Source organism: Myodes glareolus, chromosome 10 (genome assembly GCF_982192425.1).
Source record: "Myodes glareolus chromosome 10, mMyoGla1.1, whole genome shotgun sequence".
NCBI lineage: Eukaryota > Metazoa > Chordata > Mammalia > Rodentia > Cricetidae > Myodes > Myodes glareolus.
Window position 1 is genome coordinate 86,471,770 of NC_142035.1, and position 287,362 is coordinate 86,759,131.

Consider the following 287,362-nt stretch of genomic DNA (forward strand, 5'->3'; position numbering starts at 1 on the left):
AGGCACTCTGTGGGGGAAAAAAACCCTCCTTATTTTCCCATTTTTTTTTTCCTGGCAGACCCTCAGTGTTGTGCGGACCTGAGGAGGCAAAGGAGAAAGGAGTATAAAGCCTCAAAATAAAAAGAATGAGAGGCTAGAGAGGTGGCCCCATGGTTAAGAGTGTGTACTTTTCTTGCAGAGAACAGGACTTGTGGATGGTCCTCAGCACCCACCTTGGGAGGCTGGCAATAGCCTGTAATTCCAGTCCCAGGAAACACTCTGTTGGCGCCTGCACTCAAGGACACACACTCATACACAGACACATGGTTAAACATGAAATTAAACATAATGAGAAGCATTTTTAAAAATTAATGTGGGACATTAATTCACTCAGCAAGTACTTGCAGAACAAATTTAAAAAGGTGAGGGTCAGGCAGACACTGGAAAAGACTTTAAGGCACTGGCCAATCTGAGCCTCTTCCTTTCGAGTCACATGATCCTTCAGTGCCAAGTACTGAGGTAGACCTGGGAAATGTCACTGACTGTAACTTAGCCAAGGTCCCTGCATGTCTGGGCTTATAGTATGATGGAGCTAAGAAATTTCCCTAGTGTGACCTAAGCCAGTGATCAAACAAAGCACCAGATGAGATGAGGCATTATGCAGGCTGGGCCCAGGAAGAAGAAAACAGGATATACAAAGCCTGTGGGCTGGGGTGTGTGATTTATGTGAAGGAACAACATGTACAAAGCCCTGGGAACGAGGATCACAGTGATGCTCTGGTTAGAGAGTGGTGCCAATTAACACTAATTGCTGACTAAATTCTAGTTTCTATCATTGTGCATTTCCGAGTTAGGGAAGGGTTCTAAGCACGGGATCAAGGCAAGGGCACATTGAAACAGTTCTCTGCTTAATAGCTCCAGCCCTCCAGCCCAGCTAGGCCTGCTTCGTGCGCATGCAACATTTGCTGTAAGCGATCTGTCCCTAGATACTGTGCTAAAAACTGCAAAGAAAACCGGGCGGTGGTGGCACACGCCTTTAATCCCAGCACTTGAGCAGCAGAGGCATGTGGATCTCTGTGAGTTTAAGGCCAGCCTAGAACTAGTTCCAGGACAGGCTCTAAGGCTATAGAGAAACCTTGTCTCAAAAATAAATAAATAAATAAATAAATAATAATAAAAATAAAATAAAATAAAAAAAGGAAAAACTGCAAAGAATCATAGGGCTTCCAAAGAAGAGGTAGGGGATTGTGTCCTCTACATCGCTGATTCCTACATGGAATTCAGTTCAGAGCTGTGCACAATAGCTGGGCACTGTGTCTACCAAACAGAAAGTAAGTGAAAACAAATTCATCTGAGGGCACAGTTACTGCCTCAACTCATTCTCTGCAATCTCTGCCCTTACTCTCAAACTCACTTCTGCCGCCTACAAGGGCTTCTCCTTCATCCTTATGCCTTGTCGCAAGATTCTCTGCGAGGAAGTGGGTTAAAAGCAGAAATTGGAAATTTCAGAGCAGAATCTTACTGGATTCGCAGAATTGCGCAAGTCCTTCAAACTGGGGCGCCCTAAGCCTGCCTCATCTGCGGAATAAGACTAACAAGTATCTGTTTCATCCGGGTTTGTGGAATGAACGTAATTGGGATGAGATGAGAATAGAAAATAGGACAGTTTGTGTAAGGCCATCACCGTTCAGCTTGGCATATGAACAGTATAATGAACCGCAAGTCTGTCAGCCAACCGGCCGGAGTCATTGCAACCCCTGTCCTTCCCAAAAGCAGGCGGGGAACGCGAAACGCGTAGGAGATCTGGGGTCCCTCCAGACTCAACCCACGCGGGGCGGACGGCAGCGCCAGCCTGCGTCACTGGTGAGTGGCTACCGGGCGGGGACCACACATGGTGGGAACGTGAGAGGGCGGGGCCTGCGCCGGCGGTGCCGGCCAATAGAGCTGAGGGGAGACCCATCCAATCACAGATTCATCCCGGGCCCTAGGGGGCGGAGCCATGTCGGGGATCAGAGGTTTCATTGGTAGCTGGGAGGGCGCTGAGCGGGACCTGCTGTGGTCAGGGGCGGAGCGGCAGCCCGGGGCCCAGTCTGGGTGGCGATGGCGGCAGCAGCTGTGGCGGCGGCGACTGTCCCCGCGCAGACAACGGGCGCGGATGGCGCATCCTCGGTGCATTGGTTCCGCAAAGGGCTGCGACTCCACGACAACCCCGCGCTGCTAGCGGCCGTGCGCGGGGCGCGCTGTGTACGCTGCGTCTACATCCTTGACCCGTGGTTTGCGGCCTCCTCGTCTGTGGGCATCAACCGATGGAGGTGAGGGGACCCTACACTGCGGGGTGGGAAGAGCGAGCGGACTCTGGCCTGTGGCCACCTCTGACACAGCGGTTTCTCCCGCGGCCACCTCTGAACTCCCTGAACAAGCTGAGGGATAGAGGTCATGACCCCTCTGTGCTGACGAAACCCTCATCAGAAACGCGTGGTCTACCTGCAGCCAGTTCCTGACAGAATGGGGACTTTCTGGTCTTGGGCTTTTAGGGGTGTGCCGGGTGGGGGGGTGACGAAAATCCGTCGCTGAGCCCCGCCCCCAGGGCTTCCCTAAGCCTCAGATTTGCCTCCCCCCCCCCCCCCACTTCCCATCCTGGCTAACCTTCCTACACATTCACTCTGGTGGTGATTAAGGACCCTAGCTCAGCCTTAGCCAGTATTAAAAAGACCCCAAGGGCATCTTCGGGTAGACCACTTTGTGTCTTGACCTCCAGAGCAGTTCTTAACCTATTACAATTATTATAATTTTTTACATTTATTGGGAAAGGACTTGCTATGGCGTGTATAGAGAGTTAAGGGGACAACTTGTAGGTTCTCGTTCACCATATGGTTCCAGGGATCAAACTTAGGTTGTCAGGCCTGGAGGCAGGTGCATTTACCCGCAGAGCTAGTTTCCAGGCGGCCCCCTTAACTCATCTGAGAGGATCCCTTCTGTAGTTATAATTCGCTAGAAAAATATTCAAAGAGGATGGTGTCACTGTCAGCTCTTCAATTGTCATGATATGATTTAGAGGATAGTTGGACCATTATAGTTGAGACTTTTAGGAACCACAAAACTACAATGTTGGAAGCCCCTGATAACTCCCAGGAGGTTGGGTCCTTTCCCACATTGTGTGACACAGTAGCTGATGTATTTTCTCTGTAGCCAGTATTCAAAAGCAAGTTCTAAGACATCCTGTACCCATCACTCTTTAAATGCCGCCTAGCAGTTGCCTAGGTAATTCCCAAGAGACAGTGGCTCTCAGCACCCCATTCTTTCCACTCCAAAAGGGGTTTGCCCTGCTAGGAGAGCAAGTGCTCCTAGTAGCGTGTGTATTAAATGCCCCCTTGCTGCCCATTTATGCAGCGGGAACAACTAAAGGCAGTCCTGTGGAGAGCCAGCCCACACTGTTCAGGCCGCGCTGCCACTCTGGATTGCTCCAGTTTCCATAGCTAGGAGGTTGACTTTGACAAACACCGGCAAATGACCATCTCTACTGTGGACGGTAAACCAAGCCTCAGACTTTGCCCTCCCCTTCCTTTTGGCAGTGTGCCAATCTAGGCAGTCGCTAGACTCTTGACTGTTATGTTTTCATGAAGGTGTTTTCTTCTTTTACTGGGATTTTGAGGAGCATTTGCCCATTCCTTTGTGGTAGTGGAGATGAAGGAACCACAAAACTGGTTGAACTCTAATGTACTAGGAACTTGGTTTTATGGGTTTTTGTGTGTCACCTTTTTGTAGTTGCCCTTTCAAGATAATGAAGCAGGAAAGGAATGAGGCAGCTCAGATGCCTAGGTGAAATCTTAAAATCCCGTGGAAATGCAGATATTAATTAATTGAGAGGTTATTTTTGTGAATTGTAGCAGTCAGGCTGCTGCTAAGCACGGCTGTGAACAAGCAGGTTCCGGGGAGCTTCCACAGCATCCAGAACCTACATTCGAGTAGAGAAAGGCAAGTAAACAACCATGATGGAGGAGCCTAAATGCCATGAACAAAATAAGATGGGGACAAACTACAGATATGTTTTTGATATTGGAATCACTTAAGGATCTTTGAAAGCTTCCTGGACTCTCCTCCCCCATTTATGATTCAGTTGTCCTGCCTGGGTTGCCTTTTTTTTCTTTCTTTCTTTCTTTCTTTTTTTTTTTTTTTTTTTTTTTTTTTTTTTTTTTAAGCTATTGCAGCCAAGCATCAGAAGTGCTGCACTAAAGAACCACAGAGGGCCAGGCAGCCCGGGGAGTGTGTTGCTTCAGTGCATTGACCGGAAGTCTAATTAGCTTTGGCATTTCAGGAGAACGAGGTGAAACAACACCAAACAGATCGAATATGGTAACTGCTCCTGAGCCAGCAGGCACACACACTCCAGAAGCTGCATCTTTGCCCTTGCTCCGGATGGCTTGAGAGCAGGGCTGAGTGCTGTTTGGTGTGTAGGGTTGGAGGCAAGGAGCTGCCCCCTCCCACTCCAGCTGCACCTCTGCATAACTGCAGTGTGTGTAATCTTCTGGAACTTGGGAGTAGTCTAAGAGAATGTGGCTGCAGCATAACGGCCCTGCCCCCTACTGCTTCAGTACCCTGCTCTGAAAAGTCTCTGTAGAATGGTGGGGTCCATCTGACAGAAGTGGGAGATCAGAATCTGTCGTTAGACTAATTCCCTCCTGCAGATGGAGGGATTTAAATAGCCATAGCATCAGTTAAAGAGAAAGGAGCCAGAAGAGCGTGTGTGTGTGTGTGTGTGTGTGTGTGTGCGCGCGCACGCGCGCCTACGCCTTCTCCTTCTCTATGCCAACACTATACATGTCTGTATATTCTACTAGCATAGAAGAAGACTGCCATATTCCTTGCCTTGGTGATAGTAGGAAGTCTATGGGAGCAGTTCTAGCTCTGTGACTCCCAGGGATGGTTTTCTTTCTTTTTTTTTCTTTTTCATGACAGGGTTTCTCTTTGTAACCCTAGCTATTCTGGAACTAGCTGTTGTAGCCCAGGCTGGCCTCAGACACACAGAGATCTGCCTGCCTCTGCCTCCCAAGTGCTGGGATTAAAGATTTGTGCCACCACCACCCAGCCCAGGAATGTTTTTCTAGCACTAATTTGCCATTTTCCTCTGTCCTTCCTTCCCCAAATTTGCTGTATCTAGGAAGACGGTACTACAGGCAAGAACCAAAACAAAAGGCAGCTGTGAGTGGCTTCTAGATTTTAAAAGTGGGTCAGCCGAGATCCATTTTTAATTACCTTTCTTTCCCGGTCCCAGCTTAGATGCTCCTCCCACTCTGTTGAAGTGATTTTGTCCCTGGCTCTGCTCTGCACCTCTCTCAGGAGCTTCAAGAACAGAGGGTTAGTAGAGATGTGCTCTCTCTGAGCTGTCCTCATCCCGAGTGCAGGGGCTGAGTGCAGCCGGACTGTGGCTGTAAAGTGGGTAGCCGGGGAAGGTAGGGGCTGTGCTGTGCTCGCAGAGCAGTCTGTGTTCCTTGAGCTATTCACAGCGTGACTCTGGCAAGGGACTTGACTGTTCTGGAAGCCAAGGGCATGTTTCCATTTGCCCAAAAGGGTTGAAAATTTTGATCAAGCTCTTTAAAATTGAGCACCCTCAAAAGAAAAACCTATATTTCTATCTGAATGAGACTCAGGAAGCAGTCTCTGCCACAGGCTGTCGGGTTAAATTATCCTTTTTTGTGAGGTTTAAACTCTCTTAATTTCTTAGAAGTGAATTTCTATCTATTAATATCCTATTCCAGTCTGCCAGCCCATAATATCATTGTTATGGTGAGGTAAGTTTGCTTGAAGCCAAAGAGTTTGGTTAAGGACGGTCTGAACTCAGAAGAAGAATTCACTGTCACCCTGTCCTCTGTGTTAACGGATAAACTGTTCTCAGCATAGCCATTGTCCCTGAGTAGAAATGTATAACTGACCTGTTCTGAAGGGGTAGCCTCCTGCAGTTCTTGGATGATAGTTTTGTCTCTATTTTTGGAAATCCCAGTTTGGTTTTCTCCATTTCTGTCTGCCCTGGCTTCATGGAACCTATGTAATTCTGGTGCACAGCTATTGAAAATGCTCCCTCAAGGGTTGTGTGCTCGGCCATGTGGCACTTGGAGCAAGAGTGAGGTTCAACCCCCAACACCATCCATTCTAGTACTCAGGTGGTTTTTTGGCGTGGTCATCTGCAAGTAAAAAGAAGTGGGCAGGTGCAGAGAGGGTTTGAAGGGATCACGGAGGGAAGGCCCTGGTTTTCCCTGGTGAGGAAACCTAGGCCTGTCAGGTGGCCTTTCTTCAGGAGCAGCTTGCTCCAGTTCCTTTGGTGCTCTGTGGAGTTGTCACTAAACAGATCCGAAAGGTGATACCATGGTAGTGGCTTGCCTGTCCCTGGCTGCCTGAAGGCTAGAAGCTACACAACACAGAGTCCCCTGTGTCTTCTTCCTAGCGCCTCCTGGGATGCTGTTCTGAGTTCATCCTGGGGAGGAGGGATGGTGGAGGGATGGAGATGGAATGGAGGAGGGATGGTGGATGTAGTTAAGCATTTCTTTTTTTTCCTTTTTTTTTTTTGTTTTTTGTTTGTTTTTTGTTTTTCAAGACAGGGTTTCTCTGTAGCTTTGGAGCCTGTCCTGGAACTAGCTCTTGTAGGCCAGACTGGCCTCGAACTCACAGAGATCCACCTGCCTCTGCCTCCTGAGTGCTGGGATTAAAGGCGTGTGCCACCACGGCAGGGCTAGTTAAGCATTTCATAAGGGCCAAATAGTCTGAAAGGAAAATATGATCTCGTTGGGGTTGGGAGCTCAGTGGAAACAAATTTGAAACAAAAATGCACTTTGTACATCAAGGTCAAAGTGAAGCGCTTTCCACAGGGGAGCTTCTTCAGTTTTCATGGACTAGTGATTGCCCTGGACGACAGTCATATGGAAGGGCAAATCTCCGATGGAACCCAAGAGTGTGTGTGTGTTCTAGCGAGTCTGGTCATGCACAGCTAGTGCTAGGTGCCTCACACCACACTCTGGGGAGAAAAGATATGCAGAAAAGGTGTTAGCCGTGAATTGAGCTCCCTGCTCCCTAAGGGCTGAGACCTAGGCAGTATCACCCATCTCAGAGTGCATTGCTCCAAGAAGTGGATGTGCTCACTGCTGAGGCCTAGGAACCTGGTAGTTACTAGGTATATCATGTTGAGAAGTTACTTAATCTTTTAATGCCAGTTTTCTTGGCTGCAAAATGGGCACGATAGTAGCACCTGCCTCACAGGATTGTCTGAAATTAAATAACACATTATAAAGCAAGTAGGATTAGAGCCTTGCTCTGGGAGTGCTCAGTAAATAAATGTAGCTGTTGCCATTGTGAATTGCGCCATTGTTTTGTTGCCAGCTGCAGACTTTGCCGCTGCTTCCTGTCAGAGAAGACAAGGGTACTCATCCCTCTATGCTGTAGAGATGCTGCGGGAAGCTCTTCTTTTAGCAAATGAGTACTAAAAATAAAGCCGTTTGGGAAACAGGTTGCATCATACTCTAGAACCTATATTTCCTGTACATTTCAGCCTTAATTGCTGCACGTTGACAGTCTCTGAGGTGTGAAGATAGAGACCCTTAAAGTGTATGGCTGGGACATCTTGGGGGCTTTGGATGGAAGAACCTCCACCCTCCTGAGGTGTGGAATTGTGCCCTGCACTGTGCCTAGCAAAACCTTCTGTTTCAGGTGCTCCCCTGAGCCTTTCTTATTTTTATTTTTACTTTGTGTGTGTGTCAGTAGGGAGCAGCAAGGCCCCAGGGAGAGCAATGAGCAGGCTTGCAGATCACTTAGCATTCAAAGGGTGCCAGATTTTTAAGTCAGAAATTCCCAGTGGGGGAACTTCTGCTGTCAGTCTCTGGTCTCAGTCCTTGAGTGAGCCTACACTCTTTAGCTCAGGTGATGCAGTGGCTTGGCTCCTGATGGAATGGTGGGGGGGAGGGGGGGTGTCTGCAGCATTGGCCCTGGAATTGCCTCAGAGGCAGCTGGGGCCTAGTTCTCATTGGTGCCCTCCTGGCCTTTGTAAACCTCCAGTAGTCAGTGATCTACAGCAGGTTCTTTGGAGGGACAATGACATAGAAGCTGGCCTGTTCAGGCTTGGGTCCTAAGGAGCAAGATAGGCCTGTGGATGGACTGCCTACATGAGGCTTGTGTCTGTCCAAGGAGGAATTCCAGGCTCAGGAGACTTTCAGTCCTGGAGCAGAGCTTGCTTGACTGAAGTGTTTAGGAATGGGCCATTGAGAAGAAAAATGGCTTTCAGAGTCTGATTAGCCTGGGCCACTATTGAAATGGATTAATTAAAAATGCTGCAGGATCCCTGGATCCCCAGCGGCTGCAGGGACAGAAACACTGCAGGTCCCCTGGCAGCAGTAGGCAGCGGGTCCCGAGAGCAGCCTATCCTAGGCAGGGATTGGCGCAGGTCCAAATGCTGCAGGATCCCTGGACCCCGGTGGCTGCAGCGGCAGAAACACTGCAGGTCCCCGGGTGGCAGTGGGCAGCTGGTCCCGAGAGCAGCCAGTCCTAGGCAGGGACTGGTGCAGGTTCCCAAGTGACTGCAGCAGGCCACAAGGAGAGGCAGACAGATAGGCATGCCACAAGACCACGCTGCAGGTCTCTGAAGGTGGCTGGTCCAGGGCAGGGAGCCACACTGACTGGGCGAGAGACAGATGGATAGGCCCGCCATGCAGAGCAAGGTTGGATATTTATTTAGTGGGTTATGGAGGGGAAGGGGAGAAGGGGAGAAAAGCAGAGAGGGAGATAGAAATAGGGGGGAAGGGCAGAAGTGAGGACTGCCTCTTCGGAGAGAGACTCAGGCTGGAAGCTGAAGACCAGCTTGCCTCAGCAGACAGGGGTAGGTGGTGGTGGGCATGGCTTGTCTCTTAAAGGAACAGGACAGATCATTACAACTAAGCCAGCTCAGTCACTTAAGAGCTACCAGTTTTGGTCAATTCCCTAATCTCTCTTGTGTGTTTGTTTGTCTGCAAAATGGGGATAGTTCAGTTTCCTTCAGAATGTGCTGAGTGGTCAAATTAAGAAAATACTTACAGAGAATAACAGATTCCTAACCAGACTGATAGTCTTGGCTGCACCCACTCATCACTAGGGTTGTGAACCACATCAATAGTTACCTGGTTAAAATGTTAATTTAATTTAAAATAACACACTGATAGACTCAGCAAAGGTTCACTTCCTTTCCTGCCCCTTAGTGACCCAGTACTCTAACACAGGCTTTTGATTTTGTGTCCCTGTCATGCACCCGAGCACGCCACAGTATCTAGCCAGAACACCTTTAAGCCCTTGCCTCTCCTGATGAGAACCTAGTTTCTAGAGTAATGGAGAGACCAGAAGAGTAAGCAGTTTGCCAAACAAAGTCCCAGGAACAACCTAGTCCATGTGCGGGCCTGAAGTATAAAAATACCTACAGCCCAAGCCGTGCATGGTGTCTCATGCCTGTGATCTCAACACTTGAGAGGCTGAGGCGGGAGGATGGCAGCTTCAAGATCAGCCTTAACTACACAGGCAATACAAGTCCACTGTGCTTGAGGCTTAAGGGGCTGTGGGGCATAGAGTGACCTGGAAAGTGAGCCACCTACCAAACAAAGCCTGAGACAGCCCAGCTTGTGGAGGTGGCTTTAGTATTTAACGCGCACACAGAAACATAGCATGAAGAGCAGCTCACATTGATCATGTGGACTCTATGACCAAGCTCTGTGTCTGAGGGTTTCCTTGCATTATCTGATTCCACGAGTACTGACATCTTACATCTTAGCAGGTCGATAGGCTTTACTGTTAATTCCCAAATCACGGATGAGAAAACAGCTAAAAAGGTTAAAGCTACTGCTTCATTATCATATGAAGTAAGCTGGAAGTTAACCCCATCACTCCTGGTCTGAGCTCAGGCCAGGCCAGCCCTACATATATCATACCAACTTGATTGGCATGAGCAGTGACTGAGCTCTTAGGAAGGTGTGTGTGTGTGTGTGTGTGTGTGTGTGTGTGTGTGTGTGTGTGTGTATGTTGTATCCTGTCATTTACCACCTCCATTTCCCCCACGCCCATGTTACTAACAAGGCCTTTGTGGGTTCTGCAGGTTCCTACTGCAGTCTCTGGAAGATCTGGACACGAGCTTAAGAAAGCTGAACTCCCGCCTGTTTGTAGTCCGGGGCCAGCCAGCTGATGTGTTCCCAAGGCTCTTCAAGGTGAGTGTGTCGGGCCCAGAGGGAGATTCTGCTGCCTGGCATTTCACCACAGAGTGAAATGCTATTCTGGCTGGCAAAGTGGAAATACTGGTGCCTGTCTGGCCACTATAATGGCTGCTAGGGAGGTCAGAAGCAGAGACAGCTGGCCAGTTTGCCAGCAGGGTGGAAACTGGTAAGGGAAAAAACTGTAAAACCAGTGTTGTATTGGAAGGATCCCCACTCAGCCCAGACATGCAGTTTGCTAAGGCCTTCCCCACCGTCGCTGGCTTCCTTATGTTTCCTTGGCTCAAGTCTGTATTTATTAGGGTTTGTTCCTGCCAAGACTGTGAGGGTGGGGTTTCCTGTCTAACAAGGGGTGCTGCCCACCTCAGCTTACCCTGCTTATTAGGAAAAATGTCAGTCAGCATTTGAGAGATTGTCACTGTTTCTCTGTGGTACACAATTAATAAAATCTTCATTTGGGGGCCATATTGGAGACAAGCCCATTGATTTCCTATCAGCCCCTTTAAAATGCGTGTTTTGAGGTCCAAGCAGAGGCAAAAGTTACCATGGATAGAGCATTCTAGAGCATTCTCCTTCATCCACAATAGCAGTCTATGCCGGGGGGAAAATCTATGTCAAAGAAAATAGCTTCACAGTGTGTATCTGTTACCCCTCCCTTCATAATTTTGTACACACCTATGAGTCACTGGACACTAGTCGCCAGCATTCTCTGCGGGCTGACTGTGAGTCCTGTTCCAACTGCTAACGCACACTAATGCCTACCCTACAGTAGCCCTGACGGGTAGGTTCTGCTGCCCCAGGTTCATAGGTGAGGAAAGAGCATGCCCCCTGGTCAGGAAGTGGTCTCGCTCTTTGACACAGAGCTGGTGTTTACCCGCCATACACACACATGCATTTGTTAGTCTGTGGCTGCAGCTCAGTGCCAGAGCACTTCCTAATATACATGAGGCCTTGGGTTTCATCCCAAGGAAGCAAGACCAGGGACAGAAAACTTTCTGTCTTTCTTAAATCCCTCCACATTGCTCCTCTCTCTCCCAGCAGCTCAGAGGCCTAACAGGCTGTTGCTCAGGAGCATAGATCTGTTGTTCATTGAGTCACAGATCACGTATTAGTTGGGCTGCTACTAGCTCAGGCCCCGTTCTGGCTGAGAAGATGAGAGTGGTGGATGCACAGCGCAGCCCGATTTCTGCTCTGAGTTCACACGACAATGGGCAAAACAGGCAGGTAAAGGGCAACTTCATTGCCTGTGACAAATGCTGTGGTAGAAATAGGACAGAGACACAGGAGAGTCCTCCTGAAGGAGTGGGGCTGTCATTTAATGAGAATCTCCTTAGTCACAGGGTTTTGTGAATATGTAATGATGTCATCTATGCAAACCACTTAGTATAGTAAGGGCTAAATAAACGTTGAGTGCATTTGTGCTTTGAGGAGTCGGGTATCCACCCTGCTGAGCACTCACTGACTCCCCTGGGCAGAACTGAATTATTAGGACATTTGCTTTAAAGGCTTGTGACCACAGACTGGTTAGATTGTTTACTTCTTGTAGTTACATGCTGTAGGGCTTTCTGTGACTTGTCTAGATAGCTTTCACTGGGGCAGCTTTCTCCTGGTGTTGCTGGGAGACCAGGCTATTCCTACCAGAGTGACAGAAAGCTCAGAAAAGAATTCCCCTCTCACAGCTTATAGCCCCTCCAGTTTGTTTTCTCCTGGACTAGGGATTGCTCCTTCTTCTCTAGCTCTGAGAGCCATTAGCTCTGTTTGCTTCTGGCCTTGGGAGTGTTGCTGTGGAAACCATTAAGACACTTTACATAGCACAAGTCTGCCAAGAAAACTAGGCCACAAGTTAGACTCTGAGGAGGTCTGGGAAAAGCTGCGGAGCAGTCAGGAGGTAGTAATGTTGTGTGCGTCTCTCCCACCATTCCACTGTGAGTCAGTGCCTCTCTGTGGGCTAGGGGCTCCCTGGGAACATTGTATTTATAGCTTCAAGGCCACAGTGAGTGCACAGAGCCCTCCCACTGACTCTACCACAGCAGTGCTATTGGCCTGACCCTCCTGACCGCCTGCTTCACACTTTCTGAGCCTCAGGATCTTTGCTTTAAATTTAAACCATTGTCTGATGCCCTTGGTTTATCCTGTAGCCCTTGTAACACAGCCAAGATTGACCCTGTTCACTCCCAAAGGGGAGCTGCGTGCCTAGGTCTCACTTCTCAAACAGTACTGAGCATAACAGATTATCTCCCCACAGGAATGGGGGGTGACCCGCTTGACCTTTGAATATGACTCTGAACCCTTTGGGAAGGAACGGGATGCGGCCATTATGAAGATGGCCAAGGAAGCTGGAGTGGAGGTAGTGACGGAGAACTCTCACACTCTCTATGACCTGGACAGGTGAGACAGGGTGGTTCTTGGTAAGGCTGCCTATGCTGAGGATCAGTGATTTGGGCTCCTCCTAAGTGGAATAGATCAGTTCAGCAAGAGGGCCACCTGGCTCGTAAGGTATGGTACTTTCTAGGAATTGGACAAGAATTGGGGGTTAAAGAAGTCACTAAGAGGTTATCAAATTTGGATTACAAAGACTTGGGTAGGCCCAAGATGTGGAAGAAGGGAGTCTCCACATGGAGTCTTCGTGAATCTGCTGCTAGCTCACTGTGCGTCCTGCAGCGTCCTGACCTTGACAGACCCCATCTGTCACTCGTCCCAACAGGTCTCCACTCCCACAGACCTAGTTCCCAGCCCTGGGATGATTGCCAGGTCTGTTCAGTCTATCTGGGTTTCCAGGCCATGCATTTGATGCTGTTTGAGGACTCTAGAGACCCCTGCAGGTTGCTGGTAACCACAGCAGGGTCTCCTTCCCCAGTGGCCAGCCCCTATGCGTCTGTCCCCCTTCTGTCCCCAGTCTACCTATTGGAGATGTCACCCTTCTGTTGTTGCTGCTGCTCCCCGCCCTCTTCCCCCAGTCCAGGGCTGACTGCCAGAAGGCTGGGTCACACAGCTGTGCACGTGAGCCAAGCCCTCAGAAGGAGAGGCTTGGTGTGGAGCCCTTCCCCTGCCACGTGCAGAAGAGGGGCGGGGCTGCAGAGGTAACAGCCAGCTTCTGTGTGGGCTGATGTCCCCCCCAGCCTCCCCACCCCACCCCCGCACACACAGGGAGAGCAGATAGGGAAATGAACTCACCCACAGGCAGGTCTTGCATAAGCTCCTTCTCAGGCAGCAAGAGCCCAGGATCCAAGTCTGTGCTTATAGAAGCAGTGGTGTTCTTTCTTCAACCCTCATGCCGTTCCTTTTTGTTCGAAAAAATACTTGGCACACTTCAAAACTCTTCATGGTGTTGCTGTTTACCACAGCCTCTGATTTAGGGAGCCTTAGCTGGCCTTTACATCTCTACTCTAGTAAACAGGGCTTACAGGAGATGATCCTCCAGGCAAGGAGTGTATCATAGCCCTCACCATACATGTTCAAAACTGGGTAGATAGAGGCCCTTGGTGTGATCACATATGTGCCCAGAAGACCCATGGGGGATTTTCTGTCTGATTAGAGAGGCATGGTCAGTCTCTGTCTCTAGGTTCCACGTGGACACCAGGGAACCTGGAACTGAGCTCCAGCTTTGACCCTGCTTTGCTCCATTCCCTGAGGCACCTGCTCCAGCTCTCTGGGCTTCATTTTCCCTCTCGGTAAAATGGAGATGCAGCCTCCCCTGCCCCCCTTTCTACTCAGGGGTGGGGCTGTGAACTGACAAGAGAGCGAACCTCAGAGCTTCTGAGTTTGGGCTCTTTTTTGGGTGGTCAGGGACCCCAAAATAAAAGACCTCAGGAGTGACTTTAGATGTGCTTTGGACTCCCCAGAATCATCGACCTGAATGGGCAGAAACCACCCCTTACCTACAAGCGCTTTCAGGCCATCATCAGCCGCATGGAGCTGCCCAAGAAGCCAGTCGGCGCTGTGAGCAGCCAGCAGATGGAGAGCTGTAGAGCCGAGATCCGGGAGAACCACGATGACACCTATGGCGTGCCTTCCCTGGAGGAACTGGGTGTGTACGTTCTGCATCAAGTCATACGTGCTGCTGCTTCCTGCGGGATATGGCTTTCCTGCTTCTGTCTGTCAAAGTTAGAAAATACTGGCCTACTGGCACATGCCTGTGATCTCAGAACCTGGGAGACAGAGACAGAAGAAACAGATCAGCTTGGGCCACGGAGAACTTGCCTAAAAAACAAACAAACAAATAAAAACCAGAAAAGGTTGCTATTAACTATCTCGATCCCCCCAAGGCCGTTGTTTGACCCCCAAGACCCATATATGCCCTACCAGACTGCTTTTTCTAGCTGGAGCCTCTTTGTGTAGTTCCCTTTCTCCAACAGTAGAGGTGCTGTCTGGTGCTGGTCACTGGGCTTCTCCACCTTCCATCTTCTAGTCTGAATAAAGCTGGCCTTCTTCACTTTAAGGGCCTTCTCAGTCCTAGTACCATCAAGTCCAGGGTCTGTGGTTTCATCTGAAGAACAGATCAGTATGAATAGTGGAAATTATCATTTTCATAATTGTAAATCAGGTGACCTGACCTGCAATGCCCTGGCCTGCTGCTCCTTTTGTAGGGTTCCCCACGGAAGGACTTGGCCCAGCTGTCTGGCAAGGAGGAGAGACAGAAGCTCTAGCCCGCCTGGATAAGCATTTGGAACGGAAGGTATGACCCCATTTCTGAGCCCAGAACTGCAGGTGCAAAAGGTGTGGATCAGGTTTATGTCCCTAGAGCCTCAAATCTCCAAGTGGTTGAAAACTTTCTGATGGCAAAATTGATGTCAGCTCCTGGTTAGAGAGCCCACCCCTGTGCTGAGCACTGGCTTAACTACCTGATTGCGTTGCCCCCTTCATCTGTCTAACCATCCCGCAGGTGGGCATTAGGCTTTCTGTCTGACAGATTACAAAGCTAGGCTTAAAGAGGTTGAGTCACACCACTGCTAAGTAGCGTAGGGAGGCCTAGTGCCACACGCTCACACCATTAACTTTCTTCTGTGGACAGGTTCTGCTTGCTGAAAGGGTATCCCACCAGGCTCGGTGCATGCCAAAAATTCTAGCATTAAAGAGGGCTGAGGCAGAAGGATTGCATTAGGTTCCAGCCAGACTGGGCTGCAGACTGTCTCAAAAGAACCAAATCATAGAGCTATTCTGTCGGTAAAGCCCATAATGTCCATCATTCGGTGTCAGGTTGTCCCTTCCCATCTTTGTTTCCTCCACAGCTTTACTTCCATTTCCTTATAGAACTGACTCTCTTAGTGTTGAAGCTCAGCAAGAGGAAGGAGGGAGTCTGAGGTCCCAGAGGTTCTGTTTCACAGTGGCTATGTTCCTCACCTGCCTGTGACCAGAGGAGCAGAGCAAGTTCCACAGACTGAGGACTCTTGCCTCCTAGCTCCCTGACCCTGCAGTCTCTGTAGTCTGGCCATTAAAAGCACAGCTTTTACTGTCCCCACTGAATGACAAGGCATTTTGCCAGCAGCTCGATGATAGCAATGGAGCAAGGGCCCATGGCAGCCTGCTTAGGAAGGATGCTCTCTGAGGCTCAGTGCCCAGCCAGCCCTGAAGGCAGCACTGATGGCCTTGATCTTTCTCCACTCAGCAGACCTAATATTCCCATTCTGATGTTTCTCTCAGCTGAGGCTAAAAACAAGTTCCTCTAATTTGAGTCAGTAGCTACAAGGGACCAACTTTCTATGTCCACATTAACAGTTTTTCCCAGGACCGGGTTGTAGCTCGGTGGCAGAGTGTTCTAGACATGCCCAAGCCCCCATTCCATCCTAGCACCAGATGAAAGGGAGAAACAAAACTCTGTGCCCAGAGAGTCGGGAGCAGGGATGGAGGTGACAAAGGGGGTGGCAGGGAGAGCAGGACTCGAGTATACAGAGTTAACCTATGGCCCCATAGATTCTCATTCTTATTCTCTAAAAATGTGTTTTATAGAGGACTGCTCTCAAATTATGACGTCAGGAGCCCATTTTCCATACACCCCTGAATGCTGCTCTGCTCACTAGGGAGACCCAGAGGTGTTGAGTTGAAGAAATGAACCTTTCTGGTTCTTCAGATCTAAAGGAGAAGTCATTTCTATCAGGATGTTCTAGGAGCCAGAAAGACTGATGAGCTTCAGGATTAATTATCAGTCAGGTGTTGCACTTGCAGCTGTTTTTTGAAAGAGGAGTTTTTAAAATTAATATAATGAGGAATCTAAGGCGTAGCTAAAAGGCATAGCTAGATCCAGGTATCCCAAGAATGTCTAAGCAGATGTCTGCCATCTTGGCTTCGCTGTCCTCTGAGGAGTCCCCTCACAAGTTGGCTTCCCTTAGCAATGGAGAAGGTAGTCAGCGTGGCCTGTCTTCCGGCTGGCTGGCTCACCAGAGGAAAGGGCTCACCTCTTTTTCAAAAGCTTCAGTAAAAGTCCAAAGAAGTATTTTCATTGGCTTGGCTTGGGTTACGTGCCCTTCCCTGGCTCAGTTACTGTGGCCAGGGATGGAGTGTGTCCCCTGACCACATTCGCGTTCTGAGCCCACTCATAGAGTCAGAAAGTAGGCTTAGATCTGCCTTGCCCAGTAGAACTGAGATTTAGAGAAGTCAGGTGCTCCACTAACACACTTGATGCTCTTACCAAAAGGGGGGACAGTGCAGATTATATGTTCTTTACCTCTGGAGCTCTTTCTAATGACATTCTGATTCTTCAAAAAAGATGGATTTATTTTAATTCTATATATCTGTTTTGCCATCATGTGTGTTTATGTACCACATATGTGTCTGGTGCCCACAGAATCTGGAAGAGGACATTAGATCCCCTAGAACTAGAGTTGCAGACAGCTTTGAGCTACCATGTGGGCTGTTCTCTGAAAGAAATGCTGAGCTCTAGTGTTCTGATTATTAAATGAAAAGAGATAGTAGAATTAGAGCGCCACCGTTTTGCAGCCTCTGTGATGACACATGCATTAATATCCACGGCCACCTTCAGAGAGACAGGCAAGCACCATGTACCCCTACTGTAGACTTCACAAAGGATCACATCCATTTCAGTCTAGTCTCTGGTACCAGCCAACTTGTAGGCAGTGCACAGGGCAGACTGTACCATGGGTATGTAGGCATCAGAATCACACAAGTGCAGCTCCCGTGTCCTTCCACAGAAACATCAACAGGACAAGGAAGGGGTGGCAGAGAGTATATACTTAAAAGAAACTTTGATGTGACTACTTTTTAAATGGTTGAGACTGAGCTACAGGGCAGACGGATACACAGATGGATGGGGGACAGCGGCTGCTTAAAAACCCAAGAATAAAACTGCTCCAAGCACACTTCGCAAAAGTAGAAAAATGTAAACATCTCAAAAATGTAGGAAGTGATAATTATAAAAGCTGGGGCAGGGGGAGGAGCCCAGCTTCCTGGGTGACTAGCAAGGTCCTGTTTCAAGAACTTTGCCGGTGATTAACTGGACGCTTGTTTAAAAGAATTCACGAAGCCACATGTTTGTGTGGGTCTCTCTGTCTGTGTCTCATTTAAAATAAAAAGATTGGGGGCTGGAGAGGTGGCTGGGGTGGGAGGGTTTGTCTCACAAGCAGGGGGCGGAGCTCAGACCCCAGTACCCACATGCACAGCTGCTCCTGTAGTCTAGTGTAGGTGGGAAATTAACTTCTGCCAGAACAAGAAGAAAAAAAGCTGATTGTGACCGCACACACCTGTAGCTCCAGTTACAGGGAAGGTCGCTGGGACTGTCTAACCTCTGGTCTAGCCCCCTTCCAATAAGAACCTACGAAAACCAGCTTCAAGTTCAGTGAGAGTGAACAGTAGAGGGAGACACCCAGCATCTCCCCTGCCTCCACACCTGACACAGGCGCACACACAAAATAAACGAACAAGTGAAAATTTTGATAGGGGTTGAAGCTGCAGGATCAGGGGACTGGGAGATGCACTGGCAGAAGTATCTGGTTTCTGTTAAAAAGCACTTAAGCAGCCAAGTGAAAGTGCAAGGGACGATAGGCACCAGACAGGAACCACATCTGCCACTGCTGGTGACAGCCAAGTATTTGAGGAACAGGCAAGGAGAGGCCAGAGAAGCCTGGGCTGCTTCAGAGCTGTATGCCCTTCTCAGTCCTCTGAGCAGCCCCAGCACCATTCCCAGTGTGGACAGTGCCCTGGAGAAGCTTGTCTTCATATTCCAGACTAAATATGATCTTAACAGTAGTGGACGGAAAGAACCGGACACATCTGAGAAGCCTGGGTGGAACAGTACCAGGACATGAAGAAGGGTAATGACTAGGTCTGTTCTTGAGTAGTGAGGTGGATAAAGTTGCTTTCTCTGCAAAGAGTCCTGTGCAAATGTGAACTTAAGGAAAAGAGCAAGTTCGCACAAAGCAGCCGGTGGAACCAGCTGGGCTACAGCTGTAGACATGTGCCTGCTAAGAGATGGGCCTAGGGGCAAAGGTGGATCCCAGAGTTGCAGCACTGAGAGATGTAGAAGAGATGGACTAACAGAGTAAGTACCTAGAGTGACTGGCAGCCAGCCAGGTGAAAACACGGAGTCTGGAAGGCAGAGGTGGGGAGTGAACAGCAGGATGCAAGGACAGCAGTGCCTGAGCACTCAGCGTGTGGTAGTGGTTGGAGGCTGGTGGGTACCAGTGAAGTCAGGAGGAGTAGACAGGCAGGTGGCTGGAAAGTGCAGGTGGGATGGGGTAGTGGAGACAGGTTGACTGTGGAAAAGAAGGGCCTGGTGCAAGGCCCATGGCTATCACAAGTCCTCTGCTTTGTTGGTTATTTGTTTGCTTTTCAGAGGAGAAATGACTTCATTATTTCACATTCTTGGCATGGAAATTGTTTGGGAGAGTGTCTGCTCCCAAAGAAACAAGTCTCCCAGGACAAGTCTCACTTAGAACCTGCGGCTCCTCCTAGCACTTCTCACCCCGCCCCTACCCTAAACCTCTCCAGCCCAGGGCCTGGGCTTCCTTTCCCCCCAGCTTCTGATTTCTTTATAATCCAGCCACTCTGGATATGCATTCTTTTGGTCTGCTTGCCCTCTCTTCTCTCTCTTTTTCTCTCTTGCTCTCCCCTCCTTTGTTCTCTCATGGCCCTGTTCAGTCTGTACCCTTCCAGATGCCTCTGACTGAACTTTCCCTCATATCTACAGTCAGTCCTCCTCACCTGTACCCGTGGAGCAGTCCTGCCCTCATTTTCCTTCAGAGAGGAAGAGGGTGCGGGAAAGCCTGTCAGTGATATTGGGTGCCTGACAGTTGAGGTGAGGACAGGTGAGGTTTTTCATAAGCTGCTCCTGCCTGCTTGCTATAGGAAGGAAAGATGTCAGGAACAGAGAGATCTACTATCTTCCTGGAGACTGGGGTCTAAAGTGAGACTCCCAGGCTCTCTTATGAGTCACTAATCCCAAGAGAGTCACAGTTTTGGTTTTGTTTGTTTGTTTGTTTGTTTGTTTGTTTTGAGCCTGGTTACTCTGTTTGTAGAAGATAATAGCAGAATACTCCAGTATTGTTAGGGTCTAGTGAGAATCCTCCTTGAAAAGGAGAGCAGTGTGATGGGGCTGTGGATGAGGAAAACAAGATCAGTATGTTAGACAAGAGGCCCCAGAAGTGAATGACTCTGTTGGTCTCCGGAAATGGGTTGGGAGTTTCTATTTTCCTGGCTATTTAATGGTGAAAAGCCCTGGGTGCCTTGGACTCAGCTGTGGCAGCCTCTCTTCAGGGACTGAGCTAGGAACTGTTTTCTGTAAAGCAGATGCCTTTCCCCCTTCTATATAATTAGAGTTTGTTCCGTACTTTCAGCATTTTTCCCTACTTTATTTAATCCCCAGAGACAGTAAGTCATTCAGTCATCCCATAGACCAAACATCGAAGTCAGGGCAGGAACATGGACGGTTCTCCTTTCTAGGTCCCTAGGCAGGGGAGTGGAATACATACAGTGCTCAAAGCCTGGCTCCAGGGCCTTTGTCCTTTGACTCTTTAACACTTAGGTCTTTCCTTCTGTCCCTCTCTCTTCTGCAGGCCTGGGTTGCCAACTATGAGAGACCTCGGATGAATGCCAATTCCTTGCTGGCTAGCCCCACAGGCCTCAGCCCCTACCTGCGCTTTGGATGCCTCTCCTGCCGCCTCTTCTACTACCGCCTGTGGGACTTGTATAAGAAGGTGAGGTGCAGTGAGCTTACACAGCCCCCTAGGCACAGCACTCACTGCCCATCACCCCAGACAGTGCCCTTGGGGCTGGGCTGTGAGAGTCAGAGAAGTGTAGATGGTTGGTTTCCAAGAGGTGACAGCTAAGCTGAGTCACTGATGTAAATGAACCCAGATTCTCCTATGGTTCTGAGGAAGAGACCGAAAAACTGGCCTCGGGTTTTAGCAGCTGGGTGGAGGTGAGCTCTGAGGCCAGAAGCAGTCCCAAGCCAAAGGGCACCTGGGCCCTGAGGCCGGCAGCAGAGTGTAAAGAAGTCCAGGAGTGGCTGCTGTCATTCTGTAGTGGAGGGCTGACCTGAGAGGGCTGCATGTGGGCCTGTTTACTCCACAGACAGCATGGCTTCTTGAAACGGAGTTTGAGAGTTTAGTGGATAAGTCGTCAGGGAGGAGAAATCATTGTTTGTGTAGTCCAGTCTAATCCTTTCATGTCTCTAACTCTTGCTTATACATTATTTAACCAAAATCCAGACTTGGTACTTATTAATTTTTTTTCAATTGAAAGCAGATTTTTCTTTCATATAGTATATTCTAGTTACAGTTTTCTATCCTCCAATTCCATCTAGATCCTCCCCACTTCTCTACCCACTCAAATCCACACTCGTTCTTTCTCTCTCTCATTAGAATACAAACAGGCATCTAAAAAAAAGAAAAAAATAAGATAAAATTAAACAAACCTGAATAGACAAAACAAATGAATGGGGGAGGGGCAAAGAGAAAGTCCAAGAAACACATATTAACACAGAGACATATACATTTACACACAGATAAATCCCATAAAAACACAAAACTGGAAACCATAATATATAAGCAAAAGATCTGTAAGGTTAAATTTAAAAAAAAAAAAAAAAGCCCAGTCAAAGCATTATGAGACCAAGAAAACCAAAACAGAGCACCCTCCTAAAACCATGGAGTTTGTTTTGTACTGGCCATCTTCTCATCTGCTGCTGGGGATGGGGCCTGCCCTTAAGTGTGATTTGTCTATCCAGTGAGACCCCCATTGGAGAAAGCTATTTTTCCCTTGTGAGTGATTATCAGTTAGAGGTAACTTCTGGGTTAGGGTGAAGGGCTTGTGTCTACTTCTTCTCTCCAAACTGGGACCCCATGCAGTACAGATTCCTGCAGGCCCTGCGCATGCTGCCACAGTCTCTGTGAGTTTATATGTACTTCAATCCTGTTGTGTCCAGAAGGCTTTGTTCCCTTGGTGCCCTCCATCCCACTGGCTCTTAAACCCTTTTTACCTCCTCTACCCAAGCCCTGATGAGAGGTTTGATGGAGACGTCCTATTTAGGACTGAGTTCTGAGGTCTCTCACTCCGCACACTGTCCAGCTGTGGGTCTCTGTAGTAGTTCCCAGCTACTGCAGGGGGCGGCTCCTCGGATGATGGCTGAGTGAGACACGGACCTATGAGTATGGCAGAGTGCTGTTAGGAGGCATTTTATTGCTGTGTCCCTTTGGTTTCCCCTAGGTCTATGATCTATCCACCAAGGTTCTTGGTCACCTGGGCAATGTCAGGGATGAGTTCCATCTCATGGGGTGGGTTTCTTAAATCCAATCATCAGATAGTGGTTGGCTGCTCCCACAACGTTTGTGCCTCTATTGTACCAGAGTATGGTGCAGGCAGGTCACCATTATACATCAGAGGGTTTACAGCTGGGATAGTGTTTACCATTCTCCTCTAGTAGCACACAGAGTACCTTCCAGCACCACCAACACTAGTCAGTAGAGGTGAAGGCTTTGGGTAGGCACCAGTTCAACTTCTCTGGGTTCAGTGATATTTAGGTGTTTAGACCACATTTTTTAATTGGTGATGTATAAAATCCCTTCAGCCTTCTAGAAGATAGAGCCACAGAATCCTGAGTGGTCTTGAAGGATTTGGTTCCCATAGCATCACTTTCCCACTGCTAGCCATCTGAAGCCAGTCTTGGTGCTCAGAGCAGGGCCTGCATGTTACACACTATGAACCTTGTGATTCTGGTCCCTCTGCACACATAGGGGACTGGGAACCGCTGCACTTGCTCTGTGCAGGAGCCCTGAGCATCACAGCACTAAGAACCTGGCAGGTGCTCACCTTTGTGTGCAATGCCCACCCCTCCCTCAGGTGAAGAAGAACAGCACGCCCCCCCTCTCCTTGTTTGGACAACTCCTATGGCGAGAGTTCTTCTACACAGCGGCCACCAATAACCCCAGGTTTGACCGAATGGAGGGGAACCCCATCTGCATCCAGATCCCCTGGGACCGCAACCCTGAAGCCCTGGCCAAGTGGGCCGAGGGCAAGACAGGCTTCCCTTGGATTGACGCCATCATGACCCAACTGAGGCAGGAGGGCTGGATCCACCACCTGGCCCGGCACGCCGTGGCCTGCTTCCTCACCCGCGGGGACCTCTGGGTCAGCTGGGAGAGCGGGGTCCGGGTGAGTGCAAGCTGGCCTATACCCTGTGACCAGGCCTAGCCAAGGTCAGCCCCCTTCTAGGCTGGGGGCTGGGGTGGGATCCCTGGGTCTAGGAGATCCCTTCCATGTCCTCAGCAAAAGAACTTTGGCTCCTTGGGGTATTACAGTGACTTGGAAGGAACCAGGGCGTCAGGTCTCCAAGGAGGCTGGTTGTCCCCATCTAGGTATTTGATGAGCTACTCCTGGATGCAGATTTTAGTGTGAACGCGGGCAGCTGGATGTGGCTGTCCTGCAGCGCTTTCTTCCAACAGTTCTTCCATTGCTACTGCCCTGTGGGCTTCGGCCGACGCACAGACCCCAGTGGGGACTACATTCGGTGAGGATGCGAGCCAGACTGTCTGGCTTTGAACCACTGTGACCTCCTTTGGTACTGTGGACTCTTTTAGGAAGAGCCACAGTGTGCTGACACATCACCCGGTATGTGTTTCAGGCGATACCTGCCCAAATTGAAAGGGTTCCCCTCTCGCTACATCTACGAGCCCTGGAATGCTCCTGAGTCGGTTCAGAAGGCTGCCAAATGCATCATTGGCGTAGACTACCCGCGACCCATCGTCAACCATGCCGAGACCAGTCGGCTCAACATCGAGCGCATGAAACAGATCTACCAGCAGCTGTCACGATACCGGGGACTCTGTAAGGAGCTCCTACCCCACTGACAGCTCACCCTGGGGAGGACATTGCAGGCTAGGCCAGACTGGGCTCCCTGAGCAGCTTGGGGTGCTGGGAAAAGGTGGAGGCTGCGCCCTGGTCCTGCCCTCCTGGCTCCTCTGTTTCTCATGACCTATAGCTCTCCTAATCTGACTATCTCTTTGTCTCCAAGGTCTTCTGGCATCTGTCCCTTCCTGTGTGGAAGACCTCAGTCACCCAGTGGCAGATCCCAGCTCTAGCCAGGCTGGGAGCATCAGCAACACAGGTGAGTTATTACACTGGCCTCTCGCCTCCCTGGCCTTCTGTGACCTGTGCCACCACTTCAGTCACTCAGGGCTAAGGTCAAAATTAGCATATGCCTGATGAAGCTTATATTCCACCAGAGCATGCTGTAAGACAATCAGATATGAGCATTCAGATAAGAATTTTGGAGGGCATTGAATGGCTTGATGTGGGGCTAAGAATAGGGTATCTTTCGAACCACTTTAAGCAGGAGCTGCCAAGGGCACCTCTGTAAGTATTGTTTAGCAATGTCCTGATAAGAACTAGGGAAGGAAGTAGCAAGAAAAGTCCCAGATGCAGGAGCAAGCAGAGCCCACTCTAGGAACAGAAGGAAGCCAGAGCAGGCAACGAGGTGGAGCAGAGAGCTCGTATTCCCCATCGCTCTGACTTCCTGCACTGAAAGGAGTTGGCAGGGCAGGGCAAGGTCCTATTGAGCTTTTAAAATTGCCTGCTGCATAAACAGTGAACAGTGAGGAGCAGTGTAAGAATGGGGAGGCAAGGAAGAAGGTGACACAGGGGTCTGGACAGGAGAAGTAGGGAGAGAGTGAGGGTCCTGGTCGACTTGGTGATGCTCAATAGTGCGCCAGAACTCTGGGATTTTCCCAGGACTGCGAAGGGAATGCCTCACCTTCAGGGCAAGGACAGCAGATGTGCTGCATCAGTCTCTGGCCTGGAGCCAGGGATCTGAGACCAGAAGTTGGCCCTGCTGCCAGCAAGCCAGGCCATGCCCTCCTCACACAGCTCCCAAGTGAGGTCACTCCTGAAAAGGAGGCCAGGGCAGGGCTCCCTGTCTCTAAAGAGCAGTCATTGCACAGCATGACACCATTGTGATGTGGAACTATACTTGTCTCTGCCTTTCTTCACAGGCCCCAGACCCGTATCCAGTGGCCCAGCCTCCCCTAAACGCAAGCTGGAAGCAGCTGAGGAGCCTCCGGGTGAAGAATTGAGCAAGCGGGCTAGGGTGACAGAGATGCCTGCCCAAGAGCCACCAAGCAAGGACGCCTGAGAGTGAGTCCCTGCAGAAGGAGGTAACATGATTTAGAAAGCTGTTGCTTGCCAACTGGAGGTCCAAACAGCAAATCAGATTAAAATCTGATGGGGTAGGAGTTCAGCTCAGAACCCACTGGTCTGACTTTCATGACTTCTAAACCAGTGGTTCCCTTCTCAGCCTTCCTAATGCTGCAACCCTAATAACCCTCAGGGTGTGGTGACCCCCAGTCATAAAATTGTTTTCACTGCTACTTCATAACTGTAATTTTGTTACTGTTATGAATTGCAATGTAAATATCTGATATCAGGATGTCTGATATGTGACCCCAAGGCAGTTGAGACCTACGTTGAGAACCGTTATTTGAGATAGAGCCTTGCTGTGTGGCTGAGGCCAATCTTGAACTTGTAGTAATCCTCCTGCCTTATCCTCTTGAGTGCCAGAATTTCAGATCTGAGCCAGCATGTTCAGTTTACTTAATAAAATTTAAAGGAAGATTATTATTTTTTAAGGAAAGAAGATTTTATTTTAGACGAAAGAAATTTAAAAGTTTAAGTCCTTTGTTTTCTGACTAGCGGAAAAGAAAGGGGGGTTAGCTTTGTTTTGCTTGTTTGCTTGCCTTTTCTGCCTGCTAATGTGAGTCAAATCTGATACCCAGATGTGAAGCTGGCAGGTGGAGGCTGTGTTCTGTAGTCAGGAAAGAACTCAGCCCTGGAAGAACCAGAGGGCCCAGCTGTCTCTCTGCTTCTGCTTACAGGGTCTCTGGTCTTTTCACAGACCTTGTAGCTTTGCACATCCCAGTCAGGGCTCACATCTTTTCTGGAAGGTTCCCGAACCACTAAAAAGGAAAGAAAAACAGACAGACTGACAAACAGATTTGCCTCCTCCTTGTTCCTCCTTCCCCAAGGCAGGAAAGACTTGTATGTCAATATTGGAGAGGGAGGTAGCTTGCCACCTCCCTTAGTCGTTATGTCAGGCTATTCCGTACATCTGCATCAGTAGATCGGAGGGGCTTTTCACTGTAGAGCTGTCTGGTTCTTTTTCTGGTCCTAATCACTTCAGGGCCTCTCTGGATCCGTCTGTGTGGGGTGTCTCTCTCAATTTGTGTGCTCGGCGAGATGGTAGGCACTTGGTGCCTCTTCCCTCTAGACATTGCAAGCAGGAGGACAAGGCCATGCTGCCTTGTCCCTGAAAGAGCTGGCCGCTGTGGATGCCATGCTGTCTGTGGTGTGCTGCTAAGCATAGCGTGTTATGGCTAATGAACTTGCTTCATTAATGCCCTGATTTTGAGGAAAGATTAACAAATAGAAAGGTTAGGTGTGTGTGTCAGACTACACAGTAAGCTGATGACATACGGTACAACATGGGCTGTTGTGTGTGGATGTGTGGGGAAAGTGACATGTAAAGCATATAAGTGACATGTAAATATGACATACAAAGTCATGTGTGGAATACAGCCATAGCAACTTAGGAAAGGAAGACTAATAGCCTATAGTTCCCAGAAAAAAACCAGTACAGACCTTCAGCTTATGAAGGTGGGTTGTGTGATCAAGGAACGTGAAACTAAACTTTACCCCAGGGAACCTGAGAACTGGATTCAAGGGTGTTTTGAACACCAGAAACATCAAAGTTTGCCCGATCTTGTACAAATGACTTACTCTCTCGGAAGGTGGTTGCTGTTCCTGAGAGTAAGCGCAGGTATCAGTCAGTCGCAGACGTGTGGATGCAGGTTGAGCGTCCCATAATCCAAGCACCAAGATCTAAAATGCTCTGGCACCCAAAACTGCCTGAGGGTCAGCAGTGGAGTCTGTGCAGGCATTCCTAAATTCAGAAAGTCAGATAACAGACATTCAGCTTGTGATACCAAGCCCCCTACTTGGCTAAAACAGATCGGAACATTTTTCTTACCTTCCAGGGGGCTCAAAGGTGAGGCTTATGGTTTGTAGTCTGGCAGGTGGAAGATGGCTGTTCCAGCTCAGCTGTCAGTGCCTCTTCAAGGAGGGGACAGGACAATAATGTTGACTGTGCTCACTCACTCAGTTAACAACATTCATGTTCCCATGATGGGTCTTAGACATTCACGTTCCCGTGATGGGCCTGAGATTCGGGGCGTGTTGTGAACTGGACTGGCAGCCCCACCTACACCTTGGGTAATATTGGTAGGAGGAGATAGTGAAGCAGAGGTGTTTTAGTAGGGGGCCGTAAGTGTTAAATGGAAAAGATTTCCTGCCTGAGAAGAGAGAAAGGAAAGGCAGGGACATGAAGAGGTTGCTGTGCTTTTAAGGATCACTGGCTTAGACTGTGTCTAGAGCAGGCCTGTGGCGGAGGCCCGTGCAGGGGCACAGTTAGCTAGGAGGTATGGGTCATGGTGAGCATCAGCACTGTCACACAGTGTGTGGGCCTCACAGCCTGGGCTAGCTCAGAAGTTCTGGAGCGTGGTACTCCCTGCTGAGATGGGCATTATTGGGATTATTTCTGTGCAGTCTGATGCTCCTGGAAGCAGAGGGGCCCCTTGAGGGAGTTCTGGGAGAGAAGCTGCCTGTGGAATGGGATGATCAACCTTGCATCTGGAGGAGAACCAAACACTGGATGGGGCCCTAACAGAGAATCAGGTGCGCAAGAGCCACTTGAGAGGCTGATGCTGATACCAAGTGACATCAGCCATGCAGAGTGCCTTTCTTGTCCTATAGTTTGGGTACCCATGTATCACCTATTGGGATCTCGGGGGCTGTTCTTAACGACTTTGCCCTACATCTTCATTTAGGTAGTTAAGCCAGGCAAAGCTCTTGAAGGTAGAAAGGAGCCAGGAAGTCAGAGGATGTGACAGGAACAGACATCTTTCCAAGACATAGAGTGGGAGTGCCATGTTTTTGAAAACCCCAAAGAAAAGTGCCTGCTGTGTGCAGGCCAGGGCATCTAGGCCTCACCTGTTGTATTAGGCGCTCTAGAGGAACAGAACCTACAGAATGCTCATGCTTACAAAAGAAAGTATTAGATTGTCTTACACAGTGGGCAAGGTATTCCAACAGTGGTCATCTGCACACTACAGAGTCTGCAAGGCTGGTGCTGAAGGCCAGAGGGACTCCTGGAGAGCACTGCTCTTCAGTCTGGGTCGGAGGTCGAAAGGTTCTCACATCAAAGAAGAAGGGCGCAGCAGCAGCAGGAGAGATGCGCTAACAGCAAGGCGTGCCGGCAGACAGACAGGAATAGCCTGCCTTTCTCTGGGACCACTCCTGCTGGGCTGCTGCTAGCAGGGGCTGCCCTGGGAAAGGTGACAACCAAGATCAACCCTCACAGCTGTGAAATGCTTGGTAGCTCTTGTCACCTGCCCTACCGCTGGGACACACATATCAGGATGTCAGGGGGAAATCAAACCCTTTGTGTGAAAGGTCTGACTGTGAGTGGAGCACACCGGGCAGAGGCGAGTGCTGCCTTGCGTGTGCTTCCAGGTGACTTTTAATCACCTGACTGGTGGCCATAGAGAGGAGGCTGTAGGTGCAGCCAGAGTTGTGTGGATGGGAAGATGTACCCCTTCCTGCCCATCCCCTGTCCATTTTAGTCACATGTCTTGGGCTGCAGGCCAAGGCCTGAGTAATCATTCCCTGCTTTTAGTCTCTTAGCTCTGCTCTATTGGCATTGTGACCTTGTTGTCTCTGGCACTTGCTGTCTCGTGAGAAGTCATTACAATTTAAGTCAGTATGTAGAAAAACATCTCTAAGATCACTGGGTTCCATGCTTGCCTCAAACCCATGCCAACCGAATGTTTTACATTTAGTTTTTACAATGTTCACTAAACTGAACAAAGAAAACTGTGAGCTTCCAAATAGCAGTCATGTCAGCAGGTTATGTGACCCCGAGCTGCTGACACAGGGTTGGCTCCATCACCGTCCAGTTCTGCACTGGTTTCCTCTTTCATCAGTGTCTTACAGTGGACTGCACATGGGCTTCCCCTCCAGCTCTGTGCAGCACTCTAGTGAGAGCCCCATGCAGAGAGGGCCAGCCAAGGAGCCTTCCCTCACCGGCCTGTGCGTTGTTAGTGCTGAGGTTTCACTGCCCAGAGCGCAGCTTCCAGAATCCCCCTTTTCACTCTGATACTTGTGCAACTGGTGTAGGACAGGTGTGTCACTACAGCCTATCCAGTGTGGAGATGGAGGTAGCCTAGCCCTCCAGAGAGCCTGGCTCTGCATCCCAGGCCTGTGTTCCTGGCTAGAGAATGTTCAGGTGTTTCTAAGCTCTGATTCTTAGCTCCTAACGTGGAAATGAACCATAAGAAAGGAGCTGAGTATGTTCCATAAATGATAAAAGATATGTTGGTGGAACTAGGTTTAAATTGACCTCAGGAATACATAATGTATACATGTGTTAGAATAGCACAGGTTAAAGTAGGCCTAGTGATGCATGCCTGGAATCCCAGCACTCAGAAGACTAAGGAAGGAGGATCAACAATCCAAGGTCCTTAGTTATATAGCAAATTCAAGGCCAGCCTGATTATATGAAATCTTCCTGTCTATGAAGTGAAGAGGGAAGGGGCAAAATAGTTTTTTAAAAATCACGTGATATGCCATTATGCATCACTTAAAATGAATTTAAATTTTAAAAAGATATGTCCGTAATTCCGTGAACCCCAAGAGTTGAGAGCAAAAGAAACAAAGTGGAGATGGCCCTGAAGTTGGTGTTTCAGAGGGAAGCTGATCTCAGGTTTAACAGCAGGCTTGCTCTGCTTGGAAACTGTACTCAGAAGTGTTTCCATAAACACAGTGCACCTAACGGAAGAGCGTGGCTGCCTGCTGCAGTACGTTTTCCAAGGGGAAGGTGGATGACTGCAGTTACACTTGGTTTAAGTGTAACTTAAAGGCCCCAGGAACTGCACGCACATGTATCCACTTCTGCCCAGCTTCTCTAATCTAGAGAGTATGACAGAGTGTCACTCTTCAGATGCAAGCGGCTTCCAGTGGAGTGTGCGGCCCTACAAGGACTGCCTGAGCTCTGAACACCCATAGTCCTAGCACCTAGGAAGTGGAAGCAGGAAGATCGGGAGTCCAGGCTGCCTCAATTGCATAAGATAAATACCCAAGCCGGGCGGTGGTGGTGCACGCCTTTAATCCCAGCACTCGGGAGGCAGAGGCAGGCGAATCCCTGTGAGTTCGAGGCCAGCCTGGTCTACAAGAGCTAGTTCCAGGACAGGCACCAAAAACTACAGAGAAACCCTGTCTCGAAAAATAAAAAAAAAAAGATAAATACCCAAAATAGGCTGGAATGTGCTAGAAGGCTGAGTTTGGATTCATGTCTGCAAATGTGTCTGACTTTTAAGAGTGTTTGCTCATCTCTAACACCTTCCATTTTATTTTGTGTAGGTATCAATCTCTATGCCAATGTGTTGAATTTCTTTCTTTTTACATCTTATAAAAGTCTTGCTGAGGAATAATACAAAGTTCGCTTACTGGTTAAAATCCAAACAACAGGGGCTGGAGGGAGATGCTCAGAGAAGCCTCGGCTGCTCTTGTAGAGAACCCAGGGTTCGATTCCCAGCACCCAGATGGTGACTGAAAACCGTCTGTGACTCCAGCTCCAGCGATCCTGGCTGGCTTTGGGGGCACCAGGTATTCATGTGGTGCTCAGACATAGGTGCATCCTGAGAGCCTGGGGATTCCTACCTTGGCACCTTGTATGCTCACTTATGTCAGTTCAGTGTCCCATGTATGAGAATGGAGGTATAACAGGTTGTCTTGGCCTGTGGGGGTCTGTGAGGGCCATCAGAGCAAAGCACCACAGAAGCAAATCCTTGGTTCTGGAGTCGGGAGTTCAAGGTCATGGTCTCTGGTGCTTGCAAAGGTTTCCCCCTCTGTTTTGTGTGGGTCAGAGTTCCTTTTCCATTTTAGGTCACCCCAGTCATCTCATTTTTACCTAAAGAGAGTCACAGCCTAAGGTGCTGAAAGTCAGGACCTGAGCCACATAAATGGGGACATTAGTTGTGGACATAAGAGTGCACCTGCCCTGTGGCCACTGCATCAGCCTGTTGTTACAGACAGCCCGTAACTACAGTGGGATTACCCTATCCTCTGGTATCTGATGAGGCCATTTCTCTCTCTGCCCTAGATCCAGAATGTTCTAAATCTTTAAAATGAGTCGTCATGTGTCCCTGTTCCTTTCTTCTTCTTCACCCATTCCCCCACCATTGTAGCCCTGTGCCAGGTTCTGTGATTGGTGTGTAGAAGTTGGCCCTGCTGGTTCTAAACCCAGTCATTGCCTTATTCTTCAAAAATCACTAGAACCAGGAAACTTCTCACACAGCTACTTTTCCCAGCCCTCCGTCTTTAAAGCAGTAGCTCTACTTGTCATTTGTGAGCAAGTATCTTTCAAGGTGTCCAGTGGTGGCCATGCAGCCCTGTCCTCTACTGCTCTCATCCCTGGTAAAAGTGTGCAGGGAACAGTTGTGCTGGGTTTAGAGATCCAGTATTCACTACCCCATGGTTGCTCAGCAACAGCCTGGCCCTAGGGACTGTGGCCCAAGCAGCATGTTCACTGAGTTGTCCCACTCGCAGTCTGGGGATCCCCAGGGAAGCAGCCTCCTGAGCACCCTCTTTGCATGTGTTTTTCTCTTTCAGCTAGAGAGTCATCGCTCCGTGACAAAGCCCGGGTGCCTGAACTGCCACGGCCTACAGAGAACCCAGTCACCAACAGACAACGGACGAGTGTATATGTGTGTGCAAAGGAAGGCGTGGTGTGCCGTTTGCGTGTGCATGCATCTGTTTGCACTCTCGTGATCCTGAATATTGCCTCGGCTGAAAGATTCTCTGGATCATCCTTGTCACCGGAGCTGCTTCCTCATCTCCAGACACAGGACTAGAAAGCACAGCAGTGACCTTCAGCCCAGATCTGTTCCTGGGAGCCCCCTTTCTTGTCCCAGTAGAAAGTGGAATTCTGGTCTCTGCCTCCCCAGACTCTCCCTCCTCCCTTCAGATAGCTGGAGAACCACATTTTTTGACTTTCACCTAAAGTGTGAGGTTCCAGAAGTAGCCAGAGTCCTGCTGGCTTAAATCCCACCTCGTAACACTAGAACCTGAGCAAGCTGGAGTAGATGCTTCCCCTTCAGACATAACTAGCCTGGCCAGTCTTAAATCCCATGCCACTCGCGGACTCTTCCTTGGATGTGTGAGACTGCAGACTGGTGTATTGTATGCTCAGTCCTGCCGATCTCGGCCTCAGATAGCATATCTGTCTTCATAGGACCTTCTAGAAGCCAAGTGAGAACCTGACTCCAGTCCTCTGTCCTTTCCCTAGCAGCTAGGGCCCAGCCTCGGCCTCCCAGGAACTGTAGAAAGGCCAGGGTCAGGGCTGGTGGAGGAAACCAGGTCCCATGGCTTAAAGGCCATAGCTCCCCTGGCCGCATTCCCAGGCATATGCTCTAGCAAGTACTGCTGCTACCCAGCCAGGCAGACTGGCCAGTCTGTTCTGCGGGCTTCCATGGCCCACCCTGAACTAGTCAGCACCCATACTGCTGTGTCAGCTCTTCAGGACTTAGACAGAGGGACCTCATGGGGGCTGGGGCACTACTGCGGGCAGTTGGTGAAAGGTCAAATAGAGATTACACCTGGCACACCATCCCCTTTCCCAGAGTGACAGTGGGAGGTTTGGCCCAGAGAAACCAAGCCTGTGTTCCAGGGGAACCTCCTCTCCCTATGTATGTACTATCCTACATACTCACGCTTCTGACCTCCTGGGGATGCTGTTGGGTCATGTGGAGAAAGCAGTTATGAAAAGAAGGATTGTGGGTAACTGAGCAAGTCTTCCTTCCACCCCTGTGGCCTGCACATGAGCCACAGTGTATGCGTGTGGAGTGAGTGTGTGTGTGTGTGTGTGTGTATGTGTGTGTGTTCCTGTTTGGATTTTTGTTCTCACATGTAACATTAAGCTGGCCTCTGTGCCCTTTCCTCTCTACCTCCCCTGTGACCTTGCTGAGCCTCAGAGTTGTTGATGCCCTTGGCCCTGGCCTTCACTGTGTCAGACCAGAACCCAGGGCCAGGCTCCCCTCTCCTCCAGCTGTCCAGCACATCTGACAGGCTTCTTTTTGAGATGACCTCAGGTTTTCTCAGCAGAGAGCTGCCTTTAGTCCAACTGTTTATGCCCATCATCTGACTATAAACAGCCTGTGATCGAGTGGAGAAACAGCACAAGTGATGTGTATTTAGAACCCTGGGGTTTTTCCTCCCTGCTTCTGAGCCCCAGGCTCCGAGGAAAGAGCCAAGGGATCTTGCTGGAGGGAAAGTAGAGTGAGCCTGGAGAGCTGGTCTGAGAGGGTCGACAGCTAGGTCCGAGTCCAGGATTTATTTTGCAACACCTTAAACTATGGGGACAGTGCCCTCTGCTCTTTTGAGCATGGCTTTCTTCTCAAGTTGACAAGATCACCTGAAGCTCCGCCTCCTTGACATGCAGGCCCATTTCCAGGATAGCTTTCCAATGAAGGAAGCAGACCACCCACCCCAGAGCTACGGATGGAGTGGCCTAGACTGAATGGCTGTCACAGAGCAGTGCCCCAGAGTGGGGAAGAGATGGCCACAGGCAAGAAGCACTTTACAGTGTTCCAGGTTGCTGGGAAGGCTGTGTTTCTCCCACAGTTTGTTTGTGAATACTCCTGTTTTATAAATGTCTGATCCTGTCTGAGAAAGCTGTGTTGTGTAGTCGATCTTGTGGGAGGTCTGGGACCTGGGGCTGCTGAGGTTGAAACTGGTAAAGCTTTAAGCTGGTCCTCTTGGAGTCCAGTCTCTCCTTTCCCCTTGAATAGAGGAGGCCGTATAAGCTACTGTAGCAGGCTGGCACAGCCCTCGACCTTGGTCAGAATCAGGTAGCTGAAACAATACAGGGCACGAGACGGGTTCCTGAACATCACCTCACACTGGCCCAGCATCTATTCTTCACGATATTCTGAGAAGGTATATCTGTCCTCTGGATACAGTTATGGAAGCCAAGGCCCGAATACTGGCTCCATCTTGAACTATCTGGCCAGAATGCTGTGCACATGGGTGTTCCTGGTGGGAGAGGAGCTCAGGCAAAGCCAAAGAAAACCACAGTCTGCTCCACAGACAGGAGAGGGGCTTTGCTCAGTACTCCTCTCATTCCTGGCTCTGCCTCCAAGTGCTCGCTGGCCTGCTCCTACCAAGTCCAGGGCTGGCCTCCCTCTCTGGGCTTCTCATGTAGTTCTGACTCGGTTGGAGAAGCTGAGAGACCTTTGTTCTTGACAAGTTTCTTGAGGGAACTGCCCTACATACTCACGCTTCTGACCTCCTGGGGTGCTGCCCATCTGTAGCAAGCACACACTAGCCATAACAACTAGAAAAGACTGCTTTCCTGGGAAGAAGGAGGGCTTCATAACAGCAGATGGTTAGGGTAGGCCTAGTGTAAAAGGCCTGAGCCAGAAGAGGCAGTTAAAGTGGCCAAACCACTTCTTCAAGCCTCAATGGCAGGGAGGGGAGAGGCAGCCAAGGCCTCTGAATGTTCTCGGGCCTGCAGCCTCTTGCCAGAAAGGAAAAGGAGGCAGCGTTCCCAGTTTGTCCTGCTCTACCTATCTTAAGGGCCGGTGTGTGGCCAGGGGAATGGCGAAGAAGAGTGGGAGGCACCAGAGCTGGGGGCCTGGCCTTGGCTGCCTGTGGAGTGTGAGAAGACCTAATGCAGGGCCCGGGAAAAATCACAGCTCAACCCAGAACAGAAACAACCAACAGGCCCCCACCCCAAGAAGCCAGCTCCGGGGGCAAGAGGAAGGTCCTGGGCCTTAGGGTGGGAGAAGCCAGTTCCGGAATGTGTGGGTGTGAAGACAAGTGCTGGGGAACTGGGCGCCGGAGTTCACGCTAATCCTCAGGCTTAGCAAGACACTCAAGAGGATTGTCACCAGTTCAAAGTCAGTGTGGGCTACATAGTGACTTCCAGGACAACCTGAGTGCTGAATAGAGACTTCACAGGGCTCAGGTCATCGGGGGTAGATGAGGCTCAAGGGGGTCTTGACAGAGGTTCCCCTTTAGGGAGAATCCTGGGAGAGGGTGAGACTAGATCCCAGTGTTCCCTAGAAGCATTTCTATTCTGTTTCTTCCTCACCACAGTCATGGAGGGATCATGCCCCATTTCACAGATGGAAAAGACAAGTCTTCGAGCTGTGAGGTCACCAATGCAAGTCCCCACTGTTTGTTTATTTGGGGAACCAAACTGGTCTTAGGCCACCTGGCCGCAAAGCTGACTGACTACTCTTGGATTCCACTATCTTCTCCCCTTTATCTTCTGAAATCCTCCTTCCCACTCCCATTGCTGAGGAGGCCAAAAACGGACTTGGGGAGCAAGACCCTGCCATTAGCCAGCTAATGCCCTGGATCTAGGTCCTGCTCTCTGGCGAGCAAAGCTTTGGGGGTGCCTGTACAGTCCGGTGGGATGTTGCGGGAGGCCGGGTGGACCCAGGGCCACCGGACCAGAGCGTCAGCACCTCGGAGAGCTCGGGGGTGGGGCGGGGGCGGGGCCATGAGACCCCAGCCTGCCCGGGGGCGCGCGCGGGGCGCACTCGCGGGGGCGCGCGGTCCGGAGCCGCGCCCGCCCCAACCGAGTCCGAGCCCCGCGGCGGCGGCGGCCTCCTCGCCGCGCCTACTCCTCCGTCGCCGCCGCCGCCGCCGCCGCTGCCTCCCGCGCCGCGCTCCGCCCGGATGGCCAGGGCTGCGCCCGGGAATGGCGGAGCGAGAGAGCGGCCTGGGCGGAGGCGCCGCGTCCCCGCCAGCCGCCTCCCCATTCCTGGGACTGCACATCGCGTCGCCTCCCAATTTCAGGTGAGGATAGCGGCCGCGGGCGCCCCGCCCTTCGGTTTGGCCTGGAGCCTCGGAATTCCTGGGCGGGGGTGGGGGGGTGGGGGGGAAGACCCGAGGACAGCTTCACTTCCCGGTCGAGCCACCAACCCCTGCAACCCAGGTTGGTCCAGGTTGTGACCACCGCGTTATCTACCCTCCTCCGCATCTTCCTTCACCGTTCCATGTCCTGGGGCGGGATGCTTGGATGGATCTGGGGCAGAGACCTGGGAGTTCGCCTTTCCCCTCTACCTTGGCGCTGAGAATGGGTTTAGGGTTTGGATGAAATTCCCAGTGCAGCAACCCAACCAGACTTTACTCAAGGTTTCTGACCCAAGGTGGGCCCCAGTTCTCTCAAGTAACAACCTTGATGCTCTGAGGAGTGAATCGTGAGCCCCTCCCCCAGCTTGCCTGGCCAGATTGCTAGGCTGCTGTGGGCAAGGTCTTCTGAATTTGTGCAGCTCCCACCTGGTCAGTTGTATAGGCAGAAGGATCGGCCTCAACCAGTGGAATCAACCTGCTTGTGGGAGGGGAATCTGCCTGTGAATATCCAACGATACGGTTGGGGGTCCCTACTGTGATACATACTGAGGACCCTGACCTGGTTCTATCCACCCCTCAAATCTGATATCAGACCAGGTAAATTTCAGAGACATAAGGCGTAATGTTCTGGGTCAGTGATGGCTTCTCTTACACACACACACACACACACAATTAAGCGAGAGACAGAGAAAGGAGAGAGAGAGAGGTGGGGGGAGAGGAAGAGAGTGTGAGTGAGGAAGAAGAGAAGAGTGTCAGGTCACAGCTCCAGAATCTAGGAGAAAGCAGCCGAGACATATCTCATTGTTTCCCCATGTCAGGAGCAGGCGCCTTTCTCTCTCCTGGGGCCCTTGCTCCAGCCAGGCCCCAGCTGGGTTCTGGCGCCAACTCATCATCTGCGAAGGGGTCTCTGGCTCCCAGATCCTCAGGTAGGCAGAGACCCCCAGGGATCTCAAACGATGTAATCAGCCCGAGTCCTCCTGAGAGAACCAGGAGGGAGCCAGAGGAAGGTTCCAGACCTGAAAGAAGGCTGGAGGGCTGCAGCCTCCAGGCTAAGAATTCCATTCTCCCAAGCAGGTCAAAACTTTGCAGGGCAAGAGAATTCACTGTGAGGGACATGGGTTCAAATCCTAGCTCTGCTATTTTCTCACTGCCTGATTCAAACATGCTTTTGTCTTCTTTGGTCTCATCTGTTGAGTAGGCTAAATTAGTACTGATTCCAGCCTGGGAAGAAGATGATAGCACATGTGAAGTCACAGTTCGACATTAGCTGTGCTCACTGGCAGGGCCTGCAGGCGACAGCACATGTGAAGTCACAGTTCGACATTAGCTGTGCACACTGGCAGGGCCTGCAGGGGATAGCACATGTGAAGTCACAGTTCGACATTAGCTGTGCACACTGGCAGGGCCTGCAGGGGATAGCACATGTGAAGTCACAGTTCGACATTAGCTGTGCACACTGGCAGGGCCTGCAGGGGATAGCACATGTGAAGTCACAGTTCGACATTAGCTGTGCTCACTGGCAGGGCCTGCACAGCTTTTTCTGTCAAAGTGTTTCTTCATTGTAGTTCACTGGACCTTCACAACCACCTTGAGGGTGTACCCTGGTCTGCTTTTTGTCGTGCTGAGGCATTGGAAAACAAAGAGGGCAGAGGGGCTAGCCTAGGGGCCACAGAAAAGAGAAACTGGGTCAGGACTGGACCCTGAGACCAGGTCTGAGCCTGCTCAGTTCCCTCTCCCTGCAGGTCCTACCTGTGACTTAGGACAGGCTCACACCCCCACTCTGGCAGGACACAGGTCTGAGAAGCTGAGGAGAAGGACGCCAGCAAGGGACTCTGCAACCAAATCTGGACTATGGGGAGTGGGGACAACAGTGTACCAAAAGGTGGAGGAGTGAGCTGGCTCTCTAGGACACTGGCCTGCCTGTGAGACTCAGCAAGCTCGTGGGAAGAATACTGGGCAGTGCTTGGGCCCTGCGTGGCCTGCTGCCTACTGCAGCAGCCTCCAGTGCCCTTTCTCCGGTCCCACCTAAGCAGCCAGAGGTTCAGCTCCATCCAACCCTGAGCAATTATGCTGTCTTATGACACTTTGGTAGGGTTGTGGGTTCAACTGCTCTTTTTAGCTGTGTGTTCCAAGACTGGCCCCTTAAGTCCTTTGAGTCTTTGTTCTTCCAAACGTCTTCTGTCTTCTTTAGGTTCTGCTCAGGATGGTCCTAGAACTCTGTGTGTGTGTGTGTGTGTGTGTGTGTGTGTGTGTTGCTACTGTGAGCTTTTAAAATGTGTGAGTGCTGCATATCTACACTTGGCTACCCCCACTACCCTGCCCAGAGCAGGTGCTCACCAGCCTTCCTAGTGTATTATTGAATTAAGGGTGGGTGTCCTAGTCACGCTGCTCCCGGAGAGCAGAGTATTGTGAATGCTGGCCTGAGGGAAGCAGCATGAGGAACTTTGTGTACAAGAGTGTGTCTTGCTGTAACCATGTGGGCAGGCTAGTGTTGCCCCTGATTTCAGGTGAGGAAACCAAGGCATAGAGGGTAGTGGAGCTGACGTGAACCCAGAAAGTCTGATTTCATCTCTGCCACCAAACAAGAGATCCCTGGGATACTGGGGAGCACCTTTGGAGGGGTAAGCATGTGTGGACTTAAAAGAGGGAGCGCCTGTTGGAAGCTAATTTAAATGAGAATGTTCTGGGTGGTTTTTCTGATTATGGAAATCTTCCATCTGGTCCCTCGTGGTTTGTCTGGATCCAGGGTGGAGCGAGAACTTTTTTGATTTTTGCTTTACCTGTTTGGGTGCCATTTGGCTTCTTATGTTTGGATTAGCATGTGTATAAGTTACTGAGTTACTTACAGCATAGCAAAAAGATATTTTTAACTGGCCCATGTTCTTCATAAAGGAAACTTTAGGGAGAGAATTTAGAGCATAACACAATGGATTCATTGGGCGTGTGGAATGAAGGGGTGGAAGGACCAGCAGGACAAAGGGGCATTCATGTGGAGAAGGGAGACCTCACATATTGACTCATCAGGGCTGGGGTATGATGCAGCGCTGAGTGCTTGCCTGGTGTGCTGGAGGGCCTCGGCCCCAACTCTGCCACTGTGGAAGGAAATGAAATGAGAAAAGAAAATGGCCCAGTGAATCTCCTATGTGGAAACATGGGCCAATGACTTCCCCAAGAACACACAGCACGTTGAGGAGACAGTTGGGATGGAGTTGAGGACCCAGAGTCCCTGTATGGTATCTACTGACCCTGCTGCACTGCCTGAGCATGAGAGATGCTCCCGACAGCGCAGGGGCTCATTTACCTCTGTGCAGAGCTGTATGCAAGGCCTTCATTGGCCAGGCTCACCAGGAGGGCAGTCAGGGTGAGGTCCTGACATGGGTCTGATCCCCATGCAAGCAACAATGTAGCGAGAGACAGACAGTGTCTTCCCAGATCGGCCAAGTGTGGTGGTTGTATAGGTTCGGGTCCTACAGGAGAAGGTCAGGCAATCCCCACAGAGGAGGAAGGTACACTGGGAAGGACAGCATGCAAGGTGACACCTGTTTGGCAGTGTGAAGAGCAAAGTTGTGCAGGAAGCTGGAGACTGTGTTAGGATGCTGGACTCTTCAGCCATAGGTGGTCCCTGCTGGCCTAGGGGGATATTCTGTGCTCACTCTGGCTGCGGGACAGAGCGAACAGATAGGCAGGAGACGAGTGATCTAACCAGCCATCCTGTTTTTCCTGCAGGCAGGTGAGAAGGCTTGGGGATAGTATAGGGGATGGGACCAACCAGATCCTCCTACTGGAAGGGAGGAATTTAGTCGGAGGTTGAAGAAGACACAGTAGTGATCACCTGGTGCCAGGGCTCCTTGGGAGATGCGAGCCAGGCAGGCAGTGGTCCAGTCACCTTGGCATCTTCCAAACTTCAGACTGGTGATCTCTGTGATCCAGTTTGTGGAGTCAAGAGGGTGGTTGGCTTGGGGGAGGTGCTTAGGGGAGGACAGGTGATATTGGGCTAGAACCATGGTCCTGGAAGTGCTAGTGTTCGAGAAGATGGCTGTCACCTCAGAACCATGTATGACGAGTTGCTGCCTCTGGCCTAGCTCCTGGTGAACCTGTGGTATAGACCAGAGGAGACGGCTAACCTCACACAGTCCACCTGTAGCCAGGGAGGGAGTTCTGGCATCTGAGCCCTTGTTTGGGTCTCTGGATCCCTGGGAAATGCCACAGTCTAATTCTGCCTTGGGAACTAAACGCTCCTATAAATTGTGTTACCACCCCGGCCCCTGCTCAGGGGTCTTCTAGAAGGTCATCTTTGCCCGCTGACCCTGCTCACATTCATGGACAATTCTGGGAACCCCTACTGGGTGCTGGCTGTGTTCGGACCTCCCCGACAGGCAGCCAAGGCCTCTGTCATCCACGAGTGTTCATCTAGTGTCTGTGTAGCTCGCCTCAGCTGGGGTGAGTTCTGGAGACTGAGGCTAGCTCCTGGCCTCACCCTCAAGAAACTGGCAGTGGAGAGACTAGGAGTCTGGGGCTAGGATGTGAAGGACATAGCCAGAAGTTTGCCCAGCAAAACAAAGGCAAACTCATCAGATTTCACCTACCCCACAACCCCCATCCCTGTGGGTCTTGTGTCTTCCCAGGGAAGCCATGGGTCATCCAGCCTGTCTCCCCCCATCCAACCCCATCGTTTTAAAAGACAATGTCTCATGTCATCCAGACTGGCCTAGAACTTGCTGTGTACTTAAAGGGGACCTTGAATTCCTGATCTTCTTCTGTCACCTTCCCAATACTGGAGTTACAGATATGTGCAAGCGCTCTGTGGGTGGAGCTATCTCCGGGCTCAGCCTGCCCTTCTGCCTATTTTATTGGTTGTCCTTCTCCACATTCACACACAGACTCTATAATGTTCATTCATAAGCTGGAATGCCTTACCCCACTCTTCCGACCTCACTCTGGGTTAGACTCTCCTCCATGGCTCTAGCAACCCAGTTCTAGCTTGGTGCCTAAAGAGTCCCAAAGATTGGGTCAGCAGTACCACCCCCGTACTTTTTGTGTGTAAAAGATTTCCACGTGTGGAATTGTATGTTTGGGGGTGTTTCGTTCAAGATGAGTCACCCCACTATTCACAGAATCCTTGCCACATATTCGTGAGCACTTTGGGCAAATTTAGCAGGTTAGCCCTGAGTGGGGGCTGCCCCCTGAAAGAACTCATTTCTTTGGTTGACATTTTGTTGCTGGTGGTGGTGGTAGTGATTCCACCATGGAAAGGAATTAATTCTAGATCAAGAAGCAGCCAGACTACTGGTCCACTAGCTGGGGGAAGAGGGCACCCTGAGAACCTGGCTTACCCTGCCTTCCAGATTCAGCCAGGGCTGTGTTCCCAGAGGTCCAGATGGCCTGCCCTAGACTCTCTGTTGAGAACACAGGACGCTGGATCCTAAAGGGAACTCTCCTAGACATTTGCAAGGCAAAAATGTAAAGGCCCAGGATTGCTGTAATTTGTTCAACACTTATTCGGAACCCTAGTGACAACTTACATTACTGGTCAGCTGCCCTTTAAGGGGCCTGCATGAGTCATCCAACCCGAAGGGAAAGCTTCAGTCATTCCACAACTACAACTGGGCAGGGCTAAGAACCACCAGGAAGGCGGAGTGCCCTGTTGTGGTAGGGCAAGCAGCTAGACAGTGGGGTTCCCTCAGGACCTCTTGAGAGCCAGCTCTATAAAATTTATGTCTGCCAGAACAGGCCGGACCCCTGGATATCCGGTGGACTCTATCACAAGAAGCCCATGGGGGCGCCATGACTGGGGCCAAAGGTCACTTAGCTGGTCTCTTCTACTTAGATAGGAAGCTGGAAGGCCAAAGCTCAAGTGTGGCTTCTGACAGCCCGCACCTGGCCTTAGTCAATGAAAGTTCAGTGTTGTACTTGGCTCTCCCTTCCTGGGTACAGCGCCTGGGTGTAGTTCCTGGGTTGCAGAAATGAGGAAGTGAGGACCAGCTGGACCTGCAGCACAGAGGAATGCTAGGACAAGAGAACGAAGGCAGCAAGGCAGCATGAAGCCACATGAGAACCCCAAGCAGAATTGCAGAACTCAGCCTAGTCCAGGACATCATGGGGAGTGTGGGCTGTGGTCATGGCCAGAACCTGTGCAAGGCGTTGCTGGGAACCAGCACGCAAGAGGGTCTGTACTGCAGAAAGACAGATGCCAAGGTCAGTGCGGCATCCAGTGACCAAACTCAGACACAGGACCACTAGATGTGGCTGTGCTGTGTGTCTAAAAAGCTGAGAACCCTCAGGGCTGCGTGATTGTTATTCTCCTGTGCCACTGCCCAGGCCACAGCTCAGATTCCCAAGAAAATACCTTAGGCAAGGTCAGGAGAGACCTCCTGCTTCCAGCCCTCTCTGCCTCACTGTTGGTGTCCCTGAACACAGAGCTGCCAGTCCCCTTGTGTTCTGTGTCTCCTGGCTCTGCCTGGGAGACTGAGATCATTGGTGCCAACAGAGGGCAGCCCTTGGCCAGCCCTACCTCTCCTCCTTTGGTAGCAGCCTCCTCCCCACACTCTGTAATTCAGGCACTCCATTGCATCCTGAGGTGGCAGGCAAAAAGGAAACAGAAGCTTACACATGTGTCTGAGCCTTAGGGGGTCTCCTCTGTGGTAATGAAATATAGCAAGGTTGGTGGCCCCATTGGTGGCATCTTGGAAGACGAGGGAGGATTTGCTGTCAATACCAGGCCTGATATAGAGTCATTCTGCCATCCCACCCTGCTTAGAAGAATCCACCCCAAAGGAAGACAAGGGTAATGGTAGCAAGGTTTTTAAATGGATGAAACAAGTAATCCCCTGGGACTTCTCACCTGCGTGAGTTCAGGAGAGAGGAAAGGCAACCCCCCGCCCCTCAAGGCGACTAAGGATTAATGGAAGACTCCTGACCCTAGCCCAGGCTCTTCTTTGTCCAGTTAACTCAGTGCCGTCCCCTGGCCTGGCCCCACTCAGACCTGTTGATCAGGGAAGTGGCTCTTGAGGCCATGATGAGGGGCCATGGATACATAGAGACACATCTCTGGCCATAATAGAATCCTGCAGCTCCACTCCAAACCCTTCAGCTTGAGGAGGATAGAGACGGAGGCTGTCCTGTGGCCGACGCCTGGCATAGTGAGCCCTGCTTTCCAGGGGCATCAAGTCCAGGTGGGGGCCAAGGGAGGTGCACTCCATCCAACTCTCTAGGATGGGTAGGGCATCTCTGCTGCATCCAGCCAGAGTTTGACACCTGCCCTGTGAGAGAGCTAGGAAGACTTCCTGGAGGAAGGCTTTCCTGAGCATTCCTGTGGCATACCCAGTTTGAGGGCCTGCCACGTGTACCATGCAAGTCCCAGGTTGGGCGCTGTTGGGACCTAGTACCCATATTCGAGGAGCAAGGCTCAGTAAATAGGTAATTACTCACAAGGCTGGAGTCTCCCCCTTGCAGAGAGCCTGGGAGGGCTTTGAATGAGTAGGGAAGGGATGGTGGTGTCCCTTGAGACTTTGCCTCATGGACAACAAAAAGGGCAATACAGGTGTAGGGAGTCTGAGGCCAGCAGGCAAGGGCACCTCTTTGCCTGGTGGATGCAGGAGCTGGACCAGGGTTAGCAATAAGGAGACAGGTGTGTGCTGAGGACACCAGCAGAGCTGGGGCATCAGAGGACACTTTCAGACAAGATGCCTGAGTCCCACACCTCACAGGCAGGCTGCACCTAAGGTTAGCCACAGATCCAAGAGGCAGACTGAGGAGGAAGCTCTTGTCTTGCACCAGCCCCCACTACTTCCATACCAGCTGGTGGCCACACCCCCATGCCTGGAAACCTGTTACCCTTGGGGTCAGAATCTTCCAGGGCAGTTGATACTAGGGACCTCCAGGCTCAGTCAAAGTCACTCCCAAATGACTCCCAACCTTGCTCCAAAGGGGTCATCACTGTCTCCCCGCCCTGGCGCCCGCCTCTCGACCCAACCTCCCTGGTCCTGGGCGGGCTCGCAGAAGCCTCGCAGACACTGTGTGGAGGCGGAGTCTGTGACTGTGGAGACTCGGGTGTCCATTTTTGGGGCACTTTGGAAGCCCCTCCATCTTCCCTTTTGGCAGCCTGAGTGTGGCGCTGGCCCTTTAAAGCCGATCAGTGTCTGGCTTTGAGGGGGGGGGAACCATATTTCTGCCGTCTGCTTACAAGCCTGGCCTTGGGAGGAGGGTCACTCCAGCCCCCGACCGGGGCACGGGAAGGGCAGGTGGAGCCAGTAGCATTGATTGCAGTAACCCGATCCCGCGGGGGAGGCGGCGACATCGCAGCGCGTCGGGCCGCCTAGGGAGGAAGCTGCCCGCATCTGAGGGTTGGGCCAGGAAGAGTTGGGGCTGGGGCCCGGGTCGGCAGCTGCGGCCTCCTCTCCGGCCCATCTATTTTTAATGAGCTCCCCAGGCTTCTGCAGCCGGCCGGATGCAGAAAGGCAGGCCCAGTTGGTGGAGGCCAGGAGCCCCAGCCCTGCCTTGAGCTCTGAACCCCCCATCCTTCTGGGCATGAGAGGGCAGTCCTGGAGCCCCGCAGCCCCCTGGCCGGGCAGGGCTCTCCATGCAGCTGGTGCTGAAGATGGATTCAAGCCCAGACAATGACAGCTGGTTGGAGGATCAGTGGGAGCGCTGGTAGGGTCCTGGGGGCTGACCTCAGGGTGGGGGAGGGGTGAGTCAGTCCGGAGGTGCTCCATTGAGCTCAGGGCCCCTGTTCAGACTAAGTGAGGTAGATGGCAAAGGTGTGAGTCTTCTAGGTTTCTGGGAGCTGCTCCCGCCCTTCCTCTCCTGGGTGACCTTGGCTGAGCTGTGTACCTCTGCTCTGTGCCTAATCTCCTGGTCTCTGGGAAAAGGCCCAGGCGTTCTCTCCAACTCCCCAGATGTCCCACTTACACTAAGCCAGACAGAGTGCCAGGGTGAGCGGGTACAGGGGACAGGCAGTCCCCCACAGTGGCTGCTATCTCAGCAGCTCCAAAGTGGGCACACAGACTGGCTGGGCTTCTGGTGCCCATGCTCTTTGTGGGCTGTCACAAGCCCTTGCCCAGGCCTCCCTGACCCCATTTAGTCAGGGTCCATGCACAAGATGAGATTGTATGGTTGGAGACCAAGAACATAGCAGGAAGCTTCAGTTTTTCTTAGAGCAGGCCGATCCCAGGTCCCCCTCATACTACCCTGGCTCAAGGGCGTGCATTTTTATGGGTGAGAGAAAAGGGTACCTTCTGTGCCTCTGGTAACCCTTTGGTTCTTGTTACTGTGGAGTGCAAAGGTTTCTCTGCTCTGGGTACTTCTTGGGGTTGAACTAGCCTTGGCACTTGCTTCAGCCATGGAGGCATTTCTCCAACAGAGCTGAGGCTCTGGACAGTTGGGTCTTCTAGGGCTGCCTTCTGGTTGGCAGTAGGATGGAGAACTCCCATCCGGTGATGCCGGAGGAACCTAGAGCTGCCTCCTCCGCCACCTTAGGTGGAATGCCTTTTGGCTCCAACCCAGATCCTTCTTCTGCCACTGCTGTAGACAGACTGAATCTTCCATCTGGGAGTCGTCGCCTGCCTTCCAGAGGCTTCCCCTGGGAAGAGGAAGATAGCAACAGCTTAGTTGAGGCTTAGACCCCCTGGGTTGTAACTTTGGTTTCTGTCCCCAACAGGCTCACCCACGACATCAGTCTGGAGGAGTTTGAGGATGAAGACCTTTCAGAGATCACTGATGAGTGTGGGATCAGCCTGCAGTGCAAAGACACACTGTCCCTCAGGGTAAGGCTAGGTCTGGAGAGTCTGAGTGGCTGGGGGCTGGGGACAAAAGTATCCCTATAATTACAAAGGAGCTTCCAAGAATGTATGGTACCCCTAAGAAGAGAATTAACAATGCCGGAAGCATCTAATATAATGTTTGGCACATCTTGGGTGCTCAATCCAAAATCCTACTGTTTTGTATTGTTTTCTCAGTGCTATAGCAGGGAGCAGCTCCTTCATTTGTTCAGAGAGAGAGAGAGAGAGAGGGAGAGAGAGGGCAGGAGGGCTTGAGATACAGGACAGAGGCAGTGAGGGCCAGAGTGAAGGGAGGGGCCTTTCAGGAGCTTCTTGGCAGAGGCCTGCAGCAGTCCAGGGTGGAGTCTGGTAGAAATCTGCAGTTCTTTGGGGCAGGGCAGGGAGCCAGGGTGCTGCTGGATTAGCTCCGGAGGCCACCGCCACCACTGCACCACCCTGACCACACTACCAACATTTTGGGCTTTCAGTGGCGCCTGCCAAGGGCTTGTTCCAGAATTGGTATTGCTCTGCATGTCTTGGCTCTACCATAGTGATAGGCTGTCTCCTGTCCTTCTGAGTGCCAGAAGGGTACCCAGGATAGACGGGAAATCCCCATTCCATTGTCAGAAGACAAACCAAGGGCTTGCTTGCAGGATAAGGAAGGCAGCGGCACTGGGTTAGGTGTCAAAGCTCACCGCTTGCTCTAACCAGGTCGTTAAGTAGCTAGAGGTACCATTTAGATAGCTGTGGTGTGGCTAGGGAAGGGCATCTGTCTTAGTGTTGACCTCCTGCTATCCCTAGCACTTTTAGAAACTTTCAGGCAAAGCCGGACAGCGGTAACGCACGGCACGGCACGCACGCCTTTAATCCCAGAATTTAGGAGGCAGAAGCAGGCAGATCTCAGTGAGTTCAAGGTCAGCCTGGTCTCCAAAGTGAGTTCCAGGACAGCCAGGAATGTTACACAGAGAAACCCTGTCTCAACAAACAAACAAAAACCTTCAAGGCAAGGGAAAACAAGCCATTTTCCGTCCTAATACCCAATCCTGTACCTTCCGGCTAGGCCAGGAAGGATGGAGGCAGAAGCCATTTTTTTCTGGGCTTGGGGAGTGGCCTCAGAGCGGGGTCACAACTTCTCTAAGGCCCCATACCTGTTCTGGAGTTTGAAACTGTCTCCCACATGCAGGGCTTTCAAGAGAGCCTTCTGCAATTAGCCAGAGCCACTTCCACCCTACCCTAGTAGTGCTAGACTAACTAGGGAGATCCCCCGGTGGGAGCCTAGTCAAAGTCTCGGCTACTCCCCCCCCCCCCCCCCCCCCCCCGCACGCTTTGCAGTGTCCTCTCCTCTCTAGTAACCTGGAGTATCTGCCCAGCCAAATCTTGAGGGATGAAGAGTCAGGGGATCTGTCCAAGGTGCCAGGAGCTAGTGACCGCAATGAAAGTAGCAAATCAGTTTGGGGCTGTAAAGACAGGGTTGGATGAGGAAGTGTGCAGGTTTGAACTGACTGGAAAAGCTCCCCCTCAGAGTCCATCTTCGGGTCCACTCAGGACCTCCAGTCCCACTGCAATCTTCCTCACCTGGCTAACGAGCACTTTTCCCAGTTTGGTTCAATGGCCTCTTCAAACGCCAGTTATCTCACCCATCCCTGTTGGGGCCGGAATTCCTGGGCGACCCCTAGGTCTCCATGGCAACAGCGGTGATTTCACTCTGGGCTCGGCTTACCACCCGGGTGAGGTCACTGGCCGTTGCCAAGGGAACGGGAGGGTGCAAGGAGTCGGGAGGGGAGACCGTGGGAGTGGAGAGGCGTGGGCAAACTTCTGGCCTGGGGATGCGACCTCGCTGAGGGGCGAGGGGGAGCGGTCTAGTGCTCGGGTCTCTGCTCGGCTTCCTGTCTCCCTCCCCTCGCGGCCGCGAAATGGACTCGTCCGGTGGGGAGGCGGGGCACAGCGGCATCAGACCCGCCCTTCCCGAGAGACCCCTCCCCCGCGCCCAAGGCCCCTCCCCTGACTCCCCTCCGTCCTCGCCGCGCAGCCCCCGCGCGCCGGGCTGCTGTCTGCGGGTGGCAGCGGCAACGCGGGGAGCCGGCTGCAGGCGGAGATGCTGCAGATGGACCTGATCGACGCAGCAGGCGACACTCCCGGAGCCGAGGACGACGAGGAGGACGACGACGAGCTCGCCGCCCAACGGCCTGGAGTGGGGCCTCCCAAAGCCGAGTCCGGGCAGGAGCCGGCGCCTCGCAGCCACGGCCAGGGCCCGGGCACCGGCAGCGGGGACACCTACCGGCCCAAGCGGCCCACCACCCTCAACCTCTTCCCACAGGTGCCGCGGTCTCAGGTGAGGCACATTTCGGCGGGGCAGAGCTGAGGGGGCGGCGCCCGGGGTGGACAGGGAAGGTGGAGGGGCGTGGGTGGGCCCTGCTGGTGGTGGGGTCGAGGACCCTGTCACGGTGCCTGGGGAAGGACAGGTTTTCTGCAGGGAGGGCCAGAGGAAGGACTTGACGAGGGGCAGGAAAGTCCTGAGAAGTCTGTCCGGTTGGCTGGGTGTGGAGCCTGGAAAGGGTTGAAGTTGTCGCCAGGGATTCCAGCGGGGAGATTTGCAGGGGCCTAACAAAGGAGCTGGGTTCCTACGGCTATGACAAGGTCATCTTTGGGTTGGGGGCTTCTGTGAAGGTTGAGGCAGCAACAGCGCCTGGCGAAAAGAGCATCTGAAATGGGATGAAGCCGGGAGTGGGAATTCGGGGTCTGCAGCCAGTTGGACATCTCAGCAGCTGGGCATTCCAGAAAGCAACACTAGAGACGGGGGATGGAGTTACTTGACTGAGTTGGGGGCCTAGGGCCCCTGGCAGGTGGCTGGATGCCAAAGAGGGCTGCCTTGACCCATTGCCTTGTATGCCTAGGCAGGAGAGGTACTGGGAGGGAAGGAGCTGGGGAGGTGGAGCTACTGGTGGATAGTTCAAGGGCTCAGGGAAGGGTTGCTCCCTTTCCCAGTATCCTCTGGCATGGATTCTGCCATGGATTCAGAGTTGGCAGCTCAACTCTGAATGTGTGTGTTGCTTATGGTGTTCCCTGGAGAGGGAGCCCAAGTTGTGTGTGCAGAGCCTTGCTCAGGGGTCCCAGGAGGCTAAGGATGTGGGATGTGTGAGCATTCTGGGAGATCCAGGTAGTAGGACTGCCATTCCTTAGTCACGTGGGGTGAAGTGGGGGTGAGTATTATGGAAGTCATGGTTCGAGTGATTCATCCAGGCCACAGGCCAGCTTTTGAGGAGACCCTTCCTTGTGCCAGAATGCACCCACCACTTTGCTAGACCCCAGGTTTCTGAGTTCATCACCCTGTCCTTCACCAGGCTGGGTTTGAGCATCAGAACATGGCTTCCCTCAGTGTCTGGGGCTGCTGTCTGACTCTCCTGGGAGCTGTGCTGCTCGCCCCCCCCCCATCCGCTCCTCAGCACCCACACTGGCCAGCACCACTATTGCATCTTTCGAGGGTTGTCTCCTAGCCAGCAGGCCTGGGGGAGGGCGGTAATCTCCCACCCCGCCTGCTAGGGAAAGGTTGGCAGCGGCCCCTTGGGCAAGGCCAGATGGGGTGGCCTGATGGGGCAGGCCCAGGACCTCCCTGTGCCGGGCACTGCTGGCCACCTCTTCATAAGAGCCTTTTGTCCTCTGCACAGGACACGCTGAACAATAATTCTTTAGGCAAAAAGCACAGTTGGCAGGACCGCGTGTCTCGATCATCCTCCCCTTTGAAGACAGGTAAGTGAGACTTCTCCCTGAGCTAGAGACCCAGCGGCCCTCACCTGGCCCACCTGGGCTGAGGTCGCCTGGGAGCCAGGGACTGGTGGCAGAGCCTGCCAATGGAGGACAGTTGGGAAGAGGAGGGACAAGTGTCGGAGCGCAGCTCTCAGTACCAACTTGTCTGTCCTCTAGGGGAGCAGACGCCGCCACACGAACACATCTGCCTGAGTGATGAACTGCCACCCCAGAGCAGTCCTCTTCCCACCAAGGATCGAGGCACCTCCACCGACAGCCCTTGCCGCCGTAGCGCCGCCACTCAGATGGCACCTCCAAGTGGTCCTCCTGCCACTGCACCTGGTGGCCGGGGCCACTCCCATCGAGACCGAATCCACTATCAGGCAGACGTGCGGCTTGAGGCAACTGAGGAGATCTACCTGACCCCAGTGCAGAGACCCCCAGACCCTGCAGAGCCCACCTCCTCCTTCCTGCCACCCACGGAGAGCCGGATGTCAGTTAGCTCGGATCCAGACCCAGCTGTTTACTCGGCAACTGCAGGACGGCCACACCCCTCCATCAGTGAAGAGGATGAGGGTTTCGACTGCCTGTCATCCCCAGAGCGAGCCGAGCCACAAGGAGGGTGGCGGGAAAGCCTTCGGGAACCACCCCCGCCTCCACGGGCCTCATTGAGCTCCGACACCAGCGCCCTGTCCTACGACTCGGTCAAGTACACGCTGGTGGTGGATGAGCATGCGCAGCTTGAGCTGGTAAGCCTGCGGCCGTGCTTCGGAGACTACAGCGACGAGAGCGACTCCGCCACCGTGTATGACAACTGTGCCTCTGCGTCCTCGCCCTACGAGTCAGCCATTGGGGAGGAGTATGAGGAGGCTCCTCAGCCCCGGCCGCCCGCCTGCCTCTCAGAGGACTCCACGCCGGATGAGCCTGATGTGCACTTCTCCAAGAAGTTTCTGAACGTCTTCATGAGTGGCCGCTCTCGCTCCTCCAGTGAGTCAGTGAGCCGGGGATGGTTGGGGCTCTGGCCAGGGAAAGCTGAGATGGAATGAGGCCTCAGATGGCACATGGTCTTTCTGAGAGCAGGCCAGAGCTTTCTACTTGCCCTAAGCTGAGGCCACCTCCTCCAGCCTATTGACTTCCTACAGGTGCGGAGTCCTTCGGGCTGTTCTCCTGTGTCATCAACGGGGAGGAGCATGAGCAATCCCATCGGGCCATATTCAGGTGAGGGCTGCCCCCTTCCATGCCTCTGCCAGCCCATCACTGGCATCCCCTCAGCTGCTGGGGGACAGTATCCCCTTGTAGGAACTCAGCTTAGAGACAAAATGATGAGGTGTTATGAGGAAGCTGGATCTGTGTGATGAACCTGGTTAGGGACCTGAGCTGCCTGCCCTGCATAGAACCTGTGCCCCATCTTACCTCCTCTAGGCAGGGTGCCCACCTTCTCTGGCCTTTCAGTTATCAAGACCTACGTTCTCTTCCTTCCTGGCCTCTGAAATCCTGGGTAGCAGATGCATATTTGAGTGCCATGTGTCCCTGAGAGGCAGCATTGTGACAGGCACATGGGCATTTTGCAATTGTCAATGGCTCAGGGTCCCAGATTGGGTCTGGCTAAAGAACCCTGATGATCAGTACCACATGCCCTTGGGGACAGGTTTGTTCCTCGACATGAAGACGAACTTGAGCTAGAAGTGGATGACCCTCTGCTGGTGGAGCTGCAGGCAGAAGACTATTGGTACGAAGCCTATAACATGCGCACAGGAGCCCGAGGTGTGTTTCCTGCCTACTATGCCATTGAGGTCACCAAGGAGCCTGAGCACATGGCAGGTAGTACTTCCCTCCAGTTTGGTCCCACCCACCCCTGCATCTACCCACCAAACTTGTCTGCTAGTGAACATGCCCCCCAGGTCTCAGCTAACCAGGCAGGAGAGCAGAGGTCATTTCAGTTCCTTTTACAGAATGGGAGGCCCAGCCAAGTAGCACCCCGCTGCCTGAGTGACTCCTCAGGCTGTTGTTCTCTCCTTTCTTGGCTTGGCTCTGAGCCCCATGCTGAGGGTTCTCTTACTATATGGTTGCTTTCCAGCCCTTGCCAAAAACAGCGACTGGACTGACCAGTTCCGGGTGAAGTTCCTGGGCTCCGTCCAGGTTCCTTATCACAAGGGCAATGATGTCCTCTGTGCCGCTATGCAAAAGGTACCCAAATCTGACTCCTTGCTTTTTCCTGGGGACGCCTATCCTCAGCCAGCCCCCACTACTGGGAGAAAGGACACGGGTCTGGAGGCAGTGCTGTGATGAGGGATCCAGAGAGAAACACAGAGCTTCCCTGTGTTTCTGTCCCGTGCAGATCGCCACTACCCGCCGGCTCACCGTGCACTTTAACCCGCCCTCCAGCTGTGTCCTTGAGATCAGTGTCAGGGGTGTTAAGATAGGTGTCAAAGCCGATGATGCTCAGGAGGCCAAGGTGACTCCCTTCAAGCCCCAGGCAGCCCTTTGCTCCATATGCTTCTCCTCTCTCCCCGTGTGCCCACCCTATCCCTATTTGTCCCTCCTGCCTGCTTCCCCTGCAAGCTGACTCTTGCTTCTCTCGTCCCTCCTGTAGGGAAATAAATGTAGCCACTTTTTCCAGCTAAAAAACATCTCTTTCTGTGGATACCATCCAAAGAACAACAAGTAAGTGGGAGAGGCAGACAGAAGAGCCCCAGTGCTAGGCTTGGGCCACCGTGGGGGGAGGGTAAGAATTTTGTCTCACTGGTGCCTGCCTTCCCACAGGTACTTTGGGTTCATCACCAAACACCCTGCTGATCACCGGTTTGCCTGCCATGTCTTTGTGTCTGAAGACTCCACTAAAGCCCTGGCAGAGTCTGTGGGGTGAGTGTGTGTGTTGGTAAGGGCCTGCCCAAGGAGCGTGCCTGTCACAGCCCTGGCATTTCCTCCTGTGCAGTGCCACTGTCACCCTGTCCTGGAAGAGGCTGGGAGGTCCTGAGAAGCCCACGGTCTGGGGCACTTCCCTGTTAGTTAGCTGCTGGGCTCTCTCAACTAGGCTGTCCTCTCTGGGAGTTGACTGCCCAGAGCACAGACCTATGCTGTCCCGGAGTCCTAAAGCGCCTTTGGGAGAACCTGGGTTGAGGCCCTGGTCCCCAGCTATTCCCCATTTTCCAGGCGTGCATTTCACCAGTTCTACAAGCAGTTTGTGGAGTACACCTGTCCTACAGAAGACATCTACCTGGAGTAGCGGCGCCCCCACCCTCTGCAGCCCCCAGCCCCAGGCCAGTACTAGGACAGCTGGCTATAGCCACAAGAGAATGGGGAAATGAGGGCTGTTTGGGGAGGGGGGACGGGTGTGGGGAGAGGCAGATGCAGTTTATTGTAATATATGGGGTTAGATTAATCTATGGAGGGCAGTACAGGCTCTCTGGGGACTGGGAAAGGATGGGGCTGGGAGGTCAGGCCTCTGACCACAAAGGAATCCCCTAGGAACAGAGGTACTGCCCCGTCCTGGGCCTTGTTTCATGCCAGGGACTGCAGCTTCTCTGGCACTTGGCTCCTGCCTTGACAAAGCCCATTCCACCTGGAAGTGCCCACCTTCCTGTTCCCACCTCACCTAGAGCCCTGAGCTCCCAAGGACTTTCCAGCAAGGAAATGACATACAGGACAGTGAAGACCCTATTCTCAGCTGACATCGTGGGGCCTCCGGGAGCTCTGACCTCCAGCCTGGCCAGCTTGCTGGTTCTGGCCCGCTTGTGTGCGCTAGGAAGGAGAGGTTCCAGCAAGCCCTGCCTGGCAGGGAAAGGTAGCCTCTCAGCTGGCCCCAGCCAATTCCATGCTGTCTTGTCACCTGGAGACCACCATTAAAGTGCCATTTCCTGTCTGGACCACTGTGGGTGTATTTACTTGGACCCCAGCTGGGCCTTCTCGTCACACACAGGCTAGCAAGCCAAGCATTCGCTGCCCAGAGTAGCTTTATGAGGGTTCCCATCACAGATTCACGTCATAGTAATAGTCAGCCATGTTGGGCCCGTCCCGCTTGCGCTGCTGGGCCTGAGAGAGAAGGGGTCGGGGCCCTCGTGGCCACGGGTGCTTGGGTCTGATGCCGTAGTCTAAAGAGAGAAGAGGATAATGGTGGAAGGAGGAGCTCCTGACTTGGAATGGGGCTGTGGTCAGCTCTGAAGTGGTAGTCTGGGAGCAGGAGACACAGGGCTTGGCCCTAGGGGCCCTCTAGGGGCATCAGCTGTGGAGGGTGGGAGAAGAGAGAGAAATACTACCATCCACTAGGTCTGAGAGCGGCTGCAAGAGTTCCAGCGGGGCTGAAAATTCCTCAGGAACAGATCGCTGAGACCTATGGGAAATGTTGCTGTGCTGAGCTGAGCTGAGCTGAGCTGAGCTGAGCCCTGGCACCAAAGGCCATTGCCACTCTGCTTTGTGCTACAGCCCAGTGTGAAAACTTCATAAATTAACCCTTCCCAGGATAATGGTCAGCCTCGCCCAAAGTCTTCTAGGCCCTGAGGCTCTGGCCTTACCTCTGGGGCTGAGGTTGAAGGAGTGCGCCTGCCAGGATGAGGTAAAAAAGGAAGAGACTGAGCCCAGCCCTGGGGTACAGAGCTCCCAGCATGGCAAGAACCATCTCCCGTATACAGTCCCTACTGTGGCTTCTGCCTGCCCCTCCCCCACCAGGACAGAACTTGGTGCCAATTCTCAGGGCCACCTCACAAAGGACATTAGTTCCGGGCTCAGCACCAGCACTACCTCTCTTTGCGTCCTGGAGAAGACTGTTTATCAGGACAGGGTTTCTCTGTGTTAACAGTCCCGACTTGTTCTGTAGACCAGGATGGCCTTGAACTCACTAAGGTCTGTCTACCTCTGCCTCCCAGAGTGCTGGGTTTGGAGACTTTTTTGAGACAGAGTTTCTCCGTGTAGCCTTGGCCATCCTGGGACCCACTTAGTAGACCAGGCTGGCTTTGAACTCAGAGATCTGTCTGCCTCCACCTCTGTCTCTCAAGTGCTGGGATCAAAGATGTGTACCACCACCGCCAGGCCTGGAGAAGACTCTTGTCCCATACAACTGCTTTAGTATTGTATCCCTTCCAGGATACCTCCCTTCCTCAGTTCTAGGGACTCCATCACTCTTGACTCCTGGATGCCACCATATTCCTCCCTACCCACAGTCCCCATGGTCTGCTGCGGTCATCCATCCCCTGCCCCACTACCTTGACTGAGCCTCTCCCATGTCCTCGCTGACGTCCCCCACTTTTTCATCTCTGCCCACCAGACTGTTCCCGGGCCGCGTGCCATCCACTCCTCATGTCCTGCATCACGGCACTTGAGCGTTGTGCTCCAAGACCCTGCCCCAGCTGCAGGCAGGAAACTGATGCTCTGGGTGAGGAGTGTGGCATGGTGGATAGTCTCTGTCCAGCTCCAACCTGACAAAACTGCTACCGGTTTTGAGTTTCACAGCCGCTGGAAGGTTCTGTTCTCCTTTGCCATCACTGCAGGAGACGCGTACTACTGTGTGGCAACACCACCTCCATCTTCAAGATCCCAGTGTAGTGCGTACACGGATGTACCTGGTAGTTAGGGACTGCAAGGCAGGGGACCACGTGTTGTATGGCGCCAGAGTCTGCTAGTGTAAGTACTCAGGATGTTTGTGAGGCTGACGGGCTGCCCTTTCTACTGCTCCCGCTCAGAGCCCAGGGCTATGAGAGCACACTGGAGGAGGCGAGGCCTGAAGGTCAGGTGCAGACAGTGCTCTCTAAAGTCAAAGGCAGCTGCTAGGAAGGACGGGAAAACGGTAGGTGTGACAGCTTACTCTCTGGTCCAAAAGACAGAAAGGGGCAAAGGAAGAGGGGGGAGACAAACACTGAGGACAGTAAAGTTCAGACCCACCCAGCCCTGCCAGGCCCTCTTTTTTCCACCATAGCCTGCTGGGAGAGTGTCGGCAAGGGAACTCCACACACACAGAAACTGCCCGTTTTGTACAGGCCCAGTTTGCACTTTGTCCTGTCCGGGTCCTGGCAGAGCTGACCTCTGCCGTGGAGAAGAGCTTCTCCTGGGGAGCATGGCTGGGCTTGTTGTTTAGCCCTGCAGCGAAAGGGGAAACAGGTCCTGGCTAGAAGGCTTATTAGACCATGGTCATCCGTGGTCTGGCTTCACTTGTCTTCACCAGGGGCCAGTGAGAAAGAAGCATCTAGTCACGCAGTTGAGGCAAATCATGACCCATGCTGGAGGAGGCTAAGTCAGTCTGCTATGCCAAGATGAAGCTGCCCCTGAACCTGAAGGAGGCTCCCTGCCCACTGACAAGGAGCTGGCTGCAGTAGCTCCATATTAGGAAGGTGTGGAAAGGAAGAGTGTGGTGATCAGGGCTGAAAAAGAAGACCTGCCAGGGCAGGTGCTGGCTGGTGGACACAAAGCCACATGCTGGGACACGACCAGAGACAGTTTTATTAGAGAAGAGGGACCTGGGGGACTGGAGGGTTGCAGCAGGCCCAGAGCAACAAAGCCCACACATGGCCCTCTCAACCCGTTCCTGCATGTCCGTCAGCCCCAACTGTAGAAATATATTTTCTGCCAGGAGGGCAGATAGTCCATGAGCGGCCCTGCAATGAGAAGGAAGGAGGAGTTAGGGCCAAGCCAGGCCCCTTGGCACTGCCACCAGCACAGCAGCTGTCTCCTGCCTCGGCCACGATGACGGAGATGAGGTTCACAGCAAAGACCCCTGGCTTCAGGGGAGCCAAGGAGCGTGAGCAGCAGGTCTTTATGATCAGGTACTCAACAGGTCCTAAGGCCCCTCCTTGCCTGTCTCCTATAATTCAGGTCACAGGCAGAAGAGGGTTTGCCACCTGCTGTGGCCTAATAATCCCCACACAGCTGTCTCCCCACCTCTGTGGGTGAACTTAGGCGCTGGAGCTGTCTGTTACCTCCCAATACTGATTTAGGTTTCACTCTTGACTGCCCAATAATCAAACCAAAAGGAGACAGGCTGTTTGTGCCTCAGGGACACTCTACACCCATGCTGTCCACCCACTTACTCTCCACTCGGGGACACTCTACACCCACACTGTCCACCCACTTACTCTCCACTCGGGGACACTCTACACCCACGCTGTCCACCCACTTACTCTCCACTCGGGGACACTATACCCACGCTGTCCACCCACTTACTTGCTACTAGGCCAACACCAGGGATATGATCTGCCAGGAGCTGAAGCAGGAAGAGGATCTTGGCTCTGAACAGGAAAGAGAAACAGCATGGTGGGGGTGGGGTAGATTCCTGCATATCAGGAGCTATGACCTTTTCTGACCACCAGGCACTTCACAAAATGGGCTAGACAGACTCCAGCACAAGGCCAGATGGCTGGCACTAACCTATCTACAGCTGCAACCGTGCCCACGGCTCTGTCCACCTGTCAGTCAGCACCAGCACAACACTCCCCCTCCCCTTTGCTGCCTCATTTACCCTCTTTGGGCCTTTGCTACACCCGGCATTCAACAACAAACAGAGCTTCCTTCCTAAAGCCACTGGGTAGCACGGCCTGCGCTCTGGAGGTTCTAGGGAGGTAAACTGGTAGGAGAGCTGAGCTACAGTGCCTCACAAGCCAATGTTCAGAGCAGCCGGGCCTAAGAAGGGTCCCCCTTGGCTCAAGGAGATGCTTGTTGTTTAAGATACGGGACTTTCCATATGGGGCTTGGGTGGGATGTAATGATGTTGGGAATAGGGAGAGAACATGTGGAGTGTGGTCAGGGTAGAATACTTGCTTAGCATGTTTGAAGCCTTAGGCTTGATCACCAGCAAACACTGGTGAAAAAAAAGACCTAATATTTATCACATGCTCACTACAGACCAAGCATGGCCAAACACCCGACCCCTATTTGACCCCTGCAAATGGGTGCCATCACTATCTCCATCTTACAGGTGAGGAACTGAGCCCATAAGTCTCACAGCCCAGCTCCTGCTCAGAAACTCCACCACAGATCATAGGCATCCTTGCAGGCCTTTTTGAAAGATTTCTCTGGCTAAGGCAGAGGCTTTGAGACCTCACAGGTAGCCAGGGTGGGATGGGCCCAGCAGTGACAGCCTAGCCAGGGCCCCTTTGAAGTACAGCAACTGCTCTGAAAATGGACAGCCTATGGTGCGAAGAGCTGGAGATATGCCTCAATGGTGGCTTCGCAGAACTCTACCCGACCCTCAGTGGCTTCTCTCGCCAACAAGCACGTAAGCTCACACTGGCCTGATGAGGGCAGCGGCCCTGGTGGCTGCATCCTGGACAGCTCCAGAAGCAGCACGGACTCAGCCCTCTCCGTGCAGCATGGACAGCCCTGCTGATACAGCGGAGGTGAAGGGAGCTGAGGAGGGCGCCTTACTCAGAGAAGCGGTCGTAGAATGGCGAGCGCAGCAGGTAGTACAGCAGCAGGATTGTGCGGCGCCTTAGCTCGAGCTGCTCCCTTCGCGTCAGGCTCTTTCTGTTACTCAAGAGACTCAGGCTGTGGGGAAGGGGCATAAGAACAAGAGTGACCTATGTCCCTGAGAGGGATAGCCAAACGGCATGCAGAAAGCCCACGGGAGAATGGAGTCCTTGCTGATGCTCACCTAGTCATATCCACCACACCAGATAGTAGCCAGGGTGTCCACGACCGCTGACCCCAGAAGCCTAGACTGAGCACTGACAGTCAAGGTGTCAAGGATGTCTCCAGTGCACGGTCCGGCTCAGCCCCTCCCCAACCCGCCTCCAGCACAGCTAAGGATACAGTGCAGTAGGGGCCGGGCAATGTACAGAGACTCTGCAATGGTCTCCTGCAGCCCCAGAGATGTTGGGGGTGTGCTCAGTTCCTCCTGCTGCTGTTTCTGACGAATTTCCCACTGCTGGGGGGCCCCCCAGTGTCGTGAGTGCAGGGACGGGCCTAGAACATAAGGATAGGCAAGTGAGGCAGGAGGTGGAGTGAGTGCTGGCAGGAGCCAGTCCCTCAGGCTCACACTGACCTCAGCACCTAGGTGCCCAGTCCAGCGACATCTTGCACTTACTGTTCTGGAGGGTCCGCACCACTCTGTTAGACCGTTTCCCCACATAGGATGGCTCCTGGCTGCCTGGCTTGTGATCACCATCTACAGGTATAGACAGGGCATAAAGTAAGAGGGACACATTCCTAGCAGAGCCCAGAGAACGTGCAGTGAATGCCCGAGGAGAACACAAGAGACTGTCCTGAGGCAGTAGTTGAGCCATGGTAATCGCACCCAGGGACTGTGGTTCAACAAGAAACCTTTCCACCGAGGGAAGCATTCTATAACCTACCCTGGTTCATAGTCACAGCCAAATAAGAACCCAGAGGAAAAAAGGGAAGGCCCAGTCCACCAGTAACTACTGGGCCTACGGGACCACGAGGCCATATTCTCTCAACCCTCTGCTGTCAACGTTCATGTGGGAGGTCCATCACTGTCCCCACTCAAGGTGAGGGAAGATAAACAGGCTGACAGAGGAGCCAAAGCAGCTGGGTACCCTGACTCTTGAGCCTAAGGTTCATGATACAGAACCAGGCCCAGAGACAATGTTGGCAGGACACCTATGTCAGCCTAGTTCCTGGAGCCCAAAAGACAGAAGGAAGACTCTGGTACCACAAGTTCAGGATCAGGGATGGGAGTGTATCTCAGTGGTAGAGTACTTGCCTTGCATGCCCAAGGCTCTGGGTGTGATCTTTAAGATCAGGAAAAATAAAAACTCCCAAGTTTAAGTTCTGATTTTCTCCAAACCTGTCTTTCTTGTTCCTTCTTACAGAATAATGGGTGCTGAGCTCATGAGAAATGTGATCCAAATCCACAGAGCAGTCCCATGTCCCATTCCACTTCAGGGCAGAGAAGCAGCTTACCCAATGGCTGTGTCCGAGTCTCCCTGTCCAGCGGAACAATGGGGGGTGAGGTCTGAATGCCAGCCTTGAACCAGATGAGCAGGAACATGCGCAGGACAGCCCTGGGTTGAGCAGTATAGCACAGATAGAGGGAGGCAGCTAGAAGCGGGCAGCAATGCTGCTCCGCTGAGCACCCTCAAAGCTGGCCTGGGTCACCCCACCTGAGTCCTGCCCTCCACAATCCAACCTACTTGGCCAGCTGGATGAGAGCAATGACGAGCCAACGGCCTACTTCACCCCACACCTTGGCAGCCCCCATCTCCATGAACACCTCCACACACTCCAGCACGCTCAGCCATGTCAGCAGCTTCTGCTGGGACAGCGACTGCAAGAAGCCCAGAGGTCAGGGGTTCCCCTAGCCCCAAGCACTGTCCTGGAGAAAGAGGGCCTCTCTGCTGGGGAGGGGGAAGCTCCCACTTTCCAAGCCTAACACCTAAGTTCAGACACCATCCACTGTTAACAGGCTGGCTGTGTGAGACTAGGACAACTGATGGTCAGGAACACGGGCGTGTCCACACTCTGAGACTGCAACACACGTGCTGTTCCTTACCGCTTTCTTCCCAAGTCCCCGAGCTCCCACCCTCGGCTCCCGGCAGAATTCTCACCACAGGCAGCTTTCTTCGCAGCTCCTTCCGGAGTATCCCGTCATTGAGCAGCACAAGCAGGTTAGAGGCGGAGTACACTGAGAAGCAGAGCGTGGGCCTGAGAGGCTGGCTCTGATGTGGCCTTCACCCCTCACCTTTACCCCAGAGCTCTACGGATCGCCGGTCACAAGTCGTACTCAGCTACCCACAGACTGTGTGGAAACCAACATGCCTCTTCTCCCACTTAGAGAGCCCTGCTCTCCTGAGGTTGACATTTGAACCAATAATAACGATCTGATTGCAGTGACAAGCTAGCCCTTGCCCTGCGGCTCCAGCATCTCACCTTTGCTCTCTCTACAGACCATCCTGTCCCCCTGAAGGTCTACATCACAACTACCTTTTAAAATCTACTTCATCCTTTCATGACCATCACTCCCCCACAAACTAAGCAAACATGGCTGACACATTTATAGTATGGGGATTGTGGCATTTGAATGTAGCCCTGACATCAGGGACTATTCCCCAGCCTTGGTGACCTTTTATTTCCTCCACTGGACAGAACAACAGTGCCCTCCGCATACGCAGAAGATGGATGAACCAGCAAGGACAGAAGAGTTTTAATCCTGAGCCAAACCAGAATAGCCAGTCAAGGTTCTCCCTCACAGGTCTCCCATCTCGGAACACCAAGGGTCCTGCACAGTGGACAGTTGAACTTGTCTGACTGAGCATGGTACATCAATCTAAAGGGCAGTCCAGGCCCTGGAGCCAGGGCGATTATGTCCTCTGGAAGCCTTCCTCCTCCCCAGACTCCTCGTCCCCAGTCCAGAGCCCAACTCACCCAACTCAGACAGCTCGTGTGAATCGGAGAAGCGACCTGGGGAAGAAGGTACAGGAGGCGTTGGTGTGCGTTTGTTTCACCCTGCAGCTTTGTGTCCCTCAACTTCCTATATGCCACAGGAACTCAAACACAGTGACCACTACCCTGAGTCCGCAGGGAAAGGGCCTTAGGAGTCATGGGTCAGGGGCCCGAAGAAATGGGTCAAAAGTCAGTGTGGCACCTGCCAGCAGGTAACTGAGGCCCCGCACTGCAGTCTCCAGCTGGGCCGTGGCGGCTGGGTGACGAGTCACGTATTCCTGGTAGCGGAGGCCCAGAAGCCGCAGCTTCTCCATCCTGCTCCAGCCACAGACAGTTCCACCGGCCGACAGCACAGCTGGCGCGGCGCCCTGCGTCCTGCGCCCTCCTTCCTGCTTCCGGCCCTAAGCCCGCCTCCCAGTCGCTCAACTTCCGCAGCCCAGGACTATCTAGACGTCCGTTCAGCCCATCTCTAGCACCTCCTCCTAGTGACCGTAAGCTCCCACCCTTCCTCCTTCCAACCATTGGCTCCCTCACTCTCCGCCCTGAAGCTCCTAGAGCCTCTGGCTTCCACTCTTCAGCCTTCTTGGTTGGCTGTTTTGGCGCCTGCGCAGTTGCAGCTTGGCGGCAGGCTGAACAGTTCATTCTAGAGAAGGAAACACGAAGTCTCAGACTTTCCCAGAAGATCACCGAGAGGCTCGAGCGGGAGGGCAGGACAGCAAAGGACTTGGGATTTAAGGCGCAAGGAACCTCGAAACTGTCGTAAATGGGTCTCAGCAACCGTCAGTTTCCAGCTCCCCACAAAGCCAGTGCCGGGGAAACTGAGGCAAACCTAGCCAGCAGATTTAGTGCAGTGGCTTCGGTTCCAGCTCCTCCAGGGTGGACCCCCAAAACCCGTAACCGGATGACTACTTTGGCGGAGAATACCCTGGTCTAACCTTCTGCTCTCCACTTAGGATGAACCTGTGCATACGCTTCCCTTATCTGCACCTCGGTTTCCCCATCTACAAAATTATTTGGGGCCGACTTGGACCTTGAACTCGGAACGAATATCAGCGTTTTCTGGCCCTTGGATGTATCTCCTGGCTCTCAGCTGAGCCCCAAGAGTTGGGGGGTAACACCTAGGGATCCACTACTGAACCGAGCAACAAACCTGCTAAAGTCAAGGTGCTGCAGAAGGGGGGGGGGGGGAGGGAACGGCTCGGGGGAGGCAGCTTATTGGCTGTGGGCAGAGGGGGCGTGGCGACTCTGCGCCATTGTGGACTCCTCCCGCGAATTTATGGTATCCGCTGAGTTGTAATACGTTTGTTTAATACCATACCAGGTATTATCTTCAAACAAGGACAGGATATTTCCAATAAGCCCACAAGCATGTACGGAAATATCATCATGAAGTTCATTATTCTGGTTGGTTTGTTCTGAGACAAGGTCTCACTATGTTCCCTTGCTTGGCTGGCCTCAAATTCACAGCGATCCGCCTACTTCTGCTTCCTAAATGCTGGAATTTTTAAAGATCCGTGCCATCATAATAGACGAAACTCATTGTTTTGTACAATTAATAAACATAAATAAAAATGTTCATAAAGGAGCTAGAGAGATGGCTCAGAGTTTAAGAAATGCTCATTTAAGAATCTTTTAAATACAGGGTGGTGGCCATGCATGCATTTGATCCCAGCACTCGGGAGGCAGAGGCCAGTCTGGTCTACAGAGCGAGTTTCAAAGCAGCCAAAGCTGTTGTACAAAGAAACTCAATCTTGAAATACAAAAACAAAAACAATTTTTTATTAAAAAAAAAAGCTGGGTGTGATACTGGATAGAGGGCTTGGAGTAAAGAGCACTTGTTCTTGCAGAGGACACATGGTGGCTCATAACCATCTGCAACTCCAGTTTTAGAGGATTGATACCTTCCTATGATCTCTGTAAACACATGGCAGGCACACATACAGAAAGACATGCAGGCCAAACTCATATACATAAAATGCAGTAAGTCCTAAAATAAAAAGCTGGTCATGGTGGCACATCCTGTAAGTAATTCCAGCATTGGGCAGACAGAGTCAAGAGGATCGCTGCAAGTACAAAACAGCCTTGCCTGTGTAGTGAGTTCTCGGTTAGCCTTGGCTAGAGTAAGACTTCGTTTTAAAAAATTAAACTAAAATCATCTTTTAAAAGTACATACTATGTCTAGTCCTGGTTGGAATGCTGCTTTAGTCTGAGCCGGAGCCAGGCTCTGTGGTGTTTTAGCACCGCACTCACCAGTAAGCCACAAGTCATGCCTGCTTTCTTCCTTCCTTTTCTTTGTCAATGTGGACAGCCACACTCATGCCAATGCCTGCCAACAAAAACTCAGGGAGAGGTGCTCTGAACCTCAGAGGAGTCCGTGGTATGGGCACCGTGGAAGTGGTTCCTCACCCATCCCAGGGAGAGGTGCTCTGAACCTCAGAGGAGTCCGTGGTATGGGCACCGTGGAAGTGGCTCCTCACCCATCCCAGGGAGAGGTGCTCTGAACCTCAGAGGAGTCCGTGGTATGGGCACCGTGGAAGTGGCTCCTCACCCATCCCAGGGAGAGGTGCTCTGAACCTCAGAGGAGTCCGTGGTATGGGCACCGTGGAAGTGGCTCCTCACCCATCCCAGGGAGAGGTGCTCTGAACCTCAGAGGAGTCCGTGGTATGGGCACCGTGGAAGTGGCTCCTCACCCATCCCAGGGAGAGGTGCTCTGAACCTCAGAGGAGTCCGTGGTATGGGCACCGTGGAAGTGGCTCCTCACCCATCCCGAGTGCCCCACATGCTCCTCACCCTGTTGGTGGTTTCGCGTGGTCCATCTTCACTGTCCACTTGGTGGGTTTAGAATCATGTAGAAACATACCTCTGAGTGTGTCCATGAGTGTGCCTGCAGTTGAGAGAACCCAGCCTGGATGTTTGTCTCCTCATTCTCTGTGTTGGAGTCCTGAACTGAACAAAAGAGAAAGCAACCTGGGCACCAGCATGCATTTTCTCCATCTCCTGACTGTGGATACAGCACGGCCGGCAACCTCGGGCTCCCGAAACCGCTGCTGCCCACTATGATGGATTATACCCTCAAGCTGTGAGCCTAAATAAATTCCCCCTTAAGCTTGCTTCTGCCAAGGGTTGATTTTGTCACAGTCATGAGAAAAGCAACTAATACATCAACCTCGTCAGATTGATAGGAATGCTTGCCCACAGATGAGGCCCAAGGAGGCCCAACTCCTTGTCCCCGATAGCACAGCGAGGCCCTGACCAATGCTTTGACAGCACTGTAGCTCAGCATGAGCCGTGACATGATGAGACAGGCCTGGCTAAAATCTAGGCTCAGGAACTCAGTGACTTTACTGCATTTTGGGCCATTCCTCTGCAGCCCTCTGCTGCAGCTGCAGTATGTGTGTGTGTTTGTACTTGTGTGCACATGCAGGCGAATACAAGTGTGCAAGATTTTATCCGATGGTCTTTATTTCTGGGGAGGAAGGAGAGGCCCTGAGGGCAGTGGTACACCACCTTCACTTCATATCCATTCAGTGAAGTGTCTTTCCCGTGCAGGGGGCTGGGCCCTGTCAGGCCTGCAGCGGCAGGGATGCCTGAATTTCCCCTCTAGATCTGGAGCCTGATTAGAGCTGAGGCGTGTGCACGCTTGGCAGCCTGGAAGGAGGCCCCTCCCTGTTGGATTCCTGCCTGGACCTGGCAGCAAGGCTGGGCTGCAAAGGCCTCTGGAGAAATTGGTCTGGATCCTCTCTCCTTTAGTCTGTCCCAAGTCACAGGAGAAGAAAGACCAGTTGGACAGACACAGATGAGGACACCAGAGACCCAGGGAGGATGCTGGACAGATCCAAGTTCACAAATGGAAGCTCAGCTCCAGGGGACTAGACTCACTTGCGGCTCCCTTTCCTCCGAAGGCTCCAGAAGGGCTTCTTGAGGGTCCAGCAGACACTTCCATTCATTTCCCTGTCCATAGTGCTGAGGTTGAGACAGGGTCACCATGATGAGAGGCGAATCAATGTGTCCACTAACTACATCTCTATGGAAGACTTAGCTTGGTCTAGGCTCTGCCTGTGACCCTATCTGCTCCTGCACACTTGGAGCTCCCACAGCCTCTCTGTTGAGGGTTAAGGGGAGGGACCCTTCCACTTCCACCCCCCCACCCACCACCCCAAACTTCGCTCTAGGCTGACAATGAGGGTGAAGTACTGGAATTCAAAGCCTGGACACAAGAGTTTTCTCTTAATGTACAAGAGGCAGTTTTCGGTTTCCATAGCAACCTCCAAAGGCCCACAGGCTGATCCCCCATCTCCCAGAGAAAGGCATTCAGATAACCCAGGGGAGGAGCCAGCCCCAGGCTGCTGTTTATGGGTCTGCCTCATTTTATACAGCTGATCTTGGGCTAAAGATCCAGCGTGTGATCCTGGTGAGGAGTCCTTGGAGCGCAGGTTCAGTTTCTGTACAAACTGAATACCTGGAATGGGGGGGGGGTTGGGGGTGATCCACAGAACAGGCAACTTCAGCTTCCCTTGAGCTGGCAAGATAAGCAAGAGATGCGGAGAAATCTACATTCCGGGGGAAGGAAGGGCAGGGGCAGGTCCCGAGGTGAAAGACCCGGAGGGAGGACTGAGAAAGCAGTCACAACGAGGAGTCTGTGCAGGCGCAGAAAGCTGCCTGCCACAGCCAATGGCCGAAGGCTGCAGGTTCCTGTCACTCTCAGGGACAATCTCATCTTGTGTCCTCCGGGTGGTGTGAGGATTAACTGAGTGAAGGCTTGGCAAATACTTAGCTCAGGCCTGGCACTTAGTACAGTACGTGTTCAACCGACCATGGCAGTTCTCTTTCACAGCCCAGAGGTCCCCGCACCTCTATAGGGCCAGAGGCCTGCTGAAGGGTGGAGGAGAGAAGAGGAAGGGATCCAGGCCTTGGAGCCTGGCACCATTAACGCACTCTAGGCAAGGGCGGGGGAAATTCACGGCCCTGCCCAGGCGGCATTGAGGACCTCTGCCAGCTCTTGTGCAGGAGGGGAGGCGCCTTCAAAAGGGCGCAGTGCCCATGTTTTCCAGTCCGCTGCAAGGCCGGGCTGGTCCACCTGGACTAAGGGCCAGGGAGGACGCTCAGCCTACAGGTGTCCCTAGCAGGCCCAGCCTCCAGTCCCCGACCTGAGCAGGTGTCTCCGGACATTCCTATTACCGCCTGCTCCCCGCCCCCTGCCTGGACTCCCGCGGTGACCGGGCCAATCCTTTGATCCTGAGCTCCGGGTCACCGGTCCTTCCCCTTAAGGGGAGGGATGGGGTCCCAGAGCCAGGAGGGTTCAGGTAGCGGGCACAGGGCCATCCTGGATAGCTGTTCCAGTGGCCTTCAGCCCTCTCGTGCCTTGGTGCAAAAGAGGGTTATAGGTTCCTGGCCGTTTTCGGAGCTGTCCAGTACAGGGGCAAGGGCGGAACCCTGCCAGGGTCTCCCCGCCCCTTCCAGTCCGGACAAGCTAAGGTGAAACCTGAGCCCAGGTTGGGGGCGGGGCTGACTCGCAGCTCTGCCCCTGTCCCCGCTACCGGGCGGTCGCAGGAGAAACAAGGCCTTCTTGGAGCCTCTGAAGCAGGTGAGACAGGCGGCTAAGCCCGGGCAGGGAGAGCTGCCGTCGGGCCCCGCAGCCCAGGGCTGATCCTCCTCTGGTCTTGGTCCGCAGGGTCCGTGATGGAGCCCGCTGCCCGGGGTCGCGCCCCGCCCTGAGTCCCTCCGACAGCCATGCTGCCCCGAGGGCGCCGCCGGGCACTGGGGGCGGCCACGCTGCTGCTGCTGGTGGTGGTAGTGGTTGGTTTCTTCCTGTTCGGCCGGGACCCCGAGTGTGAGCGCCGCGAGCTGGGCAGGCGAGGTGGGGACCTAGTGTGCCCTCTGCCTGCTCATGCCACGTGTCCTTTCAGACGGACTACAGGCAGCTGCCACCCTCGATGGAGACCCGTACGGGAGCCGCAATCGCTCCACCTCCAATCTGCAGCCTCTACTGCCACCCAAGTGCGAGGTAGGTGCGCGTGGCCTCTGGTGGTTGCCACCCCCAGGGTTCCTGGCCCCAGCCCAGCCCTCTGGGCATCTATAAGAATCAAAGCACCTGACATCTGGCCACCAAGCTGGGACACCTGAGGACGCTTAGAATGCACGCCCCCTTCACTCTTCAGTTTCTCCACTTGTGAAATTGAGGCGTTGCCTCTAAGCAACCCTTTCCCTAGTTCTGATGTCTGGTAGGAGATTCACCGTTCTTGACCAGTCTGGCTCCGCTGGCCGGTAGACGCTGGGGACCACTTCTGACCTAGGTGTTTCCTCCCAGCTGTTGCATGTGGCCATTGTGTGTGCCGGACACAACTCCAGCCGAGAGGTCATCACCCTTGTGAAGTCCGTGCTATTCTACAGGTACAGATGGGCCCATGGATGAGGTTCAGGAACCCTCCCACAAAGAAACAATCCACACCACTTTTCTGAGTTTGTTTCCTCATCCGAGGAATCTGAAATCCCCTTCCTGAGGGTGGTGCGGGAGGGCTGAAGGCAGGGTATCAGAACACCCTCAGGAACTCCTTGTAGGAGACACAGCCTCCTCCTCTGGAGAGAATCCTCTATTGTTTCTGCACAACCTTACCAGGTTGACTCTTTCCACCCAAAAGGAAAAATCCGCTGCACCTTCACCTGGTGACTGATGCTGTAGCCAGAAGCATCCTGGAGACACACTTCCGAACATGGATGGTGCCAGCTGTGGCGATCCGATTCTATGATGCTGAAGAGCTCAAGGCAGGAGTCCGCTCCCCCCACCCCCGCCTCCCTGCCACCCCTCTCCTGCCCAGCTAGGTCCATTCTCTCCTTACCCCAGCAGTGAGTGGCCAGAGAGGAGAGGCCCTGTCCTACCAAACCTCCTGGAACCCAAATCTTTCACCTTTTTGGGGGACCATGGCTGGTTCCCACTGTGCCACTTAGTATGTTCTCCCCCGATCCCCCAGCCGCTGATCTCCTGGATCCCCAACAAGCACTACTCTGGCCTCTATGGGCTAATGAAGTTAGTGCTTCCCAGCATCCTGCCTCTCAGCCTGGCCCGAGTCGTTGTTCTGGACACTGACGTCACTTTCTCCTCGGATATTGCTGAGCTATGGGCACTCTTCGCTCACTTTTCTGGTGAGGCGCCTGTTGGCCTGCCCCGCCCCGCCCCGCCCTACCTCGCCCTGGCCTGCCCCTTCCTCAACTTGCCCAGGCCCCTCTTGTGTACTAGCCCTGAGCCCACATCCCCAGGCAGCTCCCTCCTGCCCTCCCCTCCCAGACAAGCAGGTGATCGGTCTCGTGGAGAACCAGAGCGACTGGTACCTGGGCAACCTCTGGAAGAACCATAAGCCTTGGCCTGCCTTGGGCAGGGGATTTAACACAGGTGGGGGCAGTGGTGAGGGAAGCAGGATAGGGTGGGCTGCTGGGCCTCAGTGGTGGAATGGGCACAGAAGGCTAGGAAGCCCCCAAGAACTCTGCCGGTGCTGTGCACAGGACACTGGATGAAGAGAACCTTCCCACTTTGTGTGTTTGTACCAAATGACTGTGGCCAACTCATTGTTTCCTTTAAGACTCCGTTTTCTTGTCTATATCATGGAAAGAGTTAAGATAGTCCTGCCGTTACCAGCTGTGAGAGGATGGCCCTTTCGAGAGGATGGCCCGGAAGGGCTCTTCTTCTCCTCTACCCAAGGGAATTATGGGTGACTATGTCGGAACCCTCAGAAAACAGTCCTGTGTTAGCAATTTCATTGCTATACAAACACCAGGGGGTGTGTTTACACACACAGAGGGTGTATTTACACACACAGAGATGGAGTAGCTCACTCTTCTCTAGGCTGTGGTGTGGTCTGGGAAGGACAGGCATGGTACTGAACTGAGAGTGCTATTGACAGGCAGGCAACTGTAATACAATGGCGACCATCTGTGTGGCTGAAAATGGAAAAAGCATAGGAAAGATACTAGGTTGTAGATTAGTTTTTTTTGTTTTGTTTTTTTTTTTTTTTGACTAGGACTCATGTAATCCAGTCTGGCTTTGAACTCATGTATCCGAGGATGATCCTCCTAGCTCTATCTCCCTGGTGCTGGGGTTACAGATATGTGCTACCTGGTTTATGCCGTACTGGACTCTAAACCAGGGCTTCACGCACGATAGGCAAGCGCTACGACTAAGACTCATACCCGGCCCAGACGGTGACTTTTACCTCACATGCTCATGCACCGTCCATAGTGCATGCCTTCTGTTGTTGGTCAGATCACCTGTACCAGGTAAACCTTGCAGCCTGGTGTGGTGCTGACTATTGTTGCTGGTAATCCCAGGTTTTTGGGAGGCTGAGGCAGGAAGATTGCAAGTATAAGACCAGCTGAGAAGCTTAGTGAGACCTTATTTGAAAATAATAATTGTTTTGAAAATTTGTTTTCTGTGTATGAGAGTTTTGTCAGCATGTATGTGTTTGCACTGTGTGCATGCCTGACCCAGTGGAGGCATGATATCCTCTGAAACTGGAGTTAGGGGAGTTCCGAATCACCATGTGGGTTCTGGCAATTGAATCTGTGTCCTCTGCAAAAGCAACACGTTTCGTAAACACGGATCCATCTCTCCAGTCCCTCAAAATGAAATTCAGAAAGGGTCCGATGATGATCTTCTCGGATGGATGAGGGTTTGGGCTCCCTGTGAGTACTGCAAAACAAATATTTCAAAAGATTTGGGATCTGAATATCCCTGTTGGCAGGTGTGATTCTGCTGCGGCTGGACAGGCTCCGGCAATCTGGCTGGGAGCAGATGTGGAAGCTGATGGCCAAACGGGAGCTCCTTACTCTACAGGCCACGTCTCTGGCTGACCAGGTCTGGAGGATTCTTTGTGGGAACAGAGCTGAGGGGCAGGCTGGGGGCTGAGATGTTGTGTCTGTCACTGTGTAGGATGTTTTCAATGCTGTCATTAAGGAGCATCCTGAGCTGGTGCATCCCCTGCCCTGTGTCTGGAACGTGCAGCTGTCAGACCACACCCTGGCTGAGCGCTGCTACTTGGAAGCAGCTGACCTCAAAGTGAGTGGAGACGGCAGGATGGGGGACTGTTGCTCCCTCCCTATTCTAAATCCCTGCTGCTCATCTGGAACGCAGGTGATCCACTGGAATTCACCAAAGAAGCTTCGCGTGAAGAACAAGCATGCAGAATTCTTCCGAAACCTGCACTTGACCTTCCTTGGATATGATGGGAAACTGCTGCGGAGAGAGCTCTTTGGCTGCCCCAGCCAGCTCCCTCCCGAAGCCGAGCAGGTGAGAGGGGTCATACCACTTTGCCTTTGGGAGGTCTTGCCCCTCTGTACTCAAGTGGTCTTTGGCTGAACGGCATGCTGTTCTGGACCAGCCCTGTTCATTCTTTCCCTGGACCCTGCACAGTTGCAACAGGCCATGGCACAGCTGGATGAGGCAGAGCCCTGCTTTGAGTTCCGGCAACAGCAGCTCACTGTGCATCGGGTGCATATCACCTTCCTGCCCCACCGGCCACCACCTCCCCGGCCCCACGATGTCACCTTGGTGGCCCAGCTCTCTATGGACCGGTGAGGGTGTGGAGGGCAGATCCGGATAGCATGGCATAGGCTGAGAAGGGATTTGAGAGACCCGAGGGGTGTGGTAGTAAGCTACTGGTCCCTGGAAGAGCCCCAGAAGTTGGAGACATTGGATATGATGGAAAAAGCTTGGGCTTTGGAAGTCTTTCTAGCACCTAGAACCGTCCCTGGGTGTTGGGGACCATAAGCCTCAACATTTCAGGCGGCTGTCAAATGTGGATGCACCCCCCTGGGGATTGTAAGGATTAAAAGAGACCAGCTCTATATGATTATAAGGTGCTTAGTCACGGGAGGGGGCTCTGCAGCAGTTAACTTGGGGGAGGATTTCTAGCCGTCCTGTGCTTCTGTGCATGAGGGGCCCGAGCAGGGCTGGAAGCCCTGTGCAGCCCTGTGCAGGCACTCTGGCCTGACCACCCCCGTCACCCCAGGCTGCAGATGCTGGAAGCCCTGTGCAGGCACTGGCCAGGCCCCATGAGCCTGGCCTTGTACCTGACAGATGCAGAGGCTCAGCAGTTCCTGCACTTCGTGGGAACTTCGCCAGTGCTCTCTGCAAGGAAGGACGTAGCCTACCATGTAGTGTACCGGGAGGGCCCCCTCTATCCGGTCAACCAGCTCCGCAATGTGGCCCTGGCCCAGGCTCTCACATCCTACGTCTTCCTCAGTGACATTGACTTCTTACCTGCCTACTCCCTCTATGACTACCTCAGGTGGGCCTGAAGGGTAGGAGAGGGGCAGCATTTGGGGTACACACTGTCAGGGTCAGGGGATCTTGGATTGTCGTGTCCCTGTTTATTTCTGGGGCTCAATGGCTTCTGCAAGATGGGGCTTGTCTTGGACCTTTTGTTTGGGCCCCCGAGTCAGGGAAGCAATGCGTTACTTCAAACAGCAGTTTCCTGTATGGCAAGGCTATCTGTTTGTTTGGTTTTGTATTTTTTGAGACAGGGTTTCTCTGTAGCCTTGGAGCCTGTCCTGGAACTAGCTCTGGAACTAGCTAGACCAGGCTGGCCTTGAACTCACAGAGATCCGCCTGCCTCTGCCTCCCGAATGCTGGGATTGAAGGCGTGCGCCACCTTTTGGATAGGCTGGAAAGGCTACCTAGGAGGAAGAGGCTGCGGCTCAGCAGGAGTGAGACCCATGGGCTAAGTGTTCCTACTTCCCACCTGCTCCTCCCCAGGGCCTCTATTGAACAGCTGGAGCTGAGCAGTCTGAAGCAGAAGGTTGCTTTGGTGGTGCCTGCATTTGAGACCCTACATTACCGCTTCAGCTTCCCTAACTCCAAGGCAGAGCTGTTGACTTTACTAGACGCAGGCTCCCTCCACACCTTTAGGTAAGAGAGACCATGTTCTCCCCCACTGTTCCCATGCTGGTGCAACACACATGCACACGCACACTCTACTCACACACTCCTAGCCTCAGCCCTGCTCCCACCTGATGCTGTTACACAGGTACCATGAGTGGCCACAGGGTCATGCGCCCACAGACTATGCCCGCTGGCGGGAGGCCCAGGCACCATACCGTGTGCAATGGGCAGCTGACTATGAGCCCTATGTGGTGGTACCCCGTGACTGTCCCCGCTACGATCCTCGCTTTGTGGGCTTCGGCTGGAACAAGGTGGCCCACATCATAGAGCTGGATGCACAGGTGAGGAGGGTGCCTTTGTTGCCCTGGCTGTGATCTACCCCTTCCTGGTGGGCCATGGCACAAGTTGGCATTTGAGCCCTCATTTGCTCCTCCCTAGATCAGCCCTGGCTTCTGTCCCCACTCTTCCAGGAATACGAACTTCTGGTGCTGCCTGAGGCCTTCTCCATCCACTTGCCCCACGCTCCAAGTCTGGACATCTCCCGCTTCCGCTCCAGCCCCACCTATCGGGACTGTCTCCAGGCCTTCAAGGAGGAGTTCCACCAGGGCTTGTCACGGCGCTATGGGGCTGCAGCCCTCAAATACCTCACTGCCCTGCAGCCGTCCCAGAGCCGGGCCTGAGCTTGCTGAGCTGCCCTGGGCTCTCACACACACTCCCTGCAGACACTGGAGAACCCTGGTGGATGCCCACCTTTACTGCTATTTAAGTTATTTTAAGGTTTGTCAGAGGGGCTGGGGTGGAGCATCTGTGGGGGTTCCTCATTTTTCCCTTGTTGCTGTTCCACCATTGGGGTTCAATCCTTCTTTGCCTCAGCTGGTTTGGGGCTAGTTCCCCCAATCCCCTTTCATAATAAAAAAATTAATTGGGGTTTTCTTTTTATGTGTGACTGTCCTGCCTATATGTATGTACAAGAGGGCTTTAGATCCCCTGGAACTGGAGTTATAGGTAGCTGTGAGCCACCATGTAACTGCTGGGAGCCAAACCTAGGTCTAACCCCTGAGTCAATTCTTTCATACCACAGTAAAGTTTTAAAAACCACTTTGTATACTCTGGCTGGGGAATCAAGGGCATCGGTGGGCATCAGTGGGCATCGGGAGTAGAGGACAGTCTGAACCTCCAAGGCCACAGACTAGACACGGATATCTAACCCACGCTTTCCCACCCTAGCCCCAAACTCAACACCAAGAGGCTGAGAGGCTTTATTTGGCTTTATTTAGTAAAATGTTAAAATAAATAAATACAAATTGATCGGCTGCTCTGTACCCCCCACCCCCTCAAAACAAAAACCAAACAAACAAAACAGAAAGTTTGAAGCACAAAACTCCAAATACAAATTCTACCAAGACTGAAATCACAAAGGGCATGGACACAGACAGGACTGACTGGGTCTGTCTGGCTCTGTCTCAGAGCTGCTGACTTCTGGTCTGCTCAGCCCACCCAGCTGACTGCAACTCACCCTGGGCTAAGAGCGAGGACACTGGAGAGGGGTGCAGGGGCCAAGACTGCCAATGTGGAATTGCTAAAGAGTGCCACCCTGGCTCTCGGAACTCTTCACTCCTTGGGGAGGGTCAGCAGAATCTTTCCAGAGGTCACCCATCTTCCTTGGGGAGGAGCTGACAGGAGCATAGGCCGAGACTCCTGTTTTCTGCCAAGGGTGATTGGATGAGGGGTGGGACGAGGTCCACAATCACTTACACAGAGCAAAGTCGCCTGCATTCAACAGAAGCCATGGGCTCTGGAGAACCCAGTGACTATTCGACTCCTGCTCCCTGAAGGAATGTCCTCAAAGTTCAGCCCTTTAGTTAGGTAAGAAGGGCCTAACGGAAGAGACCACTTAAAGGGTGTGAGCTGGGGTGGGGGGCTGGTGGTGAGAGTCAAGAAGGCTCCAATAGCCCTAAGAGGAAGGTGGCGGAGAGGCAGCTGTACATGCAGATAGACAGCTGGAAACCCTGGGTCAGAGCTGGGCACACATGACCCTTAACACTGCCTGTTGGGCTTCAGACAGGAAGCAGCAGCAGCCAGAGAGGGGGCCCTATAGGATACCAATCACCAAGACGGGGGCCAGCTGGAGGCTGCCTGGTGGTTGCCGTTGGCTCCAGAGACAGGCCCAACATAGGGAAGTTCATTCAGGGATGGCCTCCAGTGGAGTCTTCCCTGAAGGGTGCCATCAGCAGACACATAAGGAAGGAAGAGATGAGAAATGGTGAAGTCAGCAGGGGAAGGCAAGACAGCAGGATCAGAAAGAGAAAGGCGACTGCTACAGCCTGCACCTGCCAGCCTAGTCTGGGGGACAAAGGGACTCCCAGGCCTGGGCCCTCCAAAGCAACCACCAAGCCAGCGGGTCTCACACTTGTGGCTGTGCAGGTAGGGGAAGGGAAGATGAAGGATCCCGGACGGCCACAGAGGACAAGGAGCTGTGCTGACACAGGGAAGGGCATGTAGATGGAGGTGTAGGGCCTGCGTCAACGCAAGCAGCTCACTCCCAGTCATCAGAAGGAACCTATGCTGCTCAACTCCTGCACGGTCACCAGCAAGCAGCTCTTCTGGGGCAAAGGCCGGTAGTGGCTGATGATGGCTTCTCAACCTCTTCCCATCACAGGTAGGAACTGTGTGCCAAGTCCTATCCTATGGGCCCAGACAAGTTCAAAAGGGGGTTGGGAGGTTGGGGGAGCCAAAACAGGGCATCAGCCTGCTGCTGGTCTCTGATCTTCTGCCAAAGATTCCTCCAACTAGTCCAGGCATCTCCAACTAGACTTAGCACCTTAGCTTCTGAATAAGAAAAGAGGGTTCTTTTCTACTTCCCTCAGTCAATCTGAAGTCAGAGGCCTGCATGGCCAAACTAGGGCACCTCTTTTCAAATACTGGGGAGAGGAACGGATGGCTGGTGTGGATGGGCCTTGCGCACTCTCAGAAGCACCCCTTGTCTGCTGCAGTTACTGTCAGGATCCAGCTCTGTCTTCCTGGACCTAACTGGGCAAGGAAGAAGCAAAGGGGCCTTTCCCTGCTATTCCTAGACTTTGGGGGCCTAGTGGGCCCCAGAGAGATACTGCTTGTGGGCCTGAGGGCAGAGCCTAGGTCTCTGTCCCTTCACTCAAGGACACGTACAGGTTCCCAGTGGCAACAGGTATCTCAATTACTTTCCCCAGGGTACTGTAGGGGAGACGACTAAGAGTCTTGCAGAACCCCAGTTTTCCAGGAAGAAAAGGCAATAGGCCAAAAAAGGCAAGTGTAGTGATTCTAGCCCAGGGACACCCAGGAAGCATGTGGGTGGGTGGAATGGAGTGAATTCTGACCCTGGTGCCAGTAGGCAGAGGACAGCTGGGGCTTAAGTCTTCTCTCTTCAATGCAAGATGGGCTTGAAGGCCACCTAGGCTCCCGGAGACATACGGACCCTCAAGACATCTCCTCCCTTAATTCTGATGCAGCAGCCTGCACCCCACCCCACTGGTCAGGCCCCCAAACGTGCCCCCGAGGCATACGTAATGCTGGTGGCTGAAAGACTGAGAGCAGCACCAAGGGAGGTCTTAGGTGGGCACCAGCCTGCACTTCAGCAAGGTCCCAGACCGTGGGAAGCCCTCACACCATGCACACTCCATTCTGGCTTCAAACAGGAGATGTGATCCCTGTACCAAAAAGACAGCACAGTCTGAGGAGAAAGGAGGTGGGAGGACCTGCCACTCTGAAGATTAGCCCACCAGTTTAGAGACACAAACACAGCAAAATGTCATTGCAGGTTCTGCGCTAAAAAATTATAACTACACGGCATTTTCTCCAGTTCTGACACCTTTTTTAATATAAATCACTGTTTTTAGGAAACAAATAGCACTTTTGTAATTTTTTACAATGTTTCTTACCTTGATCTTAATTTAAGTAACACTAGGAAGACCTCAATATCTTTTATTTTCCTTTTTAATTAAAAAAAGAAAGTTGCTGTTGTTTTCCCCAGGTACAAAGATTTTTTTTGCCCTTGCATAAAAAAAACAAACCAAACAAAAAACACCAAACAAACAAACAAACAAACCCAAAAAACCAAAACCAAAAGCAAAAACAGTGCCGGACGATGACACAGGACCCACGAAGACTCACTGACCTCACTGACACTATGACGTCTACTCTACCATGCAAGGTCTTGCTACCTTAACAGGACGTCAGCCTGGGAACAGCTGCTTTATTCCTTATTTTAGTTCTTGTTACAAAACAAAAACAAAAAAGATAAAATAAACAATGAAATAAAATGTTGTTTAAACAAAACAAGAACAGAAACAAAAACTCGAAGAAGAGAAAAGGGTCGTCTCCACTCACACACACCTGGTCGCGCCACACACCTGGATCATGCTGCTCTGCTCAGAACCTTCTCTTCTTATAAATATAGAAAAAGGATGGAGCTTGTTTTCAAGTAAAACCTTTGATCCGCCTTTCTCCCTCCTGGACCACACATACCTTCCCTTCCCTGCTTCAGCAAGGCCTGGGGACCACGTGGGGCTGTGCACTACACTGAGCAGAGGGAAGAAGAGGCTGCTGGAGGCTGTGGGAGAGAGCAGAGCTGGGGAGGGGACCTAGGCTCTCCTGGTACTAGGTCCACTCCAGAAACATTAAATACTGCTTATGTCATATACTTTCCCACCCCTGTTCCCCCCCAAGCCTTCCCTGGCCCTCCTCTGGGCACTGGGTTAGTTAAACCTATTTCCGTTTTTTTTCTTCTTTTTTTCTTCTTCTTTTTTTTTTTTTTGGTTTTATGGTAGTGAAAGTTTAGGAACAGGAAAGCCCACACACTCTTTGGACTTGTCTTTTCTACCTAAACAAATGGCTCCCAGTAAGGATCTGAAACCTGCTCTCCTCCCTCTGCCCGTCCCTGCTCCCCACCCAACAAAACAAAAAGAAACCCACTGTGGCTGTGGAGGCTGCTGCAGGCACACACTGGTGTATAATAGAGAGAGTAAATATATTATTTCACTTGGCATGGTGCTGGCAAAGAACCCCCAGCTGGCACTGTTTCATGTAACATGGTCCAGTCTTTGCATGTACACACAGAATAAGAATCAATTGGCAAACTCGGTGCCACCTGGCACAAGCATCTTCTCTCTCTCTGGAACCAAAGAACCAAAAGAATTCTGTACTTTCCAGAAGAAATCCGGCTTTGCTTCTCTAGAGTCTCCTCACCACTGAGACTGTGGCATCTCCTCGAGGGCTCTGTTATTTAGTCTCTTCCCCCTGGCTACAGTTCGCTGTGCAGCTCTGCGAGGAGGGGGCGGGGGAGGGGATGGGTGTGGAGGCGGCGTTGGTAGGAGGGGTGCAGTCTGGGCCATTGGAGAGGGCCCCCACGGTGGCCTCAGAGTCTACAGGTTTGGAGAGGTCGATGCCATGGATGAGGCGGATGAGCTGCTTCACCTTGTCCAGGGAGCTGCGCATCTCCTTCTGTCGGGCCAGGATGCTGTTCTTCATCTCCATACATTTCTGCAGCCAATCACAAAGATGAACACTCAGCTGCTTGGGCCCAGTGACCCCACAAACCAACCCCTGTGCACTGGTGTGCACCCCACAACTTATGCTGTTCCACCTGTTATGGGCAGACATTATCAAAGGAGTACATGAAAGGCTGGGGGTCAATGGGTAGGGTGAAAGCCAACTCTATTGGACACTAGAACTTATAAAGATACTATGATAAATTCACCACAGAAACTGCCCTGAAGTGTGTTTCTGCCCCATTCATAGGTGGTGAGAGACACAAGGAATTGATTTGAGGTCTCTGGAAGATTATTTACTCACTCATAATTTAGAGGTAGGGCCTGGATGGCAGTCATGTTTAAGAGTCCTGAGACCCAAGGTCAAAAGACTCTGGTCAGTGAACCAGGTAGTTTTGGCTTGGTTTGGTCATTTTGGGTTACCAGCTAGTAGTCCTTCCCTTAGTCCAGTAAATTAGGTCTCTAAAAGAGTCACTCAAGGGGCCCAGGTCTGCTCAGGGTCAGGAGAGGCTCTACGTTCCTCCTAAGCAATCAAAAATGCACAGGCCCTGGGTGGTGCTCCAACGGTGCAGCCCTACTCATCGAGACTGAGAACCTCTCAGACAGCAGCCACAGGACACTCAGCCGTGTGGCCATGGCTCCTGAGCAGTACACAGCACTGAGAAAGGAATGTGGCTTACACTTATAGAACTGCTGAGCTCTTTCACCTTCTGCTCCAGTTGTTCTCGCTCCTGTTTTAAGTCTGAACTCCACTTAAGTAGCTTCTGCTTCTCCTCTTCTTTTGCTGGGGGAGAAAATAGGTTTTAAACAATCAATTCTTTGAAAAGCTTACCTGGTTCAGGTGTTCACCAGACACCCACCCTGAAAGTGCCCCTCAGTCACACAGCCAGGACAGTGTTTGCTGGCCTTGGTAGATTGGGCCAGGTTTTACACAGACACGGAACCACACTTCACAGTTTCTGTCTGAAAAGGCGGTTCAAACACCTTCAACTTCACTCAATAAAACATTTTTATTTTCCTTTAACAAAACAAAACCAACATTACCTTCTGAAAAGGCAGACCTTACCTGCTTTGTAGGCAATATAAGAATGAACAATGGCTAAAGTTCCAGGCCATGGAATTGCTTCTTCCTTCTTCAGCATCTGAAAAGAATTTAGAATTCTCCCTTGAGAACCAAGGTAATAGCAAGCACCAGTAGACAAGACCCAGGGAGGCTTGTGGATAGATTGCCCAAAGTCAAGGAAAAGGTAGAGACCTGGAAGCATCCCTGTATCTTTTTCAAAGTCATGTGAGGAGCTAGAGAGATGGCTAAGTGGTTAAGTGCACTGGCTATTCTCCCAGACATACTGGGTTCAAATTCCAGCACCCACATGGCAGCTCACAATTGTCTGTAACTCCAGCCCCAGAATATTTGACACCCTCTTTTGGTCTCTGAGGGCACAGAGCACCAGGCATATTACATGGTGCACAGATACAAACAGATAAAACACAGATACACATAAAAAATACATAAAAATATAAAAAAGGCCATATGACCTGGGACATGGGAGAGTACACCTTAAAACCCAGCACTCAGGAGGCAGATGCAGGTGAATCTCTGTGAGTCTGAGGTCTACCTGGCTTACATAAGAGAGTTCCAGGTTCAGCCAGGGCTATACAGTGAGACTGCGTCTCAAAACAAAAGCAAAAATAAAAACATCTATTCAACCAAGAAAACAAAACCACATAACTCCAACCACTCTAGAGCCAGAGCCAGCAGCATGGAGCTGGAGGCTGGTACGATGCTAGCACGATGCAGTCACCGCAGGCAAGTCTGCCTTGATCTCACATGGGCTGTTATGTCCCTCAAAAACACCTTCTCCAAGTAGGTGAATACAGTTCTAAATCCTGAGGGCCGCACGAGAGGAGAGCAGGTGAAGGGCACCCTGACTACACTGGAGCTGATGGTAAGAGGGCCAAGACAGGCATAGTCATACATGTAGGCCCAGCACTATGGGAAATTACACGTTCAATGCCAGCCTGGGTGAGAGAGGGCGAGAGAGGGCGAGAGAGAGAGAGAGAGAGAGAGAGATAGAGAGAGAGCGATCTTTTCTCAATGCAGAGACTTAAGATGCAGCTCAATAGAGAGCTTACATAGTATTCACAAGGCCCTGGGTTTGGGTCCCAGCATTACAAAAGAAACATGTCCACCCTTCCCCCCAAAATTTAGAAATCAGGTTTTATTTATTTTGGTTTAGTTTTTTTGATACAATATCTCACTTTGTAGCCCTGGTTTGACTTGGAAAGTGAGATATTATGTATACCAGGCTGGCTCAAACTCAGAGATCGACCAGTTTCAGCTTCCCAACTGCTGGGACTTAAGGTGTGCACAACCAGACTCGGCCAAGAATGAGCTTTTAAGGATCTTAACTTATTTTTTGTTCTATTTTCTTTCTTTCTTTCTTCCTTCCTTCCTTCCTTCCTTCCTTCCTTCCTTCCTTTCTTTCTTTCTTTCTTTCTTTCTTTCTTTTTTGTGGTAGTCTTACTACGTAGCTCAGGTTGCTCTTGAACTTGTAAAGCGTTAAGCTTAGCCCTTCAAGTGCTAGAATTATAGGCATATGCCACCATTTGGGGCAGAGGGTCTGGATTTCAAAAGGGAAGAAGGCATTTCTCATTGAGGGAGGCGTTCACGTCTTAGGGAGCCTGTGAGTGAACAAAGGCTCTGCTGCATGTGCGCTGTGCCATGAACCAGGAGGATGGGACCTACAGAACAATGACCAAGAAAAGAGAAGAGAACCTGTTTCCCAGAACGGGAGAGAAGGAATTCCCACGACATTGTCCGTCTCTTCCCTGGCCCACCCCAAGTACCTGGTCCTGACATCTGGGGCAGATCCACATGCCCTTGGGAATTGTTTTCAGAGGCGGGTCTAAGCAATCCAGATGATACACGCGGGAACACGTATCACACATCAGTAACTGGCCACTCTTTCTGCAAACACTGCAAAAATCTTCATGGATATCACCCTGTGAGATGGAGAGGAAGGGTAAGAAAAACGACAAGGAAGAACTCAGTGTCACCTTGCACACCTTGATTACACACATGTGTTTTCGACAGTGAGCTGACGGCCCAGAGACAGCCTTCAGCACATCGGTGTATGAAAACAGGAATTACCAATAGCACAGATCCTGCCTGCTCCACAGATCCCAGCTTATGGGTTGGCAATTTAAGTTGAAATTGAAACATTAAGGACTTTCTTTAAATTTACAAATTTAGATTGAGAATTTAGCCGTGTAAGTCAGAGTTCACAGCAAAGCCTGGGCCCAAATCAATGGCTTAGGTAACGAGTTGGCACCTCCAATGCCAAAAATCACTGACAAAGCCATTTCACACTATGACAGGAGTGGCGTTTATTATCTGCCATCTGGGGGAGTTTAGGAAGAATTGGGAAACACAAGCATACAATAAACTGAACTTCCTGCTTACGTGGGCAAAGTACAGTGAGCGCTCAGAAATGAAAAGCCCGAGCCAGGAGCAAGAGACTTATAGAAGCTTCTAACATGTGGGACTGGGGAAGCCACAGCCGCAGCCAATGATGCTCTGTAGCAACTGGCATTTGCTGCTCAACAGACCATCCAGTGGGAGGCTGTATTCTTCCCCATCAAATCCTTCACTAGGTGGGAAAGACAGGCAGTCCAGTGCTCTCTACAGTGCTCGGGCGCATCTGGAGCCCCCAGAACAGAATGTACCATCAAACCAAAACACGGCAGGTCTACTTAAAATCTGGAGGGAAGAACACAGGGAAAATAAATCAAGAGTTTTTGGAGAGGTGTGTTTCAGCACGCCGGTGTGCAATCTGTTGTGTGGGTGAGAATCCACCCACAGATTAGGAAGACAGGGAGTGGAGACCTGAGGGGACAGGCGGGAGGACGCTGCTTTAAGATGTCCGGGGCACTCTGCTGGAAAGTCTTCCACAGGACTACAGAGTAAGCAGAAAGACAAGAGGGATACCAAGTCCCTCCTCCACCACCACACCACTGAGGGAATGCATTTTCCCAGTCAAACCGTTTATCTCTGCAGGAAACTGCCCCTGGTGTTTATGTGTGTGCGTGTGCACATCTCCATGTATCTCTCCAGTGCCATCTTTCAAATGTTATATTTACATACAATACAGTAGAAGTATCTAGTGTTTGAGTGTCAGGATTTCTTTCTTTTTTATAATTTATTCTTATTTTATGTCCATTGGTGTTTTGCCTACATGTATGTCTTTATGTCTTTGTAAGGTTGTCGGATCTTCTGGAATTGTAATTATAGACAGTTGTGAGCTGCCATGTGGGTGCTGGGAAATGAACCCTGGTCCTCTGGAAGAGCAGCTATCTCTCCAGCCCAAGTGTTGGAATTTCTATGTACTGAAAGTCACTGAGGACTTCTGCGTTAATCACAGATTCATAGAAAGTACACTGAAACAAAACAACTTAAGAACACAAGGAAGCACTAAACATCCACCATATCACATGGGATGTGGTATCTGGAAATCCCATCTAGTCCTGGGAAAGAGGGTGGGAATGGTGCCTGATGCATTAGTATTACTTTGTAAACAATTTTGCTTTATATATCCCTGGAAATCGCCAGTGACTCCAGACCAAATTTTGAGAATTGCTCTAGACTAGCAGTTTAAATATAAAATTCCAAGAATGTCAGAATGAATATAAAATACAGGGACAGTTCATCCATCAACGTCAGTCTTTGCCTAAAGAGTGGAGCTCAAAAGGCTTAACTCTGGCGATAGGTCATGAGCAACTTCAGTTGGAACATGCCTGACTGTGACATTGCTGAGGACATGCGGCCTCTACCAACTTTAGCTTCACTGCATGTTAAAAATTTATAATTAGTAAACATATCTTCCCTTCCCATGAAAATGACAGCATCAACAAGGTACATCCTGAGGATTACTGTCTGGCTGAGTCTTGTATTACCAAGTCCTTCTAGATGGTTATTGATCCCCAGGAAATGCTTGGCTCTCAACTGTTACTGTCTAATTAATGTCGAGGCTTATGCTACCCAGCAGCAAGCACAGAACCCCGTGTGTTGATTTAATCACAGCTGCTGTTGGGTGCTGTAAAAGTAGAAGTCAATTATCTCTTAAAAAAAAAATGTATCCCACTGGGTTTAACTCAGGAAATTCTCAATATTTTTAGTGGTTTCAGAAAAGCATTATTTTGTCTTTAGATTTCTGCAAAGAACTATGTTTGTGCTTTAAGATGAAATCTGGTAAAAGTTTTCAGTTTGTGATTTGGCCAGAGTGGAACCTTTAGGTCTAGGCTATAAAAGAGAAGTGCAGACTCAACAAAAGAACCCAGACCAAGGCACAGGGTATAAGGGAGTCACCTCCCCAGCACTGTGTGTCGAGGCACAGGGAGTCAGTGAGCTGCTGGCTTCTTTATCACACCTGGATTGGGGAAAAACTGGAACAGTCTTTGGTATCGGCAAACATGGTTTCTGGCAAGGACTCCAGGTGCACGTTAGCCTGACAGTTAGAAACCTGCATCAGTTCCCAGGGCCAAAGGTTAGGAAGGATGTATGGAATGCCAAGTCTGTAGCACCAGCTACAGCAGGGATGGAACTGTCTGGGAACAGACGTCTCCTATGACCCCAGTTCTCCAAAGATCATACTTTGTTTGCTGTCTCTGGAATCCTAACTCAGGGCTTCAGGTGGCATTCTTGTGGAGAGGACTGTGCCATTAGTAAGTCAAGAGAACCTTCAACTGCAAGGAACACTTCACCGGAAGACGGTTAGCATGAGCCCTGCAGTTCCTAAGAGATGAGGATGTGGACAAAGAGGTTCTTGTTCTCTTACTTCAGGCCTATTCCTCTTGTCATCTTCAGATTTATCCTTGACAATCCTCTTTTTCTCATTATTCAATTTAATCCACCCAAATCTTCAAAATACAAGCAAAACAAAACTGGTCACTTTTCTCCATTTCTGCATCTACCACTCCATCAGAACTATGTGTCATTATCTCTTGCCTGGACCACCACAGCAGCCTTCGTAATGGCCTCTCTGCTTCATTCCACCCTTCCTAACGCACTTCTCTCTACAGTGCTCCTTTCTCTTTTTCTTTTCTTCTTCTTCTTCTTCTTCTTCTTTTTTCTTTCTTTCTTTCTTTTTTTTCAGTGCTCCTTTCAAAACCCAGCTGGTTTTATAAGCACCAGGAACCTTCCAAGGAGGCTTAAGTCTTTGGTTAACCAGTCTGTTAGGAAACTACTAGATACTTACTATTCACATGGATTCAGTGCTATCTCCAACCAGAGTGAAAATAGACTTTACAAGTGAAAAAGTCCAATGGGGATTATCTCAAGAGAGGAACCTGGCTGACGTCACATGCCTCCGGCTGAGATACACTACCGGTCATTCTGACTCTAGGTGCCTTCGAGAATGCATGCTTAAGTCTATTCTGAACACAGTCCAGTGGAGCACCTGCCCCACTGAAAAAAGATGCCACCATTAGGAAATACAAAGACAGGTGAGGGGGCCTGGTGAGACAGCTCAGTGGATAAGTGCACTTGTCACCAAGCCTGATGTCCTGAGTTCAATCCCAGGGACCCACAAAGTGGAAGGAGAGGACTCACTCCCAAAAGCTGTTCTCTTGACCTCCACACAAATGCACAGCATGGGTGCATATACAAAGACACAGATACACATACTCTAAAGGGATAGATTTTAATAAAAAAAAAAAATAGATGGCCTAAGAAACTGTTTCAGAATAAAGGAGGGTAAAGAGATCCAACCAGAGTAATAAGTGCCAAGAGTGATCTTAGACAAAGGCAATTACTGGGCCAAGTGAAAAAACTGGAATATGAACTGATTATTACATGATCAGACGTAACCAATGTTAAATTCTCAGAATTTCTAAAAACAAAGAAGTGTGCACATGCACATGTTTGCACATGCATGTGAGTCCAAGCATGTAAAGGAAGACACAATATAGCAAGTTAACTAATGCATCAGAGCAAATGATGTTACTCTCCACTGCACCACTGCTGCAACCTCTGCACAACAGAACACATCAGTGGGATTGTGTCGTTCCACTGGTGGTTTCCTGTCGTACTTAGAATAAAAGGCACAGAGCCTTGCATGAGCGGACCTGTCTGCGCTCCAGTCACACCTCCCACACACATGGAGTCCCTTCTCCCTCGTCATGGGTGCTGCCTTCACCTTCCTGGCACTGCACTGTGTTCACTACTGTTCCACTTCTCCTGATGCTCATCTCTGCCTAATGGGCTACATATTTGTTCCCTTGTTGCCTATCTCTTCCTACAGAGCACAAGCCCCCAAGTGCTTGTATTTTGCTTGGTTTGTTCCTTGCTGTCTCCCCAGCTTCAGGAGCAGCAGTTGCTCAGCAGAACAGGATTCAGTGAGGATCTGCTGAGTGAACTTGCTGCTGGAACCTGCTTCTGACCAGCTCCCCCAAACGGAAAACATTGCACTTCTAGAGGCGCGCCTAACACAGCAGTCAGGCTGCTAGACGCATCCGCTCTGCACATGCTCTCTCCAGTACACAAATGACAGAGAACTCTCAACTTAGGAATCCATGCTCCCACCCTCCTCTGAGAGTTCATTCACAGCTGATAAATCTAGACTCTTAAACCCTGGGCTCCCTAGATTTATGTGAACATGACTCTCAGTTCATGTTTCTTGTTTCATGACAAGAAACAGCTGAGATCCCAGAAGAAAGCTGCCTGGCATGGTATGTAGGCAGTATGCAGGGTCTATTGTTGTTCCAGGGCTAGCGAGGAAGGATCAATCTGGCGAGGAGACAATATAGGACAATGGCTTTCCCATGTGAGCTCTCAGAGAGAGTGCAGGCCCCCAAGTTACTTACGTCTGTGGAGGTGGGGCTGGGCAGGGACACAGGCTGCACAGGTGCAGGGAAAGTGAATGTGGTCTCTGTCTTTTCATTTTCAGGGGAGTCGGGATGACTGGATTGGGGGGATGTTGGGGTAAGGGCTCCAAACCCCAGCACTGCATTGTATTTTGGAGGACGACCTATATACCAAGAGAAGGGAACAAAAGGGGAAAAGGGGAGGGAAAGACAGGGGGAAAATGGTTCTTACATACCTTTGGCCAGTGTTCCTCATTGGCTAGCATGGGAAAGGAAGTGAGGTAGCAGACAGAAGGTTAATACACAGGCCAGAGGAAGGAAAAGAAGCAGAGATTTCAATGCCATTAGAAACAACTACATGAACTCTAAAAGAAGGGCGCCTTGGAGAGTGGAAACAGAAGGTGCGCTTGTAAAGAGACCCCATCCCAGCAGAGCACAATGATTCCTGGACAGCCACAGTCTGAGGTTTCTAACAGGAGGACCCAGGTTTCATGAAGCAAAAGAGCCTGAAGCCAGAACAGAGTTTATCTTTCATGTGTTTCATGCATTAGTCACTAGGATTTTCCTGCAGCCGGCACTCCTAATGATCTTTTGTTCTTGTGAATGGATTTGTTCAGCATTTTTGCTTTTCCATGTCTCTTTCTGAACAGTTTAGAACTTTACAGTTGGCAAGAGTGGAGGAAGGCAATGTGAGGAGGCAGAATTCTGGCCCTGCTGTCAGCGCCTCTGGGAGGGAGTTTCTAGGAACAGCTGGAGTGTAACAGGACCAACGAATTCACAGGTTCCCAGCCTTAGGTATCCTTTACGGTGTTCTAAGAGCAGTCTTGCTGCTTCACACCATCAACATGCAAGGACTCCATGTTTAAGAACAGAACGGGGCATTTTTGTGAAAGGTCCAGTCGGAAGCAATCTACAACCAGTCTAAAAAAGCCCAGGGTCACGGGTAGTCTAGGACGGTCCCTCTCACCACGCACCTACATCGAGCCTGTGTCTCCTGAGAGCTGCCAGTGATCCTGAGTGCAAACCAACCCAGCAAAGTCAGGAAAAGGCACTCATCTGCCTACAAGCACTGGTGAAGGCTTCTGTCAGGGTCATGCACAGAAGCGCTGCCTGTGTCAGGCAGATAGAGCGTGTGCCACAAAGGCAGATTTGACTGGTCTTTTCCTAAAGAATCTAGTGCTGTGGGAAGCAAACTGACAACAAATCCTCTTTGCTTATCCATACAAGACATGTTCAAAGCACTGCGAAAGCAGGCTTTAGCCTCTGATCTTTCTGGCTCATTTAACCCCTTTTTTCTAAGCAGATACTACCTCCCAGCAGGACAATTAATTGAGGGTACTGGCTGGGGACCTCTTATCTGAGAACTGTGTGGTCACTAAAAAATAGTTGAACACAAAACCAAAAAGTAACTATGACTGTGGCCCAGGAGCCAGCACAAAGCAGTAACTTAAGGGTTTCCCATCTAGATGAGTTGGTTACTTGCAGGACAGGACTGATGAAAGACTGCGCATGTCACCGAGGCCGGCTGTACCTCAGGCATATAATGGCACATTGGTAGCTCTGGCCAAGGCAGACAAATGTCAGGGTGACCTCCAAAGTCTCCAAAGGCTCCAAGAGTCTGTGTGTTTGCTCAAAGATCAGTCACTCGGCAGCCTTTCTTGCCTGTAACTGCAACTCAGGGGCACATTACCACATGGAGAAAGGGATCTTGGGATATATTACTAATATCAGAGGGTGACTTCAAAACCTTGTTTATGAGTCAAAGCCTGAGTTCTGAAGACCTATTTAGACCGTGTGCTGAGAGCTGCTGCTGTCTGGGGCTGGAAGATGGGAACAGCGTGTTAGTTTTCCCAGCATCTTTTCCTTCCTTAGTTGGAGATGCTCATGAGAGAAGATTCTAAGTTCTTGGCAGATCACAGAAATCCAGTCCTGTTCTATGCTCACTGACAAGAGGAAACACTATTAGGAATGCCTAGGCAGCAGCAGAATAGGTCTGATCACTGAGCTATCATGGATGGTCTGCTATGCTTGGGGCAGAAAGGCTGCATTAAGCCATTCTGAGCCAGCTTAGCCAGGACTTAGAAAGTCAGTTTTTAGCCCTGTGCTCAGAGCAGCACCAAGAAATCTTTCTTTTCCTCCATGTTCTCAGAGAACAACAAAACCTATTTTCAAAGATAGAGGAGCTAGGTTCTAAGACAATGGAAAAGAGGAAGGTAAGAGAAAAAGAAAACAACACAGAAAGCAGAGGCAGAAGCAAGACAGGGTTTTTAAAAGGAACTCACCTCGCTTCCGCGTCCCAGGATGCATTGTGCTGTTAAGGTAAGTGACTGCGCTCTTCTTACGCTTTAGAGAGTTAAGAGGGAGAGGTGACTATTGAATACCATGGTTATCAAGAACACTACAAACATGTCTACCACATGCTAACTAGTCTGTGCCAGTCATACCAAGGTCTCAGTGCTAATGTGTTTTATTATATGTATTTGACTCTGAGAGAATACTACAAAGGGGCCTGTCTCTGCTCCGTGACAGTGTAGTCAAGTCAGGATGAACAGAAACATAGGATTGTATCTACTCACACTTAGCAAAACAAAACCTTAAGAGGCAAGCAGTGATGGATAGCACAGTGGAGCAATTAGCAGAGAGAACTGCTCTTAGCAGGCTCTCAGTGGGAGGGGCTAACAGGTCACAGATGAAGTCAGCAAGAGGAGGGCCAGTGCTGGCTAGAGTACCTCTGGCTCAAAGACGGCCCCGCTGTACACCGGGTTCGCTGTTGTTCTTCTCTTTCGCTCTTGCCTCTTGCTTTGGATTTCTTGGGAAGAAAAGGCTTCAGTTAGAAGATAGGAACAAAGAAGCTAAGGAACAGAAGTTCACTATTTAATGTGCCGGGTTTCCTGCAACCAATAAGAAGTAGGGCAAGGATTTGTCTTACCAAGGCCTCCACTGGATCAGGCACACTGCTTGTGACTCTCAGCAGGTAAGGCCTGGGCCCTTCAGAGCACTGACGGGCCACATTTGCAGACAGCCATTCTCACTGATTTTTAGACTGCTGTGCACACAGGTCTGCGTGAGCTGTATCTACAGACTACCAACCAAAATTCACCACCCCGAACTACATAACAAGGGTCCCGGAGCTTTGTCACTGCCCTCGGGTCCTGATGTGCAGCCACTGGAGAGCAGGGACAAGGACTTGTCAGAGGGCACTTGCTACTGTGCTGTGAGACAAAAGCAGGAGCCACCTTCATCAGGAAGCTGGGGAGTTCCCAGGACAGGGGTGTGAATGGCACTAGGGAGAGGGGGCCTGGACAGTATGGAAATCCAGCCCATACTGGTGGAATACTCTATTTGTGCTCTAGGAATTCAGGCAAACATCACTTTTAGGAACAAAGCGAGAAAAAAGACATGGAGAATATCTTCTCTTACCTTCTAGATGGTCATGTGTTACCAACCCTAGAGACACCATGAAGGCAAGTTTCTGTGGCAGAGAAACAAAAGAATCTATTTCAGTCTGGGATCTCACAAAGCCAACCATCAGCTTCCTCGTCAGAGAGCAGGAAAGCTGCCACCACAGAGGCTTTCTGTTCTGATAAGGGCCGATACTTCCCACTTTTGCAAAGTCACACACCAGCATCTGGACTGACTGCTGTCTGGCTCTTTTGCCCAGAGAATCCTCTTACAGAGTACCCAGAGTGGAGATGCATGCAGAGGGCCAAGGAACCTCAGCGCAGCAAGCTTCAGGCTCTAAGCACACCACTCTTCACTGGGATGTAGGAACACTAGCTAATGTTTTTAGGGACACCAGTAGGTGATTCTGCTTAACTTTCAGTTAAACATGAAAGCTAAATATCATGGGACAGTTTTCCCGCAGCTGTACCCCGAGATAGAATATAAGACCTTTAGACTGGAAAGAGAATGGAACGACTGTGATACGTTGCTCTCGTTGGCTGTGATCTGAAAAGTATGTCTTCACTGTCTACTGAAGCACTGCTCACGGCTTTTAAAGACCTTAAGTACTTTTTGTGAATGAGCTGCAAGGTTTTCATTAATTTTTATAACAAGTGCTTCTTTTTGGTTCAAGTTTCAGTCCTTTAAAAATACAACTGATTTCACCTCAGAAAGAAGAACATTTAATATTAGTTTTTAAAAACACTGGGTTGGTTCAATAGATCTTTCATTTGTTTTTGTTTTTGTTTTGTTTTTCCAGGACAGGGTTTCTCTGTGTAGCCCTGATGTCCCAGAACTCATTCTGTAGACTCGGCTGACCTCAGACTCAGAGACCTGCCTGTCTTTGCCTCCTGAGCCCTGGAACTAAACGTGTGCTCCACTCCCGCTCAGCTGATCTTTCCTTTGTTCATTTAAAGAAAAAAAAAGGCACAATGCCATTGCCCTCATGCCACTGTCAGGTATGGCTTCTCTATGAAACTGCACTGAGGACAGAGGGTCCGACACACTCCATCGTAACCACATCACCATCTGCGTCAAGGGAGAATGCCCTCTCGTCCACGGGCACAGTTCGTTGCTTTTGCTGGGCTATGTCATAGTGTGAACATTACCTTTTCCAACCCACTTTCACACTCAATGTACTACTTTTGAGCCACTAAGTCCTTTGGAATATGTTGCTCTAATGTAATAAACTGAACATACAATGGCAGCCCACATGTAAAGGGATGTCTGTTGAACCCCTTAGCTGCCTTACATACGTTGTCTGAGTCAAGTTCAGCACTGCCTTCCTGAGGAATGCTGCAGGACCCCTGGGAAGTTCATCTTTAATCTTCTGTTTCAAGTTTACAGGATTTATATGAAAACATCATGTCAGAAATCCTCCTTTCAGCACCTGTACTTGGGCCCTCAGGACTCTGTGCTAAAAAACCTGCCCCAGGTTGACTTGACTCGGTAACCACACTGATGAATGAAAGGAATACTGAGGGGGGCTAAATCAACAGTTCTGGGGCACATGAAGGGTGCAGAGGTGGCCCTACCTGAGGGTTCTCTTCTCGTTTTGGTTTTGGTGCAGCAGGTGGAGTGACAGTACGGCTCTCTGCTTGCTTCTCCTCTGTTTCTGTGTGGGATTTAACTGTCTAGGAGAGAACAATTAAGCAAAAATTCAGAAGTAATGTTTTATTAAAAGAATTGGAAATAGTTGAACTATAGTCAGAAAAAAATAGTGTACTCAAATTTGAAACATTACCAGACAAGTTCATATGATGTATTTGTTGAAGAAGAAGAAAAGTGTGAAAGTCCAGCTGGAGACACTGGACTGCATGCCTGAGCAATATGAACCTACAAATACACTCAGATGAAGGTATGGTCCCTGCATAGAAAGATGAAGTGCCAGCAGGTGGAGCACCTGTTGCCAAGCCGGTAACATGAAGTTTGGTCCCCAAGATCCACCTGGTAGAAAAAGACAACTAACTTCCCTACGTGACTCCTGACCTCCACATGTGCACCACAGCACACACAACACCCAGTAAACAATAATGCTTTGAAAGAAGGCAAACAAGGACTCAGAGGTCAAAAACATTGACTTCTCTTGCAGTGGATCTGGGTTTAGTTCTCAGCACCTACTTGGCAGCTTATAACCACCTGTAACTCTAATCCCTGGGCCCTTTTTTGACCTGCTTGGGCCTCAGACTTACTCATGGTGTTCAGACATAAAGTCATGCAAAATATTCAAACATATAAAATTAAACGGTGATTAGAAATATTTTTTAAAGGCAAAGAAAACCTGAAGTATAGGTTATTTTCCTTGGCTGTGGGATGTGGAGGTTTCCAGAAACATCCCATCATCACTATATAAGGGCTAAGCTCTGTCCACACATGCTTAAGATATGCAGTCGATCCCAAGTTCTTCTTCCGAACAACCCAGAACTACCTTTACCTGGGGCACTAAAAACTGACTTGCAAGAGGCTGACGTTCTGACCCTTCCAACTCCTTCTAGAAGCATTTACTGAAACACACAAATACCAGTACATTACGACCTGCTGACACAATTGGGAGCCAGCACCAGGCAGTCCTGCATTACTGTTCTTACTATCAACAATGGCTAGCTCTTTTATAAATTCTGCAGAAATAAAATCGTTTTAGAACAGTAGACATAAAACCATAAATATAAACTTACTTTTAAAAAACTATTGAAAATTATAGGTGCAATGGTCTTTTGTGAGGTAACAACAAGTGATTAAGTAATTAGAACAAAATCTGATTATTGATAGACAGGAGCTAAGTGCAAGACTTTAGACCCATAAAAAAAGACATCAAAAGTTCTTGAAAACCATAATGATGAAAAATAATATACGAGATCTGAAAAAACGTTTACTTTTTCTCTATTTCCATACTTTGCCTCTGGCTTTGCATGCTGTTACATAGGCAAACGTAAGACCTGCTTATCAATATTAGGACAGCCACTGTCCTGGGGCCCAGCTGCTGCCGTTACTGCTCTAACCAGAGTCCTGCCATACGTCTCCATCTGTATCATATGCCACGTGAGCGGGGGCAGCTTGCACACTCCTTGTTACTGCAGTCCTTTGAGCCAGCATGACATGCCATACTTGCATCAATACAGCACTGGCCTCCAGGAGAACCAATCACATCTCAATCTCTGTCTCAATCCCTTTCTTCTCCTTCCTTACAAACTTTAATTTAGTCCCAAAAGGACCCATTTCCTCCATAAAGGAAACCTTTAATTGGAACGTCATTCATAGTGTTATTACTAAGGTTTGGGGTAATCAGAATTAGTTTATTTTTGTGACTTGAACGTGAAAGGATAGAGGAATGAAGAAGGTTAACCATGGGGCTTGTGTTCCTTTCCTGTGTGAGACAGTTCCCTGAGAGCCTCTCTCTTATGTCCATGGTTGAACAGACACTTGGTGGCAGTTCCCTGGGAGAGGGAAGTCCCTCTGCACTGAGGATCACCACACCCACATTTCTCCCCCCTCCCCCCTCTCTCTCTCTCTCTCTCTCTCTCTCTCTCTCTGGAAAGAAGAACATACTGAGTATTGGACAAAGAACATTTAAAAAAAAATCCAAACAAAAAGAAAACATTTGGGGTGGGGTACTTTCTTACACCTCTTGCTCTAGGAGAAGGCTGTCATGTGTCCAGAACTACAGAGACACTAAGGCCAGATGAAATAGTCTCCTGCCCACAACCAGCAAAAAGGGAGGCCAAAAGTCACTTGACTGAGCTTAGATGTAAACTACCCAGCTCTAGTTAGGCCTGGTGACAACCGCAGCTCTGGTCAACTACTGTGACTATAAACTTGTATCCAGCTAAGTAGAAGGCAGAGGTACAACATTCCTGAAGGGATGGGTAAAACAAACAAACAAACCCAGAAAAGTCAAAGCCATCACCTAACAATCCTATACTGTGCTAAGACTATTCTGAAGGAATAAAGGATAAATTAAGAGATTCAGACAAATAAAAGCACTGCCAGCACACCTGCCTTAAAGAAATGACACACAGCCCTGTCAAGAAAAGGTGCCATCAAACTATATCACACACTATAAAGAAATCCCTCATAAAAGAAGTGTGACTAACGAAGCAATCACCTCAACTTTCGACAGCCACCAGTCTGATTAGTCAACAGCCATCAGTATCAGAGCAAGACTGTCAACTAGCTGCAACATGACCATTTGCTGAAGGTTTCAAAACTGAGATTGTAACGGTAGCCCGAGACTGCAGCATGATGTATACATGACTCTAAATGTACCAGGGAGAGCAAGTTGCGGACCTGGACTTTTGTATGTCTCGCTTAACTGCGGTGGGCTGGAACCAAAGCCCACGGTGTCTTTATGGTGATCCTGGTGTTGTTTACACTCAGGCTCTGTAAACTCCTCCTCTCCTCTCTCAGAACCACAGTGTAATGTGGTTTCAGTAAGGCAGACATCAGAGGCTCTCTAGTGAGGGTGGGTAAGAAGACTCCCTACAGACAGAGTGAACCCATTGCTAGTATAACTCTACTGCCTTCTTTCCTACGTCAAAGAAAGAGAGAGGCCGTGGGTCAACATAGTCTGGATGTTTCTTCCCTGGGGCAAAGCCTCAATGACTGCTACAAATGCCCAAGAGACTGAGCTCCATGTTGCATGGGCGTTGATTTTTTTCATCTTTATCTTTATATACAAACAGAATGAGAAGCAAAGCAGCTGGCACTTGTCTGTTTTGTTGTTTGTTTGCAGGATGAAACCCAGGTCCTTGTACATGCCAGGCCGGAGCTCCCTCACCAAGCTACATCCTAGTGCTCACTAACACATTTTCAAGAAGTGAAGAAGGTCGACCGAAGAAACAGCAAACCTAGTGAGCCTTGAGAACCCTGTGCACACAGGCTTAGTAATCCTCTGAACAGGTGACTACTTGTCTCCTATGTTAGCCCACCTAGGAGAAGCTCAGCAGAAGCTCTGAAGAAGGGAATCCCAAGAACTGGGCTAATCTGAGGGCTGCTAGGCCAGATGGCCTGCCAACTTAACTAGCAACAACTGGATTCCTATATTCTGGCAGAGAGGATGCCAGGACATACCGGCCTTCAACTTAGAACTTCTATGCTATTCAAATCAAACCACAAAACACCGTCAACACGACAGTGCAAGACATAAAAAGATGTCTAAAGTCTAGAGAAGACTGGGTTAAATACATGGTGTGCTTTAAAATCCTGTTAGTGCGTAAACAGAAAATATTAGAGGCACATAGTAGAAAATGCTAATAGCAATGAACTACTGGTGGTAAAGTTAAATTAAAATTACAGGAAGTGCATAGGTTATGGGAAGAGCATCTTCTATAACTTATATTTCTGTGATGTCTACATTTTAAAATCACATGTAATATCTGTATAATCAGAAAAATAAATGAAAAAATAAGATGAATATGAAAATAGTTTTTTTCTTATTTACCAAAAGTGATAGAGAAGCGACGGGAAGTGGTACTTTACAGCACTTCTGAGGTGTACTCAGGTCCCACGGTAATGCGCACTGGTGTTTTACCATGGGGGTTGGGTTCTCTGGAATTCGAGTTACAGACAGTTGTGAGTTGCCATGTGGGTGCTGGGAATTGAACCCAGGTCCTCTGGCAGTCAGTGCTCTTAACCACTGAGCCATCTCTTCAGCCTTGAGGGTCAGCACAGCCCTCAAGGTCTTGTCCCCTAAGTCTTGAGCACTGAAGGACTGCTGCCAAATAGTCTCAAGAACTCTGATCTAAAGTTGGTGCCAATAATTTAGTTCAGTGGTGCTGGCACACCTTTAATCCCAGCATTCAGGATGCAGAGGCAGATGGATCTCTATGAGTTCAAGGCCAGCCTGGTCTACAGAGTGAGTTTCAGGACAGGCCCCAAAGCTACAGAGAAACCCTGTCTCGTCACCTCCCCCGCAAAAAAATCCTAGCAAGTCCCTTGAAGCACTTGCTGGTGTTTGAGCAGCTCTGCAGGAATGGTGATGAGCCATCTTATGTGTTTCTTGATTCAACTCTGCAGCATGGATGAGTGATCTGAGTCCAAGACTTGGGAGTCTATGTGCAAGATTCCTCTGTCCAGTAAGGTCAAGGTAGCATTCCCTGTGCCCCCCCACCAGGGCCAGCCTCTCTGAATCATGGCTGCTTACCCAATCACGCAGAAGACTGAGATCCACCAGAGACATTTTTGTTTGTTTGTTTTTTTGAGACAGGGTTTCTCTATGTAGCTTTGGAGCCTGTCCTGGATCTCACTCTGTAGACCAGGTTGGCCTTGAACTCACAGAGATCCACCTGCCTCTGCATCCTGAATGCTGGGATCAAAGGTGTGCGTTACTACCACCCAGCCTGAGACTAATTTCACATAAATGGGAAGTCAAGTTTGAGAAATTAGAAACAGACCCAAGATAATGACTTTTTGAGGCAGGCACATAATTGAAAGGGTTAATAATAAGTACTGAAGGTAAATTTTTGTTAAAATTTCAGGAAATAAATAAATTAGGAGGACAGACTATCGTACAATTTATATTTCTGTGGTGTTAGTATTTCTTAAAATCACATATATTATCTCTATGATCAGAAAAAGAAATGGAAAAATAAAATGAAAATGACAAATAGCTTTTTATTCCTAAAGAAAAGTGAGATTTAGGGACAGAAAGTGACAGTACTGTGAAGTTACTTCAAGGAGCCTGGAGATCTAAAGCTGAGTAGGGTGGTCCTGGCTCAGACTGGCTCCAAGTCGTGACTGTCTTTCTGCCTCAGGCTCCTGGGTACGCCCCACCATGCTAGGCAGGCCAATGATCAGTTAAAGCAACTTTCCTGAAAACTTGCTTTTGTCTGAAGGACTCCTTCTCGTCACTGGTCTTTCTCCAGATGGTGAAGTGACTGTCTAGAGAACCCCTTCTCTGTGGTTATACCTTTAAGGGTTCTTTGGAGGTTACTAGCTTTGCTCTAGTCTCACCCATGTAAGAGAACAATCTGACTTTAGAAAATGTAAATGCAGGGCTCCAATATTTGAACTAAAATGTCTGCTACATCTAGTCTAGAGCTCAAAGGATGAGTTCTGGAAAGTGAAAATTTGTTTGTGCATACATCATCTGTGATGACGGCAAAAGCCCCCGAGATGAAGCCCCTCCCTGCTCTGTTTACTGTCCCTGACTGACCTCCACAGTCAGGTCCACACCTGGGTTCTTTCGGGTGAAGCAAGACTGTGTTTTCTGTTTCAGGTGTAGGATTGGGGGAGGAGGGGTTTAGGAGAGACAGGCTTCCTCACTGAGAAAGTTGTGAATTTCCCTAGTTGTGAATTTCTGCATCATAGCCAGCAGGGGGAGCTTACTCACACAAGCCTCTGAAGCCTGGGAAAACAACCCAACTTTCTTCTGGAGAAACAGCTCTTGGATGTGAATGAATTATCATACAACAAAGCAATAGGATGTTGATTTGGTGCTGAGATGAAGAACCCTTGACAAGGCATACTTAGAAAGTGTCTAGCAGCTATTGCTTCAAAGCCAAGGCTACTGCCACAGCAGGCATGTAAGCACTGCCCATACCTGTTTCTCAAGGCTCGGTTTGCTAAGCTGTACAGTCTGAGGTCCAGCAAGCCTGGTCCCTGGAGTAGCTATCACAATGCTGGTGAGCTGGGCCATGGGGAACGTTTTGGCTATGGTTGCGGTCTGTCCATTGACGACACGAACGGGGTGGATGGAATTCTGGGATGTGGGGAGGGTTGTGGGCGTAAACTTGGTCAGCATGACAGGCCTCTGGATAAGCTGAGGAGCTGCGAGCATGGGAGGAGGTGCTGGAGCAATAGGAATGTTATTCTGGGCCACAGGCTTGGGTCGGACCTATGAGAGAGAGAATAATACTGTATTACTGGAGGCAGCTAAGTCTTGTCACATTTCTAAGCAGACTGGTGCCAGATGTGGCTCATGACAGTCTTCTAAATCTGAATAGTTAGCTTAAGATAATCCTGTGATGGCTGCTACTGAGATAGTAGTAAAAACCACATTTAACATGGTTATAAACACCTGTGGGTATATGTCCCTAAAACACAAAAGCTTCATGAAATCTGCACCACAAGAGAAACATGGACTAAACCTTTAATACTTTATTGAAACCTTTCATAGGGCTACTGTGGGAATGAAAATAGCCTGTATGAAGTGCCTAGACGACAGTGGGCTTCATGTCATTTCCGATAAGGTTCTGACTACTCTTTCTATCCACTCTTAAATACTTTCAACCTGTGATTTGTATAGCAAAACACTGAGTGTGATCATGTCATGTACTTGCCCAAAGATCCTTCCACTGACTTCTCCTGCTGCTAGGATACAGCCTATAACTCAGCACAGTGGCAAGAGCCCCAGGCTCTTCCCAGTACACTTTTCTAGGCTCTTTCTCTAAGTCTAACCAGGTCAGCTTCATGGGTTCTGCACAGCCCCAGCAATCTCCTGGGTTCCTTGAACACATGTGTTCCCTACTGCACACACACAGTTTTTAAATTTCTTCATCAAAATTTAGTCCTCCCACTGAATATACTCTTCAAGGAAATCATGAACAGACCTTCTCCATCAGTCCAGAATGGTCAGTGTCCTTCCACATGCTTGCCTACCATACTTCCCTATGGACACTTTAATCCCTATAGGATTAAAGGCAGCACCTGTGATGACGCTCTCGGACAGCTGAGAGCTGCATCTTGAAAACCAGCATATCCACGGAAGGAAAGCTTAGCACAATGTTCTGCTGCCCACAGGACTTATTAAAGATCTATCTGGAAAACAACAGGATGGGCTTCTCTCGTGCTAGCACTGTACGACTCCTCACAGACTCCTTTCTCTTCTCTCCTGAAAGCTGCACCTCAGAGAGGAACTCTTGGCCTTTGTATTGGATGGAACACGTGGAGACCACCAGGGCTGGTCCAGTGCTGGGAGAACTGTCAGGGGTGAGGAGCAATAGAACTGCTTAGGCCTGGGCAGAAAGCACGATGCAGACCCTTACTCCGTCTTCCGTAAGCAAGGTCACAGTGGTTTGTTTGGCTGTCTCTACTCCTTTCAGCAAAGGGAAAAGACATCAAAAGTGGTGCATATCTCTGTTCCCTAGTGCCAGAACAGTTCTGACTGTATTTCCCCCAGGCGAGTTAGTAGTATCATGATGGCATTATCTTGGTGCTTTACATTTAGTTTTGCTTCACTTTCACCACAAGGGCAGGCACATGAGGACTGCATGCCACATTACCCACCGTTGCTCTCTACTGGCTTTCTCACCTGTGGGAGGAAGTTTGGACGTGGAGTGAGCCTAGGAGGAGGGATAAACTGTGGTACTTTGATGGGCTGAGGAGGTGTTGCTTGAACCTGTTTAAAACAAACAAACAAAAACAAGCAAACAAACAAAAACAGGAAAGATAAATAAACCTGAGGAGGCAGTCACAATTCAGTGTTAGAGGCAGACATTCAAAAGACACAGGTATCTGCTCTCTACATCACACAGTATCCCCACCAGCTCCTGCCATGCACTTCACTGTGCGCATTAACACTGCTTTAGAAGCTCGTTCTTTCCCCCCTGCACACTCCGTCTCTTCACACACCTTATGTAGAACGGAGTAGACACAGCAAACCTGGACAATTTTCTCTGACACTCATGAACTCTCTTACACTTAGATATTTTAAGAGTCAAAACTATAAAGTAAAATCAAACTTGCTGCCTGTCTGGATTCCGCCCCACCCCCCAAGATTTAAGCTTTACCCAACAGAGAATGGTTGAATGGCTTTCTTCCTACAGAGAACTCTTGAACCCTAGCATCTAGCTGAGTGACAGGGCTGCATTTCTAAGGACTCCTAGGTAAATGACAAAGTTTCACTTCATTGCTACTTTTACTCATTATTGGCCATTATTCAAAAAGTCACCAAGAGCTTTGTCATGGGAAGAAGATAACTGAGTGTCACAGTCTGGACCTGGTTCTTACAAACTTCCAAGAACAACAGTGCCTACATGGCTCAATCCTGGAAATCTCATGGACAGTCTTGTTCAGGTATTCCCTCCAGGGCATCCTCCCTCTGGTAGGACTTGGCCACTGGCACATTAACCTCTGAATTTCTTTAAAAATTTTAAAGTGTGCCTCAACAACTCTTAAGTATTTTGGGGCTGCATTCAAATTAGAGTGATAATGAACTGAAAGAATGTAACAGGGTTTTCCTCAAAGCAAAATACAGCACAGGGGCTTTCAGCACTCAGAATCCATGGGAGTCGGGGGGAGGTGGCAGTGGACAGAATGGAGGGAAAGAGAATGAAAAGTGTGTGTCTTTGTGAAGGGCATTTTTCCTCCAAAACCAAGTCCTACTTTGACCTCAGACAATGTACTAAATCTGGTTCCTGATGTCAAGACACCTCAGATAATCGACAGGCCCATAGGGGAGTTTGCTTTGCTAGAAAAATGATAGGAGCTCAGAAAGCCAGTAGGAGCTTAAAATGGAAACACTCTACAATGCACAACCTGAACCCTCTCATGTGAACACACTGAGTAGCAGCTACTGGCTTACCAGAGTGACTGTGTTTTTTGCCACAATTTGGACAGCCTCTGCCCCAGGCCCAGTGACCTTACTAGACGTCTGGAGGTTGACTGGTGTGTTCTGCACATCAGTGCTGAGCACAGCTTTCTGACTGTTGATGGCGGTCACCATAGCAATGGTAGGTCTCTGGCCCACAACAGAGGCAGGCATGGTCGCAGTTGCTGCTTTCAAGACGAGAGGTAGTGTCTTTGTGGTAATCATAGAAGCTGTAGTTACAGTCTTCTAGGAGACATGGAGAACAGACATTAGGACACTGAAATGTGATCCCACTGAACAATATGCTTCTGAACTCCCAAAGGAAACAAAGCAACCAAGTTTGTCTATAAAATGAACATTTGTGATGTAGAATACGCTTCTTACTATAGAGAAAGACAATCTCTAGTTTTCAAGTTAGGGTTGCTTGTAAACAGGAAAGTACCAAGCAAAGGACAGAGCACATCTAGAGGTACAGAACATGAGTGCACTTAATGCTTCTGGGTTTCCTAACCGTGCACACAGTCAGTTAACTCATATCTAAGTTGAACACTGTCTCTATCCCTGATTGCTCTAACCTCACCAATCTGGCTATCTGCCACCTGCGGCAAAGGCAAAGGGTCCCCTGGAGCAGTAGAAGGGAAACCCTCAGGAGGCCAGCATAACTGCTGCCTCGGGTGTAGTCAACCCCAGGTTACAGACAGTGATGCTGTCAGCGAGCACAGGAAGCACCAGTGCTCCACTCCAAAGGGGCTGCGCCACCACCTACAGTCTCTCCTCTGCAGAGCTCGTGTGGAAGTGATCAGGGACGGAGGCAAACCAACAAGGTGGGAACAAACACCTAGGTTTCCAAGGCCTTGGGAAACAGAGGAGGAGCTTTAGTAAGGACTTGATTGATGCTTCTAGGCTATTTCCGAAGTGCTGAAGCTGCATTTGCCTCACTTTTTACAATGTCTGTTGAAGATGTGTGTTACATGGCACACATCTATCTACCTGGCACTACTACTAGTCACTCAAGATGCAGACCTTTTAGGAACACAAACATTCATCTCCAACTCACTGGTTCTAATATTTATTCCACTTTAATTCCCCCTTCTAAAATATACTCTACAGCTTGGCAGCCACTAGCGACACCTGGCCTTTTATAAACTTTAATTAAAAAATTAAAAGGTCAGTCCTACACTTGTACTCATCATATTTTTCTAAGCCACATGTGGGAAGAAACTAGCAGCTGGATAGTGGGGTGAGAACATGCCCAGCTCTGCAGGAGTCCCACTGGGAGCCCTTTCTCCTCCCCACCCTGGAAAACCTCCCTGAAGGAGTTTCACCTCCATGCCGTATGAGCACCACGTATCCAGCTACTGAGTGTGTGTAGTTACTTACCCTTTCTGCCTGACATGTGCACGCATGCACACACATTCAGCTTTTAAAATCTCCTTTCAATAACAACAACAAAACATAATAATGTGGTCTCGTCCATCCCACAATTTAATCAGCAATCCTACAATAAAAAGCCCCCAAATCTTTGCTTTAGTTTCCAAGGCACAACATGGGCAGCTTATGCCATCTGCTACTGCCTTCTCAAGTGTGGAATGGCACCTGGGCAGCAAGTCAGGATTGAAAGCCATACAACAGCCAAAGGCCATTTCATCACTCGAGGTGCTAGAGAATGTAGCAGCACAGGCTTGCGCACAAAGCCAGTCCTTGCAGAGTTTTAAACACAGTATACTATCAGCCTCATCTTTCAATTTAAAATGCTTGAATACAAAGAGCTTTTGAAGTGGTGAGTGAGCAAGCTGGACCAGACGGCCTTCAGTCCTGGTGCACCACAGGCTGTGGATGTGAAGCGGTGGTCAGCAGAACTCAGTGACACAGATTTTACAGCAGGTTGTGTGCTGATATTGCTTTAAATGAAGTCAATGCACTTGTGTGAAATACCGCTAGTTGAGGCAAATCAAAACTGATTATTCTAGTAAATACTGAAGAAAAACACAAATACACCTAAATTATATACTTACCACTAATTCAATGCTTCTATAACATTAAACCTGACGAGTTGACATTGTAACTAAGCATTTTTATTCTCCTTTACATGTACTTAATTGTGGCTGATTTCATTCCATATATTCTAACATCCATGTAATTCTACATAACACATAGGCCAAAAAGATGTAGTGCAAATGTCTCACGACAGCTTCTTAAAGAATGTATTCACAGCCTATTGACGTTCTCACTCTGGTCTGCTACTCACTCTCCCCCAAACAAACAGTAGGGAACATGAAGCAAACCCTTGGAGTGCTAGGGCTTAGATGAGAAGGGGACTTTGACATATAAACATACTAAAAATGTCTCAGCTGTCCCAAAACGAAGAAGAGAAGAATCAAAGGCAATGATTTTCATGGGGGTTGTGTTGGAACTGGTTAGCTAATTCTGTTGGAGCCTGATGATCTTGAAGAGAAGGCGGCAGGTATTACACTTCCGTAAAGTTCTTTAACTATGACAAAACTTGAAGTCTACAAGCTAGAAGTTCATGCAGACATACAGGCAGTAACACTAATGGCAAAATTCTTTTTGTTTTACTTTAATTAAAAAATTTTAAGATTTATTCATTTTATTTCATGTGTATGAATGTTTTTGCCTGCATGCATATATGTGTGCCACATTGTGTCTGAGTGCTTGCACAAGTCAGAAAAGGAAACGGAGTTACAGATGGCTTTGGACAGCCATACTAGTTCTGGGATCCAAATCCAGGTCCTCTGCAAAAACAATGGTGCTCTAAACTGCTGAGCATCTCTCCAGCTCCTAAACTTTTTTCTTTTTTGGGGGGGACAAAGGCCCAAGTTTGTGCTAATCAGCCTTCCTTGGCCTCCTGAACACTGGGATAACATGTGTGAACCACAAAGCCTGGCTAATACTGTTGTATGCTTTGCTAGTTTTTTGCTATTTTTAGCCTGTTAAGATATAAGGCATTTTAATTTACAAGCATATGATCTAATGTACAAGCCAGAACTTCAAGGAATATTTTATTTCTATGAGCTCTCATTAACCTCCACATCTATTTTAATGTCTGTTTAATTTACAGTAGGAAGTTACCATTGTACACTTAACTACAAATAGAACTTGCCCTCCCCTTTGTTCATAAGGCTATTTTTAAATTTAGTTTTTAATAACTACATACCTCTTTTTATGGGCATTTTATCATTAAAAATGAGGGCTGTTTCCCTCTCCTTAGCAGCCACTGACTGCCTTTATTCTCCATCTAGGGGTGTATGGTCTTGACAGCTTGATGCTGTCATTACCCATGTTGAGATTTCATGGATACAGCTTCCCTGTCATGTCTGGAAGACACTGCCTCACTCAGGACACTTCCCCACAAAGCATCTCCTTAATGCCCACACTGATTACGAACAGAAATTATTCCTTTCAGAAGGAATATCTAATAAATATCATACTTAAATCTGTTCTTATGTACCTTTAATTAATTTATAAGGCTATCAAATATGCAAGTTTTATCATGCACTAGAGGGAACCCCCTCTTGCCTTTCCTGGCCATTTACCTCCTCTTCATTTCACACTCTGTGTCTGCACGAGCCCACCTGCTGCTTCAAAGGTGTGGTGGCTTGACTGAGAGTGTCCTTTATAAACTCATAAATTTGACTGCTTGGTTTCCAGCTGGTGAACTGTTGAGGAAGGATTAGGAGGTGTGGCCTTGTTACTGTGGGGTGGGGGTATACAGGGCAGGATAGACTTGGAAGTTTCAAAAGCCCAAACCAAGTCCAGTCTTACTCCCTTTCTGCCTCCTGCTTGGTGATCAGGATGTAAGCTGTCAACTACTGCTTCAGCATCATGCCGGCTGGTCAGCAGCCACACCTCCACCATAATGGTCATAAAATAACCCCATGAAACTGCTTCCAATTAAACACTTTCTTCTGTAAGTTGACTTGGTCAACTTGTAGAACAATAACTAAGATAAAAGGCATGCTTTTGTTGTTTTCTGCTTACTTTTGCTGTTTTGAGACACACTCACTATGGAGCCCAGGCTGGTCCTGAGTTCTCCATCCTCCTGACTCATCCTCCTGAGTACTGAGACTACAGCACTACACTGGCTTTGCATTTTCTTTTCTAAAAGAGAGATTTCTCTGTGTAATCCTGGCCATTCTGGAACTAGCTCTGCAAATCAGGCTGGCCTCAAACTCAGAGATTCTCCTTTATCTTCTTCCTGAGCACTGGGATTAAAGGTATATGCCACCACTGCCCTGCTCTACGATTATTTTTACTTTTTTAAAAATTTTGTGTAAATATGTGTGTTTGATTGGGGGATTTGCGTATATAACTGCAGTGCCTGGGGAGGTCAGAAGAGGGTATCAGGTCCCCTGGAACTGGAGTTACAGGCAGCTGTGAGTTACTTAACATTGGAGCTGAGAAACTGAACTTCCATCTTCTGTAAGAAAAGCACAGGCTTTTTAGCCTCTTAGCAGCAAAACCCATGCCTCCTCCTGCCTCCTCGTGTCCCGCCTGTGTTAAAATGCAGGTGTTTGTGGAGGTAGAATGTGATAGATGCCCTGGAAATGGAAGCACGGCTGTTGTGAGCTGCTAGACAACAGCGGTAGTTAGTGAACTCTGGTCCTGTGCAAGAACAATACACACTTTCAGCCACTGAGGTCTTCTACAGGTTCCAAATTTACTTCTACAAATTCTATTTCTTAATTGTCTTAATCTCTACATCTCTAATAATCTTCACTTTCTGCTCCTCCACAGAAATCTCATTCACTGCTCAAGATCCTGTCTAACGGCTCCTCCTCTAAGAAGTACTGTTGCTCCTCTAATGAAAGTCACCTTTTCTGTGGTGTTTTCACAGTCCTTCACCAGTACTTTCCTAACTCAGTGCTTACACAGTGTGGACTCAATAAATACTTACAAAATGAATGAAAATGAATTATAATAATATGCCAGGCTCTTGGCAGGGACTGTTGCTCTTTGTGTACCGTCTAGCAGTCAATAAACATTGAATGGAGTTCACTGCAACAACAACAACAAAAATCCTAGAGGGCCTTTGGATTTTAGCATTAAGCCTTTGCATTAAACAAAACAATACAAAATCAAGGTTAGATAAATCAATTGAATATATCAGGTATGCTCCCAGATGGAGAGAAGCTATGCAACACTGTTCTGGAGGTGGACAGAAGCTACCAATTCGGTATTTGTTTATAAATCTTTCTTCATTGTGTAACATGGACTGGACTATTAAAACAGTAAATTCCCGTGTATCAGCAAACAATTCTGCCCTGTTCTTTCTATGGAAACACTCTCTGATCTAACTGCATATTGGAAAGAGAACCTAACCTAACTCTGCTGAAAACCCCAGGAAAAGTAAACTCGTAAGCAAACTCTGAGAAGCTATGAAAGTTCAGCGGGCCTGGAAGGAAAGAAGGAAGGAAGGAAGGAAGGAAGGAAGGAAGGAAGGAAGGAAGGAAGGAAGGAAGGAAGGAAGGAAGGAGAAGGAAGACAGGCAGGTAGGCTGGGGGTCTGGACAGCTCACAGCTGGCTCTAAGTCCAGTGGAGATCCAATGTTCTATTCTGGCCCATGTAGGTACTGCATGCATGCAGTATATATATGGACATCCAGGCAAATACTCTCATATGCAGAGGCAGGAAAATCTTGAGTTTGAGGCTAGTATGGTCTACACAGTGAATTCCAGGTCAGTCAGAACTACATAGTGGAACCCTGTTGGAGGAAAGAAATGTGCAATTTACAGATAGTACTGGGTGATTATGGGAAAGTGTTTGATGCTCTAGTTCTCTGATTGAAGACAGGAACTTAAATTTTTTTAGGTTTATTTATTATTTTATGTGTATGAGTGTTTGTCTGAATGCATATACTGTATACCATGTGTTTGCCTGGTGCCACTGGAGGTCAGAAGAGGGTGTTGGATGCCCTGGGAAAGGAGTTACAGACAGATGTAGGATGCCACATGGATGCTGGGAATCAAACTTCGGTCCTCTATAGAGCAACAAATGCTCCTAACTGGTCAATCAACTCCCAGCCCCAGGGACTTCCTTTTTCTCCCAAGGTTTCATACTGTCCTGGCCTTCCCTTTCTTGGTATTTTCTGGCAGCAAAGAAAAGTAGCTGAATGAACAGATCTTTTTTTTTTTTTTCAGTCAGAACCTCTGGGTTCATTTTTGTCTCCACTGCATATTATACTACCTGTTAAATATATCTTAAATTTTCCCTTCTAAAATCTAAATTGCAGGATTAAGAGTGAAGAGAGTGTTCACTGCATATGCAGAACTCTGAGTAGAATGCTGGTATTCAGAAGCCTCTATCAAATTCTAGGCATTGTTAGCTTTTTAATAGTTGGTTCAATCCTTCACTTTAAACATACATGGCTATTCTACATGGCCAGGTAGTAGTGGCATACACTTTTAATCCCAGCACTTGGGAGGCAGAGGGAGGAAGATCTTTGTGAGTTTGAGGTCAACCTGGTCTACAGATTGAGTTTCAGGACAGCCAGGGCTGTTACACAGAGAAATCCTGTCTCTAAAAACAAAACAAAACAAAAGTTGTACATGAACTAGTCCTAGGTCTACAAATAGTAAGTAGGTTTCCTCTACATACACAATTAAGACTCAGTGTTGGTGTGTTTCAGAAGACCTAAAACACTCTAAAATATGTAAAGTAAGTGTACTGAGTATTAATATACATTTTTTTCCTAGGGAAGAACACATAGCTTTCAAAAGTTCTAAAGGTTTTGTAATATACCCTATCCAAGGACCATCACCTACTGTTGACTAGTCTTATTTATTACTATTATTTTTATTATTATTTATTATTATTTTTGTTATGCTGGGTGTGGTAGTTTAAGCATAACTGGCACCTATAAGGCACTATTAGGAGGTGTAGTCTTGTTGGAGAAAGAGTGCCACTGTGCAGGTGGGCTTTGAGACCTCATATATGCTCAAGCTTCACTCACTGTGACACTCAGATCACTTCCTATAGCCTGTGGGATCAAGATGTAGCTCCTTTCCACTCTCAGCTCCTTCTTCACCATCATGTTTGTTTACATGCTGCTATGTCCCACCAAGATGACAATGAAATAAACCTTTGAGACTACAAACCACCCAATAAATGTTGCCATGGCCATGGTGTCTCTTCACAGCAATAGACACCCTAAGACATTGAGGATGGAACATAGGATCTGAAATATGCTAGACAAGTACTCTATTACTAAGTTACAGCCCCAACACATTAGAATCTTTTTGTTGTTGTATTGTTTTGTTTTTCAAAACACTGTTTGTCTTGCAACAGCCCTGGTTGTCCTAGAACTCAATTTGTAGACCAGACTGGTCTTGAACTCACAGGATCCTCCATCCTCTGCCTCCCAGAGTGCTGGGATTAAAGGTGTTTGCCACCATGTCCAGCTAGACTCCTAAAAAAACTGACTTATTTTATGTGTATGAGGTTTTGTCTGCAGGTATATATGTGCAGCATGTGCATACCTGGTACATACAGAGGCCAGAAGAAGCCAACAGTCTGCTGCTACTTAGAGTTACGGATGGCAGGCAGTACCACTGTGTAGGCACTGAGAATTAAACGGGTCCTCTGTAAGATCAGTGAGTACTCTTAACTTCCAAGTCTCTGCATCCCCTCTTTTATTATGGTTTGTTTACTTATTTATCCACTTATTTGGATAAATGTGTGTGTGCAGATGTGCAGACAAGTGGAGGCCAGAGGCCAACTTCAGGTATCGTTCTCCAGTTACCATCAACTTTGCTTTTATTTTTAAACTTATTCACTTAGTGTGTGCGCATGTGTACTTGAGTGTGTATGTGCACCCCATGCTTACAGGTGCCTGGAGAGCCAGAAGGAGGAACTTGATTTCCTGGAACTGGACTTACAAATTGTTGCATGCCTCTTGATGTGGGTGCTGGGGACTGAGCCCAGGTCTTCTTGAAGAGCACCAAATGCTGTTAACTGGTGAGCCATCTCTCCAGCCCTCATCTTGTGTTTTGAGGCAGGACTACTCACTGGAATCTTGAACTTATTGACTCATGAAGGCTGGCTGGCCAGCAAGCTCCATTCTCCTATCTCTGCTCCCCTAGCACCATTAATAAGAAACACAGATAACCATGCACCATTCCTTTTTATGTAGGTGCTGGGTGTAGAACTCAGTCCTTCATGCTTATACAGTAAGCACTTTTCCAACTGAGCCATTTCCTCAGGCCCATCGGTTCCTCTTAAAAAAGTACATTCATAATATATATCTGTCTGTAGAGGTCAAGTCTGAATAATTTTCTTAATCAAATGTCAATTCCAAATATGTCCTTTCAGTGTATCTTGAGTCTCTCTTCACATTCTGTGTTAGGTTAAATGCCCCTTCCAGTAAAACATTTCCATAGTTGCATCAGGCTAGAACACTAAGCCCCACTTAGCTCTAAGTCTCCCCTGCACCCTCATCCCAGATCCTCCGCCAGTGGAGAACCCGCACACATTCTCAGGAATGTGGACTTGATATGAACATGTTATCTCTATGGATAATAAAAACACATCGTCCTTTTAGATGATTCTTTCTACATGGTACCAAAAGTGACATTGGAACAGCTACATGCCTAATTGCTACAAACTTCAGGAAAACAATTTCAGAAGAAGGTGAATCACTGTAAAAACAAATACAAATAAACACCCCAGAAGTCTCCAGCAAGACTCTAACTCAGCGGGATGCTCAGTGATTTGTCTTTATTGTTGAAGACAAGTAGAAAATCATTTAGCATGCATGTATGCACAGATAGGTATGTGCATGTGTGTGTGTGTGTTTAGAGTTGTTAGACTTGGGCATGGTTGGCAAGCACTCTATTGCTGAGTTCCATTCCCAATGAAAATCATTTAGCTTTAGCTTTTTTTCCCTCAATCTTTTTTTTTTTTTTTGATAAGATCTCATGAAGCCCATGCTGGCCTCAAACTTTAACTTCTTATGTAGCCAAAGGTGACTGACTTCCTGATCCCCCTGCCTCTACCTCAGAGTGGCTGGGATCATAGGCATAAACCATCACACCTGGTTTTAAGAGGTGCTGAGAATCAAACCCATGGCTTCATGAATGCGAGCTGTACCCTCTACCAATCAGCCACACTTCCAACTCAGTCATTTAACTTTTGCTCCCTAGAAGGCTCTTTCGTTCTGCCAGTGCATTTAACTGATCCTTATGTCAGTGATGGCAAAAACCCAAAACAAAACCCAGAAAAAATTTGTTTGATGTTAGTTGAGTTTAGGGTAGCTGACATAGGATCCAGTGCTAGGTAACCAATAACCAATCAATCCCCAGAACTCAGCCTGGGCGGCTTCACCCACTCGGTTACCTGTGATGCAGTCAGGCTGGGCGGTGCTGCTGGCTGCTGGGCGTGCTGCTGTTGCTGTTGCTGCTGTTGCTGCTGCTGCTGCTGTTGCAGTGGCTGTAGTGGCTGTAGTGGTTGCTGCTGTGCTGTCTGTAGTTTATTTTCAGACTGTGGCAATGGCTGTATCTGGAACTTGTCCGGCTGCTCTTGCTTGACTATCAGGTTCTTCCGCAGCTGCTCAACCACTCTTTTCTACCAAATGAAAACAAAATGCACAGACCCTAACATCAGGAACTCAGACCTTTATAGGCATTTTATTTAATGAGACCTCTGCTATAAGAAAAGCTTTATATATGAAGGAAACTGAGGCATACAGATTTAAAAACTGAAGTAGAGCCCACTCTCCCTCATCCCCCCATCTCCTTTCTTCTTTTCTTCCCGGCAACATCCTTTCCTTGAGGTAGCTTCACTATGTAGTCCAGCGGTCATTGAACTCACTGTTCTGCTTAGCCTCCCAAATGCTAGGATTATAGGGATGAGCTGCTAGAGCCAGTTCAGATTTCTTGGCGGCAGAAGCCTAACTCTGGAGCTACGCTGTCTAAACACATGCCCAGTTTACATGCTGCTGGGCAGGTGTCCTGGTCTGTGGAACGAGACAACAGCGTGCCTCTTACGAGCAACTACTGAGCTGATCAATCTATGCGGAGTACTCAGAACTGACCAGTCCATTGCTGGCCATTATTAACTCTGCCTGATGTTTAACTATTCAAGCACACATCACGTATCGATCCAAGTTTGAAACATTAAGTAGGGTTCAGGACTTGGCGCAGTGCTGCAGCATCTGAATAACATTTGCAAGGCCCTCAGTTCAATCTACAGTAACACTTTCTCTCTCCTACCCTTGTTTTTTAAATAAAGAAACTGCTGTATAAGCAAAAAGCATTCTGAATTACTGAAATGTCTAACTATTGAGTAGGACTTCTTTGCTGGGACAGATTTTAGAAATATATGTACAGAATCATATGCTATCTGTTTAGGCAGAGTAGAAGTTTGATTAAACGGAAAAGAAATTTAAAGTTAAACTAGACATAGTGATGTGTGTCTTTAATCCCAGCACTCGGGAGGCAGAGGCAAGTGTACTTCTGTGAGCTACCAGGCTACCCAGGTCTACATAGTGGGTTCTAGGATAGTTAGAGCTAAAAGTGAGATCTTGTCTCAAAATAACAAAACAAAACAAAGAAAAATGTAAACAAAGGAAGGAAATCTAAAGTCAAGGATTATAAACTTCCTGAACTGTGCTTTAAAAAAAAGGATGTATTTTTGGATATTTTCATTATTATAATAATCTATCCCTCCTTACCTGTGAACACTGTCATTGAGATAGACCACCAGATACACCAGATACACCCGTTCCTCGCTGAGTGAGGGCTATGGTGAGTGCACGACGGTGCCCACAGCTCCACTCTACCGAGCACTATGCTGCCAAGCAAATGTCCTCATTCTCTGCAGCACAGAGCGTGCGAAGTAAGAGGACTGAAGGCCCATCACTGGCTCAGGGGGTCTGCCCCACCATCTGGGGCCTGGCTGGACTCTGACTTTCCTGTCTCAGTGGCTGGCAGAAAGGAAAATATGATTCTTCCTTTAACACTTTCAAGTGAATTCAATCAGCTGCAGCTTGCTAGTCCTGATAATAAAGGTTGACATTTTCTGATAGAGACTATGCTGCAGAAAATGAAACTTAGTGCTAGTTGAGATTAGTAGTTTTGATTAACTTTTTGAGATAAGGTCTCACGCACAAGGTTCTCCCAGGCTAGTCTCAAACTCACTGCGTAGTCAAGGATGAACTTGAACTGATGTCTTTAGAGTTTTGGAAATATTATGTGTCACCACCACACATAGTACATGCAATGCAGGGGGGCTGAACCCAAGGGCTCATGTATGCCAGTCAGTCTACCAACAGAACTACACCCCCTGCCCTCAAAGGGAAGCTGTAAATAAAGGGCTAATGGAATCAAGAACAGCAGGTTAATTTGCAAATTACTAATGTGGCTCTAACTGACTTTGCCACTAATAGTCTCTAAAGAACCCGAACCTGAAAGCTACCTCACTTAGCATGCTGGAATAGTAAAATATTCACGACGACATGTATTTTAAAACATTCAAGTCAATACTAAATACATTCTTGAAAAGTTTTTAAATATTGTTATTGGTTCTTTTCAGACAATGAAAATATCACATAAAGGCCAATTTTGGGGAGAAAACCAACTATACATTACACCCCATACTAGCATGGCCTTTTTGGTTAAAAAAATTTTTTTTAATGCAGTTCAAGGTTTTTGGAGAAGACACAAGCAGAGTAAAAAATTTAATAAACTATCAAATGCTTATAAAAATAATGTTTTAAGTCTTCAAACTATATTTCTTGAGCATAAAAGGCACTGCGATGGAAGTTCTACGGTTTACGGGAGAGGGTCCTGCAGGTAATTGTGAGTATCGCACAGAGACGGTAACACTGGGTGCCTGTTTGAACACTTAGTGTTTTAAAATCAAATAATTATTAGAGTTGCTTTCAGTCTTCCTTATCACCAAATAGCATGCATCACCAGAGAAAGAACTCCTAAAACTTTTAAAAAAAAAAAAAGGAGGAAAATTAAAGAGTGACACTTATCAGAGGGAAAGAGCACAGGAAACTAAGTGGTGCACCAGGCACAGAAGGCTCTACTGAAGTGAACCACAGTGAAGACACCACGTCCAGGACCTGCTGTTAGTGTTGTGTGCAGCAGCATGGAAAAGCGGAGGCCAGAACTAAAGAGATACAGGCTAGAATACTCTTCGGTCAGATGGCTAGAGCAGGGTGATGGCCAGCCAGAACCAGAGGCAGAGCGGGAGCCCAGTGAGCCACACTGTGCCCATAGCTGCTCCTATCCAGAACCTGCTGGCGAGGAGGGACACCTACATCCAAACACTCGTAAAGTTGTGCCAGTCCTTAGAAGGAAGGAAAAAGCCTGTGGGTTGGACAGTTTGGATCACATGAACTGGGTAAAGTTTTCTTTAGAAGACAGCTCTGGTATTTCAAAGCACTGCCCAGAGCAGAACAGTTCGGCCCCTGTCCCTGCTGTACTCACCAACTGCAATACCATAGGCACGTGGCTGTGTCTGTCTGAAATTTTTGAAAGCTCAAGCTTTTGAGAATGTTGCTTCCTGTCACTTAAATGCGTGAGTGCAGTCAGAAGCAAGCCCAGGGGCGGAAAGCTGAGAGCTGTTGCAGAGGCACTCCTTGGGCACAGGTGCCCTGAGGCAGCACTGCATGTCTGAGAGCAGATTTTCTAAGACCCACAGTCTCAATACTCAGGTAAACACAAAAGCAGCTCAGAGGGCTCTGGTCGTGGGCTAGCACAAAATCTGGGAAAAAGTGAGAGAAGACACAATAGTATATGAGAAATCCTTATCAAGTGTGATCAGGTAGTATTCCCAATGCCCCATAAAAAGGACACCCTTTCACCACCCAGGAGATAAGCCTACACTTTCACCATCATGTTTTGAACAAAGAAATTATGGGGTTTTGTTTGTCAGCCATTGTTGGAGGTAACAGTAGTATAAACAGATTTTCAATGGTGTTCACATATGAGTGAGATCTTTGAATGTGGCTAATTATCTCAGTTCATTATCCTGAAGTTCTCAGAAAAGATTAAATATCACAAACTGGCCATTTGACATTATCAAAAAGTTTTAAAAGGTTTTTAAGGATTATTATCAGTATTATTAATTAGTTAATTTTAGAGAAAGGGTCTCTCTATATAGTGTTGGCTATCCTGGAACCTACTATGTAGACTAGGTTAGCCTCTGACTCACAGAGATCTGCCTGCCTCTGGCTCATGAGTGCTGGGACTAAGGGCCTGTGCCACTGTACTCAGCTTTAGAAGGGTTGCTGTTGTTGTTTTAAAAAGTGATACCTGAAGGAAATGAAAAAGAAAACTTAGGACGAATGATGGTAGAAGGGACGGAGAAAGTAAACAACTTCTCTCAGTATGTTTTCTATAAACAACAGCCTGTGTGGAAGGGCTGGTCCTGCCCTCAGTCCTGACAAGTGCTCCATAAACCTAGTCTATGACTAGCTCCTCACCTCCTTGACTCTTCATATAGTTTCATTTGGGCTTGTTCAGGCAGAAGAGTTCACAGGGCCTCAGTGATCAATACTATGACATTCAGAGATACTACCGACATGTTCACATGACAGCAAGATGGGTTCAAAAGAAAAATTCAGAATTGTACAAATACAATAAACAGAATATACGTTTGAATTCCTGTTATCTCAAGCAGCTGTCCCACGTTCCCTGGCCATGAACACAGAAGGGCATGGAGAACGGGAGGGCCAGCCCATCATCCCCATTTGACTCCGCCCTCGTTTCCATCACACCTGAGCACAGATTGGAGGGCGCGTCTCTCAGAAAAAAACTTAAGCACTAGACCCTTTTCTTCACAGCTGGATGCTGGCTTCAAATCACTGCTTTTACACAGAGTCACTCACCTAGCTTGTGCTCAGTGCAACATCATCCATTCTGAATCAATTATGAGAAAGGCTCGCCCACTCAAAAATCTTTTTTTAAAGATTTATTTATTTATTATGTATACAGTATTATTCTGCATGTGTGCCTACAGGTCAGAAGAGGGCACTAGATCTCATTACAGATGGCTGTGAGCCACCATGTGGTTGCTGGGAATTGAACTCAGGACCTTTGGAAGAGCAAGCAGCGCTCTTAACCATTGAGCCATCTCTCCAGCCCTCAAAACTCTTTTAAAGTAATGCCTTAAATCTTTTAAAGTAAAGCCTTAAACATTCACCCTTTCTCTCCAAGAACTAACGTCTGGTCTGAAAATGTGACCTTTACCTTTAAACAAGAGGCTGACAGGGAAGTTTTGAAACTAAAATATGAAGGACCAGTTCCATTCATCTTCACGCCTAAGATACAATGAGCATATGTCCTGGTCTTCAAACTCATCCACTACTCAAAATGAAACCAGAGTATTAAACTTTATGTGAATAGAGAAACTAACCTGGAAAACTCTGTATTTGTTGGTATCAGAATTTATCAAATGTCACTGAGGGAGTGAGTGTCTCCGGGATGGAGGGGGTGCTCTGATGCTCAACTGAAATTCAACTATCGCATTTATAATGAACCATATTCATTAATACTGAGGATGCAGCAAACAGACACGACAGTCTTCAGAACGTGTCATAGAGTTATCCTCCAGGAATGGTGGCACAGCCTGTCATCCTAGCCAGCACTCAGGAGGTGGAGACAGGGCGACTCTAGGCCAACCTAGAATAAGCACAGACCCTGTTTCAACATGAAACAAAACTGCACGTGTTATTGACATTAATGAGGAAACTACAATTCTGAGCAAAGGTATGTGGTGTGGGAGAATTGTCTGTATTCTGTCAATCATATTTTAATAAAACGCTGATTGGCCAGGCAGGAAGTATAGGCAGGAAAACCAGACAGGAAGTAGAGGTGATGCAATGAGAACAGGAGAATTCTGGGAAGCGGAAACTTCCTCTGCCATTCCTGTGCAGACCACTGAAGAGGCAGCATGTAACCTGCCCAGCTGAAAAAGGCACGGAGCTGTATGGCTAACATAGATCAGAATAATGGGTTAAGATAAGTCATAAGAACTAACAAGTAACTTGACCTAATGGACCAATCAGTTTATAACCTTATGGAGTCCTGTGTGTGACTTTCTTTGTTGCTTGCCGGCTGTTGGGGTACTGGGAGGGACAGAAACCCCAACAAGCCGGCCGTCACATTACAGGTATGTGTTGCTTAAAGAAACAGAATTAAGTGGGATTCAATCGTTTTGTGAACAGAAACACAAATATCATTTTATGAGCAAAAATATGGGAAGAAAGCAGTAAGCTCACAGTAAACTCCCCCACTTAATACAATAAGCAAAAGCTGACACTATTGGAGAGAATGTTCCCAGGGGAGTACAGGAGAGAATTCCAGCAGAGAGGAGGAAGAGGAATACTGGTAGCTGTGGCTATAAAATATATTTTGCTAAAATATCTGCATTTTATTCATTTCCCTGAGATGAGTTTTAGTAAGAATTAGACAATCAGTTTCTGCAAGGCATCAAGGAATTGGTATAGTCTGACAGAAATGAAGTAAGGAGAGGGGAGTTCACACTACCAAAGCTTTTCCCAATATCTGTCTATATGGATGTTTATCAGATGGCAGAGAACACACAGGCAGTGGCTAGTCAATAAAGGCTTTGGAGTTTATTCTTTCAGAACACACACTTCAGACAGGCGCAGTGGCTCATGCCTCTAAGTCCAGAAAGCTGAAGCAGGAAGGCTGCCATGAATGCAACGTCAGCCTGGGCACTAGAGCGAGATTCTGTTTTAACACACTCCATCATGCATGCACACATTTGCACTATGCATTTTACATTTTATCTCTACAGATTGGAGCTTTATCCATGTCAATAAGATCAACACTCTATCTCCAAAGGGTTAGCCTATTGGAAAAGCAGTTTATTTTAATGACAAAAAAAAACTAGTTTTATTTTAAAAATAAATTTTCTTATTTAGTCCACTCACACTCGAACAGGTAAGCACAACCCCAGCTTCTTCCCAAATGTGGTATTTGTACGTCAATGAAACACTAATAATATTGCCACAATGGAACTGTACTTATAGCAAGAGGTCCTAGGAGCCTGGGGACTGCAGGAAAGGATGTGGAAAGAGCTGCAGAGCCCACTACAAAGCATAGAAGCTGAGTTCCAGTGTGATGACAGAGCATTTCTGTTGTATATTCCAGGCCCGAGTTCAATCCCCACTATCATAAAGAGTAAAGACAAGCATGCCTGGGACAAATAGTGGTAACACAGAGATTATAAAGGAACACTGCATGCTAGGAATAGTAGTTGCCACATTTATAATAAAAGACAAGAGAGGCAAGAGTCAGAAGCCAGTCTCCTTGAGTTTACATCTTCTCTGTAAATCCCAAGCTATACTGTACTGTCCCTCTTGGCTTCAAAAAAATGTTAAGGCTTCAACATATTGATAGTGGACAGTGCTTAGGGAAGTGTGAGAAAAAGGGCCAGAACTAATAATAATACATTTTGAGGATGTAAAATTTCAACTCAAGTCAACAATTAAATGCTACTTTTATTTCAAATGTCAATTATCTTCCAATCAGAAGATTTTTTTAACATCAAATTAAATGGTTTTATTAAAGGTCTTGATAATTTATTTGTTACTCTTAAAGACTTATTTTTGATTGGACTCAGACTTAGAAGTAGAAGCTCTCAGCGGGGACAGCCTACATCCCTTGGCAATCTGTTCCTGGTGTTTTTCTTTGGTTTCCTTCATTCTCTTGGCCAAAAGTTTGGTATATTCTGCAGCCTCCTCCTTGTTTTTGACACGTGGAGTAACAGGAGGCTTCTGACCTTCTTGGTTTAGGGGTTTTTTGACAACATACTGGTGTTCATTGCCTTCTTTTAGGGACTGAAAAGCTTTCAGATCCTGCAGCTCTTTTGGGCACAAACCAACAAGCACTGTCAGTCCAGGAATATCTTCCTATCCTTTAACCAAGTTGAGAACACTTAGACTGACATCCATGAAGAAACTTGCATGTCCTCTCTTCAGCTCTTCTTGGTCTATAACAAGAATGCCCCTTATTCAATAGTGAGCACATTCTGCCATGTAGGTGTGGACACCTTGCTTCAGGAGAAATCTTGTTAGTCATTCCCACCACTGATTTATACCACATAACCCTTCTAGTCTTGCACAGAGCATCAGCAGCTACTTCTGCGGCTATGCGCTTCTCATAGAACCTATGAAACTTGTATTCACCATTCACTTCAATGAGTTTCTGATAGTCAGTGGCTGGGAAGGAGATATGTAACTCCGGCTGACCTGGAATTAACTATTTAGACAAGGTTGGCTTCAAATTCACAGAGACCACCTGCCTCTGCAGGTGTTAAAGGTGGGTACCACCAACTGTTTTAATGTTAGTTCTAAGTGGCTAGCTTTTTAAAAAAAATTATTATGCTTTACTTATTTCACATGCATTGTTGGGGGACATTTAGAACATGCGCATATCTTAGCTATTGTTCTACTGCTGTGAAGAGACACTATAACCAAGGCAACTTATAAGGGAAGGCATTTAATTGGGAGCTTGCTTACAGTTTCAGAGGGTCAGTCAGTCCATAACCATCACGGTCAGGAGCGCTGTGGCAGGCAGGCAGGCCTGGTGCTGGAGCAGTAGCTGAGAGCTGACATCTTATTGCCGAGATGGATGAAGAGAGAAGAAGAGGAGGAGAGAGGGGACTGACGGGGACTGACATGGGTTTTGGAAACCTCACAGCCCACCTCCAGTGACACACCTCCTCAAATAGGGCCACACCTACTCCAACATGGCTACACCTCTTAGTCCTTCCCAAATAGTCTGCCAAATGGACACTAAACACTCAAATATAAGCGCCTATGTGGCCATTCACTTTCCTACCACAGCAGTGCACACGCACAGGCCAGGCCAGAGGACAATGTGGAGGAGCACAATCTCTCATCCACCATGTGGATCCAGGGGGTGGGACTCAGATCTTCAGGACTGACGGTAAACATCTTTACCCACAGGCAAGATTTTTTTTGATTGTTGTTATCATTTTAAATTATAAACAAAAAAATACGGTATCAAGAGAGTGAATGTTATTTATTGCCTTTTTATCTCAGAAACCAAACACAACCTGAAATGTATCTTCGTATTGAAATCTGACCCAAGATACTCTGTAGCTCTATGGAGGTTCATAAGTTAGAACATAAGTTAGAATATAAAATAATGTTGAATTTAAACATGAAGTGATCTCAGACACAGTAATGATGATAGCAGAAAACCATAATTAATAAAAATTATTCACAATCTGCAAAATTTAGCTTTTTGCTACATGAGAAAGTAGCCACTCACTGTGTTTGTCCTACAGTGAGCGATGACACGGAAGCCGTCAGTTTGTAAATTAAAGCTTCAGCTCCGCAAGAGGCTCGTCTCTCTGCGACTAGCTGTTCACTGCCGCACGCACCACCAGCTCAGCACTCCAAACTCCATAGCTATATCCCACAACCTACAGGGCAGAACTGCACTGTTAACGTCAGCGTTGTCTCATACACTGCTGAAAGTGTCTCATTCCTCTGCCCAAAGCTGCTACCCATTTCCTCACAAAAGAAATAGGACTTGAGATCATTACACAGTAGCTGTCCTGACAACTGAAGACAAAAATACAATTTAAATACAGCGATGATCGCTGGGTATGGTGGCACAAATAGTTAATCCCAGCACTTGCCAGGTAGAGGACAATAGACCCTTGAGTTTGAGCCTTCCCTAGTCTACACAGCAAATTCCAGGACAACCAGGGTTAACTAGAGACACTCAAAAAACAAAACAAAACAAAGCACAGCAATGATCTTAAACTAGAAGGGGAACAAAAGCAACCCTCCTGCCATTTTAAGGATTACTAGTAAGATGAAATATATCGCCTATTCCTGGGAATCACTTGAGATAATGTAAGAAATTCTTCCTTCACAGAAACACTAGACAGAATTAGATGCAAGCAGAGGTAAATAGATGAGATGACCAAGTTTATGCAGAACACATCTATCAAGTCAGAGATGAGACATTCCCCAAGGTGACACCACCTTTCAACAAACTTCAATTCTAAAGTTTCTCTTGAGAAAAAAAGAGATCAGTATTAAATGTGTACCATGCCAGGCATTACACATCTTACAGAAAATAGACTCTGGCGAAATTGATCACTTTCTTGATATTTAAACAAAAGTAACTTAAAATTCACAAACACTGAAACTTTTACCATCCTGAACATGATAGTCCTAGTGCTTCAAAACATATTTTCATCATCTATGATAAGACTAGAAGCATACTTTTTTCAAAAAGAGTCTAAAGCTACTGAGTCAGCAGCATCTTGTCAAGCCTTCTGGGCTTGGGTAGCTGAATTGATATTTTTGTACTCGTCACAATCACTTAAAGAGAAAAGTAAACAATGTTACAAATGTGCTTTCTGTCAAGACCCCACATAGAACAACTCAGAAGGCACATGTCTATCATGTGCGTAGGCTGCTGTGGAGATGGGTACCTAACTTCCAGCGATTCCATTTTCTGGGACATGTGACACAAGGGGACTGCACTGCTCTTGTGTTCAGTCTCAGTTTTCTACATCAGAAACAGAAGAAACCTGAAGTGAGAGAACGGCCACTTCTTTTGTTTTAAATCTATAATACTAGAAATCTTAAATCAGTAGTAACAATGCAGGAATAAACTCTCATTGATTTAAATACATAAACTTTACATTTTCCCTGCACTCTGCTTCAGGAGAAACGAAGAATTCTGGCCTAAATTCTGTCACTAAAGAAGACCTGTGACAGGTGCCGCAGTCATTTGCCCACTCAGCCTTAGCTCTTGCGTCTCTGCTAAAATGCAGAGCCTCTGTGGTAATCATATTTCCTGGGGTATTCCCTCTTCCTCTATAGCTCTGGGCACAGACAACTAACCCTCACATTCAATAGCCTGGATATACCATGCAAATCTAAGTTACCGAGGTACAGTTTCACTGAGAGTTCCAAGCCACTCACCCTGCGTGCAAACTAACCACTGCATTCTGCTTACAGTTACTGACGACTACCTGTTACCAGAATGGCAATGAGCAGAAATGAAGTCAGCCAGTTATTAGGCAACAGAGAACAACAGGACCAAAGACACTAAGAAAATAACTGCTTTCAACACTGTGAGTCAGAGTGTCTTTGCTATTAGGTAAAATCCAGGGGCCATCAAGTCCTAACCTGAAGACAGTAGTTATCATGGTAGTAACAGAAGACCTCATCATCACACAGAAAACCTTCCACAAGAGGTGAGTCAAAGGGTCTTAGATAACCAGAAAATCAAATGGCCTTCTGGGTAACCACAGTTTTGCTATAGTGAAAGGGACTTGAGTGTGATTTTAACAAAGACTACAAACCTAAGAATCAAGCTGCCAACAGCAATAAGACCACAAGACAAGCCAGAACATAAGGAAAAGGATAACTACATAAAAACACAAAGGTGGTAATGAAAGAGTAATAGTAACATGATCCAAAATGATGCCTCCCTACCAAAGCAGCCTCAGACACCTTACAGAAACGTAACCTCTCAGTATGTGAAACCAGCACAAGGAACACCTGGAATCCAGTTCTCTACTATTATACAGCATTGTCTCTAGGGCTGGAGAAAGCAGCTGTCTCAGACCCTAGAGGTCTGAGAAATGAAGACTTTTGCTGAAGCTACCTACGTTATCACAGTAAGCAGATACACTACTAAATTCAAGAGTCCAATCACAACATTTACAAGTAACTTTAAGCACTGATAATTCTTCCCTCGTAGTACTTGGATATTTTTGTCTTTGGGTTTTTGTATGTTGCTTTTGTTGAGACCTGTCTCACTACAAAGCCCTAGCTGTCCTGGAACTACCTATTTAGACCAAGATGCCATGGAACTCATAGAAATCTGCCCTATTTCTGCCTTCCTATTGCTGGTATTAAAGGTGTACCACTATGCCTGGCAAGAACCCTGCATTTTGAAAGAAACATTTAAAAAAAATCCCCTAATGATGTCATCTTTAGCACTAAGTACCCATGTGTTTATGCATTACTTTCTACTTGCGAACATCAAACACGACTCTTGAAATTGTGGGGTGAATTGAAGTAACATAACTGATTTCAGCGAGGAAACAGAAGTACACGGTGCTGATGCCAATCAAGTCACAGCTATCTGACAGTTTAAAAAAAGGAGGGGGATTACATAAAATATGGAATCCCTGCCTCAAAAATCTAGTTTGCAGTGACCTATCTTGCTGGATCATTCACCATATTTTTGATCAGGGTCTCTCACTAAACCAGGAGCTCACAGACTGAACTAGACGATCAGGCTAGCAAGCTCCAGGGATCCTCCTGTCCCTATCTCCCCAGCAATGAGATTACAGGCATGTGCTACCACACTGGATTTACGTATGTGCTGAGGATACAAACTCAGGTCCTCATGCTTGCACAAGAAGCATTTAACCAGCTAAGCTACTGACCCAGTCCCACTAGGGGCAAGTTTCTGAAAGTTAATAGTCACTCAGGAAACTATGTTCTCTGCCCACTGGTCCACCATGTGAGGAGCTTCTGCCTCTAGGCAGGAGTTCCACACTGTCTTCCCAGCCACTATGGGCTGTTCACCCTAAAACTTTCAGCTAAATAAACCCTTTCACCCCTAAGTTAATTTCACCAAATATTTTTGGTCATAACAAGGTAAAATTAGTGTGTAAGTATATACATACATAAATACACACACACACACACACACGTACATACATATACACACATACACATACAACAAATAGTTCTCAGTATTTAGAAGGGCTGGGAAGTTCTCAAAGAAACTGGACAGGGCTGGATAACTTGTTCTAAAATGCTAAAAAGAATTCTGTACTTCCGTCACTTGAGACATTTCCACTAGGAGTTGAGCAGGAGCACACACTGGAGCTAACCCAACAAGAGTGATATGGCTCCCCATCTAATGCACATAACGAAAATCCTGAAGAGTCTGTTGCTAACTTTCCAGCCTCGAGCAAAAAAAAGCTTCCATGCTGGAACAATGACTTCAGGTTAATAAACAGAACAGACACTGGCAATATTAGGACAGGGAAACACTGGGCTCCCGTGGATTTTTTTTTTAATATTTATTTATTTATTATGTTCTGTCTGTGTATATGCCTGCAGGCCAGAAGAGGGCACCAGACCCCATTACAGATGGTTGTGAGCCACCATGTGGTTGCTGGGAATTGAACTCAGGACCTTTGGAAGAGCAGGCAACGCTCTTAACCTCTGAGCCATCTCTCCAGCCCTCCCGTGGATTTTTAAAGAAGTAAATCACAGGAAACTTTACTTATCAGTCACTAGCGTGAAACTGTACATAAATTTGTTTGGTTGTTCTTTTCTGAGACAGGAGCTCTCTGCAGAGCCCTGGTTGTCCTGGAACTCACTATGTAGACTGGATTGGACTTGAACTCATAAGAACTATCTGCCTCAGCTTCCCCATGCTGGGCTTAAAGGTGTACCACCGAGTCTGACCTTGGATTAAAATTTTTAATTACAGATAGGCAGTCCTATCTTTAATCCCAGCACCCTATGGGCAGAAGTAGGCAGTTCTCTGTGAGTTCAAGGCCAGCCTGGTCTACACAGTGAGTTCAGAAAAGCCAGGACTGTTACATAGAGAAATTCTGTTTTGAAAAACCAAAATAAAATAAAATTACTAACAGATTTATATTACTGCTATAAAAACCATCTCTCTCTCTCTCTCTCTCTCTCTCTCTCTCTCTCTCTTTCTTTCAAAACAGAGTGTGGATGATCAAAACCAATATGCAAACTGGCTAGAGTATAATACTACAAACCACACAAAGAAGTTTTTAACCCTCCCTGACTTTCAGAACTGCTCCTAAGGGTCTGTTGCCCCTTCCCCAGCAAACACACAAGCCCAGAGCTCAGTCAGCAGGAGTGCCAGAGTGCCACAGCCTTCACTTCTGCTCAGCCTCCACAGGCCTAATGTATGTGGTGCTGGATTTACTTACCTCTGTAGGCAGCACGGCCTCACCAAGAGTGCTGTCTCAGGCTTTGTAAGATGTCGGGGGGGGGGGGGGGTTGTAGTTGCATCATTCTGCAACGCCTTATTTCAATTTTATGCTGAGCCTGCAAAAGCACTCAATCAACCCAGCAGCCCAGCACTGCTTAGTTCATCCTTTAGATGTTCTAGTAGCAGGGCAATTTTACAACATGGCCTGGTAGTGTGACGCTAGTAACACAGATCTGTTCAACTCATCAAACCCTTGAACATCTCCTGTTCTTTCTCCATTCTTGACCCATCTCATTACATTTTCCCTATTAAAAATATGTCCCATGATATTTTCAACTAGAAGACATTAGAATCTACTTCTGTCTTAAACTCAAAGACATGCACATAATCTCAGGATTACATGAAGATGCTACCTGAGCTCCCTACATCAGCCCATGACGCTCAGAGTGACAAGACAGGATTATCTCAATGCCCCTTAAAAAGAATCTAGGGCTGGGGGATAACAGTGCAGCCTGCTAGTGGAATTCAAAGCTATGTGCTCACTCCCTTCCTCGCGGGGCAGGTAAGACAGACTGCCTGGAGGACAGGGCAGGGCTATCTGCTGTCTAACAGTGAGGCAGTGAGACAGACCCACTCAGGTGCAGGCTAGCAGCTCTGCCGCTAATCAGAAAGGGGAGAAAGCTCCCTTAGGAAAAGAAAATGGAACAAATTGAGTGGAAATGAAGAAGTGACACAAAAGTACAATGTTTAACAAGAGCTTCCCTTGTGGCTGAAGGTGCCCCTCTCCTAACCAAGGCTCCTGCGGCAGGAAGGCGTCACTCCTACATGGGGTGCACACCCATACCTCACAAGATGCTTGTTTGTGTGACAGTTATACTGTCATAATTTTAGATGGTTAAGCCTCTGCTCCAGGGTTTACAAAAGATCAGAGCACTTGTCACTTGTGGTGCAGGTAGAGGGAGATAGAGTAGGTGAGCAGTCATTTTTCTTTATAATTACACCCATCAACCTTACACACGAAAGCTCTCCTGTGCCTTCACACCAGCAGCACCAACTGGCTGCATTTGATAAGGTTCTACCGAGTCTGCAAGAACAACACAGCCACAAAAGGAACACTTCAATGCTGCAGACTTAAGCAGAAGCTGTGTGCAGTTCTTTCACTGGCTCACATATTCAGCTGGAGGCAAAGACAAACCAAAACCAGAAAACTAGAATGACAGGAGCCAACTTAAATAAATGTGATCTGAAGATCTTCTGATAATCTTCACAGTATTAAAACAATCACTTTGGTGTTATTTATTTACTATTTTAGGCTTTAACAGTGGTAGGAGACACAGAGCATAGTATCAGATACACTAAAGCTTATAAGGTGACACCATTCCAAGGTGACCTACATAGAATTAAATCACATTGGGTCTACAAGCGGCACGTGGTAAAGAGCTGGCATTTAGTTGTTAAGCTATTTCTCTTTATGTACTGCTCAGTGACTCACTGAAAAAAAAAGTTCATTTGCATCCTTCTTGACAATGGCCACATAAATGATTTCCTTCTGGGGAGTGAGAGAAGAAAATCCATTATTAACACATTCTCCTAGGGTTTTTGATGCAGTGCCCAGAGCACTCCTTCCCATATGCATAGAGGTAGGCTGGTGCCTTTCCATCTTCAGCAAAGGTTAGGTATGCATGCTTGAGAACATAAAATGAAAGCCAGTTTAGAAAGTAGGTGCTTGCCTAGGATCTTGAATAGGATCCTAATTATTTGGGAAACAAAAGGTAGTTATATTTGCACCTCTTCAACCAATGGCTTTGTGGCTCTCATAGCATTTCAGAGTAAGTTTTCCACTTACTTGCCTCTCTGCAACCCTAACTACAGAGACTTAAGGAATATCAATAATCATCCCAACAATGCTGCTCACTATTAGCTCTGCCTCTTGGGACACTTGTGTACAGGAGACACAAACATAAGATCTGACACAACCTGATGGTGAGCAAATGGAAGGGCTGGAGTCCAAGCAGCACATCAGTTCACTCTCCAGGCATCTGCAAAGCCAGGATTCTTCTCTGTAGTCCAGAGTGGTCTGGAACTCACCATGGAGCGCATGCTGGCCTCAACTTCTCAGCAACCCCCCATATCTCAGTCTCTGAAGTACTGGGATTACAAGTATATACAACTTTCACAAAATCTTGGTTTTGAAAATTAGTGAGATGCTTAAGTACTTTTTGTTTTTTAAGTTGTATTTTTTGTTTGTTTGTTTGTTTTCCAGTTTTTTCAAGACAGGGTTTCTCTGTGTAGTCCAAGTTGGCCTCGACCTCACAAAGATCCTCCTGCCTCTGTCTCCTGAGTGCTGGGATTAAAGGTGTGAACTCCCAACGCCCGGGCGCTTAAGTACTTTTAAAAGTGTTTGGCAGAAAGATGTTCTGCAGAAACCCTCATCTGCTGAAGAGAGGTGAAATCTACCACATTCTTCTTCTGGCTTCTCTATGAATACTTGTTTAAACCATTACAAACTTACCTTGTGGTATATTTCTAAAATGCTTACAACAAAGGTTATTTTTTGAAGTATTGGAGACATTATTTTACTTCTTTCTTACTGTGTTACATGTTGGTGTGTTCACAGCAGAATTATGTTGAATGTGCACATGCCAAAAGATAAAGCCAGCTCAAGTCTGTAAGAAGCAGTTCCTGCAGATGTGAGCTTCTCAGTGTCCAGACAGTGAGTCAGGCTTCTCTGCTGCTAACAGCGCATGCTTTCCACTTCTCAGTCAACAGAATTCCTTTCATTATATGCTTGGTTTTAGCTTTCAGACTGGCAGGATAAAATTCTACTCTCTAGAATCATGTTAAGAATCAGGCAAAAGCCAGTGTACCTGTAGCTTTGACTCATCGTTGGCCATCTGTTAATGTGTGCTGCTTGTTGCACAGTGCAAATCAACCCGCTGCTGGGCAGACCTGCCTCATGCTGCAAACTCATTCTGCAATTTCAACCTCCCTCACCGGCAATAGGTCCTCTTATTGGAATCTAAAACTGACACTTCAACCACCTAGAGTCAGACCTTATTCTATTGCTCCTGTACAGAAAAAAATGATACACCACAGGCCCATGTGCAAACAGGTCATCTCAGCCCTGGGCTCACGAGGAAGAAGGCAGTACAGTTCTGCTCTTATCAAAACGTTTTAGCACCATCAGCAGCAATCAGCCTGCTACCCAGGAATATACATGCACATCGGAGGGAGGATGAAAAGATTGCTGAATCTCAGAGGACAAGAGTATGAACTGCAAATACAAACCATGCAGTCTTCTGTGGGTTTCTATCTGTGGTATTACCCCACACGTTTAATGCAATTCAGGAAAGGCTCTTAGAACATCCTGTGAATCACCCACAACTATTCATTTGCTTGTTGCTTTGCATGTGCTTCGCTAATCACCCTCTTGTCTTAATTTTGAAAGATGTTAGAGCTATGAATAGGCTGATGGGCAAAACAAGGATGGGGCAATATTCAGTAAATATCCCTACTGGTATGCAGTATTAAAAAGAAGCATATGTGCCTGTTCTTTAAGAAGATTCTGTTCGCTTCAGGGGACACACAATGCTCATGTAGTAAAACTACTGTACTCTTTATAATGTTAACAGCAAAGTCGTTGGCATATTCTAGGTATGCAGAAAAGGAAACAGAGAAAGTGGGGTCTCAAACAAAAGACAAGGTCAAACATGGGGGAGTACACGTTTTAAGCAATACTAAATCCAAAGAAATTTGTTCTTGATAAAAACGTTAAATACAGGCTATCAACACTAATTGAAAATTTCTACTTTAGGGAAAGGTAAGTTCTTGCAATAGTGGGTGAGCACAACGTTCTATGGATCAGCCATTTATGCACATCCGCGAGGAATGGAAGAACTTCCCTGGACTCTGCTCTGTATAAAAATGAAGCTTATTTGAGAAGGGAAATCTAGAAATCTATCTGCAGAAGACTAAAATATAGTTTACTCAGGAGTCTATACTGATGATGTGCGGAAAAAAGAACAAATTTGAAAGGGCCACATCTTCCTTATCTGGCAATAACAAAGTACTGGGACGTGAAGATTGATACCTTCCAGAGATTTCTGCGTGTCAGTAAGTAAGAAGTTCATCACATTATTCTTTTCAAGCTCTTCAAGTCTCAGTGTTCACAGCACTTTGCCTTTCTCTCAGGAGTGAGTCATGCAGTGTGAACAGAAAGGCCTGCCCTACACGGTATTCAGGGTCACAGTCCTCTGCAAGGGTGGTGGCAAGGTGACGTTTGCTGAACAACTAGCAACATTTCTAGACTTATTAAACAGACATTGATAAATGGAAATAATGGTCTAAGAGATTCTAATTTTTACCTGGTTAGAAAGCCGAGGTGATTTAACCCTCTCTCAACTGCTTCACATTTGCAAACAAAACAAAAAACACCAGTAAAATAGTAAGTGAAGGCAGCATACTGTAAAGACAACAGAAACATGTCCTCTTATCTCCACTGATGGCAGCCGCTAGATCCTGCTCTTTCCTGGTGCCAAAGGGGACTCAGGGTCTCTCACTAACATGAGGTAATATTCCTAATACTCACTGAGTTGCTGCTATTAGTTGAGATATGGAATTAAGTGCAGTTACCAAGGCCTAGGCAGAGTCCAACTGCAGGTGCCACTTGAAGGTTTTACAACATTATTTTCAAAAACAGCAGAGATTTAAAACTGACCCAAGCTTCCCAGGCTCCACCAATCAATGACAGCTCAAATCCACCCTTTATGAGCATTTCTGTTGAGATGTACACTTAGTCCTCAGATCTCCACCACTTACTTCACATCACAGATCACTATTTGTGCCATTTTCTATATTTAAAACTACGTTAAGCCAGACAGTGGTGGCGCACGCCTTTGATCATAGCACTTAGGAGGCAGAGGCAGGTGGACGGCTATGAGTTCAAGGTCAGCCTATTCTATAGAGCAAGTTCCAAGACAGCAAGGCAATACAGAGAAACCCTGTCTCAATACCAATCCCCACATCCTCCCAAAAAAACTATGTTAAAATGAGAATTTAGCCAGGCTATGATGTTGTACACTTTTAATCCCAGCATTTGGGAGTCAACGGCAGGTGGTTCTTAGTTTGAGACCAGCCTGGTTTACAGAGTGAGTTCCAGAACAGCCAGGGCTAAACAGAGAAATAAAGTCCTAAAAAAAAAAATAATAAAATTTAAAAATAGAAAGAAAAAAATGAGAATTTGACACTTCAAATTTAATACCATACCAAAAACTTAACAAATATCAATAATAAATACATATTTTACAAACACTACTGCAAAAATATACGATACTTAATTAGCATAGCTGCTTTGGAAGCATAAATATAAAACATTTAAGGAAAAAAAAAACCTAGAGCTATGAATGGTTCTGAAAAAGAAGCTAAAGGCAATGCGGGTTGAAAACTAAGCAGGCACAGTCAAGGGTTTTATGGCTAATGGAGTGAGGCCATTAGAGACGGTCGTCAGGATCCAGGCAATGTGGCAAGCGGTGAGTTTTAGGCCACCCTGCCTATATAAATCTTGTCTCTGGAGAAGAAAAAAAAAGATATATTGGCATATTAATAAATTTCTAGTGTAATAAATTATTGCTGTGTATGAGAGAAAACCACAACCGCACTGATGGGACAACAATGGAAACTGAAGCTGCAACAACTGCTATGCATCTGCCGCGTGCACACGGCTGTAGTGTCAACAGACAGACAACCCAAGAAGGACAAAACACTGCCGCGTGCACACGGCTGTAGTGTCAACAGACAGACAACCCAGGAAGGACAAAACACTGCCGTGTGCACACGGCTGTACTGTCAACAGACAGACAACCCAGGAAGGACAAAACACTGCCGCGTGCACACGGCTGTAGTGTCAACAGACAGACAACCCAGGAAGGACAAAACACTGCCGCGTGCACACGGCTGTAGTGTCAACAGACAGACAACCCAGGAAGGACAAAACACTGCCGCGTGCACACGGCTGTAGTGTCAACAGACAGACAACCCAGGAAGGACAAAACACTGCCGCGTGCACACGGCTGTAGTGTCAACAGACAGACAACCCAGGAAGGACAAAACACTGCCGCGTGCACACGGCTGTAGTGTCAACAGACCAGACAACCCAGGAAGGACAAAACACTGCCGCGTGCACACGGCTGTAGTGTCAACAGACCAGACAACCCAGGAAGGACAAAACACTGCCGCGTGCACACGGCTGTAGTGTCAACAGACCAGACAACCCAGGAAGGACAAAACACTGCCGCGTGCACACGGCTGTAGTGTCAACAGACAGACAACCCAGGAAGGACAAAACACTGCCGCGTGCACACGGCTGTAGTGTCAACAGACAGACAACCCAGGAAGGACAAAACACTGCCGCGTGCACACGGCTGTACTGTCAACAGACAGACAACCCAGGAAGGACAAAACACTGCCGCGTGCACACGGCTGTAGTGTCAACAGACCAGACAACCCAGGAAGGACAAAACACTGCCGCGTGCACACGGCTGTAGTGTCAACAGACCAGACAACCCAGGAAGGACAAAACACTGCCGCGTGCACACGGCTGTAGTGTCAACAGACCAGACAACCCAGGAAGGACAAAACACTGCCGCGTGCACACGGCTGTAGTGTCAACAGACCAGACAACCCAGGAAGGACAAAACACTGTCAATTTTGCATTTCTTTAGCAAGGTGGGATAGAAATTAACTACATTTTTCCTCTTTCTGATGCTTATATTTTAAAAATTCCATTATTATCTCACAGATATTTCCAGAGGAAAGCTGCATGCATCAGAATTAACTGGAATGATAGGCCATGGGAGAATAAAACCAATAAGCAACCTTGCTGCTCTTCACAGGGTTTCAGAGGGCTGTCACTCGTACTAGCAGAACGTCACTTTGAAGCCCTGTTTGCATTCCATTTTTAACTAGAGGGAAGAGGATGGAGGTCTTTGGTTTCTATGACAACCCAGATGGGCCATAATACAAGATACTTACAAATGTTCAATTGCAGGGATGCCAAATCAAATTAAGGCAGAGTTAGTACTACTTCATAAAAACTAGATGGGGAGAAAACAAAATACTTATGGCAAAATGATGCCATTTCTAGAAGTGGTTCTGAAGGATTTCACAAGAAAATATACAGAGTAACTATTTTTGGTATAAACAAATAAGACAGCAAAACTAATATATAAAAATAAAACTCCAGTTTACATGAGTAAATGCTTTCATTAAAATTTGACTACTGGAAAATTACTACCTCACTTAATATTGGTTCTTTTTTGTTTCAATCCCTCCCAAATAACAGGGATTTCATTAGTGATTTGAATCGTTACAACCTGGCACACGGCGCTGGCTAACACAGAGCTCAGCTCCTCTGAGTGACGTGGGCCTTCACAGCTCAAAACACTGAGATGCCAATGCTCCAGAAAGAAACTAATCTGTAACTTAGCTATATTTTGTGAAATTTACTTATTACTATTCCTCACCAGTAATTTATCGTTATCACTTTCCATTTATTAATTGTGATTTGAGTTTCCCCCCAATGAACACATGGTTTGTGAAAAACATCTTAAATAAGAAACAAACACCATGTAAACTTACCACTTGAGCTGGGAAATGTTTCGTAGTCAAAGTTAGCATAAGTATTGATTTAATGACAGCGTTTACCATTGGGGCAAAGGAGAGATGCATATCTTTACAAAATTTTAAGAGAACGTGTTCTCCCCAAATGCTCTAAGTGCGCAAACATGCAAACGGATACAGCACAGGGGACATGCACACATGAGTGCAGACACACACACGCTCACACGCTCATACATACATAGGCCAGAGCTCCTGATTTATATACTTACTCAAGTCCCTTTGTAAAACTCAAAATTGCTATTTAATAACAATGAGGCACCTAATGTTTAAATATTAAGGAGACTGACACTATTGCTCTGTAGCTTGATGGACAGGCTAAGCTAAGTGACTGCACAGAGAGGGTTTGCTTCAGAGATGTAACTAAGATTGTGTACTCAGACTTCAAACTCTTTTCAACTTGCAACTCAGTTTGTTTCTATGACTTTTCTCCAAATGGCATGAGTCTATTTAGAATTGTTTAGAAGCATTCTGAGGTTATGCAGTATTAGAATAATTTCTTCAACAAAACATTTTGTAAAGCAAAGGTATTTGTTATTTTGAAAGAAGAACCTGTATTGGAAAGGTTTTGTTTAAACAGAGAGCCAAGGAAGTTCTGCATACTATTCAGAGGAAAGAGCTTGGGCTAAAGAAAATACACTTTTGTTTGAACCACATAGGACTCGCAGTCGTCACAAGGCCACCACTAGTGTTAGTTTCTACAATGAGACCGGGATGACAGCTGCTCTCCCATGGCTTCTAAAATAATACCTTTATAAAATCAAAAAGTTGATAAAGTCAATATCCAGAGAACTAACAGTGACAGAAATAATAAATTGATAGTTTAAAAATACCAATGACCGCAGGGTGGTGGCGGCACATGCCTTAAATCCCAGCGCTCGGGAGGTAGAGGCAGGTGGATCTCTGTGAGTTCGAAGCCAGCCTGGCCTACAGAGCTAGTTCCTGGACAGGCTCCAAAGCTACAGAGAAACCCTGTTTTGAAGAACCTGAAAAAAAACAAAAAAACAAACAAACAAAAAAAAAAACGGCCTTGACTTGTAAAGTATCACAGACCTAGCCCAGGACCCAGTGCGACAATGTCACCTCACAAAGGGCAGAGTGGGAAAAGGCTGGGAGTCTCACCAGGATGAGAGGAGACCAACAGTAAGAACAATAAGTTATGTTCAACAGTAGCAAAATGGAGGGCTGAGTAAGGCCCAGTGCATAACAGAGCACACAGCTCAGGAGAGGACACTGGAGAGCTTCGCCAGACTATGCAGACATTCGCCCTTCATCAATTGTTTCCTATACCAAGATTTCCTTTCTGAGTGCTGCAACCTAATATTCTTCACCCAGTCAAGTACAGCTTGTTTTGGAAAGGTTCCCTATTTTGGAGTCTTGGTGCTGTTTCCATTTAGGAACACATCTTTATGAAAACATGTACCATTTCCAGAACAAAAATGCTTTGGTGGTTTCAGCCTCAAGTAGTATTTTTAGAAAAGTGATAATTTCAGAATCTTTGCTTCAAAACTACAGCTGTTTTTTAAAGTGGAGTCATACAGTAAAAAAAAAAAATTAAAAAGATAAATCAATTAATAAATATTTTCCCTCATTTTTTGGTCTGGTTTATGTAAAGGGAAGGTAGCTGGGTTGTGAAAGGTGGGCGATTCTGAACGGTGGACACCAGCACTGGAGAAGTGAGATCAGCTGTTACATTTCAGGTGAGAGAATGCCACAAAAACTAGAAGAAAGGACTTTATTCTTGTCACAAAGAAATGAAAAATGTTTCTTTTGGGAGATAGCTATGTTGCCTTAATTTGAATATCACACAAGGTACAGGTGTACTGAAATGACACATTGTGGCCCATATGTTTTTTTAATGTTTTAATTAAAAAATATTTTTAATTCAATTACACATACTGGTAAGATTATCCATCTTTACTCTTTCATAAAAACTAAACACTGAAGAACTTTATAGGCACAATTCTCTCTGGTCATTCACTTATGAATGGCAGGGCCTTGCGAAGTAGCCTAGGCTAGCCTGGAACTCACAATCTTCTTGCCTCAGCCTCCCAAGGACAGGGATTACAGGTGTGCACCACCACATTTGACTACAACAGTTTTCTAAGAAATGGTGTGACCTGATAGATGGTGTTTCTCTATAATAAGGTGAACGATTTTAGATTATCTTGGACCCGGAAACACATTTATGCATTTTACCAAAGGAAAACATCTTACTTTTAATAGGTAAGAAATGAGACACTGGAGGGAGACAGAAGGAAGTTATTGTTCTAAGATTATGTATGTTACTTCTTTTTTCTTTCTTTTTTTTTGGTGGGGGGCGTGTTGAGACAGGGTTTCTCTGCAACTTTGGAACTTATCCTAGAACTAGCTTTTGCAGACCAGGCTGGCCTCAAACTCACAGAGATCCACCTGTCTCTGCCTCCCAAGTGCTGAAATTAAAGGCAGACATTACCACTGCCTGGTACTTATGTGATTTCTTTAAAAATTTTTTTATTACATTTATGTGTGTGTGCACATACAAGTGCATGCGCGCACGCACGCGCGCACACACACACACACACACACACACACACACACACACACACGCAAATGGAGCACACCGTGTGAACAGAGGCCAGGGGACAACTCGAGGGGGCTGATTTTTCTCCTTATCATCGACGTCCTGGGACTCAAACTTAGGTCATCAGTTTTAGTGTCAAGAACCTTTACTGGCCGAGCCATTTGGCTAGTCCAGTGTTGACATTTCTTAAACAATCTGGCTAATAAGAGAATATCAAATGCGCTTCTCTTCAGTGGGTTTGGAGAACTGTGCTTGCTCATTTGATTCATCCCACACAAATTCCCTTTCCTTTAATGCTGGTTTGCACAGTGCACAAACATTGCTTTTGTAGCTCAGTTGGCAAAATGCTTGGCTATGATACGTAAGTTCCGGGTACAACCCCCAGAACATCACCAACTGGGTACACACCTGGACCCCAGCACTCAGAAGTGGAGGCGGGAGGATCAAAGTTAAAGGTTAACCTTGATTATATAGCCTATGAAGAACACCTGGGCTACATTTAACTTTTTTAAAGGAAAAAGCATTTACTTTGCTACAGTCTTACAGTTTGCCACGTATGGATGCATACAAGATCCCACCAAGACTGGGTAGCTCTCCCCATTAAACTATTTCCTCTAAGACCTGCTTGTAAAACAGCGACTACGTTCTGAGAACACACCCTTTCCTTCCCTCCTACTCTCCCATTCATACATACATACACCTATAGGCATCCAATATTTATCCACATTCTTTCCTCCACCTACTGCCTACAAAATGCAAACAAGCCCACGGGGTGAACTGGAGTGCAGTCCCCTAAAACACCAGTTCTCCTGTGCAGACTTCTTTACGGAAACTGAGATTATTCAGCTCAACTTTTAGTATAATCTTTAATTCTTTGAGGATTTCATACATAAACCACATTTTTTATCATATTCATCATCATGTCTTCTCCTAACTCCTCCTGTACTCTTGCCCCTCAGTCAGTTCAGTTTTAATGAATGGCATACCATTAACACAGAGACCCATAAGCATTTTAGTGTGCACTGGTGTGATCAGACATAGGTCTATATTTCACAATATTCCTTCTGTGCATAAACTAATGGTTGACAAGAAGCAACTGTTGGTTTTCTCATCCAAGGGTATATAAAAGCAAACCCTCATGAGACATTCTGATTAACAGAATGCAGACTTTCCTATTTACACTTAAAAATCCAGTTATTTTGACTCTATTGGCAAAAGCCCGATTCTTCTCAGATTTTAATTATATGTGAGCAAATGAACTGATTATCGATCTTTTTAGTAAGAAATCTGAACTACCTCTCACTGAAATAGCATACAGATATGAAGGAAGCCAACAGCATCAAGCACTCCTCACGAGCAGTGACTAAAATAGTCATCTCTGCAGCACAGCTACATCTCCATTGCTCAAAACAAGCATCTTGACAACTCTAAAACAATTTTTTCTTGATGTGTGGGTCTGATCATCAAGGGAAAAAAAACCACTTCTAATGAAATATGGCAACTTTTTTGCACATGGAAAGCATTCTATATGTGTAACAACAATTAAAGAAAAAAGTTATGAATTTGACAGCAAGGAAACTCATGGGAGGGGTTTGAAGGAGGAAAGGGAAGGGGAAAATAATGCAATTATATTATAATTTAAGAAATAAACTATCATTAAAAACTTCAACTTTAGAACTCATAAAAACAGCAAAAAACAAACACAAAAATGGCTTAGTTATTTAGAACCTACAGACATAACCTACAAAAAAAGTATGAAAGCATAACTTCAAACCGAAAATGGGTTTCTCTAAGTGGAATGTCCCTGTAGATGACATCAGCCTTTGGTTCAGTAAGAGAACTGGAATGTTTGCTTTTCTTTCTTATTACTTAAAATTAATTCTGACACAGCTTGCTTGCTTTACGTCTGCTTCCTGGTTTCATTGGCTTTCTAACATTCCCAGAAACCCAAGAAATAATTATGATAATATGGCAACAAACTAAGAAAAACAGCAAGTTTATGCAGGGTATACAATTAGAGAAAAGCCTAAATCAAAGTCAGCCTTAATATGTACCTAACAAAATACTGTAGTTTACTGGAGCATTTTAGTTTGAATAAATAACACCAAACATCCATGAAAGCTACACGCCACTCAACAGACCTCACCCACACACCACCGCCACTCACCTTCCAGATACTCAGAATCTAGATCTAGGTCTGCCTGGGCGGCAGGACGAAGATTTCATTTAATGAGTTAACGCCATCTAGTGGGGACACTGAAATTTCAGCTGAACCTATTCCATCTCTTCATGTGGTCAAATATCTGATTTCAATCAACTCACTTGTATTAATCAAAGAACGACACTAATGTGTCAAACATTCCTGCATTAAAAGATGATATAAAATATTTTAAAACAAGCAGTTCCATGCATAATGAAGCAGCATTCTATCCTCATTTTCAAATGTACAGAGTAGAAATCAATGCACACCTCCAATATGTACATTTTGAGTACAGAATATTTCAAAAATCAAAACAACAGTAAATGAAAGTGTTACAATACCAATAACAAAAACCAAATATTTATTGATTATGTGTCTTGTCTATGCCAGATATTTTTTAATCCATGGGTACTTTGGCATCACACAGATGATTCCCTATGGTGGAAAAAAATAACAGTACCTAAACAAAATGATGATGTTTCTTCTTTTTTAAAAGCTTTTATTATTTTAATTAAGTGTATGTGTCTTTGTGGGGGTATATACACATGAGTGCAGGTGCCTGTCGAGACCAGATGCATCCGATTTCCCTGGAGCTGGGAGCCATCTAACAACATGGGTGCTAGGAACTTAACTCCAGTCTTCTGTACAAGCAGTACGTGCTCTTAGTCACTGAGCCACCTCTCTAGACATACTGACCTTTCTTACTCCTAACACAATGGGAGTATTCCATCTACCAAACTAGGAGGTCAGTGTATACATATTACATGCCCAAAAACACACAGAGTAGTATTGGGGTTTTAAGGGAGGAAGGGCCCCATGGTCTTTAGCCCAAGTACCACTAACTGGTGGCTCTTTACAGGAGGTATGTCTTATCAGAATCCTACTTTAAGCGTATCAAGAATATGCTGCTAACATGAATATCAGATCTACCAAGGTTTTTAATTTAATCAGTTCCACTGATTTAAGGCAAAAATTGATGAGAGAGATATGTATCCTTTACATAACAATGTACACATTCTTTAACATTTCAATGAATTGGATTTATTTTATCATTTTCAAGCCTGCCATTTTGCTAAGAATACCCAAAGGATGTATCACAAGAATCTCCCTTACGTTACTTGTGTTCCTAATAGCATACTGGCTTGTACTTTTTCTCTTTCTATTTCTTGGGCTTACCATGCCTGAGGTAAGAGGAGCTTTGAGTAAGACCTATTCATTGTTTTCCTATCCACTGACTGGCAGGTAGAAAATTAACATGGAATGATGTGCAGAAAGTAACCAGAGCCCAATCCATTTTCTGTCTCTGCTGGTGTTGTTCTGTTTCCGTGGTGCAGCTGGGGAATCAAGTGCTCTGCCAGTGAATTTCAGTCCCAGTGCCTTTCGGGGAAGGCAAACTTTAAATGTTTTAGTATCTTCTTATACAGCGTGTGTGTGTGTGTGTGTGTGTGTGTGTGTGTGTGTGTGTGTGTGTGTGTGTGAACAACACAGAATGTTCAGATAGTAATCCAATAAAACTTTGCAATATTTGTGGGATCTTTAACTGAAATTTTCTATGTGTAGGTATCTTTATTAAAGAAAATGTAAATTCTCTATTGTGGACCTATTCAGGCCACTGTGGACCAAGTAGTAGACTGGATTCTAAGATTAGCTAAACTTCCTAAGAATTCCCTTCTTGTTGTCCCAGAGGGGTCAAAACACATGTGGCATATATCACACCTGGCCCAGATCTGTCTCACAGGAAACTGTCAATGGTAGGACACTAGGAAAGTCTGTGCTGCAGTGGCTGGGCTGACTAGAGAAGGAGGAGAAGCAGCAGGATGCGGTGAGACGGGCTGAGCCTGGAGTGCAAACCCAACGCTGCTCAGGAAAGCCGGCTCACACATGGGCCACGACAGACAGACAGACAGACAGACACGTGTAAACCTAATGCTAGTTCTATGGACAAGCCACACCTCTTTGAGCTCATGTCTTAGCTAGGTTTTCTATTGCTGTGATAAAATACCATGAGCACAGGAATTCGGGGAGGAAAAGGTCAGAAGCTTGAGTGAGGAGCTGATGCAGACGCTATGGCCAGTGGGGGGCAGCGGTGCTACTTACTGTTTTGTTCCCCATGGCATACTCAAACTTTTTTTCTTACAGAACCCAGGACCATCAATCCAGAAAGGAAATACCCACGGTGGGATGGACCCTTCCCCATTAATCACCAATTAAGAAAATGCCCTACAGGCTTTCATATAGCCCAATCTTATGGAGGCATTTTCTCAACTGAGGTTCCCTCCTCTCAGACAATTTTAGCTTGTGTCAAGTTGACATAAAACTGTCCAGAATAGCTTATTTATTTGAAAAAAAAAAACCGAAAAAGGATGTTTATATACCCATATAGGTAAATCCATTGAACAAAGCAATTAGATGTAAGCAAATTCTCAAGTGTAGAATGCTATTTTCAACCTATTATACTTGTCACCCTTACTTACCTAGAACCTACAATCAGACCAGTCTCTTCCCTGGTTTATTTCTCATCTTAAAAAGAAACTTTTATTTATGTATGTATTTATGTTTAATTTTATTTTCAGATAGGGTCTTATGTAGTCCAGGCTGCCCTCGACTTTGTTGTGTAGCAGAGTATGACCTTGAACTTTTGCTCTTCCTGTCCTCACCTCCCTGCGCTGGGAATACACAGTGCACCACCAAACGTAGTTTATGTGCTGTTGGAGATTAAACCCAGAACTTCAAGCTGCTAGGCAAGTACTGTACCAACTGAGACACCCCCCCCCAACTCCTTCCCTGCTCGTTACACAGCACACTGATTCCCATGTTTAAGCTTTTGTTATTGATACTCCTCTTGGAGTACATGTCTTACTCCCAACTCTGGATGGAGTAGGGGTTCATAAGACCCCAACCCTAGGTGAGAGTTACTGGCAGTTGACGGGCCGTTGTGAGCATGCCCATTCTCTTCAGGGACATAGCCTCTTCTAGGACACTCATGGTCCTTTGGGTCGTCCTATGCTCTTGTGCACATGAACAACTCTAACTGGAGGGGATGTAAGAAATAAAGAGAAGATGTAGGTGGGAGGGGAGTGAGTTAAGAGTTTAGGGGAAGTAGGGGCGAACAGCATCATAATACACTATATGCATGTATGAAATTCTCAAAAAATAAAGTAAAAATTAATTTTTAAGAAGTGGACATGTTATTGGTCACTTTACAGTATTTTTTAAAAATTATTAAATGAAAATCCTAATTTATCCTACTTTTAGACAAAGATTATTCCTGCTTCTAGGCCACAATCAAAAACTTTTGAGAAGTCTAAGAAACACTTGCAGAGTCACTTAGCAGAGTGTGGCTGGGCACAGTGGTCCACGCACGCCTTTAATCCCAGCGATGTGAACGAGTTCCAGGACAGCCAGAGGGAGGGAGGGAGAGAGAGAACGAGTGGAGAAATATCCTAGTTTGAGAATTAACTGAAGATCATTCAAAGACAAAAACTAACGTTCTCTCCTGTCTCATACGCATAAAGTCTCTCGAGCATTTCTAAGAATTAATAATGGAAGTTTTAATAATTCAATGATTAAGTCACCTGGGAACAGGTGTAGCGTTAGTCTAAGACATACAACTATTTTTCAAATGTCAGCATTCTATAAATACAACTGACATTACAGTGTACAGAGCATTTCTTTGATACACTGCATTACTTATGCCTTATAAGACTCCTGTGCAGAGATTTACTTTGCAGAAGAGTAAAGTGAAGCTCACATAGATTAGTGACTTGGGTAAATGGCAGAACCAGGACACAAATCTTTGTTTCCTACTTTTAATGCCCACACTCTTCTGACTTACCGTGTTGGGAATATTGGTATGGACAAACCTGAGTGTATTTGGGAGACTGTCATCTCCTGATAACTCATATTAGTACAAGCCAACAACAATCACAACACAAACTCTACTTTTCTTAGCTTTGGAAATATAGCAGGCTTCTAAATTGAGTGCCTTGGCCCAGAAGTCAGACAGCGAGAAGATATAAAATAAAGGCAGGCCCACAGTTTCTTGCCCCTCTTCTGCCCACTTCTGCCCCCACTTCTTGGAAGGGGTTAGGGCTAGATCTGCTAGGGCAGAAGTGCTGGGCGCAGAGTGATGAAAGCAGCAAGAGTGGGTGCTGTATCTGTGACTCCTCCACCCAGGGTGACCTGGCTCACAGTTCCCCTGCATAAAGTGTTCGCATTCTCTCTGGAATCTCCCAAAGAATGCAGAGTCATACTTTTTATCACTAACTTTCTGAAAAGAATCAAAGCTTTGATCTTCCCTCTAGAGCAGGGGTTTTCAACCTTCCTAACGCTGTGACCCTTTAATATACAGTTCCTCATGCTGTGGTGACCCCAACCATAAAATTATTTTTATGGCTACTTCCTAACTAAAATTTTGCTACAAGGCGACCCATGTGAAGGGGTTGCTAGTCCCAAATCGGCTGGGAACCACTATTCTAGCATGTGGGCTCCTGGAGGACAAGAGTGAGCTTTTCTAATGGGAACTCCAGCTTTTAGTCTGCTGAATGGTAGGATGTTTAAAAGACTTCAACAGCTCAATTGTTGAAATAAAAATAGCAATTTCTAAGATATCTTCTGGCTCCAAAATTTTATGATTTCAAGACAATTCTCACTTGGTACCAATCAGATCCTTTCCTCATGAAATTTGGCTGAGGACTGTCCTAGACCCCTGCAGAGTAAAGGCAGAGATAGCTTTAGAATGGAGCACAGTGCCTTCACCACTCTGAGCTAGTACTCTATGATCAAGCCACACCCCTATCTTAGGAGCAGTTTTTATTTACTAACTACAAGCAACCCCTCTTAAATCTTGCCTTACTTTATTTAACTTTGAAATTGCATATGCAAATACCAAAACAAAAGGGAACAAGAAGAGCTTCTTACAAATTAGTTACAATAACTTTAGAATACTATGTACAAGAAGCAGAAACAAACTGCCCACTCGAGGTCTTCCACTCCATCACTGACTCACAGTTTCCCTGCTTCTTGTCCAAGTGGTACCCAAGGTAAACTACTGTGCTTTCCCTCACATGCCTTCTTTTTGACGGACAGTCCCCACCTGAGTCATTTATCACTGATAGAAAGAGTTCTTTCCTCAGCCACAGGCTCCTCCATCTCACCTTCCTTTCTACCCTTATGTGTTCCTTTCTCAATTTCCCTTGGAACTGTTTGAATCAGATACTTTTTAAGTTTCTGTTCTCACGTTCCCTGCCCCATTCCATCTACTTACTCCTAGTGTAACTATATTAAATTCCAAGTCTACAGTTATTTTCATCATGGACTATGGAAGAGGACATAACTTGGATAAGATTCTGGCCCTCATGACTGGATGGCTTAGACAATTATTTAACTTTATTTAGTTCACTGACTTCTTTTTTAATTTTTATTTTATGCGCATCAGATTTTGTCTAATTATATCATATTCCTATCTACAGAGGTCAGAAGGGGGCATCAGATCCCCCTTCTGATGAGAAGTTGTAAGCTGCCTCACGGATGCTGGGAACTGAAATCTGGGTCCTCTGCAAGAAGAATAAGCGTCCTTAACTGCTGAGCCACCTCTGCAGTCCCTACCCACTTCATTATTTTGATGCTTTGAGTCAGGGTTCCTCTCTGTAGCCCTAGCTGTCCTGGAACTCACTATGTAGACCAGGCTGTCTCCCTAATGCTGGGATTAAAGGCATGCAGTACCACTGCCAGCTCCCTACAGACTTCTTAAATGGATATACAAGTTGAGAATCCTTTATCTAAAATGCTTGCTCTCTGAGATATTTCTCATGCCGAGCTTTGGCATTTTAGAATATGTGATGAATGTCTCTAATCTAAAAACTCTAACATCTAAAGCCCTTTATGTGCCACATTGCTCCTCAAATTTCAGATTATGGGATGTTTTGGATTTGGGGGTTTCCATTTCAGAGAGGAGGAAATACAGAAAGGGCAGTACAGGGCCAAGAGCTTTGCAGAACCCGTGTGTACCTCCGACCTTGGCCTCTCCTGAATCTACCCTCACATTTCTACTGTAATGCCCCGCCAACTCCCCCAATTTGGCCTTCTCAGGACCTCTTAAAATTCCTAATCTTAACAACACTCCTGAGACTGAAGCTGAAAAATCACAGGCATGTCACCTCCTCACCCCTCACTCAGATACATCTGAGTCCTCCTACTGCCTTGCACTCCTGACCCACCACAACTCAGGCTTTACACGAGATGGCTTCTAGGTCCCTAACTGGCATCTCTACATGAAGGGCAGACAGATGCTTTGCTGACAGAACAATCCTTTTGAAAAAGACTTCACCATGTCATTTTTCTGCTTAAGATTTCCCAGAATCTCCTTAGTAACAAAACAAAGCCTAAACTCACGGGTAAGATGTTTAAGGCCCTCACAACTACCTCACCTCCCCAAATGTATGCTCCTTCAGTCACTTTGAACTATCTGTTACACAGAGAATATAAAATGTTCATCCCTGACCTTGACCTTTGTTTAAAGCATTCCTTATCTACCACTAAACACCTCTCCCATCTAAACCTTACACAGTCTTTTTAAAAAGATTTATTTTTATTCTTATGTATAAATATATACATGCATTCCAAGTCTGTGTGTGGTACCCTCAGAGGCCAGAAGAGGGCATCAGATCTCCTGGAACTAGAGTTACAAACAATTGTGGGTCATTATGTAGATGCTGAGAACCCAGCTTGGGTCCTTTGCAAAAGCAGCAAGTGTTTTTCAGTTCAATTCATATCTCTAGATGCTCCCCCTCCTTTTCTTCTTTTTTTAATAACTAGCTTGTTTTGTTTTTTTAAAGATTTATTTATTTATTTATTTATTTATTTATTTATTATGTATGCAGCATTCTGCCTCCATGTATGCCCGCAGGCCAGATGAGGGGGCCAGATCTCATTACAGATGGTTGTGAGCCACCATGTGGTTGCTGGGAACTGAACTCAAGATTTCTGGAAAAGCAGCCAGTGCCTCTCTACATAACCCTGGCTGTCCCAGAACTCATTATGTAGACCACAGAATTTAGAGATCTGCCTACCTCTGCCTCCCAAGTGCTGAAATTAAAGGTGTGTGTAGGTCAGAAGACAACCTCCTTCTACGGTGTGTATTCTGGGGAGCAAACATAGCTTAGTAGCACACCTTTATCCACTAAGCTACCTTGCTGGCCCCTATGATTTACATTTTAGGTTTTCATATTAGTGGATAATGAATGCTGACATTCACCAGTCCCTCTGTTCCCCTAGAAAGTTTCACTTCAACTTTAATGCCGTATATATGACTCTGTATACAGCGAGCCTAGGAACCACAGTGGGCGATAGCTGTGCTTCTGTGACAATTTAAGTCACTTAATACAATTATCTGTTATTGCTCCATTCTCCTACAAACACCATAATTTGGTTCTTCTTTATGGATGGAAATTCTGTGGTGTATACACACCGCATGTTGTACCCACTTCTCTGTGGTTGGACGCCCAGACTGACTACAGCTATTGTGAAGAGCACTGCCATAAGCGTGGATGTAAAAGTAACTCTGTGGGATGTGGGCTTGGGACTTTGGGATAAAATCCAGGACTTAAACACTATCTATTCTTGAAGACCCAGACGAAACATTTCTCACTCAGAGCTTTCCTATCACATTGATTTCTCTCTCTACTAGATTCACAGAACATCTAGATTTGCTCATCAAACAAAACCGAGAAAAGGGCTATCCTTGCTCATGATAATGTTTCCATAGCTGCTACAAAATTAATAAAGATTATGCAAGCCCAAAAGCAAAGAGTAGTGGCTTCTTCTTGAGAAGCCAGAAGACACACTTCTTACTGCCTTTTTCTTAGGTCATCTGTATGTCTTCCTCTGTCTTTCTGTCTCTCTGTGTGTCTCCCTCCCTCTCCCCCACTGCATTGAAGTATAAATATATTATCTTAATAAATCTTGAACTTTTATTATTTAGTATACTTCAATTTTGCTTCAAAAGACATAGCTTTATCCCTGAAAACTATGATAAACATACAGATTGACATTAAAAAATACAACTCACCTATGTCTTACAAATAAACCCAGGTTCAACTGAAAAAACTATCTGCTCTTGGATGCAACTCATCCATGGGCTCAGTCCTTAGCCGGGGGTGCTGTCTGGGGAGCGGATTTAAGCGACCGCAGGCACAGCTTTGTGAATGGAAGGTGGTCAACGTGGAATCTTTAAAGGTTATACCTGGTCCTCCCTCCCTCACTGCTTCCTGCACACCATGAGATGACTCTCTGCAACAGGGTCCTGGCACCGTGGGTTTTTGCCTCACCATGGGCTTGGGATCAGATGGTCCAAGGACTATGGGCTGAAATCTCTGGAACTCTGAGCTTAAATCAACGATTTCCCTCTGAATTTGTTTATGTCAGGTAAACTACAACAATAGTGGAAAATGACTTAATGTAGTATTGAACAGAAGGAAAATGCCACCAGATGCCCACAGTATATGTTGTTATCTTTCCAAAGTGTCCTACCTTTATGATCTCAATTGGCACATACAGAGAAAGGTGCTGTTTTATTAGATTCTCCCCCTCCCTCCCGCTATCTGTGGACATTCCCATGCTTCCCATACTTCCCTATAAAAGCACCAAAATGGACCACTCCAGAGCATCCTGACAGCTGGGTCCCATCTCCCCTCTCAGTGCCTCTTCTCTGCTGTACAAATTTAATCTTTGGTACATACAGCTAGCAGAGCAAATCTATGGAGAAAAATACAATATTTTGATAAAACTGAAAAAAAAACCTAAGGATCTCATCTCTTGTCAGTTCAGAGAAACAGCTATCCTAACGTAGCTGTCTGTGAATAATTTAATTTATATGTCCATTTGAATTCCTTTAAATTCCACTAACCTATGTGATTCAACTTTTTATGGAAGGGCTAATCTTTTTTTTGTTTTGTTTTGTTTTAGTTTTTTGAGACAGGGTTTCTCTGTAGCTTTGGAGCCTGTCCTGGAACTAGTTCTTGTAGACCAGGCTGGCCTCGAACTCACGGAGATCTGCCTGCCTCTGCCTCCCGAGTGCTGGTATTAAAGGCGTGTGCCACTACTGCCTGGCTGGAAGGGATAATTACAAGTATGTATCACATGACTTGGCAAAAGACAGTTTAGCAAATATGAACAAAATTTTGACATGAATGATAAATTTAAGAAGACCAAGACAACAGCAATGCTACATGAAGACAGAATCTAGGTAGGAGCCGACGGTGACGCTCACTAAACGACACTGCTCACCGCACACCATGATGTGCTGTCACAGACGCCCGTCACCAGTCCCTATAACAGCATCTCAGAGCAATGCAGCACGGTGCAGGGTACTCAGACTGAAGGCAGCAAGAACACACAAACCACACAGAAGTCAGTTATAATCAAAGGCATCTTGTCAAAACACGGGCAAAATAAATAAACAAAAGAAGGATAATAATATAAGCTTTACTGAAAGTCTAATCCTTTTTTAAAAATTTTTTTTTCGTTCGGTTGTTTTTTGTTTTTTGTTTTTTTTGAGACAGATTTCTCTGTGTAGCCGTGACTGTTCTGGAACTCGTTCTGTAGACAGTGGCACTGAATTCAGAGATTCACCTTTCTGCCTCCTGAGTTCTGGCATTAGAAGAATTTGGCTTCTATTTAAAAAAATAATTCTGGCCGGGAGGTGGTGGCACACGCTTTTAATCCCAGCATTCGGGAGGCAGAGGCAGGTGAGTCTTTGTGAGCTCAAGACCAACCTGGCTTACAAGAGCTAGTTCCAGGACAGACTCCAAAGCTACAGAGAAATCCTGTCTCAAAAAGAAAAAGAAAAAAAAATTCTGAAGCCACTTGAACTCACAGACCTTTTAAAAACTTCTGTGGATTGAATCAAGCCCACAAAGTCTAAACAAATTGTATTAAAAATAGGGCCCAGAGGAATTTAGTTAAAAATACTCTGTCATGCCCCAACACAGGCCCTGGTGCTGGCATGATGGAGTTAACTGTTCTTGCTGATGCTATGGACTGAACCATGGCCACTTGCAAATGTGTCTGTTAAGACCTTTTGTGTTAACTTCAGTAATCAGGTTGCATTTCACTTTTACCAGGGAAATTATCCTGTAATAAGATTTGGCTGACGCCTTTGATTTTTCCCTCTGCTCCAGTTGGGTGGAAGCTTTGGTAGCACTCGGATCAGAGAGTTCCACAATAGCCCCAAATGGAGTATAGAAAAGGTTTATTTATTTGGGGAGTGATCCACAGTCCTCTGTGTGTGCTGGGAACTGGAACTGAGTTCAGCAGCAAACAGGGTTGCACACACTTTTCGTCCACCTTTATAGTACATGAGACCCAAAGTGGGCTGATATCTTAAAGGCTGTTGGCTGAAGGAGCCCCCGCAGCACTAAGTCCACACTACACAGGAGGAAAATACATCACACCTGTATGCTCTGTAGCCTCTGTAGAAAACACCACCTAACACAGGAAACAGAGTGAATGCCACCCCAAACTATACTTGCTCAAGTTTGTTTCACTATTCTATACTTTCCAACTCTCTTTTTGGCCACCATTTTGAAAAGGGTCTCTTGATATGAATGTCCGGAACCTAAAGTAACTGAGAGGTAAAGACACCGTCATCAAATCAGGGTTCACTTCTTCACTACTGACCACAAGAGAAGGGACAGCTCTGTCACTTAGTAAGATTCTGACTGGTTCCTGGGTTTGGATCTGACTTCGTGGCACCAGCTGTGTCATCCCCTAGTGTCTCTGTTCCTGTCTGGCATTCCCAACGTGGCACTTCATTTATGCATGCTGGGGCTGTAGGGCAAACACCCTGTGAAGTGCTTGGGGATCTCACTGGAATTCCCAGAAGCTGCTGCTAGTGTCCTGGAGCAAACCAAGTTTTTACTAAAACTGCCACCAAGGAACAGGAGAGCATGCTCTGACAGCTGTTGGCCTGGGGCTGGCAGGAGTGGTGGCAGCACTCCACGGCAGGCACAGCACTGTGTATCTGTCAGCGCATGTGTCTACGACAGTCCTGGCTTCTGAAGCAGGCCTTGGGCATGACTTGCTCCCTCTTTCGTGCTTTCTCTTCCCTCATCTCTAATACCACTGGAAGACCTCACATATGAAGTGCTATTCTCGTCAGTCTATGAGCTATGATTTTTCTTAAATATGAACAAATTTGAACTTAATGCTGACATGGTAAACCTATACCAGGCATAGTGAACAAACTCTTTAGGCATGTCAGATACATGGAGGGGAACATTAGACATTTTAAAAACACGCTGAATTCTAAACTATGACACATACACCCACCACTACCGCAATACTGTGAGTGAGAAGCAATGCTCATACTGAGACATAGACATCACAGAACATGCCACAGAGAGCAGTCAAAAGACAAAGCCCTTTATCTCTGTCTGCCTGTCTATCTCTCTATCTTGAATTCACATTTTGGGAATTCCTGGAGGAAAGCAGAATAATTCACTTTGTAAGGAAATAGAGGACAACAGAAAAGGCAGGCATCAAAACAGAGAAAAGTCTGCCTGTGGAAGGTGCATGACAACAATATGTTCATTTATTTTGTGCATTTATATGTGTGTGAAGGTTCACATGTGCCATGGTATTACATACAGCAGTCAAAGACATCCTGAAGGAGTTGGTCCTCTCCTTCCAGTATGTGGGTCCCAGGGATATAACACAGACCATCAAGTTTGAAGGCAGGCAGCTCTACTGGCTAAACCATCTTGCTGGTCCCTAAATATCTTCTTTAGTAAGACACAAGAGACACAAATAACAGCATGATCCTGGACACCTGGAATTACTGGACCCAGGAGGCTGAGGCAGGAGGACTGTATGACCAACACAGTGAGACCCCATCTCTAAAGCCAAACAAATGAAAAGAACTAAAGTTACTCACATACACATGGCTATTTCATTTTTTTCTATTACACAATAAAACAGAGTTGATTTCTATTACAGTATATGGCGTGAAGCTTTATGCCTCGTATGACAGGTGGATAGTTTAGAGAAAGAAAAAATTGAAAATAAAAAATGAAATAGTTAAAGAAATTTATATTCTTTGGGCTGGAAAAGGAGTCAGGACTTTGTGAAGCCCACCGTGTAAATGTACTTATGCCGTGGCCTGAGCCGTCCCTAGGAAAAGAAGGCGACAACTGACGGAGAGTTATGTCGGCCCCTCTGCTTTAAATGGTCAATGAGTCTGCCTCGCGCTGGACTGTTCTGTACTGAACAAGAGGGCTTATTAATTAGATGGGATTACGCAACTGTCAGGGACAGACTAACATTTGGGAAGTATCAAAATCCATTTCCAAAACCACATATGGACACTAGGAGAGAAAACTGCTCTTTTCAGACAGGGTGCCATGCGGAATACTGATCCCTTGAGATGTAAGCCATGTTCTAAAAAGGAGACTGCAGAGTTCACCAAACCTCAAGGCAAATATCTTACATCAAGAAACACCCAACAGCACATCTGAAAGGTTCTCTCTAACCACAAGATGCTTTTCTCATGGAATACACTGCCAGACTCAAAGGGACACCTGCCTCCCATGGCATCAAGCAAAGGTGTTTCTCAGTTTTGTGACCACCAGGCCACTGTCTTCCTCCTGTTCTCACCACAAGAGTCTAATCTAGGTACAAAGTTACTTCCCACTAAATTAGCATTTCCTACTTCTACTCATACCTCAACTCTAAGAAGTTGTTTTCCTCTGCTCCCTTTCTCCCCTTCTGCTTCATTTTCTTGGTAATGCCCTCCTTCTACAAAAGTGCTTTCTGTTGTTGTCCATTTGTTTTAAGCAATAACATATTCCTTCCACCAACACAATGCTTGCTGTGGCATGGTAGAGCACACACACCCGCACTAATGAGGTCAAGGCAGCGGGAGCAAGAGTTCAGGACCATGTTGGCCTACAGAGTGAGACACTACCTCAAAACCAACCACATTCTTCAATTTCTCTTTTCCTTCTTCTACCACAGTGACTCCCTCTTTCCAGACAGTCTAGGAAGCTATTATCCCTTATTCAAATGAATAACTCCACAAAGGGCTATCCTCAAGATCAACATTTTGTTATGCTGTTTCACTTGTTCTTGGTTCTACCAATGATTTATTTCTTATGTTTGAACGTTATCCTGTAAAGGTGATCTTCAACTTAAGTGTTGAGAGGTGGGGCCTTTAGGAGGTGACTTCGTGCACGCAGCTATCCAACCACGTGCACCTGAGCTGAACTGACTGTGGCTGTACTGCAGTGCAGCAGCTGTGATAATCCAAATCAGACATTCAGGATGTACAGCACATCAACATTCCCTCACAGAGAAAGGAGAAACTCAAGAAATAGACAACCCTCCTGAAATGTCACCTCCCTGAGATTCCAATAGTCACTACATAAGAGGTGAACAGTTGACAGAAGGGAATTCCTTGTGGTGTGGCTCTGTAAGAAGCCCCAGTAACCTTGATGGATGACCAAAATGGATAGGATCTTTTCTGTGGTCTGCTGGGGACCTTTCTACTTTGGGTGAATAGACTAATATTCCCTGCCCCCATCCACGTGATGTTCTCTGCCACCCCTTATAAGCTGTGGCCCCTTGATCTTGTATTGCACAGCTTTCAGAGCCACAAGTCAAGTAGATTTCTATTGCTCATCATCAACCCAGTAGTCTATGGTATTCAGCACAAAACTGACCAAGCACAAAATTGACTCACCAGCCGCAAAGGGAAAGAAAATATATGCTGCCCACCCACAAAGAATTTTCTTTAAAAGACATAACTGGTAGATCACAGAAAAAGGAAGAATTTTCCCTCAGGCACGTAAGTTATACTTTTTATTTTTTAAATGTGTATGCATACAGGTTGTGCTGGGTAGTTTTTGTTGTTGTTTTTCTTTATTTTGTTTAATGATACCGGTTTCTGCTTACACCTGGCTGTCCTGGAACTAGCTCTGGAGACCAAGCTGTCTTTGAACTCACAGAGATCTGCCTGCCTCTGCTTCCACCTCACAAGTGCTAGGATTAAAGGCGTGCACCACCACTGCCCAGCTGTGCTGCAGTTTTATGTCAACTTAAGACAAACTAACAAAGTCTGAGAAGACGGAACCTCAACTAAGAAGATGCCTCCATAAGATCTGACTGCAGAACAGCCTGTGGGTGGTTTTTTTTTTTTTAAGTTTTTTGAGACAGTGATTTTCTGTAGCTTTGGAGCCTGTCCTGGAACTAGCTCTTGTAGACCAGGCTGGCCTCGAACTCAAAGAGATCCGCTTGTCTCTGCCTCCAGAGTGTTGGGATTAAAGGTGTGCGCCACCGCTGCCCAGTCCACAGGTATATTTCTAAAGACTAACTTGTATATTTGTATGTATATGTCTGTGTGAGTGTATGCATACATACATACACATGTGGCTGTGTACATCTGTGCAAGCGTGCGGAGGTCAGGAGAGGGCATCAGATGTCTTCCTCCTATCATGCTCTGCCTATTGCTTTAAAACAGGGTCTTTCTCTGAATCTTGGGGGCCGGGGACTTGTATTTTGTTGGCTAGGCTGGAAGTGTGCAAGTTTGCAATTCTTGTTTGTGCCTCTTTCAGAATTGGAGTTCCAGGCTTGTACAGGTTGCCTAGCTTGTTCTGTGTGTGCAGCGATCTAAACTCTAGTCCTCATGATTATACACCGAGCATTCTTAACTACTGAGTCCTCTCCAGTCCCTGTGAACTTTATTTTTAAACCTTTTTTCTTCCAATAGGTTATGGTACACTCAAAAGAAAAGGGTATGGCAGTCTTCTCATGCCTCACCACCACAGAATTTCTTCTCTATTCAAGAACCCTGTGCCCTCCTTACACAGACAGGTCTGAGAGTCAAGCGAAGGCTTTGTTACTTTCTAGGTAAAAGTGAAATGACTTCTGATGAAGGATATATCCCTTTGAGCACCAACCAAGTCTGGATCTTCCACAGCAATGGATTAAGTTAGCAGAGGTGTCCTGTTGATGAGACAGTCATAATAAACCCTAGTCAGCTGGTGTTCTGGCTATAAAAGATTCCTTCAATCTGAGGGGTGATTCTCTAGAACCTTGACAATATTCTAACAGAATTAAATTTTCACCATATATATTTTAAAAATCCATTTTGAGATGGATGTGATAGTACACACCAGTACCCCAGCAACCCAGAGCTCAAGGCCATCCTAGAGGGGCCAGCATGGCTCCATAAGACCCTGCTAAAATCAACAAACACCCATTCTGACATACTCTCAGGCTTATGGAAGTCCCAGCTGCTCCTCACCAGCTCTCCAGGTACCAGCTGTGCTCTGTCCTGTCAGGCTTACCCTGCCACTCTTCTCACCCCACTCTTCTCTGGACTCACTTCCAAGTTACAGAAATAGATCCCTTTGTGCCTATTCTGCAAAATAAATAGATAAATCAGGTTGCTTTGTGAACAGATTTGTGGTGATGCATCTATTGGTAACCATCCCACAACTGCTTTGGTGTTCACTGCAAACCCTTTCAACTTCTGTTGGACATTGTCTGTGGCAATTCATATGTGAGAGATCTGGGCTAAGGATACACCAGACACCAGAATACCCCACGCTCTCTTATATTTGGCTTTAAAGTTTTTGTTATTTTAAAATTAAAATTCTACAAGAATGCTCTGAAACACCTCAGCACAGCAGCACAGTATGTTTTTTGAGGTAAAACATGCCTTAGGGGAAACTGCCTGGGAGAAACACTCAGCTGTAGACAATCTATGACGTAGACACCAGGAGACACCACAAAGGATACAGAGCTGACAGGAGCTGGGACTGAGAACTCTTCCAGTGCTTCAGGGTGCTTGTGAGAACAAGTGTCAAGGCTTTGTCTACTAACACACTTTAAAATGAACCTTAGGGAGAGCACTGAGTAAGGTTGTTTCTCTCTCAGACTGAAAATATAAAAAGGCTTCAGGTACCTCTTCCTACTCTGCTTGACTCCAAAACAAGTTTACATGGTCAACTGTCTTCATATTGAATGTCTGATTACCTTTTATAATCTGAATTAGAAAATACAAAAGGAAGGAAGGAAGGAAGGAAGATTCTTTAAAGTCAAACAGTGGAATTAACATATGAGCAGAGCACCTGTGGGCATTTAAATCTGTAATTAAAACACTGAGAAGCGTTGGCTTGGCAATGGTTATTGTCTAATGTGCACAGATAGCCAAAAGGTACTGAAATGTGACATCCTGCCCCACATGACTCACTCGGCAGAGGCGGCCTGGTGAAGAGTGCAGGGAAGGCCTGGCGTCTTTAAATGCCTGGCCCAGCATCGAAAAGAATGCCCAGGTCCTGAGGAGGGACTGTTGACTGTTTGCAACTCCAAATCTGCTCTGGCTGGCATGTTCCACTGCTGTGCAGGAAAAGGGATCCTTTGCTGAAAAATTAGAAGTCTGGGAGCAGGAACACCCGTGCGCATGCACACAAACAGGCAAATCATCATTCCTATCTGATGCAGGCGCACAGCACACAGCACACAGTGCAGCAATCTAGCGACAAGCCTCTCGGATTATAAATAGACTGCCAATCCGGGCAGCAGCTGTCTCTTATCATTCTGCTTTTCCACTCTGGTTTTGTATTTCAAAGATGATGCCCTGATTCCTACAAGTTTTCTTTATGCTAAAAGGTATAACAGGCAGAGGCCAAGGAAATTTATTTTTAAGATTACTCACATCAACCAATATTCCATGCTAATCTGCCATTGTTTACCTTGTTTACACATGCAGAAGGGCTTTAGCAGGTTTGCACTCCTGCATTTTCTGTTATAAATTAAGCTCTCGGTATTATAATTCTGCGCTCAATCGCAGTCAACCAAGAAATTGCCTTTATAAAGGCAACTGAGCACCCTGCCCTTTCTGGGCTTGGAAAACCATAATACCTACACCTGAATGCAGACGCCTGCATAGGAAACACACAAAATACAATGCAATTTGATTAAGTCTTTAATGCATACAACTCTTTCTCAAGAAAGTAGCAAACCAATCAACTAAATGTAACGCTTAAGATCTTTAAAAAACCAAGCGCAGAAGACCTTCACTACGCACCTCCCAGCACATGAGGGCTAACTGCCAAAGCTATGAGGAGCTGCTTTCTTCCTAAGAGAAAGATGCTTTCCCAAAAATCAGTGCTGAGGACACACCTCTTAGAGAACCATTCCCATCTTCTACAGCCTGTTTCTGGCATGTAGTTCACATGGGGGAAGGAAACAAGCAGGCACCAGTATTTTGCTTTCCTATTTGTAAGAAGGACATTAAGAATTTTTATTTGGCTATCACAGAAACATCATTCCCTATGCACCACACAGCCTTCACTGTGCTGAGGTCAAAGTGGTGTCAGTTAACCACCTTTGCACATCAGTCTAATGGTCAACACTGACTAGAGTGAGTTAGCAGATGGTATGCTAACAAAATGCCTGAGCCAGAAGTAGCTCGGGTATAAATTGTTTTTCTTTAAATGGGTCTGTAAACTACAACACAAGAAGCACTGAGGGAGCACCAAGACTTTAGTTGTCTGGGTGTGGGCTTGTGAGCCTGACTGTAGTGCCCAAGGGAGCCAAGCGAGGGAGGTGGATCTCTGAAGCTGCGGTCACGGGCACTGTGAGCCACTCCATAGGGTACTGGAACCAGAACTTGGGTCCTTTACAAGAGCACTCACTCTATACTCTCCCAACTGCTCAGCCATCTCTCCAGACTCTGTATTCCTAATTATTCACCCAAACTTCAACTCCCCAGAGTTTATTTGGTGTCACGTTGCAAAATCATTTCAATTTTTAAGCATATGCACACAGTTATCCCTTTTGGTTCTTCTGGAACAATATCACATTAATTCCTATGGAAATGAAACACACTGTGCATCAAAATGTGCACAGTGGTGAGCTTGCAGGCAATTTTTGCCTTGGTGACTTGGCAGAGGACTTTACAATAAATATACATTGCTTTATAATTAAAATAACAATTATATCTATTGTATTTTGAGAAAAAAATTCTTCCTCTAAGGCTTCCTGATTCAGCTATAATGCTGACCTTGCCATCATGTGGAAGAACTTCTTTCCTTTTTAAAAGCGTGCCTTTCAAGGTGTTTATATCTCTTCTTTTGCTTTAACAAGTCTTTCTACACCTACTAAGGACTACACGAGCACAAAGAGAACAGACTGTCAGGCGCACTTTCAATCCTGGAGGATTGAGCCCCAAATCTCAGGCCCCTGTAATCATGGTTTATTCATTTACTTTTGTGTTTTGTACACAGTGTAGCTTGTGAACGAGTCCTGGCTGTCATGACAGGAGGAGGTAAGTGGGGCTTGACTGGAGAAGTCAATGATGGCATTCTTTTGCACTTGGCAGCTGAAGATGCTCTTCGACCAGTTGGCAATATTCGATACTGACTTTCATCAAGTCTAACAATTATTCAACTTGAAATTTCCCTCACATAAAAGCTCCCTCCAAAAAACACCCTATTCTTTTCTAGAGCCCTAACTAAGTGACCATTCTGAAAACAGCCTAGTGATTATGCTACACTTCCTTCTGAGTTTAAGATTCAAACACTTCTTTGCTGTCAGTACTCATCCTTACATTTTTCTTAAACATGATCTAAAAACCTAGCAATCCATTCCACATCATCTCCAACAGCACATCCAACGCAAAGTAACAAATGGTCATGGAGTGGTTTTAGTTAAGAATTATTTAAAATTTCCTTCCCCTCAGCTGTTTTGTATTTAGTAAATTAACAACAAAGGCCAAAAAGAAAGTTAAGAATAGTAGGAAAAGGGAGGAAAATACTTCTTTATTTCTGAAGGTGTTTCAAAGACTTATTCTTTGGATGGTGTTTACAACTTGATTTGATAATTATCCTTCGCATGAAAGTGCATTCTTAAAACTGAAAGTAACGCACTACCCTTTGTTTAGAAAAAGAAAGAAAGAAAGAAAGAAAGAAAGAAAGAAAGAGAGAGAGAGAAAGAAAGGAAGGAGGCCCTGACATACCCAACTAACAGGGAGGGTGTTTGTTGTGCATTACAGTTTTTTGGACAAAGAATAAATACTTAACAATAGAACAAACTGTTGACTGTATCTGAACAGCATCTTGCTACAACATTCAAAGACTGCAGGCTTAGAATCCCACCCTCTGTGGAGAATATGACCAAGGTATATTTTTGGCTTCTATTCTCCAATTTCTTTAAGTAAGTGTCTAAACAATCAAAAATTATTTTTTTTAATCTCCCTGAGTTCTTACTCCAATCAAAAACTCTTCCTTTACTATATGAATACATGGCATTATCTTTTCTTCTAGTCATATGATTTGCTTAATACTTTCATTAAGGGGTTCTTCTCTAAACCCGTGGAGATTAACACCTGATTTCAATACTAGCATCTGTGAAATCTAAAAATATACAATAAGAAGCGTGTTCTTCCTTAGCCTGAGAAGTACAGATACTTTTCCTTACTCTACCCTTTTAAGCTTTGTTTTATTTATGACAGTGAAGACACACATTCACGACACATTTACATGTGGAGGTCCGAGAACAGCTCTGTGGCTCCAATTCTCTCCTTCCACCTTTACATGGGTTCCAGGGACCAAACCCGATCATAAGGCTGGCACAGCAAGTGCCTTTACCTGCTGCGCAATCTTACTGACCTACTTTTTTGAAAACATAAATTTTACTATGTACATTTAAGGTACATGATATAAAACACATGTATGGACTAAAATGGCTCGCCAGTGATGAAACGTGTGAACATAGCCATCATTTAGTTACCACCCCCTCCCAACAACAGCAGTAATCAACTGTGTTATCAGACAATCCTGTATATACTACAGCTATTAACTACAGTGCTCATGTACATTACAACTGTTAACCTCATTCCACATATTTGCTCCTTTGGACCTTCTATGTATCTCAAACCCCAGCCACGTTTCCATTTTCTACTGCCACATATTTATTATTAGTCTACTCTCTGAACGTACCTAAAAATCATTTTTAAACAATCTTGAACTCAAAATCAAAAATATAAATTTAACATTTTAAAATGATGGTAGCATAGACAACAAAACCAATTTTCAACAAAACAAAACTAAACCTCAAATTTTGCATTCAAGATGGGAGGCAGAGACAGGTGTAAATTCAAGGCCAGCCTGATCTACAGAGTGAGTTCTAGGACAGACAGAGGTACACAGTAAGATTGTATCTCTCTCTCTCTCTCTCTCAACACACACACACACACACACACACACACACAAAAGTGTTCAGGTATTTGTCTCCTTCAACTATTTTAAATCTTTTTACATTCAGATTTTTAAAAACTTGAATATTATTTCTTCAAAACACTAGAAGGAAGGAAAAGGGAGGGGGAGGGGAAGGGGACTGTGAGTAACTCTCAGTGAACAATGACTCGCAAACCCAGTGGAACCATGAAGAGCTCCAGGGGGTAAACTTCTTGAGGATCAACATGTCAGGGAGTACCTGAGAGCTTAGTATCCTTCTTGAGCAGCTTACTTTAACCACGCAGCTCAAAGCCTCAGAATTATTTCTTCGTGACATATGACCACTTCAATAAACGCCTCACCCTGATTTTTGTTCTGCAACAATGCCCATCCCAGCTGCTCCTCCCTAAGCCTCTTGCTTCTCGCCTGTCTCAGCTCTCAGCTGCACTAAATGACTGGAATACCTACCTTTCACACAAGCCTGCCAAGTTCAAAATTAAGAAACCAAAGTATGGACCAGAGGTGGGGGGTTGGGGCCTGGGAAGGAGACACACACACAGATACAGGGACTCCATAATTTTAATCCCAGCACTCTAGACAGGAGGATCGCTGTGGTTTCAAGGACAGTCTGGTCTACAGAGTGAGTTCCAGGAAGTAAAGGCTACACAAAGAACCCTATCTCGGAAAATAAAATAAAAATAATAAAAAAAAGAAGTAAAAAGCAAACCAAAAACAAAGTTTGGATTGATTATGTTACTTGCCGTTGACAAAAACAAACAGAATCATATTCTATCGGGCACTAATGGCCGTGTGTTGCAAGAGGAAGGGAAGGTTAGTGAGAACTATACCCTGAAGGAAGAAAAAAAAGCAGTACAACTTCACTCTTTCCTTTTTTTTTTTTTTTTTTTTTTTTTTTTTTTTTTTTTTTTTTTTTTTTTTTTTCCCGAGACAGGGTTTCTCTGTAGCTTTGGAGTCTGTCCTGGAACTAGCTCTTGTAGACCAGGCTGACCTCGAACTCACAGATATTCGCCTGCCTCTGCCTCCTGAGTGCTGGGATTAAAGGAGCGCACCATCACTGCCTGGCTTAAACCCACTCTTTCTAAAATAGCAACGTGCAGAAGTCTGTGTGCATCTCTACTACTTAGCTAGCAGGCCCTCTGCAGATTAATAGGTGCAGAGGCAGGTCAAATCAAAAGTGCTTGGTTTGGACTCTTTTCCTCTGATTTTAATTCTGAGGCCAAATAGTGTTCAGAAAGGAACTAAAGTTTTTTTCTCTTCCAGAGACTTTACTAGCACTCCATTCAAAGTGAAAGTACCCTAGATACTCACAAGTAACTCTCACCCAGAATGAGACAGGAATGCTCGATTAAAGCCAGCAGCAAGTTCAGGGTCTAGATTGTACGGGGGTCATATAGCTACCCAAGTTACCCAAATGCACAATCTTTTGTTCTTTTTCTACACCAAAATGAAAACCACAGTTTTATTTGTCGATTGCTAAGTCAGTCAAAACCCGACCGTAAATGCTGGTCTGAAGAGAAATGGGGCTAGTGGCACAGCTCAGTGTTTGACCATTCCATAGTGTACATGGGAGTCTGGGTTCAATCCCAACACTTCGAAGAAAGAGTGGGAACTGTGCCATTCTTTATCAATTTCTCAAACATGGATAGGCTGGTACCAGAGCCTAGAGCATCATCCATTATCCTTAGGATAGCCCCAGCTACATAAAATGATCCCCATCTCACAAGAAAAACAAAAATGTATTTTCATTTAAGTTTTTCTTTTGGTACTGAGGACTGAGTTCAAGGTCTTGCACACACCAGAAATACATGAATTCCAGTGCATCACACTCCCAACCCTCAATTAAAATAAACACAATACCACATGTGTGTGCACGCACACAGAGACCAGTTTAAAATTTGTATTTCTACTAGTCAAGAGGCTGCATCTATGAGCACTGTTGCTCTCCAGGTACACGAACTTCACAGGGTTGCCTTGTTGGAGACAGGATCTCTCTATACAGCACTTGCTATGTAGCACAGCTGGCCTGCAATTATCAAGCTTCTGGACTTAAGTCCCCTAAGTACTGGGACCAGTGGTGAGCATATCAAACTGACACCTTCACATTTTAAAAGTTTCATGGGCAAAAAAATATCTATTCCATTATTATTTTATTATTTTTAGATTAGAGAAACGGAACATCAACTATATAGTGAGCATTAATGACAGGTATATGTACTTGCACATTTATCTCTAAGGGTCAGGCTGAATGTATTCATCTCTAATGGACAGGTTGTGGGTGAGTGCATGCGTACATGCACCATCTCTAATGGACAGACTAGAAACATTGTCTATGAATTCTACAAGCTGTTTCTCTCCAGCTCTAACCTTCTCTGGCCCATATGGCAAGTCCTATTCTGAATTTTTCACTCACTTGTTTCTTTGTAACTTTACTATATATGCATCTGTCCATCTGTAACCCTCCCTTCCTCCCTTCCTCCCTCTCTCCCTGAGTCTAGGGACTAAACTCAGGGCCTCATATCCTCACGTTAGCCAAATACTCCACTACTCAAGTACATGACCCACACCCAACTATATTTTGCTAGCTTTTAAGTATTCTTCTGTAACCTTCATTTTCCTCCAATATTGTGAAACTCCCATGTTGATTAACAAATCCGTAGTTGGTTCATATTTCTTTGTAACTGTAGTATAGTATCTCACTGTAGGAATGTACCATAATTTGGATGTTCTTACTGATTCTTAACCACTGACCCATCTCTCTAGCCCAAAGAACTAACAAGTTTGTTAAGTTTGATGATCTTTTCAAATTATCGACTTGGTTTTGTTTACTTTCTCTGATTCCTGACTACTCTGACTGGTAAGATCCCAATGTCTCAGGAGGCCATGTTCACATCATGTCCTGAACTCTGGAGCCATCCATCTGTTATCCTCACACCACGACAATTCCTTTTCTAAGTCCCGAGCTCTTGGGTCACACTCCTCTTCTTCTTCCTTCAGACAGAGGGCAGAAAATAATGTACTACGGATTTGACTCCATCATCCTTTATATATAACTCTTTTTAGCTGCTATCCTGGACTGAGGAGAAATCCAGGATGGGTTTCATTTACTTGAGAATTTAACATTCTAAGCAACAGGAAGAGTCTCTCTCATCTACCCTTACCATAACCCTTGATTGACACAAACTTTCTCAAACGCTGAGACTTTCCTGAGCCAGTAGTTTTCCCCTATAACTTGATGGCCACTGGTCTTCTGAGACACTTATCCTATAAATGCAGATCTTACATCCAGTTTCCATGTTCACTATCTCTCACTTATTTTCCATCTCTGACCCTGCTGCCACATCAGATTTCTTCTAGTTTACTAACTTATCTTCACATCAACTCTATTCGGCTAGCCACCCATGTTGTATTTAATTTGCATACTCTTATTACTATTGTTTGGTTTGGTTTCTTGGGATGATGCTGAGGATCAAATCAAGAGCCTTGTGCATAACAGGCAAGCATTCTACCATGGAGATACACCCCCAATCCTCTAAAGCCATTTACTGAACATCTACCATGTGCTAGATATGGTTTTAGGTTCTTTAAAGAGGTAAAGGAGTTAGTTGTGCAACCAACCACCCAAGAGCTGGGTCAGCAGGAAAGAGCACTTACCACCAAGCTTGATGACCTTAGTTCAATACCTGGAACTCACATGGTAGAAGGAGAGAACCGACTCCCACAGATTGCCCTCTAACCACAACACACAGCCATGGCATGTGGACACTCCACCTCTCACATAAACAAATGTAATGCTTGCCTCCTTAGAGTTAGAAATAAAGGTTTGGCTTAGTCAATCATATATGAGAAACAGAAGGTTTTGTCTTGTGATAATGACTGCAAAGTTCACTCTGGGAAAGGCTGCAGGCACAACCTTGAAGGAGGCAGTTCAGCGCAATCTTTCTTAGAGCAGTGTTAACTCTCAAGAGCTCGTAGGTATCAGTATGGGGAAGACCAGCTCAAATCTAGAGTTCCTTTCTCTAACAGTCTATTCTTCCTATGAACCAATATGATCTCAAAACTCAGGATAGGCACAGGCTCAACTCTAGTTCTAACATGACTGAATTTAGTTCAGTAATTCATCTTTCTAAATAGTAAAAGCAAAAGGTCAATACCACAAGGAGCAATCTAAAACTTCAGATCCCTGTCAGGTTCTTGGTCCAAAGTAGAGCCTCCAGCTCCCCTATCCGGACTACCATCAGGAACAACTTGAAAATTTCCCTATGACTAAAACTATGAGGATGTCCTCGAATGAGTTTACTTTATATAAAGCAAACAGCACTGGTAAGGGATTAGACCTTTAATAACCCTTTTCAAAGGCACATGAAACGGTCACAGTACCAACATTTAACCTGCCATGTATGTCTCTTTGTGCTAGTTTCTGAGTAGGAAGCAAGTCAGATAACAGGCTAACTAGATATGGTTTCTTCTGAACAATATTTGGCAGCAGTCATTCCACTACTGGATTTATGCAGACAGAAATAATAAAACACAAGTCACAAAGAATTGGAATTTCATTAGACATAGTGGTCCTACTTCAGTAAAGGATGGAGGAAAAACAGAGGCCAAGTAGGGAAGACGTAGACCAAGATCCCTACACCACAATGACGACAACTACTGGTATAATAAACAAAGAGAAATAGTATATTACATTGACAATGAAGTGTTTAAAGCGCTCTCTAATTCTAAAATGAGAGCAAGACAACTCTAAAGAGAAGAGACAATGTTTTCATAACAACTGTAGAAGGTGGGGTTGGGGGTAAGCTCTTGGAGCCCTGTTGCTCTTGTTCAAGCCAAAGTGAGTGTCTGAAAAGAGAACAGTGGGTGACTCATTCCTGTATATTAGAAATTCAGAGCTCGGCAGTTACCACAGCCCAACACACTGAAAAGAATGTGTGACTGTATTAAGATTCTTGCTGCTAACAAATACTTGCTCAATCCTGAACTATCTTACACAAAACTGTGTACTGTGTTAGAGTAGAGGATTCAAGTTTAAACATCATTGCAGTTTTCCATTATAGCTCAGAATCTCTCTCATGAATTGAAGATTTAAACAGCAACAGACCAGGAATAGCTCCTCCTTTCCCTTTAGTTAAATATAAATCTATTCACTTGAAGAACTACAGCCTTGGAACTCAAAATAGAAGATTGCGTGCGCGCGCACGCGCGTGCACACACACACGCATTCTTGATGGAGTCACTGAAGACTGCACACACACATGCATGCACCCATATGAACATTCTTAATGGAGTCAGTGAAGAGTTCCAGGTTGGTTCCAACTGCATTAAGGCACCAGTGGTGACCACACCACCATAATAAACAGGATTCTCTCTCCATGGTGAAGATAGTGTGGCAAGCCTGAAATACAACTACTTCTTTTTCTTCTCAAAAAACATGTATAAAAGTTTAACTTTCTATCTCTTTCTTTCTCAAAGCCTACAACACATTACAGAAGCAAAAATCTAAATTCTTTCAATCCATATAAGCACTATTTGAAACAAACAATCCCGTGACCAGAAAAGACAGTAAGAGGATAGGTTCATGATGACATGAAGGGAAACAACTGTGTCAATAATGATCCAAGCACTGTGCTCATTTCTTTTGAGCAGCAACAATTTCTACTACACACTAATACCAAACATTAAAAACAGATTATTTTTTTCATCATCCAGGTCAGAGTTATGCTATGTCAATCCCAAACTCAGAGTTGTTTCCCCTTAGCTTTAACTACCAAGATTCTTATGTCTTTCTGGATGACATGATCTACCTGGAGAAGGATGCATACAAGGACGTTGTGTCCAAGGTACGGGTGCTGCCTGGTTTGTTACTTTACAGCACACCCAGTACATGAAGACTCTGACTTAAAACAAACTAGAAAGCAATGTGACTTTGATGATTCTTTGTAAAACTTCAAACATATGAAAACATTCAAAGAATAGTATAGTGATCATTGTGATGAACCTATACTCTATCTCTACCTCTGTCTGTCTGTATATATATGTACATACATATATGTATATATAATTCCACTCTTCATGAGTAATACAGCTTTCTCCTCCCATGAACCATCTGAATTTAACAATAAGCTATCAGGGGTTGGAGAGATAGCTCAGTGGTTAAGAGCACTGGCAGTTCTTCCAGAGGACCTGGGTTCAGTTCCCAGCACCCACATGGCAGCTTACAACTGCTGGTAATCCTACCTCCAGGGGATCTAACACCCTAGCAAAATACCAATACCCATAAATAAAAATAAATAAATCATTAAAACAAAAACAAACAAAAAAAACAATAGACATGATGACATTTACCTCTTAGACACTCATTGGGATACATTCCTATTACAAAAAGATTCTGTGCTTTATAATAAAACTGTGACCCTGAATTCCTTAAAATCCTGCATTCTGTGATCCTAGAGAACAAGATTCATCTAACATATTTTTAAAATTCTAGATGTCTGCTTATTTATTTTAAAAAAAAGTGATTTCTACACTGGTGTGCGACTTTGTGCAAAGTCATGGATTCAACCTCCAGGACTGTAAAATAACTTGAAAAATGTGCATGTGTGTTTAGGCTGGTGTGTATGTGTGGAGGCAAGAGATCAACATAAGGCATCGGTTCCATCATGCCCACCTTATTTTTGAGATAGGGACTCCCGCTAGACTTAGAGCTTACCTACTGGTTGGACTGCCTGGCCAGTAAGTTCTCAGGATCCCCTTATCTTCCTGCCTACCCTGGGTACAGGTATGTGTCACCATGCCCAAACTTTATATAGGGATCCAAATTTGGGTCTTTTTGATTATATGGCAAGCATTTTCCCAATGAAATCAAATACACAGGCCCTAGAATGTAACTTTCCTGCTACATTTAACATTATTTTATAAAATGATCTTCACAACTAAAGTCTAAATGAATGCAAACAAATAATTCCTCAAAAATACCAGTTTAACAATATTTTGGTTATTTCTCAGGGTTCCAGGCAACATAATGTAGTTCAGTATTTTCATATGATAAAAAAGAACTATGGGAACATTATATAACGAAGCATATTCCTCAACAGATCTGATACTGGGGGCACTAGAGGGTCTTTGGCCATTTTATATTGAGAGATACGACTTGACAATAATAAAGAATGTATAGAAGGATCCATGTCAGTCTGTGTGATTAATGAAACTCTGGAAAAGTTCCTCACCACCTGAGTTGATCCAACAGTACAGGATGGGTCAAGGACATACGTTAAGGCTGCCCTGAACCTAGTGAATGTTTTCTGTAAACTGAAGAAAGAATAAATGAAACAGGGAACATCTCATCTGCACAACTCTCTCAGTCTCATCTAAGTCCTATGACTAAGGCACAGGGCTATGTTTTAAATAGCTATCCCCCCAAGATTCATTTGTTGAAACCCAATCTCCAAGGTAAAAGTATCAAAAGATGGGGCTTTTAGGAGGTAGAGATAGTGAGGGCCCATCCTCAAAAATAGGATTAGTGCCCTAATAAGAGACTCGAGGCAGCTTGTTTGTCCCCTCTGCTATGTGAGGGCACCTTGATCTTGGATTCCCAGCCTGTGGGGCTGTAATCTGTAAACTATGCACACTGGGGTGCTTTGCTGCCATGCACCACAACACATGGTAGTCAGGATCTCCAGATCCCCTCCACTCAGTACCTCAGATGGCTGTCACCTTCTGTTTCCTTACATCTTCACTCTTACTCTTCCTTTTCATAAAAGACATGAAAATTTTTAATTCTGTAATGATTAAAACACAACATGTAAATTTTTAAGTTCCATATGTCTCTTAGATGTAAGAAGTCAAATCAATATATAGAAAGTACATCTCATGGGGCTGGAGCGACAGCTCAGCAGTGAAGAGCGACTGCTGCTTGTGCAAAGGGCTTGGGTTCTTAGCACCTGCATCAAGCAGTTCACTACAAACTCCAGGTCTAAGGGGTCTAACACTGGCCTCCGTGCACATGGTTCACATACTCACACAGGTACACACAAATAAATAAAATAAAATAAAATTTAAAAACTTTTTAAAAAGTACACTCTAGTCCCTAAGCTGAAATGAGCAATAAAGGAATGAGATTCATAGCCAAACAATGAACACAAAGATGGCTTTTAAAAGTTCTCACATCCAAACAGAAAAATAAAATAAATGCACACAATTGTGCAGCCTGTTCTGGAACACAGAGTATAAAGTTGACCTACCTCCACCATCACCTTTATCACCCATATACACATCAAATAAATGCTTTCCGGCTAACATACAAAAGCCCACACCCAGAAAAGCAAGCAGATGAGCAAAGAAAGCCATATCACAGTCCATTAGTTATTAATATCTGCAACACTCTCCTCCCCCATCGGCCCCTGAAGTGATAAGGGTGAGTCTTGCCAAACTACCCCCTTCTCTAAGGCAGTATTAACACAGTACAAAGTGCCAAAGGGGCCATTAAAAAAAAACTGGCCCACTTTTAAAAGTCAGCAGCTTTTCATTCTGATGAAGCATGAATATTTAAATCAGGCAAATGAGTCAAGGATTGAACACTCTACCCTGAATGTAGGATGTGCATTGTTGACTGTGGGCACCAAGAACCCGACATAACACACTAGCATGGAAATGATGTTCATTTAGAATGCCAGAAGGGCGCTTTTCTAACCATTTCTCTACCTTTCAGATTTGAAGTTCTACATTTGAATTTTTGTAAGGGCAAAAGATGGATCCCAGCAACTGCTTTAAATTACGTACCTTAACGATTTCTACTGAGCATAACATAATTTGATTTGTAGTAAGTCAAGCAAATGGAGGAAAGGCTAGGATTTTGGTGAACGGCTGTGTATTTGTCTCTGCCTTCATCATACGGTGACAATGCATTAGAGGCGCACTGCACTGGAGAGGATGATAGACCTACCATAATGAAACTCACTGGAATGGAGTCTAAAGACAAGTATTAATGTTTAAATGTGACAAGCAACAGCATACAAAACAAGACACAGAGAAACCAACTGACAAATAAGCCACTACATAGTTACTGGTGACTCAGGGTTTAATATTATTAAATTATTAAATATATGGATCGGTGAGATGACTTAGCAAGTAAAGGCACCTGCCATCGAGCTGACTATCTGAGCTTGGTCCCTGGGACCCACATGGTGAAAAATGACAACTGACTCTTGCTCATTGTCCTCTGACCTACACAAGCATTGTAGAATGCACTCATGCACATGTGTACACACACACACACAATGAAATCCAAATGTGCCTTTAACTAACATCAAATGTGCTTCTACTAATATAAAAATTACTATCAGAAAATCTATACTAAAGTAAAAGATGCAACTAGGAATTTCAGGATCAGCAGATCTTGTCCAAAACTATAGTTGCAACTTTCAACAGAAGCTCACTGCTATAGCCCTAGCTGTCCTGCAACATGCTAGGTAAGCAGGCTAGCATCAACAGTCACCTGCCTCTACCTCTCCAGTGCTGCGACTGAAGGTGTGCACAACCTTGCATGGTTCTGGACTTATAGTCTTAATAATTTTATTTGCAGGCAAATAGTTCAAGATTCCACAGTTAAGGAAACAAGATTCCATTTGTAAGGAAAAAAATTCTTGCTCTCTCTTAACTACAGATCTGACATCTATCTAGAATATCAAGAACTGAGCCAGGCAGTGGTGGCGCACACCTTCAATCCCAGCACTTGGGAGGCAGAGGCAGGCGAATCTCTGAGTTTGAGGCCAGCCTGGTCTACAAGAACTAGGTCCAGGACAGGATCAATAGCTACAGCGAAACCCTGTCTCAAAAAACCAAAAAAAAAAAAAAAGGAATTAATTTAATTCCCTAATTTTATCCAAGTCAATGAAGCCTTATTTCTTCAAAATACAAGCTTTTCTATCCTCTAGATGTCAAAAAATAAAAATAAAAAACACACTTAAGCAACAGGCATTGATCAAATCCTTCAAACCTGTCAAGTTAGAGATAGAGACTCTATGCTGTCCAGGCAAGGTGGACACTGTCATAATTGTGCAAACCTATTTTCTTTCTCTTTCTTTTTTTTCCATTTCCTTCCTTCCTTCCTTCCTTCCTTCCTCCCTCCCTCCCTCCCTCCCTCCCTCCCTCCCTCCCTCCCTCCCTCCCTCTCTCTCTCTCTCTCTTTCTTTCTTTCTTTTGGTTTTGCAAGACAGGAAGACAGGGTTCCTCTGTAGCTTTAGAGCCTGTTCTGGAACTAGCTCTGTAGACCACACTCACAGAGATCTTCCTGTCTCTGCCTTCGGAGGACTGGGGATTAAAGGCATGCACCACCACCGCCTGGCTGAGCCTATTTTCTTAATCAACAAATTAAAAGAAAAATTGAGGGTTTTATGTATATTCAATAATATTTGGTGCCCATCCATCTTGGTTCATATGATTCTTCTCATCAGTTGACCTGGGCATGGAACCACGTGCTTGTAACCCTAGCACTTGGAAGAAGCAAGATCAGAAGTTTGAAAAAAAATCTGGACTACATAGACCCTTCTGCCTCTCCCACATTGATTCTCAAGCCTTCTTCACTGTACATATACCAACTCCTTATCATGTCTCTTCTCTGTGCATGCACATGCTAACTTTTTCCCCCTTTTATTGATTCTTTGTAGCCTCTGGTTTCTGCTACACCACTCATAATGGGCTCTCACTGGGGTTCCTGTTGTCCTGAGTAATGGAGGTTCTGCTGTTTTGGATCTGCAGATTTGCCCCCTTCACATGATCCAACAGTTCACAGATGAGATGGATGTTGGGGTGAGCTAACTCAAAGCCCTGGATCTGAACCTGAGTGGCAGGTGGATTGGTCAGTCCGATAGCTCTCCCTCATTGCCACTACTCAGGCGAGCTCTCCAGCACTGCCTCAGTTAGCTCACCCAATGGAGCCTACAGCAAGGTGCAAGGCCCACGGGTCCAAATTCCCCTCACTCATATTGCCAGGGTCAGCTCTACTGTTTTGTCCAGCACATGCTAACTCTTTTATCACACAGTGGTTTGTTCTTCTCTGTGAACATACTAACTATCATGCAGTCTGTTCAGTCACTGATATGTTTTTAAGACTCTACTATGACTCCCTAATATGATTTACCCAAGTAAGCAAGTTAGATAGTAAAAGAAAATTATCCATAGTCCCTTAAATAAGCAGCTTGTATCTCAGTCATAATAAACAGAATTACAAGAAGAACTCAAAGCACTAGAGAGCATTTCAAAAAAGTATTGCTAGACATAAGTATTCTTTCTCCAAACACTGAGTTCAATTTAAAAAAAAAAAGAGGCAGGAGTCTAACTTTAAATCACTATCTGTTCTCTAAAACATGTAAGTACCAGACATCATCACCATTATTATTTTACTATTAGTGGAGCAAGAAAAGTATACATGCCACGGTATGGAGATCAGAGAGAACATTGCAGAATCTGTTTTCTCCCCACACTTTTTTTTTTTTTAAAATAGAGACAAGTTCTCTCTATGTAACTCTGGTTGTCTTGGTGTCTTGGAACTCATTATGTAGATCAGGCTGGCCTTGAACTCAGAGATTCAGCTGCTTCTGCCTCCCCAGTGCTGCCGGGATTAAAGGTGTGTGCCACCACACCTCTCTCTCCCTTCACCTCTATCAAACTCAGGTCTACAGGCTTCAAAACAAGCACCTCTACCTGCTGAGTCACCTCAGCCTCCCTGCACCACACTTGTTTGTTTTGCTTTTGTTTTTCAAGACATGGTTTCTCTGTCTAACAGCCCCGGCTGTCCTGGAACTCACTTTGTAGAGCAGGCTGGCCTCAAAGTCAGAGATCTGCCAGCATCTGCCTCCAGAGTACTGGGGTTAAAACCGTGCAACACCATGCTTGGCATGCATCAGACTTTTGAAAGCCTTCCTCGCCCTCTATGAGCAAAAGCCACTGCTTTTGCTGTAGTGTGGAAATGACTGCCAGGTGTTTTAGGAGGAGGAATGTATACAAGGTCTATCTTCTTGGGACATGGTCATCAGAGAAAGAAGAAAAACTCCTTATTGAGTTGGACTTAGTAGTACATGAATTCACTATTAGCTCTGTTTCCTTGCTTAAAGAGATAAAACACCATATTAAAACTCAATACATTTTGGGAGGAAAGATAAAAACACAAAAAGGGCCTATCTTATCTTCAGAAATGCTTAATTCTCAGTTTTGTGAGTTTGGCATTCGGCTAGCCAGATTACCGAGTTTATTTAAAAGCTGAAGGCTTTACCACTGCTCCCATCTTTTACATTTTTCACGGTTTGTTTCCATGTGTGCTCCCAAGCTTACATACATGCACTTCACTCAGTTCACACACATCAGTGAGCAGCAGCAGCAGAAATCCAGGTCTGCAGCGGGCAGTGTCTGTGGTGGTGGGGCCCTCTCTCCTGTGAGGCCACACACCAACAAGGCCATTCTGTAAGGGAACTCCACTCTGGTGGAAAGAGGACCAACAAGATGAGATGTAGTCATGGCAAGAGAAAACTGAAACAAACCTGATAGCAACAGCAACAACAAAGCCTTGCAAAGCTGCCTCATCAGGAAACTGGTGCTTCTTAATGTCAGGCTGCAGAAAGCCAGAATCCCATGTTTCCCAGTGTTTTCCCCTGCTTTCTGGTAGGCTATGAGCAACTGCTCAGAGGTCCTTCTCATCAACCCTGGGGTCCCCTCTGTTAAAAAGTCTGGTAAGGGATGAAGCCAATCATGAACTTTCTACATGTAAATACAATGAGAAGCTCAAGGACTTGGAAGTCGGCCCTCTCTGTGTCACAAGGGTCTGTACAGACGAGAATCATTCCCGTTCATTAGGCACCTTTCCCGTCTAGACACAAGCCTGGCACTGCTCCTCAGAGTGAAAGTTACATTCAGGAGTTCTAAACTGCTGTGCAGCCTGGATCGAGGAGGACACAGTCAGGTCAGAGCAAAAAGCTTTACTTTCAATAGAGTTAAGCTCACTTAGTGACACCATTTCAGCCTTTTTTTCATGTTTAACAAGTAACAAACCCATAGAAATAAACGTAATTGGCCAAATAAACACCACTAGGGACAAATAAATGAGCAATTGGTATAGTACAGAGCCAGCCTGAAACAGAGCTTCAGGCAAGTTACTCCACTCCAGTTCCTGGGACATCAGTTCCTATGTAGCTTGCAGAGACGAGGGGCTGATCTGATGATATTGGTATAGCGCTCCACTCCTCAGGGAACAGGGACATAAGTGGTTATTATTAATCCTGCTGAGGTTGTACGGTTGAAAAGCATAAAACAGAGGAAAACAATGCTCCTCGGTGGGTTACGGTGAGGCACTTGTCCAGTCAGGCCAGTTTTAACTGTCTTCTAGCAACCCTTAAATATGGCCTCAGGACGGGGAACACCCCAACTCCCAAGAGAAGGAGAAAATGACTTTTGAAGTGAAAAGTATCATTATCTCCATTTCCAGATAAGGAAAGCAATGCAGAGATCAAAAGTGACTTTTTTACTTCCATTAAAGAAGCAAAATGGCTAAGCAATCTGGGAAGCATCTGAGGTCATTATTGCTCTGCACCTATCACAGGGCAGCGACCAGCATGCACAAAGCACGCTACAACAAGTGAATACTTGGTTCACCATCAGATTGTGCAATCTTGAAAAGCCATTTTTTCTTACGTGTCAGTTTCATCTGCATAATGGGGTCTGCCCAGGATCAACCTGGATAAAGCCTGTGAGCACTGCAAACAAGGACACACTACACAAGTAAGTGACATCTGTCACTACCTTGGCATTCTTGAGAATGTGGCTTCCACCACAGCTGCCTTAAGAAAGATAGTTGAGTGTCTTTGCCCAGATTAAAAAAAAAATTGAAATATTTAACAGCTTTACGAGATAACTCACATGTAATAAATCTACTCATTTAAAGTATATAATTCAAAGATTCAGGCACCTTCAGAGTTGTGTGATCATAAACACAACAGACTTTGAAATATTTTCATCACCCCAAAAAGAAACCCTGAATGCATCAACAGACACTGCCCACACTCCCTAGGCAACACAGATCAACTTCCCATCACCATCACTATGAAACTATATGTTTAAGGCATTTAATACAAATGGAATCATTTAATGTGCAGCCTTCTGTATCTGGTTTCTTAGACTTAAAATTTTTTCAAGACTCATGAACACTATAGCATGCATCAGTACTTCATTCCTTTGTACTGTTAACCAGCATTCCCTTCCTTGAATATACCACATTTTCTTTAGCTATTCCTTGTGCATTTGATGGAGCTATCATGAACAATGAAGATATGAACACTCATGGTGGAGCTTTTACTTGAACATGTTGTATTTCTCTTGAGTTTACAACTAGAAGTGAGACTGCTGAATGGCATGGCAGCTCCGTGCTTAACATTTTGAGAAACTTGCCAGACTATCTTTCACGTGACTTTATCATTTTATATCCCCAGAAGTAATGCCCGAGGAGAAGGTAACTGAAGGGAGACCACAGAAAGGAAACCTTTTGCTAGTGCCTGTGCAGGAATAGCTCAACTAGCTCGGCTGATGGCAACATGCGTCACTCACAGCAGGGATGGCAAAGCTCTCCTTTTAGGAGATGCTGACTGTGGAGGTATTTCCCTCCTTTTCTCCCTGCTCCTTACACTCAAGGCAAAGAAGCAGTTTTCTTTTCTTTTTTTTTTTAAAATTTTTTTTTGGGGGGGGAGCAGTTTTCTTTATACACAGAATATCTCTAACACAAGTACTACAGAATTTTCAGCATCAGAATTTAAAAGTTCTCTATTAGTCCTCAGATCCAGATAATAAAATATGCTGTCCAAAACTGCTATATGAAATCTTCTATGACAGGCACATCAGCCTAAGCCCAGCCCCAATACCTAAGTTCATTATAGGCCAAGTACAGGCTGGCTTCTAGCATAGTGTGGCTCCTGCAAGTCAAATAGAATGTGTGTGTGGGGGGGGGGCAGATGGCCTTTAAAAAGAAAAACAAAACAGGAGGTCAGGTAGAAGAGGGTAGAGAAGGAGGACTAGAGAGAGCAGGAAAAAGGCAAAGCACGTTTCTGCTCTTGCTCTTCCCACCTGTCACAGCACTCTCCTTACTGACTGCCAGCATGCTTTCTTGCAAACACAGCTGCAGGTGACAAAGAGCAGCCACTGTCCTACTCAGGGGGTCCCTTCCATGTTCCATATTGTAAACTTTACTAAAATGCCAACAGCTTACAAGGAAGGAAATTATATACTGATAAGAGCCACAAATAGTGCACCATTACCTATAGCCCACAACTTAGCACTGAGACCTGTAGGTTCCCCACAAAATAACATGACTACCCAGTAAACTGCAAAAAAGAATGTAACCACAAGATTAAGTATTAAAAAATATGCAGCTTGTTTAAATTTTATAATTTGTCAGATCTGTGAATAATTCAATAAAAAAAACCCATATTCTATCATATATTTCATACAGTCACCCCATGCTCAATTTGCTGAGGGGCTCTGCTCTTACATAGTTAAAAAAAATCATGAAGTTTTTTTTCCTAGGAAAGTTAAGGACTTGCACCAGGAACTGCCACCAAAAAGAAACCCATCATCCCCAGCATCAGAAAGGAAGGATTCTGGTCATTACCGGTTTTCGCTCCTTTGCTCACCCCTTGTTTTGTCCTGGCCACTGGCAAGGCAAAGAGAGACTCAGGCTGCCAGGAGCCTTCCAGTGGCCTTGCTCTCGGCAGGAGAAGGCGTAGTGACTAATACCGCTGGGTCTTGTTAAGGAAAGTGGTTGACTCCCTTTGATCATCAGAGCAGTGAACTGATCAGATCTGTTCTGCTGACTGCGAGCGTGCTGGCAAAGCAGGAGAGCTGGCTTCTGAGCAGCCCATGCAGGGAAGCAAATTCCACAGCTAGAGAATCCCGAGAGAATGAAAACTAGAAGAGGATGGAACTGGAAGCAGACACCTTTACTCTGCCAGTTTGGTACTTACTGGTGTCAGGATCTCTGGGGTGGGGGTGAGGGGTTGATGCTTCTGCAAGAGCTCTATCCGCCAGCTGTGGCTCTACAGTGACTATTGAGCACAGACTTTGAGACCAGAGTCCTGAAATTGTAATCTGCAAGTTTTAATTGTCCTGTTTCATTTTGATGAAGAAAAAATAGTTTTATTGAAATTAAGACTGAAGGAGAAGGAAGCCACCCACAGATGGTCTCGTGGCACACTCTGAATCTGGGCAGTGTGTCCCATACCTGAATGCACAGGCCTGAATCAGTATACACCATGCACCAGATAAGCGCTTGCTGGATTAACATGAGTTCATCTCTTGCATAGTACTCAGAGTTTTTTTTTTTTCCTAGTAAACTGCAAATTTTACCTAAAGATAAATACAGTGCCTAGTTTTCTGCTGCACTCGGCTTCTGCAGTCTTGGGTCTCAGCGGCAGTCTGTCCTCCCCGGAAGAGCAGTGAAGGGCGCATTTCTAAAAGGACGGTTAGTCTCCGAGGGACGCACACCATACTTAAATCCCGTCTTTTCCAAAAGGATTACTTTTATCCTTAAAAGTTTTCATTTGTGATAATGTATTTGATTTCTAACACTAGATCTAATCGTTGTTGTTTTCAAGAGTAAATAGTCAATTGCAAATTGAGTAAATTGCTTTGGCAATCCTAGTACCAGAAATGAAATGGATTAGGTCAGCAGGTGGCATGTCATTTCAGTGCTGCTTGGGAGCCCAAAATACAGTTAGATCATTTTTTTTTTTATTCTGGTGACAGTTAGAATGAGAACTAGAGCATTTGACTGTCCTCCTGCTTCTATTCTCACAGCCACCACAGGCACAAGGGTTTAATAGAAAGTCTCTAAGCCCACATTTTCAATGTTTAGGTTTCTCGGACTTCTAGAGACACTCAACTGACCCTGAGATAGGGCACCCCACTCTGGTCTTTAGAGACAAGGCAATTCTTCTCTACACCAGGAAACTGGGAGTTCTCTTTAATCTGGTATATTAAGTAGTACTGTCTTTTTTTTAAGATTTTTATTTATTTATTATGTATACAGTATTCTTAGTATTCTGTCTGCATGTATGCCTTTATACCAGAAGAAGGCACCAGATCTCATTACAGGTGGTTGCTGAGAATTGAACTCAGGACCTTTGAAAGGGCAGGCAATGCTCTTAACCACTGAGCCATCTCTCCAGCCCCAGTAGTACTGTTTTTAAAAGAAAGAATGGTAGCTATGCCTCAACCCAAAAAGGAGAGGAAACTGTCCAGCCTGCTCCATAGCAGAACTGGAAGAACTAGAAATAATAAATTTACACCAAGAAACCAAAAGAGATGTGATAGGAGGAGAGAAGCATGCTGGAGACGTAAACTGCAAAAAGATTCTTTTGTTCAGAAGTCAGGAGTCTCACACGTTTTGGAGCATAGAAACAATCTCAAGACTGCTTCCCCACGTGTCTCCAGCTACTGGGAGAACTCCAAAGCTAAGGTGGCCTCCCAGGTACTCTCCTGATAGCAATCAACACAACAGTCAACACCTCAGCCCTGCTTCAGGGGTGGCACATGATGAGCATAGCTAAAGAGACTGTGGTCCCCAGACCACAGTGAACAAGGCTTGACTCAGAAATGGACCTGAAAACCAGGGCAATGTCTTAGGGACAGCTGGGGGGAAGGAGAGGGGACAACTTGTAAGCCTACAACTGCTAAAGCCAACCTGTCAGTAAATGCGAGTCTGTGCACAGCCAATAATGCCAAGGGGAGAAAACTCCTCAGTTCACACCGCCACATCCTCAAACTTGCCAGCTACAAAGCCAACCAATTTCTTTTATTTCAACAGTGTTGACTTGGGTATCTATTACTAGTAGTCAGAAAATCCTCACCAGCCAAAGCCTTATCACATCTGGTTCCTGAGCTCTGGGCAGAGGGCACGTTTGCTTTACAAACTTCTCAAACTGCTAAGTACCACACAGAAGGCATTTCTAGTTTAACTAAACAGAAGGGAGGGACAGAAGGAAAAAGGTACTAATGGACTAAACTGCCCCTTCCTTCTAATACCCGTGAAACAACGCTGTTGTCCACCAGTTCTCATCATTTGCCTGGTGGAGTTTCTGAAGTCAAAGCAGCTCAAGCCTCGGGAGGTAACAAATGTTTCCCTTTCTGACTTCCTGGTGGTACTTGCCCACACTAGCCTTAAGAGGTAAGCAACAGAATCACAGAAAGGGAAGTGAGCAGCCCGACTTTCAAGAAGCAAGAAGAGTGCTCGTGTGCATACAAATGTACTAGGGGGTAAGCAGGGCAAATCAAGAGTAAAAGGAAGCTACCCAAGGTGGAACCTCACTATCTAGACTGTGTGCCGTTTTTAAAGAGTGTTATTTGAAGGGTAGAACTGAACTATTTAGATTGCATCAAATCCAAAATTCATAATTGGATAAAATATATATTCTGGAATGTGGCTTCATTTCTCTCTCCATGAACACCACCGCACCATAACCTCCTCTGATATGACCTGATCTGGAAAGTATTGGTACAAGGGAAAATAGATACCTAAAGAAGGAGACAAATCTGTAGTCTTCTGAGTGCTGTAATGATACAACACACATAAATGTGTGTTGAGAGCTGTGAACCCCCAGATCCTGAATTTCTTGTAAACAACTTGTTTTCCCCTGCTCTGAGTGCCTACAGCTGCTCTGAGCACGAGACCCTCAGGAGTTTCCTGATGGCAGGGGAGTGGTTTCTGGTGCGTTTGGCTGGGGCGTGGCTATCCCTATATAAGCTGCCCCTGGACACAATAAAGGGGGCATTCTTGGGGCATTTTGGCATCAAGGATGGCCTGTGTCTCTGTCTCTGTGTCTTTGTGTGTTTCAATCTCCAGCCCCTTACCCGGTTCACGAACTGTATGGTGGCGCATAGAGCGCAGACGGGCATAGTGCGCTACAAATGTGCAACCGTGTTTCACAGAAACGAGGAAGAAAAGCTATACATGTACCATACCTGGAACTCCAAGAACTCAAGACCAACAGTAGATGGATTCATCCTTAAGAGTTCAGGTGCACACCTGAACTCAGGAAACTAAGGCAGGAGGATTGCTGCAAGTTACAGGCAGCCTGGGTTACATAATGAGACGCTGTTTCAAAAAATTCAAAATGAGAGGGTGAGAGATTGAGATTTTAAGATGTTGTCAATACCTTGTTCACCACTTAAAATGTTATTCCTGATTTAAAAAAGAACCTCAAGCAGTATTTCATATAAAATAAATGTTTAAAGAAAAATTTACATATACATATAAATTTATACATATAGATGTATATATATTTTATGTGTGTGTGTCTTTGATAAAGTTTCTGAGCCACACAGCATTTCTGAAAGCTAAAATGCATTGGTTAAAGTTTCAAATGTCTACTTAAAAGTCAACTTAACTGTGAAACTTTTTTTCCTCAAAGGAAAACCTAAAAAAACCAAAGTATTACTATTATACTAATCTCTGAATTTTGTAATATGTAAAGCTTGTTCTCTAGCAAGATTCCAATAAACCATTAACTTTGACAACTTCACACTATACAGACTGGTCCCCAGATGATTCAGGAAGAAAATGCAATGTCAAATCAACTTGAAATTATCAGATATAGTTTGGGCATTATCAATTATTTTAACTACAATTAACCTGCACATACCTGTCCTGGGCCCCCTCCCAAAGACTCTGATTCAACACAAGTCTAGATGCAAAATTTTGCAAAATCTTTTCAGTTTATTCAAGGTATAAGCTGGGGTTAAAAACCAACAGTCTACAGGTTAACTACAGCTTTTGCCTTCATTACAAAGACTAGACTTTATTTTGATAACTCTTCCACAACTATGATTTAAGTTGCAGTACTTTCAGAAACGCCATTGGCAGCCGTATCAGCTGTGTTTTGACGCTCTCCAGAAAGTGCACACCACACACCCATGAGTGAGCAAACGCTGCAGCCGTAGCTTCTCACACTGCAGCAGAGGCTCTCTTAGTTGGTCATGACCAGGACTAGTAGTTGATCAGGGGAGAAAAAGCCACATGTATCAAGCAATCTAAAAAACTGACACACATACCCAAGCACCTCATTTTAATTTAAATGCACCTTTATTTGGTTCTTGAATTACAGGACCAGGTCTTTTGCTTATAGAGCATTACAGGTGAGAGTGCAGAATGATTCTTAAAAACTATAGCTGTGACAGTAGCTTTTTTTGTTTTTTTGGTTTTTCGAGACAGGGTTTCTCTGTAGCTTTGGAGCCTGTCCTGGAACTAGCTCTTGTAGACCAGGCTGCCCTCGAACTCACAGAGATCTGTCTGCCTCTGCCTCCCGAGTGCTGGGATTAAAGGCGTGTGCCACCACCGCCCCGCGACAGTAACATTCTTTACAATTTCCATTTTTAACTTTTAAAGTATGGTGAGAACTTAAAAAAAAATATTAGTGCAGGTTAGAGAGAGAGTTCAGTGGTTAAAAACACTTACATGGTCTTAAGCTGGTCTTCCACAGGATCTGAATCAGATTCCTAGCACTCACAGCTTAAAACTGTCCATAACTCCAGTTTCATGGGATTCTGTACTCTCTTCTGGGTTAATGTTAATGGTGATACCTGGCTGATATGTTAAGATTTAGGACAGAAGTGGTAAGGATGCACAGTGACTGGCCTTCTCCCATGCTTGCTGGGAGAAAATACAAAATGGCAAGCCACATTTTGGCACTTATTAGAAAGTTTAAAAAGGCAGGAGAGATGGCTCAGTGATTAAGAGCACTGGCTGTTCTTCCAGAGAACCAGGTTTGGTTCCTGGCAGTCACTGGACAGATCACAACCATCTACAACTCCATTCAGTTCCCAGGGTCTGGACACCCTCCTCTGGCTCCTAGCACACCAGCCATGCACATGGCTATAACAGTTTCCTCTGAGATCAGAACATTCCATCCTGTAGAAGCAGGAAGGTAAGCAACTCAAAAGAACTTCAGGAGGTCCCTAAAACAGGCCAGATTCACTAGGCCTCTCCCTGCCAGAGTAATGCAATAAAAGCTGAGAGTCCCTCTCAAACAAAGTGAAGCTGAACTGCAAAGGACTCTCAGACCAGACCGACTCCCTGGAAGAAGCAGGAATCAGCCAAGTTGCCTGCAGGAGCCACTAGGAAAGGGCATTCTCCAATCTGCTGAGCTGCCTGCAGGCTGCACAGTGAGAGTGAGCTCCAGGTTCCCAGCTTTGTGAGCTATCATCTATGCTGAGGTGGGTTTGGGTAAGGAAGCTGTTTTTGAGTTATTTCTGCTCCTATAAGTAATCTTTCACCCGTATTTCTGTTAGTAAGCCAAATAAAACTCATTGTTTCACCAAGTTGGACTGTAGCAGTACCTGTACTTTGGTCTGTCCTGGGACTCCTATCTAGTGTGAGTATACATATGTGTTGTGTCTCCTCAGCAAAAGTGGTATTGTCACACAACAATGGTACACAGACGCAATGCACAGAAAAGACATACACATAAAAATATATAAATCTTTTGTTTAAATAGAAAATATGATTACCATACAACCCTGGACAGCCTGAGATGTTGACCCAAGAAATGAAAGCCCAGCTTCACACAGACACTTATGAATGATCATAGAAACTTATTTGTAACAGTTAAAAAAAAATCAAAATCAATATGAAGTATACGCTGTACAAGTCAACACACAGAATACACTGTGCAAAACCCACAATCTGTAAGGAAATGTACCACAACAAGAAATAGACTAGTGAGGACTACGGCAGGGGAAGAAGATTGGGCTCTCCAAAGAACAGGGACATAAGAAAAGGTCCAGAGGTGGTTGATAGGCTCCTTAACTCTTGTAATGGTGTCACATCATCAACATCTGAGGGGTACAGACTTATGGGGTGCGGTTTACTGTATAGTAATTATGTTTTAATACAATTATGAGGTGAGGTGTAAAATAAAGTGGACAAAATAATTACGAAATGCTAAAAATGATCTTAATAGATTGAGGGACTGACCTGTGGATGAAGGCGGTTCTTGGTCTTCAGTATAAGCCTGTTTCCCATGTATCACTAACTCTTCTCCTAGACTGTTCCACTGTTCCTTGTTTGCTTGCTTTTCCTTTTAATGAGACAGGTCCTCATGGAGCCCAGGACAGTCCTCTGCCCTAGACTGTTATTAAAGCATGCCAACATTGCAGAGTTAAGTATTGTTCTGATTGTTTCTCTAGAAACAACTCATCTCTAGAGTAAGGTCAGCAAACTTTCTATAAACTAGTGAAAAGCTTGTCTAAGTCTTTGTTGAGATTACCCACTGTTGGAATACAGGAAAGCAGCCTCAGACAATGCATACGTGAAAGGGAGTATCTGGATTCAAGTAACTTCACTCACAAAGTCATGCAGTGGGCAGACTGGCCCTGGAGCGGCTCTCTAGCTGCTCTAGAGAATCACAGACCTTAGGAGAACTAATCAATTTCTCTTTCAAAGGACATAGTTAGAAGGGGTTTATACTTAAAAATGACAATTAGTCAAGTAAAATTTAGAGGAAGGAAGCTACAAAGATTACTAAGCCATTTGAGAAGTCATGTTTAACTCTAACAGCAGGCAGGTGCAGAGGCACGGGGAAGTGCTCCTGGAAAACAGCAGATCCCATTTCATCCAAAGAGCTTGATCATATGACAAGCAAATCGCAATGAGAAAAGTGTGTGCTCTCCAAGGATGCTAGACAGAGGTGGACAAACAGCTTTTGACTGTTACCATGACTTCTGCCAAGATGTGACTAGATGTTCACTTAATCTTAGTTGTTTTATGAGATGGGGGTCTTACTATGTAGTAAGGCTTTTCGTAAAAGATCCATCCTCCTACTTCAACATCCAGAGGACTGGAATTACACCAGTGAGGCACAATACAAACTTACTACACATCTGTTTTTTTAAAATATTATTTATATGTTATGTGTCTGAATATTTTGCCTGCAAGTTATGTCTGTGCACCTATGTGTTTTGAAACCTTGGAGGCCAGAGGAGGGCATCAGATGCCTGGAACTGAATTATGGATGGTTGTCAGCTGCCATGTGAGTGCTAGGAATGAAATCTGGGTCTTCTAGAAAAGTAGACAGTGCTCTTAAACACCAACCTACCTTTCCAATCCAGAACTACAGATTTTTTTTAAAGTCAAATTCCATGGAAAAGTTGAGTTGCTAAGTGGTATTTAAAAAAAAGACAAACCTATTACTATTCCATTCTTAATTAAAGGTTAAAGGTAATTGCAGATTAGCTCAAATTCTTATGTAAAATTGTTTCAATTTATGACAAGCTTCTATACTAAAATAAATGTGATCACATGATCAGAAAAGATATTTCAAATTTTATCCAGCTGTGTGTTGCCAGCTGCACAACTTGGAAGGGGTCCTCTGCTCTTCTGGATGAGGTGAAGTGAGAGACCCATCTTCAGTCAAAATGGCAGAATTTGTTACGGCAAAAGGGCTGACGAAGATGGGACAGAGTAAAGGTGACGAACACATCAGTTGAAAATTTCAGGAGCTTCACTTTTTGGAGTAAAGGAATGGTGGGGCCAGAACTGCGGACTAAGCATCACTGTCACCTGCAGACAGAGCTGATGTGAGGAAGGCTGCCCAGACCCTGTGACTCAGTCTCTGTCTACTTACTCCCTGCAGCAGGAGGAAACCACCTTTGCAAAGCACCACGGGAGGCCACTAGTTAAAGAGGAAACTATTTCCTGTCTGCTCATTTTACTCTAATTTGCCAGGAAAAGAAATAAAATAAAAAGATGTATGACTTGACCTGTTATTTAGTGTTCAACATTTTTAAAAAATGGAAATATGAGAATACTATATGGGTTTTGCTAAGCAGTGGCATTCCTGAAATGCCAGTGTGGAGGCATTAGTAAGCAAAAGACACCAGGCTCCTTTGTTTCAATAGCATGGTTTACAAACTACTTTAAAATATCTGTAATTCGCACTGGAAATAAGTTACATTATTTTCTGTAAAAGGCCAACTTTCTAATAATGTTTGTTTTAGCAACAGTACACTGGCTTTGCTTTAAAAGTAGATTACTGGGGCTGAGAGATGGCTCAGTGATTAAGAGCACTGGCTGCTCTTCCAGAGGTCCTGAGTTCAATTCCCAGCAACCACATGGTGGCTCACAACCACCTGCCCTCTTCTGGCCTGCAGGCATACAAAGAGGCTGAACACTGTGTACACAATAAATAAATAAATATTTTTAAAAAAAAGTAGATTGCTAGCTGGGGTTGCAAAAGTAGACTTCTAAAATAATCCACAAAACTAGTAAGGAGTACAAATGGCTTCTAAAATACTATAGTACGTGAGCACACGTGTCTTCGTTTATATGCTACATCTAATTTACATAAGGAAAGACAGATGATGTTGATAGCTTTTGGGGCTTTTATTATTCCCTATCCCTTTTACTTCCTTCCTAACAAAATACAACCTTGCTTGCCTATCTAGCCCCCAAACACTTGACAAGTGACTCTCCAGCTTAGGGTGCAAATCCATCTTGGACTCTTCCTTTCAGGAGCTAACTGCTGGCATGAGGCAGAAGAATGATCAGTGACCAACAAGATATAAAGTCTAATGACTGGACTCCAATTAAAGTTTTCCTTGTTCTTAGGAAAAGACAGGTAAGGCCTTTTCTTGCCCGGGATGTTAGTGTGTAAAGGTGTAGACCCTGAGCTCCAACAGCCGTCCTGTGACAGGAAGTAGCATGCTACAGGCTGGAAGTAACCAAGAAGACAGGAAGAATATTCCTGGGTCCTGGTGTTGCAGAGCTCAACAACTTCCGACGACAGGAAGTCGTGAGCTCACTTGGGTGGGTCACTTTCAGGTGGACGTTCTTCACCTACCAGGTGACAGCACCTGGAATGACAATGAAACTACATCTGTGCTGCAGACAGAAAGTCAGGTCAGAGAACTCAGCAGCAGGCTTTAGGAGACTGACAAGCAAATGGTTAAAGATGTATAACAGGAATTATTCACAAGCTACAGATGGGAAGAATGTTAGTTTACAAAAAAAGAAAGCCCTTCACTAAAACAAGAGATCCTAAAGCAGAAAGACTTGAACTTGATGTATAGGTCACGCTGGCCTTGAACTCACAGAGATCCGCCTGATCTCTGTGAAACAACAAACCATTCTTTAGTGATTTAAATTTTCAAAAGGTTACCTTCTGTGAATCTACAATTATTTTGAAATTTTTAAACATCAAAAGAAATAGATGTACTCTTATAAATATGAACAGTGCTAAATAGAATACACCAGGCAGGAAAGCATAGACCCAGGCCCCCAAATTAATCTCTACTGTTAAAGAATCTCTAGGAAGGGAAGGGGTGAACCGAAGGAGGTACAGCATGTTGCTGTGGTGATATTGATACTCTGACTGTTGATAAGGGTAATAGTCAGCAAGTGTCTCATTCTAGGAAAATAAATCTGAGTCATCTGCCAAGGCGCGTAAATAAGCTGAAATGTGTGGTTTTCTGTATCTGTATTATCAATGGATTTTAAAAATCTGGCCCACATCGCTAATCGCCACATGCAGGAGGCAGAGGCTTTGTGAGCTCGGTGAACTTCGAACTCTGTGAGCTCAAGGCCAGCAGCACAGCAAGTTCAAGGCCGGCATGGCCTACTTCAAGGCCAGCTAGGGCTATATATTGAGACCTGTCTGAAAAATAAACAAACAAACAAATAACAACAACAAAACCTAGCATGTATTCCTTACAAAAGTAAATCCAAACAACAAAAGAACCAACTTTCTCTGGCTACCCTCTTGAATCTCACTTCTTAGAGGAAAGTACCAAGAATACCTGTGTCAAGTAATTCCAGGTAACCTAGATGTGCTCTTTTATTTTTCAAGTATAAATGACTGTACACCTAAAACCAAACGATTTTCTTAGTATTTTATATTTTTTAAAAGAGGAATTACTGTTCATGTTTTAAATTTTTTTTCACTTTTTACCTACCTTTCCATTCAGTTAAAACATATGGCCACAACATGCCTACATACAACAGACTGTTTTTATCCACAGTTGTTTGCAAAGTGTTTCCCTTGACTGTTCCTGTGCCACACTATCCTTTAAGTGCTGATACAGAGACGTGCACCTTCGGCTTGAACTACGGAACGTGGGTAGAAAAAAAATACCCTAGGTTGAAGAAATTAGCGTACAACCAAGAAATTAAGTGTTTGGTAAGTCTAGATGACCAAATACAAATGATTGCAGTAGAGAGGTGAACACGGGGTGGAAGACGAAGGCTTTCGGAGGAAGTCATGCTACAGCGCTGGAGGCAGATTCTAAAACAGTTGACCTCAGATTCCTTTATTACTTTCACAACTTTGCTCATAAAAGTTTTCTTTTTATAAAACTGATGTGGAACTACTCTGGAACTCTTAAAACTATAATACAGGAAATGACACTAAAAATCTTTCCAGGGTCTACAAAGATGGCTCAGATTACTAGCACTGGCTGCTCTTCTAGAGTACCCGGGTTCAATTCCCAGCACTCAAACAAACCATGGCTCACAACTTGTAACTCCAGTACCAGGAGATCTAACACGCTCTTCTGACCTTTGAAGGCACCAAACATATATGTATTGCAAAGACATGTATGCAGACAAAACATTCATAACACATAAAATAGGTGGGCATAGTGGTTCATTCCTTTAATTCCAGCATCAGAAGGCAGAGGCAGGGGATCTCCTATGACTTTAGGCCAGCCTGGTCTACAAAGTGAGTTCCAGGGCAGCCAGGGCTGTTACATACAGAAACCCTGCCTGTCTTGAGGGAAAAAGAAGAAAGAAATCTTAAAACAATTAAAAAATATATTATTTCTCCACAAAAAGACAAGATTGGGGTTATCTAAATGGAAAGCTTTTAACGATAAACCTCTTTGATAAGGACATCCTTGGCTACCTTGTTACCTTCCTGGATGTGTAATGAACTAAAACATCCAAATAGACCTTCTTCTTGCATGCCACGCTACATCCATGAGTATGATGGAATGTAGTCAAGTGAGTCTTCAAAAAGTAAGTAGGAATGTTCCAGGCAAAGAGAAAAAAATTCCCAGTGGCAAGAACATGAGGTTTAGGAAGAGGCTTGGGAGAAAAGACCGACACTGGGGTTTATAGGGTGTAGACAGAAGAAGAGGATGCAAGAAAAGCAGAGAGAGAGAGAACTGCAGGAAAGTGTCTGTGCTGATGAATGCCCATGCCTTACAGGGCCCAGGCTTGTGGAAGGGATACTAGGGTTTTCACTCTCTTACTTCCTGGGATAACATGCCTTCACCATAGCAAACTCTCAATAAATGCATGTGGATTCTTGGAATTACAAAGTTTCAGAAAGTAGATTAGCCTGGTATGGTGGTCCACGCCTGTAACTGCAGAGCTTGGCAAGCTGAGGCCTGGGGGATCAGTAGTTTAAGGTCAGACTTGGCTACAAGAGAGTTTGGGGCTCAGGGTGTTATGGTAAAAATAAAACGCTGCAGGTCCTTAAGTGGTGGCAGTGGGCAGCGGTCCCGAGACCAGCGGCCCATGAAGGCAGCCAGTTCCAGGGAGGGAGTCACAAGGTGCGTGAAAGACCCAGACGGAAAGTCACGCCAGGAAGAGTGACACTGGATATTTATTTATTTAGTGGGTTATGGAAGGAAAGGGGAGAGAGAAGGAGGAGGGGGACAAGGAGAGAGAGAAAGAGAGAGAGAGAGGGAGGGAGGGAGGGAGGGAGGGAGGGAGGGAGGGAGGGAGGGAGGGGAGGGGAGGGGAGGGGAGGGGAGGGGAGGGGAGGGGAGGGGAGGGGAGGGGAGGGGAGGGGAGGGGAGGGGAGGGGAGGGGAGGGAAGGGAAGGGAAGGGAAGGGAAGGGAAGGGAAGGGAAGAGAAGAGAAGAGAAGAGAAGAGAAGAGAAGAGAAGAGAAGAGAAGAGAAGAGAAGAGGGGCGAGGATAGGAGCCATGGCAGAAGCTACCTCTTTGGGAGAGAGATGGGAAAGGAAGAGAGCTCAGACTGAAAGCAGAAGAAAGATCTACCTGGGTGGGGCTTGTCTCTTAAAGGGACAGGACATACACAGTGTATGTTATGTGTTGCAGGGGAAGGGGGTATTACATAAGATCTGTTTTTAAAAGAAAAAAACACAACTTCTAGAAAAAATGAAATAAATGGGGTTAAACGAAGGCACAAATTAAGTTCCTAATATATTGAAAACTGGAGCGACAGATGCACTTGCCCCTGTAAAGCATCTGCCACGTATACCACCTATCAGGCACAACTTAGGATAATGTTGTCCAAAGAGCCAGAGCCACTAAACATTTGGAAATACAGAGAGAGTCCATGAAAGATCTAACCAAATAGTGCAGGTTCTGGAAAACAGTTTTACCAGAAGGGGCGCTGGCTTGCTTTTCACTGCCTTGAATCAACTGCTCTAAGTTAAGGAGGAGACCAGCAAAGAAATAAAGAACATACTGTAGAGTCCAGTCATTTGTGTCAGCACAGAACACCTCATGTGAGGGTTAAGAATTTGAAGTTGAAAGCTGGGTGGTGGAGGCATACGCCTTTAATCCCAGCACTCGAGAGCCAGAGGCAGGTGGATCCCTGTGAGTTCAAGGCAAGGTTGGTCTACAGAGCTAGTTCTAGGACAGGCTCCAAAGCTACAGAAAACACTGTCTCGAAAAACCAAAAAGAAAAAAAAGAATTTCAAGTTATATTCATTGCATTTGCCAGCACTGAACCAACTCTTGAGAGGACAGTTCTAGCCCCCTCTACAACACTGCTGCTACTGGGGACAGCATTAAGTCACTGACTGCCTTGATTTTACTCCACAGTACTACAATGAGCATTCTGCAATATCACAGCAACATTACTCAACCTATCCCCCCCACCCCCAAGACAGGGTTTCTCTGGGAAACAGTCTTGGCTATCCTGGAACTTGCTCTGTAGATCAGGCTAGACTTGAACCTACGTATGCCTCCCGAGTGTTGGGGTTAAAGGCGTGCACCACCACCGGCCAGTGTAGCTTCTCTCAAAGACATCATCAAATATTTAACCAGACAAGTACAAAATACTGGCAACAGAGACAAGTATACTACAAGAATAAAAATAAGTAAGATGGGTTAGAAAATGTAGTACTGTGAACTACATCATATCACACGCTTGAAATCTTGGTCTTAAAACTTTCACATTCACAGTCTTCAAGTCCTTCCTCCACCCCTGCCCAATATAAGCCAGTGTAATTTTTCCAGAAGAAATCTGAAACATTGTATGTCCTGTTAGATGCAAAGGAGAAGATGCTGATTGCCTAAATACACAAGTGACAGCAAATGGTCAAGTCGTTTCACATAAATATTACATAGACAACATGAACTAGAGTGACTCTCAGGGAATGAGTACACTTTGGATAAATAAGAAGATAGGTCTCCTTCCATAACAAAAGGATCTCTAAGGAAAATAACACTTCTAAATTGTGCTAAGAATACTAGCTAAACTGTGACCCAAGGAACATTCAATGGCTGCTAGTTGAAACTAGAGATAGTCAAGTATCAGGTTACTAATATTAGTGCACAGTAACCAATTCACCCTGATGCAGGATTCCCCTCTGTGCGCTGTGATTACCATTAATGAATAAAGAAACTGCAGTGGCCTACTGATAGGGCAGAACTTAGGTAGGTGGGGAAAACTAAAGGGAATGCTGCTGGAAGAAGGCAGAGTCTGAGAGAATATGCCGGAACTTTGCTGGTAAGCCATGACCTTGTGGTGATATATAGATTAATAAAAATGGGTTAAATTAAGATGTAAGAGTTAGTCAGTAAGAAACTAAAGCTAATGGGCCAAGCAGTGATTTAATTAATACAGTTTCTATGTGCTTATTTCAGGGCTAAGCTAGCCAGGTGGCTGGAACAAATAAGTGGGCCCTCCTCCTACAGATCTCTATAGAGATTTGCATCAGTATGAATCATCTATAATAGTCAAGCTTGTAGTCATGCTAGTTAGATTTTCTAGATGTACAGAGATGTATTTCAGATGGATAGGTATTCTTCAAATCTTTCAGAGACCTTCAGAATATGGCATTTAAAATGTTCAAGAACTTAAGGCTTTTCATGACAATGAGACACATCCGCTCCTGGCAGCACCAAGCTACTTCAAGAGGAAGATGGGTATTGAAGAGGCTCTTTATAGAGTTTGTTAGGTGAACTGGACATGCAGGATCCATCGTGTCTCTCTCTCCATCTTCCTTCTCCCAGCATTCAGTTCCGTCTTTCCCACCTACCTAAGTTCTTCCCTATCAACAGGCCAAGGCAGTTTCTTTATTCATTAACCAAGAAAAGCAACACACAGACAGAAGGCCCTCCCATATCATCACCCAACCCTAATTCAATGAGAACTAAAAGAAACATTAACTATTCTGCTTAATGTCCTATTTCCAAGAACATTTAATAGACAAAAATTCTACAAAGCTATTCATTCCCTAAAACTGAATGAAGAGCACATTGCCGTGGATTCTAGTCTGATGAACTATATAGTCAAGTCTAAGCTGTGAAGCCAACGTATCACTGTGTGTATTACATGATGCACTCACACCTGAGTTAAATATCAATATTCTAGCTCCTTAGAAATCTGTGTTTTCCATACAGGATGAAGGAGTTATACAGAGGAAGTGAAGTACTACAACTAAATGCAGCGTCCCATCTAAACGGACTTACAATTCCCAAAGTGGACCCACTCAACAGACACATGTGCATTAACAGCTAAAGGCATAGTCATCATACAAAACTTCCATAAATGAGGAAGTAGATGTACCAAATGACTTAGATATGAAACCTTAAAAACTAGCCCATTAGAAAGTCAGGACTAGAAACAAACTCCTAGGGCCCTTTTTCCTACCTACTCGTCATTGTTCAAGTCACCTACTGTCATCCATGGCATGAAAACTGAAAGTGTCCCTGAAAGGCTCATGTGAAGGCCTGGTCCTCAGGGTGGGTAGCCCTACTGGGAAGTAACATGAGTCTTCAGAAGGTAGGGCCTTACTGGGTCCCTAGGACTCATTCTCTCTCTGCTTCTTTCTTGATCTGCAATAAAAGCAGCTTGTTGTGCCTTGTGCTCCCTCACACGTGTTACCCTCACTAGAGCAGCAGAACATGCCGTCATATGCTCTTCTTGTTCTGCATAGGGTTTTGTTTTTTTTGACAGGGTCTCACTGTGTTGGCCTGGCCTGGAACTTACTTCGTTCATATTGACCTTGAACTCATAGGGATCTGCCTCCCAAAGGCTAGGATTAAAGATGTGCAGCACCACAACTGGCTTGTCATAGGCATAGGAAACATACCTCGTTAGAGCAGACACAGAGGCTTTTCCAAAGACTTCAGAACTGTTTTACTAAAATGATCAATTGAGAATGGCTCCATACATGGCATCGATGTGTTAAACCCTGTGCTAAACAATCTGTCTAAAGTAACAGAGTAACTTCAACTGAGTCAGGAAACAAACATACAGAAGATCAGAGACAACAAAGGAATCTTATTTTTCCAGAAAGAATAAGGAAAAAGAAAGAGTGAAGGAAAACAAAAAGTAAGACTGAACGGCAAATATCTGAGACTTCTTAAATGGTAAACAGCGAGTTCTCTGAAAAGTCCAACTCGGATAAGCATGGACTGCACACCACACAGAGCACTATGCTTCCCCAGGACTCCTTTTGCAGAGAAGCAGAGCTAATATATGCTATTCTTCTAAGAAAGCATTTCTTGGAGGTCATTTGGAAATATATAGCAAAAAGGTTTGTAAAATTACTTTGTTTTGCTGATTAGTTAGCACTCAATGAGTTTCAAGTCTCACATCTTCATATAAAATACATCATTACACCTGATCACAGTCACCCCCACTACCTGCTGTCATCCTTCCTCTCCTCCTCCTGTTGGCCCCTCCCCGCCACCAGCCAGTCCCTTTCCGCATCTGTAGACTGTGCATATGAAAGAGAACATGCACTACTCTTGCTCTTCCTGTTTGTTTTCACTACGCAGCCCAGGCTAGCCTGGAACTTGAGATAATCCTCGACCTCCTAATGCTGCACTATAGACATGCATCTCACGACTGGCTTGTTAATTATTTTTAGTGTAGTAAAAGTTTTCTTATTAGCCTTTAACCAAACATAGTTGTAGGTTATTTTCAGTTATGTTTTAAAATTTATATCCACATCTTTTATCATATAAAAGACCTGGCCAAATGGCTTGACTTGACTAATAAGATGGTAACAGTCTGATGCCAACAGAATCTCAGTGTGAATTTTGGTAGTTTGGCCTTGTGCTCTGGCATTAAAGCATGAAATAAGTATGCCTAGAAATACTTCATGCTAGACTTCAGAAGAAATAAAGTAAATATAAGCATTCCTACAATCATAGAGGCAGGCCCAGCCAATCCCAAATCAGAAGCAGATCTGTCTGACCAAAGTCAGCCTGGATCAAAAAAACTCTATGTGATCTGCAGATCTAGTGGGAAAATAAGTACATCATTAAAGTAACTCAGTAAAACTAGTTTATTGCATAGAACTGTTATGATAAGGGCTGATTGACATGTCCAGTACACATCTAGGAATTTATCTAAGACAATCAGAGCAATGACAGATTTACATAAAGGGTATTAACTATAAAAATATTCATAATAAGAAAACAACTATCATCAATAGGGAAACATTCTTAAATTATGACTAGTTAGACAAATATTTGAAGCTGTGAAAAATCATGTTTTAAAAGAACATCAAAGATAGGAGTGATGATACACACCTTTGATCCCAGCACTCATGAGGCAAAGGCAGGTGAGGCTGAGCTCAAGGTCTATCTGGTCTACACAGTGAATTCCTGGGCAGCCTACAGGACAATGTAGTAAAACCCTGTCCCCAAAACAAACAAAAAGAACACTCAAAAAACAAGAAAATGCTCCTAATACATTAAATCTAAAAAGCAAGATACACAATTCTTTAAAATTAAAAAAAAACTGTAAGTAGAGAAGATCAGTCAGATAAAATTTGTTCAAGAAATACAAGCTATTTTTTTCTGTGGTACATACTATTCTCTGTCAAATAATACAAAAGGACCGACAAGACAGCTCAGAAGGTAAAGGCACCTGTAGCCAAACCTGACAACCCAATTCAATCCCTGGAACTCACAAAGTAGTAAAACTATTCCTTCAAGGTGTTCTCTAACCTCTCTGCACACACAGGATGGTAGGGTACCTCTCTCCACATAAAGATGATAAATATTATACTAGGGATAATATATTTTCATGTATTCATCTCTCACACAATCATACATCACAACCACAGCTTCCCCTCCACTCCTCCCAGTCCCCCACCCCACTTACACTCTTCCCCAGGCCTACAGCCCCATCTCCCAGAAGAGGTCTCACAGGAATATCAACAGAATACAGCACAACAGCCCACAATAAAACCAGACACAAATCCTCACATCAAGGCTGGGTGAAGCAACCCAGTAAGAGAAAAAGGGTCCCAAGAGCAGGCAAAAGAATCAGAAACGACCTCATTCCCACTCTCAGGACCCTGTCTTCTTGAAACTGTTCAGTAAAACATTTTAAAAACAATAATTATAAGTAGACATGCGATCACAGATTGTGATATGCTACAATGGTAGAAACTGTATTTAGCTGCAGTATACAGCGCATAAATTTATCTGCCCACAGCCTCCAGAAATAAACTACACTTCCCAGTCTTCCCTGCAACGAGGGAGGTCATGTGACTAAATTCAAGACAAGGAGGTTTAACTGGAAAGGTACATAAAGCCCAGTAAACATCCTTTAAAAAAAAAAAAAGAAAGGAAGGAAGAAAGGAAGGAAGGAAGGAAGGAAGCAAGGAAGGAAGCAAGGAAGCAAGGAAGGAAGGAAGCAAGGAAGCAAGCAAGGAAGGAAGAAAAGAAAGGGGGAGGCCTTCTCTGTTGATTCCCCTTGTCACCAGATGGAGCTGCTATTTTGGACTCTGATGTGAAGCTTCATGCTGAGAATGGCAGAGCAACCACACAGGAAGTGCCTGGGTCGCTGACACTGGAGAACTCTTTTCAGCCTGTTCACCTCAGAGCTTCTGGGTGCAGGGAAGTAGAAGTGTGCATAGCTAAGCCATCTTTATGTGGGGGTTTCAGCCATTCACAAACTTGATGGTAAATGGCATTAGCCATAGAGAACAAACAGAGGCTTCAATGAGATCAGGAGTGGAGACAGCTTCAGGACCGGCTCCTCAGAAGAAGCAACAACTTCCAACAATGAGGTGAAGCCAGAGAGGAAGGCTGGCAAACTGAGGCAAGGAAAACCAACTTCGAGCTAAATCCTCCCAGGACAAGACACACACTTTGGAATGTGCAGACTGCCTGTTAGGCGAGAGGTGTTGTGCAGCTATAATAATGCACTTGTTTAACAAGTGCAAAGCCCTGGGTTTCCTCCCCAGAACCGTGAGGAGGAGGAGGAGGAGAAGGAAGAGGAAGAGAAGAAGGAGGAGGAGGAAGAGGAAGAGAAGGAGGAGGAGGAAGAGGAGGAGAAGGAGGAGGAGGAGAAGGAGGAGGAGGAGGAGGAGGAGGAGGAGGAGGAGGAGGAGGAGGAAGAGGAAGAGGAAGAGGAAGAGGAAGAGGAAGAAGAAGAAGAAGAAGAAGAAGAAGAAGAAGAAGAAGAAGAAGAAGAAGAAGAAGAAGAAGAAGATTGCTTCTACAGGTAATTAGAGTTAAAACAGAACACTAAAGCAACTGAGAATTTTGGCTCTGGAATCAGAATCTCTCTATTCTGCCACGGACCACATATTGCCTGTCAGATATAAATGGAGGGGAAGTGCAGAATGAGAAGGATCCTGTTCAGGAAATGAGTAACAAGTGCTAACTATTCCAGGCAGACCAAAGATTGGTGTAAAAAATTTTTTTTAATCATGTTTCTTGTTTATTTCCCTATCTTAAAAAATGAAACAATGGTCAGGCAGTGGTGGCGCACATCTTCAACCCCAGCACTTGGGAGGCAGAGACAGGCGGACCTCAGTGAGTTCAAGGTCAGCCTGGTCTACAAAGTGAGTTCCAGGACAGCCAGAACTGTTAGAGAGAAACCCTGTCTCAAACAAACAAACAAAAAATATGTACTATGGAGATTTTGAAAAATACCTTCCAATGTTTTTATTGATACTGTTTTCATACACATTTGCATTCCAGCACACATGTGATATACATAAAGTCAAAAATGCCTCTTAGCAGAACCTATTCTATGTCACTAAACCACAATTTTAATTGGCTACAAAGCATACAGCTTATTTAGCCAACTAAGTCTAGGAATGTTTTAAGTTAAAACTGTCAGAGATAAAATGAATCCCTTTAGGTGAAGCTGCCTTCTAAATTCACCTTAGAATTTCTATTCAGGAATCTCAAGCTACAGTTTGAAAGCACTAGAAACTTCCGAACAAGCATTCAAAGAAATTCATTGTGTTTTAGCCATAGAGGATATTCACTAAAAACTGTATTTTCCCAAACAAAGCACTATCAAAGACTGAAGTTGTATTAATAAGAACTAGTAAGTCTACTCTAAGAATTGATGACTATCTGCAATGTTGTTTTTCTTTAATAAAGAAAAATAAGAAAATACTTATATTTTATTTATACAATTAACTTTACAAACATATAAAAATGTATCAAGACCTGGGCTGTGGTGGCATATGCCTTTAATCCCAGCAGTCGGAGGCAGAGGCAGTAGGATCGAGGCTAGCCTGGTCTACAGAGTGAGCTCCAGGGTTACACAGAGAAACCCTGTCTCAAAAAACAAACTAAGAAAAAAAAAAGGTTAAGTCTTTAACTGTAACTATGACATTATTCTTCAGACTTCTCTGCATTTAATTTTTTCTCACAACAAAACATATATTAAGTTAAACTATTACTCATGAATAAGATAATTCAGATTTTAGTTATTAAGAGGGAAGGAAAAGTTTTGCCAAAGTCTAAGTAGTCTTTTTTTTTTTAAAAAAAAAAAAGATTTTTATTTATTTTATGTACATGCATGCTCTATCAACTTTAGCCAGAAGAGGGCCTCATATCCCACTATAGATGGTTGCGAGCCACCACATGGTTACTAGGAACTGAACTCAGGAAAAGCAGTCTTGCTCTTAACTGCTGAGCCTTCTCTCCAGCCCCATCTAAGTGGTCTTTTGACAAGGGAAAATAAACAGGTGGCATTAGAAATTTGTTATAAAGTAAAATTTTAGATTAGAGTCTAATGAACAACAGCAAGGTTTCCTGTTGCAATGTGACGAAGAGCCAGTGTTCACATTCAACAGCTGTCCCTTCTTTAGACGCTGTCCTATCCTGGTCTATCAAGAAGGCTATTTTACAGCTAGGCAAATATAAAAACTGCAAGACTGCATCTCAGTCTAAGGTCTTTCTGAAGCTAGGTCAGTTAGGAATAAGAAGTTACAGAATAAACCAAACTGAGGTGGTTTGAATAAGAACGGCCTCTAGAGGCTCATATGTTTGGATGCTTAGTCGCCAGGGAATGGAACTCTTTAGAAGAATTAGAAGGGTATGGAGACATGGCCTTGGTGGAGAAAGTGTGTGGCGGGGTAATGGAGGAGGGTTATCTGTCTATTGTGTTATTTTCATTGGTCAATAAAGAGACTGCCTTGGCCCTTTGATAGGACAGAAAATTAGGTAGGCGGAGTAAACAGAATAGAATGCTGGGAAGAGGGCTATGAGGCAGAAGCCATGGAGCCAGCCACCAGGTCAGACATGCTGAATCTTTCCCGGTAAGCCACACCTCGTGGTGTGATACAGATTATTAGAAATGGGTTAATCAAGATGTGAGAGTTAGCCAGTAACTAACTCTCTAGAGATAATGGGCCAGGCAGTGCTTAAATGAATACAATTTGTGTGTTGTTATTTCTGGGGCTAAGCTAGCCATGCAGGAGCCGGGTGAGGCAAAAAGCAGGCCTGCCCGCAACTCCTCACTACAGCGGGGAGTGAGGTTTCTGAAGCCCATGCCAGGCCCGGTCTCTCTCCTTTCCCCTTCCCTCTTTCTCTGCCCCCTACACCCTCTGTAGGTGTTTCTCTGTCTTCACTCTCTCTCAGCCCCCCTACCCCATACTCTGCCTGTGGATCAGGGTTGCTCTGAGTTGTGGCTCCAGTACCATGCTAATCCTTTGAAAGGGCAAACAAGCCCCAATTCGATGTTCCCTTTCTAAAAGCTGCCATGGTCATGGTGTCTTCACAGCAACAGAACAGTGACTAAGACACAAACCTTCACATTAGTTGTCACAAACAAAATTTTCAAATAAATGTAAACTTTTCATTGATTGCCCATTTCTCTGAAATGCAGCCTTGAATTCTTTTAACTTCTTAAAATCATTTCCCACCCCCACCCCACTAACAATTTTCAGCGTCTTTCCCTGCTAGAATTCGTTGGAACTTTCATCAAAAGCGACTCACTTATTGGCATTTTGTCAAAGGAACCCTGCAACTATAAGAAGGCTCAGAACGAACAGGGCTCTAACGCCAGACACTGTCACCAACATACTTTAGAGAACCAAGTCACATGCTAATAAAGCCTGTTTACATTTTCTCTTACAGATCTTTCTTTGCCTCTGTCCTATCACCTCCCAATCTAAAACACCTCCTGTCTGTGGAGTGACAAGACTGGGAAGCATTAAGGAGAGAGGAATCAAAAACAGCGGTTCATCTTCGACTTAGAAGATTAACTATCTGTGGTTCTCAAAGTTTTATTTCTCCCCTCAATGAAATGAAAAACACAATCAGAAATCTACAGGAAAAATTATTTGTTGCTATTATTTGACAACAACATAAAACTCAGTTATTGAAAACTGTTTTAACAACTCTTCAGTAAGACTTCACTGGCACTAAACTGTCAACTGGTTCAGAGTTCTTTGCTCCAAGACAGAAACTGCTCTTTTAACCAGAGAAAGGAGTGAGCAAAGAAGAAAAGGGATGCTTCATTAGATTACCAGACGTGGACTTGGAGCACCACTGACAGTCACACTCCACCTGGTGGCAGAAATTGCCCCAGTTGGTAAAGTGGAAGCTCCTCTACAAAGTGACCGACCAAAGCAAGTTCCTTGTTCAAAACATAAGATGCTCTTCTCCTGCCCTACATAGAGTAACTCTAACAAATTCCATCAAAGAGTTTTTCAAATAGTAGGTCAGCATCCTATAAACATTAGCATAGAAGTCTACAACACTTGTAACAGGAGACCTACATAGTGAGCTACCTAGTAAGTTAAAGGTCAGCTCAAATCTTTAAACAGTGAAGAAGCCAACACAGCCGCTACAGGACTCCACATCACACACTCCCACTAACTTTCTTTGCCCCTTGCCCTATGGGTAAACTACAGTTTAATTCACACAGTTAACGGCAGCCTGCCACATTGCCTTTAAGTATCTGCCAGTAGCATATACTTATGGGATACTCTAGAGACTGATTTCAACCAAAAATAAAAATAGATAAACAGCTCAAACAAAATTAAACTGAGTCTGGCTGCCCACACTTATTTTCACACATGAAGAAAAACAGCAGTTCTCTTAGAAGCTTCAAGCACACATATCTTTAGAACACAATGTTAAAAATATGTCCCCGCCTTTCCCTACCTGTTTCTCACTCAAAGCTGTGATTTTGGCTTGGAGTTCATGAAGCTGTTTCTTTAAGTCAGCATTCTGATTGGAAAGAAAAAATATCTGTGAGAAAGATATTCACTTGTTAACATGATAGTATCAGGAAGACTGTGCACATACTGCATTAACAGTGATGAAGTAACCTGTAGCATCAGTTTTCCATGCATTAAATCATAACATCAACCCCTTAGACAGAAGGGTTGGCTTCCTCACAACTGCTGTAAATTACAAGAAGTTTATATATCCTCATCTTGCACTCTAACAGCTACCTTTGTCCTAAAATATTGTTATTCTTCATAGAACATATCAGTTGGCAGAAAATCTAAAGCTCTACTAATCAGACAAAAACAGGGAAATGGAGGTTAAAGAATGCTACCCCGCTGCTTAGCGGCATTATCAACAAAGATAAGAGGCTTTTCTCTACTTGTCCTCTTTCTTATTTAGTAAAATACATTTATTATTTTAGCCTAGATTTGGAAAGCTGTCAGCAATGTAACTGCCTTAACAGCATATCATTCAAATCAACATGCTGAAATTCTAGGAATCGAAGAGAGAGTACTATTTTAGACAAAATACACTAAGCGAGTCTGACTTTTGCGGGGGTGGGGGTGGGGGTGGGATATTGAAGTTTTCAAATGTTTAACAGAGCAGGAAAGCGAATGTCACCCCAGTAAGAGACTTACTTGTTTCATACATAGCTCCTCGTTTCCCTGCCTGCTCTGCTTCTTACTGTACTAGGCTTACCTCATTTGGGATTTTTCAGCTGTATTTGATATAAGGTTTTTCTGAAGGCACCTAAATTGTTGCCCAATAATTTACTGACCCTCAGATTTTCCAGGTGATGAATTTACTATTACATGATCATGAGTTATCAGAACTGCCAGCTCCATTACTAATGTAGATCACCACATTAAATAGAAAGGACTTGGCAATGTGTTGCCATTTGGTTCCCTAAAATTCAATTTAAATTGTGGACACACTAAATAAAAATTAAAAAAGGGATGTTTCTCATGGAAGGTAGATGTCAGATAGGAATAATTGTGGCCACAAAGGCTACTTCTCAGAGTCAATGTATTGAATTAAAATACAACAGTCAAGATCACTAAGTCCTTGAGATGAATATTGCACACAACCTCAAAAAAAAAATTAATCTGCCTTAGTACCGCTCTTCAAGAATTTATTTTACTTTATAGACAGGCTGTCTAACAGGTGCCAAGAAGACATTATCTGAATAATAATAAGAAGAATCAAGGTAATTTTGGAGAAAGAATTCTCTTGGTGGGTGGTGGTGGTGCATGCCTTTAATCCCAGCACTCAGGAGGCAGAGGCAGGCAGTTCTTTGTGAGTTTGAGGCCAGCCTGGTCTACAAGAGCTAGTTCCAGGACAGGCTCCAAAGCTACAGAGAAACCATGTCTTGGGAGAGAGAGAGAGAGAATTCTATAATGAAATGAAACTTCTATAAATATTAAATTTACAATTTTATAAATGATTATATTATATAAGATACTTCTGAAATCCTCTTTTAAAGATAAACATTTTGAAGCCAGGTATGCTGGCAAAGACCTATAGCCTCGGCACTTGAAAGTTAGAGGTAGGAGGGTTAGGAAGCCAATGTCATCTTTAGCTATATATGACATTTGAGGCTATTCTGGAACATGAGGTCTTGTTCCAAGATAAAAAACAAAACAAAATGCAAATTTCAAACATTTTTATAAATCATTCTAAAATTTTTCTGTGAATGTAGTTAAATTCAGTATTTAGGTGTCTATATATATATATATATATATATATATATATATATAGACATATATATATATACACATACACATACATATACACACATAAACACTACACAATTAGAAATGGTTTGAGGGCATTTCAATGAGCTTTGAGTTTAAGAGTCTGGTTAATTCTGAACATGGGAATTTAATCTAAACCAGGTATGGGGACACAAGTCCATAACCCCACCACTGGAGAGGTCAAGGGAGGAGGATGGAGTCTGAACGTCATCTGGGTCCCAAAAGTTGAGTGCTTGTTTGTGCTCACTCTGCAGACCAGGCCGGCCACCACCATCCCACCCCACTCCAACTTCAAAAGAAGTTTTTTTAAAGCAAGAAATTTTAGTCATATGAAGCCTTTTTTAAAACAAACAAACACTCGCTGGCTGGGCGGTTGGTGGCGCACGCCTTTAATCCCAGGCAGAGTCAGGCGGATCTCTGTGAGTTCGAGGCTACAAGAAAGAACTAGTTCCAGGACAGGCTCCAAAGCTACAGAGAAACCTGTCTCGGGAAAAAAAACCAAACAAACAACAACAACAACAACAACAAAAAACCTACTCATAGCAATTAATCAAAAAGCAAAACAGTAACAAAGTTGAAACAATAGCAATTTTATACAACTGGACTTTTTAAAACTATAAAATGGAGTATCAACATGCAATACTGTTTGGGATGTGCTATTTGGAATGAATGTGTTTTAAATTTAACTAACATCTGCATTTTACTACTTTATTGTCATTTTTAATTGTTTTCAATGTTTAAAAATCAAGTTACTAACAAAAGGATTTTTTTTTTACCTGTGGATCCTGCTTCATTTGAGCAACCAGTTTCTGGTAATAAAGAGAGAAAAAAAAAATCTGTCAGTCTCACAAATTAACTCCTATGGCTACTTAAGTTTGGACGGACACACACACACACACACACACACACACAAATAATTCAGTAGCACTATCAAAATAGACCAAAAGTTTTGATGATGTTTGTAAAAGACTAATGAAGCATTCTTTGTAACATAATAAAGAATCAACTATACCTTTATATTCAAATGAAAAAGTACCTGATTTGTCAGTATGGAGGTCAGTGACTTCTGCAATTTAAATAAGCAGGATGCAGGCCAGGCAGAGTGGCGCACGCCTTTGATCCCAGCAAACAGGAGGCAGAGGGAGGCGGATCTCTGTGTATTTCAGGCCAGCCTGATCTACATAATTAATTCCAGACAGCCAGAGCTCTCCTTAAACAAACAAACAAACAAACAAATAACACAAAACAAAAACAAATAAGCAGGATGCTCCAAAGGCCAAGTACCCCTTTAAGATATTATCACCATCTGGATTCCTAGTCAAGGTCTACAAAGAAGCCATACCCAGACAAAATAGAACTGTTTGTAGCCAGCAAAGTACAGGTTTGGCGGTCTATTGGTTTGGATCCTGCAAGGAAGGAGCCTCGTGACAAGTCACTTTGTTCTGTCAGCTCTCAGTCCCAAAGACTCCAAGTCCCTCTTCTGGCTTCTGTAGGCATCAGGCATACATACGGTGCAAACATACATACAGACAAAACACTCGAACACATCAAATAATAAATAAATGTCATCTGACCTAGCCAAACTGGCAAAAAACCCAATAGTGACAATAACAGTGGACAGAGAAATTTAAACGATAAAGAAATACGAAAACCCATGGATAGATACATACAATTAGGGATAGATACATACAATTAGCTATTTTCCAGTGAATTTTTTATATAATAAGAGAAAGAGTTATCACACTCTTTGAGTATTAAGCTTTTAAAATGTTGCTAGAAAAAAATAAAAAAAATTCACAACACACTCATCTAGAAACCAAGCTTTTATAGCTTGAGGTATAATAAAATAAATTAATATACAATACTATATAATAATATGACTTGCAAAAAGCCCCAGACTGCAATGTTATGAGCTCTTATAGCTTTTAGATTTTTTTTAGTCTAGTTCTTTCTCCCCCCCCCCAGACAGAATGTTTCTGTGCAGTCCTACTGTCCTAGGCTCTGTAGACCAGGCTGGCCTTGAACTCACAGTGATCCTCCTGCCTCTGCCCCACGAATGCTGGAATTAAAGGTGTGTGCTGCCACTACCTGGCCTAGTACTTTTTATTAAATATTTTTACTTATTTAATATTTAATTAAATATTTTATTTAACCCTTATTTTTCTTAAATATTTTATTTTAAAATATTTTTAAATTAAATATTTTATCTATTTGTATATTAAATTAAATATATTATTTAAAATATTTTGTGAGTGTATGTGCACATGTGCCATGATGTACATGTAGAAGTCAAAGGATCATTTTCAAATGTTAGTTCTCTCTTTCTATCATGTGGGTCCCGGGAATTAAAATCTTTGGGCTTGGTAATAGGGCCCTCTATCCACTTAGGCATCTTGTCGATCCCTTTAATTCTTAATTGTCCAGCAGTCAGCTACCAAATCCTGCTATTATTGTGCCTCTTTCTAAAAGTAATGAGTACCACCAACTCAGCTTTGCAGCTTCAACCGCTATGTAAAAAACACACCTGACAAACTTTAAGACCAGGCTGCGATAGCCTAAGAAACGCCTGGGGAACGGCATGACATGTGCGAACTGGACAGAAGCCTTTCCTCCTGGCACTAAAGTACATTATGGACAGCTGAGGCCATCAAATACACAAAGTATACATGATGAAATTCTGTTTCACGTCTGACAAAACTAGCTCTTCAATAGCCTCATCTAAATCTGTAAAGTAATGCAACATCTATAAGCTCAATAGAATGGAATGTATAAATCCTTACACATCTAACTACACTTCAGTTTTATAAGTTGATTTGGGCTGGGGAGATGGCTGAGTGGGCAAAGGCTATTTCCACCCAAGACTCACAACTTTAGCTCTGTTCCCAGAAACAAGCTGGTAGAAGCAGAGAACCTACTACACAGAATTGCCTTCTGACATCCTCATGTGTACTGTGACACGCAAGCTCTCACACACACATAAAATAAACGTAATACTATTTTAAAAATAAAGCCGGGCGACAGCGGCACACGCCTTTAATCCCAGCACTAGGGAGGCAGCAGCAAGTACATCTCTGTGAGTTCGAAGCCAGCCTGGTCTACAGAGTGAGTTCCAGAATAGCCAAGACTACACCAAGAAACCCTATCTCGAAAAAAATAAAGTAAAAAATAAAGTCCGAGTGTTCTTTTTTATTTTGTTACTGCAGAAGTGGCTATTATCTGTAAATTTATTTTTGAGACTGAAAGAGCTTTTCTTCCATAACACTGGAGTTTTTAATCGATATTTATTTATTTATTTAATATGTATGCAAGTTTTCTATTTGCATGTAAGTATGTGTATGATATTCTGCTTCATGTTTGTACCACATTCATTCCTGTTATTTTCAGATGTCAAAGGTGGGTGTCAGATCCCCTAGCATTAGTTACAGATGGCTATGAGCTGCCACGTAGGTTCTAGGGAGCAAATCTGGTTTCTGCAAAAGCAACAAGTGTTCTTAACCTCTAAGCAGTCAATGTAGCCCATGGCACTAGAATTTAAAAACTGGCTAGTCAAATCCACCTCTGCAGGAAGTAAGTAAATAAATCAGCTTTTCTATGTATAAGCAGTTAAACCACAGTCATACAAATAAGGTAAGGTAAGGAACTCACTAGACCACCCAAATCCCAAGTGGTTTTACACTGGAACTGCATTATCAAATATTCCACTGAATGACTGATGTCCTTTTCCATGATCTATGTTATGTCCAAGATAAGAAAACAACAGCCAAGCCGCCAAATCCAGACTACCACCTGCTTCTTAAATAAAGTCCTATGAAACTGAGCCACGGCTCCAGAATTGAGACACAGAGACAGGAGGATCCTAGAATCCCACTGTCAGCCAGTCTAGCCAGTCAGTAAGCTTCAGGTTCTGTGAGAGACCCTGTCGCAAAAGAAAAGTTGAACAGTGATAGAGAAAGATATCCAATGTCCAATTTTCCCTGTGTGGATGCACAGACAGACAGACAGACACACACACACACACACACACACACACACACAAAACAAGCTCGGAATTCACATAAAGGTGAAAAAAACCAATTCCATGAAATTATCTTCTGTCTTCCACACAAACACCATGGCATGCATGCCCATAAACACGCATCATGTACACACACACACACACACACACACACACAAATAATAAATAATTTAAAATACATTAATTGGTATGCAAATTGTACAAATAAAATGTACAATAATTAAAGATGAAAATAGGATTATAATTTTGGGGCTAATCATTTGCTGTTCTTGTGGTGGACCCAGGTTTATTTCCCAGCACCAACATAAGGAGGCTCACAATGCCTGTAACTCCAGTTTCATGGGATCTGACACTGACTTCTAACCTAGTAGAGCACTGCATGCACTGCATGTAACATATACTCAGGCACACACACATATATACATAAAATAGAAAATATTTAACTAACTTAAAAGGCTATAACTTTATATTTAAAACAAATAGTCAAATATATAAACAGATTGACAGCTAATATTCAGAGTGTTTAAAATACCTAGAAGAATACATATCCCTTGAATCAACAAGAATAATTCATTACTTTATTTGGTTTTCCTAGACAGGGTGTCTCTGTGCAACAGCTCTGACTTCCTGGAACTTGCTCTGTAGACCAGGCTGGCCTCAGACTCATGGAGATTGGCCTGCTTCTGTCTCCTGAGTGCTAGGATGAAAGGCATGTGCCACCACTGCCCAGCTATTTTATTATTTTTATTTAGAGGGAGAAATGGGGGGGGGGATAAGGCAGGCACATGTACACCCACATATGGAGGTCAGAGAACGATTTCCAGTACTCAGTTCTGCTTCTGCTATGTAGATCCCAGGGACTGAACTCAGAATGCAAGCATGGTGGTAAGCACCTTTTCCCACTAAGCCACCTTGATGACCCTAATTATAAATTTTTAACTGGGCTTTAAAACATCACCATGAAGTCTAAATTTTTTAAAATTGTTATGTTTATGTAAGTGGTATACCTGACTTCAAATTATGAAATAAGATAATACTTAAAAAGTTCAATTTAGGAGCTAGAGAGATGACTCAGAAGTTATGAACACTGGCTGCTCTTCCAGGGGTCCTAAGTTCAATTCCCAGCAACAACATGGTGGCTCACAGCCATCTGTAATGAGATCTGGCGCCCTCTTCTGGTCTGCAGGGATATATGCCCACAGAACATTGTATACATGATAAATAAATAAATCTTTTTTTTTAAAGTTCAATTTATAGACAATTCTTTCAAGAAATATTTATTTGGGACATGTATCTTAGGATGAAAAGAATATAGACTGTATTCTAAAATTCCTTAAGAGGAGAAAAAAATTCTACAAATCACATATACTACCATAAAATTATCTTTGATTCACACAGATTTCAAATTGTTACTTTATTCCCAAAATCTACTGGTGAGATCAGCTTTAATCTATTATGAATTTAAGTTTAAGTTGTTACTTTCCACTAATCTGAAATAGGTTCAATATTCCTTGATGTTAAAATATTTTCATCCAGGAGCTAAGATGGCTCAGTAGTTAGACACCCTGGCTGCTCTCCCGGAGAACCCTAGTTTAATTCCCAGCACTCATAAAAACCCTCTGTACCTCCAGTTCCAGGGGATCTGATATCTTGCCCTGGGTTCCAGAGACACCAGGCATACATACGGTGCACACACATGCCATACATATAAAAGAATAATTTTTAAGATTATTTTATCCAAAAAGAATTGGTTTTAAGAATAAATTTTTACTCTCCTTAATAAAGACCAAATAAAACAAGCTGTGCATTACCTTACTGTTTACTAAGAGAAGCAGCTGCTGAGCAAGAGATCTACAAAGTCCAGATCAGCAGCTGGGACTTTCAAAAAGTTCCACGTGGAAAACAACAACATACACAGCAGGCAACTTTGAAGCTTTCCTATCCGTTCTAATCCCCATTAATTCTTGGGCAATAGGAAAACCCAGTAATTGTCAAAATCCCAATATATATCCCAACGGTTTCAGAAATCAATGCTACATTAGCTCAAGTAAGAAAAAACAGAAGAAACCCGTTTAGGGACTGGAGAGATGGCTCAGAGGTAAAAAGCACTGGCTGCTCTTCCAGAGGTCCTGAGTTCAATTCCCAGCAACCACACGGTGGCTCACAACCATCTGTAATGAGATCTGGTGCCCTCTTCTGGCCTGCAGGCATAAATGTCGGCAAAACACTGTATACATAATAAATAAATCTTTAAAAAAAACAAAACCCTTTTAAAAAGTAATGTATATTCAGACTTGTGAACAAGGGAGACTGACAGAGTTTGAGGTGAGGCCTAAAACTAAAGTGTCTTCTACCTGGAATGCAGTGGTAGAGCGGTCACTGACGTATGCAAAGGCCTGCGTTCAAACCAAAGCTCCCTTCATCCATCCAGTCCAACCCCACATTCACAAATGTTACATGGTCAAAAATAGCCAAACCATCATTTATCACTTTTGAATATCAAGGATTATGCATATGTATGTTTATTTATGAGCCTCAACTCTAATACCTAACTGATGTCTAAAAAAATTAAACAAACAGTAATAGTCTATTTATATAATAAATGTTAATGATTTAGTTATTTTTCCATCTTGATTATAATTATATGCCTATTTTTATATATTTCCATGTCAACACACACAAATTAAAACATATATTGTTTTATTAAGGTTATCATACTACAGAAATAACCGTATAAAATAAATGTAAAATTTATATATACATTTTATAATTATATACTTTTAAGGTTTGTTTACTTTTATCTGAGATCTAAAAATGTAGATTATAACATTTTAAATAGTGATGACAGCAACCAGGTTTTCTTTACCCAAGATTGGAGTCATGAAAAAGGAACAAAAAAGACTGAGACGAGACACAGAGGTGAGTCATAGATGATCACAGGTATTAGCATGTGCAGCAAGTATATACACACTTTGCTTAAATACATCTCATTTTTATTATGGCAAAGTGAGGAAACTCAGCACTGGGGAACCACACAAGTTCAAGGTCAGTGTAGTTCACATGGGGAGTGCCAGGCCAACCAATTCAACCTAGTGAGGCCCTGTCTCAAAAGATCAAAAATAAAATAATAATAATAATAATAAAGACAAGGAAGATATCACGTGTACAAAGGCCTTCAAATAGGTCAGAAAACTGCACAAGGAGTTGTTTTTTCTAAATGCCATGAGGAAATAAAAAAAATATATTTCCAGTTCTTTTTTTCTGGAAAAGATGTCAGGAATATCTTCTAAAAGTTTGTAAAAGCAGTGGGAGTGTATTTGTAGAGCATTGTGGTCATTGGGTAAGTCTTAGAATGACTGTATACCTTGACCAAAACACAGAGCTGGGCCTGTCTCCTTAGCAACACAGTATGGATGGGCAGCCAATCACAACATACCTGGTGAACCTGAATTTCCACTTTAAGAGCCTCCTGTAGAGTCTGCAACTCCATCCTCTACCTTCTCCACTTTCTCTTATGTCTGCTAATTCTACAGTGTCTTCAGCCTCCGTTTAAAATAACAAGCTCCTCTTGTTGCTGCAGCTGTGGAAATCATAAAATGTTTGGGATCATTGTATTGGGAATAAAGAAAATTTCTGTCAAAATAATTAAATTAAAAATATTATATTTTGTAACACAAGAAGAAAGTGTCCCCAAAGGACTGTTTAAAGCAATTCAGTGCCAAATTGTTCTGAGTTTTCTTCTTTTGAGCATTCCTCCATAGAACACTTCAAATAACTAAGAAAAGAAATACAACAGCAAAAGTGATGGTCAAGGAAACACAGAAATCCCCACTGTGTGCTCAGCACTGAGGACAGGGGCTGAGAAAACACTTCCACCTAGTGGATAACTGGCAGGGAAGACAGCCATCATCCACGATACTCAGACACAAAACATGGTTAAGCATTTCAAAATCAGAGTAGACTGGAGAGTTCCCAGTTTCCCAAGGGTTAAGTTGAAGCACTGCGGGAAGGTATTTTAATTTGATTGCAGTCTTACACTACACTAAAAACAAGTCCTAAAACAAAGGGAAAGTCTTGAGTGTCTTAAATGTTTTAGTAACAACTTAGTATTTAAGACAAATACAATGCCCTGAAATACTGCAGTTACGACAGGGGCTGGAGCGATAAATCTTCATGAGTAGAACTTGAGATGGCCTAACACTGCCACATGTTTCTGGCATGTAGGGACAGCTGTCTCCTTTTCAAACCTGCCAGCGCATCTCTCTGACCACATGTATGACTGTACGGGGATGTTGTCTGGGTTTATGACTGTAAATGGGACGCCTCACCTTCCTATCCTATACCATCACTACTGCAGCTTAATCAAGTAGCTAATTTTTTTAACTTTTTTTTTCTTTCCTTTTCTTAAAAATAGCCATGACTTGAGATATTCAATCAAAGTTAAGGTATTTTTTTGTCTGAATAAATTTAAACTTTATTAAAAATCTCTTTTCTTCCTTATACCTGTAAAAGCTGCAGCTGGTACTGCTTTCTAGCACTGAGGACAAGATGATGAGACTCAGGACCGCTAGGCTCGCTAGCACCCCTGACCCACCGAAGTCCTCACCAGCCTGAGCTGCTTTTCAGTCTTTGGTAAGACTGCATTCACAAAGCTACAATGAAATTATTAACTATAAAATACATGCTGGGGTTTCTAGTTTCCATTATATTTACTTAATCTCTCTGGGCTTAAAAACATCAATGACAAGCTCTCCTCTAGGGTTTATATGTTATGTAAAATCAGCATATTCTACCCTAAAAATATTAAATTCTCAAAGCACAAAATTCTTTCAAAGTTACATCTCTAGAAGTTAGCAAAGATTTACTGTTAGTCCCCCCGCAAAAAAAAAAAAAAAAAATCATGCAGGCAGGATATTTAGGGGAAATATTTTTTAAAGGAGAAATACCATGAATTTTAGTTACTTACTATCCTAAACACTGTTGGGAATTATAATAAATACTACAATCACTAGTAACTCACATAGAGCAAGACTTCTGTGGTCATTTATACTTTCTTGATTTGCAACGGCTAATTTTGAAAACTATACCAGTGACTTCAATTTTAAGTGCTAAAATAATCTTCCTTCTCAAATTCTTAATTTATACACGGCAGTTCTGTTTTACAGGGTCTCACTGTGCAGCCCAGTCTTGTCTTGAACTCACAATCCTCCTACCTTGGCTTCCTGAGTGCAGGAATCATCCACGTAACTCACCACACCCAGTTATATTACAGTTCTTTAAAAACACCTGGTCTTAATTTTTACAAAGTTCTATCAGAACTTGTGTACAAAAAGATTCCCTAAAATTCTTTTCACATTAAGAATAACCGTACCACAAGAGCAAGTTCAAAATCAGAAAGGCCAATTTTATTCCACTGTTGGTAACACACCACAGCTCAGCTGAACTCAAACTCGGGAAACAAGCATATCACAGACAACGAGAACTTACAATACCCACCACAAAAGGTTAACACTGTTTATAGTTAGGGCTTTCTCACATTAACTAACAAAAATGTACAGAAAAGCAATTCTCAAAAGAAATAAGACCAATAAAAAGTGTGAATTCAGTCAAAGTATGTGACACATGTGCGGACAATTACACCTTTATGGCACCCGTCCTAGCGTGAACATACGCGCAAAAGAATTTGCTGACTGACCAATGACTATGACTAGGGCGGGTCTCATGGCGCTTCACAGTCTGCTGCAAGCCGTCTCAGGGTGAAAGTACTAAGGACTGCTTAGCTTTCTTTGGGGGACTAGCAATAGTCTCAAACTTTCCCACAGACTGTGCATAACTCCTTTCAACTAAGAAAAAAAATAATGAAAATAAAGCGCCAGAAACATATATAACATGCAAGAAAAGAAAGAAAGGAAGGAAGGAAGGAAGGAAGGAAGGAAGGAAGGAAGGAAGGAAGGAAGGAAGAAAGAAAGAAAGAAAGAAAGAAAGAAAGAAAGAAAGAAAGAAAGAAAGACAACACAACAAAACAAAGACCTCAAAACGGAAAAAAGTAGCTGGGTATGATGGCCTACTTCTGGGATCCTAGCATTCAAGTGAATACAAGAGGTCAAGGTCAACCTCTGCGCTGTACCAACCTAGGCTACATGATACTCTGTCTCAGAGAAATGAAAATGAGGGTGAAGGGAAGGAGGGAGAGGAAGAAGGAACGAGTGAAAACAAGGTTGTAACCTGGAGACTCTAAATGTCAAAGCTTGCCGTGTAAAACAAGCCTGCCAGTCAAGCTAATGAGATGCTGACAACTTTTACTTCCTCCATCAGGCTGTTATCTGCTTACTAGAGATATACAGAGACATTTAAATGCCAATTGCCCATTTTGTTTTAGAATAAGACTGAAGGGTTAAAAAAGATCGTGACTGTTCACAGAGAAACTTATGAAAGACTAGAAGACGACTTTGAAATCTTTCATCAGAAAGGTTTCTTTCTGAACAGTTGTTTTAAGAGACTGATTGATCTACACAATTAAAATACATAAAGTTATAATTTACAAATTCAAGTCAAACATGTTGCAGCCTTTTAAAAAACACTGGAAACTTAGTGCATGCAGCATCATGTGAACAATATTTAGAGGCAGTCTTCAGCTTCACAAAAACCTATTACTTTTTTAGAAATTGTAAAATTTGCCGGGTGGTGGCGGCGCATGCCTTTAATCCCAGCACTCAGGAGGTAGAGGCAGGCAGATCTCTGAGGATTCGAGGCCAGCCTGGTCTACAAAGCTAGTCCCCAAGACAGGCTCCAAAGCAGCCACAGAGAAACCCTGTCTCAAAAAACCAAGGGAAAAAAAAAAAAGAAAAAGAAAAAAATAAATTGTAAAATTCGTTTACTGGTTGGGGACACACATGCAGTATGTGCGGAGGTCAGAGGACAACTTGACGGAGCCGGTTCTTTCCTTCCACTTTTGTGGGTTCTGGGGATCAAACAGGTTCTTGGGCTTGATGTCAAGTGCCTTTACCTGCTGAGAACCCAAAAGCTGTTACTTCTAAGTACATAACAGATAGCTTATTGTATTTGCCCAATTCTAAAAAGGTGCAAGCACGAGAGAGAGAGAGAGAGAGAGAGAGAGAGAGAGAGAGAGAGAGAGAGAGAGATTGAGATCAGTTACTGAAAGGTGATTATAAACAGACTCTCAAGACAGTAACAGACACTTTCCACCCAACATCTCCGCACACCTCCATCTCCATCACTGCGGGCACCCACCTAGTGCATCATGACAACTTTCTGCCTTTGACATTGCACACATTAAACCATCAGGTAACCTAATAGTCTCTCTCTCAAGTAACAAACAAAACAAAGCAGAAACAGCCAGATACCAAGGTACATATCAGTAATCACAACGTTTGAGAGGTAGAGGCAGAAGGACCAGGAGTTCAGTCATCCTTAGCTACAAAGTGAGTTCAAGGCCAGCCTGGGTTATAAGAGGCAATGTCATTGTCTATCAGTCTGTCTGTCTGTCTGTCTCTCTCTCTCTCTCTCTCTCTCACACACACACACGCATACACACACACCAAATATCATAACAAACTAAACAAACAATAATCAGATTGCACCCCCCTCAAAAAAAAAAGGTAGCTGGATACTGAAGAAAGAACATTTATTGCCTTTCACAAAGCAAAACAAAACCATTCATTATATAGGCAATTTTATCCACTGAGAAAACGGGGCTCATGGCACCTATGTCAGGACTTTCATAAAATTTAAATCAACTGAAAGTTTCAGAAAAGCCTTTTGTACACCATTAAGTTTTTGAGCTATTGACATACATCTTCATGCTTGAACTTTGAATAAAACTTCTCAAATTCTCAAGCTGGAGAGTTAGTTCAGTGGCAGATATCACTTGTTCTTGTAAAAGACCCAGGTCGGATTCCCAGCGTCCACATGGAGGCTCACTACCTCCTCAGGCACCGGGGCACTTGTACACCCAAGATAATAAAAATGAATCTGAAATAAAATTTTATTAATCTGAAAATAAAAAATTAAATTTAAAAAGCCCAAATTGTCTACAAATGAGGTTGCTATTGCTCTGAGCAGTTTCTGTGAAGGTGCTCAGCCTCTGGGTCTTCTGCCGCGACTCTTACGACTTGTAAAAAGCTTTAGCCTGTTTTATTGCTAAGAAATACTGCACTGCAAAATTGACAAAAAAATCTTTTCTTATCCAAATCTGTCAGGTCAGCCAAGAGTTAGTTTAACAAGTTCATGAAAAGTGTGCTCCAAAACTGTCCCTAAAAAGAGCTCTGAGCTCTCTATACCGTCCATTTCTTATGCATACAGCGTCTGCTTCTGATCTACATTCACGGGTGTTTTTGAGAGGGTGACTATTTCAAATAGAAAAACCTAATTTTTCCTTATTACTCTGAAAATTATCATTACATCCTGACTTATTTTCAGAGCTATATTTCTTTGGTGACACTTCACAAATCAACAGAAAATGTCCTTCATAAAACTTGACAACCCTGACTTTAGAAGAGGCTGCCTACTCTTGGACTCTGACCAGGCTGTGCGCTCAAGTCTTGGTATGACAGTTATTAACAAAACCACCATAGCTAGCTGGGTGTTTCCAAACTATTAAACTGAGTAGTTACTGATGTTTACTGATTAATTAATGCTTGTTATCTATTAAGTTATCTGTCTGGGTTTACAGGGAAGAGAACAGGCTATTTCTTTTACTGAAGACTCTGTATAGAGTTCATAGCACTGCAGTCCAAGGGCTCTGGTGGACTCTGGGTCAGGCTAGGAATTCCCACAACATTCTCCTCAGAGGCGGTACCTCTTCCCCATCATCAGACTCATCCAGTGTACATGTCAAACTCAGCTTCTGGGGCACAGTCTGCCTGCACACTCATCTATCTCCTATCTTTCTGTAAGGAAAGGAAGAATGCTTATTAAAATCCCAACCACACCCAACAAGTGGAACACTGAAGTCAAATTTAGAGTCTATAGAAACTCAAGACGAAGGTTGGAGAGTAGTACACAAAAGCATAGTGATGAAGTATCTAGATTTCACAACACATTTACTGAGGAGTCACTGAATGATTGGGGGTGGGAGGCTGTCCAGAAGCTTATAAATATATACCACAAAAACGGTCACACAGGAAGGTGTGCTGGTCCCAGCATAAACAATCAGTATCATGCTTAGTATAAGCAAAGGCATGGAACATAGATTTCAGACCAACACAAAGAACCAAGGGTAGAGCTGTGAGAAAAAGGAGTGGTTACCTTATGAGGTAGTGGGCTCCCTGTCATTAGAAGGATTCAAGAATGCTGCATATCATATCCCCATCTTGGAGATTCACAATGCACATTAGCATATTAAAGGTTCTGAGAAGTCCTGCAGTAAAGAAACCTGTTTAACTTAGTTAAATGCAGCATTTCCCAAATTACTTGACCACAGAACCCTTTTCCCACCCCAGCCCCAACCTTAGAAATATTTCTTCAGTTCCTGTGGAACCAGGGTTTCTCAAAACACAATCATTACAGAAAACAAAGGCCTGCATTTTTAAAATATAGTGTTCAGTGTGGGCCTGATAAGTAACAACCTGTCAGAGATGTAAGCAAAGAAACTGATAGGCACACCAGGTGGTGGTGATGGTGCCTGCAGGCCTTTAATCTCTGCGCTCAGGGGCAGAAGCAGGCAGATCTCTGCGAGTTCAAGGCCAGCCGGGTCTGCAAGAGCTAGTTCCAGGACAGGCTCCAAAGCTACAGAGAAATCCTGGCTCGAAAAAACAAAATAAATAAATAAATAAATAAATAAATAAATAAATAAATAAATAGCTATGCAGGGCAGAGGCTATGATTCTGTAGCACCACAAGGTAAAGGGTCTTGATTATTACTTTATAAGAATTCATGACGGAAAGGCAATAGAATTAAATGGTAGCAAAATCCAAGGTTCAAATCCTAGTTTCAAAATGTAGAGAGATATTAGAAGGACCACAAAACCAAAAATGTGCTGGGCGTGGTGGTGGTGCACACCTTTAATCTCAGCACCCAGCAGGCAAATCTGTATATTTGAGACCAGTCTAGTCTATATAGCCAGCTCCAGGCCAGCCAATACTACACAGAGTTAAGACCTTGTCTCAAAAAACCAAAACCAAACATCTGCTCTAACTACGTTAATTGCTATTTTAAGGTCAGGGTTTTTTTGTTTTTTGTTTTTTGTTTTTTAATGCAGTCGTACATTAGAGAATTACACAATTGTAGCTTGATTTCTTTTTTCAAAGCACATGCTCTCCAGATAAAGTTAACATCTATCAGACGCTTAATACATCAGATCACCCAGTGCAATCTAGGATCCTGAATTAAGACATCCAAAAACTGAGTATGTTCAGTTATAAGCTGTTAAAAGTCTATGAAATTAACTATCAAGAAAAACATGTTTGCCCTCTCTCTTCTTTCAAAAATTAAACGAAACAGCACAGACAAAAAACAATCTCGAACTTAAAGCCAATCTAATGTCTAGTGTAAAAATACAGACATCAAGAGGCTCCAACTTCAAGGTGAGGGCCCAATGGCTACAGTAACCTGGCCAGTCTATATATTGCGGGACCTCAAATTTAACAGCGCAGGAATACAAAATACAACTGGAATATGAAATTCTCTTTCCTGACTTCCAATTCTCAGGCCTAACTACTGCATTAAGGGCATTTTGGCAATAGGACTTTCAAGTTTTAATGAGTTATCAAATTCAGGAGCATGCAAGTCTAGTGGAGTTATCAGAAAGAAACACAAATGAATTTCAGATAGAGCTATCTGAAGCTAAAAATTCACTTTCAGTGCAAACAGCAAAACCTTGTTTCGGGGAAGAAAGATTTTTTTTTTTTTTTGGAGGGGAAAAAAATCACTTTCAATATCACTTAATATCTGAACAAGTACAGCTAGAATCAGGCACACTATGTATGCTTAGTAAAAGTACTTACCGATTTTGGGGAAACTGGCTCTCTGTCAGTTCTTTAATCCCCTGTAACAGAAGAAAAAACTGTTAAACTGCAGAGTCATGATGTCATCAAGAGCGAAAGACTCTAAGATTTCTAACTTTAAAGGAGATAAAACAAACAAAAGAACACCAATTTCTAAAATTTAAAACCCAACAGTAAACAAGAAAGAAATGAGTAGTTTTTACAGCAAAGAAGGAACTGAAGAGCAGTTAAGCCTCTGTTTTAACACAGCTTTTCAAGACCAGGAAAAATAAGTACAGATGACCCTTGAACATAAGGAAGGCATTGCTAAGGGCACAGACATCCTGAGTCAAAAATTAGAGCACAAATTTTGGTTTCTCAAAAACTTAGCTATGACCATTGAGTTGTCAACAGGAAACCTCACCAACAAAATTAAGTTATTAACTGATATTCTTTGCTTTTCAGGTAATATACAAAACACAGTGAAAAGTGAGTGATAACCACAGATGAGCCACCCACACAGAGAGCACACATTTTCCACAGAGAGTTACACACCTGAGCTCAGGACCACACGTGGAAAGCAACAAGGGGGACTGTAAGCTATTCCAAACATGCAGTGCTACCAGCCAGCTCTCCGTAGCTGTGATCAGGCTGGAAATGCATGTGCACTGATGTCTGTATTTTGTAGGCTGATGAAAGACCTAGCCATATGTATTTTATTTATTCAAATGGCTCCACTGCACTCTCTTTACAATAAAACATAAAGAATACTTTAAGTCCTTAGTTTGGTCCACTTAAAAAGTCTTTTTGTAATAAATCTTAAAATGGATTTGCTTCATGCGAACCTTTAAATTCACAATACAATGTACAATAAGGATAAAATAGTAAGTATATAGTAAAGTATAAATAAATAATATAATCAGAATTTTAATTAAAATTTCATCCACATTATTAATAATTATTGATATAATTAACATATAATATTATTAATTATTAATGATTATTAACATAATTATTGATATATTATATATAAGTAATTATTTATATCACAGCTTGGGACTGTAAGTCACAAACAGGCAATGGTTCTTCTCTGCCACATTCATAACCAGTGATAAAGCCAAAAAGAAAAATCTAAGTTTGGGGATCCTGACCTAGTATCTGGGAACTAAGATTCAATTGGAGCCCTTAGCATTTTGAGCACTAAACTATGGAAACTCCACGACATGCTGTGTTTCTGTTACGCCTAAACATGCTTGCTGATCTATGTTACTCCAAGAGTATTTCAAAGATCCTGTCTCTCAGATGAAACATTTTTGTTAACCATGTTAACAAAAATAGTTTTAAAAATATACAGTAAAGTTATTTAAAAGGCCCCTGACTCAGTCTCTAGTTACTTCCAAAAGAAGCTGACCTGGCTATTCTTTACTTCTTCTTTTCTGGTTGTTATTGTTTTGTTTTTCTTTGAGACAAGGCCTCTCTTCATATCCCTGACTGTCCGAAAACTCACTGTGCAGATCAGGCCAATCTCAAACCCTCAGAGATCCACCTGCCTCTGACTCCTGAGTATTGAGATTAAAAGCATGCAGCAACGCACCCAGCTCCTCCTTTTTCTCTGACTACAGTTCTTTTCAAAGTTCCCAGGAGTACCTCTAAATAGCTTTTGTTGTTGTTGTTATTATTGTTTGTTTTTCAAAACAGGGTTTCTCTGTGGCTTTGGAGCCTGTCCTGGAACTAGTTATTGTAGATCAGGCTGGCCTCGAACTCACAGAGATCTGCCTGCCTCTGCCTCCCAAGTGCTGGGAGGTTACACAGAGAACCTGTATTGAAAAACAAAACAAAAACAGAACAAAAAAAGTAGGAAAGAAAACAGAAATTATACTCATTTAGGACAGGATTTAAAATCTAAGACACATTTTTTTCCCCATTCTTTTTTGTTTGTTGTGTTCTTTAACAAGTTTTAAATACCTTTATCCTCTAAATCCTACATTGTCTTTGCTGTCTTAAGCAACTAAAAAAGCTATCTTGGTAACCACTTTTTTCTTTTTTAAATAAAATTTCTTCAACTTTGTGACTTAATGATAGTTTTTGTGATTATTGCCTCTCGACTTCTAAAATCCTTTCAAATAATATACAACTGGACCTGCCAAAAAAGTAGAGTCTCATTATTTCAGTCACTATAGTATAGCGTCCATAGTGTCGCTCAGAAGATGCCCAGTGCAGTGGCAGGCTTACAGTGAGCACTCAAGTCCACGGATTGGTTGACTAGAAACAGACTGCTGCAGGCTCATCCTCCCAGTTCCCCAACTTTCTTGGTAGATAACTCCTTATACATCAGTCTCCCACTGTATTAGCTAGTTAGATGGATAAGTTTCTAAAACTGCTTTTATCTACACCATTCATCAAGAAGAAAGATAATACTATTTTAAAATATAATGAAAAGAGAAAGACTGAACAATTGGACTAAACTAAAATTAAAAATTTGTGTTCATTTGAAACACAAAATGAAACAGCATGTAATGAATGCACGAGGACCAACAAGGTAGTTCAGTTGGTCAAAGTGCTTAGAGCTAACACTGATAACTGAGTTTGATCCCCAGGACTTACACTGTAAAAGTCACATTGTGGATGATTCCTGCGAATCTCCCTTTGGCACTCATGTCCACACACATAAATGAATAAATGTAATAAATGTTTAAAAGAATGACTGAAAAGGTAAGCTGAAGAACTAAGAGATAATTATTATTATTTATATATATACATATATATATAATTTAAAAAATACATATACCCAGGATATATAAAATCCATTGATATTCAAACATGATCAGGACAGGATGGGGTTTAACATCTATTTAATACAGCAGCAAGAAAAGTCTAATGACATAAACTCTTCTGAGAAGTCAGCAGAAAGACAGTACAATGTATGCATGTATATCTATTGCCCAGGCATTTTCTCCAAAACTCAGTGGCAGATCCAATCTTAAGTCAATAAAGCGAAAATCATGAAGTCATAAGATCATGAAACTGATTATAAACTGCTTATAAGGAATACAGAAACCACACAGAAAAGCAAAGTCTAAGAGACATTTCTCAAAAGGCACTCAGCTAGTGGGTTAAGGAGAAAAGATCTCGCAGGCCTGGGGTCCCAGTGACTGAGTAGACTCCTCCACCAGATGTCACTTTTACTGAAGCAGCAAGAACTCCATTGCTCCTCTAAAAAATGAGCAAAAATAAACATGGAGAGATCATTTCAGCAAAGTTTTGAAGAGAAAAAAATCACATGTACGCTACTTAGGGCAAGTTTTAGAATTCAGTATCCTTCATGCTTGAGGATACCCACAAGTGGGTTTCAGAAGGCTATCGTCTGTAACAGATTCTGTGTGCATGAGCAGAGGTGTGGCTTCAGGGAAGAGGGTCCACAGCATCAACCAGACCCTCAAGGAGACTCAGACAAACATCTTAAACATCAACACTTCACTTCAAGGGTTTCTTCTGAAGACTGATTGTTAAACTGACTACCAAATGGGAAGTAGCCAAAAAAGCAAAGAAAAGATTTCTTTTCTATAATTTAGTGAGCAGAACGGAAGAGTGGCGTGTAAGTCTGCACTTTTTACACTATCCATGTGTAGAATGTACTCATGTCTGAAGTCTCATTTCCTCACCTCAAGCTGATAGGGTCTGTCCATCTCTCACCACATTCCACACTTATAACTGACGTCTTTCAAAACCTTAATTAAATTTGCTTAAATATTTTAAATATGGATTTCTTCTTGAAAAATGCACTCAAGAGCTGGACATGGAGACTATCCGTGTGCCTGCAATCTTAGCAACTAGTAGGCAGCTAAGACAGGTGAATTCAGAGTTCAAGAATAGACTGGGTGAACATAGCAAATTCCAGGCTAGTCTGAGCCACACAGTGAAACATGGACTACACAATGCTTCAACTAAGTGAACAAAATGGCATTCAAAATACTTGTTAGAGTAAATACATTATTTTTTGCTTTTAGAGATGAATATTATTTTGCTAACATAAATTCACACAATTTATATATATATATATATATATAAACTTGCCCTCTACAGAACTTCACAGGTCAAGTCATTCAGATTTCCGGTATGGTTGTAAAATTTAAAACATTATCAATATTAATATTATCAATATTATCAAATTAAAACATTATCAATAATTCAAAGATGATTAATAGCCACTTCTTAAGTACCTTTTACAAAGCATCTTAAGAGCTTTGCACCTAATCTACATTAAATAAATAAATTTGCAGAGAAAATTTTAACACTAGATCATGTTTTAAATTAGGCTAAAATTTACTATGTCCTCAACAAATTTCCAACAATTAACTTTATACTCTGTGCTCAATCATAAATTTTGATCAGGGACTAGAATAGCAGAGGTAATTGTTATTCAAAAATACTTTGAAATGTCACCTCACTAGGAGATTTCGTCTCTCTTCTTCTCTCATGATACCTGACAGTCTTCCAATAACTAAGTCATATATACAAGTTTTACAGCTGTCTGCCCTTCCTAACTCCTAACAGAAAGTACATTAAGTTTTAAATAGCCAGGCAGTGGTGGCACACCCCTTTAATTCCAGCACTTGGGAGACAGAGGCAAGAGCATCTCTGTGAATTTGAAGCCAGCCTGGTCTACAAAGTGAGTTCCAGGACAGCCAGGACTATTTCACAGAGGAAAAAAAAAAAAAGAAAAGGAAAGGAAGAACATTAAGTTTGTAATAAATGTAAACACACATAAATGATTGGAAGAAAAAGCAGAATTCCACTTGATGGCAAGTCCTTTAGGCCTCCTAGCTCCCCATGCCCACCCCTCAACACTTGATACAGAGGTATCTTAAGCTCTATAGACACAAAATTAAACTCCTGACCCTCTTACCTCCAGCCTCCTCCTCAGTCATTGGCATCTCCATAATGGAAACCCCAGTGTCTCAGCAGAAGCACTTGAAAGTTATTCAGAATCCTGTCATAGCCCACATCCAATACAAGAGCTAGCCATGCTGCCTCTACCTTCAGAACATCTGTCTCGGCTCCACTACCACTTCCTTGGTCCAACTCACCAGTGTCATTTGACCTCGATTACTGTCACAGCCTCCTCACCGGTCTCCCCATTTCTACCCTAGCACTACTACAGGTTATTCTCTCAACAACTTTTCAAAATCCAAGACAGATTGTTGCCCTTCAACTTAAAATCCTTCAGCGGCTCGGCATCAAACTAGGAGAGAAAGCTAACGTCCTCTGACAGTAGCTCACAAGCTACCTCCGCCACCTGTCTCCACAAGCTCAGCCCGCCCCTACAACACTGGCTTCTTGTTTTGACTCCAGGTTTTCAAACTGCGCTCCCTGTTCAGGGCTCTCCTATCTCTTTTTCCTATAGTCAGCACTTTCCTCCTGACTCCAAGTTTATCATAGCTCACTCCTCAAATCTACCAAAGTTCCAGAGGGCACTAACATAAAGACTAAAACTGTCATCATAACTGCCCCTCCCCCCATCCTCATGGTCTTTCTTATACCAAGCATATCCTTTTACCGTCTAACTATGCAAATCTCATTCAGAAACCAGAGTCCAGATAAAGACTCACAGGTTGACAGAGACCTTCCCTTTCATCCTTACTTCTAGTCACTCTTTCTTTAAACTCCCACAATACTTATCACCTTTCTCCATTGTTTTTCTTTCTTTTATGGCGCTGGAAAGAGAATATAGGACCTTGCACTTCCTAGGTAAGTGCTGTACCTTTGAGTTCCATCTCTAGGCCCTGCCATTTTAAAATTTAACCACACACTACCTATGTTATAATCTATATGACTTTATGTCCCTTACATAAATGCAAACACATACACACACAGACACACAGACGTATGTATGTAGGCATGTGAACATACACACACACACACACACAGATGTATATCCAAACACAGATGCATGCACACACACACAGGTGAACACACACGTGTAGAAATGATACCTTGTACATTACTTCTCAATCCTAAATTACAAGCACAAGAGGAGCTGAAGAGATGGCTCAGCAGTTAAGAGCACTGGCTGCTCTTCCAGAGGTCCTGAGTTCAATTCCCAGCAACTACATGGTGGCTCACAAACATCCGTAATGAGATCTGGCCCTTTTCTGGCATAAAGGCATACATGCAGATAGAGTACTCATATACATAAAGTAAATAAATAAATCTTAAAAAAATTAAAGCACAAATAAACTAATACACACAGATTTACTGACCTTACCCTTAAAGCTTCTGAATTCAGAATATATAATTTAAAGCCCAGACACTTTGGCTTTTTTTCCTAGTTCTCCCAGAAGATCCTGTTGGGCAGCCAAGTCAGAAAGCACTGCCTACCTTACAATACTCCCCTGCCTTTTGTGCCTTCAAAGCCTGAACTAAAAAGGACACTTCTGAGAGTCAATGCAACACTTTCATTTCATAGCACAGAGGCTATCTAAAAATCCACAAAGATAGTGGGCAACAAAGTACAGCCTAAACTCCAGACTCACTGCTTTCAATCTAAGAAATAAATCTCTTAAATTAAATATACATAACGAATGTCCCAAGAACCCCTAGTTCACAGAACAGTGTAGTGACCAGTGGTCAGCCCTGACCAGCGGCTGCACTGTCTAAGCTCTACAGTGGTGCACAGCAACTTCAGTACGCTTGCAGCGTGACCCACGCTGGCCGACTAAAGACTCGGAGCCCGGAGGGTGAGTGTGGAAATGCTTCTAAGTGACATACTAGTGATGATGATGATGACTTTTACCAAGTTCTCTTCAATAGTCACAAAACTGCTATAATCATTTATTTGGGATTGAAGAAGTAGAAAGAATAAACAGAAAAGTCTTGTTTCATCACAGTACAAAAATCATTAAAAGTTTCTACAGCTCACAAGCTATAAATGTTTTGAGTCTAATCACAATGAAAACTTCTAATTACAGACCAGACTTAGTAATTCATTCCATATCCCAAGATAACGCAAACTCAGTCTTAATAGTCAGTTAACCTCAAGATCAAAACTCTTGCCACCATCAACAAAAACAAGCAAGGTATCTACACAAGGCATTATAAAGGAGCCTGGGCTTATCTTGGTATACAGGGACTTAGGCAAGTGCCTCCTATTAACACTAATGGGAGTTTGGAGCACAGACCATAAGCACCAAGGAGGACGAATGCCCAGCTCTCCACCACAGAGGCCCTGCTAACACGCTAACTGTAACTCCTGGGAGTTCTTCTCTCAGAAATGGGGCAAGAGACCCAAATTTCTGTCCCTAAAGCACAATGACAATTCAAATAAAAGCCACTAAGGAAGGTCACTGGTAAACACCAGATTTTAAAAAAAGGGGGGGGGGGGCTACATTTAAAGGAAAAAAGGCACTAAGGGAAAGTTATCAAATAATATGGATATGTGCAGAAGGACTGTGACTTTCTAGATATGAAACGTGTGACATGAAAATAAAATGAACAGGGTTAAGCAACCAAAGGTTTTGTTTTTTGATTAAGGCACAGTAATTTCAAACACAGTGAGAAGCTTAGCCAAAGAAACATGCACACCACAAAAAACAAGAACTCCTCCCTGGAGGAGCCCCAGGTACCTTAGAGCACTGTTTGTAAACATGGAAGAAACCCTGCAGTCCTGAGAGTCAAAAAAAATCAGAGCCTCCTAGACAAATGGATAATGATCACAAGCTGCCAAGGACAGCCAAAGCAAACTAAATAAAAACACTAGCACCTTAACCTTATTGAGTACCACCTGCCTTCCTCTCAGTGCAGTACTGCTGAACTCACCAGGCTGGAAAATGAGCAGGTACCTTTCAGGCTATGGAAAAATTAGTCTCTGTCTCTCCCTCTCCTGTTCTCTCTCATCTCCCCTCTCCCCCCCATCTGCAGACACAAACACAAAGGGACTGGTATGCTCTCAGTTGAAGGGCTTTAGAGGGGCAAGACTTTGGGTTGGGTTAGGAAACTAAGAGCAAGCCTTACTCAAGTAGTGAGACCAAAACTGAGGCTTTTCCCAAATCCAAAGATTACAAGAAGGGACATCTATTTTAGCTCATAGGCGCTGGTAACAACCCACTTTCTAAGAAAGAGAAATTAAGATCTTTCCTGTGTCTGTCTCCAGAGAAAATCATAATCTTTTCACCTACTAAGTTGAGCAATATACACAGAGCCCTGACGTAGGCCTAAAGACTAAAGCTGGTCTCTGTGCAATTTACTTCTAAAAACCTTGTATAATCAACATATTGATTCTCTACCATCACTGTTGGACGAATGAACTTCATCATCTCTGTACTCTGAGACGTGCTGATGAGAAATTGAAACTATTACTATAGGCTAGGATTCTTAACTTTTTAAACAAAAGTACCAAGAAACAGAAGTGTGAAGCATACAGTTTCTAAGCAGTCCTAAAACTTGAAAGTGAAAGCAATACAGACCTCAAAAGAAGTTGTTTGCTTGATGGTAATGCTAGCCTTTAAAACCAAAAATATGTTCTGTTACGGAAGACTGAAATAAGGGCTTCCATTAACCTTGTTTAAAAAAAAAAATCCCATGAGCATGAATTTTTTTTCCCTAAGTCTCTTCATCAGAGCAGCATGGGGTCCCATTAGGCACCCTATTTTACTTCCACCTTATAAATAACGTTAGCTGTTCACGATTTCCATGGAAACCAAGTACAGAGAAACCCACTTAAATGAATACCGGTTAAAGGAATAAGTTTTATTTGAGAAAGGTTTTTGCTGCTCTAGATGAACTCTATTGGGGAATACTACAAAGTCTTCTTAAGTATATTTTTAAAAAATATATCTTTGGTGTAGAGGGAGCTTATTAAAGGTCCTGTTAAGTAAGTACGCTTCTTGCTCTAAACTAAATATGCCAACAACATCATAACATTAAAGATGCATTTTCTATGTACTGCACAGGGGGTTTCAATGCACAACTTGCACTGACTAGACTTCTTCATGCATTGGGGTGGAATAATTACCCCTCTGGGTCTAATTTAAACTAATAAAATGAAAGAAATTCAGGAAGGCTAGCATCACCTTTACTGACTGGTAATGAATGAGTCCCACACTGCGGGGACACATGCAACTTACTGCTCTAGAGAGGAGCAGACAGAGAACTGATAACTAAGCTCCTCACCACTGGTATCTGGTCTAAGGCCAACAGTACAAACTCCTGCCTCAGCAAACTACTCTACAAGTTATAACAGGAACGCCTCAACATATATCAGTCTGCATACAAACACAATGTTCACAGGGAAGCACATAAGACTGGGTGATGTACAAGTCTGTCATACAGTACTCTCTACATGCTAAAAATGACAATTACAGGTGTCAAATACAAAGTCGCCAATAGCCAAGAGTACATATGATGGGGAAGCTCAACATATCACATCTGGTTAGGTTGTGGCCGTCTGGAGCCCAGGTAGAAAAACTGGGGTAGGTAGGTGCGCGCTCTATCTACGCTGTGTTCACAGGACCATTTCGGATTTCAGACCTCCCAATCTGGTAGCGTCAGTTCTCCCCTTTTTCAATTATTAAAAATATAACTGTTGTTCTTGAGCTGGTCTGGTTATCGTACCAACCGAATACGTCAACATACATAAAATAAGATGCATCCTGTAAGAAGAATAAATTTAAAATTATCAGAGGTTCTAAAGGTCTGGGGATGTAGCTCAGTTGGTAACACACGACCTGGTTCATTGGCCAGCAACACATGAGTGGGCACACCTGAAATTCCAACACCCAGAATGTGGAGACAAGACAGGAAGTTTTTGTGTGCAGTGGTGCACACCTTTAATCCCAGCACTCCAGAGGCAGAAATAAGCAAGTCTCTGTGAGTTCAAGGTTATCCTACCATAGCATCCAATTTGAGGTCAGCCTAAATAAATGATATCTTTTCTCACAAAAAAAAGAAAAAAACGAAGAGTCTTGAAGAATTTCTAAAGAATGAAAAGGATAAGAAAAGTTCAAATCTTTCCCATAGGAATGGTCCTTTATTAAGCTAGTGGTAGTTTAACCAACTTTCTAAGATGAAAGGCAGCTGAAAGCCATAGAGGGTGTTGCCAACACTAGACTTAACAAGGAGAAACACCCTTCACACATTCTTCCTTGGGGAATATCAATACATGTATATGTTACATGTTTTGAAAATATTTCTTTCTTGGCACATTATTTTTTATTTGCTTTTCACATTTACATAGAGAGGGGTTGGAGATGTCCATATCACAGCAGTGTGCATGTGGAAGTTAAGAGGCCAACTTTCAGGGGTGGTTTCTAGCTATCACACACAGCAAAACACAGGTCATCAGGCTTGGTGGCAAGTACCTCACTGGCTAAGCCATCTCACTAGCCCTCTTGGTATATACACTACAAAGAGTGGCAAAATTTTGGTGACTGTTGAAGTTGGGCAACAGGTACATGGCAATTTTTTTTTTTTACATTTTCACCTTCTTTATAAGATTTTAAACTTCTATATTTTTTAATGCTGTAAAGGGGTTTTTTTCTCAAATGTTTTTATTTGTACATCATTAAGTAACAGAAGAAAAGTCTGGTGTACTTTTTATACTAATCTTAAAACTTTAAAAAAAAAGTCAGGTCACCATGCTCAGGGAATGGCTAGACCACCATGCCTATACAGGCAGCAAATGAGAGAAGGGAGTAAGGAGGACATAAAGCTAGGGAACAGGTAGCTAGAAAGTAAAGGGGTGGATCCTGGGAGAGTGGGCAGTGACTGTTAAGATAGTCTGGTGTGGTGGCTATCTTAACCCCAGCACTGGAAAGGCATGGGCTGGCAAATCTTTTATGAATTCAAGAATTCCAGTACAGTTAGGACTACACAGTGAAACCCTGTCTCAAAAAATAAATAAACAAAATACATATATGCATGTATAAAATTCTCAAAGAATAAAATAAACTACCTATTTTTTTAAAACTCTCATATAGACCTTAGAACCATGATTGTCAACCTCGTTTCTGCGACCCCCTTTGCCAAGTGAATAACCCTTTTACCCTGTTACAAGTCATAACAGTAGCAAAACTACAGTGATGAAGTAGCAACAAAAATAATTTTATGGTTGGGGTCTCTACAACATGAGAACCACTGTCTTAGAAGCTACTGAATTCATATCCAACATAATCATTAACTTAAGTAATCACAATTGATTTCCATATTTTAGGGACTAGAGAGATGGCTCCAAGGCTAAGAGCACTGGCTGCTCTTCCAGAGGACCCAGGTTCAATTCCCAAACTCACATGGTGGCTCACAATCATCTACAACTCTATTTCCAGGGGATCCAATTCCCTTTTCTGGCCTCCCTGGGCACCAGGCTCACAAATGGTATACATGAAGGCAAAACACCCATACATATAAAATAATAAAATGAAATTTTCAAATTTTACTTTTCCAGCTGAACAATACAGTTTACAATTCAGGTTGGGTGTGGTAGCGCACACTTTTAATCCCAACACTCAGAGCAGAGGCAGGCAGATCTCTGTGGGTTTGAGGCCAGCCTGGTCTACAGAGTGAGTTCCAGGATAGTTAGCGCTGTTACACACTAAAACCCTGTCTCAAAAAACAAAACAAACAAACAAACAAATTTTAAAAATTTTCAAAAAACCATTAGCTGCTATTTGGCAGCTATCAACTAATGAACCATAAGTTACCAATGCACAATAATAATAAGACAACATAAGCCTAGTTTGCATTTTGCGGACCAAAACAACTATAATTTCTATATTAGTAAGAGAAAATACTTGCAAAATCAGTAGCATTAAAAACGTCTCTTTTCTTCTCCTATTAGGTCTCTAGCACTAGAGAGCAATCTAATACATTAAAGTCTTTTTGAAGCAGCATGACTGTCCTGAACCTCACCCCCTACCAGAAATAAAGCAATCTCTGAGGTAAAAAGTTTTTTGAGATAAGTGTCTCTGTATTAGTTAGCCCTGGCTGTCCTGGAACTCACTATGTAAACTAGGATGGCCTCCAACTCACAGACACCTGCCTCTGCCTCCTGAGTGCTGAGATTAAAGGTGTGCTCTACTAGGCCCAGTTTTAAGGTCTTTTTCCGTTCTCTCCTTTTGTTCAGACTTAAAATAACTCGCCAATATTCAGTTACTTTGCAAATAATTTTGAGTTACTTATCCAAAGCCCAGTTGAGGGCTGAACTTGGGGAATGGAATTTCACAAACTACCACAGCTTTAAGGTTATGATAATGGCTTTCTACTTAAAAACTAGCAATTACAACAGTATTTTGTTTTCAGAAGAAAAAGAAATAAAAATGATGGCTTTGGAGAGGCCATGGAAGCCAACAGGAAGGAAATAGGGACGAGGGGCACAGAAACGCTATGTGAGGAGTACAGGCCTAACCAGCACCTGGACATGATCTGGTATGGTCAGAGCAGGTGCTCACTCAACACAGGTGACACCAATTTCTACAAATTAAGCAAGAGAAAAACTGTTCTGAAAGCATCAACCACAGTTACATCATATAGAGTCTATTTCTAATCTGTATATCTATTAAAATGAAATTCACTTCTAAAATGTCTAATGTCTAAAATTCTCACTCAACCACGTGAAACAACTTCCAGACACCCTGCATACGGCTCGGCTGGGCTGTGGCACAGTGCAATAGCATTAGTCAGGAAAGCAGGAGGCCTGGATATAAAAATTTTAGGACAGCAAAAGGAAACACCTGAATATGGTTCAGGGCTAAAACACTTACCTAGCAGGTCCCACGACTGGGTGCTATCCCAACCACCTGCCCCCCACCAAAACAAAACAGGGCTGGTGAGGTGGTTCAGAGGGTACCAAGCCTGCCAATCTGAGTTCAATCCCGAGAACCCTCACAGTAGAAGAAAAGAAGCACTCCCCCAACTGTCTTCTCATCAACCATGTTATGGCATGCAAGTAGCAAGTAAGCATGCATATGTACACACAAAAACCAAAAATTAAGACTTACTTTATGCTAATTTTAAAGCTATAAAACTTTACTTACTTATTTACTGTAAAGTGATGCTGTAATTTTTTTAATGAAAAAACTACATACCTTCTATAATACTGCTTAATTTTTAAAATACCTCTTGGGCAAAAGTATAGCACTGTGTTGGAACAAACTTGAAATTTCTATTCAGAAAGCAAAAACAATGTTTTAGGGATGCAGACAAAATAAAATATAGTAAACACACTGACTCACCGACCAAGCGTTCATCAGATGGTACAGCTGGGTAATGAGAACAGAACAATAATGGGTGCTGTTAGGTTACTTTAACTCACAAGCTTGTAAGCAGATTACACACATATTCAGGTGTCTGCATACGCTACTACAAATTACACTTGCTGAATCCCAGAGGGACTGCACACCACCAATGTCTGAGATACAAATCAATGAAATAAAAATCTGTTCCATACTTAATCTTTTCCCCTTCTTCAATTACTAGGACTGGGGAGAAGACAGGCATGCAAACAGTCTAATGATATAGTAAACTCAATTCTTCACTAAAAAATAAAAACCCTTAATTCTGTGGTCACTGTGGCTTTTCTGATGGTCAACCTGTCACCATCCTGCTGCTAGGCTTGGCATAGGCAGCTTATGACAGCTGCGGAAAGAAAAAGAACATAACAAGTGGCATAAGACCAGATACCAGATGAAAAGGGATCCTACAAAGGCAAACGCCCCAATGAGAAAGCAAATAGACCGTGCCTGTCACTCCTAGAAAGCACTTGTGTGGCCTTTCCCATTGCCAGGTCCACAGCTGCTCCTGTCAGGTCTTCCCCCTGGGCGTACATTAAGGGCTGAAGACACAACTGGTCAACTCCAACAGACTGACTGCTGATTAGCGCCTTAGAACAGTCTCCTCTTGACTTGATGTTAAGTGATGCTGAGGGACCACTAGAAACCCCATCATGATCATGCTGCTGGGTTCTGGTTGCTAGGGGGCAGAGGAGAGGCTTACAGCACTACTAGTTTTAATAAAGTACTCTGAAATATTTTTACAAGATTCAGTTAAAATTAACATATTCCCATGTAGTTCTATTTCTCCCAGGAGTATTCATAAATAAGAACTCATTAAATACACTTTTTATGATGTATCATTTTTTCCAAAAGGGCATTTTTTGGGAGGGAGGTCCTGTTTCCCAGCTAAAGTGTTCCATATTAATACTGTTCTCACAAACTTTTAGCCAGACTATATCAACAACAATAATGCATCTTGTTTACTGAGTGTCTTGAGATGCCCTCATTCTTTCTTCACATGAATCCTAGGGAGGTTGCTATTACTACACCTGTACCATAGACAAAGAAACTTAAGTTCACTTGACCAGTACAGTAGACTGTACGTGGCAGGTACCAGACACATCTTTACACAGTTTAAATAGTCCAAAATTAAACACTCAGCTTTTAAGTAGTTGTACCGAAATTCTTACAGGGCAAGCCACAAGGCCCAGGCTCCTTTCCCAATGTGTAACATTCGCCTCAGTTACGGGAAGGGAGGAGAAAGGAACAGAGCGCCGCAAACACCATGCAGTATTTACTAAACTTACCCTGCACTTCCCTAGTTTACAGTTCATTCACTTGTGCTTCAAAACACCCTCGGAAGGAGAGTGTTATCTATGCACACTTTGCAGATGAAGAAACTGAGGCAGGTGCAGAAGTAAACTGACCACGGTCATAAGCTGACACATGACAAAGCCAAGACTCAAGTCTGTTGCATACTGGCTCAAGCTCCAAAGTTCTTAACAACTGCACTCTACTGCCACACTCAAAGTTGTCTTGAATTACACAAAAACAAAACTTTCAACCTTCCAGCAAATGAGCAAACTGTATGCTTAGGTGAGTTGAAAGAGAGGTGGTAATGCTTTCTAAGCTTGTGAGCCAGACTTCTCTACAGGCACATGCGTACATCCCTGGCGAATAGATCACTGCACTGTTCAGGAAGCTACACACTGTAAATCTATAAAGCCCCCAGTCTGTCCCTCTCCACACTCAGAACCATACTGGCTATGCATTGCAAGAAATAGGCTATTTAGAGACATCCCAGTGCAATCCTCTATAAAATGAATGTCACTCTGGAATCATCTGAGTATGTACAGTACCCTTCTATCACCCCCTTTCCTTCCAAAATACCATAAAAAAAATAAAAACTCAGAAGGAATGAATGAATCTAAGCTACTTAAAAATCCTAACAAATGTCCAATGATAACTATAAATTTAAATGAGAAAAAATGCAAAAATCTCCCATAATTCTGTAACTTGTCCAAATCCTACATTTGAAAAGCACTGGGCCTCTTCAAATGACTCAATTCTTAAACAAGCTTATTATAAAAGTGACTGGAAGGGTACAGAAAAAAGTCAATTTTTGCCTCAGATTCTACGTATCTCGATATGCACACTTAAATAAAAAAAAAATCACTGCTCTATTTTAAGTTATTGGATTCCTTAAGCTAATATCTAAACGCATAAAAGTGTATTTAATTACACAAATAAAAGCTATACCATGAACTAAGAATGTGTACATTAACACTTAATACCTATAAGACATAGTGGAGCAGGACAGGCCAGGACCAGGGGGCACCGAGAACTTCACACAGTGCATACAGGAGCCATTGCAGCTCCTTCCATTGACATCGTAAAGTTGCCACATTTTCTGGGCTTTCTTTTGAATTAATGTGGCATCTGCTCCAAGTACAGCATGCTAACATTTTACTAAAAGACATTTTCATTGTACGTTTCTATCTGGTTTGCTTTTCATTTGAACTGTTTTATTTGAGTGGTCATCATTTCTTTATATCAAGTTGTGAAATTGGAATTCCTAATCTATCTCTTCAGCACTAGGGCGGGAAGGCACCATCAGCTTAAAAACCTTGTAACAGCAATAATTACAATATGCTTTGCATATAGATTAAATAAAGAAAATAAACAGCACAGAGATTTTTGTAGGTTTTTTAGTATCAAGTCCTGATAAGTTAACAGCATCTGTTCCTTTCAGAAAAAGAATTCTGCTCTGAAGTGTGGGGGGTGGGGAAAGAAGTAAACAAATACTAAACAGAATCATTCAAGTTACAAAGTTTGGTCCTGGTGGAATAATGATTTCAATGATTTGCACGTTATCCACCCTAGCTTGTGATAATTGCTTCCTAAGACATCCTCAAAAATGCGGCAGCAACGAGCCAAATACAACCACTTGTACTTAACATGCATGCTGCATACTCTACAGTGTTACGTCATATCAGGCACAGAGAAGACGCTTACCAAGCTATCCTGCGTTCTATAAACTGCCTAACAACAACAGGAAAAAGGCACTGCCATTTCTATGGGATTGGAACTAGCAGGGGAGAAAACCTTTTTCCTCCCTTTGGTCAACTCGGGTGAAAGCAAATAAGGCTTATATTTCTGTCTTTTAAGCTCACCTTTTAAGGCCTTTACTCTCAATCTTTCAGCTTTCACAAGAAAGAAAGGCTGATTCTTTAAAACTAAAGAGCTGCAAGAGATCACTCCAATTTTAAAGCCCCACACCTTTTACCAACTCTCCTCCAGCTGTCCCCACGGCTACACCCCCTTTTGCAGGAAAACAAGGCCTGGGCAGAGCAGTTAGTATCCAAGTGGGTGTGTACCTCTAGAAAGCCTACCTCCAAATTATACTTTAAATCTCAGTCTTTGAAAAATTTCAACTCGCCTGTATGTCTGACAGAAGATATAAAATACCAGTTCAGGTTATTATACATTTGCCAGGAGCCATGATTTTAAAAGGGGTGGAGACAATGGGTCAAGAAGACCAAGAAAAGAATTTAAAAGTATGGGAAATTAGGCTCTGTCATTAACCAATTCGAATTCTTGTTTTTGCCTCAGCCTCACAACCAGTGAGATTTCCTGAGCTCTTTGCTTATAAGACTATTATGAGGAAGAACAAAATATTCTCTCAGGCGTGGTCTGAGCCACTCAAAATGAAAGCATATTTATGAATGCTAACAGAGAGAAACACTCCTGCCTTTGCTTACTGAAACACTGACACCGTCATATCCCAGTCTTAAGGTAAAGCTTCAGCGGTTCACCAGCTGTGGGTCTAAAGGAGCATAAAGCACTTGAGAAGAAGGAGTGTATTTTAACGGTTAGAAAGATTCTTTTTTAAAAAACTATAATGAGAAATGTTTTATTAGTTATAATAAAATGTCCAATTTAAAAACTACTGAAGTGAATTATGACAAACAACCTTAGCAACAAGTTAAAACACTCAAACCAGAGTCCAAACAAAAGGCACTAAAATAATTTATCTTTTTAAAAAAAATTCTTAAAAGATTAGTGGCATTATCCACATAGCATTTGGTAACAGAGTAGGCACAGGTGACAGGGTAGGGCCAGTCAACACTACTCAAATGAAGATGTAGGCACAAGACAAATTCCCAGGTAGCATCTCTTTCTGCCCACTAAGCTAAAGAGGTTCATTATTTAAAATACTACTTGATCATCATCTTGGTTTTAAAGCTCTCTTTTGTAAATATGGAGCGAGTGCCTGAAAAGAAACTACCAGTTTGAAAAGAACAGAACTGGAAGGTTCATCTGAAAATACAACTGCTATCTTTGTAAGTGGCTTCCAAAATAAACTATAAAATCTAAGTTTCATATGGTGCCTCCTAAACACAGTCCAGAAAACAGCACTGTCACTTTAAATTGAGTTTTAAGAAATGTTTTAAAAGTAATGGTGACTACAAATAAAACACTTAGGATACTTTCTGTCCCGCAGGGAACAGTCAGTCTGGGACATTAGGTTTATAATCGAACACTTAAGTCTTACCCGTTTCTCTTTTCCCACCCCTACTCCCATCTCTACATGAACCTTATTTTCAAAACCAAGCAGGCTTTATATGGCCACCTTTCTGAAAGAAGAAAACTTCAAAAGTGTATTACACTGTTAGATGTGTGCGCATATATATATATATATATATGTCAGTGCACAAGACACGAGCAGGGTGATAACTAGGAGAGCGTCTACTCTTCTCTACATGCATGCTGTTCTAATGACTTTCCAACTGAGACCACTTTTACGGTAGTTCTTCAGAGAAAGGGTTCTTATTACTGCTCTAAAATGTCCATAAATTACATAAAGACTAAAATCATGAATGTAAACAATTAATGTACCAAAAAGATTTGTAAAGCCTACACTAAAGTGTCAACTGCCAACCTTCAGACATTAGGCCACACCCATGCCACTTGAGGCACCCTGCTCAAGCATGGGAGACAGGCACTGCCCTAAATGCCTGTGCTTCCACTCCATCCCAGTGTTCCCTATGCAGTCACCATAACTCAACCATCACCACATGATAGTCTTAAAATGACCCAGCATTTTGGGGCCATTTCAGTACATTACAAACTTCTTTAGTAACTCATTTCCTAAGCACCAATGGAAAATACAGTTTGGACAACATTCTGCACCCTTAAGAGCAGGGGCTCAAAGATGAAATAGAGGCCTGGATGCAAGCTGCAGCATTTACAGAAGAGAATTCATACACGCACAATTATTTTCTATCATTAGTCATTTGTAGTCAATTCTTTGTAACTGCTGACTTCATTCATTTTAATATTAACTTTAAAACAAAGTAATAGAAAAGAAACAAAACAATTTAAAATATAGAAGCATATCCAGCCAGATTCCATATATTTTTGACATTTCTAAAAGATCTTACCCTCCTATGGGAGGGCAAGGTTAGTATTAGAATCAATTGATACTTGGATACTACTAAGGAATAGTTCAGTAAATAGTTCAGCAGTAGTCTATGATACTGTGCTAAGAAGCCTACGTTAGGGAATGGATACAAGTTACATAGGTAGAAAGACAATTACCTGATGCTCCCATATCCCAACTAAGGCACAAACACTGGAAATTTATGTTTATATTTTTTAATATTTCTAAGTACCCCGTCCCACCTGAAACATTCCTTTCTCATCTCAAACAGCTAAAAGTAAAAATATGTCAAAAGTTTAGGAGCCTAATAAAATCAGTACCTTAAAACAGAAGGGTGGGGAGAATGTAAACACTTAAAGTGTGAATTCTTTTGAGCCTACATTTTAAGTACAACCCAGACTTAAAATGACATTTTATAAGGAGTGGGGGCAGTTCAATGCCTGCATGCCTCCTTTACATCAATCCTTTGACACTGCATTCAGAGGGGTGTGCTTTGAGGATTTCCCAAGGTCGCACTCACTAACAGTATTTTTTGGAGAATCTTTTTTTTTTTTTTTTTTAAACTCACGCTGTAGACCAGGCTGGTCTCGAACTCACAGAGATCTGCCTACCTCTGCTGGGATTAAAGGCATACACGACAACTGCCCGGCTGCAGAATTTTGTTTTTATTTATCAGTTATTTGGATATTCTAACAGAATAACTGAATCCTGCCAATACCCTGCTACTGGTTCATTTGTCCTGTTGGAACTCTAAGCATTTCTGAGCCTTAACTGTAGGCCAAACACTACAGTAAGTGGCCTTCTGCACCCAATCCCTGCAACAGCCCTCAAAGAGATAATAAAGTACTTTCAAAAGAAAGTTTTGAAATCTTATAAATGAAAATTTAAACTACAAAGAACCTTCCCTTTGTCTCTCCCTTTCAGGCTGCATCTTCTAGTACTCCACCTACGTGGAGCAGGGTGGAGTAGAGCAAGACTGTAGAACCAGGACTCCAGAGCAGGGGCAGCAGGATCACAAGGCAGAGCTAGAGTGAGATCTTCTCTCAAAAACTAAGGGAGGGGGGAGACTGGAGGGATTGGAGTAATAAGACTGTGAGTTCAAGTCCAGCCTGGACCATACTGCAAGATTCTGTTTTAAAAATAAAATGAAATATCTCAATTATATTGAATCATTTATTTTCAGAAAATGTTCTCCCAGTTAAAAAGTACTGACAATTATTAGAGAAGCAACACAGAACTCTGAATTTAAACACTTGTTTAAAAATCCCTCTGCCCAAAATAACAGCTGTCCCCAATGGGGCAAAAGGATTAGCATGTGTGTCAGGCCTGTCAAAGAGGCCTCTACTGCCCACACTGGAAAGCAATGACACCAGACTTCTGTTGTAACCTATTCCACCACACACACAGAAACCACTTAAAATTCCCAAGTTTGGAATCGGTTATTCTGCTTTTAAATCTTATAAGAAGCCAATAAAAGCACTGCAATAAACCAGAACACTAGTCTGTTTATGAAGTCTTACTCTAGAATTCCAGAAGCAGAATAATCATGATTTTATTACTTAGTGAATTTTCTTTAAAAAAAAAAAAAAGTTCTTAGATGCTTAGAGACCTATGTATAAAATGGAGTAAGCAAGAAAGAAGAGTTCTCAGAGCTAGCTAAACCAACTACAAGCCCCAGCATGCAATGCTCTAATATAAAGTTAAGAAAAAGCTGCAGTGCACTCTGGGATTTGTAGTAAGTAAACCAGCGTCTCAAAACAAGTTTCAGGAAAGACTGAACTATGGAGCACAATCTGATTAGGTCTTATTTTCAGGGTCTAATCAATGATCAGATTTGTTTATTCTTTGCTCTGGTACTGCTTCTCTAGCATACTAGAGAAAGTATCAATTAGCATTAATATTTCCCACTAGAAAAATCTTTTATGCACAAAATGTTTTAAAAATAATTGGAATGATAGAAATGCAATTTAAACTTTTTAAGATAAGTTTTGTTGGATCAGCTGCAACATTCTTATCATCTCTCCCTCTACCCACAGAAGCAGCTTTGGCTGTACAGTGTGTCCTTTAACAATTATTCAAGATATATTTTTAAATAATTTTTCTTGAAAAATTTCAAGAAATTCACACCAAGCGTTTCCTAAACTCTGGGACTGCCCACTAGGAAAGTATGCCCACCACTCATCACCTCTAATTCTATACACACATTTCTGTACAAAATTCTTAGAAAAAAGTTCCAACTGAAGGCCTAATTCTCTCATTCACAGATTTCCTTCAAAAATACAAAAGTTTGTGTAAGCTACTAATAATATGTGCAAACCAAAGTTGGCAAATCTGAACTGCACTTTCTGTATACATGGTTCCTACTGGCACCCTATTTTCCCCAAGACTCTCTGGAAAGCAGCTGAGAAAAAAGTGCAATCTACATCAAGAGGCCACCACAGGTGGTGGGTTATTTTCAGGCAACAGTACCTTCGCAAAGATGCTGTGGAATACAGTCCAAGAAACTCCTAACAAGGAGAGATAAGCTGGCACAGATGAACACAATCCAGCTACAAGTCACCTGCAGTGTGTGCTAACCCATTTCACCATAAAAGTGACAAGCTACTAAAGTACCTGAAGCTTCATCAATACAACAGGACTGTCCATACGGCCAGACACAGCAGTTGCCATGGTTACTCTCACCCACTTTTATCATGAAATTATTGTCATTACCCTGAAGTTTAGGGTACTGACTTAAATGTCAAAAAGGAGAGAAATCAAGTGCTTTCTGATTTGTAAGCATGCCACTGTAGAAATGCACATGGTTAACAGCACCTGGAGCTGCAGCAGAGAAAGTAAAATCAATTCCTTTCTGCTGCTCTTGTTCCTCAAGCACTGACAGTTTGTATGTTCAATGCAGACAAAACAATAAAACAAACCCCATCTTTTTGGCCTGTGTCTGAGTTATGTTTTTTCCTGAAGCCCACAAAGAGCGTCAAAATAAAACTATTAGGCCCCACCCCTTCCTACCTACACATTACTGGATTCCAATAGACAGAACAGAAGAGTTTTCTGAGACTGTACACAAACTCTTTTTTCTTTTTTTTTTTTAAGCAAGTAAAAGTAAGAGAAATAGAGGAGAGGGACTTGCAGACTATTGGGAGGAGAAGCAAGGGTGTAGATTCAAAATGTCAGAGTCTGTGAATGAAAATTATTCACACAAAGCTGCAAGGATAAGTGAAGCCCATAGTCTACATGGGAAAGCTCGCCACTAACCCATAGCCAGGTGCCCAAGGACAGACAAGCAATTGGGGAAGTTGTTCCTAAAAGTCTATCCCAAGACGAGCATGGTAATTCATGCCCGCAAACCCAGCACTTGGGAAGCTGAAGTACAAGGATTACCGCAAATTCTAGGCCAGCCTGGGCTCCTTAGTAAGACCTCACCTCAAAAATAAAGAAAAAAATACTATTCCAACATTGTTTCAGATAACTATTCAAAGAATTATATAAACACCTATAAGATGTAAAGCTGTATATACATAAGAGCCTACAAAGAAAAAACTATGCTCTTTAGAAATAATTATCTAGGGGAAGATGGATCAGGAGTAACAGCACTAGTTCTATTCTTGCAGAGGATCGAGGTTCAGTTCCCAGCACCCACGTGGCAGCTCACAACTGTCCATAACTCTGTCACCAAGGGATCTGACACCTCTTCTGGCCTCTTCCAGCACCAGGCACTCATACATACACATAAAATAACAATAAATAAATCCTTTAAGAAATAATTATCTATATAAGTTTGATGCATACTAATAAACTATCACTTAAAAATAAATCCCAAAGTACCAAAAATATACACTTGATACAGGTAATATGATCAAGACATATCGCTATGCTTCTAAAGATGACTTAGGTACAAAAAAAGTCACAGGCAAATGCTCCTGAGAAGTCAACATAAACCCAGCACAAAACAATATGAAAATTCAAATGTTTCATCTATCTGAATAGACACATAAAGGAATTCTAGCAAAGGTCAGAAACCTAAAACTTTAATCCCTTCCAGTCTCCTTTTGGATAATAACTAAACATAAAATCCTTCAGCAATAAAACACTAAGTATACAAAGTTTAAAAGTATACTGATAAAACTTTAACAAAAGAATTTCTTCACTAAATAAATAAATAACCTCAGTGTTCACCATGGCATAAAAAGTTACCACCATCATGAGAGGTTTCCTTGTAATCTAAACAGTTTAATGCTTTTCTCACCCTTCCCAAAAGCACGTTTTTATTACTTACTTTCTAACTTGGGCGATTTCGTTTATAAAATTCAGAACACTACACTCCCAAACACAAGGATTCCCAATTAACCCTATTTGTCGTTTATTATTCCAAATTTGTAAGCAGAGTCTATGAAGAAAGACACTTTTTGGTTATTTTTACACACACACACACACACACACACACACACACACACACACACAAGCATTTAAGCCTCTAGAACTGAGTAGTCATTTCCTCATATAACCTTCTAAAAGGAGAAAACAAAAATAGCATATATATTTAGGTAGCACTAATACACAGCAATGCCCATTTCACTATGAAACAGGCGCTTTTCAGAGAATTAGCAGTCAGTCAAAACTTCAGCAGGACATCTGTTACTCTATGTATTAATAAAAGTCTACAAAGAGTTCAGGAACTTAAATATTCACTAAAGTCAGTTTACTATCACACAAGAGAAAAAGGAAGAAAACTTTTAATAGGAGACATACATTTCATACTATCTTCAAAAGGAAAAAATGATTTTAATTATAGAAAACTGCCTAAGCAGTATTTCTTTCTTTTTCTTTTTTCTTTTTTCTGTTTTGGGCTTTGGAGACAGGGTTTCTGTTCTGCGACTCACTCTGTAGACCAGGCTGGCCTCGAACTCAGAGATTGGCCTGCCTCTGCCTCCCTTAGTGCTGGGATTAAAGGCATGTTTCACCATTTTACAGGCAATTCTTTTTTAAACAAAAGCTTCAAAAGTGTAGCAGAGATTTGGGGTAACAGCGCAAATTTTTTTTTTGTTTTTTGTTTTTCGAGACAGGGTTTCTCTGTAGCTTTGAAGCCTGTCCTGGAACTAGATCTTGTAGACCAGGCTGGCCTCGAACTCACAGAGATCCACCAGCCTCTGCCTCCCAAGTGCTGGGATTAAAGGCGTGCGCTACCACCACTCGGCCAACAGAGCAATACTTTAAAAAAACAAAATCCATAATATCTAGCATGTACTTTTAATGCGTTAATTTCCTAGCTGACATGGAAGAACTTAGCATTTTAAAACAGAATTTCATGTTTGAATCTGTTATCTAGCTCATCAACAATGTCTACATGGCTTCTGGCAATTTACAAAGAACTTTCACATGTACTATTTAATTTGATCCTGCTGAAAAAAAAATACTAAAACTGAAAGCGGGTCCATCAGATTTTCTTTGTTTCTAAGTTTCAAAACTTTGATACAAAACTTTACAAGCAATCACAGTAGCTTATTTTGACTCAATTCATCTAACTCTTAGAATTTCAAAGGAGCATGTACTGTGAATGCCAGGAAAACGTTAAAGTAGCTACTTTTATCCTTCTGCAGGCATTGTTAAAAGTTAGACACACCAACAAAGATATACTCCCACAGGTGTAACTTTCCTTCAAGTTTATTTTTCTTGAGACAAAGTCTTATAATATAGGCCAGGCTGTCATTGACTTTCAAAGTGCCCGCTTAAAAGCCTACTAGGATTACAGGCCAAGTACTGGAATTACAGAGCATGCCACTTAGTTTCACATATAGTTTAAAAAAAATTCAGTCTTTGAAGGCCAACTTAAATATAGCAACTGTAGCGGGCAGTGGTGGCACACCTTTAATCCCCAGCATTCCAGAGGCAGAGACAGGCAGATCTCTGGTCTACAGAGCGAATTCCAGGACAGGCTACAGAGAAACCCTGTCTCCAAAAACAAAAACAAACAAACAAAAAACACCAAAATATATATTTAAATTATATATAGCAACTGTATCTATAAAGTTGAATGTCTAAGAAGGCATTTAGATTAGAATCACTGTCCATAGATTCAGGGAGAGGGAGGAAAAACCCAAGAAAAATCATTCCTCCCCCACACAATATCCATTTTTTCCAAAAATGTCTGTATATCCTATTATATTAATATCATATTTACAAGACCCAAAGACCTACATCATGCCACTTATTTTTGCTTATTGCAACTTTAGAGGATTTTTTTCAAATTATGTTTTACACTCCACATATAAATACCAAAACTCCCCTTTGAAAGAAAATAATCCTAACAGCACCCTACTCTTAACCCCAGCATCCACAATAACAAACTGATTCTGCATAGTATAATAGACAGGTAAAAAGCCGACTTCAAATAACATAGGCTATTTATTAATAGTATTTTAGAACAGACTTTTACTCCTGTTGCTCAGGAGCTAAGGGAGTTTCAGGAAGTAACAAGACCCTTAAAATTAGAGATTGCCTTTGACTTTTGTAGCGCCTCCTACTGGCTAGCACCAGAAATCTTCGTGTAAACACAAGGATGTTTCTGAAGCAGCTCCTTCCAGAAAACGGAACAGGAACAAGGGTTGGCCAATGAAAGCCAAAGGAAATAAACAGTGTCCCATCCATGACTTCCATCCCTGTAAAATAAAGTATGGGCCAGCAGGTGTCTTTTCAGTGTGTTATTCTCCCAGCTCTAGAAGGATCTGCCTGAGTCCAAAGTCTGAGCACTTTAATAATGTGAAGCCAACTAAAATCTCAAGTTGAAAATGTCTTCAATAGCACTTAAGAAAAAAGAAAAGAGAAAGATTTTCAGAACAGGCAAGCACATAACGCTGGTCAAAAGGTGCACATTGTTGTATCTGACATCGGAAGTCTCAAAGCCCCTGGGGTAGCTAGTCAGTCAGAGGTTTGCGCTTTCAGAATGTCCTGCACTATTCCCAGAGTCTTCACGTTAAGGATGGCAGTTACATACTGAAGAGTTGACTACTGAAATTTTTAATAAACATGTATATTACTACACTCAAAATTCTTCTTTGCCACCAAAACATGTCCTGAATTTTTTTAGAATGTACTCTAGTAGACATGTAAAATGGCCCTCGGCAAGCTAGAGTTAAGCTCACAACAGATACACAAGTGAAGAGACAAGAAAATAGAAAGAAACTTACCGAAATTAAAATGAGTAACAGTATTCCCAGGAAAATCTCAGTAAGGCTTTCCTACAAGGCTGTAAACCAAGTAGATGGTAAAACTTTGAAAAGGGGGGAGGGGCTGACCTATTTATTTCCACTGCCCAAATGCGAGACATGAAATGTAAACAAGGAACATAAAGACTTTCCCAAAAAGTAGCCTCCTGAAGAGGCCCTCGATAAAGCTACAGATGATGCTGAAGATCTCTGTAAAAGACGATACCCCCCTTCGTGCCCCCAAAAAGCCACCATAAAGAGTGTCTGCCAAAAGGCTTCCTTCCTAGAGTGCACAACTGCTTTAAAGGGAAAAGGGAGGAAAAAAAAGCCCTTCAACCAGTGCAAATGAATCTGATTCTAACATTCAGCTATCAATTATTAATAAATAAATGCCCTTCCCTCTCTAACTTCCTCAGCTCAAGACTCGACATTCCTGATACTACCATTAAGCATAACTAGCATCCCAGCTATGGAGTAAAATCTTAGAAGTTAAAAAAAAAAAAAAGCCACAAAGTTCACTGTCAAGGCCAGTGCTGAGGCCCACACATGCCGAAACCTTAAAAAAATCACATTTGAGATTCTAGAAATCCACACTCCCGAAGACATCATTCAAAAAACAACACAATGTGGACGTGCAGAGGGAGATCCTCTACTTCAAGATCTAAACAAAGAATATTTCAACATATGACCGGAATATGATGACACCGGATTCACCCATGAAAACAAAACCTGCCTACCATTAGCCGCCGTACCCTATCTCAACAACTAAACTACTTAGAAATCACTCCGAGCACATCTACACCCCACAATCGGCATGTGGCCTCCTCCCGGGGTGCAAGCCACAAGACAAAGTTGAAAAGAGACCTTTCTCGCCCGGTGCCCCAATGTCCACATCAAACCCCTCCCCTGCCAGGGCCACCTTGCAGCTACCCACCATTGCGAGCGTGGTCAAGAGAGGAGAAGGAGGTAGGGGGAAAAAAAAGAGAGAAAGAAATCCTAACAGCACCGCTCAGCAGAATAAAGAGAGCAGAGAGAGGATGACGAGAAGTGTTGGGAACTGCGTGCACCGCGGGGCTGGACCAAACGGAAAGAGTCCCACTCCGCGCGCCCCTCCCCCCGCGGCCCGGGGGGAGGGGCGGCCGCGGCCCCTCTCTGAGGGGCCTGTGAGTCCCCGGCCCGCGCGGGGTCCCGGGGCGGCGGGCGGGCGGCGACGGCGGGAGGGCCGCCCCGGGGTGAGGGGTGCAGGCGGACTCCACGGAATAACAAGTTGCAGAAGAAGAAGAATAAGCGGAATTTCCCCAACGCTGCTCCGGCCACCCAAGACAAATGCACCAACACACACTCACTCACACACACTCGGGCCCGGCAGCGTCAGCAGCCGCAGCTTTTTCTTTTTCTTTTTTTTTAAACCAGATCTTTCAGTCACCAAACAAGATGGTTTTCCAAAAAAAAATTTTAAAAAATTTAAATTAAATAACCATAATAAAAACTTCCCCCCGACAGCATCCCAGGGTGTGGGGGTGGGGAAGGGGCCCAGGTGGCCATGCCCCGGCCGCAGGCACTCGCGGGGGGGGCCTCGGCACGCGCCCCCCCGAGCCCGACCCCCCGCCGGGACGCTGTGTCGCCCCCTCGCCGCCACCCCCGACGCGCCGCCCCTGTCACCCGCTCCGGCCCTGCACTCAGCGCCCAGGCTCCCGAGGCTGCTCATAAACTTACTTCCAATCTATCCTAGGGAGGGGTGGAGGGCAGAGGGGAGGAAGGGGGGAGACGAGGTATTCCCATTGTCTTTTTTTTTTTTCCTGGGGGGGGAGAGGAATAGGAAAAGGGCACGCAGGGGGCCGCCCCGAAGGGGAAGTTATTGCTGAAATCTCAAGTTGACTGAGGGGTCCTGACGAGAACACCCCCTTTCCCTCCTCCCTCCCACACACCCCTCCCCTCCCCCTACCTCCCCCCCACAACAAACTCCAAGCAAGCAGCCCCAGCTCCTTCCCAGAGACAAACACCAGAGACAAGACAGAGGGAGGGGGGAGGGAAGGGAAATAGAGCTACTCAAGAAAAAAAAGAGAGAGGAGAGTGAGGAAAAGAGAGAATGGAAAAGCTGGGATACTGCACCCTCCTGCTGCTGGCTGGCTGTCCCCCCTGGCAGCTGGAGGCAGGAACTCTGAGCAGGAGAAGCAGGAGGAGGAGGAGGAGGGAACTCTTCTTCATGGGGAGGGAGGGAAGAGGCTGGAGCTGCTGCTGCTGCTTCTGCTGCTGCTCTGGGCCTCTCGCACTTTTTAGATATTAGTGTGTTAAGATGGTAGGTTGTTCCCTTCTCCCTCCTCCTCCTCCTCTCCGCTCTCACTCACTCACTCACTCTCTCTCCTCTCTCTCTCTCTCTCTCTCTCTCTCTCTCTCTCTCTCTCTCTCTCTCTCTCTCTCTCTTTCTCTCTCTCTCTCTGGGCTGTTTCTTTCCTCCTCTTCCCCAGGCAAGGGGGGGTGGGGAGGAGGGGGTGGGGGGGGAGGAACTGGAGCCTCCTCCTCCTCCAGGAGAGACACACACAGGCCCCGGGCCGGAATGGGGAGGGAGGAATCAGAGCAGCAGGAGAGAAACTGTGGGAGACAAACAAGCCCAACTCTTCATCCTCCTCCTCCTCCTCTCAGCAGCAGCAGCGAGCACCACCAGCCCATTCACCACCCGGCCCCGGGCCGCAGCACCTCCGCCGCCTCAGCCCGGGGATCCCTCCGCCCAGGCCCAGACACACTCGCCCGCGCGGGAGCCCGCCGCGCGGCCCCGCCGGCCCGCCGCCGCCGCCGTGCGCGCCCCCGCCGCTCCCGAGAGCCGGGCGAGAGGGACTGGGGCTGGGGAAGCGGGGACGAGGGAGAACGGGCAGGCGGGCGGGGGCCGGGCGGAGCTGGACCGCGGCGGGTCTCGGCCGCCCCGCGCCCCTGCGTGTGAGCCCGTGGCTGGCGGGAGGCGCGGGGGACCCCACAGGGGCACGGGGCGGCGGCGGGGGCCCGCGGCGGCGCTCGGGCGGGCGGACTACTTGACGTGTCGGTGCGGCGAATTTATTTCACTTTGCCTAAGGAACGGGGTGTGCTGCGGCACCCATTGCCTAGGGAAAAAACCCGGATGTAAAGTGAGTGAAACTAAACTAGAGTGAAGTAGGGCAGCAGCAGCCAAACTCCGGTGCAGCGGCGGCGGCGCTGGGGCCGAGCGGCCGCCAAACTCCCGGCACGGCGCCGCGCCGCAGCCCGGCCAGGCCCGAGCCCCGGTCCCCTCCCGCCGTCGGGAGCTGCTAGGGGGCTCCCGAGCAGCCCCAACTCCCTCCAGTGCAACAGCAGTTTGCAGGGGTGGGGGTGGAAAGAAGGCAGAGCGAGAAGGAAGCACTGCAATGGGGGAGCGAGTGGTCCAGGCAACAGGAGAAGATGCAAGCTCAAGTCGAATGCAACATGCAATCCCCGGCCACCCCGCCCCCTTTGCAAATAACTACCCTTGAACCACTTTATTAGCCGTGCGGAGTCCCACACTAGCTCCGGGGAGGGGCGGGGGACGGGGCTCTTCGCTCACCTTTATTTCTTGCTGCTTTCTGCCCCCCTCTCCATGTTTTTTATTCCTAAGTTCTTTTGTTCTAAGGGGGATGATGGCATTTACTTTTCTGCTTTGTGTAGCAGGGCAGTCACTGAGAATCGGCCACGTATAATCCGGCGGTTTGTCATATTTTATTAGTGAAAGTATTTTATGCCTGGTCCACCTCCAAGGACTGTAACATGGAGAACTGCAGGGGGTGGGCGACATCAGAATTCTTGTTTTCAGAGATTTCTTGGTGGGGCGGGGAGGGCCTCTTTTTATATATATATATCTTTGAGGAGGTTCATTTAAATTATTAAATCAATAGTTTTCAACTTAAAACTTAATACTTTTGCACGGGTGAATTGTTGGGTTATAAAATAACCCCCAACCACAATTAAAAAAAAAAAAGTAAAATATCCTAGCTCTTTAAAAAAAAATCCCATCTGGACACTGATCTCTGTTCTGAGCTGCATGCTGAACTTAACGTAGTGTTAGCTTTCCTCTGTTAAATAACAATAAACCTCAACCTCGACGGAATACAAATGGGGGCTGGGGGTGGTTTGGTTTTTAAGGCTCAGCACTTCTGTAGCATCTGCCACTACGCATTTTCCAGGCATTGATTAACCATGCAACTCCCATAGGCATGAAGTCCAGTTTTTGCAGATGAAGAGCAACAGTGGTGAGATGATTCGCCCAAAGTCAAAGTGAGTCATAGGCAGAACCAGGAAGAGCCTTGGACTTGATTTGTTACTAGTCACATCTTTTCCATTAAGTAATATTTTCTCCAAGAAATAGTATTTAAAAATAAGCGCACATTCTTTATCTTACCAGAGGGACTCTGAGATCACTGGATATGAAGAGATGTTCTTCTATGAGCTGCAAAATTTAAATTTAGCTTCTCAAGAGAAAGCATTTTAAAAAGTAAAACTGATTGCTTAAAAGGAAAAAAGAGTGAACTTTATTTTACATATATAGGCCGTTAAGTCGTAGTTTTATGTTAAAAAGAATTCACAGCAGAAAGTGTTAAAAGTTTAAAAGTAAAAACAAAAGTCCCTCTTAATGATTCAAGAAGCCTGGACAAACTCATAGTGTGAAACTCAGCCTATTATGCAGTCAAGATAAATAACAGAGGAGCAAGTTGTGTACAGAGACCAGCTTTAGCACTTGGGCAACCAGTGTACTTCCTTCAGCTGCACCATCTGGTCACCGGGACAGTAAGTCAACGGTTCAGATCATCCCAAGGGGCAAGGCATCAACTTTTCCATAGGAAGGCACCCTTCGTGTTCTTTTGGGGGAAAAGAAAAAAAAAAAACTTTTTAAATTTTTTCAGAAACATGGGGGGTGGAGTGGCTCCTGTAAAAATTGGGTATGAATGTGTGAACCCTATACAGCAGATAAGCAAATTTTCTGTGAAAGCCCAGATCATAAGTGTCTTAGTTTTGTGTGTGTGCCTAAGTCAACCAAGAGCTTTTCAACGCTTCTGTTCCTTTAACAGAATCCACCACAGACTGTATGTAAACAAATGTGTCTGCGTGAGGGTTGTAATAAAGTTTCATTCATGCACATTGACATTTGACTTGCATGTGTTTTTCATCTTATGAAATGTGTTTTGTTCTTTTACTTTTTTTAACTTTTAAAAAATGCAGAAAACTCCAGGCAATGGTGGTGCACACCTTTAATAGCACTCGGGAGGCAGAGGCAGGTGGATCTCCTGGATTTGAGGTCAGTTTGTTCTACAGAACTAATTCCAGGACAGCTAGAACTGTTACTCAGAGAAACCCTGTCTCAAAAAAAAAAAAAAAAGTTTTATTTTTAGCTTTTTGGTTTGGTTTTTGTTTTGTTTTTTTGAGACAGGGTTTCTCTGTGTAGTAAACTCACAGAGATCTGCCTCCTTAGTGCTGGGATTAAAGGCACGCACCACCACTGCCTGAGGAAATTTTAGTTTCTTCAGGATGGCACTGGGAAGATGGGGTGTAGTAACCGTCCTTTGCTCACCCCTTCTCATGGGTTCAGATGGAGTCGTCACCGAACTTCCAGCAGGGAGCTGTTTGTACAGCAATCAGAAATCAGAATTCTAAAATAATGGATATTTGCAGGTCAGTTTCTCTCACTTGTTGTTTTGATTTCTGGGCATAGGATTATTTTGGGATGTTTTATCTTGTTTTGTTTTTGAGACAAGTTCTTACGCTGTGGCCCAGGTTGGCCTCCACCTGCTTCTGCCTCTAGAGTGCTAGAATTATAGATATGAGCCGCCACTCCTGGTTTCAAATGTTTTAACTGTGTAATGTCTAACATTCTTGAGGATCTCGACATTTATGGAAAAGAACATTCTACCTCGTGATTCTTTGACAGGCAATCTTTCCGTTTTATACTCAGAGAGTAAAATATAATGGGATTGTGCAAACCTGGATTCTAGTACCTCTTTTTTCAACTTACCTCTCTTTTTCAACTAAGCTACTTTGGGCAAATTACTTCGCTTCCCCACCACCGCACTAGTTGTCATGTGCAGTGAAGATGTTGGTGGCTGGGCTTGTAGCTCAGTTAGAGAGTGTCATGGTGGATTTGCTGGAGGGACTGGGCTCAATCCTTAGCACCCAGATTTGATGAGGCTAGGGAGGCACTTGGGAGGCAGAGGCAGGCTGATGTCTCTGACGTTAAGGCCAGCCTGGTCTACAGAGGGAGTTCCAGAACAGCCTAGGCTACACAGAGAAACCCTGTCTCAAAGGGGAAAAGTAAAGAAGAGAGAGTAAGGAAACAAGAAAAGACGGTTAATTGAGATACTTCAGTAAAGTGCTCCCCGCGGCTCTCAGTATGTGAGACTGTGTACGATGTCTGTCTTTGTGCCACAGAGTTCATTTGCCATGGGTGGAGAAGGGTAACAAGTGCTGCCTCGCCTCAACAGTGTGGTTGTCACTTGGAGGCTCAGCGTGCTCCAGGTCCATTCAACATGGTGAGATTCAGAGATGCTCTCATGCATGGGGCACTGAGTCGGCACACACTAGCTATGTGGCCCTAGACAAAACACTTCGGTTTGCAGGACCTTGGTGCTCCTATATGGTACAGGTGACTCAGTGAAGGAAGATTACATGCCGACAGGAAGCAACAAGTGCTCCTAAACGTCTGCTCTGTTAACAAAATCTCCTTTGACATAACTTTCAGAAGTGAGCAGTGGGCCAGGCTGGAAGGCCTCACTTAATAGTAGATGATCGCGTTAGGTGTGAGGTTCCAACATGCATATGCACAGCAAAAGTATTAACAAAAATGATCACACATGGATAGTCACTGTCTAATTATCCCCTGAAAATGTTTAATTTCATCCAAGCTTGGTGGCTCAGGCTTGTTACCCCAACTACTCTGTAAGCTGAGGTAAAGGATCATGAGTATTAGGCAGCTGGGGAAATTAATGGGACCTTGTTAAAAAAAAAAAAAGGACTGGAAATACAGCTTAGTGATAGAATATTTGGCTAGAATGAGGTAGGTCAATCAATCCTCAGTACAAAAAAAGAAAAGGGCAAGTTTGCTGCCATACCCCATTGAATAAAAATATAAGTCAAAAATTTAAAAGTTTTAATTTGTGCATATTTGCATATGCACCTGGGTAAAGGACAGTCTGCCAGAGTCACTTCCTGCCTTCCTTCGGCGGCAAGCACCCTACCTGTCCGGTCATCTGCCAGGCCTCACGTTTTGAACATAGTTAAATAACACATGCAGCTTTTACTTTTCATAGAAATTGTCAAATAATTACTTTCCTATATGTTCCCATCTTTTCAATGTTCCAATCTCCAAAATTAGAAAAACCTAAAATTATCTTTTTAAAACTTGATCAGTTGCTTATCTGTTTGCTTGTTTGTGGAGCCAGGATCTCACATAGCCCAGACTGACCTTGGGCTCCATGCTCTGTAGCCAATGATGATCTCTGCTCTTCCTGCCTCTACTCCCCAAAGGCTGAAATTGCAGGTATGTGCCATCATGCCCAGCTTCTTGCATTTTTATGGTTTCTGATTTTTATATTTATTATTTACTTTGTTACAATTATTTTTTAAATGCCTTATTTAAAATAATAGATAGAATTTTGCATAATTTTCATTTTGATGGAAAAACCATAAAGGAGAGAGAGAGAGAGAGAGAGAGAGAGAGAGAGAGAGAGAGAGAGAGAATGATACCACTTTCATAGGTTTGCAGCTAAAGATGGAATGAATGAAATACTTCAGGAAAGTGTTTGTTTTCTTGTTTGTTTTTCTGAGACAGGGTTTCTCTGTAGCTTTGACGCCTATCCTGGAACTAGCTTTTGTAGACCAGGCTGACCTCGAACTCACAGAGATCTGCCTGCCTCTGCCTCCCGAGTGCTGGGATTAAAGGTGTGTGCCACCACTGCCTGGCCCAGAAACTGTTTTGCACAGTTACTGGTTCTCTTTTTCTATGTGTGTGTGTATGTATGCACACACACACACGTGCACACACATAGTGCTTGTGTAAGAAGGAGAGAGAGTTAGTACTGGATGAAAAAGCTGCCAATTAGTCCTTGGCAGAGATGGGGGTGTATGTTTTTACTGTTTGAAAATTTGCCAAGTTCTAGAACATCAGAGACAATTGCACAGGAAGAGATCCCTTTAAAATCAGAAAAATCAAGGAGACACTGCTTGGGGGTCATCGGGATGGGTCAGCAAATAAGGACACTTACTGCCAAGCCTGAATTCCATTCTTGGAACCCACAGGACGAAAAGCAAGAATCCCAACTCCCACAGCTTGGCCTCTGACCTTCAACCTTCATGTGCTATGAGCATATATACAAAAAAAAAAAAACTTAAAAAAAACTTTTCACATGTGTGCATATGTGTAAGAGAGAGAGGGAAGAGAAAGGGAATGTCATGTGTTCCAGGCAGGCCTGGAACTCTCTGACCCTCCCCTCTCAAATTCTTTGCCTTAACTGCAGCTTTGTGTAGCTATGGGGAGCCAGAACTGGGACTGGGAAGCAACAGGTGTAATCTTGAGACAAACAAAAACAAATACAAACAAATAAGCAATCCGCTCCCTGAAGAATACCTTCAATTCCATCACTTTCCATAATCTCCAAGGTCAGCTTAAGGTGTGTGTGTGTGTGTGTGTGTGTGTGTGTGTGTGTGTGTGTGTGTGTGAAAGAGAGAGAGAGAGAGAGAGAGAGAGAGAGAGAGAGAGAGAGAGAGAGGTTCTTAACTTGGGGTACCACTGCCTTTCTGGACAGGGTCGTGTCTCTTGTTACAAGGGACACTGCAGCACATTCAGCTGCATCTTTGGCTGTTGTCCACCAACAACTGATAGCAGCACCCACACAGTTGCAACAACCAAAATGTGTCTAAACATCACAAACGAGATGTGTGCATGTGTCAGAGACGGGGAGAGAGGCAGAAAGACAGAGAGGAGATGGAGAAGAGGAATAAGGAATTAACCGAATTTGGGCTGAGGAATCAAGGATGAAGGAAACCACTGAACCAACATCCTGTATCTACCTGTATCTACCCTGATAGATTCACTCCAGTATCTGAGCATGTTTAACTATAACTTTTAAAACACTGTCATTTCTTTTCCAAAAGCAACTTGTTTACATCAGGGAGTCTGTCGTTAAAAGCTGAAGTGGGGTGCTGGGAGAGGGCTCAGTCAGGAAAGGGCTTGCTGTGCCACCATGAGGACCTGAGTTAAAAAACCAGGGTCAGTGGCCTGATTGATAGGGCTCACTGCCCAGCCAGGCTAGCTGAACTGCTAAGTTCTAAGCTATGAGAGACTCTGTCTTTAAAAACGAGGTGGACAGTACCCAGGAACAACACACACACACACACACACACACACACACACATTTCAGAACCTGAAGTGATCTCAATCAGAGCTGTAGAAATATCTGCCTTACAGCTGCTGGAGCTACTAAAGCACCACAGGGCACTTTTCCAAGCCTGAGAATGTTGAAAGAATTTTATCAACTTGTTATTTCCACCTTTAGTTTATCTGTTATCAATATAAATAAATTATGTTGTGGGCTGGTGCAAAGGCACTATCTAGTATAAAGTGTTCCCAAATTTGACATGGAAGAGTCAGAGCTGGGGCCTGGGTTCTACAGACTTAAGTAATCACTTTTTCTCATTGCACCTATTCCAATGTCCAACCCAGGAAATAGGCCAGCCCTTGGGGCCCCAAGATGTTGGTGAGAAGCAGCAGGGCTTACTCTTGAGGAATTAAGAACTCTGGAATTTATAGTCTGTGTTGGCCTTGGACAAATGATGCGCTAGTGTAAGCTGCAGTTTCTTTATGTGCAAAACACAACAGGACTGGTGCAGGTTTGTAGAGTCGCTGTGAAACTTAAGGCTGCGGGTGTGGGGACAAGCTTGGCCAGTGTTATGGACGTCCTTTGCTAAATCGAATCACATTCTACAAAGTCTACCACTTCCTTCGTTGTTATTTCTTTTCTGCCAGCATTGGCACCTGGAATTCTAAAACACTAAGTAATGAAGCCCCTTTTCAAATTTGCCACATGCCCAATTCCAATCAGAAGCAGCAGCATCATAAATGTGTGTCTACCTTGCTGTCTTCCCAGTTAATTAGTGGGGACACAGGTGTGTGAAATAACCTGCAGCTCCCCCTTCACTGGTCTAGTGAGTTTGGGTCACCTCTGTACCATGCACACAAAGCTTATGGGTAAGGCTTAGTCTAACCAGCTACGACAGTGTTTTTCCTTGAACATTTATATTAACTAAATGCTGCTGCAAAATTCACCTTGCTTCAAGCACTGCAGTCCTCAAATAGAGTGCAAAGTGGGCTTTCTAAGTTAAAAAATAAATAAAGGGATTTGAAAGTCTCTTTTCTGGGAACTTTCTAAAAGACTCGTTTATTTTACTTTGTGTGTGTGAGTGTTTTGGTTGAATGTGTGTATGTGTACTTTGTGCATGCAGTACCCATGGAGACCAGAAGAGGACGTCAGATCCCCAGGAACTGGAGAGACAGATGATTTGAGAGTTACCCTGTGGGTCCTGGGAACTGACCCTGGGTCTTCTGGAAGAGCAGTAAGTGCTTTAACCACTAAGTCATGTGTCCACACCCTCTTCTCTGGAAACTTTTAGGTTGAAGTAGAGTAATCAAAAAGAGAAGTGCACACATCACACATTGTCAGAGCAAACACACTTGAGTTCTCGCTGTTATTCCAGTGGTCAGAGGATTCTACAATAAACATGCTTTTCATCATTTGGGGGAATAAAAAAAGACTATAGTAAATTTGAAAAAACAAAAAAAAAGATAGTGAGTGAGGATTTCCCAGACAAGATAGCGAGCAGCTGCCTTTGACCTGCAAGTTTGATTTTGAATTATCAAGTGGAGATCAGCAAAACGATCAGCTGGACCCAGATTGCCCAAGTCATATCACCATTTACCCCGCCACTTGATATATGATCTCGACAATTTCCTTCCAGGGCTTCAACCTCCATTTGTTAACTGGGTGATTAATAATAGGGTTGTTCTTAGGATTAAATGAAGTAACACTCATATGGACTTGGATGAGCCCGGCACTTAAGTTCTCGATAAAAGTAAATCATTATCCTTTTGGGATGCTACCCCTGGGGACAATAGGAAGAGAGTTATGGAGATTTCAAGAATTCTTTTAGAAAAAAAGGGGGGGTGGGTTTGTTCCGCAGAAGAGCTGGATCAGAGTGGCTCAGGGGTGTTATCACAGAGCCCCGGGACTCACAGCAGCGAGGTGGGTATGTCTGTGGTCAAGCTAGAGAATGAGAGAAAGCCTCATATCTGAGGTGGCAGCCAGGGTGATGACCATGTCGCTGTGAGGATAGTGCAGCTCTGAACAGAAAGCCACAGGGGTGTGCCTGGCATCCAAACACAACATGACCTGATTTGCTCAGAGACCAGAGGAAGGCCTAAGAGTGAGTTGCTGTGGACACAGAGAGCAGTGAGAGAGGCAGCAGCCACGGAATCATAATCCCTGGAGCCAGGGTCTTCAAAGGCCTGCGCCCAGGAATGTAGGCTCTCTTTACCCAGGGCCAAGTGTGCACAGCACCTTGCAGCTTCTGAGATTTAAACTCAGCATTCCCTCACACTGAAATAAGGCGTAATTTTGCACTTGGGCCAACTGGAATACTAAATAAGAGAAGGAACATTACTGCAGAAGAAAAGAAAGAGTTGGAGCGCCCCAGGCGCCCCATGGTGAAGGCCTTAGCAGGATGGTGGGGGTCCGTGGCAGAGGAGTCTCTCTCCCCAATGATAGAAACAAGGAGTGATTGATCCCAACTGTATCTGAGATTTTTTTCCTCTTTTTTTTTTCTGCTGTGTCGGAGATCCATTCACATACGAATTCAGCAGGATTACCAGAGCAGCCTACTTGTGACGGCTAATCTTTGTCATCAACTTGGCACATCTGAGAAAAGAACCACAACTGAAGATTTGTTTCCATCAGAGTGGCCTGTCGGCATGTCTGTGAGGCATTTTCCTGACTGTCAGTTGATGTAGGAGGGCCCAGTCCATCCCTAACCAGGTAGACCTGGGCTATATAAGGAGGATGACTGGCCAGGGGAAGCAAGCCAGTAAGCAGATGTTCTCCATCACAGTGATTTTCAGCCTAGGGGTTGAGATACTTTTGGGGACTGTCCTTTTACAGGGGTCACATATCAGACATCCTGCATATCAGACATTTACATTACAATTCATAACAGTAGCAAAATTACAGTTATGAAGTAGCAATGAAGGCAATTTTATGGTTGTGGGGTCACCACAATATGAGGAACTGTATTCAAGAGTCAAACCCTGCCGGGCTGTGGTGGTGCACGCCTTTGATCTCAGCACTTGGGAGGCAGAGCCAGACAGATCTCGATGAGTTTGAGGCCAGCTTGGTCTACAAAGCCAGGACTGCTACACAAAGAAACCGTGTTTCAAAAAACCAAAAACCAACAACAACAAAAAGTCAAACAACTGCTCCATCGTCTCTACTTCAGTTTCTGCTTTAAACTCCTGCATTGAGTTCCTGTCTTGACTTCCCTTGATGATGGACTGTGACCTGTAAGCTAAAATAAGCCCCCTTTCCCACATTGCTTTTGGCCATGGTGTTTATCACAGGAACAGAGAAGGAAGCTAGGAAACCAATGTTCCCGGTAGGTAAGTGTCATTAAGCATCTCTAACTGATGTGTGAAGAATATGAAGGAAAAGAAAAAAACAACAAACCAAGGGTGGCTTTTCTGTGGCCAATGGGTTTTCCAGAGCCTGAACTTGGCCTCAGAATCCTTCTCAGTACAGCCTGCACATCAGATAATTTTTGTGTGTTTGTTTGTATAGTTGTTTGGACAGAGTCTCACTATATAGCCTTGGCTGGCCTAGAACTTGCTATGTAGAACAAGTTGGGCTCAAACTTACAGAGATCACCTGCCTCTGACTTCTGGGATTAAAGGCATGCAACGTCCACCTAACCCCGTCAGGTAGTCTTTATCAATCATTTGGAACTTGCCCAAGGCCTGGTCTCAGCTCTGAGCCTCTCTGGAACCACTTCTCCAGCACCACGGACACAGTGTCTGGTGAGAAATCATGCCTAGCTTCAGCTCTGCATACTTAAGCCCTTGCTCAGTGACAACTGCCTCCCTGTTTAGGACACTGCTCTCGTATTTCTGAGTTCATAACTGATTTATGACCTATAAATAGTTACATCAACCTCATTGCTGAATAATTTACATACTAAGGTCATGAACCTGACACTCATTAGTGTTAAACTAATCAGCCATGGGCATCCACGTCAGAACCCACGGAAGACCTATACCCCAAGGCAGTGGAACTAGAGAGGCCGAAAACCTAGATTTTATTCCCTCAATTTATATCTAACCCATCCACTTTCTCTGTAGCCTAGTACTCTTCACCTCTAGAATAGCACCACAGATGTCAATGTTGGGAATACCAGTAAGATGAAACATGTTAGTTCAGGTGTGGTAAGGCAACACATCCCATCCCGGCACTTGGGAGGTGTAGGAGGAGGGTCAGGAGGCCGAAGTCGTCCTCAGCTTTAAGTGTCTGGTCAGACAGGGCAAAATGAGAGCAAAACCAACAACCACCGAGAATAACCAAATAGAGTCTAAACCTCGTTTCCACCACATCCCCTCTGTGATGAAAACATTTGCATTTATCATATACAGAAGCCCAAAGCCTTCAGCACTAGGATGCCGAGGACGATTGCATTGTCCATATGATCCCCATCCAGAAAATGGCCACATCCTGATTAATCCTCTTCTTTGCTTGCAAAGAACTGGTGAGACAGATTGGAAAACAAGGCCTGGGCGAAACGCTGATAACCTGAATCCAGTACAGGAGCTCTTCGTAGAAGGAGAGGACCGATTGTCAAAAGTTGTCCTCCAATGAATGTGAGCAAAGAAGGCAAGACCAGAGGGAACCTTCATCCGACGATGGATGGCGATACAGACGGAGACCCACATTGGAGCACCGGACTGAGCCCCCCAAGGTCCAAATGAGGAGCAGAAGGAGGAAGAACATGAAAAAGGAAATCAGGACCGCGAGGGGTGCGATCACCCACTGATACAAGGGGACTGATCTAATGAGAGTTCACCAAGCCAGTTGGACTGCAACTGAACGAGCACGTGATCCAACCAGATTCTCTGAATGTGGCCGGATTCTCTGAATGTGGCTGGCCCAGAGTCTTTCTGAAAAGCCATTGACAATGACACTGGGACTTGTTTCCTCTGCATATACTGGATTTTTGGGATCCAGTCTGTCTGGATACTCACCTTCCTGGACCTGGAGGGAGCGGGGAGGAACTTGAACTTCCCACAGGGCAGGAAACCCTGACTGCTCTTAGGGATGGAGAGGGAGGAGGAGAGGGAGTGGGGGGAGTGGGAGGGTGTTGGGAAGTGGGGCGGATGCATGTTTGGGTCAATGAAAGCTATGTTTGTTTGATTTATGATTTAAAAATAAAGTTCCCTGGATATTTAAAAAAAAAATTGTCCTCTGACCTCCGCACATGCACCATCACATCGGACACACGTATGCAATAATAATAAATAAAATAATTTTTTAATTACAAAAAGAATTTGCAAATGAATAAACTTAGAAGTAGCTTTGTGATCAAACAAAAGAGAGTTAATTAAACTTGAACAGATGACACTACCTCTGTCATTATATCACGCGGGTTAGTGGACAAAACAACAGGACAGAAAGCAGCAGAGGGTTAGCGGTCAAGCATTTCAGTGATAGACACAGGGAACTGAGGACCCGAGACAGTGTTATGTACAAATTTACTGAGAGCAAGAACAGAAAGACAATAATTATTTCCCAATAGCCACCAGGAGATGTCCACTCCTTGAAGGGGCAGGCTTGCACCTTGCTTGTTAAACAGTGTGATGTAGGAGCAGGAGACGCTTCATTTTAAAACTAGTTCCTCAATTAGCATGGTCACAAACTTCTTATTTTCGAGAACACTGAGTTGTCAAGGTTCATCTGATAGAAGTAAAACTCATTCCCATTCTAATCTGGGTGAACATTGCACTCCATCTGATAAACGTCAGGGGACTGATGGTCACCACCCTGCTCCTCGACGAAATGCTTTGACCTAGGCTTTGTGACTAACTGTGCCTGGAGACAGATCCTTTTCATCCTCCAAAGCCCTTGTCTCAGTGACTTAAGCAAAACCGAGGGAGACTATAGCAACACTAACGTGGTGCTTACTTGTTCTGCTGTCGAAACCTAAGTCCATTTACAGACATTTTGTTTTAAAGAAAAAGTTTTGGCAAGAGTAAGGTGAAAAAACAGAAACCCCAAACAACTGTGACAGTGGCCTTGATTCTTATTATTTATTATTTTTCCTCAGGTTTTTTGTTTAATTTTGGTTTGGTTGTTGTTGTTTTTAATTAGGACAGGGTCTCTAACTTTGACTGGCCTGGAGCTCACTATATAAATCAAGCTGACCTGGATCTCCTGCAGATTAGCCTGCCTCAGCCTCCCAGAGACTGAGATTGAAGTCGGGCAACATAGGGCCCAGCTTGGTGTTGTTTTGGGGCTTTGGTTCTGAAATTTTGTTGTTGGTTTAGTTTGTTTTGAGACTAGGTCTCATGGAGCCCATGCTGGCCCCAAAGTTGACTTGCAGCTGAGAAGAATGACCCGGAAGGAACTCAGCTCCTCTTGCTCCCCTTTACCAAGTACCAGAGTTCCAGGATGGACCGCCGTGCCTGGTGGGCTTTATTGTTTTGTTTGGTTGGTTTGGTTTTTCAAGACAGGATTTCTCTGTGTAGCTTCTGCTGTCCTGGAACTCACTCTGTAGACAAGGCTGGCCTGGAACTCAGAGATCTACCTGCTTCTGCCTGCTGAGTGCTGGGATTAAAGGCATGTGCCACCACCTTATGGCATTGTGACCTATTTCTAAAAATAGACTTTCAGGCTAGTGAAATGGTCCAGAAGGTAAAAGTACTTGCCCCTAAGTCTGGCACCCTGAGTTTGATCCCCAGAACCCACATGATGGAAGGAGAAAACTGACTTTCTCCACAGCTGTGCTCAAACCTCCACCACATGTGTGTGATGGAGGAGGGTTATCTGTATATTGTGTTATTTTCATTGGTCAATAAAGAGACTGCCTTGGCCCCTTGATAGGACAGAAGATTAGGTAGGCGGAGTAAACAGAACAGAATTCTGGGAAGAGGGCTATGAGGCAGACGCCATGGAGCCAGCCACCAGGTCAGACATGCTGAATCCTTCCTGGTAAGCCACCACCTCGTGGTGCTACAAAGATTATTAGAAATGGGTTAATCAAGATGTGAGAGTTAGCCAGTAACTAACTCTCTAGAGATAATGGGCCAGGCAGTGTTTAAATGAATACAATTTGTGTGTTGTTATTTCTGGGACTAAGCTAGCCGTGCGGGAGCCGGGTGAGGCGAAAAGCAAGCCTGCCCGCAACTCCTCACTATAGATGGCGCCCACGTGGATAACTGAATCCACAGAAAGCTTGAGAAAGTTTGGGAAAGAATAGAGTAAAACATGTTTTCTTGGTAGCAGCAATTTCTCAGGTCTGCTCTGCTTGCTAGAGGCAAGCAAATGCTCTCATCTAAGAGAGGCTTCCTGACTCAGCTTTAGCTGCAAAACCTTGCAGCTCTTTTAAGAGGTACTGCCATGAAGCACTTAAACGGTGTTGATGAAAAGCTGAACACATGCTTTTCAGGTTTTCAGCCGTAGCAGGAAAAAAGCTGCACTTTTTTAAAATGCCGGCTCTCTGGGCTGTCCTGCCAGGGCAATCTCTGACTCTTTCAGGCAGGCAGTCCGACTAACTGTAGTCTATGATCAGAATGCTGCAGCATTTTTGCTGGCAAGGACCTTGAAACGCCATAGAGTTATGGCAGTGAACACAGCTCTGACTGGTGTCTCAGCCATGAGGCTAGAAAGCTAAGGAATGGGCTAGATCTAACTGTCAAAGCTACGGCTTTAGTCCTACCCATTGAAGACTCCTATGGTCAAAAAAGAGAGATATACAGTAAAGAGAGATTCAAAGATGAAGGAAACCTCTAAATGGTTTATAGTGTGTTACAAATAAATGCAGGATAAAAATTAAAGTTCTTAAAATAAAAAGAGAGTAGTTAGGTGTGATGGTACACACCTTTAATCCCAATGCCTGGGAGATAGAGGCATATTGACCTCTATGACTTCAAGGGATAGAGGTAGATTGACCTTTATGACTTCAAGGTGTGGTAGCACACACCTTTAATCCCAAAGCCTGGGAGGCAGAGACAGAAGGATCTCTGAATTCAAGGTGTTGTAACACACGCCTTTAATCCCAGCACTGGGGAGGCAGAGACAGACAGATCTCTATGAGTTCAAGGACAGCCTGGTCTACAGAGTTATTCCAGGACAAAGATATACAGAGAACCTGTGTCAAAAAGTAAAAGTAAAAATAAAAGAAATAGAGGTTAAAATAAAGCTGCATAAAGATGGAAAATACACAGAGAATCTTGATACTGTATGCTATTATGCTCTCTTTGAATTGTTTGAATGCTGAGGAAGGAGCTACAGCTGCTAAAAGATATTTGTTTATAAGTGTTGCTGAACTAATCCAAGATAGATATTTTGAAAATACCTTAACTTCAGAATTTGGGTCTAAGAATATGATGCTTTGGAAAGGAGGTCCTTCTTTTGTTTTCACAGAGGATGAGACCCTGTGGATTGCTTCTATCCCAATATGGTATGATAGACCACGTCCTCCTGAAAGGTTGCTGTGAACACCCTCAAGAAATTACTTCACTCAACTGCCAACTGAGATGAACCTGGCAGACAGGTTTTACCATGAAAGACCTGATTAACAGCGCCCCTATACAGCAGGAAGAAGTTTGGAGAGAAATAACTACGTCCATATTCCCAAATATTGTTTATAAATGTCCTTTTACATTTAAAGGGGGATATGATATAGATATGAATAATTTCATTGGTATGGATTTTAAGGTCAATTTTGTTATATGCATATATATTTCTGATCTTGATTGAGGTATTGTGATTATGTAGTTCATTTAAAAATGTAGTGTATAATTAAAAATATAGGTTGTTAATGGATAATCATTGATAATAGTCAAGCTTGTAGTAATATTAATTTGATTTGCTAGATGTGCATAGATATATTTCAGATATGCATTCTTCATATCTTTCAAAGACTACAGAACATGGCATTTAATGTTTTAATAACTTAGGACTTTTCATGACAATGAGACATGTCTGCTCCTGGCAGCACCAATCTACTTCAAGAGGAAGATGGGCATCGAAGAGGCTCCTTATGGAGTTTGATAGCCATTTTGGGCAAGAAACTGCTCTTGCCTGGACTGTTGTATAAACTGGACACAGAGAACCCGCAGAGAGAGGACTGCTGAACTTGCCTAACGGTGAGATGATCTTTCGGGGTTCCTGATTCATGAAAGAGTCTGCGAGACATTTTGCAGGACACAGCAGATACTGACTGAACTGCCTTTGAAATTTCCTGCTTCGTGGAAATGTCTCTGGATATTATGGGCCTGAAGGCCGAAGATGGGTGCCCCAACGATACAGAGGAACTTTGGGTGATTGTCCAGGCACCGAGATGTCTCTGTCATTTCTAGAGTTTTGGAAGTTGCTTACTTCTTGTTTACTTAGGTAATATTATATCCTTCTGGAGTCTTTGATGGAGTTAAAGAATGGATAGTCATAGTTATAGTTTTCCGTTAATATGATAAAGATATAGTTATAAATATTTTGACTGTAATTCTTGCTTGATAACTGTTTTGTTATATGTAATTTTACTATGTTAAAATGAAAGCCTTTCTTTTTTGTTTAAACAGAAAAAGGGGAAATGATGGAGGAGGGTTATCTGTATATTGTGTTATTTTCATTGGTCAATAAAGAGACTGCCTTGGCCCCTTGATAGGACAGAAAATTAGGTAGGCAGAGTAAACAGAACAGAATTCTGGGAAGAGGGCTATGAGGCAGACGCCATGGAGCCAGCCACCAGGTCAGACATGCTGAATCCTTCCTGGTAAGCCACCACCTCGTGGTGCTACAAAGATTATTAGAAATGGGTTAATCAAGATGTGAGAGTTAGCCAGTAACTAACTCTCTAGAGATAATGGGCCAGGCAGTGTTTAAATGAATACAATTTGTGTGTTGTTATTTCCGGGGCTAAGCTAGCCATGCAGGAGCCGGGCGGGATGAAAAGCAGGCCTGCCCGCAGCTCTTCACTACATGTGTGCCCCCCCACACGCACACACGCACATACTCACCCACACACAACAGACAGACAGACAGACAGATCTAATAAACATTTCAGCTAAATAAACCCTGGAGCAGAGTGTAGCTCAGTGTGTGAAAAGGCTCTGGTTTTGAACCCCCAAGTGTTTCAAGATAAATAAACACCTCTCTAAAAGAAGGTGATTTACGTAAGAAACAAATCATTATGGTCCATTTCAGTTATGAGATGCATTTGGAGCATCAGTGAGTCAAAGATGGGGAGGAGGCATGAGGCACCTGTCTTTCCTAGCTAGCAGTTGGTGCCTGCTTGCCTGGGTGCTTTGAGTTTATCTTAGTGTTGAAAAGTTACAGTCGGCTGCAGGCTGACCTCACGGGGCTCGCTATCCCCAGAAGGATGGGTGGGCTAGACAAGACAGGTGGGAGAGGCTGTACTCACCTGAAGAACCAACAAGAAAATCAGAGGGCATGGGGAATTCCTTTGGGAATAAAAGCTACTGTTTTGTGCCTAATCAGAACCCCAGCCATTTTGCCTTTTGTCCAGGCTGATTTTAGTTTTGGTTTTGGTTCTGCAGAACCAAAAATAAATTGGCCTCACTTTCACTACTCTGAAACTCCAGTACACTTATTCTGAGGTGGAGGATCTCTGTTTTATACAGTCTAGATTGAGTATTTTACTGGCTGGGCGATAACCTAGTCTATAAAGTACCTGATTAGCAAGCATGAGGATCTGAGTTCGGGTCTCACAATCCCCTTTTTAAAGTTAGTGTCTTAGTTACTTTTCTATTGTTGTGAAGAGACATCATGACCAAGACAAATTAGAAAAGAAGTTTATTGGGCTTTGCAATCCCAGGATGCTTAAACCCAGCCACAGTCACAGCAAATCTCCCAGGTGGAATTTACCATGGATTTCTAAGAATGCTCAGAAATCTGCAGATCTAACCATAGTTTTATAACTATTGTCCTTGAAACAGTACCTCTAAATTATTTCCAAACCTGGTATATATCAATACTTTAATCTCACTATGGCAGTTTCAGAGGGTGAGTCCATGGCCATTGTGGCAGGGAGCATGGCAGGAATGCAGGCAGGCATGTCACTGGAGGCTATAAGTACAAGGCAAACAGAGAAAGGGAACCAACTGGGGATGGCGTGGGCATTTGAAACTGCAAAGCCCACCCCCAGTGACACACCTCCTTTAACAAGGCCACACATCCTGATCCTTCCCGAACAGTTCCACCAACTGGAGACCAAGAATTCAAATACACGCGCCTCTGAGGGTCATTCTTACTCACACCACTGCAGGCAAACATGGTGTCACATACTTGTAATCCCCGTGCTGGGAAGGCCTGCCAGATGAACCTGCTTGGATGAGTCCCAAGCTACTAAGGTACCTGTTTTAAAAAAGAAAAGTGGATGAAGCCAGAGACTGACTTCTGACATCTGCTTGAGCACTACACCTGTGTATATGCACCTGCTCTCTCTCTCTCTCTCTCTCTCTCTCTCTCTCTCTCTCTCTCTCTTTCTCTCTCTCTCTCTCTCTCACACACACACACACACAGCTTTATCTAATATTTGGGTCTGCAGGATGGTTCAGTGGGCACAGGGGCTTGCCCCAAGCCTGACCTAAGTGTAATGCACAGGATCCACATGGAAGAAGAAGAGAACCAACTCCTGCCATTGTTCTCTGACCTCCATACTTGTTCTACAGCACATGCGCTCCTCACAGACACATGCAAATAAAATGTACTTTTTAAAAATCTAATATTTTACAGTAGAGTTTCATTTTTATTTTTATCAGACTTATAATTTTAGAGAAATTTTGGCTTCATTCTTAATTATACATCAGTGGGAAACAGGTCCCAAATCATTCCATCTTCAATATTCTGCTTAGAAGGAGCACTTTTCTTTTCAAGAGTTATTTATTTTATTTTTACTTTGTGTGTATGTGTGTTTTCCATGCATGTAAGCCTGTGTGTCATGTGTGCAGTGCCTACAGAGGCTGAAAGAAGGCACTGGAACTCCTGGGACTGGGGTTACAGATGCTATGAGCTGCCATGTGCATTTTGGGATTTAAACCCAGGTCCTCTGGAAGAGCAGTTAGTGTTCTTAACAGATGAGTTATCTCTCCAGCCTTTGTTTTACTTTATTTTTTAACTTGACTTATGTGTGTGCTTGCCTCTCTATGGGTGCCTGATACACTCAGAGGCCAGAAGATGGCATTGGATCTCCCAAGACTGGAGTTACAAACGGCTGTGAGTTGCTGGGAATCAAGTTGTGAGTGGCTGGGAATCAACCCGGTCCTCTGGTAGAGCAGTCAGTGTTCTCAAGGCTGAGCCATCTCTCCAGCGCCCTCCTCCTTTGGTTTTCATCTTTAAATATCCATGTCCTGTCATGCCAGCAAATCAGTGGATCCTAGAAATATTCCTAATACCTATTTTTCCCATGAAGATGTAGTGTTAATAACCAGAAAGAAATAACTACTTTCTTTTACTAAGCATTTTGGCCCAAATGTTTTGTACACATTTAAAATGTTATAGATAGGGAAAGTGAGGTGCAGAGGGGTCTAGTAACTGCCCAAGGCAGAGCTGGGTTCCTGCCCACATCTTTGCAGATTCAGGTTCTGCTTGTTCCTGGGAGCTCTGCTGAGGTCTATGGACTAGCCCCAGGCTAAGAAGGACTGGGAGAGTCTTTGAGAATGGATGACTCCTGAGGATAGGGCTCCAGAGAAAAGCAACGCTCCCTCCCTGTGAAGAAGCCAGGGTAGACCTATAGAACAGTGGCCCCCTACCTTCCCAGGGCTACGACCCTTTAATGCAATTCCTCATGTTATGGTGATCCCCAACTATAAAAAATTATTTCTGTGTTACTTTATAACTAATTTTGCTATGGTTATGAACCATAATGTAAAAAATTTTGTAGATAGAAGTTTGCCGGAGGGGTCGTGACCCATAGGCTGAGAACCCCTGCTGTACAGGAAGATATTTGGTGTGGTGGACTGTGTGGGACAGGAGTGTCTGAGCTTTAGTTAAGGAGTCACGGCCAGCAGTCTTGGCAGAGGCAAGGAAGGTGTGATAAGGAGAGACAGCTGTGCCTCTCCCTGTGGCTCTCAGACTATTGAACAAATGAACTGTCGTGGGATATTTCCACACTGTGTAAAGATGTATTGTTGTGATAAAAAGCTGAACAGTCGCCAAGCAGTGGTGGCACACACCTTTAATTCCACCACTTGGGAGGCAGAGGCAGGCAGATCTCTGTGTGTTTGAGGACAGCCTGGTTTATAAAGCAAGTTCCAGTACAGCCAGGACTGTTACACAGAGAACCCCCCCCCCCCCAAAAAAAAAAGAAAGGAAGGAAGGAAGGGGGAGAGAGAGAGAGAGTGAGAGAGAGAGAGAGGGAGGAAAGAGCTGAATGGCTAACTACTAGGCAGGGAGGATAGGCAGGATTTCTGGGGCGAGAGAGGAAGAGGAGGAAGAATCTAGGCATGACAGTTATGCCAGCAAGATACCAATGAGACACGATGGGAGTCAGACATATAGAATGATAGAAAGGCAAAAGCCACTTGCAGTGGCGGCCTGAGCACAGAGATCGAGGCGCGAGTCATGACTAGACAGGCTTTCCAAAAGTTTCTCCCGCTCTTTGACAGAGTCTTGGTTGAAAGGAGTGCCGCTGAAACGGTGACCAAAGGTGGCATCATGCTTCCAGAAAAGTCGCAAGGGAAAGTACTGCAAGCAATGGAAGCGGCTGTGGGATCAGGCGCGAAAGGAAAGGGCGGAGAGATTCAACCAGTCAGCGTGAAGGCTGGGGACAAAGCTCTTCTCCCAGAGTATGGAGGCACTACAGTAGTTCTCGACGACAAGGGTTATTTCTTATGTAGACACGGTGACATTCTTGGGAAGTACGTGGACTGCTCACCGTTGAAATGGTGTCAGGAGAAGCCGCCCATTCCGCCGACGTTCTGAGCTCTGCATCAGGTAAATAATTTCTGTGCCCCCTTTTATAATAAACTGATGGTGCCTACACCGGAAAAAAAAGTAGATTAACAGAAGCAAATTAATTTAAGTTTTAAGAGCTAGTGGGACAAACCTAACCTAAAGCTGAGCTTTCATAACTACTAAGTCTCCATGCTGTTATTTGTGAGCTAGTGGCCAAAAGAAAAATCCAACTACAATGAACCCCTCCCCCATTGATCTCATGCTGGAAGGAGAAGGTTGGAGCCCCACTACCAGCCAGACTGGAAACAGAACCTTTCAGTGGTCAGTGGAGAAGAACCTGGAGACAGTGCTGACTGCTGAGGTCGTACCATGATCAGAAGTGCTTGATCTTTTGGTAAAAGATCTATTTTGTTTTTATTTATGTGTCTGTGTGAGTGTCTGCCATGTATCGAGGAGGCCATACAAGGGTGTCTGATTCCCTAGTTGCTGGCCAGTTGTAAGTCACCTGACATGGGTGCTGGGAATTGAACCTGTGTCCTCTGGAAGAGCAGCAAGTGTTCTTAATCACTTAGCCCTCTCTCCAGACCACGAACACCGAGTCTTGCAGAAACTTCGTGCCTTCTGGTTAAGCCTAAAGACTTCAAAGATGAAGCTGAACTTAGGGAGGGACTTTACCTCTTCTACTGCCCACTGAATAAATCTCCTTTCCCTGCTTTTCACTGTTCTTTATGTCTTTAATTGGCCCGTTAAGGCTAGTCTAGACGGTTATGGCTGTCAGGACCTGAGCAACTCCAGGTCACTCACCTGTGCTACACCCACTTTTCCTCTTGAGTGAAAAGGGATGGGATAGGGTGCGGGCTAAGAGTCCCTGCAGTACTATTTTGGATTACAGAATAAGAGTCCCTGAAGTACTATTTTGGATTACAATTGGAAGTAGCTCACACAGCTTCCAATCTGGAATGCTCTGCTTTCTTGGGAGTGGTTAGCTTTAAATTTTTTTTACATGAATGTATAGATATATAAATTCACTTCCTTACTCCAAGACTTCACGAAGGTGTTCGTTTGTTTGCTTGTTACAGGGTTTCTCTGTGTAGCCCTGGTTGTACTGGAACTCTGTCAAACAGCCTGGCCTCTAACTCAGAGATCCACCTGCCTCTGCCTCCTGCGTGCTGGGATCAAAGGTGTGCGCCACCACCGCCCTGCACTTCAGAAAATCTTTAGGTCTCAAAGTTGCACGGCACTTTCCATGAGTGATTGTTCCCTGGCTTATCTTGATAGGTGCGCCTCGTTCTTATCGAGCAGCCTGCAGCTGGTGTTTGCCCTGCTCGGGAGGTCATGGTGCACCCAGCGCTTTGCCACAGCTCCAAAGCTGAAGAACCTCTTCACAGATGTCAGTGAGAGGAACTCTCCAGAGCACTTCCCAGCATTCATTCAAGGGAAAAGTTCAGCTCATAGCAAACCTGGGTCGTAGCATCCACCGCGCACACCAAAGCGACCCACAGGGCCAAGGCATCATTTGGCTTCTCTGAGTGGTAGAGCGAGTCCACTTCTCTGCTTCTCCCAGATGAAGGTTAAAAGTGCAGGTAACTCCACGGACCAGCAGAAGGCACCCACACAAGACCCTGTCACTTTAACCAGATGAAGAGACCCATCCATCCAGAGGGGCCTGGCTTAGACTCTGGTCCACAGACTTGTCAAAGGCCAGCTCAACCCAAGGAAAGTGAAAAAATTAAACAGGATTTGCTTTTTATTTTCATGTAAAAAGCACTTGCCTCGGGTTATAAATGTTATTGCATTTGTGTAGCTCTTTACGGCTACCCTCAGCTCACAAGCATCACAGGATCCCAGTGGCAGTGCTTTTATAACCCTTGATCAATAGCTTATTTCTATCGCCTTCAGTCCCAGCTGCCAATCTGTTCTGTATGATGTGGGAGGCCGATTTCCCCGTTTTTCTGGCTGTACATGTCAGGAATGCAAAGGTTCAAGTAGGAGTACTGAGAGCGTGAGTGTGTGGCCACGAGTGGGGACATTTTTGAACAACGAATGATAAAATGAGTCCCTTGTTCCAAGAAACTACCACAGAACTGGGAGTGAACTCTCTCTCTCTCTCCCTCTCTCTCTCTCTCTCTCTCTCTCTCGTGTGTGTGTGTGTGTGTGTGTGTGTGTGTGTTTCTCTCTCTCTCTTTCTCTCTGCCCCCCCATCCATCCTTCCAGATCTCATTCATTTTCTCTCTTTCTCAAATAATATGTTTGGTGGGTCAGAGAAATAAGAACCAATTTTCTATTAAGTTTCTGTTTGTATTTCATGTACTTTGGGAGGGGAGGTCAAAGGTGTTGTTATACATTCCAGGAAAGAGTGTTTCTGCCTCCTCTATCCATTCCCCCTATCTCCAGAACCTAGAGAAACTGAGATCAAAGTGAGTACTCAATAAACATCTGTTGACTTAATGAATGAATTCTGTTTTCTCAGAAAGAAGGGAAGAAAGGCCCAGAGCATCCCCTTGGCTGCTGTCCTGAGACAGGAACTAAGAACAATGGTGCTCCTGGCAGAAATAGGGTTCTCAACAGCTACTGGGGTTCTGCTTTGTTTAAGGTTCATAGTCAAGACACCCTGGGAATCACAGAGAAATAAGGCCACTAAACTTAACTAGTTACTTGTGTTGTTCCTGGGAGTAGTCAGTGTAGAAACAAACCCCTTAGAGACAAATATCTGGTCTCTGTTCTCCTGACTTCCAAGGTCAGTTTAAAGACAATCCCCTGGAGATGAGGGCCTGTATAAACATCCCGGACCCCCCTACACACACACACACACACACACACACACACACACACACACACACACAAATTGTGCAGCTCAGGGAGAAAGACAGGCCTGCCCTGCCCTTGCTGGGACCTGCGTCCTTGAGATGCAGCCAAACCTCTCTGGCAGCTTGGCGGAGGGATGTCGAGGTGACATTCTTCTCCCTGCCACTCAGCATCTTTTCAATGGTCCTCCTCCACCTCGAAAGAATATGCATGAACTCCCTGCTGACAAGGCTTCATAGAAGCTGAAGAAAGAAAAAAAAAAAGCCCCTTTCTCCCTGGAAGGGACCCTGGTTCCAATGGGGGGGGGGGAAGAACCCCGCCATCTTCTCCCATGAAAAAGAAGATTCTAGAGTATAGATAGTCACTAGGAGGGACTAGAAAATGGGGACCTCTTGGGAAGGATGTCAGGGTATATGTGACACCTGGGCAATGGCCTTCAGGAAAGCCTGGGTTGTGGCCTGGGAATTTGAGGAGAAATTAGGGGAGTAACTCCTGCATTTGCCTGCTGCCAACTGCATGGAGCTGCCTCCTCGTCCTCTCTACCCAGGATTCCCAGCCCGGGGGGCACGTGACAGGAGGGGACAGGAGGTTGGCACCAGCCCCTTTGGCTCTGGACCACATCGCCTGTAGTGCACTATGAATTAATATTTTTAATAAATCCTGTAATTATCTTGTGAACAGAACATTTTTGTGGCACAATATTGTTCAGCTTTAAAAGCATTAATTTGTTCAATATAAACATTAAAAATATACCAATGTCTTTGTAACCTTCTTTCTTTATTTTTTTAAACACTCCAGGAGCCTCATGAAACGAAATGGGGCTCCACTGCCCAACTAAGAGATGTTCTGTGGAGCTGCCCCAAGGGCCCAAAGGAACTGCGGCCAGCTCTCCCGCCCCGTGGAGCAAGTCTGGCAGAGAAACGCAACAGTTTTTGACCAGAGGTTCACCCCAGCCAGATCAGCCGTGACATGGTAGGCCCTCTTTGGGAAGGAGAAAACTGGGTGGCTATTGGCTACACAAGACACTTGTCCATGTTATCTGACTTCTTCCTGGGTTCCCTCTGCACCAAAGCCCAGAGGCTGCAGGCTCAGCCGGCCTGTACCAGGTGAGCAGAGAAGCCACCACCTGACTGGAGGGGGCTCACCTTGCAGCTCAGCTTCGTCAGTGTTCACCTCCTGACTCCCCGAAGCTTGTCTCTGCTACACTGTTTAATTCCTTGATCCTAATTATTTTGTTTGCTTGTTTATAACTTTTGTCAAAACAAAAGACACAAAGCAAGACTCAAGATGGCATCAGATCAACACACACCTTGTAGCCTTCTCAGGATCCTAGCTCAGTTTAAGAGAGTTTGGTCAAAGTTAGGCTTCCTCCCCACTTCCTCCTCTTTTCCCTGCCTCCCTCTTTTGTTCCCTCTCCACCCCCACTTTTGCTCTACTCTCCCCTCTTTCCTCTGCTCATTCTCACCGCCTTTCCCTTTCTCCTTTCTTCCCTCTCCCCTTCTCTTCCTCCTATCCTTTCCCATTCCTGCTTTCTTTCTTACCTCTCTCCCCTTCCCCTCCTCTAACACACCTTTGTAACCTACCTTTTCCTATTTATGCTTACAACTATCTCGTCCATTAATACATACATGCCATCCTTTTTAGCTGCTACATAGAATTCCATTCCATTCAACTGAATTAATGTTCAGTAAATTGTTCAGTAGTATCTTACAGTTGCAAACTGATTCCAAATTTTGCCTACTTTTCTAAGTTCTCACTGTTGTAGGAATGACATTAAATACTACCACATATATCTCTGCAACACATCTGATTGCTTCTTTAGGGAAAAAATCCTGAAAAGAACGATTGCTGCTGGGTGATGGTGGTGCATGTCTTCAATCCCAGCACTCTGGAGGCAGAGGCAGACATATCTCTAAGAGTTCAAGGCCAGCCTGGCCTACAGAGCAATTCCAGGACAGCCAGGGCTGTTACCCAGAGAAACACTCTGGGGGGCAGGGAATGCTGTGTGCAGAATTGCGACAACTGGTTTTTTTTGTTTTAATCTGATCTTAGTATGTTTATTACTCAGACTGGCCTCGTATAAAGGGTCACACCTTGTCAATAATTTCTCATGTTCCATCTTACTTAGGACAGTATTACCAATTGCCTTTTCCAAGCCCCAAATCCTTGAAAAAAATGTACTCTGCCATCATCTTCTAGAACATACCGGTTTGTCAGTTTCGGATCTTGATGAACTTTCTGGAATTTACTTGTGATGTGGTAGGGGATATTCAGTGATACTCATAACTTTAATGAAGTCATTAATACCCTCCCACTAGTGTGAAATACTGCCTTCATTATACGTGAGTCTCTATACTCAGGAGCCTGCCTCCATTGATCTGGCTCTTCCTGCTCCAACAACATAACGCTTTAATCACTACAGTTTTATATTTGGGGGGAACAAACCATGTATTTTCATCGTTCTCTTGGCCACCCCATTTGTTTACTATTCCGGGGAAATACTACAATTAGTTTAACTAGTGAGTTCAGGTGCACACACACACATGTGCACACACACATATTTTCCATTTGTGAGTGTTTTGCCTGCAGGTAGATGTGTACCACATGCATACCTAGTGTGTTCTGAGATCAGAGAATGTAATGGATTCCTTGGAACCTGAGTTACAGATGGTCATTAGACACCATGTGGGTGCTGGGGACCCCCGCAAGAATAGCAAGTGCTCTGACTGCAGAGGGACCACTCCAGCCCTAAAACTAATGTTTAAACCAGATGTGGTAGCTCATCCTTGTAACCCCAGTACTCCAGGGGGCTGAAGAAGGAAGACTGTTTTGAGTTCAAAGCTTGCCTAGACTATATAGTGAGTTCTAGAATAACCTGGGCTACAGAGTAAGACCCTGCCTCAAAAGAAAATTAACTGGCATAAAACTCATCAAAGTCTACATATCAAGTTCCAGGCCAGCTGGGGCTTCATAGTGATACTTTATCTCAAAATTAATTAATTAATTAAAAATTTAAAATTATGTTTGATTCAGTTATTGGAAAACTTTTTTATTAGGTTTGGGATAATGGGAATCTACTTTAGAATGTGTGTGTCTGTATGTGTGTGTGTGTGTGTGTGTGTGTGTGTGTGATGTGTGTGTGCAGTGTGTGTCTGTGTCTGTGTGTGTGCGATGTATGTGTGTGCTATGTGTGTAGAATGGTGCATGTATATGTGTGTGTGTGTTCATGGGTATATGCATGCTCATGTGATACCAGCATGAGTTCCACAGTATGCATGTGAGGTCAGAGGACAACCTCAAGTGTTGGTCTCCATGTTCCACCTTGAGGTAGGGTCTCCCATTGCTCACTGCTCTGTACCCCAGGCTAGCCTGTGACCTTCCAGGAAGTCTGCTGTCTCTCCACCTGTTCCCCACAGGAGCACTGGGCTTCCAGATGTGTGCCACTACGTCCAGCTTTTAAATGGTCTCGAGGACCCAACTCCAGTGCCCACCCGTGAGTCCAGTTCACTTACCCATCTACTCAGCCCAGGAATCTGCTTTCCAATAGTAAATTTTATAAAAATCCAATCTGAGAGCTGAGTATTTCTGATGAGGCCAGGGATTTGGCTCCTATGGTAAAATGCCTGATGTGTCTGGAGTGAAGACGTAGGACTTGAGCTTGGATCCCAGGCATCCACAGAAAAATCCAGATGTGATGATACACATCTGTAACCTCAGTACTAGGGAGGCAGAACAAAGGGATCCCTGAAACTCACCAACCCACCAGCAGGCTAGCCAATCGAAGAGCTTCAGGTTAAATGAGAGATGCTATCAAGAAAAGTAAAGGTGGAAGGTGATCAAAAAGCACCACTGTTAGCCTCTGCTCTCTAAATGACCCTCATCATGTATGCATACACATGTACATACATCACACACATTTTTAAAATATGTCTGAAGAAAATTTAGAGTCTGCATTGCAACATGCCATCAATGTAAAATACACACGGAAGCTCAAAGACTCTGCTTGAAGAAAGAATGAAAAATGTCCCATTAGTAATTTTTATACTGATTACATGTTGAAATAAAAAATTAGAATATATTGGATTAAATAAAATATATCATTCAAATTAATTTTATCTAAGTCTTTTTACTTTTTTAAATGGGACTACTAAATCTTAACTTATACATGAAATCCATTTTGTATGTCTACTGCAAACCATTGCTCTAGATTTTTAAATATCAACAATCATCCAATCCCTAAAACAGCTGGAGCGAGGTAGGGTGGCAAATGTCTGTGACCACCACACCAAAGTGCAGTCAACTGTGTCCAGGCATGGGGTGCACAGCCTTGAACTGAGCCCTCAGGAGGCAGAGGCAGGCGGATCTCTGAGAGCTACAACAGCCTGCTCTACAGAGTGAGCTCTAGGGCAACCAGACCTACACACTAAGACTGCATCTCACCCAAAATGAAATAAAAATTATTGGAACTACATTTGCTTTTGTTTGGTTGGTTTTTTGTTGTTGTTTATAAGTTTGTTTTTGTTTTGTTTTTGAGACAGAGTTTCTCTGTGTAGTCCTAGCTGACCTCAATTATAGATCAGGCTGACTTTGAACTCTGGTATCTGCGTCCTGGGACTGAAGGCACGCAAATCACACTTGACTTTATACTTGTTTTTAAAAAAACATGTTGCTCCATAATCTAAGTATGTTTGCAGAATCTGTTTTTGTTTTTTCAAGACAGGGTTTCTCTGTGTAGCCTTGGCTGTCCTGGAACTCACTCTGTAGACCAGGCTGGCCTCAGACTCACAGAGATCCACCTGCTTCTACCTCCTAAATCCTAGGATTAAAGGTGTGTGCCACTGCCGCCCAGTCAAAATCTGTTATTTTTAATATTGAGGTTAATTCTTTTCTATCTCCTCTTTCTACTTTTATTTTGATAACTATAAACAATTTTGTTTTCTTTGTATAGGAGATGACAGGATCCAAACTGTTCTGAAAGCTCCTTTTGGTGATACTGTAGAAATATGCTGGCCAAGGCCGAGCGGCTTCTGGGAACCCCCACCCCCACCCCAGAAATCCACTGTCGGAGCTCCAGCAGATCCCCTGGATAGATTTCAGCCATAGCACCCAGACTGAACGTTGGAGTCAGCGGAGGGCAATCAACCGCCGTGGATGATTTTCCAGGCAGTTGTTTTGTTTCGTTTTTGTTTTGTTGTTTTGTTTTGTTTTGTTTTGTTAAGACGAGGTCTCTAAGTAGTCCTGGTTGTACTGACTGGCCTTGAACTCAGAGATCTTCCTGCTTCTGCCTCCTGAGTGCTGGGATTAAAGGGCCGATGATTCCTCAGGTTTCTGTGGGGCAGCCAGAAGTCGGTGAGGTGTTTCTGATTTGGGAACCCTATATGAGGACTAGTTTGGAGGAATGAGCTCTTGAGTTAAGAAAGCACTTGGGACACCCAGGAGGCTTGAGTCTAGGGCATGCGCCAAGGTGAGGATGGAGATAAATACAGGACCCATCAGATGGAGACGCCATCTGAAGACTCAGGGAACCTGACTGAGCCTGGAGAGAGAGCAGAGGAGGCGGTGGCTAGCGCCAGTGTTTAAAATCAGTGTGTGTGGCCGGCGGCAGCGGTAGTGCATACATTTAATCTCAGCACTCAGGAGGCAGAGGCAGATGGATTTCTGTGAGTTCAAGGTCAGCCTGGTCTACAGATAGAGTTTCAGGCTACACAGAGAAACCCGAGAGAGAGAGAGAGAGAGAGAGAGAGAGAGAGAGAGAGAGAGAAATAGATAAATAAATAAAAATCAGGGTGTGTGTGTGTGTGTGTGTGAGTGTGTGTGTGTGTGTGAAAGAGAGAGAGAGAGAGAGAGAGAGAGAGAGAGAGAGAGAAATAGATAAATAAAAAATCAGGGTGTGTGTGTGTGTGTGTGTGTGAGTGTGTGAGTGTGAGTGTGTGTGTGTGTGAGTGTGAGTGTGTGTGTGTGTGTGTGTGAGTGTGTAGAGGCGGCCTGGTGGTTAAGAGCCGTTCCTGCTCTTCCAGCACCCATGTTGCATAGCTTACAACCTAACTATGTAACTTCAGCACTGGGAGATCTGATGCCCTCTTCTGGTCTCCAAAAGGAATCAGACACACATATGGTATACACACATACACAAGTACACATAAATAAAAGTAAATACTTTTTAAAATAAAAAAATAAAGGTCAGGAGAACAAGGAGAGTTTCTTCTAGCGACTCACCAACAGCGGCCTTGTCTAGAGGCCTGGTCTAGAGCAGGGTGTGATGGGGGTTTTTAAAGAAGCCGAGGCAGCTTCTGAGGCTGAGTGGCAGGAGGATCTGAAACAAAGCAAACAAAGAGTCGACTACTGAATCCTACTAATTGTCAGAGAAATGCAAATTAAGCATTAACGTATTAATGCTCACCTACTAGAAGATAAAGGTTTGCAAGACTAATAATATCCAAGGGCCAGGGAGATGGCTGGGTGGGTGAAGGTGATTGCCACCAATCCTGACAACCTGAGTTCGAGTCCCCAGGACCCACAGGGTGGAAAGAGAGAGAGAGTTGGCTCCTGCAGAGTGTCCTCTCCTCTCCCCGTGAACTGCAGCACATAGGCACACAAACACAGAAATGAATGGGTGAAAAAATGTTAAAGGTTAACAATACCCAGTGCTGGCAAAGACAGAGACAGGGCTATTCTCACATCTTGTTGGTAGAAGAGCAATGGTATCAGCTTTTGAGGTTGTCCTGGCAGTGTGTCTTCAAATGTGAATGACAGAAACTCTTTAGTTCAAGGATTCATCTAGGTATCCGTCCTCTGGAGATGTTCACACAAGGTTGAGATTACAATACTGTTGGCGGCAGCACTGTTTACAAAACTGAAAATTGCTAATATCATAAATGTCCACAGGGAGAGAGAAAACTGTGGTGTGTAAGAGACTGATGCAAATGTCTATGTAATTAAATGTAAACCTTCCCAGGACACCGTGGTGAAAACCTAAGTTGCAGACCAATACATACAGGGAGGTCCTATCAGTACACATTTGAAAACCTGCAGATTTGCATATTTAGAAAAATGCTCAGAAGTTGGGTCACATAGCAAACTGTTCCCCATGATTAGCATAGAAAAGCAGCTTAGGGCTGGTGTGTGTGTGTGTGTGTGTGTGTGTGTGTGTGTGTGTGTGTGAAAGGAGGCTCACTTTTACTCTGAGTACTTGGGGGTGATTAACACTCATTTTTGTCTTTGAGCACGTGTGTGTGTTTTTAAAGTGCAAGTGTGTACTTGTCATGGATATTTATGGAGGTCAAAGGACACCTTCAAGGGCTGCTTCCCATTTCCCACCTTGTTTGCTAGGGTGCTCATTAGCCTGGCTGGCCCCCACACTCCAGGAGTCCCCTCTCTGCCTCCCATGCAGATGCGCACTACTGCATCCACCTTGTGTAAGTTCTGGGGATTCAAGAATCAGTTTCCCATGCTTTTGCCACAAGCCCTGCCACTGAGCCATCTCTTCAGCCCTACCTTACATTTTTAAAACAAAATGTTATTAATGAACTGTTTGTTTTTGTACTTCTTTCAAAATGAAGTCTTTAAAGAGAAAACTGCCCTCTATTGGTTAGAGATGTATGGCCACTTACTGTGCTGGCTGTTTTTGTCATGTTGACATAAGCTAGCGTCGCCAGAGAAGAGAGAACATCACTGGGAGTTGCCTCCAGCGGATTGGTCTTGAATATTTTCTTGATTACTGGTTGATGTGGAAGGGCCCAACCCACAGAGGACAGGTTGTCCTGGGCTGTATAAGAAGCCAGGCTGCAGGACCTCAGTCGATGTCTGAGGCTCCTGTTACAACCGATGGCCATGTAACAATTCCCCGGGGTCTGATCAGCCACCTGGGACCATGCTGGTGCCCAAGGACCATGCTGCATCCGAGGTCATACCGTTATTAGTGGCAGATACTGCTATCCAGTGCCATGGTGACTTCCAGGCCAAGGATGCTGCGGAGGACCATGTCTTGGTCCATGACTCTACCACCAGGGACTAGTAGAGGCCTTGGGGTCTGGGACAAAACCTGTGGCCTTGTTAGAGTCTGGGAGTCATGCTGCAGCTGGGGCCATACAGACCTGAATGGCCCGTGGTAACACCTGACATCTGGGTCTGTGGTCCTACTGTGTCTGTGTTGAACTCCATGGCCCATGTTACCACCAAGAGTTATGTGAATGCCCCGAGTCAGGTCAGCCACCTGACTTCATGTTGGTGTCTAAGGGCCATGAGGCGGCCAGGGCCATGCAGAATTGAGTGGCCTGTATTGTTACCCAAAGTCATGGTGACATCTGGGCCAGAGTTGCAGCTGCTGATCATGTCTGTATTGATGTCCAAGGTTCCTATTACTATTGAAGGCCGTGTGGATGACCAAGATCTGAGGTCATGTTAATGTTCAAGGACCGTGCTGTGCTGATCTGAGTAACCTGCACTGCCATTTGGGGCAATAGTGATATCCAGACCCAGCTGCCACCGAGGACCATGTCTGGGTCCATGATCCTACACCAGCTAGGGTCTGTGTTGAAATCCAAGGCCAGTGTTGCTACCAAAGGTTGGGGCGCAACCTGTGACCTTGTTGGTGACTGGGGATGGGGCTGGGGGCATGGTGCCACCAGAGACATCCTGATCTGAGAGGCCTGTGTTTTCACCCAGAGCCACGATGTTGTCCCAGACCAGGCTGCTCCCAAGGGCCGTGTGGTCCTGCTGTAGCTGAGGTCTGTGCTGATGTCTGTGGCCCGTGTCACTTCAGGGGTAATGAAGTTAGAGGACCTTTGCTGGTCTTGGGATAGCTAGCCCTGCCCCTCACTGGACACTGGAGTGAGAGAGAGCTGGCTCCAACCCTTACAGGAGAGCTGCCCCTCCCTGCCCCTCAGCACTCCGTGCCTCACGATGGGCAACAGAGGACATGGGGGAGCTGACTCCGGCCCTCGCCTGAAATGGGCTTGTCCAACTACCACTCAGGCCCACAGCTCAAGCTGACCCATCCTAACATCTACCCTACCTAGGACCGTGCTGCTGCTGGGGCTTCATTGGAGTCTGGGGACCATGATGCAGCTAGGAGCTCTGGAAGGTACTGGTCCTCTGGAACAATATCCCAGGATCAGAGGAATATCCCAGAGGAGTTCCGGTGAGGACCCAGTGATGATGGTGTGCCAGATGCCAGAGGCCTTGAACCAGATTCGTTGCAATGAACATTTGCTAGTAAAGCTGACTGGAATACCCTGCATTCATATCAAGCCTTCCAGTGCCACCGGTAGGAGTGAAGAGGTTTTGGAGAGGTAGGAAAGATGGAGGAATGATGAGGTATTTTGTTTGTTTGCTTACTTTTCTTTTTCTTTCTTTTTGCTTTTCTTTTTGTTGTTTGTTTGCTGGCTTATTTTTATTTTATTTTGGGGGGCACTATAGTGGTGAGGGAAGGATATGGAGGGACTGGAAGGTGAGCACAATTAGGGTGCATGATGTGAAATTCCCAAAGATTCAATAAAATTATGTTAAATTATTAAAAAAAAAGGAAGAAAAGAAAAAAGAAACCAGGCAGAAGCAGAGGAAGCAAGCCAGTAAGCAGCGTTTTCCCACGACCCCTGCCTCTCGTTCACACCTTGGACTCTGCACTGGCTTCCTTGATGATGAATTGGAACAGGCAGTGTTTGATGACGGAGTAGATACTCGAACAGAAGGTGATCTCATATGAACGGTCTGATGCACTACTAGGAGTAACTGGCAAAGGCTCTGGCTGGCACAGGAGCACACTCTCACAGGCTGCGGACAAATGGACAAAGTAGTACGTGGCTATAGGGGCACAGGCTGGGACTTTGTAAGAGTCCAGCCAACATTTTACTCAAGTGGCTGTTTCACTGCTTGTCTTGGCTTTTCATATGAATGCTGAGGACTTCAACTCAAGTCTCACGCTTGCTCAGCAAGAGCTGACACCCTCAGAGTCACCTCCCCTCCCCCAATCCTGAACTTTTGTTTGTTTTTGCCGGCCAGGCTGGCCCTTGGACTCATAGAGATCCACCTTTCCTGCCTCTTGAGTGAGAACATTTAAGGAGTGTATCACCATGTCAAGTATGATCTTTAATTCCTAATCACATTTCGGACTATCTTTAGCTGTCTGTCTGTCTATCCAATGCTGGTTATCCTTTCTATGGTGATAAAACCATGACCGGAACAAACTTGGGTAGGAAAGGATTTGTTTAATTCACAGCTTATAGTCCATCTCAAAGGGAAGTTAGAGCAGGAATCCAGGCAGGAACCTGGAGGCAGGGATCGGAACAGTGGCCAAGGAGGAGTGCTGCTTCCTAGCTTGCCCCTTGCCTCTTTGTTGTTGATTTTTCAAGACATGGTTTCTCTGTGTAGCTCTGGCTGTCCTGAAAATTGATCTGTAGACCAGGCTGGCTTCAAACTCAAAGATCCACCTGCTTCTGCTTTCCAAGTGCTGGGATTAAAGGTGTATGCCACCCCTGTCAAGCCTCCAGCTTGATTTTAAAAAAACAATTCAGAACCACCTTCCCAGGGGTAGCATAACCCTTAGTGGGCTGGGGCCCCCACATCAGTCAACAATCAAGAAAATGTCCCGTGGACTTGTCATAGGCTATCTGTTGGAGGCATCTTCTCAATTGAGGTTCCATCTTCCAAGGTGATTGTAGCATGTGTCAAGTTGACAAAAATTAACCAGTGCCCAACCCTAAGCAAAGAACTACAGGCGACTGATGAATCCTGAGAGCTGGAAAAATGGTCTTCCCCAGGGATGAGCTCCCTAATTGCTTATCCAGTACCAATTAGGGCATCCCTTTGGGTATCAGGTATTCTCACTTGTATGAAATCATGTTCATGCAAGTAACATTACATTGACTTGAACTTTCTCTGTAGCCCAGGCTGGCCTTGAATTCACAGAGATCCACCTGCCTCTGCCTCCCAAGTGCTGGAATTAAAGGTGTGTGCCACCACTGCCCAGCTTCATGAATACAAAACAATGAAAGAAAACAAGAACATGAATTTGTGAGGGAGCAAGGGAAGTATATGGGGATGGGAGGGGCTGGAGAGAGGATAGGGAAGTAGAAACGATGTCATATTTTAATTCAAAAAGTAAAAAAAAAATATTTTAAAACAGAAAAAACTTACTAGCACAATTGACCCCCTGTCAGCCTGACACACCAATACATCCCTATTAAATTGTAACCTTTCCTTTCTTGCTCATTCCCACGATCTCATATTAATGTCACGATCATAAAACACGTTACAACTTTTAAAAAGTCCTAGTCTCTAAAAATTCAAACATTTTAAAAGCTTAGTCTCTTTAAAACACCTGAAGTCTCTCTACTGTGGGCTTCTGTAAAATCAAAATTAACATACGTTTTCTTATTTCTTACTTCGAGAGGGAAGAACCAATGCACAGTTATAGTTAGATCAAAGCAAAAGCAAAATCCAATAATATAAACAGTTCAGTGTACAAGTACTGGAACTCACTCATGATCGTCTGGGTTCAAAGGGCTTAGGCAACTCCACGCCTCTGGCTCTGCCCTCTGTAGCACATGCAATTGCTTTGTAGGCTCAGACCAGCTGTGCGCCTCGCCTGCCTCTGTCCTTGGTGGCCACCACGCAGTCCTGGCATACCCTAGGGTGGCATTGCATCTGAGACTGCACCATCACCAGCCCCTCTCCTGGGCCCTCTTCAGGGACTCCAACCTTGCCTTATGATGTCAAGCCTCAGCTTCTCTCCATGATCCTCTCAAATCCTGGTATCTCTACTCTAACTTAAGACTATACCTTTACCAGTGGCCTCTCCTGACTTCTCACAGTGTCAAACTTCAAGGTGCTCTTTATGACTCCTTCAATCCTTCAGGCTGCCGAACCAGCACCACTAAATGTCAGGGTGTTTGTGACCTTCTCCTCTTCCTCCTCCTTTTGATCAAACCCAGGATGCCTTACTCATGCTAGAAAAGCAATCTACCAATGAACTTCACTCACAGCCTCTATAACGCCAATGCTGAACCCTATTGACATTAAATATAAACCTTATTTTTAATTTAGTTTTCATTTTTTAAATGTTTTCTTCTTTTATTTTTTTAAAATTTCGTCTGCATTGGTGTTTTACCTACATGTATGTCTATGTGAAGGTGTTGGATTCCCTGGAACTGGAATTATAGAGAATTGTGAGTTGCCATGTGGGTATTTCTTTTATTTTATGTGTAGGAGTGTCTTGCCTGAATTCCTGTTCCCAAAGAGATCAGAAGAGGGTGTCGAGTCCGCTGTAACTGAAGATACAGATGGTTGTGTACCATGTAGCTACCGGAAATAACGCAAGTCTGCTGCAAGAGCAGTAAGTGCTCACAACCATTTGAACCAGCTCTTCAACCCCATAAAACTTTTTTAAAGGTCAAACAAAGGGCTGCAGAAATAACTCAGCGGTCATGAGCACTTGCTGTCGTGCGCACATGCCCCTCAGAAAGGGGTCAGCCAGTCGTCTAAAGTCACATTAGAACTGCCTACCACACCATCCATATCATAATAAGACATCAGAGAAAAATGAAAAAATAAATATCAGACAGATTGAATACCAAATTACCAATGAGAACTTCTCCTCGACTGGAGAAATGGCTCAATGGTTAGGAACACTTGCTACTTTTCCAGAGGACCCAAGTTCAAAAACTAGATGTGAAGGTGCACACTCCCTGTGCTTGGGGGGCTGGGCACAGGGGATCCTTGGGCCAGCCTGGCCAGCTCAGCAAGCTCCACGGGAGACCAAGGGAGAGATCCTATTTCAGTAACGAGGATGACAACTGAATGATGGGGAAACTGTTAACCAATAACATCTAATTGGGGCACGGCGACCTGGACCCCAGGAAAAAAAAAAAACGGAGATCCAGGTGCAAGCTCCTCTCTGCGCGGTGCCCTTCGGACCGATTGGAATTCGGAACTCCCACTCTTGTAGCGTGAATTACCCTTTTCAACTTTTAAAATATAACTGTTATTCTTGAGCTGGTCTGGTTATTTATCGTACCGACCTAATTCGACAACAACTGAGGAGCAGCATCTGAGGTTGACCTTTGGCCTCTCATCATCTTGCTTACAGAAAGTCTCTTTGAACCTTTTAATAGCCTTGTATTCTTTACCCTCATGTATATTTACTTACTAAATGGAAACTATTTTATTACTGACTTTTCAAAACTTTAACAATATTTTGAGAATATCTTTCTATGTCACACATAAACATGTACCACTTCTACTTTAAAGGTTGTGGTGAATTCCAGTGAAGGCACTGTACTGTAGAAGCTTGCTATTAGAAGAAAGAGGAAATTGAATAACAGTTTTATGTGTACAAAAAAGTTGTGAACACAACACAGAGAGCTCTCATACACCACCTCCCAATTACTAATGCCCTGTCTGAGTTCTTTAGGGAAGGGCTGGTGTCCGGAGTGGATGTGTGTTGTTGATATGAGCCATGTGAAGGACAATGCCTCTGAGCCCTCGGAAATTAGCTGCATCTTCCTCAGGTATGAATTGAGTTGGATGGTGTGTACAGAAAGTGTCTGCTGTAGCTTTCTCCTCACTACCACGATGTTTGCATCCTGAAGATGGCTCCCCTACAGAGCCAGTTCCTACTGAAATTGACTAAGCCTTGTTCAGCAGTGCTGTGTGCTATCAATCCCGCCTCCCTAGTCAGCTGTATGTAATAACCCCGCCTCCTTGTTCAGCTGTGTATAATAACCCCGCCTCCTTGTTCAGCTGTATGTAATAACCCCGTCTCCTTGTTCAGCTGTATGCAATAACCCCACCTCCTTGTTCAGCTGTATGCAATAACCCCACCTCCTTGTTCAGCTGTATGCAATAACCCCGTCTCCTTGTTCAGCTGTATGTAATAACCCCACCTCCTTGTTCAGCTGTATGTAATAACCCCACCTTCTTGTTCAGCTGTATGCAATAACCCCACCTCCTTGTTCAGCTGTGTATAATAACCCCACCTCCTTGTTCAGCTGTATGTAATAACCCCGCCTCCTTGTTCAGCTGTGTATAATAACCCCACCTCCTTGTTCAGCTGTGTATAATAACCCCGACTCCTTGTTCAGCTGTGTATAATAACCCTGCCTCCTTGTTCAGCTGTATGTAATAACCCCACCTCCTTGTTCAGCTGTGTATAATAACCCCGCCTCCTTGTTCAGTTGTATATCACATGCTGAGCTCCCGGGTACTTTGACTCCTCCATCAGAGAATCAGTCCTTCCGGTTCCAGCTCTTCTGTGCCTGTGTATCTGTCTTTCTTTGCTCCCTTGCCACTGCAGTTAAGTCAATACCTAGAGCTGTAAAGGACAGAGCAGGGCTCACTCACCACAGTTAGTGAGTTTGGCCTGATCCATCATTATCACTTATTTTGCATAGCTGTGGAAGGATCAAGCCATGGCCTCAAGCATTTAGGGCAAGAGCCCGAGTCACTGACGCATTACTAACTTAAGCAAAGTCCACACTTTGTACAAACATCGCTAGTTTCCATGTATACTCCCTTTCCAGGACACTGTATTTAGTATGGTGTCTCCTCTTGTTGCCATTAGGCAACTCTTGGCTGGGACAAAAGTCTCAGACTTTCCTGGTTTTAATGACCTTTTACCTATTCTTTGACAATTTCATACATATCAGCAATGTTGTTTGATCACATGCATCCCAACTCCTCCAGATGCTCCCAGGGCACCCCTCTTCCGGGTGCTCCCAGGGCACCCATCCTCCGGGTGCTCCCATTGCACCCCTCCTTGCACATCTCCTCCTTTATTTTGTCAATAACCCAGAGTCCAATTAGTGCGGCCTGTTTGAATTTGAGAGGCTTTCTTTTAAAGACTGACTGACTTATTGATTGATTCAGTGATTTTATGTGTATGAGTTTTGCTTGCATGCATGTATGTACACCATGTGCTTGCATGGTGCCTGAGGTGATCCGAAGGAAGTATAAGATCTCCTGGAACTGGAGTTAGGAACGGTTGTGGGCACTAGGTGGGTGCTGGGAACTGAACCTGGTTCCTCTGCAAGAAAAGCAAGTTCTCTTAAGCACTTAGTCATCTCTCTGGTCCCAGAATCGTGACATTTGAGAGCACCAGTCAGGTATTCTGTTAGATGACCCTCAGTTGGAGTTTTCCTCATGGACTCAGCTGGGGCTGTGTGTGGGGGCGGGTAGAAACTGTAGAGGCAACTACCCTTGTTCTCACACCCTGTCAAGGGCACAGTCTCCCAGCGTCTTTCCCTGGCACTATCCTTGTTTCCTGGGCGGTGCTCTCTGCTTTCTCTGTGGGGTATTACTTTGCTCTTCGTGTTGCTTGCTCTGGAAGGCAGCCCTCCCTGGAGTAGGGACTGAACTGAACTCTTGAGATGGGAAATCTGCAATCTTCCCCGGTGGCGATTTCCCTCTACTCTCTCACTCGTGTATTCACTCCATCATTAATTCCATGCTGTGCATTGCAGCTTTATCTTGCTGCTCCAGCTGTCCATGGCGGCCTCTGGAGTGCTCTCACTTGGTTCCTGAAGCCCTTCAACATCTCCTGTCAGGTGGGTGCCTGCCTGAGCGCTTCTCCTTTCCTGACCCATATCACAAGATGCTGCAGCCACCTTCCTCTCCAGTCCTTATCCTAGAACCAGGGCTCAGTTCTATTCTACTCAGCTTTGATAATGTGAGTCATTTCCATGCATTTCCCACAGTGCCCTTTGTTTTTGTTTTGAGACAAGGTTGCTCTGACTGGCCTGGGACTCTACTAGGTAGACAAGGCTGACCTTGAACTCACAGAGGTCTGCCTGCCTCTGCCTTCCCCAGCCTTTCTTACTATTTCTAGTCATAACTACAGTGACATCCATTTTCAGTAACTTATAAATAGACATATTCGCCTGCTGTAGAAGCTATGAAGGTGCAGAACCTGGAACCAGGCAAGGCTGATGAATGGATTTAGACAGAACCAGTCTCTGTCCGGCAGGTCCATGGCCTTCCACCGGAACTGTGGACGGAGTGGAGCTGGCTAAAGCACCTCTCTCTAAGTCTATTTGCGTATACCACGAAACGTTGTAAACCTTTCTGTAAAAACATGTCCTAGCTGACCGCAGTGAACACTGGCAGGAACATAGAGATGATAAAACCACTTCCCAGTTTCCTGGTTTCTGAAGCTATTTTCACTTCCATACGATTGTCACTTCCAGTCCTAGGCACTTATGACAAAGAGAATTAAGCCCATGAGACATTAGCGCACCATCTTTACAGCTGCGTTGTTTTCAGTAACCCCGAGCTGGATCCACCCACATCTTCATCAATAGGCAAATGGATGAACAAATCGTGGGGATCCAAATGACAGAAGACAGTTCAGCAGTGTAAGAAGGAACTCTTGAGGCAGGCAGCGTCTTCAAAGAATCTCACAGACAACGTGCTGAGAAAAAGGAGCCAGATACAAAGGAGCAGCGTGTACAGGAAACTCCAGAACTGCTGAGACAGTCTGAAGCCGCCAGGAGCAGATCAGAGAGGGCCGAGGGTGAGGCTAATGGGAAAGATGGGTTACAAAGGGAACTTTCTGTGGGGATGAGGAAGGTTGGTCTCTGAATGTGTTTCTGGCTACATGGGCTTCAAAACTGTTTGAATTATATAATTTAAAAAGCAAACAAGGAAAAAGATGCCACTATGTAGCCCAGGCTAACCTTAAACTCATGATCCTCCAGCCTCAGATGCCCTAAGGCTGAGATCACAGGTATGAAACACTATACCTGGTTGAATTCTACTTTTTTCTTTTCTTTCCTTTTTTAATTTTTTTTATTCAAACAGGTGGATTTTAGCAAATGTATATTATAGCTCAGTAGCTTATTTTTATTTTTGAGTGTGTATTATGCATATGTGCATGTATACATGTTGGATGGACCAGAAGTCAGCCCTGCCTATTACTTCTCAGTAGCCATATCATCCTGTTTATTTGTTTGTGATTTATTTATTTTCCTGTTTGGGGACAGGGTCTTACATTGAGCCCGAGGTTCTGAGATTAGGCTAGACCAGATAACTAACAAACCCCAAGGAACCTATAGTTTCCATCTCTCAGACCTGGGATTATAAATATACTCCTGCAAACTTGTCTTCTTACTGGGGTATTGGGTCTTCATGCTTACATGGCATGTTCTTTACTATCTGAACTATCTCCCTAGCCCTCAGTAAAGCTGATTAAAGAAAATAACAAACGCTGTGTATATCTGTATACACACCCCAAACAAAAACTTACATAATAAATATATAAATTTATACCTTATATTTGTATAGAAATGTGTATGTATTTATGAATACAAATGTATATGTATGTATATATTTATATATATGTATATATGCATAAAAGTTTTCTCCTAGGAATCTAAAATGGCTGAAAGACACTTAAAGAAGTGCTCAACATTCTTAGCCATCGGAGAAAAGCAAATCAAAACAACTCGGAGAGTCTATCTTCTACCTGTAAGAATGGCCAAGATAAAAAAACACTTATGACAACTTATGCTAGAGAGAATGTGGGGTAAAGGGAACACTCCTGCATTGCTGGTGGGAATGCAAGCTGGTACAACCCCTTTGGATGTCAGTGTAGCTATTTCTCAGAAAATTAGGAAACAACCTTCCTCAAGACCCAACAATACCTCTTTTGGGTATATATCCAAAGGATGCTCAATCGTATCACAAGGACATGTGCTCAACTACGTTCATAGGTGTATTGTTTGTCACAGCCAGAACCTGGAAACAGCCTAAATGCCCCTCGACCAAAGAATGAATAAAGAAAATGTGGTACATTTACACAATGAAGTACTACACAGCAGAAAAAAATAATGACATCTTAAAATTTGTGGGCAAATGGATGGATCTAGAATATATCATGTTGAGTGAGGTAACCCAGACCCAGAAAGATGAATATCATATGCACTCGCTCATAAGTGGCTTTTGAGGACCATGGGAGAGGGTAGAAAGGGAGGGGAGAGGAAGGGAGTGGAATGGAGAAAAATATATAGTTCAATAACATCAATAAAAAAGAAAAGAAAAAAAGTTTTCTCCAAGGAAAGAGCAAGGCTTTTTTCTACACATCCCTAAGCAGAATTGTCTTAAACTTCTCCAACACAATTCGCCTTTGCTTTTAGACCCAATACAGAATTCGTCAACCCCAAAATAAACCTGGTGAGCCTGAACATTACAGGTGATCAGAATAGTCAAAATGAATCAGCTACAGGTGTGGCAAGTTCCAGTGGGTTTTCTTGTGCGGTTCTTCACAAACGTATCTAGTGAACCACTTCTCACGGTTTTGTTTTTTTATTTATTTATTTATTTATTTTTTGCGCGTGTGTCTGTGTGCAAGCTCCATGGCACGCTCATCAAAGTCAAACAACTTCTTAAAGGATCCAGAGCTCTTTTTACGTCGTGTTGGTCCTGTGAATCAAGCAAAGGTTGTCAGGCTTGGCAGCAGGTGCCTTCACCCGTGGAGCCAGCTGGCCAACCCTCACAGTCAAGGTCTCCAGCCCCAACCGCCCACCCCAGCGTTCTCCAGGCTTCACACCCTGAGAGTATTCTACAACTCCTCCCCCCCCCAGCCCCACCCCACCCGCCAGACCAGAGCCAGGATTTGTCCAGAAAGTCTGCCTGAGTTCCCAACAGGTAGACTGTGAGCCACAGTTATGTTTAGACCTAGTAAGTAGAGCTAAGAAGCTGGGGAGAGGACTCAGTGGGTAAAGTGCTGGAGATGTGAGGACCTGAGTTCAGATCTTTAGCACCCATGTAAAAAGTTCACTATGGAGTGGAGGATGCTGGTATTACACATTCTAGTGTTGGTGGTGGGGACCATGCATGACCCAGGCCACAAGCCCCAGCGCCAATCCCTGTCCTTAAATTCTCCCCACACAACAGGAGATTCAGAAAAACATCTGGAGGTAGGTGCAGAGCTGGATCCAAGTTCCCAAGAGTAAATACATTCACAGATCAAGGACAATCCTTTCCTCCACAAACCCTAGAGACAGAAAAAAGGGATGAGGAATCGGACTGTCTGCAATACACTTTCGATAAACACAGTAGCTAAAATTATGGAAGTGTTCAGTGCTGCATGGGGGTGGGGGAGCAGGAAGAGGGGAAAAAAAAACAGGAAGAGGAACAAGCTGATTCGTCACGCAAACCAGCCGGAGCTGGTCCTGAGCACGTTAGCAGTCCTCGCAGATACTGAGTCCCTGGAACAGAAGCCGGACAGCCCCGTGGCTGCCTCATTACCAGACAAAAGTACAGAAAGTGACAGGTTAGGGAAAAGCAAGAGTGATTAAAGATGGAAGAATCCATGAGTGAAGATGAAGAAATAATTACGCACAGTTCAACTAACTCATAAATCAAGGGCGGTCACTCCATTTATAAACAGCAAGGTGAAAAAGAGTCAGAGAGAACGATGAGCTATTTAATGTGCATCTAAAGTGAAACAATGGCTGGAATTAAGTGAGTACCGAAAACTGAAAGTCAGGAGCAAGGGCGCCACTGCGAGAATCCACCTCCTGAGGGAAAGCGATAGAGTCCCGTAGATGTGGGGAGGGGGGTTAAAACAAGAAAACTGGACAAAAGCTTACCGAAGGCATTTAGGGGAAGCGGCCTGCTCTGGTCCCAGTGGGAGCTTGAGACTGACCTCTGTTCTCCTCACAGTTTACACACACACACACACACACACACACACACACACACAATCAAGGAAAGGAACAGGGTCAACAAACATTGCAAGGTGTCATAACTTAAGCCCGGGCTGGGGTTGACTTGGGGCTGTGGCAGAGGAGCCCTAATTATCCCAAGAAAGCAGCCCCAAGGCAGAAGCAGTTCCCGGACCCCCCACAGGCTGTGACTGGGGCACAGACGGGCCCTTTCCACCTCTGGAGTCATTTACTCTAGGGATTTTTTTTCTTTTTTGTTTTGCTGGAGATAGGGTCTCACTTAGCCTTTGAACTTGCCATGTAACTGAGAATAACCTTAAACTTCTGATCCTCCTGCCTCTTCTCCAAGTGCTGAGATTACTGGTGTGTGTGCCACCAACTCTGTTGGTGTATGTAGTACTGAGGTCTTTGGTATGCTAAGCAAACACTTTACCAACTGAGTGGTATCCCCAAGCTGGAGGAATTTTCTTGTAATAAAGTTTGAAACTGCCTTAGAAGACCGGGCACTGTTGCCCAGACAGATGACCAGGGTTGCTGTCTCTTTGAGATCAAAACATTTTGTCTAATATGTGACAAACCATTGTTTCAATAAAAATATTTAAACTTATTATTTGTGTGTCCATAGATATGTGCTCCAACACATATGTGGGGCTCAGAGGGCGACTTCTGGAAGTTGGTTCTCTACTTCCACTTGTGGGTCCTGAGGAAAACACAGCCCCTGGGCTTAGTAGCAGATGTCTTTTACTGGCTGAGTCACCTGATCACTCTCCTTTATGGTTCTCTCTCTCTCTCTCTCTCTCTCTCTCTGTCTCTCTCTCCTCTTCCTCCTCCTAGCCTCCTTCTCTTCCCTTCCTCGCCCTCTTCCTCTTCCTCCTTCTGTTCTTTCCCCTCCCTCCATCTCCTCTTCTTCCTCTCCTCCCTCCTCCTCTTCCTCCTTCTCTCTGCTCTTTTCTCCTCCTCCTTCAAGAGCTGATTCTTGTCCTGAAATTCTTCACAGAGGGAAAATGGAACTGAAACCAAGATTCAAACGCAGGTTTAGGAAATGTCCAAAACAAGCAGACCCTCACTTACTTAGATCAGTTTAGGCTTTTTCTGTTTCGGAACAGTGTGTTGAAGGCAGTAGCTGATGCTGTGAGCCGAGCTCTGGTGAGGATTGCCACAGATTCAAGGCCAGCCTGGGTAGAGCGATACTTTGTTACCCCCAAAAATCAAGGGAAAAAATCAAAGGGATACTCATTCATGGAACTCAAGTTGAATTTGTGCTTATGTATGTATGTATCTATATTTGGATGTGTGTTGGAGGCGTACAAATGTACATATATACATGAAAACCAGAGGTTAACCTTAGGTGTCATTCTTCAGGTGCCGTCCATCTTGGTGTGGTGTGGTGTGTGTGGTGTGTGTGTGTGTGTGTGTGTGTGTGTACATGTTGGGGGAGTACACATGTCTGCATGTGCATATATAGAGACCAGAAGTCAACTCAACCTTGGGTATAATTCCTCAGAAACTGTCTACCTTATTTTTTGAGACAGAGTCTCTCGTTGACCTGACATTCACAGATGAGGCTAGGCTGCCTGGGCAGTGTGCCCAGGGATCTGCCATGTCTCTTTCTGCAGTGCTGGGATTACAAATGTGTGCCTTCATTCCTGTCCATTTATAAGGGTTCTGGGGATGAAAATCAGGGTCCTCTTGTTGATGCAGCAAGCACTTTACCAACTGAGCCATCTTCCCAGCCCTTTACTTCTAACTTTGAATTAATAGTTTTCCAGGCTAGGCGTGATGCTCAACAGTATGACCTGGTCCCCAGATCAGGAGGACAGCCAGCGGAGACTAAGTAGGCCATGTCAGATAGGATATGATGCAGGGGCACTTGCTGCATCTTCCAAATGTGATCTTTTTCAGAATGGGGTTGTGCTGCCTAGTTTTAGGTCAACTTAACACAGGCTAGAGTCATCTGAGAGATGGGAACCCAACTGAGATATGCCTCCAGCAGACAAATGAGGGAGGGCACAGCCTGTTGTGGGTGGTGCCATCCCTGGCTTGGTGCTCCTGGATTCTGTAAAAAAGCTGGCTGAACAACCATGGAGAACATACCAGTCAGCAGCACCTCTCCATGGCTTCTACATCAGCCCCTACCTCCAGGTTCTGGCCTATTTGAGTTCCTGCCCTAACTTCCTTCATTGATGGGCTACAATATGGAAGTGTAAGCAAATAAACCCATTCCTACTCAGTTTACTTTTGATCATGGTGTTTTCTCACAGCAATAATAGCCCTGACTAAGGTTTACTGAGCCACAACCCAACTCCATCATAAGTTAAGAAGCCCCTGTACTTTGAATGGATTTGAAGGAGGCAGGTAAATGCTGGTACCTTACCTTGAACTGAACCTCAAGAAAACAAAAACAAAAGCAAAAAAACAAAAAACAAACAAACAAAAAATAGCCCCAAACGATAGATAAGCAGAAAGAAAATCTAATCAAGCTTGTCTTACAAGTCCACTGGTACCTTAACTCCAAGTTTCTTACATTATTATCAGTGCTCCATAAAGGTTCAGCCTCTGCTGTGCAAGGAAATAAATAGAAGAACGATGTGAAGGGAAGAAAGACCCCGTGGGAGACTGAGCTAAACAAAGCATGTGGCATAAATTATAAGCTTATTGAGGGCAGGGGCCTTGTCCACACATTGTGCTCAGTTTTCTCTACACAATTCTCTAAACATTCAAGGGATAAATGACTCCCGTGCCCAAGTCAAGCATTTTAAAGCGGAGGCAATTCCCACAGGCTGTGCTTCGGCCTCTTTTCAATTTCTCTCCTTACACTCTTAGTGATTTCCCCCTCCCTCATCAAACAAGCACTCCAAGTTTCTCATCTGACATGCATCTCAGAACTGCCGACATGCTTTAAATGAACTAAGGGACACACTATAAGGCCAGCTGTGGAACACTGGGCTCAGCTTTTGAGTATGTGACTGAGGGGGTTGACCGGAGTGTGCTGGAAGCCTGGGCTCAGCGTCTTGGGGGCCACCTTCCATGTTTGTGTTTATTCACTGAACCAGTACAGATGACAAACACAGACTATGGACAAGGCTCCACATAGGCCAGCAGAGAAGAATGAAAATCCACAGGACTCTAGAGGCGAGTCTTTTGGACAGGTGGGGTACAGTACACACAGCCATGGGTCCATAAGATGTTTCAGCTAGCAACAAACAAAACCCACACAGACACAGGATAATACACACACACATGCACGCGCACGTGCACACACACACACACACACACACACACACACAGAAAGAAAGAAAGAAAATGGAGAGGAAAAAAGATAAACCAGAGGTCAACTTCACCAATATACTCAGAAGAGGAGTACTAGACTTGTGTTTAGCAGTGTTGTGGGATAATCTTTCTGTACATTGTGAAGTTGTGACTACCAAGTCACCTTCTGACTGGTTTAATAAAGAGCTAAACAGATAATAGCTGACAAGAGAGAATAGGCAGTGCTTCTGGGAAGAGACAGGAACTCTGGGAAGAAGAAAGGTGGGGAATTTGCCACCTTGGAGGAAGTGGGACGCACAGAACTGAGCAGAGGTAACAATCCATGTAGCAGAATGTAGATTAATATAGAAGGGTTAATTTAAGATTTAAGAGCTACTTGGGAGCAAGCCTAAGCTAAGGCCAAGCTTTCATAATTTATAAGAAGCCTCCATGTCATTATTTGGGAGCTGGTGATCCAAAGGAAGTCCAACTGCAACTACATTTGGTGCCCTTTATTGGGTGCCAAAAGTTGTTTTCTGTCAATTTAGTGGCAGCACCTAAATCCACTGCTATTCTAAGTGATGTCAGCACCCCACTGCTCAGGATCTCTGGCCCGTTGGTACCAGTTCAACCACAACCATCAAATGTAGGGTTTTGGTTTTTCGAGACAAGATTTCTCTGTGTAACAGTCCTGGCTCTCCTGGCACTAGCTCTTGTAGCCCAGGCTGGCCTTGAACTCACAGATATCCACCTGCCTCCGCCTCCCAAGTGCTGGGATTAAAAGAGTGTGCCACCACCGCCCAGCCCAAATTTAGGTTTTAACTAAGTCTCTATCATTCTATTTGCCAATAAAAACCCAGGAGTCAGGTATTGGGGTGAAAACCTTCTAAGTCAGAGAAGCCAAGAAGCAATCAGCCTACCTTCCTTGTTGACCAGAGTTCCAGCAAAAGAATTCTCTCTCCGCTCATCCCAAACCGGAAAAAAACAAAAAGCAGATCTGTATGTCCTCCCTACTCCTTCCTGTGCATCTTTGTTTGTTTTCCTGGCTTCTCTGTCTTCTCTGTGGCTGATTCCTGTCAACTAGGCACTGGCTCTACCCTTGACCCAAGTTTGACTTTATTAACACCATCTCAGAGTTTCACAGTGCAATCAAATACCCTGCAACATATCAGTATATAAAAAAATACTGTATCATGATCAAGTTGTGCTAAGTATAGAAATGACAGTGTGATTTAACATCGAAGATACTCCTGGGTACAAATGGCACTTGCTTGTCTTTCCAGTAACTTGGAGCCTGGAGCAGGAGGATTCCAGTTTTAGGTCAATCTGAGATACTGAGTTTGAGGCCAGCCTGGACTATGTCTTGCAAAAAAAGAAATAACAATTAATATAATTAGCCACATTCATACACACAAAGGAAAAATCACACGACTAAAGGATCACAGAAAAAGAACACTTGCTTTCCTATTACCAAGTTATCCTCTACCTGGACATTGAGAGGGATCTGTGGTTCAGAGCACCAACTGCTCTTGTGTTCAGTTCCCCAGGTCCCAACACCCACATGACAACTCACAATTGGCTGTAACTTTCAGCTCCAGAAGATCCAATGCTTTTTTTCTGGCCACCATGTGTACTTCACACCCATGGTGCACAAACATACAGGGAGGCAATGGGTACACATAAAAATAAACAAACCTATAAAAATGCTTCCACCCGATAGTTTTTTTTTCAATTATTGTAAATTATGTGTGTGTGTCTGTGTGTGGGTATATGCATGTAAGAGCAGGTGCCTTTTCAGGCAAGAGCCTTCAAACCCCCTGGAGCTGAAGTTACAGCTGGTTGTGAGCCACCTGACATGGGTGCTGGAAAACTGACTTGGGTCCTCTGAAAGAACATTATACTCTCTTAACTACTCAGCCCTCTCTTCAGCCCTGACAGAGGTTTTTTTTTTTTGTTTTTTGTTTTTTGTTTTTTGTTTTCTTCCAATCATGGTAAGTTTCAGTCTCCAAAAATAAAATTTTAGGAACACCCTTTAAAAGGAGTACAAAGAGAAAAAGTCCACATCAGCTCCCTTTCTGCTGGGTGAGTCTATCCAGTACAATAAGGAAAGCGTAAGTTGGGAATGGAGACGTAACAGTGGCTTTTGTTAGAGTTAATGTAAATATGTAAACACAGGCGATTTCATACATAAGTTGCTAGAATTAATTTCAAAGTTCTTACATTAAAATTTGACAAGGTACATGAAGAATATAAACTAGTTATATAGTGCGTTCCAGAAGAAATCAGAAAGAGTTTTGAGTTTGTTTTGTTTGGTTATTTGTTATTGGTGATGGTGGTGGGTTTTTGTTGTTGTTGTTGTTGTTGTTGTTGTTGTTTTGGGGACAGGTTTTCCTGAGTAGCCCTGACTGTCCTGGAACTCACTTTGTAGACCAGGCTGGCCTCAAACTCACAGAGCTACGCCTGCCTCTGCCTCTTGAGTGCTGAGATTAAAGGCGTACACCACCTGTGGAAAGCATAGTTTTAATAGAAGCCACTTATAGAAAGTATCAGTAATTAAGTGTTTAGGAATCAACATAATAAAGGATGCAGAGGGCCTTTGTAAAGAGAGGTAAATTAGCCTCACTGAAAATATGAAACAAGCTGGGCGGTGGTGGCGCACCCATTTGATCCCAGCCCTCAGGAGGCAGAGGCAGGCGTAGCTCTGTGAGTTCAAGGCCAGCCTGGTCTACAGAGTGAGTTCCAGGACAGGCTCCAAAGCTACAGAGAAACCCTGTCTCAAAAAAAAAGAAAAAGAAAATAAAATATGAAACAATATTTAATATAAAAAGAAGATCTGTGTTTTT

General features: G+C 45.0%; 6 protein-coding genes, 2 long non-coding RNA genes and 1 pseudogene across 38 annotated transcripts; 4 read left to right on the plus strand and 5 right to left on the minus strand.

The window, feature by feature from the left end:
* The first annotated feature begins 2,050 nt into the window (after window positions 1–2,050).
* On the plus strand, window positions 2,051–32,260 carry Cry2 (cryptochrome circadian regulator 2). 6 transcript variants are annotated; one of them, XM_048428301.3, is made up of 12 exons: window positions 2,051–2,291; window positions 10,076–10,184; window positions 12,433–12,575; window positions 14,030–14,214; window positions 14,774–14,862; window positions 20,192–20,332; window positions 22,476–22,787; window positions 22,991–23,142; window positions 23,257–23,459; window positions 23,647–23,739; window positions 24,623–24,784; window positions 31,350–32,260. In XM_048428301.3, the coding sequence occupies exons 1-11, from the start codon at window positions 2,080–2,082 to the stop codon at window positions 24,760–24,762; spliced, it is 1,779 nt and encodes a 592-aa protein (XP_048284258.1). In that variant the 5' UTR covers window positions 2,051–2,079; the 3' UTR covers window positions 24,763–24,784; window positions 31,350–32,260. The 6 variants fall into 6 exon arrangements, with proteins under 6 accessions (XP_048284258.1, XP_048284260.1, XP_048284259.1 ...); XM_048428303.3 differs by having other exon boundaries at window positions 31,354–32,260; XM_048428302.3 differs by having other exon boundaries at window positions 24,623–24,764.
* On the minus strand, window positions 25,404–26,737 carry LOC146892627 (uncharacterized). The gene is made up of 3 exons (XR_015004121.2): window positions 26,653–26,737; window positions 26,403–26,565; window positions 25,404–25,582 (listed from the first exon to the last, which is right to left on the minus strand). It is a non-coding gene; the product is annotated as an uncharacterized LOC146892627 (long non-coding RNA).
* A 3,134-nt stretch (window positions 32,261–35,394) lies between the features above and the next one.
* On the plus strand, window positions 35,395–52,965 carry Mapk8ip1 (mitogen-activated protein kinase 8 interacting protein 1). 2 transcript variants are annotated; one of them, XM_048428325.3, is made up of 12 exons: window positions 35,395–35,543; window positions 45,256–45,361; window positions 47,385–47,687; window positions 49,021–49,102; window positions 49,277–50,086; window positions 50,242–50,317; window positions 50,748–50,920; window positions 51,177–51,286; window positions 51,438–51,554; window positions 51,693–51,763; window positions 51,863–51,961; window positions 52,253–52,965. In XM_048428325.3, the coding sequence occupies exons 1-12, from the start codon at window positions 35,446–35,448 to the stop codon at window positions 52,323–52,325; spliced, it is 2,118 nt and encodes a 705-aa protein (XP_048284282.1). In that variant the 5' UTR covers window positions 35,395–35,445; the 3' UTR covers window positions 52,326–52,965. The 2 variants fall into 2 exon arrangements, with proteins under 2 accessions (XP_048284282.1, XP_048284283.1); XM_048428326.3 differs by lacking the exon at window positions 35,395–35,543 and adding an exon at window positions 43,836–44,249.
* Window positions 44,728–47,248, minus strand: LOC125396460 (uncharacterized). The gene is made up of 2 exons (XR_007230810.3): window positions 46,931–47,248; window positions 44,728–45,177 (listed from the first exon to the last, which is right to left on the minus strand). It is a non-coding gene; the product is annotated as an uncharacterized LOC125396460 (long non-coding RNA).
* Window positions 52,966–53,034: 69 nt separating the features above from the next.
* Frey1 (Frey regulator of sperm-oocyte fusion 1) lies at window positions 53,035–55,374 on the minus strand. Its single transcript, XM_048428327.3, has 3 exons — window positions 53,611–55,374; window positions 53,356–53,429; window positions 53,035–53,190 (listed from the first exon to the last, which is right to left on the minus strand). The coding sequence occupies exons 1-3, from the start codon at window positions 53,712–53,714 to the stop codon at window positions 53,069–53,071; spliced, it is 300 nt and encodes a 99-aa protein (XP_048284284.1). The 5' UTR covers window positions 53,715–55,374; the 3' UTR covers window positions 53,035–53,068.
* Window positions 55,375–55,505: 131 nt separating this feature from the next.
* Window positions 55,506–60,812, minus strand: Pex16 (peroxisomal biogenesis factor 16). Of its 2 annotated transcripts, XM_048428382.3 has the most exons (11): window positions 60,627–60,812; window positions 60,407–60,442; window positions 59,590–59,666; window positions 59,176–59,309; window positions 58,946–59,046; window positions 58,107–58,187; window positions 57,833–57,985; window positions 57,675–57,747; window positions 57,449–57,568; window positions 56,249–56,313; window positions 55,506–55,683 (listed from the first exon to the last, which is right to left on the minus strand). In XM_048428382.3, the coding sequence occupies exons 1-11, from the start codon at window positions 60,736–60,738 to the stop codon at window positions 55,625–55,627; spliced, it is 1,011 nt and encodes a 336-aa protein (XP_048284339.1). In that variant the 5' UTR covers window positions 60,739–60,812; the 3' UTR covers window positions 55,506–55,624. The 2 variants fall into 2 exon arrangements, with proteins under 2 accessions (XP_048284339.1, XP_085552748.1); XM_085696622.1 differs by lacking the exon at window positions 59,176–59,309 and having other exon boundaries at window positions 60,627–60,731.
* Window positions 60,813–65,398: 4,586 nt separating this feature from the next.
* On the plus strand, window positions 65,399–72,233 carry Large2 (LARGE xylosyl- and glucuronyltransferase 2). Of its 4 annotated transcripts, none has more exons than XM_048428359.3 (15): window positions 65,403–66,008; window positions 66,096–66,254; window positions 66,331–66,428; window positions 66,732–66,814; window positions 67,063–67,186; window positions 67,393–67,564; window positions 67,707–67,811; window positions 69,157–69,269; window positions 69,369–69,470; window positions 69,546–69,701; window positions 69,825–69,985; window positions 70,423–70,701; window positions 71,169–71,321; window positions 71,440–71,635; window positions 71,765–72,233. In XM_048428359.3, the coding sequence occupies exons 2-15, from the start codon at window positions 66,155–66,157 to the stop codon at window positions 71,972–71,974; spliced, it is 2,052 nt and encodes a 683-aa protein (XP_048284316.1). In that variant the 5' UTR covers window positions 65,403–66,008; window positions 66,096–66,154; the 3' UTR covers window positions 71,975–72,233. The 4 variants fall into 4 exon arrangements, with proteins under 4 accessions (XP_048284317.1, XP_048284316.1, XP_048284315.1 ...); XM_048428358.3 differs by having other exon boundaries at window positions 65,408–66,008; window positions 69,345–69,470; XM_048428360.3 differs by lacking the exon at window positions 70,423–70,701 and having other exon boundaries at window positions 65,399–66,008; window positions 69,345–69,470.
* A 311-nt stretch (window positions 72,234–72,544) lies between these two features.
* Window positions 72,545–238,316, minus strand: Phf21a (PHD finger protein 21A). Of its 21 annotated transcripts, none has more exons than XM_087911374.1 (21): window positions 237,728–238,314; window positions 235,598–235,656; window positions 222,932–222,958; window positions 209,730–209,770; window positions 208,032–208,143; window positions 202,201–202,344; window positions 195,526–195,558; window positions 192,927–192,992; window positions 107,994–108,221; window positions 98,637–98,888; window positions 97,365–97,451; window positions 95,655–95,948; window positions 89,653–89,751; window positions 88,097–88,148; window positions 87,406–87,485; window positions 86,959–87,019; window positions 84,677–84,840; window positions 79,664–79,819; window positions 77,883–77,958; window positions 77,497–77,600; window positions 72,545–76,808 (listed from the first exon to the last, which is right to left on the minus strand). In XM_087911374.1, exons 6-21 carry the CDS (start codon window positions 202,252–202,254, stop codon window positions 76,548–76,550), a joined length of 2,067 nt encoding a protein of 688 aa, XP_087767500.1. In that variant the 5' UTR covers window positions 202,255–202,344; window positions 208,032–208,143; window positions 209,730–209,770; window positions 222,932–222,958; window positions 235,598–235,656; window positions 237,728–238,314; the 3' UTR covers window positions 72,545–76,547. The 21 variants fall into 21 exon arrangements, with proteins under 21 accessions (XP_087767500.1, XP_087767499.1, XP_087767497.1 ...); XM_087911373.1 differs by lacking the exon at window positions 237,728–238,314 and adding an exon at window positions 236,550–236,703; XM_087911371.1 differs by lacking the exon at window positions 222,932–222,958.
* Window positions 238,317–258,470: 20,154 nt separating this feature from the next.
* LOC125396489 (10 kDa heat shock protein, mitochondrial pseudogene) lies at window positions 258,471–258,834 on the plus strand (annotated as a pseudogene).
* Window positions 258,835–287,362: the final 28,528 nt, after the last annotated feature.

What these genes read in the sequence shown, in the direction of transcription:
- Cry2 (XM_048428301.3), top strand. Translation starts at nt 2,080, where the DNA reads ATGGCGGCAGCAGCTGTGGCGGCGGCGACTGTCCCCGCGCAGACAACG. An exon ending in TGTTCCCAAGGCTCTTCAAG is followed by an intron (nt 10,185 to 12,432) that starts GTGAGTGTGTCG and finishes ATCTCCCCACAG; the next exon opens with GAATGGGGGGTGACCCGCTT. An exon ending in GCTGGGAGAGCGGGGTCCGG is followed by an intron (nt 22,788 to 22,990) that starts GTGAGTGCAAGC and finishes GTCCCCATCTAG; the next exon opens with GTATTTGATGAGCTACTCCT.
- Mapk8ip1 (XM_048428325.3), top strand. Translation starts at nt 35,446, where the DNA reads ATGGCGGAGCGAGAGAGCGGCCTGGGCGGAGGCGCCGCGTCCCCGCCA. An exon ending in AAGACACACTGTCCCTCAGG is followed by an intron (nt 45,362 to 47,384) that starts GTAAGGCTAGGT and finishes CTCGCCGCGCAG; the next exon opens with CCCCCGCGCGCCGGGCTGCT. An exon ending in TGGCCGCTCTCGCTCCTCCA is followed by an intron (nt 50,087 to 50,241) that starts GTGAGTCAGTGA and finishes GACTTCCTACAG; the next exon opens with GTGCGGAGTCCTTCGGGCTG.
- Frey1 (XM_048428327.3), bottom strand. Translation starts at nt 53,714, where the DNA reads ATGGTTCTTGCCATGCTGGGAGCTCTGTACCCCAGGGCTGGGCTCAGT. An exon ending in CTTCAACCTCAGCCCCAGAG is followed by an intron (nt 53,430 to 53,610) that starts GTAAGGCCAGAG and finishes CATTTCCCATAG; the next exon opens with GTCTCAGCGATCTGTTCCTG. An exon ending in GCTCTCAGACCTAGTGGATG is followed by an intron (nt 53,191 to 53,355) that starts GTAGTATTTCTC and finishes TTCTCTCTTTAG; the next exon opens with ACTACGGCATCAGACCCAAG.
- Pex16 (XM_048428382.3), bottom strand. Translation starts at nt 60,738, where the DNA reads ATGGAGAAGCTGCGGCTTCTGGGCCTCCGCTACCAGGAATACGTGACT. An exon ending in CCTCAGTTACCTGCTGGCAG is followed by an intron (nt 60,443 to 60,626) that starts GTGCCACACTGA and finishes CTTCTTCCCCAG; the next exon opens with GTCGCTTCTCCGATTCACAC. An exon ending in TGCGAAGAAAGCTGCCTGTG is followed by an intron (nt 59,310 to 59,589) that starts GTGAGAATTCTG and finishes GGCTTCTTGCAG; the next exon opens with TCGCTGTCCCAGCAGAAGCT.
- Large2 (XM_048428358.3), top strand. Translation starts at nt 66,155, where the DNA reads ATGCTGCCCCGAGGGCGCCGCCGGGCACTGGGGGCGGCCACGCTGCTG. An exon ending in GTTCGGCCGGGACCCCGAGT is followed by an intron (nt 66,255 to 66,330) that starts GTGAGCGCCGCG and finishes GTGTCCTTTCAG; the next exon opens with ACGGACTACAGGCAGCTGCC. An exon ending in TCATAGAGCTGGATGCACAG is followed by an intron (nt 71,636 to 71,764) that starts GTGAGGAGGGTG and finishes CCACTCTTCCAG; the next exon opens with GAATACGAACTTCTGGTGCT.
- Phf21a (XM_087911380.1), bottom strand. Translation starts at nt 202,254, where the DNA reads ATGGAGTTGCAGACTCTACAGGAGGCTCTTAAAGTGGAAATTCAGGTT. An exon ending in CCAGCCTGACTGCATCACAG is followed by an intron (nt 98,889 to 107,993) that starts GTAACCGAGTGG and finishes CATGTCTCCTAG; the next exon opens with AAGACTGTAACTACAGCTTC. An exon ending in CAAAAAACACAGTCACTCTG is followed by an intron (nt 97,452 to 98,636) that starts GTAAGCCAGTAG and finishes TGTTTTAAACAG; the next exon opens with GTTCAAGCAACACCTCCTCA.